This window comes from Lemur catta, chromosome 5 (genome assembly GCF_020740605.2).
Source record: "Lemur catta isolate mLemCat1 chromosome 5, mLemCat1.pri, whole genome shotgun sequence".
NCBI lineage: Eukaryota > Metazoa > Chordata > Mammalia > Primates > Lemuridae > Lemur > Lemur catta.
The window spans coordinates 78901635-79189992 of NC_059132.1; the positions used below are offsets into that span (position 1 = coordinate 78901635).

At 35.1% G+C, this 288358-nt stretch overlaps 1 pseudogene; it reads right to left on the minus strand.

Moving 5' to 3' along the window:
• Positions 1-8424: 8424 nt before the first annotated feature.
• On the minus strand, positions 8425-124303 carry LOC123638812 (annotated as a pseudogene).
• Positions 124304-288358: the final 164055 nt, after the last annotated feature.

A 288358-nucleotide genomic window follows, 5' to 3' on the forward strand; every position in this document is an offset into this window, starting at 1 on the left:
ATGTTCTGTCTGTCTCTGTTTTTGTTTCCCTGTTCTCAATTTCCTCATTCTTTTGTACTATATAAATGTATTTTAGTATTTCATTTTAATTAATCTATTGGGTTTCATGCTATATTTCATCATGCTTTTTTATTTTTTAATGGTTGCTCTGTGGATCAATAAATGTATACCTAAAAGTTTATAGTCTACTGGATGTAAAATGCAGAAACTTGCAGACTTGTAGTTTAACACCTGACTGGTTTTTAAGTATGGTTTTATGTGTTTTATATCTATATATAATGAAAACCATGCCAGAGCACTCTGTTTTAATATTCAACATGTTAAAATATTAAAACATACATAAAAAAGTCTTTTATATTTACCCTGACAATTATCTTTCTGTTGCTTTTCCTTTTTTCTGAAGAATCATGTTTCTCCTAGTATCATTTTCCCTTCACACCAAAATCTTCCCTTAGTATTTCTTGTAATCCAGGTCTACTAGGGACAAATTCTCCTCTATACTCTCCTTCATCTAAAAATGTAGTTATTTGTCTTTCGTTCCTGAAGGATATATTTGCTTATTTTCCTTTGAGGAAAAGTTCTTTTCTTTCAGTACTTGCTGTTCCTCAGTCTTCTAGCCTCTATGGTTTGTGATGAGAAATCCGTAGTCATTTGAATAATTAATTGTTCCTCTATATGTAATGTGTAGTTTTCTTTAGCTGCTTTCAAATTTTTTTTTAATCTTTGGCTTTTACTAACTTGATTATGATGCATCTAAAAGGCATAGTTTACTATAAGTTTATTCTGCTTATATATGCTGAATTTCTTGAACTTGCAAATTTCTGTGTTTTCCAAGTTTGACATATTTGTGCTGATTATTTTTTCATATATCTTTTGTGCCTCAATCTCTATCCTCCCTTCTGGGACTCTAATTACACATTTGACATTTTAAAATTGTTCCATAGATCCTTCAGGCTCTGTTCACCTTTTCCAATCTTTTATTCTTCTCTATTCTTCAACTAGGATAATCTCTAGTGAGATACTTTCACGTACGTTAACTCTTTCCTCTGTCATTTATAATCTATCGTTAAGGCCATCCACTGTGTTTTTATTTGTGACATTGTATGTTTCAGTTTTAAAAGTTTTGATTTTTCTTTAGTTTCCCGAAAGTTCCTATTTCAGACATTTCAAGTGTGTTTTATTTATCCCATAAAACACAGTTTTACAACTAATTTAAATTATCTGTTGGGTAATTCCAACATCGCAGTCATCTTGGGGTTGGTATCTGTTGATCATATTTTCCCCTAAGATTTTGTTACATTTTCCTAGTTCTGTTTACAGTGAATAATTTTGAATTGTATCCGGATATTGCAAATATTATATTATTTAGTCTTTGGGTCCTGTTATACTTCTTTGGAGAATGTTGATGTTTTTGTATGAACAGAAAATCAAACTGGTTATGTTGAGATCATAAATTCTGACTTGCCTTCTACGTACAATGAAATCTCTATTTAGCTCTCCAAGCTTTTACTATGCCAATTTGGATCTGTCTTATACATGAATAGTTTAGGTTTATGCTGAGAATTTTGAGGGTGCATACACTGAATTGAGGGAACCTCCTTCATGGGCTCTTCCTCTAAAGGAATGCAGCTACATTCTGCAGCCCCCAGGAGAGCCTTTTTCTGCTCTGTGTATCAATAAAGCATGGCTTTCTTTTACAGTTTTATCCTTCGTGTGTCCCTGCTGAGGTCTGCATCACCCCACCCCCACCACACACACACTGGGACAAAGTCCTGAGAGGGAAAAGAAAACTGGGACACTCACCTTTGTGCACGTTGCTTCTCCATGTTTTGACACTTTTCTCCTTAGCTTGTTTTTATCTTCTTTTGGTGTCCCCAGGTCGCTGTTTTTGCATTTCCTCCAACATTTTTCGTTTCAATCAGCAGAAGTTATGGGCTAATGCCATTACATAGCATCAGCAGAACCAGAACTAAGAAACTCACATTTAATGGAAGTTAATCGAGTGATGTTGTAGCGGGTGAGATATAGTAAATATGCTAACCATAAAGTAAGGGAGTATTGTGAAGTACTTCAGTACTTTAGGGTAACTTGCAGGTATCTTTTTATGTTAATAACGAGCAGCTGTCTATTGTTATTTCCTGTCATATCTTCATTACTATAAGCCAATTTGAGGCATTAAATTAATCAGAGTTTTATTGTAAATGACTGTGTCATAATAATAGACACATTTTTCAGTTTTAGATCTGATTGAAATAAGAAACACTGGAAATATTTTTAAGAACTTAATGATTAAAGTCAACACAATCAATTGCTTAGCCAACATCTAGCTGCATCTTTCCTGGCTTTAATTTTTTTCTGAGATTGGAATTGTTTAGTTCGAAGTATAAATCATAATTGACCTTAATGAATGACCCTAATGATGATTACATAGTTATATAAGAAACCAAGACTGAAACAAAGAATTGAATTAATAGGAGCCAAAAAGAAAAAATAAATAAGTAAAAAGTACTTACAGGCCCCACAAATATTTCTTCTTTATTGAAACTGCTTTGGGAATAATATTCTATGCCCTAATTAAAGCCTTCTATTTTGTTTCCCAAAGCTAATCCTTTCTTATTTAAATATTAATTTCTAAAATCATATTTAAGTTATTTTCCTTTAATTTTACTGTTAAGGAAGAAAAATGTTTTAGACCTTATGCTTAAAATATTTCAATCTACATTGGTAGATTTGAAAACTATATGGCAAAATTTTATCCTTCTTGTTTTCTAAGTCAAATTCCAGTCAAGCACAGCATGCAAATTTTATGTATTGTATTAAATATATTCTGTTTTCTCCTCTACATTTACTCTCCACACTTCTCTACCATGTTCTACCTTAGATTATAGCCGCATATTCCCAGGACTTCTGTTAATATCTTCCAGCTGGGTTTGGTTGATATTTCCCATTGACCCTAACTCAGGAGCAGAGTAGATGGATGGGTTAGGTCAAGATATTTATTCTCCCGATTTTTGTCTCTGTAAGGATTTGCCTTATAAAATAAGTATGTACATAGAGTGTAAACTTTATCTTGAAATATGAGTAGATTGATGAATGGGCATGTGCTATGGAAGGAGGCAGAAAGAGGCTCTGAGTAAGGCAGAAAAAAACTCATAGCCAAGAAATCCATGTGGGCATATGGAAGTTGCCGACACATAAATCTATAAAGATTTTGGTATGGTTGCAGGTTAAATTATAAGTCATTGACTAATGAGAACATTAACCATTCATGGAAGAGCCTCTTCTATCATAATCAGGCACATGAACTTTACCCATCTCAGGATGAAAGAGTGGTAAGGAGTGTAGTTTCATTGTGAGATTGGTGTTACAGAAAGCCTCCTTTAGCAAAAATCTACAGAATGTGGTGAGGGAAGGTGAGAACTATTAGAAGACTATTGAAATAGTTGTGGTGGGAGATACTGAGCACCTAAACCATGTTAGTAGCAATGGATGTATTTATTCCATAAAGCTTATAATATGAAAAAAAAATCTGTATAAAGTATATTACTAAGAAAATACATATAAACATTCCTTGGAAATTTTAAAGCCATATATTTTTGGCCATACTCTATCATAAATCATAACTTAAGGAAAAAATAAGGAACTTTTTACTTCTCTTTAAATGTAATATTGAGTACTATCATGTTCAGATAGGTTATCAATACAATTTTTTGAATGTAAGTCATGATAAAAGGCAATTACTGGGTAACAGAATCTCTTCTGATAATTTTAGTTCTTTTATTTCATAATATGAAATATAGCTGTCAAGCAAATGAGACAGAAACAATATTACAAATGGGGAAATCAAATAATTTTGTTTGCTCTGAAGTATGACCAGATACTCAATGGTGTACTTATCATTTTATAATTAACTGAAGATCACAGGCAATTCTGAGTAAATGCCATATTATTTCATAAAATTGGCAAATGGGTAAGAAGATTTGTGTAAAAATGCAGATTGCAAAATAATACAGATGCAAGCAAAAGGAATCAGAAGAAAATGCCAGAGCTGATGTTCAGTGTTGTATAAATATTCGTGCATATTTAGGAAAAAGAGTTAGAAGTAAAAAGGAGAGTTCAAGCCTGTGGAATATTATTATAGATCAATTAACATGATAAAGTAAAAATGTGCCATGGGAAATGCAATTTTGTCCTCCTTGGTTTTAATTTGTAAATTATCTTTGTGTGGAAATAGTGTTAAAATGATACTGAAATAAGATTAGCTTTATTGTGGCTATTATCCTGTCAAGTAGTGCTGCCACGTGGGTGTAGAAACACATACCAGTAGTGCCACACAGCATAAATGTGGACCCATGTGAAAGAAGCGTAGTTATTGTACATAACTCCACATGTGATTAATGTGAGGGCTCTCCTGATAATTCCTTCCCTTCCCTGACCCCACTCCATGCCCAGGAAAGAGAAACTGTTCTTAGGTAACTGAAGAGGGAACACATGGAACACTTTTCATTTTAATTATAATATAGATCTTTAAAATAATAATAGTGATAATAATGATAATGCTAGGAAACAGAAAGCCAGTGTTGTTAAAATACATTAAGGTTAGGGACTTTCAGGCAGAGACGGGTGGATCGCTCGAGGTCAGGAGTTCGAGACCAGCCTGAGCGAGACCCCTTCTCTACTAAAAATAGAAAGAAATTATCTGGACAACTAAAAATATATATAGAAAAAAAAATTAGCTGGGCATGGTGGCGCATGCCTGTAGTCCCAACTACTCGGGAGGCTGAGGCAGTAGGATCGCTTGAGCCCAGGAGTTTGAGGTTGCTGTGAGCTAAGCTGACACCCTGGCACTCACTCTAGCCTGGGCAACAGAGCGAGACTCTGTCTCAAAAAAAAAAAAAGGAAAAAAAAAAAAGATTAGGGACTTTCTTCCAAGTAACTATTTATTTTAAAAAATAAAATAAAATTTTAGCTACAAAAGACAGTGTAACTTTATCTTTTTCAGATTTACATTTTAGTTTAAACCAACAGTTGGAAGACCCTGAAAGAATGTGCCATAAAGATATTTATAATTTTGCTGAGGCATCTGTTTGAATTAGTACCCCCTGTGAGGGTAGTTTGTTGGAGCATATTATTTGGAGAGGAAGCCTAGGAGATCCTTCTATCATCTGCTTCAGTGTAGCTTTGATGATTTCTACACATACATACTATCAGTCATGAAATTGTAGCAAATGTTTATCTTTGTGAAAAATGGCCATTAAATAAGTGTAAAAATTGAGTAAAAGTTGAAAATGCAAATAGCTCATGGTGTGAGACTGGGCAGAGAAAGAAATAAAGGCTTATTCAAAGAATCCTATGTTATTAAGTTAGGGATTTGAACTGGGCTTTCACAATATTAAGATTGGGTTCTCTTCCCTGATGAAATTTAACTAGATGGATAGAGGAAAAGAATGAAAATTCATAATGTTAAAGACCAACTTCTCTGGACATGTTTATCTAATTTTTTTTTCATTTTGTTTCTTTTATTTATGTCACACCTGCCTCCTTCCTATGAGCCCACATACTAACAAACTGCTTTTATTTTAAGAATGGAAATAAATACCTAATGGAACTTATTGTACATTAGTGCAGTACAGAATACACACAGAAAAAGATCAGATTCGGCAATGGGGTGGTCTTTAAAGGGGCTGCTTCTTATAAAGATTGCTCATTTAAAGCATGATTATCTTAACTGTAATTGTCATTGGGGTATCTGTATTCCAGACACCTTGTACGTGTGTGTATGTGTGTGCGTGCACTAATAAAATTTTTAAATTTTAATTCAGAACAGATTTAAATTTTTAGAAAAGTTTTCTTTGGGGATCTTCAGGGCCAGTGATATCTATTTTATGCCTATACTCCAGTTTCTTCCCTAGGAACTTCCCACTGTCTGTCATAATTTTCTGAGCTTCAGTAGTGTCAGCAAAGGCAGCTCTACTTTTACTTAGGCCTCTGTTCTACACAGAGGACGGTAGGAATCTACTCTTTCTCAGAGAAATTTCTTGCCCTTTGTATTTTATTCTAGGTTTAGAAAGCCATTGCCAGAAGTGATTCATTGGTTTTCTGAAATGATTTTGCAAAGGAGGCTGTACCTTCAGTGACAAGATTGGGAAAGATTTGCTCCCAGGTATCTCCTCTAATGTCTTGTCTTGAGCAGGGTGATTTTTCCTCCTGAGTTGGGATGTCCCCAACCCCTGCATTCCCTTTACTGATATCTCCTGTTTGGGGTCCCAGAGGGTTCACTCACTCTGAAGCTTGTGAGAATTTTCTTCCTGGCACTTTCATAAAGACATGCTTAGGGACACAGGGGTCCTGTCACTGTTCCATGCTGATCTCTCTGTCCTCCAGGTGGACAGGCAGCTGTCAGGTTTCCAGGGGAGAAGCCCTGGGCATGAGTCAGTAAGGCCTTGGAAATCAAGTTATCTGAGGCAAGGGACATGTCAGTGGGGTGGCTTTGAGCTTGGCTTTTCTCCAATTTAAACTTTAATTCACCCAACAGCTGATTTTGAAGGTCTGATGATTTAGGATATTGGGGAGCTGATAATCTTGGTGGGGAACTTTCAGTGACCAGGGTAGTTTCTGCTTTGCTTGCACTCATACTTATTACAGTGGAGCTTTCCAACTTGCTGGCTTGTGATTGTTATTAGATTGTGACTGAGGAACACAGAGCTCTTCTGCCTTGAATATCTCTCTGGATATGCTGGGAGTGGGAAGATGTACTGAATTCTTCATCCTTTTGCCGTGAAGTGTTTCTAGTCCATTGCTGTAACTCACTTTCTCATCCATTGGCTCATGTCCGCACCTAGCTTGCCCTGTGGACAGCTTTGGGCTGCATCTATTGGCTAGTACAGTGTGTTTCTGATTGGATTTGTCTATGCTGCTACGGGGGTGGGGTGCAAAAAGTCTGTCTGCCATCCTCAGTTGTCTGGGCATTCTCTGTAAGCTCATGGTTAGTATCAGAGAGTCATTTTCTTACGGCTCCATGTCCTCTTTTGCCCACAAGTGAGGAGGCAGGGAGGGGATGAGCCAGGCTGGGAACCGATTTTGTTGTTCCCACCTTTTCTTCATGAAAAGCTTTAGAGCTTCTTCTAAGGGGCTTGGAGATCCAATGTTTGTAATTTGTTGTTCTCACCTTTTCTTTCAGGCTATGTCCCTGATCCTGCCTTGCATGAGCCAGGCTGGGAACCGATTTTGTTGTTCCCACCTTTTCTTCATGAAAAGCTTTAGAGCTTCTTCTAAGGGGCTTGGAGATCCAATGTTTGTAATTTGTTGTTCTCACCTTTTCTTTCAGGCTATGTCCCTGATCCTGCCTTGCATCCTTCTTAACTGAAAGCATTGCTGAGTCTCTCTCTTGGAAGCTTCCAGATTGGTTCAATCCAAAATTCTCTAGAACTTTGGTGCTCTGGCTTTTAAACAAAGGATTCCATGACAGTCTGTGATGGCACTTGGATTCAGATGTCTCGGGAATTTCTCTCTGAGGATTCAGCAGTGAAAGGGACCCATGGATGCAGCAGGGCAGGCCCCACCAGTGTTGGATGAGTCTCTTTCAAAGGTGGTGCTCTGTTTTCTTCTAAAGCTCACTGCTGAAAGAAAAATCTCCAGGAAGTATAGAGATTGGAACATAGACCTTGGAGGACTGGCTGACCAATGTGAGGTTGGGAACTGGAGGACAGAAGTCTTCCTGAGATTTCTTGATCCCAGATGATAAAGCCCACACCATTTCCTATTCTTTCTGTAACACATGCCTTTCAGGTGGTAAATTTCATATGGCATAAGATACTGTGCCTCACTTTGGGGTTTATGAAAACATACCCCAAAAAATCCTAATCTGGGATAGAGGACCAGGTGATAAGATTTGGAGTGGGTATTGAAATTAGGCCCAAGACTGGACCTAAGTGAGGGTTAGGGACTGAGATTCAGACAGGGTTTTAGGCAAGGACAGAGGTTGGGGATGGTTAAGTACTAAGGATTCTTTGGTTATGCAGGTATATGATATTCTATTGAAGAACACAGATGTTGTCCTAGGACAAGGACAATAGAGTGCAGGGACTTGCTGTGCAGAGATAGAAGATGTTAGAAGAGCTGGACATAGTTTTGCTCTAAATCATCCTCTAAGGTCTTAGAATATTGGCGCTGCTGGTGCATGTGCAACTCCTCTGGTTTGCCTCTGTTGGTCCAAAAAGGAAGGGAAACTGCTAATTCATGCTTATCGGGAATTGATGTAAACATTTTTCCTGAAGAATTTAGTTGGTAGTCTGGCCTAAGATCCTGTTTTCTTTTCCTTTTCCTTCCACATCAGAAAATTATCCCTCCTATTAACTTGTCTCTCCAAGAGTGTCAGAACATCAGAGTTGGGCAGGGAGAGGTAACCAGATACTACAAGGTTGACTATAAGGTATCCTGCAAAAGAGTCCTCAGAAGAATGGAGGGCAAGAAACTCTTATTTGAAATAACATTGCGCCAAGCTGGAGGAGAACAAGTCCTTGGCATGAAGCTGCCACCTGGAGAATTCTGAAATTGCAAGGCTTGGAGGGTCAATGCCTTTGACTGTTGGGACATAAGTGGACAATTTACTAGCTCTATCTGGAGAGAATGTCCCCAGACAGACTTCAATAAGATGGAAATAGATTTAGATTGAGTCACAACTAAAGTACCATCTGGAGGTGGTGAAACAGACAGGGTTGGCAGGGCACTATGAGAAGCATGGCCATCAATGGGATCCATTGCCTGGGATAAATTGGTAAGGGGTTGACATCTTGGGAAGGGCTGGAGTCCAATAAAAAGGTGGTGGTTAGAGAGAAAGTGGCCTCTGGTCAGAGAACAGGATCTGCTCCTTGAGTGTGATGTGGTGGGAGAGAGGGAAAGGCAAGTGGCTTGGGTGGATTGTCATTCACTGGGAATTTGAAATCCAAGGGAGGAACAGATTCTGGTGGCAGAGAGTCACCCAGAGAGAGTGGTGAGGGTGAAAGTAAGTCAGTTACGAGGGCCATCAGGTTATGTGAGAGAAGGGAGGGTGGAAGTGGAGAAGGCTCAGGCAGAGGGGATGATAGTATTAGGTCTCCTGGAGGGCTTGCTGAGAGTACAGAGGACAGAGTGTGTGATGAATCTGTCACAGAAATGGTAGAAGTGAAAAGGGACACAGAGGGAGCAGCATCTTCTAGGGATTCCCAGAACTGCAGTTGCTTGGCTTCAGCTGTTGTTCTATTACACACTTCACAGAGGGGGTCTATGCAAAACAGTTGAAGAAAGTGGATGGTATCATGGTACTGGCCCAGGGGCTGCAGAAGATAGGAGGTACAAAGCTGGAGCCACGATGAGAACAAGGAAAGGAGAGCCTGTTAGCCTAGTGGGGGTGGGGCCACCTGAAGCCTGGTAACCCCCTCATGTGTCCCCATCTATGACTTCACAATACACTCTCTAGCCTCTTCCCAAGGCCTTCGTTCACATATCCGTTTCCATGGTTACCCCCCCATGACTATGGCAGGGTGCACTGAATCCCTGAAATACATAGAACTTGCTTTAAAAAAGGACCAGGAAAGAAGGTGAAAGTTTAATCACTTTTTCAGAGCAGAAAGCAGCTTCCTTCCCTCCTCTGGTCCTCTCCGGCAAATTCTCCAACCTGGGAAACCAGGAGAGTAGGTTATATATAAGGAAGGTAGAAGCACAGAGATCATACACAGGTCTCTTTATGGGAGACCCTTGGGATATTAAACTCTGATCAGCAGCCAAGGTCAATCAGCAAAGGTCAACAATAATATTAACAAAGTTTACATGTGTATGTGGTTTCATTCATAAAGTACTTTCCCATACATCATCCCACATGCTGCTCAAAACCACCACGTAAAGCATAGACATCAGTGGTTACATCAAAGAGGAATCTAAGCATCCAAGAAGTCAAAGTACTTAAACAAAGTCAAGAGACAAAAGTTCTGACTCCAAACTAACCAGTAGTCCTTCCTTGACATCTCTCATGGCCACCTATTGGGCAACACGCATTGCCCAGGTCCATCACTGCTCCATGCCCACAGATGGGCCAAGCAGAGACTCTGAGAAGTATCTCAGGACCAATTGTCTTTCTCTGAGGGCTCTGTTTTCTCAGAGAAACTGTTAGCAACTGACATTCTCAGAGACCATGAATCTGGGAGCTCATGGAAGGAACAGGAAAGCTCACCCTTGGAGAGCTAAGGTCAAATAGACAGAACCTTACCTTTCAATGTTCCACCTTTCTTTCTCCTCTTGGCCCTGCCCAGACTCCAAGCACAAAAAGAAAAGAATGAGAGGCTGGGACTCACTTCTCTTACTCCTCTAAGAAGCTCAGACATTCATTATCCAAGAATAACGTGACTCTCCCTTTTAATTAGTAGAAATATGTTCCTTTTATCATTTTTTTTTTTTTTTGAGACAGAGTCTCGCTTTGTTGCCCAGGCTAGAGTGAGTGCTGTGGCATCAGCCTAGCTCACAGCAACCTCAGACTCCTGGGCTTAAGCGATCCTACTGCCTCAGCCTCCCGAGTAGCTGGGACTACAGGCATGTGCCACCATGTCCGGCTAATTTTTTCTATATATATTTTTAGTTGTCCAGATAATTTCTTTCTATTTTTAGTAGAGATGGGGTCTCGCCCTTGCTCAGGCTGGTCTCGAACTCCTGACCTTGAGCGATCCACCCGCCTCGGCCTCCCAGAGTGCTAGGATTACAGGCGTGAGCCACCGCGCCTGGCCCCTTTTATCAGCTTTTAAAAGTGACATACTATTTCCAATATTTCTTTTGTTGAAAAACTCAGAGGAGGATTTTGTCTGTGAAATCCCCACTTGATGTTCTCAGAAGTCCTGTGCTCAAGGAGGACACAGAATCACAAGCCAGCAGTCACATCTGCTCCCTCAGAGGACCCTGTGTCCTGGGGTCAGAGCTTGGAGGCTCTGGACATTGCTCTCCTGATCAGCCCAACATGAAGGAAGGCTTGGTCAAATGACACCTGCAGTCAAGGGCTGCCTGAACCAACTGAGTGCTGAGGGTGTCTATGCTTGGCTGTAGTCCCAGGCCCGCATCACAGAGCATAAGAGAGTCACAAACGGGTTCTGATGATGGGAGAGGGGAATGCAGGAGCAGAGTGTGGCCACAGCCCCTCCCCCCTACCAGCCCAGTAGAGCCCTCTGCCCCTCCTGAGCCCTCTGGGTCCCTCTGCCCTCCCCTGCTATCCCATTTTCTGACTTCACCCTTTCTTCATATATATTTGCCTCCGTGAAATTTTCTGTTTGTTTCATCGGTAACCCAGATATTACCTGAGTCCCCTTTTTACTTTGTCAAGCCCTTCATTTGGACCTCAAAACTCTGAAATACTGCCTGGAATTTCTGCCTGTACCCAGACATTTATACTCTCAGGATCATACATATCCTCAAATACATGTTATCTACAGAATGTCTTTGCCTTACATTAACCCAGATATAAAACTTAATGTGTCTTTACACTTAGTTTTATGAATGTTAAATAGCAAATTTTTTTTGCTTTAAAGTCAGCCTTTACTGTTTTCAATCAGAGGGGCTAACTCAAATAATTAAAACTAACAATTCATTATTCAACACCCATAAAACTAAAATAAGTATAAAATAAATGCACATAATTAAAACTTCAAGAGATTTGGGGGGTAAATTTATAGGATTTATTTTTCTGAAGTTAATGAACTATACAAAGTCTTGGGACATGCTCCCTACCTATGAAATTCCCTAAATGACTCTTTCATTTCTTTAAGTCTGATTATGTCCTTTCTTATGTCGTCTATCTTTTTAGTGACTTTTTTTTATTGATTTCCTGAAATTTTTTTTGGATTCTTTTTGTTGGTTTTCAACTTTCTTTTCAGTTTCATTCGTCTTATTTGCCATCCCTATTCTGAATTCCATTTCTGTCATTTTGGTAATTTCCTTGTGGATGACGTCCACTACCATAGCTCCACTGTGGTCCTTTGAGTGGGTCAAACTGTTCTGGTTTTTCACGTTGCCAGGCTTCTTTTGCTGTTGTCTTCTCATCTGACTCCTCTTCTCTCGGCTCAGGGCTAATAGGATTGTAGGGTACCTGTTCCCCTTTGGTGTGAACTCTCCTGCTTAGTTAGGAAAAAGGGAGGACCCTAGGTGGGGGTTTTAGGTCCTACCCTGAATGTTGACCCATCAGCGGAGCGGGTGCACTGAGAACCCATAGTTCAGCCGTTCTGTTTTCACCGTTTCCCTTGGTTTCCCTTGTGATTGCCGCAGTTCAAGCTGGTGCTGGGTCATTTTCCGGGGCGGCGAGTTGTTCCTAACTGATTGTTGGAAGTTCTAGTTGGGGGTGGGATGAGACCCTCTCCACAGAAGCTGGCATTGTGGGTTATTGCTCTTCCCGGGGTCACCCAGTGAAGGTGACAGTAGCATCTGGGTAAGGCTATCTGGGCAACCAACCTGTGGGTATTTGTTCAAACCAGGGTCAAGTGTAATGGCTGCTCAAGGCTGGGGTGGGAATGGTTCCACTAGCCCAACATCATCTGTGCAGACTCAGGGGTGGGGTCTTGGGGTGTAGGCATAACTCTAAATCTTGGGGGTGGTGTCACGGGCCCAGTGGGGGCTCTGGAGCCACAGGGGCAGAACCTCAGGCCCTAGGGCACAACAAGAGTCTCAGAGCTGGATCTGATTATCCCAGGGACAGAGCCACACAGACAGGGGACTATTCCACTGGCACGAAGACTGCTGATGCCCAGTCTTGCAAGCAGGGGTTTGTTCCAGTGGCCCAGGGACTGTGGAGGTGAGCTAACGCTGCTGGCTGGCTGGGGTTTTCCTCCCTGCCTAGGTCCCTCTAAGGCAGTTGCCCAAGGCTTCGCAGGTGGTGCTGTGGCTCCTCCTCTGCTCAGATCCCACCCTGCAGGGGAGGGGTGGTCAGCTCCCAGTCACAGTGCATGGCATGGGGGTGCTTTCATTCTGCCTGCTCCCTCCCTGGCTTGTTAGGGGTGATGCGAAGGCTACTGCTGGATAGCTGATTCCTGAGCAGACCTTGTGTTGTTCACCTGAGACTTTAGGATGCTGTCAGCTGCAGAAACCCAGGATTGGCTGCTACCAGGTCTCTGGTGTGCTTGCTCTCCCATGCAAGGTCTCTGTACAGACTTTGAGCAGCTCTCCGACCAGTCCAGAGGTCTGCAGTGGCGGGGGAATCCCCTCACACCTTGAGTCCCCTGCAACTTTTAAACTTCTCCTTGAGAGTCTCACACCACTGCTTCTAGTCTGCTATCTTCCCCTCCCCTCAGCACTGCGAATTTTATTGGGATACCCAGAATAATCTTTGAGATGGTAAGTGGTGCTTGTGGGTAAGAATTAGCCATGCCCTGTTTGATCGAGGAAGCAGCTGCTGTAATGGTAACGGGCTGTACAAGTTGTTCTCCGTGTCGTTAGTTGGAGCTTGCAGGAAAGAGCCAGCTGCAGTGTGGTTCTTTGGGGTCTGTGATGGCCTCAGAGGTGATAAAGTGGCCTCCGAAAACCAAATAGTCTGCTCATGGGGGAGGGGCCATCTGGGATTCATAGAGTGGCTGTCGAGAGCCTGTTTCATTGTTTTTCATCCTCCCCTGCCCCGTGGGTCTCCTTCCAGTGTCTGGCTGCAAACAGGAGCCTGAACTTGCTGAGCTTGACAGCAATAGTGCGGCAGGTTGGGAACTTGCCTACCTGGGATCCCAGCCTGGTCTGAAAGCCTGGCTTTCCTGTGGGGGAAGGGGTGCCCCACCTGAGCACTGCTACTCAGACCCTCAGCACACTCTCCTGTCAGTTCTGCCCGCATGGGCTCCCTCGCCTCCCAAATTAAGTTCACAAATCTTCCCTCTGTGCCCCAAGCAACACAATCTAGCTCTGGGGGTAAGGGATCCAGCCTGCAGTCCTGTCCCCTGGATTCCCAGGGTCAATCCCTCACTGTGCCAGGAAGAACCGTGTTGGTTCCTAGTTGCCCATGGAATGCTCAAGCAGGCTTAATGTCCCCCTGCTTCGGGGTATGGCCTGCACCAGGGAATGCTGGCAGCCAGTTCTGGGGTGTGCTGGCGAGCATCACTGGGGAGTGCTGGTGCACAGAGAGCTCACAGTCTGAGCACCCCTGGGTCCACTGCAGGTCCTCAAGGGGAGAAGTGTGGGCCCCACTCTCTGTGGGATCCTCAATGGAGTGGATACACCAACAGAGGCAAGCAGTTGCTCCAGAGACCCCCACTCAATCCCTCTGCAGCAGCGGGTACGGGAGGGGAGAGGGAGGAAAAGATTCTTGATAGAGAAGAGCCAGCACTCAAGCCCTTCAGGTCCCTCTCCCTGGAAGGAAGCCTGCATGGAATGTCCCAAGCTCTGGGATAACACAAATTCTCTGGGCACCCACCGCAGTCTGGGTAGGAGTTGGGACTTTGTGGGAACAGGTGATGTGAAAACTGAAGGGCTGGAGTTCCCTGGGAAGGACAAAGGCACGCTATGGGTGGGTGGAGAAGCCGTATGGGGCCAGCCCTCTCGGCTCTGGTCCATGGTGACAGGCAGTGACCTTGAGTGGGCTGGCAGCCCTTGATTTATTTTCAGGAAGCTCCCAGTTCAGCGGTAGCAGCAGCTTTTGCGCTTGTGAGCGTAGAAAAAGCTCTCCAGCAGTTCGGGAGCATGCTGACTACTAGAGGTGTGAATGGAGGAGAAACAAAACCTACCCCCCACCTACCCTCTGCACCAGGCTCCACGCTTTTCCAAGGTTGATCTCTGCCGATACATTGTTTCTTCTTGTTCTACCCTGCAACTTCTTCCATGGAATCTCCAGTAAGTTCTAGCATCTTTCCCTCTGAACTACACCTGAACTATGTTTTTTGTTTGTTTGTTTTTTGTTTTTTTCCTCTTTTCTCCTGTATCTGAAACCTTTCCTTTCCTCTGGAAAGATCTGGTGACCAATGTCCCTAGTCAGCCATCTTTCCTCCTCCAAGCTAAATGTATCATTAAAGCTTGACACTGGGTAAAATCTCTGATTTGTGAGAGTCTTATTTGACGTTCACTGCTTCATGCTAGCTTAGTGGTTAAAAATTCAGAATGAGTTTTTCTCCATGGGCAAAACCAAATGCTTTAGTTTAGAGAATGGCTATTATCCCAGTCAGTTTATAAAACTATATTTAAACAAGTTACAGAGCAGACCTAAAAAGCCGTAAATATCCATGCTTTCTTTGGGGAAGAAGTCCTGATATTTTTCAGAGTAACAGTGACGTATGATGACTTAAAAAGATAAATAGTCCATTTCATTTAGGAGAAAATATTAATGTATATTCATATGCTGATAAGAATAGAGAAAGGTAGAAGAATCGCCTAAAAAGGATGTGCCTGAGAAAAGTGTTTCATATTTAACAAGATAAACATTTAGACTTTTGACAAAAAAATATGACCCAGGACATTCTCTAAGGTAGATCAGACATATTTTACAAGTACAAATATGATTTTCATGTTCTAATTAATCATTAGAGGGGCAGATAGAAGAATAAGTTCTAGTATTCAATAGTACAATAGGGAAATCATAGTTAACAATAATTTATTGTATATTTCAAAATAGCTAGGAAAGAAGATTTGTAGTGATCCCAACACAAAGAAAAGATAAATGTCTAACGTGATGAAAATCCCAATTACCCTGGTCCTTATCCATTGTATACAGGTATCAACATATCACATGTACCCCCAAAATATGTACAAGTATTATATTAATATATCAATGAAAATAAATTGATTAACTACTTTTAAAAAAGGACAATATCCCTTCTGTCACCAAACTGCTTCCCAGGATAACTTTGGAGACCCCTCAGAAGCCCCGATCTCCCCGATCCTATCCTCTCTTCCTGTTTGGTCAGGTTTGCCATGGATATTCTTGCTGGGAATGGGATGAGTGTGGATTTCGATGTCTGTATGGTTGCAGACGGGCTTCAGACTGTGAGCAGAGGGTAGGAAGTCACATGGGAGATTAATTAGGTTAGGCAACGCTCAAGCAGCAGAAGGTAGAGGAAGGCTCCAAAACCCTTAAGGGCATGGGTGGTTGGGGCAGGGAGGTATACACATGAGAAGCAGGAACATTTTGAGTGAGTTCTATTTGGATAGGTATAGACCAAATAAAGGCTCAGGTGAGTAAGAAGTGTCATGAGGAGCCTTGGGCAACTGAGCCTTTTTGGACAAAAGGGGATACAGAAGAAACAGAAAGAAACTAGAGGGTTGAGTTTCCAAAGTGCCTTCTGGAACTTTCCATTGGAGGCTGAGGCATAATATTAAAGCAGCAGCTACTTGCAGATACCAGTAAATTATGCATCAAATTTTCTTATGTAAAGGACTGCTTATATTTTCAAGTGAATGGTCTTCCAAACATCGTTTTTTGAAGTGATTCACTTAATTCAAAATTATGACCCTTATTCAAAACATTTAAGTAAGGATGCAATAAATGGAAAAGGCCTTTTTATGCTTCACAAAACAAGTTATTACATAACTTTATAATCACATCTTATTCTTGTATATCTTATAGAAATATTGCCACAAGAAATTCTAGTCAGAAGATATTTCAGAATTACTCTAAAAATTCAGGCGTATGTTCTCAGAGTAGTTAAGGTTTTTGCTCCTGTTCATAAAAGTGCTTTTTCTTTGACCTAATTCTTGGTAATATAACTCTTCAAACTGCATGAAATGTCTTCAGAAAGGAGAAAATATTTCCAGCTGGCTTAACTAGTCTTTTGATCTGCCTGTATTTATTTCTCCTTTATTTACATATTTTCCCTTTTTATCTATTTCATAAAACCCTTATATTTTTCAATGGATATAATAGACAATTTATTTGCATCTCACAAGATTTTAAAGCCAGGGTTTAGAAAATATATATTGGGCTAGAAAATATTTCTGAGCCAAATGTGAATTTAGGTACCTCTAATAAAATTACAAAATGATTGAAAAAAATCTGAATTTTTAGTTCACTGCCATCTTGGAATGTTCAATACTTGTAGATTAATAGTCATTTGTCCTATCACTTTGTTTGGGTCTTAGAAATATAGAGGATTAGGAAACTAGATGTTGAAAGCGAGCTCGCAAATTATAACTTCTAATTTTTTTCACATCTCTGCTTAAGATCAGTTCTTTCTAGCTCCAATGAAATCAAGAGGAAGAGGAGAAGGTGCTGAAAAGGTGAATATGGAACAACTTGAAAAACTTTCCTCTATAGCCAACAGGCTTTTAAGTAAGGAAGTCACTTGATTATCTATAAATTAAAGAAAGAACTCTCAATTAGCAGTGAAAGGTATGGCTTTGACCTGACTAATTCATAGGCAGGGAAATCAGAGTAGAGATGTTTTGTAACAGATTACCAAGCGATGACAAATATTTAATACCTGAACTAGAAAAGTAATGGTAAAAATCAACAGGAAGTAATAGTTTTGAGACAAATTTAAGAAATGAAACCAAGTAGCTTTAGATGGTGGCATGAGAGGAAAGGAGAACGGAAAGATTATTCTGAAGGTTTTAAACCTTGTGTGTTTATTTTCAAATGCATATGATTTTATAGTTGTTCTTAAGACAGCCCTTAAAACCACCACCACCACCACCCTCCTTTGCTGTTTAAGCAGTATAAAGTTTCAGTTATGCAAAACAAATAAGTTCTAGAGAACTTTTGTACAACATTGTGCCTATAATTAACAATACTGTATTGTGCAGTTAAAATCTTGTTAAGATGGTAGTTGTCATGTTAAATGTTCTTACCATAATTTAAAAAAATCCAAATGTGTCTTCTCTTTCAAAGTAATCACTCTGGGAGGCTATGGTGACAATACTACTGTTGGGAATTCCTGTGTGCATATTGCCATCAAGGTCACTTAATGGACCTTTGTTACATAGCCAACAAATGCTTACCCACAGTAGGCGATCAATTTACTGACTTTCTGATTTGTTAATTTATTGATTGATATAGTTGATGATTTATTGATTGATTAGATTATGTGGAATTAAGAGAGAATTTTGATTTCTCATAACATCCTGTAGGTTAGTAAAAATTGCTTATGATAAACTGTGGGAAGGGAAGCAAGAAGGGAGCTGGTGACTCTGCACTAATTTGACAAACCATAATGTACCTACTCTGCTCTTCATGTATTCATCCTTTATCTTTCCTGCCCTCCTCCATCCGAGCCTCAGTTCCCGCTCTCCCATGACATCCTTATGCCTTTGATAATAGTAAAACCCTTGTTCTTACTCTGTCTCTTACAGAGAAGCACATTCTTTTTGCTTTTAAATGATGTAGGAGCTCTTTGTTTTATTAGTAACTCATTGTAGCTTATGAAAGGCTACATTACATGCCAGTGCTGAAAAATAAAATTTGTTAGCTCTAAAAATACAGTCCTTTCAGTTCAGGTATTTTATTCTTTCAATAATAATGGAAGGGTTTATTTTTATAATAAAGAGCACATCATTTAAAATGCAAGATATTAATGATCCTAATGGAAATTCCAGCATAAATAAATGTCATGACCTTGAAGCTTTGTCCTGAAGTAGACATTTTACTGACTTTTATTTTTGTAATATTTCAACTTTGAGCCTTCCATTGGGTCTGTAGCAAAACACATTAAAATCACATATTTAAGATTACATGTTTTCTATATTCAATTTTAAACTAGCAAATAATGATTTAAACAGTACAGAGGGGATTTAAGTTTAATAAAAATAAAGCTCAAATGCTAGCATAGATAAGTAGTAATAAGCTAGCCAGAAATTCCATTTACAAATGCCTGGACTCCTACTAGGCATTTCCTGCACATTCAGAGCTCATCACAGAAATCTTCAATTAGCACCAGAGGACATTGAAAAAGGAAAAAAAGAGTGTTAGTGTGCACTTGGATGCAGATGCTGCTACCAAAGAAAGGAGCAATTGCATGCCAGGCTACACAGACAGCAACCTTGTTTTATGTGAGGGATTTACATACTAAGAAAGGACTTAGGATATTTGTAACACGCTTTTCAGTATTCATTAAATGGGAGAAAAATTCCACTTATTTTTACAGCCATCATTTTCTGTGAATCTTACATTTCTCCATGATTGTATCATATTAAGTTCTAAAGGTCACAAGTTCACTTATTTCCTTTATATCTAGCAGAATATTAAATCTTAATAAGTGAATCATGCTAAAAATAATTTATGATAAAATTTCTGTTGATGAGAATGAAGTATTTCACTGTGTACATAAATGAGACATTAATTAATTATTACATAGATCCATTCATTATCATCTGAAATCACTTCCTTTTAATTTCTATATAAGGTTATTACCTTTGATGCCAACAAGAAAGGTAAAACTATAATGTTTACATATTTATAGTGTTGGCTACTATTACTGTATTTTTAATTTTGTACTATTTGAAATACATTTTGATATTTTCCACTTAAATTTGTGTTTGAATTCTACTAAAACATGTTTATCTAGGCTGGGCATGGTGGCTCACGCCTGTAATCCTAGCACTCTGGGAGGCCGAGGCGGGTGGATTGCTTGAGCTCAGGAGTTCGAGACCAGCCTGAGCAAGAGCGAGACCCCGTCTCTACTAAAAATAGAAAGAAATTATCTGGCCAACTAAAAAATGTATATAGAAAAAAATTAGCCGGGCATGGTGGCGCATGCCTGTAGTCCCAACTACTCGGGAGGCTGAGGCAGTAGGACCATTTAAGCCCAGGAGTTTGAGGTTGCTGTGAGCTAGGCTGACGCCATGGCACTCACTCTAGCCTGGGCAACAAAGCAAGACTCTGTCTCAAAAAAAAACAAAACAAACAAACAAAAAAAAACATGTTTATCTTTTTATACATCAACATCTGAGCCACTTTAACATTCAATTTACTCCAAGAAAATAATTCATTACAAATATAGGCTTGTCATATTGTATTTTATTTATTAGTATTCTTGTGTAAATTAATAAAATATTCCTATTGACAAACTAAATCTAAATGAATCAAATAGTAGAGTAATACTTCAGTCATGCCTTCAATGCATGCTGAAACTTATTTAACATATTCTGCTGTAGAAATTAATCTGCTTAAATTACAAAAATGTAGTTTTATTTACATAGCATATTGAATTTGTGAAATTAATTTGTGTTTTTTCCAGCTCATGTGAGATCATTGGCTTAACAGAAAATTTTAATTCCTAAATGTTTTGTTTCCCCATGAGGGATGTATATCAAAGATCTAGAAATACTCTTGCACAGTGTTCTAACTACTCAAGGGAATCTGTAAAGGAACCTACAAGAGAATAAGTCAGCATATGGAGGTTGATTTAGATTCAAGCAAAAAGAGTTTATATTACTTTGTAGGAAGAACAAGTAGAAGTACCATAAGCAACTCCTTTTTTGGAGGGACATTATTCCATTAGAGCCAGTAGCTAATTATCATAGTGCACATACAGCATGGCCATCTCTTCCTCCACTTATGTTTATAGGCTCTTCAAAAGTTCATAATGACCAGTTGCCCAGGGTGGGAGTCAACTTTAGGTAACACATTCTAGAAGTGGGCCGAGCAACATTACAGTCTCAGCATTCAGGGAGCAAGTTTGAAGGATAGTCAGGAGTTTCATTTCTCCCAATGGGTAGAAAATTTGATTTGCATATGAGGGTATTCACTTTTCCTGTGAGAATAAATGACCAGAGGTATGATATACAATGGTTCTTACCAAGTGTCCACGTCCACCAGGTTATTGATTGTCAGAAACTTGTAAAGAACACAGTGATTATCACAGAAATACAATTTGCAGTGAAGTGCTTGAGTGAACAGGAACATAGAATGGGGTAGTGGAGAAAGAAAGATAATATATACAATTTGTTTTCATCAACAGTTTTAGAAGTGACATTAGAAGTGAGCTACATATCACATTTTCCTTGTTTCAATATCTATCTAATTTATCATTTCTAGTATCTTTTTTCCTAGGTACCTTTCTCACAATATTCTATGTAATTACAGAATATTATATAATTATAAAAATCTTCATATTTTTGAACTGTATGCATAATTTGTCCCACTGATACAGAAAAAGTGTAATTGGGTTTGATCTAGTAGAGAAATAATTATCACCTGGACATGAATATAGTGATCACTGAAACTTTGGGTTTCCTATTGTGGGAGAATACATATGTTTTCCATGATAATAGAGTAGTTGCATGATGTTAGATAAGAGCATGATACTTTTGTAGATGAGAACGTTCAGTTTGCCTAGAAGAATTGGCTCTGGCAGATATGATGGATTGGCACAGAGCATGATTTCCACTCTTCTTTAAGAGGCCCTATATGTACTGCAGAAAATGGCAAGCTAAAATTCTATTTTTAAAGACCCCCTTGCATTCAGGGTCCTGACAGCATGTAGGTTCAAGCAGTCAGAAGTACATGGGTATTAAAAAGACAGACGTGCAGTGAGGACTGTGTATTTGATATTTCTATCTTTTGTCCAGGAAATGTCTGTTTTTCTAGAATAAGCTGTAATCTTGTTGGTATCTTGTTTATGGCAGTTTTCACGATTTCAATGACCTCCCAGGATGTGGTTTTGTGATTATGGGTATTTTGAAAATTTTGGCTGCCTTCCTATCAATTTAGGGTAGTGAGGTTTTAAAGGTGACAGCTGTGGGAATGACTTCCCAGTACAATAGTCACTTTCTAATCATAACAGTGCTATTTGTTCCCTTTCAAACTAGGAAATGTGGAGCTGAAAAAAAGATGAATAGGTACATAGAGGTCCCCAAAAAACATAATCCATAATTTGCAGCTTTTCAAAGTATTGTGCCTTCTTTTCCAGTGCTCATTAACACAGGCAAAATAAAATTGTACATATACTAACGTATGGACATTATAAAATGTATACATTAATATAATATCCTCTAATCATAATTTAATAAAATTTCACTAACAAAATGAGAAAATAGAAAATAAACCCTGTCTTAGTCAGTTTGGGCTGCCTTCACAGAAATACCATAGATTGAGTAGCCTAAACAAAAGAAATTTATTTCTCACAATTCTGAAGGCTGGGAAGTCCAAAATCAAGGTGTCAGCATACCCAGTGTCTGGTGAGGGCCAACTTCTTGGTCTGAAGGTGGCTGTTTTCTCATTGCTTCCTCACGTGGAGAAGAACAGAGAGAGTGAGGGCAAGCTCTCATGTCTCTTCTTATAAGAGCACTATTTCCCATTAATGAGGGCTCTACCCTCATGACCTAATTATTTCCCCAAAGCCCCAATAGCATCACTTTGAGGGGAGGATTTCAACACATGAATCTGAGGGGGACACAAACAGTCTATAAAATACTCTTATACCTGGAAATAAAAATATTAAAAATTATATTAAGCACAAATCAAATAATCTTTAAAATATGGTGTATTCTAAGTATACAATATTAAATATTGCATATATTAAATTCTACAGGATAAAAATAAAGCTGTACTCAGAGGAAATCTCCTAGCCCTAATAGTTGCAAGGAAAAAGGATAATAATAACCAAATTCTACATTCTACTCATGAAGATAGAAAATAGACTCAAAATACCTGTACAAGAAATAATAAGGATTTTTCGTGGAATTCACAAGTTTATACAAGAGATCTTTGCTTAAAATGAGACTAGGCAATAGATAAACCATTATCCAATTAATTAAAGAAAAGAAGGATAAATATACCAAAAAACTCCTGAGCATGAAATAATCTAAGATATAGAGGTTATCCAGCTATCCAACTCTCTCTCTCTTTCTCATTTTTAGTTAAGTTTATTTCATTTAAATTTACTCAATTACAAATGTTTTTGTTTTAGTCCTGACTAAAAAAAAATTATTTTGTCTTTTGTTCTTTATGTTTTTTTTGCTGATATCTATTACATTACAGTCTGATTTTACTTGCTCTATGTGTGTGTGGGAGGGAAAGGAGGTGTCCTCAATAGAATAAAACACGGAGTTACAATAAATGTAGTTGTAATAATTATAATGTCATTGATACTATATTATTTAGACTATTTATTGAGTTCTCGCTAGGCACAAGAACAAATTTAATCCATTTCTGCTTGCTCTGAACTTATTTCTCCTTCTTCCCTCTACCACATACTTTAAAGGCAATTGTTATTATCTGTTACTACAGGGTTAGTTCAGATCCTCTGAGAAGTAGATGCTAAAATGGGATATGTGTGTGGAGATTCACAGGGAAACACTTTTGAAGAATAAAGGGGAGGCAGCAAGAGGAAGGGGGAGGATAGAGGCTTCGGATCACAAAGGCTGTCTGACGTCTGTGAAGGAGGGCGGGGAGAGATTGGCCCCAAAATGTCTCAGGCTGCAGAGCAGCTCTAACAAAGTTTCAGTCAGACCAATGGGAAAATTTTGAGACAGTCACTCCTTAAGGAAGTCCCGTAGGAAAGGACCTGCGTTATGACCTTACCGTTCTCAGTTATTTGCTGGAACATCCTACAGGAAGTATGAACTTGGAGTGGATGGAAGATACAAAACGGCAGCAGCTAAAGCCATCGGCTGGTTCCCGTAGCAGAAGATCTGACTGGCATCTGGCCACTACATTCTCAAGTACACTTAAGCCTCTGTCTTAGTAATATCCTAACTTTAAGTTATATTTCTTGACCACTCGTTTATAAATGATATGCTACCTTCTACTTCTTTTTAAAATTTGGTTATTTTATATTGTGACTTATGATTTCTTTTAAATTTGGTCTTGTGTTCTCTCTTTCAAGAGTAGTCAGAAGCCTAGATAGCTATTCTCAAAAAAAAAAAAACCTCACCAGGGAAAAATTAGGCTCAAGTGCGTGTGTCAGGTGAGACATAATGAGGAGGTGAAAACAAATGCGTGAAACAAAAGAAATGTATCACTCACAGGTACCAGAAAGGTTAGGGGAAGTCCAGAGGTGGCAGGGGAATTAACCAGTGGGTGGAGAGTGAGAAAGAGAGGCCTTAAGATCCATGGGTGTTATCCCTTAGGCCTGCAGTCTCCAACCCCAGGCTGTGGACCAGTACCAGTCCGTGGCCTGTTAGGAACCAGGCCCCACAGCAGGAGATGAGTGGCAGGTGAGGGAGCAAAGCTTCATCTGTATTTGCAGACACTCCACGTCACTCACATCACTGTCTGAGCTCCGCCTCCTGTCAGATCAGCCACAGCATTAGTTGCAGGAAAACAAGCTCAGGGCTCCCACTCATTCTGCACTATGGTGAGTTGTATAATTATTTCATTATATATTACAATGTAATAATAATAGAAATAAAGTGCACAATAAATGTAATGTGCTTGAATCATCCCTCAAACCATCCCCCCCACATCCCCTGCCCCTGTCTGTAAAAAAATTGTCTTCCATGAAACTGGTCCCTGGTGTCAAAAATGTTTGGAACTGCTGCCTTAGACTTTAACTCAGAGGTTGTGGATTGACTAGTTTAAAGAAAACACACATGATGAGGGACCTATTTACATGACTCAGGTGTGGTTTTATTGTGGTTAGCAGCTGTGGGGTGTGCTGGGTTTCAGGTCAGTGGAGAGCTGGATCATAATCACACAGGGAGCGGAAGCTTTAACTAGGCCAAAGGTAATGGGGTAGAACTGAGTTTTAAATAATATATAAAGCCTAAAAGTGGATGTTGAGGCAGCAACAATAGTAAACAAATTTATGCCATATTACTTTTTGTTTTTCACTGAATATTTACAGATTGCAACCACTTGGCCCTATGGGTAAACAAATCGAATGCTCATGCACATATATGTACGGTAGCTTCATGTCTCATGGCTTGATGCCTGCAGTTCATCCTCTCTCTTCCAAAAGGTCTCATGGGATCCTCCCTCACTGTGAATACAAATGTCATCTTTATATATAATAAAAGTAAAATTTGGCTAGATATAAATTATTTTGTCATAAATTATTCTCCAGGCTATTCTAGAGCCATTCATTTGTTGTCTCTCAGTATAGAATGTTAATTCAGTGAAGCCTAAGGGTCAAGCTTTTTTTTGTTCTTTTTATTAGCAAGTGATTGGTCAGGATGTCTAAAAGTTTTTTGTCTTTGAAGTTCGGGAACTGTGCTAGAACATATGAGAGATTAAATCAAATTGTTCCTGGGAAACCACCTCCCTTTATATTTTTAGTTTCAAGGATAATAGTATCTGTAAAAATATGTTCTTCATATCTTTGAGCACTTCTTCCATTTTACTTACCAGATTTCTTATTCAGGGACATTGACTCTATGTACGTTGCTTCCCTTTTGTCTCTTCCGTATCTGTCATCCTTCAAATCATTTTAACGTCATTTCTATTTTTGTATTTTTTTGTTTTCCTCATATTTGTACTTGCTGCTCCTTCCTGTGTTTTCAGTAGTTTATATACTCCTTTGTATAGTTCTCAATATAACTTTAATTTCTGTGATGATTTTATTTTTCTTTTATTTCCGGAGCTATGCAAACTCAAGTTTCGACCCATCTGTTGTCTCACTGATCTTTCCTGATTACTAATTTAAGCTATTCTTAAAAAAAAATAGTAGATGAATCACCGCATTTTGTTTTAATTCAGAACAATATATTTGCTCATATTTTTTATCTGCTTTATGACAATTTGTTCCTAATCAATATTCTCTGTTTGCCATGTGTTTTTTCTTTTACTTTTCTGTTCTTCTTTTAGAAACATAGATCCCATGTTGGCTTCTTTTTAAATAAGAATCTTTGAGTGAGATAAGTTCTTTTGCAGACCACTGTTTTTAAGAGATTCATATGAAAGAAGCACAAAGATAGTGTTATTACCAGAAATCCTTGAGAGTTCCCTGTGAATTGCACAGAAAATCATTGTGTGTGGATGTGCCCTTCAGACTTTGTTTCTTCCCAGACAATAGTAGTCACCTCTGCAGTGCTACCTCCAGTTCATCCTTTCTTCTGCACACTACTTTGCTGATAGTGGGCATTCTAAAATGACAACATATCTGTTTACCCACTGGACCCTGCCGCCTCTCCTTCTCCTACTACCAAAACACCCTGGGGTAATGCCTACCAATAGTATCTTCCCACTGTTATACTTCCAATAAAGGGTTCTTGTTGGGAAAGAGGCACACTGCTGCTTTGTCTGAACACAGCACCAATGGTATCACGCCAAACTCTTGTTGCATCTTCAGACATTTGGCAGCTTTTCCTTACATATTCTGTTTTGTGGTTGCAGATGTTTCCTACATTTTTGTATTATATTTTGTGTTACTTATTAAGTTTGGATATGTTCCGAGTGAAGAAGAGGACAGAAACATGTACTTTGCCACCTTACATCTATCATCCTACTGATGACATTGTGGTTTTTCACTTGATAACCTGGTAGTTTATAATATGAAAGTTGAGTTTGCATACATGAATCCAAAAGCCATTTTTTCTCATGTTTTATAACATTCGGACACATTTTGTGTCTAATTCCAATATATATATCCTGTGTTTATATACACTCTATCAAATTACTTACCAGATGTTGAAATTGTTGTAAGCAAATCTGAAACTACTTTATGCAAATAGGTAAATGCATTGTGGATGATGAGAGCCTGGTTTCTCACTGTCAGGGCAAGGAGTTACAAATAAGGAAAGGGGAAAGGCTATGAGACTATAGTAGAATGAAGTCAGAGGTGTCAGTATGAACTTGTGATTTTATATATACATACATGCATACACACATGCCCACACAGATTGATAGACAAAAAAGTATACATATGTGACCATGCCTGTATTAGCATACGTGCTAGATATATCCACTGAGAGGACCTTTAAGCAATGAGAAAATCCAATGCCAATATATTCATTTCTAAATACCATTCCTTTATAAATGGAACCAGGGTTGCTTGGTGAAATGACTAATTCCATGACTGAGGATGGAAACATACAATATGAGCCTGAAACCTCTTGGGATGCCATGAAATAAAAAGCCTTTTGAAAAAATGAAAAGGAACAGAGAAGCCAACTTCAAAGAACTCACAGATATAACTGGCATAATTTTAACAGCAAAATATGACAGCATTTGATTTTACCCCACAGAATAAAATAAATATCTATAAATTCACATATAATTACTTGGATAAGTTGTTAAATGGGGCTAAGGGATAACTCTTGCTTACAGTATAATTCCAGTTGCTGAATTTAGAAAGAATAGTAGAGATAGAAAACTCTCATTAGGCAATTAATATAGAAATTATTGCTACAAGACAAATCAGTCTAAAATAGTAGGTGAAAGTATTATGAGAAACAAAACGTCAGCATTGTCTCAAAGTGTTTTCCCATAAACTACTTACTAATTAAAAAGACAAAATAGTGGAAAAATCTTGAAGACAACACTTTAAGGAAATTAACATCACCAATAATAAGATAACAATATGTAGCCTTGACACTCAATGAGAAAGGCACAAAATTACTTCTGCGGTGTTCGAGCCAAAAATACATCGTCTCAATTTTGTCATAAGAAAACATAAGGCAAACCTAGATAGACAAATGTTCTAAATTTACCAGTATTCTTCAAAAATGTCAAGGTCATGAAAGATAAAAAAAGACTGAGGAACTTTCACAAATTGGGGGAAACTAAGGAAATATGAAAACTAAATGCAGTGTAATTTGGTTTGCATTTGGTTTTGGAGACCAGGAGTGTGTCTCAGGTTTGTTTCCAAGTGATAGGGTTTTCAAATAGATATTCTCCTCTGTATATAGTTGCTAGTTGAACTTTATGTGGTGGGGAGTAGAGCCTGATACTTCCTATTCCACCATCTTGCTCAATAACATTTTTAGAGATGATGATTTATATAATATTAATTTATCCAGGCAAAGTAGGAGTTTCATCAAAGATTTGCTACTATTTGAAAAGAAATATAATTCCACACAGAAATTATAGATATCAAAACATGCAAAAACCTCTGTACTGCACAATGCAATAAGGGAACAAATATAAAGAGACAAACCAATTGACTAGGAGATCCCATATAGACCCATGTTTTTATGTGAATGTAGTATATCATAAAGGTAACATGGCAAATCAGTGAGAGAAAAATTCTTTTAAACAAACATTACTAGGAACATTGGATTATATATTAGTTAACTTTTTCTTCTAACAAAGCAACTCCAAACTTATTTTAATTTAAAATTTAGAAGTTTAATTGAAAATTTGTTATTGCTCCCAAGTCCAAGTTTCAAGTGGAAGCCTCTGTTGATCAACTAACCTCTGCTGAGAATGTTCATGGGCCCGAAGTCATTTGTGAGCCATCAGATAAAGAACGGTAGTAAACAACCTTAGTCTCATATCTGGCAGAGTGTGGAAAACCCACATAACTGTGACTCAAAATCCATAAACAATAAGAAAAGCGTGTTAAACTTGACTGCATTATTGAAACAAAGAAATAAAATGTTTGCATGTCCAAATTGCCATAAGCAATGTCAAAAAATAAATGAAAAAGTGGGGAGATATTGACACATGTTTTATAGAAAAAGGGCTATTACTCAAATACGTAAGGAACTATTAAGAATCAAGAAAACCAACAACTGAATAACCAAATATACAAAAGGTATGAATAAACTCTTCATAGAAAAAAATGTAAAAAGCATTTGCACTTGTAAATTCAGCTCAACTTCACTCCTAAAAAAGGCAAATTAAAACTATACTTTGTTGTTATAATTTATCTATCATATTAGCAAAAATCCAAAACTTTGAAAACATACTCCATTCACAAGGCTGTAGGGAAAAGGAACTTTATATTGTTCTACTTTACTTTAGTTAGCCTTCTCTCTATTTTAATCTGATGTTTTCAATTCTTTTTCTCTTATAATTTCCCAATAAATAAATTTATGCACAAATTATTAGTTATTTTTACAGCATAACTTTGGGATAGATTCCTCTAAATAAATTGTTGGGGCAAAGTGTAAATACACATGTAACTTGCTAAATATTGCCAATTCATCTCCATAGAGCTTATATTATTTTACATTCTAGCCAGTAATGTTTTCACATTATAAATACTTATATTTTTATGCAAAAATTTAAATTAAAGAGGAGGTGCACTTTGCAAAATTTAAAATAAAAACAAAAGCCCTAACCTTATATTAAACTGGTACCATATCATAATAAATGAAATTGTTCCAAGTTCTGAAGACAGAACTTCTAAATAGAATATCTTATAAGGAAAAAACTGTAAAAAGCCTTTAACTTTATTCAATTATTTAATTTTTAATAATAGTATTTGTATTATGATTTTGAAGTTATGCTATTTATGTGGCTTGATAAACCTTAAAAATGAAAATAAGTTAATCTTGATATTGGTTGGAAATTAGATTTTCAAGACAAGAAAAAGGAGATATAAATATAAGGGACATTAATTTAAAAAAACTTGAACTCTTCGTTTGGATCAGAATTGCCACTAAATCTCAAGGGTCATAAAATTCTTGATTTCTTAGTTGAAAGCAAGCTGAATGCCCAATTTATATTTCATGGTTAAGTCCCTTCTAAAAAATCCTCAGCGATTGATTTCTGCCTCTTTTTGAATTACATCAGTGCCAAGGAAATCATTCCATCACAGATTTGATATTAGTTCTGTGACTAAGCCCTGACTCCATCTCTACTAGATATGACTTAGAGAATTAACTTAATCTCTCTAATTCTCTGCTCTATAAAATGGAGATAATAAAAAAATCCCCCTGACAGGACTGATTTCTGAAGGGATTGGCCCGGTTGTGAGAACAATGATTTCTTACCAGCAAGCCCTTCAGGCATTGTCCAGCCACAAATCCTTCCATAACAGTCATACTCTAAGTAATATTGTGATTTGACGTATTCTGGTACATCAGCCGTCTTGAAAACCTTGACACTCTCTAAAGTAAGAGGCTGAGTTTTGTTAATATCTGCACCGGAAGCATAGTGCCTGCCACCAAGTTGTTTCTGATACCAAAAAGTACATGTGAAAATGGTTTGTAAGCCGCGAGGCACCATAAAATATTGGTTATTGTTACTATTATTAAGGTGAGCCATTTCCATTTTGTGTGGTTGTAATTGCTATAACTTTTCCATAGTTTGACCTGAAATCTGCCTCCAAGTTACTTTTATTCATGACTCTTTTTTCTATCCTTTGGGCTCTACTAAATGATTTATCTCTCTCATTGAAGGAATAAAAATTATGAAAAAAAGTACAACCTTATTTGTAACCTCCTGCTTCTTTACACTATGAATTCCTCTGACAAACTTGAGCAATTATTTAATCATCCATTCATTCATTTGTTCATTTTGCAGTGAAAGAACTGAGCTAGAGCTTATCAAGCTCCCTTTATAAGTTAGTGGACACAGCTAATGGTGTCTCATCATGGTAAAATTCACAACTCATTCCTTAAGCATATACTTTGTGTCTTAAAATTATGCCTGGAGTTCTAAAATAAGGCTCTTTGATCACACCAATCTGTTGAGATTTGTTTTGTGGCCTAAGACATGGTCTCTTCTAGAGAATGTTCTGTGTGCTGATGAAAAGAATGTGTTTCTTTGTTGATTTTCTGTCTGGAGGATCTGTCTATTACCGACAGTGGGATGTTAAAGTTTCCTACTAGTATTGTATTACAGTCTGTCTCTCCCTTTAGATCTATTCATGTTGGATTTGCAATTCCTCTCTTCCTTTCTTCCTGGTTTCCTTTGCAGTTCATTGGTTTTCTCTGATAGTGTGTTTTAATTCATTATTTTTTATTTTTAATGAATTTATTATAGGTTTTTGCATTGTGGTTAAAGCTGTGGTCCCCCATCCCCGGTCCACAGCCTGTTAGGGACTGGGCAGCAGAGCTCAGCTACTGCCCCCACCCCCAGTCCATGGAAAAATTGTCTTTCATGAAACTTAGGAAACTGGGTGGGGGGTGGGTGCCACGTAGCAGGAGGTGATCAGCAAGTGAGCCAGGGAAGCTACATCTGTATTTACAGCCGCTTTCCGTTGTTGGCATCAAGGCCTGAGCTGCCCGCCCCCATCCGTGGAAAAATCGTCCCCCATGAAACTAGTCCCTGGTGCCAAAAAGGTTGGGGACCACTGCCTGTGATGAGAAATAGCATACATACAGTGTCAAATACACAATATGCAATACGCTACACAATATGCTTATTAGTGACAAAGGGGACATAGTGATTTTACAGTGGAGAAATCTGATAGAAACCATTTTAACTAAGTCCTCAAAGGTAGTATCACCAGGAATAAGAAACTTTGACATGTTTCTCTGATATCTGCTGAAATGGCACAGTGTCACTTCTGTGATATTTTTGCCCCAAATGCATAAACTCAAGCTGATAATAAGAAAACAGAAAAACAACAGAAATTGAAGTCTGGTCTACCAAATAACTGACTAGTATTTCTTAAAAATGTCAAATTCATGAAAGACAAAAGAATATTGAGGAACCGACACACATTGCAGGAGAATAAGGACCATGACTGCAAATGCAATGTGGAATTCTGGATTGAATCCACACCATAAAAAGATCATTAGTGGGACAATATAAATGTAGATTATAGAGTAGTTAATGTTATTTCAATGTCAGTTTTCTGGTTTTGATATTGTTGTATCGTTATTTAAGATTTAAGATTAGAGGAATCTGGGTGGAAGGTAAACAGGAAAAATAAATAACTTTTCATTTTTTGATAGGTCAAAAATTATTTCAATAAAAAATTTAAAGAAGAAAAAATAAACCAATCAGGTTCAATAGCAATGTGAGTCAAGCACTATCTGTAAGAAAGTTTATTGCAATAATATTTAAAATAGTAAAATATTGGAAATAACATTTATGTCAAATGCAGAATTGGTATGTTCACATAATGACATATTTAGCAACAATAGAGCTGACTTTTAACATGAACACTTTTTGACAAGAAAGAAATACTACCAACAAGCTGTGTGATCATTTTGAATAAAACATAAATATGCACATTTATACATAGAAAAATCAAGTAAGATTTTCCAATAAAATATTTATATTTAAGGGGCTATCTCTGTGTATTTCACTTGTAGCTAGTGGTTTTTTCCTTCTTTCTTTTTTGTTTGTTTTTGTTTTTGGTTTATGAGTATTCAAGTTGAACATGCATTATATTTATAACAAGCAGAAACCTTACCTTTAACTTAATGCCCTAAGCTTTGCTGAAGACGAATGAAACTCTAACAAAGACAATAGAAGTAAAAATTAATTCTGACCATATATAGATGAAGCATATATAATTTCTATATAATGCTCTGTTATAGAGCACAGTTCTATCTTTAAAAGAACATCCTTTTTCACAGTTTGTATCAGACTCTAAAGCTTCCTGGGGAAAGCTGAAGTCCCATCCCTAATGATAAAAAGAGGGTTATGTAGGATAAATAAAAATTTGCTGTGTATTTAGAAGCTTACTTTTAATACTAACTTCTTTTCATAGTAAGTCTCTTAAAAAGAGACATTTGCACTTTCTGTAGATCCCTACTCTCTGTGATGGAATCCCACATATAGTATGCTTCCTGATGATGTTCCAGCCTAGAGTTCAATCTGCTTTCTTTGTATTATTTAATGTGGTAGTTGATTCCTCATTTTTTTTCCTTGGAACCTCTGAGTAACAACCCTACACACTTTATTTAAAAAAAGTTTTCAAATTGAAAACCTAGACCTAGACCCAGAAATCGCCTTTACCTAAATTACTTCTACTTTGTAGTGGAATCTTTTCAACAACACATTTTAGCTGCTTCAAAATGCTATTTTACATTTATTTAATATATATGTATCTATATTAATATTATACACATATATATTAATCTTTGCAAGGAGCACATTGACACATAAATTCACTTTTATACACATTTTAAAAGTTTATATCTTAGAAATGTCCTTGTAATTTTCTTATAGAGTATCAGCTACATAAAAATTAAAACTGGTTAAAATTTAATATGGAGTAGTTTTGACCTCATTTTTATATTTTGATGGTAGTAACAAAGAAACTTGAAATACTTTTTGTTACCATAATTCAAAGCCAAGAAAGGAAGAATTTGTTCTGGTAGATGCAGTTTTGACAGCTAAAATGGTGGGTTTGGACAGATGTCTCTAACTTCATTCAGTTTTCTGAACAATGTCTCTCCAGTTGGCAAAGAATGGAGGAGAATTTTGCAGAACATATGTTCATGTAGGATGTTAAACGTGTGGTTGTGGTAGATATAATATGAGAATAGCCTTTAGTGAACTATTTCTTGACATCGTCTCCAGCTGTGAGATGCATCAATGGAAAAATGCCACATTTTAAAATATTTTCTTCACAACTGAGCTGATTTTACTCAAATGTTTTGGTCAGTTACATCTAAAATAAAATTTTCATTTTTCTAACTGAGAAATATTGGGAAATATAAAAATAACCAACATAATTTGATGCTTGAGAGAAGCTATGAAAGATTGAATAACTGAGAGGGAAAACATGTTTTAGACATGGATTGGTAACCTTTTAAAGATATTGCAATAACAAAAATTAATTTTGCATTTCCTTCAGGGTTAACTGATCCAAAATTGAGATTCAGTATACTAGATTGTTGCTAAGCAACTTACAAGTTGCTGTGTTCATAATTTTAGGCTTTTGTAATGAATTTATTGTTAACAGCATTCCTTATTGGTTCATAGAAACCGAAGACTTTGTTAGGAGGGGAAAACAGAAAATAAAACAGTGAAGCCTAAAATTAAATGATTACTCTAAGCATAATCCCGCTAGAAGGTTACATTTGCTATACATGAGTGACCACTGAGGAAATTCAATTTATGTAGGGGATGAAAGTCATTTTAGTAAATTAATATTTAATATGTTAATACATATTTTAAATTAATAGTACCTACTGAAATGAAATGTTGATGGTATCCTTATATCTTTCTTTTCCAGTAACCTTGTTCCTCTTGCCTGCTAGAAGTCTTCTATTTTTCCTCAAGGCAAGTTTCACTGCTTTGTTTTCAATTATACAACACAACTGTTGTGCCCTGTTAATAAAGAATACATCTTCCCACTCATGGTCTTTTCATTCTGTGAATAAAGTTCAATTAGTGTAACTCCAAGATTGCTTCATCTCCTTCACATTGTAAATTTTTTTTCCTGTTTATTTCTTTCCTTTTTTTTTATTTCAAAGTATTATGGAGTACAAATAATTTTGGTTACATGAATCACTTTTATAACGCTTGAGTCATGGTTATAAGAGTGCCCATCACCTAGATATTGTTCATTGTACCCGTTAGATGGGTTTTTGCCCATCCCCTCCTTCCCCGTCCCCCCCTTGCTTGATTTCCATTGATTTTTACTTTCCTCTATGCATATGTTTGCTCATCAGTTAGTTCCAAACTACCATTTGATCCAGCAATCCCACTACTCGGTACTTACCCAAAGGAAAAGAAGTCATTTTATCAAAAAGACACATTGTAAGTTTACAATATCTGCACAGTCCGGTGTTTCCAGTGTGTCTGTCTCATTTAGGAGTTTGGCATTTGTAAGTCCATCTGCCTATGTATATAAGCATCCAACAACTTGAACACTGTTGGCAATAAAGACAGTTATATTGGCCTTACCCTTTACCCTTGGAGAGGGCTGTTTCTCAACCTCTTCTAGGTCGTGGAGAATAGCGTTATTTTGGAGATTCCATTTGAAGAAACTAATACATTTGAACTCTAAACAGCTATCGTGCTAACCTGAATAAGACACAAAGAGCTAAAAGAGTAATGAAGCCAACAGAAATATTAACAGATGGTTACAAACTATGTATTAAACATAGTATTGTGAACGAGCAGGCATCAGGTGCAATGGAAAAATAGAATTTGATTCAGCTCCCTGAGCTGTATTGTTTGTGCTTAATTTTACAGGATACAAATCAATAACATAGGTGAAGCTGGGACTTAGGGAAGAACACTGATGAGGGAGAAACAAAAAAGCACTTAGGTAAGAAATAGCATGGTGTACTCCGGGAAACTAAAAGTAATTTTTTCTGAAACATAAAAAGCAAGACAGGTAGAGAAGAGATTGGAAAAGGAGGACAGAACAAGGAGGGCCTGGGAGAGCACACAGGAAAGGTAGAATTTTATTTTTGTTAGTTTGCTTTCACTTGTCCTTTCAAAACTCTCCATGAAATTCTTCATTTTTGTTGTAAGCACAATATTAGCATGTGCTAATGAGAGTATCTTCGATTTTTTTTAACACATGTTGATATGTATGCACATAAGAAAGTCTTGAGTATCTAAGCTTTCATTCAAAAATTTTCAAAATTGTTTTTGACATCAGGATGCTACACAGAGAATAGAACTTTAAGCTACCTTGAACCCAACAAACACTAAAGGAAATTTATGATCTCCTTACCCATGTCCATCTCTTTCCAATGTCACCGATCTCAGGCAATGCCACCATGACTCAATCGGCTTCTCAGGCAAGAAATCTGAGGATTCCCTTTGATTCCTTCTTTGTCAAGTGTGTGACTGATCAGTCAACTAGACCCACTGATTTCTACTTCCTAGAAAGTTAAACATCTGGCCACTTCTCTCATCTTCACTTTGTACCAGGGTGGTAGAAGTACTATGACATCTCTCTCCTGAATTACCACAGTTATCCTCTAATTGTGTACCATTTCTCTCTCTGAAATCCTTGAAATGCATGTTCTACATTGCAGGCATAGTGATCTTTATAAAACATGAATTTGATAATGCTACATCCTCTACTTAAAATACTATGATGATCTTAGACTAAACCTAATATAATGTGAACATTTTTAGACTGTGGTCTTAATCTTACCTTACCCTCCAGATTCATCTCCTTCCAATCTCTGCTCTGTAGGTGTTTCCATCCATCTTTATAAATTCATTTTGCATGACTTAGTTACCTCAGCTTGGAATATTTGTCTTTTCCTTTCAGCCTAGTTGTTTTCTATCTTTCAGGTCTTGGCACAAATGCTCCTTGATTTGTTGATCTCCTTGACTTAAATCACAGTTCTCTATCATGGATTTTCAAAGACGTTGTGCACTTTGGCATAGCCTTGAGTCACAGTGGCAATTTTGGATTTATTTATGTTAATATTTGTTATAAATGTGTCTTTCCAAGTGAACTGTAAGTTCCAGTAAAGCAGGTATCATCCCTGTTTTAGCTTATTATTGTTTATTATAGTATTATTACTATAATTTGGATCATTATAATTTATTTTGTGTGGTCTGTTTATTCAGATGTAGGCTACATTAGGCCATAATTCTTTTTTAACAGTTTTAAAAAGATGTAATTTATGCAGCACAAAAGTTACCTGTTTTCAGTTTATAATTCAATGATTTTTATTCTATTTACAGAGTTGTGCAACTATCACCACAATCTAATTTTAGAACATTTCTGTTACTGCAAAAAGAAAGTTCCCACCATTTTACAGTCACTCTCCATTCCAACCACCAGCCTGGGCAACCACTAATCCACTTTCTGTCTCTATTTGCCTATTCTTGACATTTCATACAAATGGTACCACATGGCCATTTTTGTCTAACTTCTTTCAGTTAGCATAATGTTTTTGAGGCTTATTCATGTTGTCACATATATCAATACTTCATTGATTTTTGTTGCTGAATAACATTTCATAGTATGGATATACCACAATTTGATTATTCATTTATTCATTCATGGACATTTATGTGGTTTCCATTTTTGGCCATGGTGAATAGTGCTGCTATGAACGTGTAACATAATAGGCCATATAACTTGAATGAATAAATGATAAAACCTATGCAATGGTTTCCTCGTGTAAATATGAGAATATTGTAACATATGATATCCAAGGTCATTTTCAAACCTAAAATATAATATTGTAATATTCTAAAGCATATAGGGAAGTAATATGCCTAAAAGAAGAAAACAAAATAGAGTTGTGTGAGTTCTGGATCTGACAGAATCCAAAAACCAAAACTAGTTAACACTCAAAAAGACGCACACAAAAAACTTTAGCACCAATTTTAAAAGTAAACGTGGGGCCAGGCACATGGTTCACACCTATAATCCTAGAACTCTGGGAGGCCAAGGTGAGAAGATCGCTTGAGCTCAGGAGTTCAAGACCAGCCTGAGCAAGAGTGAGATCACGTCTCTACTAAAAATAGAAAAAATAGCTGAGTGTCGTGGTGTGCGCCTGTAGTCCCCACTACTGGAGAGGCTGAGGCAGCAGGGTATCTACAGCCCAGGAGTTAGTTTGAGGTTTCAATGAGCTATAATGATGCCACTGCACTCTACCCAGGGTGACAGAGTCATAGTCTGTCTCAAAAAAAAAAAAAAGTAAACACAGCACAACACTAAGCAAAATCCAAATTCTGATATGATACAATCCCTCATGCAGGAGAAATTATCTATTTATAAGATAAGAAAAAAATACTCCTTTTGTTTTCTCAGATTATTTACCTCTGGATCTTTTGAATCCTGAGACCAGGAAACTGATGTTCTACAAATCCAAGAGGGAATATGATATATAGCATTTTTCCAATTCTGTGGTGAAGGCTTCACCAATATATTAAAGTGGATGGAATAATGAGATCAAGGGCTCCTATTGTAATACAAAATTTCACAAGTGCTGTCTTGACCCAGTTTTGAAGTTGTGGCTAAAAACTCTTAATTCCTTTTCACAAGCAGTTTTCTAAGCCCCTACCTCCAGTCACTTCCCTTCCCTGGCTTCCACTCTCCAGGGAACTCGATGCATGTACACCAACATTTCTCCTCTTGGGGTCCCACGCTCTGAGGCCAGGTACCAGACAACTAGGGACAGTTCCTATCCCCTGGGTGCTCATGAAATTTTTCAAATTAACCAATCCACAAGGAGCCTGGAATGCCTAGCTAACCCCATCTGGCTTGCCGTATAGAAGCTGCCTTCTCCAAGTTGCTATTTTTGGTGCGCCTGTTCCTGGGTGCAACTGACAGTTTCATTTTGTGCTGCAAGTATCAAAGAATTCTGCCTTTCATCTATCCAAGTGTTTCTTGGATCCTGCCACATCAAAAGACTCTTTAAATCTTATAAAGCATTTAGTAAGGTGGGCAGAACGGCATAGCTATGACTGCTGATGCTTTGAAAGCTTTTGGGCAGATTGCCTTTGGTTTATCAATTGAGCCATACTTTTTGGGGTCGGAGTTCCTGTGTGTTTCTGGTCACAGCTTGTGTTTGACAGAGGTCTATCCCAGGGGCCTGCTACTTCTTTGGTGTTAATATTTATTACTATTTGGGGCAGAACCCTGGTTTCAGGCCACCCCTTGTGAAGGAAGGTGTTGGTTTTGTTCCCTCATAGCAGAGAAGTATTATCCTGGTCTTGGAAATGTTTTTCAGGTGTGGATAAAAACCTCACGTGTTCTCTTTTCTGCTGCATATTAGCAAATTTGCTGTTATGTTGCTGTTACTAGCAAACTTTGTCCACCACAGACCCCCAGGGATATCATGATCACACCCATGGAGACCAGTGGCCCACTGTTTCATTCCAAAGGGACAAGAGAATGAATTTCTTCTTCCAGAATTCCCCCCAAACACTGGCCTAAGTGACTTAATTACTCAGACAATGTAAAACCCCACGCCAGTGTGTACCACTGCACATAAACATGCTGAGGGGCCAAGTACCATGACTCAGAGGGAGGCCTTGGAACGAGACTGGCTGCCTAACACTTTGCCCCCTCGCTACCTAGAAGATGCGAACAGTGGACGACTGATAAGAAACCAAATTGAGAACCTGAAATTTTACTACTTTAGAAATACTTCAGTTCCTCCCATCCGAACAGTGTCTATGCCTCTTGCCTTTCCAAAAGACAGCTCAGCAGATAAAATCCAAACCCATCAATCAGTCCCTTGAACATTTTTTTATTTCAGTAATTTTAGTGGTACAAGTGATTTTTGGTTACCAGCATGAATTGTATAGTGGTGATGGCTGGGAGCCTTGGTGGTGGTCTCAGATGCCTCCATGTTTTTTCTGTGCCTCGTGGTTGCCAGTACCCTTTGCAATATTAATAGAATCCAGGACTGGTTAAGGTCTCTGGTTCTTGTGAATCTGGTTTGGCAATCTGACATTGCGCTATCTCCAAGAATTATGAAACATTTTCAAAAATTGATTCAACTACACTGCATAAAACTATTCAATTTATCCATTTTTTAATAAAATATATTTTTAAAGAGGCATAGCAAAGAGTTAATAATAGAAAAATAAAACTATCTTTCTGACTCCCCCTTCTCTAATTGTGTAAGCCTTAACACCATTCTGTATACTTGTTTCAATTTTAAGAGATTCTAAATTATGTAATTGTTTTGCAACTGTGGAGACTTGACATCGGAGAAGCTCCTTCTACTTGAAAGTGTCTCTTCTAGCCTAGGACACATAACACCACTTCTCATTTCTTAGATACTTTCTTATGGTCCTCCATTGTTCTAACTGTGAACTGTTCTGCCTTGGCTTTTAGCATTTTTGTTTGTTTGTTTTTTCACCCTCTTCCTAAGAGAGAAGAGACAAAAGGTTTTTTTTTTTTCCTTTGATTTCTAAAATGTGAGTCAAAAGAATACAACACAAATATATTTAAATTAATCCATCAAGAAACTAGGAAATCATATGTAGTAGCAGATTAGGATTATGGGTGTCAAGGAAGAAGAAAAACATAGATTTGGTGTTTTTGAGAACACTGAAGGAATAAATAGATATTTAAGATATTCAAGATTAGATTTTCACACTTTGTATTGGATTTAAATTACATCTGACAGCATTCATAATCTCCCAAAGACATTTGGCAACTTTCTCCCGCCTTAGAAATTTATTTAAATTTCCTTTTTAAAAACCCTAACTATATTCAAGGAGCTTATCACTCACATTCCCCCACAGTCCCATAATGGCTGGTCACTGTACTCACAGTCAGTCAGCTATTACAGTCAGGCAGTTACTACACTTTATGGGCGTTGAGTGGACCAAATGGAGACCAGACTGCAGGAAAGGACACAGATGGCAGAAGGGAGACTACTGTCTCCAAACAGAAGAGAACAAGTTGTAACAGATAGGGAGTGGGGAGCAGTAAGCAGGATTCAGCACCAAGAAATAGATCATTAAAAAAGATCAGGGGAAATTTGTGCACGGTTCCAGAACCCATCTCAACTCAGCAAATTAGAGCTACGTGTGGTTGTTTGGAGGCAGTGGCTGTGCGTCTGCGGCAGGTTGCATAACTTAGAGGCTGATAGCACAGTATCTGGAGACCCGAGGCTTTGTTCTAAATTTTAGTTTAGCCACAAACTAGCTGTGTGCCTTGGGCAAATAACTTTATAGCTTTGTGCTTCAATTTCTCCATTTGTGTAGTAGCAGTAGTAATAGTATCTGTCACATACTGATGTGACAAATATTAAATCAATGAATACCTAATATTCATTGGTATATATTACTAGTAATATAGATTAGATTAATGTTATATTAATATTAGCGTTAATATCTAAATTACTGTTAGAGCACTTCCTGGCACATTAGTGTTTGTCAGCTACATAAATAAACACAAAGGACTGTAGGATTTTACCATCATGCATCTTTGTTCTTGGTCTTTTCAACCCATCTGTCTTTTGGCTGAGCGTTACTCAGGATGAGGGAGACATTTCTCTGTTATTTCAAAGTGATTTCTGAGAATTCCTATCAGCAGAATGAGGAGGAAAACACGGGGGATCTGAGAATCTCCTACCCAGACAGGAAGGCAACAACAGCACCTGCCTCCCAAGCTCCTAGGGAGGAGAGCGTCATATGGAATTCCTTGCACAACACATTACTCCCTGGTCAACGCTGACTGAGTCCAAATAAGACTGAATCTCAGGCCTGTGCCAATGCCTAGAAATTTTTTTAATTATGCTGGAAAAAGTAATTCCATGAAAAAATAGGCCATCTTTTACAGAACCAAAAGGGACCTTGGAATCATTCATTTTGCCAGTATTCAGACCATTCTACATCCTCATTTTTACACTGGTAAAACACATGATATACTATGTAGACAAATTTAAAAAAAAAATTTTTATGAATAATGATTCTAGTTATACCAGAATGGAAAGCAGGAAAGGTTATTGTGGAGGAAGAAACAAAGTATCCATAAAAATAAAGAGTTGGGATTGCAAGGGAGGAAGGCCAGCAACAAGGGGCTGCATTAGCTGAAACAAGTTTAAACACAACATGCATTAAGTGTTGGCTTTTTTTATCATCACAATGCACTGGCAATTTTAAACACTATCAGTGATAAAATAATCCTCCCCCCAAACGTCCTTTATTGGTCCAAATTCTAAATAATTTAGATACACGTGTACTGGGCTGCACACATTTGCTTTGAGAATAAGTTCCTAATGATTTTGAACAAATTGGACTATTTTTTGGGGGGTGGAGCTTGTGTCTCTAATCCTGTGCTATGACACATTCTTAGGTTCAAACAGTAGATGTTAGATAAACAGTAGCGTACTAATCCTAAAGAAGAGACAGAACTTTAATTATTTCAATTCTGGCATTCTTTGTGCAAAAAATCCTCCAAGCCAATTCTCTCTTTTTAAAAGCATTTCTTCATACAATTCTCCATCCTTTTTAAAAAAAATACACATTAATATGGTTAAAAATATTAATTCATAGTTGTTATATTTTTATTTCGTTTTAATTACTCCCCCCCTCCCCTTGCACACACATGCACACACATGCAAATGTCAAGAAGAGAAAATTTTCTCTCTGCATTTCTTGTCTGGATAAATTTTTTTTTTCATGATTAGTTTTTTAAAGCTGCCATCACAAAATACCACAGTTGGGTTGTATTCAATAGCAGAAATTAATTTTATCACAGCTGTGGAGGCTACAAGTCCAACACCAAGGTGTTGACAGGTTTGGTTTCTTCTGAGGCCTCCCTCCTTGTCTTTCAGATGGCTGTCATCTCTTGTCCTCACACGTTCTTCCCTCTGTGTGTATCTGTGTCCTAATCGCCTCTTCTTATGAGGACACTAGTAAGATTGGATTATAACCAATCTTACCTATATGACCTTAATTACATCTTTAAAAGCCCTATCTCGAAATGCAGTCACTTTCAGAGCTACTGGGTGTTAAGACTTCAGCATATAAACTCTGGGAGGAAATGATTCAGCACATAAGCAAGGGATTATTTTTAAAAATATCCAATTCAGTTGTGACATATGCTACGTACGCAGCTGATAGACTTCAAAGAAAAATTTCTTCAGTTTATTCTCTTAAGGAAAACCCTTCCTCAGAATCATTTTTCCTCAGTCGGCATTCATTCTTCTCATCAGTCTGTTCTTACAATTGTGAAATGACAATGCACAATTTTGCTTGTCCCAAGGAAAGTTAGTGGAGTGGCATACCAGGCTACTTAAGCAGGGGAACGTTGATCCTCCCAAGTACAGAAGTACGATAGTGTGGTGACTGAGACTTTGCAACCAGGCAGTATCATCTGAGCTGTATGAGCTTGAGCAAACTAGCTAACTCATCTGTGCCTAAATTTTCTCATCGTCGAAATGCAGCTTTGCTCATTCTGCAACTATTAGCTACCGTAAGCTGTGTGCCACCTCTTGTTCTAGATGCTGGGGATATATCAATAGATAATTACCCAAATATGTTGTTAGGATGTCACTAAGTGCTCAGACAGAAAGATAAAGAAGAGCAATGTTCAGGGAATGGAATGGAAGAGTGGCAACTTTAGCGTGGTCAGGTGAAGCCTCATCTAGAAAGTGAAATTGACAAAGGGCCTAATAAAAAGGTGCTTAAATGTGACCCAAGTGAAAAAGTGGTCTATTCAGCAAAATAATAAGACAAATAGAGACAAATATATGTTCAATGAGTCTTTTTTTTTTTCTTTTGCATGTTCCATTGACACTAATGGTAAAGAGAAGGAATATATGTCAGAGGTTATTAGTTAATTCTTTGGGACTTGTCAAAAAAGTCTCAGAATAAAAAATGATTAAACAGTTAAAAAATTAAAAGCCTGCCTACCTGCAGGTCATTATTTGTCTTGTTTCCTAAAACATTATGTTTAATATATTTTGGCATACTATAAAATAAATAAACAAGGGGAAAAGAGTTGCTGCCATAGGAAAATGTGTGCATGCTTATTTTTTGAATTGCACCTGTTCACATATTCAGGTGTGGAAAGCATGTGCCAGGTGAGGGAGAAGGTGTGCACACTCCAGAGATTGTATATGTGTGTGCTAAATATCAATTCACTGTAATTTATAGTAAAAGAGCTTTGTAATTAGAAACAGATGAGAAAGGTGCTAAATTGTTTTAGGAATGATGCTTAGGTTCACTGAACTGAAAAGAAAAATGCCATTTCCAGCAACAAATAAATCTCTGAGTTTTTCAAATAAAAAGCTTTGCTTTCTAATATGAATTATGCATTGCCTACAGGACTTCATTTGGTATTATGCATTTGTTCCTTCTGGACAATTCCATAAGACCTTATCCAAATGAAAGATTGTGTGCTTTTAAAAGAAAGAAAAGCGAATAAGAAATAATCCACTAAATATTTCACGAGAGAGTTTAAACAAAATTATATTAATGAGAAAGCACGTGTTGTATTTTGAACTTTGAGCATTTTATCAACTAAGGCTATGAAAAGTTTTACTCAATAATTTGCATAAGTGTAACCAAACATCAGAAAGATGCATAGCACACTTAATCAGGAAAAGTGCTCTTCCTCTTTTCTGTCAGCAGCAAAGGATTGTGAAGTAAAAACAATAATAATGGTAAACCAGAGTTTTTATTAATCATATATTAATAGTTGTGTTTTTAAGAGTTCTAGTATTCAGTTTAATTTTATTTATTATAATATAAATTATTTGGAATTTCTAATAATTCTGAAAATTATATAGGACGTAGGGGAAGCTTTGCTGGAAAAGTAACTCAAAAAATGCAGATTAATTGGAGAAAAGGCATGCAAGTTTATTTAATGTGTATCACAAGAGCTTTCAGAATGAAGACCAAAATACACAGGGGAAATTGTCCATTTTTATGCATAGGTTTAACAAGGGATAGACAGCTTTGTAGAAATATGATTGGATAAAGAGAGTATGATCTAATGCTAATAGACTGAGTACAGAAAACTCAGCAAGGCCTGTATGTCTGAATTCCTCTTGGCCTCTCTGTGCACCATCTTTCCTTTTGGGTGTGGGTCAGAACCCTCGCTGAAATGGGGTCTTATGACCTACAGTCAAACAAGGTAGGTCAGATAATTTGTTTATGGCCAGTTTTTACACAGAAAGGCAGAAGGAAAGTTGGAGCAATGTTTTTAGGTTTTATGGCTGGCTTTTGGGAAAAAAGCATTCTGGTTTCTATGACCCGCCTTGGAGAAGAGGGATTCTAGTTTCCATGGCTAGTCTCAGGGGAGAATGGGGCTGAGAGACAGGAAGGCAGGAGAAGGTCAGAGAAAAACTTTTGCTTCTGAGGCTGCTGCTGAGCCCTTCATTTTGGGGTATTGTTTTCTAAGCGCCAACAAGCGCAAAATTATAAATGTATATATTTTAGATATGTTGCAGTTATACTTTAAAGTCATAATATAGTCAGAATTTCTCTGAAAGCTTCTTTTCTATATCCTCTTTCTTTTCCCGTCCTGTTTTCTCTATCCTCTGAAACCATTAATGAATATATTAGGTGGAAGAAATATCTTTTATTAAATTACTAAAAGTATATGTTTCTTATGTCATCTATCCTAAATATTCATGTTTGTCCTTTCTCCTGGTAATTTTTAGAATTATTGCTTTTTTTTTTTTTTTACTAAATTTGGAATGTTACTGAAACTGTCCAGATAGACTTCATAGCTGATAAGTGACTATTTCATTTAGAAACATACAGAGGAATTAATCAAATGATGTACTCTGATTGTTAATAGATTTGAACCTGTTACATAGAAAAAGGACTCTGGCTCTATAAGCTTGCAATGGACAAGATTCTTCATTCTTAGTTATGCTGTAAGCTCAAGCTCAGCAAAAGAGATTCAAGTTCCATCTCTGACAGATTAACTATGGCCTTTCATTAAGGAATGTGCCTACATCGAGAGAGAGCCCAGGAGTGGCCTGAGTGCTGGTACCCACAGCTATGAGGTGCTCTCCAGAGCCAGAAGAGACTGACCAGAGGGACATTCTGAAGGTGAACGGCCTGATTGTGTCTAGAAACATTCCAGAATCAGGTTTATCCTTTGTCGTGCTCAGAGAGTGCCCAGTGGTACTTACTGATCAGCTGCAATTCAAAGTCTACTGAGATCCCAATACCCAAAGCTCTGAAAATGCTAAATAATTGAAATAGTAGAAATTTTGGAATATATTGCCTATATTCATCCAATAATAATGTTCTACAATTGACTGGCTCACCTGTTGTGCCAAAATATTTCATAAATGTGGAATGATATTTTTTCTCATTTGTTTATAAAAGTGGAATTTCAGCATATGAAAAAAAATCTCCAGAGGAGGATGTTGATAATAGGAGAGATACAGAAGAGGTATACAGGCAATCTCTGTACCTTCCATCTAATTTTCCTGTGAACCTAAAACTGCTCTAAAAATAAAATCTATTAAAAATCATTTCCCTCTGGTCTCTTGAAGGTTGTTATAATGGATGATCTCAAAAAGTTATTCTAATTATTCATCTATTTCCCTGCAAAACTGTTATTCTGTTTATCAGGTATCTCTAAGATTCATATGTGTGTGTGTGTGTGTGTGTGTGTGTGTATATGTATGTACATGTTTGTGTGTGCATGTTCATCTCTTTGTGTATCTGGAAGAAACTTCTCATTGTTTCAAAAATTTAGAGTTCTGAAAGAAAAAGACTTGGAGAGGTTGTATGGTATAACTGCTAAATTTGACGTATTAGAAAAAATAGAATTTGGTTGAATTCCAGCTCCACCTTTTGCTACTAACATAACCTTGCGGATGTCTCAGGCTGAGTTGTATCTCACTGCCATGCAAGCCGGGAATAGCACGTACCTGCCGGGGCTGCTGTGAGGAGTTGATTGACTCACGTATAGAAAACTGCTTGTGTTCTGCTTCTGCTCTTTTCCCCCTTTAATCTCCCCGAAAGATTTTTTTCATGTATTTCTTACATCTTCTCCATGTCTATGAAGTGAGAATTCTGCATTCCAGCAACAGCACAGATAACATAAATGTGTGGAAGCAGCCTAGAAGGAAGCATTCAAAACTGTCATTCATAATCGTCTCTACAGGGCCGTTGTGATACCTTTGTGGATGGGGTGGGGGGATGAGGACAGGGGTTTGGTGCAGAGGTGGCTTTATATTATACTTTCTATATTATTTGAGTGTTTTTTTTCTAATAACAAGCATGCATTCATATATGACTTAAACAATTTTGGATAAATTAATATTTTAGGCAAAAATAAGGTTTATGTAAGTTACTTAAACTATCCTTTGGACAATGTGTACAGGGAATGATGTCACTAACGGAAAAAAATATTCTTTATAAATTATTTTTTTTCAAATTACGTATAGTGCTCTCTTTTCCTGGTAAATAATTTATATTTTTTCCAAAGGTAACTGTGCAGTCTTCCTCATTCAGTTAAGAGGATCAAAAAATCTGCTAAAGCAGTTTTCAATTCTGTGGTCCTCATTGCCTACACAGAGTCTTGTGATTTGGTCATTGACCAAAATGACAGGTCTAGGTAAGGTCATTATTCAGAAAACAATAAAACGGCTAAAGAAGAGCAGCAAGGTGAGAACTTGAAAGTCCATTTAAATTGTCAGATATTAGATAGTTCTTGAGGTACAATAAAATTGCCAGGATTGCACTATCAGGAGAGAGGAATCTTTTACTATTAATATTAACTTCTAGATAGTGTATTAAAAAACTTCATTGAATGTACTTGCTTCTCCCTTAATAACAGCACTAAACAAGACAGAAACCATTCTTTTTTTCTTAGACCTTCTTATGTAATACTCAAGAGTGCATGCTTATGAAGAGCATACATATAAAGAACTGAGGGAACAAAAAGAAACTTAGATACTTATAGCAACTTAAAAAAAACCCAAAACACTAATGCTTTCCTCTACTTCCTATATGTGAGATGCTATATGAAATGAATTTCATATCTAATTTTTAAAATACCCTCAGCTATACTATGAGACTTTTTTATTACATACTACTCATAAAGGAGGTATCAAAGCCAATACTAAAACCTACAAGTGTCTGACACCAAAGAATTTAGCCTTAGACATGTTTAATAAAAAAATAGGACATAGATTCTAGAACAAAGTTATAGAAAAATAGAATGAAATGCCAAAATGTTGTCATTTTACATTTAGTTTATGTATTTTGAAAGTTATAATCAGTAGAGGGTTAAATATCTCAATGTATTAATATATTGTAACAGTTTTATCAGTTATATATAGCAACCATTCTATTTTTAATATCTCTGTACATCAGTAAATATTTAGCTTTTTATTTTTACTTGGATAAACTGTCAGACTGACAGCTGTCTATGTTACTGAACTAAGTTATTAGACTATCTTTTAAAAAAATTAGATTTGAAGAAACAGCAATATCCTTGAACAGTCAGGCATAATTAAAGTTATATTGTTTCATGACTCATATTTATTACCACTGCTTTACTTCCTGGGGCAGCTGTTACAATGTACTGATTTATTAGGCTATAGTTAGAAAACAATTGCTTCTTTATACATTATAAATTTATCCTTCAGTTGTATTTAAGAACATAAATGTTTCTTAGCAGTTAAACTTAAGGTAAAAAATATTAAAAAATATATTCTATGTTACACCAGTTTGATTGTTTTTTAATTAAATACTAATACATAAAAGTGATTTGAGAGAAAACAAAAAATTTAAGTTTATATAGTAATCAAAGTGTCTTCTCTGGGTTGTGAAAAATAATAAAATATTGGACCAGATTATTAGTAGTTATGTTAGTATATAAATCACATGATAGCATATTTTGCTATTAATGCCCAAAATACAAACATATATATGTATATATAAATACAGATACAGATATCCAAAAGTAAAGATAGGAAGAAAATGTTTTTCCTGTAAATTTCCATATTAAGTAAATTAGATAATCATTTTATATCATGTCAACATATTAATGTACAAAAAATGAAGCAGAAATGCAAAAAAAAAAAAAAGTTTGGATGAGTTAAAAGTCAACAGGAAAAAACCCTAAAATTCAAATAGTTGAAATAGCAGGTAAAAATACAAATTCCTGAGGATAAGAGCTAGCCTAAAATCATTACCTTCAGAACTAATGGAAGATATGATTAGAGTGCAAAGAATTTGGGAACTAGTGAGGTACAGACAGTAGAAATCATTGAGACAAATCCTTAGGAAACAAACTGCTAGTTATACCATTATAGACAACAGGGTGTTTATGTGGGTAGAGGTGACTTAAAGCATTAGGGCCAGCAGAAGGTGGAGACAAACTGGTACCTGTGGCGTGGAAGGTGGGGTGCACAGAGGTGAGTGGGTGGGGGAAGGAGAAAAATCACTCTTAGCTGCAGTGTTTCCCCTATGGCAGGTGCAATTTGAGTTTGTGCTTGAAAGAACGTTTTAGAGGGAAATGGTTAGTAGAGAACACATCTAGCAGATGAAGGGCATGGCCAGTGTGAGGGGAGCAATGTCCTCTCTGTGCACGTGTCAGAGCAATAGTTTAGTCTGGTTAAGACTTCAGATCTGTGTTAATGAATACTGGGATATAAAGCTAACAGTGTGGTTAGTAACTACCTTGTTAAAGGGTTCTTTCTACAAACATATCTTCAAGTATATTGTTAATGAGTGTGTGATTTAATGGAGTGCTACGCTGGAGGTTATGGACAAACTAATTTAGTAATGGTATTGAATCAGTGGGTCTGTCATTTTACTCAAATTACATTAGGCTGCTAAAATTGGATGCTTACATTTTCTCTTCAAATTGACACTTTAGCAAAGCCCAGAATTAGACATTACTTAGTGTCGTGACTTGAATCATTTATGATAACTTTTCATCTCATTTTGAAAATGGTTTATTATGCTCTTATCTTTTCTTTACAGATTCAGAGACATCGGAGGGATTTTAGAAATTTATCAATTAGCTCTCTAATTTTGCATATATGGAAAGTGGATTTGACAGAGAGAAAATAAAGTGAACTGTCAAACTAGCATAGCTAACTAGTAATAATAAAAGAGGCAAGAAAACAACAAACAGGTCTTCAGAGTTCCAGTCCTGCACTCTCTCTGCATAGATATTAGGAAAAAATAAGGGAATAACAAACAAATCTGCAACTCTTGATTTTAGACAAGCTTTGACAAATGTTTGAGGACAGAAATGAGAAGCAAAGAACAGTGAGTGTGATGCTGGGAAACATATCTTGCTTATTCCATAGGGTTTTAGATCTAACCAGGTTCCTAGTTATTTCCCTTTTGAAACAAGTGATTAAAATGGGGATCCTGGCAGTCAGTTTGTTAGTTTTTTTTTTTTCCCCTCTAAATGGTAAATAGCAGGTAAACATACTTTGACTGCAAGGGCCAGTGCTCAGCTTGTGGGAAATAGCTTGTGTAGGGTCCTAATGTTGGGAGAATTGACGAGGCTGGGGGATTGGTCCCTCCACATACTTCTTTCAAATTGACTTCACTGTGTCTGCCTCTGTATTCAATTTGATTGGCCCATGTGGGTGGGTAGGGAGATTTTATTTTCTCTGAACTGTTTACCCTACTTAGATGTACCAGCTAATTCTGAAAAACCATCTACAACTCCTCAGAATCTCAGATTTCTTTATATACTATATCCATATTTTATACCTATCTCAAGAGGCTCTTTTGATTATCAAGAGAGCTAATTCACCTGAAGGAATTTGTAACTTAAAAAAAAATACAAAGATATATTTTACATTTACTTAAAGTCATATAATACTAATAATTATGTGCGTTAGTATGCTTTTAAACATTATAAAACAAGAAAAATGGTACATTTTACCTACCAAACATACTTCTATTAACTGATAAACTTACATATAAGGATTCCATGAGGAGTTTAAAATAGTTATGATAAAAATCTGAAATTTCTTTTGAGATTTTCAAAGCTTATTAATGTGAACAAGTGTTTAACATTTTAAATGGACTTTAGTGAAAGTACAAATATGTTTAATGCACATCTCCAGTATGGAACTTTTCTAGGCACTGTGGCATTAGCAATGTAGAGGGATGTAGACCGTTTTCTTCAAGAAGCACTTGAAGACAGAAGGGTAAGTCTATAAGGCTCCAAAGAGCAGTCCCCAGGGCCACTTCAGTAGGCGTGCGAGAACAAGTAAGAAAGACATGTTTTCTAAAAGTGATTCAATAAATTTTAGTATTTCAAACAAAGTCTGAAGACTTCTAAAGGAAATGAGAAACTCAGTGACATGAGAAAAGCAGTTAGTCCTTTAATGTGGCTGATTAACCAAAGACCTATTTCCTACCTTATATATTCCCTCACAGTGAATTCCAGATGATCCTATTCCAAATAACACTTCTTCAGTACATGTCATCTTTTCTTCCCAATCACACATTGTTCCCCATTTGAGTCAGCTGTTTGCCATAGCACAATTTAAATATAGACTCTTCAGGACTAACTAATGCCTTGCTTAGCACCATTACCTCAGACAAATTTCATCTAAAGGATGGTATGCCTTTACATTCTTTCTTTTGCTTAAATTAATTTTCCTTTTAGCAAATCAATGGGACAGATTTTGTGGCAAAATTTCTTTTCCATTCTCTACCACAAAAGTTTAAAGATAAAATATGCTTTAGTAGGTGTTGCTATAGAACTGTTGGTAATTGACATAAAGCAACAACATTTACCTGCTATATGTGCTCCCATTTTGTTGTAAAGGTTCAGTAGTTTTGCAAATTATATTTGATTTGTGCTCAAACATGATAAATTATTTGGGTGATATAATTACCCAATGTAGTGCACAGAGATAATTCTTTTAGAATATTTGAAAAGTCGCTTATATAAAAAATTAGTTCTTTGTCAGGAAATTCTTTCTTTAGCAGTAACGTGGAAAATGTAGGTGGTGAAGATCCCCAAAATGATTCACTTCTTTGGCAGAAGAAATTATGACCACAGTCTGTCCTCTTTGAAAATGATTATGCCACCTTTTTCAAAATAAACTTATCTGCAAGAATAAATTATTTTCTAGCTATCGATTGACTCGATCACCACAAGGCACTAATCTATTAAAGTAAAAGATGCATTTGTGTAAGTGCTCTGATATTTTGCCAGTGGGATGCATCATTGTAAACACCTGCTGCATTGTAAAGGCATCTAGAGACTTACCCCATAGCATCCGCTACAAGAGCTTAATTTCTGCCTATATTGCCACAATACAAAGAAAAAAGAAAGGAAAAAAATCCCAAAATGACTTAAACACAAATAAGAAGAATTTAATTTCTTATTTGCAAGAGTGTTGAAAGAGTATTAAACATATCAGTCAAAGCCAAAAATCTGGTGCAGAATGTACCTTTATTCTGTAGACTTGTGGTCCCCAGCGCCAGGGCTGCAGCCCGGTGCTGGTCCGTGGCCTGTCAGGAGCTGGGCTGCCCATCACCGCCTGAGCTCCGCCTCATCCACCCCCTCCCCAACCCCTGTCCCTGGAAAAATTGTCTTCCACGAAACCAGTCCCTGGTGCCAAAAAGATTGGGGACCACTGCTGTAGACTACTTATCACCCAGATAATAGGGTCATTGCTCTTTTTACACTTGTTACTATGAGAAAGATAGCAGTTCTTTTCAATGATAGTGATTTTTTTTAAAACCATGCGTGATTTCTTGCCAGTGTGCCAAGAGCCCAGAAACAAGATGTCTGGCCAAGGTTAATATTAATAGCCAGTTTAATGTCTCTGAGAAGGATATTTCATGTAGGTTTTACAACTGCAGACATTTTCTATAACCTCATCTGCTTGAAACACTATCAGAGACTATTAAATATTGCAATTCATTTCAATCTGCCTACCATGTGCTTGGGACTGCTAATACAGAGAAAAAAATACAAGACTAAAGGAAAGATAAAACAGGGAAGCAACTGGAAGAAAGCAGAGTGAAAAGAAGGGTGAGCTCAAATTGGGAGGGTAAAAGAAGGAAAGACAGAATACAAGCTAATGTCTCAGGAGGAAAACTGAATCAGAAAGCATTTTTAGGCCTGCTGCTCATATGCTAATGGGACCATCACCGAACTTTGACATTTCCGTAGGAGTATCTCAAAACCCCAAATCCAAACGACTAGAGAGACCCAAGCCTCTCTGAGTTCTCTGTTATTTCTGGGGCTTAAATTCTTGTGCCCACTGGTGTTGTCTCACTTTTATTCTGTATTTTCCGGGAAGGAAGAAAGAGAGGGAAGGAGAGAGGGAGGGAGAAAGGAGGCTAGGTGTTTTAAAGACACTAGAGAATGATAGGAAAGGTGCAGTTAACTACAGATTGTTCAGGAAAGAACTCTGATTCGTGATATGTGAGCACATTCTGAAGAGAGTATCAGAGTGCATTGTATGTCTGCTGGAGAAAGAGCATTATAGTCAGAGGAGGAAACAATGAGAGGCTCTGAGGCATTGTGCATCCACTCTTGTGCCCTCTTGGTATGTTAGAAGAATAGATGTGGCATGAGAAAAAAAAAAAAAAAGAATCAAGGTTAGCTCCAACAATTTTGTTCTCAGCGAATGACAGAATCAAGTTGCTCTTTACTTCGGTGTGGAAGACCAAGAGAGAAGCTACTTAATGAGCAAGTGAAAATCAAAACCAAGATACTGGTTTCGTACATTTGAAATTTTGAATACTGTTTTGATATCCAGTTGAATTGTAGAAGTTTGCACCTTGAGTTTTAGGTAGAAGTCCAGCCTGTAGATTTAATTTGAGTCTGTAGAAATAGAGGAAACGTAAAGCCATGGGACATAAGAGACTGTGTATGGAATGAGTTTAGCTAGAGGAGAGATCCAAGACTGAGCCCTGGACTTCCCTGACACATAAAAGTTGAGGAAGATGAGGGGAACTAGCAAAGGAAAATAAGAAAGTGAAGCCAATAATGACATATAAGGGTTAAGAGAGTGTGATCTCCTGGAGGACATAGGAAGAAAGTACTTAAGTAATTAAGTGTAATACACTCTGTTAGATGCCATTTGATATATAGAGATTGATACACAGGGGGACTGAGAATGACCGTTGGATGTGGCAACAGAATAATGGATGATCTGGATAAAAGAAGTATTATTGGAGGGTAAGTCCTATTGCATTTGGCTAGAGAACAGACGAAGACATAATGAAAAACAGGAAATGTTGACAATTCTTTCAAGACATTTTACTGTAAAGGGGATAACAAAATTAGGTGATACCTGGAGAAGAATTCTGTTGCAAGGGGGGATATTTAAGATGAAGATGTAACATGATTGAATAGTGATGGGAATGAGAGAATTAAAGGTAAAAAAATGTAGGGGAGAGTATCAGAATACTAGGAAAATATGATAAAATTGATTGTAGCATTCTAGTACCCCTGAAGATTAGCAGTCATAAATTTAAGCTTGGGCCTATCGACAGGCGTATATGCATTTTTTCAACCTCAAATTTCTAGTCTACAGTCAACATAGGTGAAGAATTGTATAGAATCACAGGATTTGAGATTGATTTGTCTGCTTTCCTATTGATTCTAGACTTGAAGAAATTACCACAGTGTGAAAAAAACTGCATTTATCATCTTTTATTAGAATTTCTAGAAAATTATAAAAGAACAAGATCATATTTTTGTTTTTGATAATCCTAGCTACTTTGTATATTAACAAGATTATGCATAGCAACTATATATAATTTTATGTTTTCTTATATTTATATATAAAATCAAAAGTCTTCTAAAATTTTGCTGACAAAGGCCTCAGTCCCCATGACCTTAGAAACTTTGACAATGGACAGGGTAATTTTAAAACATTTGAGAATTTGTTGACTTATCTAGATGTTTACATTTATAAACTTAATACTCTTGCTTGAGTATTAGATTATTAAGAGTTCAATACATTTTTCAGAAATAATTTACTTAGCACATCTGTTCTCCCTCAGCTCAGATATTCCTTCCGGAGTCACTTACTCTAAAAAATCTTTATTTTTTTCTACTGTGAACTTTCAAGTTTGTATGAGGTACTTATTCAAATGCTTTTCCCATTTTAGAAGAGAGGGGAATCCCTATGACTGTGTCTAACATGGAAAATTTAGAAGTAAATAATACTCTTTCTTTTCCTCTCTGTATTCATGGGTTGATCATATTTACGTACACTCGTATGTATACAAATACCAAAGGCCAAATGATTCAGTGCTTTCTCTCCATTCAAATCTCCCAAAATACCACTTTCTATCACCTCCTACACTTCATAACTTCCTACCCTCTCCAGAATGCTTGGCCATCTGGGGTTTCCAGCCCATGGAGAACACAACGGCCTGTTACTTTCAGGGTGCTGCTTTCTGAGGGAATGTTTTGTTTTATAATCCACTCATTATTTGTATGTTCTTCATATCTGCATCTTTAAAATATTACAAATATTTGGTTCTCAGCATTTATGGCATTATGTAAATAAAATTTTTTGAATAATTTAAATTAATAATAAAATATAAACATGCCAGGGTTTCAGAAAAGTATGACTACTTGAAGGACAGAAAGACCATCCACAAGCAAAATCTAACCATTTTGAACAATGACTAAAAGAAAATAGCAAATGCCAATAAGAACATTAGTTTATAAAAGGATGGAATATCCCATTGAACTTTCTATAAATTCTTGCTTCTCTTTTCTGAGAGATTAATTTGAACATGTCACCTATTCATTCAGGTTTTAATGCCTGATAAGATACCATCCATCTCTGTTATTCTTGAGGAGTTTTTTTATTTTAAGTTTTGAATAGGTAATAAACATTCAAAAATTTTAAACAACAAAAGGTATTAAGAGATGAATATTGAAAAGTTTCTTTCTGCCATGGGCTGAATGTTTGTGTCTCCCCAAAATTCATGTGTTGAGGCCCTATTTCCCAATGGTTGGAGGGAGGGCCTTTGGTAGGTAATTGGGTTTGAATGAGTTCATGGAGGTGGAGCCCCTATGATGGGATTGGTGCCGTTTTATGAAGATGATGAAACAAAGCTCCCTCTCTCTCTCTCTGCCAGTCAGGGTACAATGAGAATCTGGCTGTCTACAAAACAGAAAGAGAGCCCTCACCAAAAGAAGAATCTGCACCTTGATCTTGAACTTCCCAGCCTCCAGAACTGTGAAAAATATTTGTTGTATAAGCCACTCAGTCTATGGTATTGTTATAGTTGCCAAACTAAGATACCTTCCCACTGTTGATCCCAATAAAGGTTAGTCTCTTCAGTCTAACCATTATATCATGCTTCTATTTACAATTAAAACTTAGGAAGAATAGAGAAAAAAAAGAGTTGGGATCTTCTGTGAGACAAAACAGACTAGACTTAATTCCACGTTTCATGAAGCTCATTAGGGTAAGTTTGCCTGTTTTTGCTGTTTGGGATCTTAATTTATGGGATTCATTTTATTCATCTGCAAAGTAAGTGAATGGATACTACTCACTATATTAAATGACATAACATATGTACGGTGACTAAAAGAGTACATATCACACTACTTTCCCAAAGAAATCTAGTCCCAATGGAATTCTATTCAATTACCAATGAAATTGAATATTTTATGAAAGGCCAGAAAGCAAATGATTTTTAATCCATTAAATCTTTGCTAGCCTTGAAGTTGCAGGGATCACAATTTTGGCATTACTATTGGATAAATACTGGCCATATTAAGATAATTTGAATCCCTGGTTTATCATCCAAACTGGACTTTAAATGAAATGGTTTACTACATTAATCCTCAGTTAGTGTTTTGCAACCTAAGGTACCAATAAATATGGTCCTAGACAAAAGCATATGATTTTTTAACCTGTCTCTGAGTCAGTTTAGAACATGATGGATTGACTTAAGCTGTGTTAATGTAGACAGTGATGCAATTAACAACAGAAACATTTTAGATCCATTGACAATCTCTAGTGTGACAAACATTGAAGAATTGTTTGTTTCCTTGGTGTGGGTAAGTTGAGAGCAATAAACAACCATGTAATTTTTCTTTCTTTCTTTTTTTTTTTTTTTGAGACAGTCTCCTTCTGTTGCCCGGGCTAGAGTGAGTGCCGTGGTATCAGCCTAGCTCACAGCAACCTCAAACTCCTGGGCTTAAGCGATCCTACTGCCTCAGCCTCCCAGGTAGCTGGGACTACAGGCATGTGCCACCATGCCCGGCTAATTTTTTCTATATATATTTTAGTTGGCCAGATAATTTCTTTCTATTTTTTTAGTAGAGACGGGGTCTTGCTCTTGCTCAGGCTGGTCTCGAACTCCTGACCTTGAGCGATCCACCCGCCTCGGCCTCCCAGAGTGCTAAGATTATAGGTGTGAGCCACCTCGCCCAGCCATAACCATGTAATTTTTCAATGGTGCATGCATTTGTTTTATTCTTTTAAGTGGTAGTCTGCCATCTTAAAATCTCTTCAGCATGTTGAAGTGCTAGAGCAATTTACTATTTTATGGCACTCATATAAGCTCATACAATGAAATCTGAGAGTTGAAGTCCCTGAACTAAGTTTGATAAGAGTTACAGCTTATCCACTTGTCCGAAATTTTCCATTACAATTTTTTTTTATCACTAGGAATGCACATACTACAAAGAAATCATCAGTAGACAATGGGTCTCATGTTGCCTTTTTGGGCTTATATAGAGCTACATCAAATCCACTATGATCTTAAATAAAAGGCTATGCACATGTTATGGTTTCTCCACTTAGGAAGTTGGTAATTGTTTGTATGTGATGATCTTAAGAGCAAAATGTAATATAAAATACTAAGCAAATCATCCTCAAATTAAAGTAAAATGTTCAATACGGTAATTCAGCAGTATCATGTTATGGCTCCTAATGGCTTATATAATTCTTGGTAATATGTTTACCACATAACAGCAAAGCCATAAAAGTAGCAGTCACTTTTAAAAGGTATTTTCCAAGGGAATCAGCAATAAGGCTATGGTTTAACAAGCAGATGTTCGAAGCTTTGGTAGCTATTATGTTAATAACCCCAATGGCTAAGCTTGGTTTGCACGTGGAATGCTTCTCACACCTGCTTGACTGCCCCTATTCCCTATAGGGCCATCTTAAAAGCAGTTTCCACATGGAAAGAATTTAAGGTAGCACATTTGCTTTGTGAATCTCAATTACTTATAATTATGTCATAAAAAAATCCAAAATTAGTGACTCCAGAGTCAATAATCGAATGCTACAAACATTACAAGCAGTTAATGCACAAAACTTAATCACTTGTAGGGATACTCCATGTTAAGAAATATGACATATGAAACAAACATCAATAGATTAGAATGTTTAACTATATGATACTTTCTTCCTATTAAATCCTAAACAGAGATTATTAAAGAAAACCAGGGCATGAGAGTAAAGTGGTAAAAACGTGCTTTATCCAAAAACTATTATACTAGAGGAAAAAAGACTTTAGTATAGAACTGGGCTCAATTCTGAGTATAGCTTGGACAAGTGGAGATTAATATCCAGGGAGCGGGGTGGAGGTTAATGGGTGGAAAATTACTAAGAGTAGACATCAGAGGCAAGGAAAGAATTCTGGCTAAACTGTTTTGACAGGATTCTTGCTGAGGGCAGATCAGGGTAATCAGATACCAAGGATGTGGGATGAAAGTCAGGTATTAAGGGTGAAGAATTCTCACTAAGTTAACTTGGCAGAATTTTTCCTAAAATTGAGAAATGCAGAGATAGACATAGAAGTCCAAAGTTGATAAAAGGGTTCAGAGGAGCCTGACTAAAGATTGGTCAAGGAGAGATTTTTTTGGTCAAAACTCAATATATAATATAAATAAAAATATAGTTGTTTGAGCCAGAGGACAGGGATAAATGGTTAACCACCTATTAGAGCTCCTCTTCCTTTTTGGCAGTCTTTGAGATCTCTTGCAAGAAATTCCAAAGGCTTGTTTGTACAAGAAGCTCTGACATTTATTGATATCACTGCTTTTGCAATTAGTCTTATTTTCCAATTCAGCTCTTACTGTGTGGTTTCAAAATTACTTAGGCTCCAACCCAGAAGCCTCAATTTTCTCATCTGTAAAATGATAATAGTGCAATTTACTGCATAGAGTTTAAAATGTGATTAAATTGAATAATTAATCAAAATATCTTATACTTAATGTAGCAATTTAGATTAGTGGATTTTCTATCAACATAATAACTTTTAAATATTAGAGAAGGAATATAGTGTAAATATAGGTAAGCAAGGTACTGCATGAAATGGTTATTTCTAATGATTTTCCCTATAGGTTTAAATATATAGCTAAAGAAAAAAATTAAATTTGAAGAATAAAGAGAAGAAGAGGTAGAGTTAGTGTTTGATAGTCAATTAACAAAATATAACGAGTGAAAAAGGAGGCAGCATGAAGGTAATACCAGTGGACAAGGACCTGGTACCACATTAGATTCAGTTTATGGTTATTATTTATATAAACTGTTTTCCTGATATGGATATTAAATAAACTGTATTTTCAAAGAGTTTAACATCAAATGACAGAAACATTTAAAAAGACACAATGTCAGCATAATCTAGTAAGTGCAACGACAGAAATTAATGCAGTGTTAGAACATCATGTAAGTCCTTCTGTGGAGGACTTATATAAAGCTAATCAAATAATTTGTTAAAATATTGAATGAGATGAGATATTACCTGAGCCAAATTTTGAAGCATGGTTATGCCAATCAGGGTTCTTATGCAAAGACTATAATCCTCCCCAGATTGTTTGAAGAGAAAGGGATTTATAATGGACCATTAAATGACATTTAATCATTAAGAGTGCTGCTGAAATGGACTCTAGTCTGAACTTCCAGAAAAATTTTCTGTAACCACACCATAGGATAGGGTTGCTAATGAAGTTGCTACACCTGCCATCATCAGGAAGCCATCTGCTGATCTGAGTAATTATTACAATACTGCAGCTATCAACTCTAGAGCCATCCTGTTCTACTTCAATGGCGAAACTGCCTAAATAAGAAAGCTGATACTTCCTTTGCATTATAACAAAATTGTTGTTTCCTAATTTGCTGCTTTTGCTCTCCCTGGTTAATTCAGTTCTAAACTCAAAGTATGCGTGATTACCAGACTTATATGACAGGCAAGGGAGTTAGGGAAATGTCACATTAACTTTCTAGCTTCTGCAATTCAAGAAGGTCAAGAAGGCATACTAGAGGGAGGTTGCAATACATGTTAAGTAACCATATACACAGTATGAATTATCCACTAGAAATAATAAAAAAGAAATAGCAGGATGAAGAAATAAACAAATTTTCTAAGATATGAAGTAGCATAGAATATGTAGAAAATATAAGTACTGATACTTACGGCATTAAGTACAACAGAGGAACTGAAAACTAGAAAAATGGAATAGGTAGAGAAAGGCTACACTAGAGGGTCTGTATTCCAAAATCAATGTATTTTGTTTCATGGATGATAAGATGTTCTCCTTAAGAGTAAATGTCATATGAAAGTCATAGTGTGTTTTATGTTCCTGAATACATTGGCCTATGATTGGAAATAAACATTTTTTCTCCTCAGCCAATCTACTTTTCACACACCCTTTTCTTAATGGTATTTTCTACTTATAACTGATACAATAGAGTGTAAACTATTAAAATATAAATTGAGATTCCATTTTTCAAAAAAGCCAACTTTAGAGTTTCCATACCTGCTTTTATTTCGTATTTAATCTCTGAGGGTTATAAACTTTTTGGCAGCTAGAATGAAGCACTATAAACACATATACACACATACATACATACATACATACATACACACATATATATGCATGTATATTAATATTTCCCACATAACTTTAAAAATATCATCAGTAGAATTTTAAGAATATTGTTTTAAAATATAAGAAAATTTCAGATAAAATAGAGGGAAAAAGACCACAAAAATGAGCAAAGAGTTTGAAAAAGATTCAAATTGAACTTTTTGAGCTGAAGAACATACTAATTAAAAGAAAACATTTCACTTCTAGCTAGGAAGCAGCAAGTAATGGCAGACTATTGCTCTCAGTGCACTAGAAAACATAGATATTTTACAAAAATAATATTTGAAGATATCTGTAAAGGACACAAATACTAGATTAATTAAAATTCTAGAGAGGAAAGAGACCTTCTAAAATGAGCTGATGATTGCTGCTGATTTTTTTCCCAGAGGGCATTTTTTTTGATGCTGGGTTCAAGCTAAAGATTAATCCCGGCAGCCACTAAGATGGCCTCCAATCATCCCTATCACCTGGTATTCAAGTGTTTTTGTAATTATGTCTCCTGAGTGTGGGCTGGATTTACTGATTTGCTTCTATAAAATAGAATATGGCAAAGAATATATTAACAAAATGGCAATAGTTAGTTCTTACCTAACAATAATTACTTTTAATGTAATTGGATTAAATTCTCTAATCAAAGTTATACAGTAAGTGAATAGATAGAAAAAAAAGACCCAACTATGTGCTGCCTAAAAGACTTGACCTGTAAGAACACATATAAACTGAAAGTAAAAAATGTGGAAAAAAATTCATGAAACAGATACCAAAAGAGAGCATGAATAACTATACTTAGATCAAATAGACTTTCTGTCAAGAACTGGAAAAAGAGACAAATAAGGTCATTATATAACAATAAAGTTAATATAGCAAGAGGACATAAAAATTGTAAATATATAAGCATCCAACATCAAAGCACCATATTTATTTATGTGAAATAAATATTAATAGATCTGAAGGGAGAGATAGACTGCAATACAATTAGAATAGGGAACTGATAAACCCCATTTTCAGCAATGAACACATCATCCCAACAGACAGTCAATAAGTAACCATGGGACTATAACTACGCTCTACATCAAACGACCTAACAGACATATATAGAGCATTCTATCCAATAGCAGCAGAATGCACATTCTTTTCAACTGCACAAAGAACATTCTCCAGGATAGATCACATATTAGGCCACAAAACAAGTATTAACAAATTTAAGAAGACTAAAATAATATCAAGTATCTTTTATGACTATAAGGACATAAAAATAGAATTCAATAACATGGGGAACTTTGGAAATTCACAAATATATGAAAATTAAACAACATGCTCCTGAACAACTAGTGGGTTAATGGAAAAAAAAAATTTTAATGTCTTGATACAAACAAAAATAGAAATATAACATTCCAAAACCTTTGAGATACAATAAGGCAGTTCTAAGAGGGAAGGTTACAGCAATAAACACTTACATGAAAAAGGAAGAAAGATCTCAAATAAACAACCTAATGTTCCACCACAAGGAGCTAGGAAAACAAGAACATACTAAGATTAAAGTTAGCATGAGAATGAAAATAATAAAGATCAGAGAAGAAATGAATAAAAAAGAGACCAAAAACAATAGAAAATATCAATTAAACTAAGAGTTGGTTTTTGGAAAGATATACAAAATTAACAAAACTTTAGCTAGACTAAAAAAAAAGAAAGAAGAGTGAATTAAATAAAATAATAAGTGAAAATGAAGACATTACAACTGACACAACAGAAATACAAAGGATAATAAAAAACTATTATAATAAAATCTATGCCAACAAACAGGATGACCTAGAAGAAATGAATGAATAATTCAATGCATGTAATCTATCAAGACTGAATTATATAGAAATAGAAAATCCTAACAGACCAATAATGAGTAAGAAGATGGAATCGGCAATAAAAAGTGTCCAACCAAAGAAAAGCCCAGGACCTAATCCCTCACTGTTGAATTCTGTCAAACATTTAAAGGAAGACCTAATACCAATTCTTCTCAAATTTTTCAAAACATTTGAAGAGGAGGGAATACTTCCAAACTCATTTTACAAGACCAGCATCACTCTGACACCAAAGCCAGAAAAAGACACTACAAAAGGGAGAAAACTACAGGCCAATATTCTTAATGAACATAGGTGCAAAATATTCAAGTAAATATTAGCAAACTGAATTCAAAAGCATGTTAAAAAGATAATTCACCACAATCAAATGGGATTAAACTTAGGGACAAAGGACCAATATACAGAAACCAACAAATGTGATACACAATAGCAGAATAAGGCACAAAAACCTTATAACCATTTCTATAAATGCAGAAAAAGCATTTAAAAATATTCAGAAAATATTTATTCTTTATGATAAACACTGTAAACAAATTAGGAATAGAAGGAATGTACCTCAACACAATAAAAGCCACATATGACAAAATAATTAACATGATAGTTAGTGTGGAAAAGTTGAGAGATTTTCCTCTAAGTTTCAAAACAAAATAAGGATGCCCACTTTTGTCAGTGCTATGTAATACAGTATTAAAGGTCCTAGACAGAGCAATTAGGCAAGATAAACAAATAAAGAACATCCAAATTGAAAAAAAAAGAAATTAAATTTTCTCTGTTTGCAGGTGACATGATCTTACATACAAAAAACCCTAAATACTCCACCAAAAACTTTTAGAACTAATAAAAAAAAAATCAGCTAAGTTCCAGGACACAAGACCAACATGTAAAAATCAGTTGCATTTCTATACAGTAACAGTGAAAAATCTGAAAAAGAAATCAAGAAAATAATCCCATTTTCAATAGCTACCAGAAAACAAAATACTTAGAAATAAATCTAATCACAGAGGCAAAAGATCTTTACAATAAAAGCTATAAAACATTGATGAAAGAAATTGAGGAAGACACAAACAAATGAAAAGACAGCTCATATTAATGGATCAGAAGGATTAATATTGTTAAGATATCCATACTATCCAAAGGAATATAAATATTCAATGCAATCTGCCTCAACATATCAATGGAATTCTCCACAGAAATAGGAGAAAAAGTTCTAAATTTGTATAGAACCACAAAAGACCTTGAATAGCCGAAGCAATCTTGAGCAAAAAGGACAGAGCTGGAGACATCACACTGATTGACTTCAAAATATACTACAAAGCTATAGTAATCAAAACATCATGGTATTGGCTAAAAATAGGCACATAGACCAATAGAACAAAATAGAGAGCCCATTAAAAAAATTCATGCATTTATAGCAACTGATTTGTGACAAATGCACCCTGAACATACAGTGAGAATAAGATAGTCTCTTCAATAAATGGAGTTGGAAAACCTGGATAACTGTATGCACAAGATCGAAATTAGATCTATCTCACACCATATTAGAAAATCAATTCAAAATAGATTAAAGCCTTACATGTAAGACCAGAAACTATGAAACTACTAGGATATAATACAAGGGAAATGCTCCATGGCATTTCTCTGGACAATGACTTTTTGGATGTGATTTCAAAATTGCAAGCAACAAATACAAACATAGACAGATGGGATTACATCAAATTAAAAAGCTTCTGTATAGCAAAGAAAACAATCAACAGAGTGAAAGCCAACCTACAGAATGGGAGAAAATATCTGTAAACTATACATCTGATATGATGTTAATATTTTAAAAATATCAGGAACTCAAACAACTCAGTAGTAAGAAAACAAATAGCCTGGTTTAAAAATAAGGACAGGACATAAACAGACATTTCTAAAAAGATGACATACAAATGATTAGAAGGTATACTAAAAACTTAACATCACTAATTATCATGGAAATGCATATTAAACCACAATGAAATATAATACTCTACTTTTATCAAAAGACAAAAGATAATAAGTGTTGGTGAGGATACGGAGAAAAGAACTCTTGCACACTGTTGGTGGGGATGTCGATTAGTAGAGCCATTATGGAAAACAGTATGGAGTTTGCTAAAAAAAGTAAAAATAGAACTACCATATGATCCAGTGAACCAACTACTGGGTTTATATCTAAACAAAATAAAATAAGTATGTAGAAGAGATACCTGCACTCTCATGTTCATTGCATCATTATTGACAATTGCTGAGCTATAGAATTAATGTAAATGTTCATCAAAGGATGAATGGTTAAAGAATACATAGAATACATAATGTGTGTGTATGTGTGTGTGTGTGTATACATAGTGGAAGGAAATCCTGTCATTTCCAACAACATGGATGAACATAGATGACATTATGTAAAGTGAAATAAGCTAGGCACCAAAAGATAAATACCACGTTATCTCACTCATATGTGAAATATAAAAATGTTGGTCTCATTGAAGCAGAGAGAATGGTGGGGACCAGGGGTTGGGATTTTTGAGGAGGGACCTTAGGAGATGTCAGTTAAAGGATACAAGAGTTCAGTTAAATAGGAAAAATAAGTTCGAGAGCTCTAGTGTACAACATGATGACTGTAGTCAGTTATATATTATATTCTTGAAAAATGCTAAGAGAATGGATGTAAAGTATTCTTGCCACAAAATTAATAATTGTGAGATAAATCATGTGTTAATTAGGTAGATTTAATTATTTCACAATGTATACATACTTCAAAACATCATGTTTTATGAGGTAAATATAGACAATTTTATCTGTCAATTAGAAAATATTACTTATCTATAAAAAATGAACAAAATAAAGAAAAAACAAATTTCATGACTGATCTGTAAGTGGCATTCCCTGAAAGCAATATAATTAGGCTGATTGAATCATAAAAGACAGTAAAAAGTATTTCACCTATTCTAGAAAATAAAATAGGATATAAGTTCTTATTGAATTTAAAATCATAATGAAAATTAGATCATATACATAGCTTCCAATAAAAAAAGCACTCCATATCAATACTTACAGAATGAAGGTAAGGTAACATTTAAAGAAATGTATAGATTTAACATGGAAAGAAAAAAAGGTGAAATTTAATGAATAAATTCTAGGAAAGGGAAAAAAAGTGCTGAAATTAACTAATTATTAAAAGTGTCATAATTAATATATTATCCTACATTGTTCTTAAATGTAAAATAAAATAAACTGGATCAACCTCTGGCAGGGTTCATTAAAGGAAAGTAAGTGAAGTACACAATGCTCAATGCTACAGAGACAAATATGATAAGAATATATTATTAACCTGATGTCAGTGACTTTGAAATTTAGATGAAATAGACAATTCCATTACCCAAATTAACTGAAGATAAAATATGAAACCTGAAGGAGATAACCATTAGGGTTATTGATTCAGTACTTTAAAAAAACATCCCACAAATAAAATACCACACACAAATAGCTTTTCCAGTGAGTTCTAAAAACATTTGAATAATAAATAGTGATACCATACAAATTGCCAAGAAAAAAAGAAAAGCAAACAGTCATCAGCTTATTTTATAAGACTAGCATAACATTAATGTCAAAATCAGTCAAAAACATTAAGTTAAACCAGTATAGTTAAAGTTCAATCATAAATATTATACAAATGCAAAAATACCTACCAAGCAAAACATTATCTCCCAAACACAACAATTTATTGAAAAATAATAATACATCATGGTCAAGTTAGGTTTAATTGCTGAAATGCATTTATTAAATATTAGAATATTGGAAAAGAAGAAATAAAACTGTCATTCTTTTCATATGATATAATGTAGTTAGAAGTCTAGATAAATAGGTAGATAAATAATTAGGATTAATTAGAGTTTAGCAAAGTTTTGGAGACAAAATCAACATATAAGTTCAGTTACATTTCATTCAACTACAATAAAAAGGAGAGAATATAATTTTTTAAAAGACTAGCAATGATTTTTCAATATTAAAGATTTAATCTACCAAAATATATATATCTTTATTGATAAAAATAATATTGTAGGAAAACATTGAAGAAGCCCTAAATGAATGTGTGCATATCTTACAAGTAACAATGAAAAAATACAGTAGAAAAGTGTTCAAGTAGCTTGCCAAGAAAAGTTATTAATTTCATTACAAATTAGGGAATTGGAAATTAGTAGTACCACAATGAGATACAAATTTAACCACTATCCTGGCAGAACAGTGACAAATACAAGATATGGCACAAAGAAATGCTCATTCCTTCCCTGTAGTGTTGTAAATTTGTAGAAATATTGTGTAAAACTGAATAGCATCAGTTAGCAAAGCTGAAAGAGGTTCATACCTTAAAATTCAGTGGTTAGCTACATATCCAAAGAAATTCTTGCAAATGGTCAGAAGTATAGACATTCAAGGTTAATGCAGCAATATGTATAATGTTGAAACTGGAAGCAATTCAATGGCCTATCCAGTACATCAGTTTGATGGTGGGTAAATTATGGTGTGTTCATTAATTGAATAATACACAGCAGAGAATGTGAATGATCTATAGTCAAATCCATTAACATGGTTGAACTGAAGGAACATAATATTAAGCAGCAAAAAAAGGACTAGTTACATGCATCAATAGAAATGAATTGCCCATTATGGGAAGAATTTTTCTTTGGCAACCAAAGTGGGATATCCATTTTTATTTGTAAAGTTAAATGAATGCTTTCTGAATTTTCCATATGTAAGTATCCTCTTTAGCCATAATGGTTAGTTGGAAGGTTTTTAAGATATTTTAAATCCTTTTTCCACATAACCCTCTTAATTCAAATCCTCCAAGTTCTACAAATATAGAAAGAAAATTATGGAGAAACTGACATAATCTTATAACGAGCTAATTAAAACTAGAGTTTTTGAGGTCTTAGTCATATTTTTTTTCCTAGATAAATATCCAGAAGAGTTTTTCCTAGGTTTTCTTCTAGTATTTTTATGTTTTGGGTCTTACATTTAAGTCCTTAACCCATTTTGAGTTGATTTTTGTGTATGGTGAGAGATAGGGGTCCAGTTTTATTCTTCTGCATGTGGCTATCCAATTTTTTCAGCACCATTTATTGAAAAGGGTGTCCTTTCTCCAAAGTATGTTCTTATCAGGTTTGTCAAAGATCAGTTGGCTGTAAATTTGTAGCTTTACTTTTGGATTCTATATTTTGTGTCATTGATCTATATGTCTATTTTTATACCAGTACCATGCTGTTTTGGTTATTATAGCCTTGTAATATCATTTAAAGTCAAGTAATGTGATGCTTCCAGCTTTGTTCTTTTGCTTAGGATTGCTTTGGCTACTCAGACTCTTTTATGATTCCACATAAATTTTAGGATTGCTTTTTCTGACTTTGTAAAAATAATACCTTGGTATTTTGATAGGAATAATGTTGAATTTGTAGACTGCTTTTGGCAGTATGGTTATTTAATGATATTAATCCTTGAGCATGGGATATTTTTCCATTTGTTTATGTCATCTACAATTTCTTTCATCAGTTTTTTGTAGTTTTCTTTGTAGAGATTTTTGATTTCCTTAGTTAAATTTATCCCTATGTATTTTATTTTATTTTTTTAGATATTGCAAATAGGATTGACTTCTTGATTTCTTTCTCAGCTAGATTGTTACTGGTGCGTAGAAGCAAAACTGACTTTTTATACTTCGATTTTGTGTCCTGAAATGAATTTTACTGAATTCATTTATTAAATTGAAGAGTTTTTTGGTAGAGTCTTTAGGTTTTTCTAGATACAATATCATATCATCAGCAAACAGAAATAATTTGACTTCCCTTTTCCAATTTGGGAATTGGAAATTTATATCTTCTCTTGCCTGATAGCTCTGGCTAAGAATTTCAGTACAATGTTGAATAGAAGTGGTGAAAAAGTGGGCATATTTGTCTTGTTCCAGTTCTTAGAGGAAATGCTTTCAATTTTTTTCCCATTTAGTGTGATGTTAGCTGTGGACTTGTCATATATGGCCTTTATTATTTTGAAATGTGTACTTTCTATGTCTATTTTGTTGAGGATTTTTATCACAACAAAAGCAAAACTAGACAAATACGACTTAATTAAATTAAAAAGCTTCTGCACAGCAAAAGAAAGAATCAATAATGTGCATAGACAACCTATGGAATGGGAAAAAAAATTGCGAACTATGCATCTGACATGGGACTAATATCCAGAATATACAAGGAACTCAAACAACAACAGCAACAAAACCCCAAATACTCTCACTAAAAAATGGGCAAAGGACATGAGTAGACACTTTTCAAAATAAGACATGCAGACAGCCAAGAGGTATATGAAAAAATCTTCAATATCACTAATCATCAGATAAATGTAAATCAAAACATGAATGATATACCATCTTACACATTATGGAATGGCTATTATTAAAAAGACAAACAATAACAGATACTGGTGGGGATGAAGAGAAAAAGGAACTCTTATACACTGTTGATTGAATTGTAAATTAGGACAATCTCTATGGGAAACAGTATGGAGAATTCTCAAGTAACTTAAAATAGATCTATCATTTGATCTAGCAATGCTACTACTGGGTTTGTATCGAAAGGAAAAGAAGATCAGTATATTCAAAACCATATCTGCACTTGTATGTGTGTTGCAGCTCTCTTTATATAGCAAAGGTATGTAATAAACGTTAAGTGTCCAGTTGATTTGAGGAATGAAAATGGTATATTTACACAATGAAACACCATTCAGCCAAAAAAGGAATGAAACCATGTCTTTGGCAACAAAATCGATAGAACTGGGGACCATTAAGTGAAACAAACCAGGTACAGAAACTCAAATATCACGTGTTCACACTCTGAAGTGGAAGCTAAAATACGTGGACAATGGAGACTCAGAAGGATGAGATGGTGAAGGTGTGTGGATGCAATGTAAGTTATTCTGATGATGAACACCCTAAAAGCCCTGAATTGACCATTACACCATCTATGCATGTAACTAAATTGCACATGTATCCCATAAACTTGTACAAATAAAAAACATATATATAAAACACTGGTTACCCAAGGGGAAAAAATACAAAGCTTAGAGTGAAGTTTCCTGATCCAAAATTAAGTCTCTATTTATAACATCATGCTGATACAAATGACTTGATGGGGGAAATAATAGTAATTTAATTGATTTGTAGCTAGTTCGATCTCTTTACACTGTTGCAATATTTTATTATACTGTTGCAATTATTTTAGCTTTAATTGGGGTTAATTTTCTTAGATAATCAATAGTTGACTATGGTTGAAAAATCTGTGTTTCTGAAGAAGTATTTGTCTTTTTGTGGTGTTTGTAGTTAACATGATATTCAAAACTGAGAATATCAATGGACACTGTCGAATAAAATATATCATTGAAAATTTTTATTTAAAATTCTCACAACTTTCTTGTATACATTTTGAAAAATTGTGGCTTATCATTTTAATATTTTTATCTTGCTTTCTTTTTGAGTTTTTAAATTTGAGGCAATTATCTTCTGGTTTTTTTGCAAATATTTATTTTTAAGTATGAAGTGTTATTTCATCTAATGAATCTCTCTTGTAAACATAACGCATTTCTAAAATTTATTCAATCTTTTCTTCTACTTACAAGTTTGCTACTAATATTTTTTGGTACCTCTTTATATTTGTTTTTATTCTTGACAGTAATCATTCAGTTTCCAATGATTTTTTTTGTTTATAGTTTCCTTAAATGTTTTGAATTTTTTAAAGATATTTTCTTCTTTTTTATTCCAGTAATCTAGAATTAAACAATCAGTCAAACAATTTGCCCATTAATTCTTAATTTTCATTTTCTCCAGTATCTGACAAAGGTGCAGTGATATGCCTTTTTCTCTATTTGAGAATCTCTCTGCCTTTGAAATTGCTTTTTCCTTTGTCTCTCCTCAGTACATTCCTATTACTCTGGTTCATGTCCTAATTATCTCCCTTTCAGAATCTGCCTACCTCTATTCTTTTTTCCCTACATCTTAAGTGCAGCTTTACATATTTCCTTTTATCTAATCAAAAATTTGCAAGAACTACCAATTACCTCTAGTATAGTGCACAGTCTTCATTCCACCACCCAAGGATATTTATTTGATCTAGGGACAAATTAGTTTTTCCAAGATATATCAGCCCACTCCCCTTCATATATTTTAAATCCAAGTAGAAAAAGACAGCTATTATTACTCACATCGTTTCCAAAATTTTCTGACCTCAGATCTGTTTGTACCCTTCCTAAACCTAAAATTCTCTATTTTTCTCCACATTCAATTTTCACCTTTATTTCAAAATTAATTCAAATAATAACTTCTTTAGAGACTCTACTGGGTGAAACAACATGAGCTGTGAAGTAAAACTAAATTGTTTTGGAATTCCATGTAGCTACATAGATTTGGAGTAAGAACTGACTTAAAGTAGACCTAATATCTATCTTTTCTTTCAGAGTGTTTTTATGCAAAATAAGAAAATGCATACATAGCACATTTCTGGAATATCATAGGCATGTGATATAAATGAATCTTCTCCTCTAGTTTCCTTAGCTAGAACTACCTTTCTGCTGAAGAAACCCGTCAGAGGGAATTATACCACCTTTTTAGTTCATGGCTTAGATAACCTTTTATTTTAATGAATGTTTATATATATTTCATCTACAAAACTGAATCCAATGCAGTGTACCGTCTGGCTTTCAGATTCCAAACAATGTCCAAAATAGTGCCCTGCACACAGCAGGTGCTCAGTAAATGCACTGATTAGAAGTATATTCCTCTTTGCCATGGTTATTACAGAATATTTTTGTTCAAAATACAAATGAACAATTTATACAGCTTTTATTTATTTTAAATATATTTATATTTAAGTTAACATATGATATAAAAATGTTAAGAAGTAATTTCTATAGAGTGAAATTTATATTAGCCAGAATAATAGGAGCATATAGGCTAGGTAAACCAAACAGCAATTAAAACAACACTAGCCTAAGTGTCTGAAAATGATTGTAATATAAAGTTATTTAGTTAAAATTATATCCAGTAGTTAGAAACAAGTTTACTGTTTTATAAAGGTCATCTAAACACATAAACATAATATATATATACACACAATAATTTAAGAACAATAACACTATATAAATTTATTGATGAGGAAAGGTCAAAGCTATCTTTTAAGATTTATGTTACGATTCTTCATGGAGCTCTGATTTTTTTGCCAAATCTAAACTTGAATTGGGCAAGTTTGCAGTTTGAGCTGGTATGTCTCATCACTGTCCCTTTCCTCCTATCCGCTCTATTTTCACAGCTCAGACTGGAGGTGCTAGAAATGCCCACTCCCCCTTATCTTCCTTAGAGTTTGGACAATAGTCTTACTCCCAGAGAAGAAATTAACAGAAGAGTGGCCCCTTCTTTGGTTTGCAGTATTTCTTTTTTGTTTTGTTTTGTCTTTTGAGACAAAGTCTCACTCTGTTCCCCAGGCTAGAATGCCATGGTGTCAGCCTAGCTCACAGCAACCTCAAACTCCTGGGCTCAAGTGATCCTCCTGCCTCAACCTCCTGAATAGCTGAGACTACAGGCATGCACCACCATGCCTGGCTAATGTTTTCTATATATTTTTAGTTGTCCAGCTAATTTTTTCTATTTTTAGTAGAGACGGGATTTCACTCTTGCTCAGGCTGGTCTCGAACTCCTGAGCTCAAGGGATCCTCCCGCCTCAGCCTCCCAGAGTGCTAGGATTACAGGCATATGCCTGGCAATTTGCAGTATTTCTCACTGGCAAATAATTCCATACTTTTAGAAATATCCAAATCTACTCATATATTTTAAATTAGGGTTAACTTTAAATTAGGTCATACTGTTCTGTATATCCTTAGATAAATCAAGAATTTTCTATCTTTGAAAATATGATGTTTTTAAGGAGTGGGTTTTTTGTTAATTTTCTCCCATATGATCACATTTCTGAATGTCATATATACCATCTAAGGACTAGAGTTGCTCAAAATATGTTCACTTATCTTTGGATGTTTCTATTTATTTAGACCTCGGTATTGTAGTCAAATATTTATTTACATTCCCTAATTTTACTTTAAAAATAAGGATAATGGGATTTTGATAAATGATGTGTAGTTTGGCAAAATAGGATGTAACACCTGTATACAGGCAGGTAGATATAGATTTAGAAGTTTGTGGAAGTTCCCTTCTGGCTGCTTCAGTTTTCTCAGTGCAATGTGAGCCAAGATCATTTGAATGGAGAGTATGACTTCGAGGTTTGAAGGAACAGAAAGAGATGTAAATATCTGTCTAAGAGGGTGGAAAAGTACATGGGTTAGTATGGCTGTTCTCCATCATTAAGAGAAAATTGCCACATCATAATCACTAATTCAAAATGAAAAGACTAAGCCTGGTAATGTCATTCTTTAAACACATTCAGGTACAACAGAGAATAGGTGGAAATGTGGATATAGGTTTGAGGTTTTGCAGAGAAAATCTAAACAAATGAAGAGAAAGTTGGGATCCTTGTGGGTGAATGCAAAGGATTGATTATAATTATTAGTCATGAATTTAAGCTAAGTAAGAAAGAAGATGCTAATGGAGTGAGTGACAAAAGGAAAGGTAATAGCATCAGTGGATTGGATGTTTAGGTGCCACAGAAGTGTTAGTGGGATTGACATATTATAGTGGGTGAGCTGTGTGGAGTCAGGTTGGTGAAATTAGGATCATTAAGTGTTGCAGATATTGGTAATGACCGTAACATGGAAGTGAATGGTGCAGGTAATGCAAAGGATATGATCTCTGGAGCAGAAGAGTCCATTGAACTAAGAGGTAGGCCATTAAAAAATAATCTAGAGGATGCTGAAATCTCAAAGAATGTTGGAGAGAATGATAGTGAACCAGAAGATAAAAATGAGGACCAGGAGACGACAGCAACAAAAAATGGTGGTGGATGATAAAATCTGATGGATGACATGAGGTTCAAATATACTATTTATATAATGACATACTTGATTATACTTTTGGAATAAGTGATTTTAAAAGGGGAAAGATCCTCTGAATCACTAAACAGCAAGCTTGATGTGCAATAATAAGCATTAGAATTTAGCAAAATCCTTTTAAGAGATATTTTTAAATATTTTATGATGAAAAGGGAAAAAATAGTATTGAATTTTATTTTTAAGGTGAATTAACATTTTAACTATGCAGGGGTATAATGTAACATCTAGAAAAAGCTGACTTATTAAGAGCTGATAACATCATAAAATCATTACATCTCTTTAAAATGAGAAGCTTAATTCACTTTTATCAGTTGATATTGAAATATTTATCTATGCTGGCTATGACCTTTTCTTATTATACAATATTTCTCATTAGCTCTCCGTAGAATTCAGCTTATACCAGGAATGGGTTAGGCTTTGAGGAAGGCAGAACTGCCTTACTGTGTGTGTGTGTGTGTGTGTGTGTGTGTGTGTGTGTGTGTCTCCCTACTGGAGTTGTAAAAAATTGCTTCTGGCTAAAAATGGAGTACAAGATGAGACTAGAGGCCAGATCCCAGCATGAAACTTGCATTAAATGTAAGATCTAAGAGGGGAAATGACCGTGAGAAGAAATAAGGAGAGCAGAGTGAGAGATGTATAGGAGAAAAATGATTGAGCATCAAAGGAAGGGAATAGAAGTGGGACAGGAACATCTGACACTGTAAAGGAAAAGTAGAAGACAAAGTACAACAAAAGAAGGGGGATTCTCCTTAATTTTTAAGCCCTGACTCTCACTCCAGGCTTGTTATTTATGTCTCACGTTGCTAACAAAATTTTTAGTAACCTACATCAGAGTACAAGTTGACCTAGAATTTAGGTTGTTCTACCTTTTTTTAAAAAAATAAAAATATAATCCCTCTTATTCCTCTAGAGGGACCCTATATAGTTTCAACTCATGGCTGGTTCTTAAAGCACAGAATTTTACCAGAGAAATCATCAGTTCCTTTAAAAACATCAAAGTAGACAAGATAGGAAACTTACTCATATCTGAATTTAGGATGATGTCTGTGGCTTGAAAACAAATCAGTCTCTTAGCCTATTATTTAGATTAATCGTTGTTTTGATATTTGATATTTATATTGGTTTAAACAAATATCTTTTATCATTCCCAACATCCTCACAGCATTTATGTCTTCCTTTTCTTTTTCTTACATAGATTTTTACCGTTGTCCCCCTCCTGTTGAATAACAGGTAAAGAGAAGAACCTGAATGGTAGTGTTGCAACTGGGAAACAACGCACTGTAATTCTGATACTCAGACATGGGCAGAATTTTCTAACTTGCACAATAAAATGCCTTCAATAATTTAATATAATATGTACAGCCCTCAGTAGTAAACAAGCCTTATTCAGTCTGAATTCTCTAAGGCAAGCTGCTGACAGAGATGTACTTTTAAACAGACATAAATGTCCAGTATTTAAATACAGGAACATTTATTGACTCTAACCCAGCACTTGATGACTATCACAACTAGATTCAAAAAGATTTCCTGAATTATACAATTTTTCACATATATACAACTTAGATAATAGTGTTCAGGTCTTCTTTATTAAGGAACTAACTCTTACCCACTGGAAAAAAGATCATCTTCACAGAGACTTTGACCTTGTGTTATCTCTTTGCTTATAACTTTTCTTACGGTATCACACACAGTGAGATTTTATCAACAAAATAAAAGTATTACTTCTTCTAATGATCCTACAAATGCTAGGTCTACATCCTCTATTACCTGCTTTTCCTTGTCCATTTGATTGGAGAGGTTTCTGTTTTGTTTTGTTTTCTCTGTGTATTAATTGCTTTATTTAGACTTGTCACCCTCTTTTTTAATGATTTCTCTGCATGTGGTGATTATGAGAGGCATTTCAAAGCCTTTGCTGAATAGCTTCTCTATATTTGAAGCCTGAAAGAAAAAAGGATCTGAAAAGTAGCTTGCAACAATAGCAGCTTGCAAATTTACTGTTATTAAGAGTAGTGCTTAAAGCTCTTCTTATGATTATCTATTTTGGAGAATTAGAAAGAAAATGTGAATACAGTTTAAGGTTTTTGAAACTGGAAGCTGCTTTCTGTTTTCTTTTCCAAAGGCAAATCTTCCTTTGAAAATAATAAGTTTTGCCACCCATCTTCTGAACTTGGCCCTGGCAACCTCATCCGTACCCATCCTTGGGGAGGGAGGTGGAAATGGATTTCACTGGCACACTTGGTGGCTTTAATTAAAAATGTATCATGAACAGAAATAAAATGGTTTTGTAGTTAATCCTATTCATCCAAAAGGATAATCTGCTTCATATGATATGTTCTCCTAAATAAGGAAGTCAGTGATCCAGGATAAGTTAGAGCACTCCCACTCATGGGTGAGTCTTCTGGAAACAAGCCAAGCAGACGCACTCTAGCACTCCTCCCACCCTCCTTCTTATTTAACTGCTTCGCATGATGACTGTGCCCATCACCAGAGCTGGGAGAGGCACTGCAGCATTTGCAGACAATACTATGTTGAGCTCACTAGAATTTGAACTTGAAAATAAATCGTTCACTTTCAGTAATCTTTGGTTTGGAAACGATAGAGACCAACACTGCTCAGCCATTGCCAGTCCAGAAGGAGCCATTAACTTGGTGGTATCAGTAGCCCATACGGTCCCAAGGGGAAGCGAGCTTGGATTCAGTCATCTTTCTCTCTAGAGGGCCTGTAAATCAGTGTCTCTCAAACTGTAATGCACGTATAAATCACTTACAATCCTGTTAAAATGCAGATTCAGCAAGTCTAGGATGGCCTGAGCTGCCTTGCTAACAAGCTTCTAAGTGATTCCAGCACTGCCAATTGGTTTACAACAAGATAAGTGACCAGGGTCTCAATGGAATAAAGAAGTTATGTTTTGTTTATTTTGCAATAATTGGACTTTTTCTTCAGTGATATAAAATAAAATGTAGGCATTTGCTTTAAACATACAAGTAGGCTAATGAGCATGGTAATGGCATGTATAATTAGTTGGCAATTCTTCAACTCTGATGTGTCAATGAAATGTTCCATTAAGAAGGTTACAGTATGAAGATTACATAACTAATATATTTTCTAAACTGCAACATTTTGGTAACAAAAGGGGGTACTTTTTAATAATTATGCTGGCACAACAAACCACAGAGAAATATGTTCACCCCGCTAATAGTGACCCCATGCTAAACAACTCTGGGCAATTTATTTCAGTTTTACCATATAAAAAATTAATTTAAAAAATGGCTCATCTAATTGCTATTCTTTCCCAGTATTGTGTGCTTATAAACATTGTTGTTTTCTTTCTTCATATATTTTTAAAAATTTGTCCTCAGATGATAAGAAATTTTTTAAAATGCCTCCCTCTGTAATCTCATTTTTTTAAAGCACGTATACAATATAATTTGGTCAAAGCTTTCATGGTATTATTGGCACAAGAGTATTCAATTTTTCTAATAAATAATTGATTGAAATGGTAATTTTCCTGAAGTTTTGGACTGAAATTCTCCTGTATTTACTAAGAAAAAGATGTGCATATTATCCCCATGTTCAAGTTAAACTATAATGTCTTTTGATGCACCCTTAGCACTGTTGTTCAGCCTCAATCCTGATAATAGTTATGTCAGGATAATAATGAATTGCTGTTGTCTTTTTACACATGCAGGTAGATGGTGTTCTAGTTACACGTTTAGTGTTACTGATGTATTCAAATATATTTTATTGACTGTCATTGTATTGTTTTACACAGAATGGTTTCACATAAGGGATATAACTTAATTCCATAATAAATATTGATTTACACTCTGCTGCTATTACAAGCTTGGCCTTATAGATAAACTTTATATGCTCGTAGTTTGCCTTGTGCACCTTGGATTTTACTGTAAATTCATGATTCTTAAAAAGCCAATAAAATGTTTGTTTAAAATCATCTTCATTTATATCAAGTGATTTACTTTTAAATCCTCTGGCTGAATTTTATGTGCATAGAATTGCATTGCATCAACTTTAATATCACACTATAATGCACAGCTTAAAAATCCTTTAAGTTTTAAGGGAAACAATGGAAGCTAAACTCAGTTACCTGCAGGTGGGTTGTCAGTATGAATGAGACAAAGGCTGTTGTTTTCCAGCACAATTAACTGGCTTAAAGCTGGCATACAGTAATTTGTCAGCTAGAGAGAACCCTTTATTAACGCTTTTTAAAATATAAATTTAAGATATTTTTGCTACTTAAATTGGTAGTTTAATTTGTTTGTTGTTTTCAGAACTATATAGCTTTTGTAAATTCACAATGACAAGTATAAATAAAGATTCATAGGATACAGCTGCCCCAAAGAAATAGTCCTTCTCATCTTTATAGTGTTTCTTTTATAGACAAGTAAGTAAATTATCTATTCCTTCCTCAAAAATTGAAAAAAAAATACCCTGAAGTGATATATTTTGGTAAGAAGTGAAGTCTTTGTCCTTTACAAAGCCTAACTACTATATATGTGGATACATTTAAATCATACACAAATGTGTTTCTAAGTAATAACATAAAATACCTAGATAATAATGGATGACCTAAACCTCCACTGGCTAATTAACTGACAAAAAATCCAGTCTTTAAAAATTTTTTAAACATATTTTACCAATTATTTTCATTTTTTTCTCAAGCGAATTACTTTTATATTCCCTGACAGAAATTGGTTTATGTGACGTTATTGTGCTCTACATATATATATATGAAAATATTCTCATTGTTAAAATCTTTTTTCCTTTGTATTTTGTATATCTCAGAAATAAAAGCAGGTAATTAGTTAAATCAGTGTTTATATTTAGCTCATAGTTCAGTTATTCAATTCTTGAGTTTATCTAGAACAATTGTTTGCTCAATCTAAAATTAATTTAGCATTTTCATAAGTCTATATTTCAATATTTAACAAAGATTTTATTTTGCTTAAGTTTTTTAAAATATGTTTTCAGTTAACTTTTTGTTTTGAAATAAAATTAGACCCACAATAACTTTGCAAAATATTTTACAAAGAATGTCTAGATACCTGCCACCCAGATAGCTTCTTTAAATGTTAACATCTTCCTTAGTCACAGTTCAGTTTTCAAAGCCAAGAAATTTACAGCAATGTAATTCTAACAAGTGGTATACAGACCTTATTTGAGTTTCATCAATTGTGCTTCCAACGTTCTTTTGCTAGATCAGAATCTAATCCAGGAAAACACATTGGAATCAGTTATGCCTCCTTTTATCCAGGACAATTTCTTAGTCTTTGTGCCTATCTTATTTTTAAAAGCTCTGAGCAGTTATTTTGTAAAATGACCATCAATTTGGTCTTGTCTCATTTAGTCTCATGACTAAATTCAGGTTATGTGCTTTTGACAAGAATACAACAAAAGCAATGTCCCACTTTCCCAGGCCACTGTATCAACCTGACACTGATTTGTTTCATTCTTCATGTTAATTTTTATCACTTTGTAAAAGTGGTGTGGTGCAGGTTTCTCCTCTATAATGTTGCATCAGCCCCTTTACAATTAATAAGGATGTTCTGGGGAAATATTTGAGACTATGTAAATATTCTGTTTTTATTCCCCTTAATCCACAAAGTTGTGTCCATTGATGATTCTTCCCTCAAACAACTACTCTTGTGATGTTTGCCAAATCGTGATCTCTATTTAATCATCATTCAAATTTATTGCGTGGTGTGTTGCAAAGTAGTCCCTTATGGTTTTTTAAAATGTCTTCTCTTTCAATGGTTATTTCCCCTTTGACAGTTCTCATTTTTGTGTCTGTGCTTTCTCACTTTTTTTCTTGATCAAATTATGTGGTGGTTTGTCTAGCTGATTAACTTTTATCAAGCACAACAAAACAGGGTTTTTATTTATTAATTGGGTCTATTACTTTTCTATTCTCTACTTCATTAATTTTGGCTTTTATCTATGATACTCCCATTTTGCATACTTTTGATTTACTTGTTAGTCCTTTTCCAGTTTTTGAACCGACAATAATATTAAATTTATTGAAAGTTAAATCAGTTTTCAGTAAATATTTACATATTTACAATTAAAATTTTATCAAGTTTATTTTAAGGCCTTCATTTTTACTAAAAAAAGTGTTTAGGGCCATGAATTTTCCTCTGATCATTGTCTTAATATATACCATAAATACATGTAATTTAGTATTATTTCCCTTTTTAACTGAGTTTTTTAATAGAAGAATTTTAATTTCCTTTTTTGCTTTTGATTTGGTTAATAACTTCCAATTTTACTAATAATTTCTAGTTTTGTTACATTATAATTAGAGATTTTAGTTTTAATAATCCTACTTTATGGAACTCAATGATTTTTTGTGACCTAATATACAATAAAATTTGTAAATTTCACATGGGACCTTAGGAAGAAGTTTCATTTTCAATTATCAGGGTGTAAAGTTTGATAAAATCTATCAGATTGACTGTGGCTTAGGTCTTCTCTATACTTATTTATTTTTTATCTATTTGATTTATCTTGTACTGAGGCTAGTACATGAAAATCTCCTATTACTAATGTATTTTTATCTGTCTCCTTTCATCTCTTGTAGGTTTGTGTTATATCGTCATTGTCAGTTGTGGCTTTTAACATTAAAATGTGTTTTCTTTGTCATGTTAAATGTATCTGTTTTGCCTGATTTCTACTCAGAATCACTACACCTGCTTTCTAATTGTCTCCATTTACCCTTTGTCTTTCTCTTTATTTTTAGCCTTTCAGAATTGATTTGTTTTAAATGTTTTTAGTACAAGGCATAAAATTTAGTTGTTGCATTGTGAGTTAAATTGAAAAGCTTTTTCTCTGAGTAGGTGAGTTAATATATTTATTCTCAACTCTGTCAAGTAGTTTAAATTATGTGCATTATAACATAGTTGCTATATTTCTTTCTCTCCAAGATGCACATTTTTTTTTGTTTTTTCACTTAGCTAGCTTGATATTTAGGGTTTATATTTTGTTTTAGTAATTACTTTTGTATTTACAGGCTTTTTACTAATTAGTAGCTTTCTTCACACTAGTGTTTACATAATTTTTAATGCTCTTAGTCCTGTTTTATTATTTAAAATATTACAATTTACTTTGTCAGTTTTTAATATTAGCCTTTAATTCACACTTATCACCTGTACAACATCAATGCAATTCTTCTACTTTCTTTTCTTCTCTCCTTTTCCATTTTTAGTTGCATCATTTCTACTGTGTCATCACATATAATATTTATACACTAGCATTCCACCCTTGTTTTTATATTTTTTAGTCTTATGTGCATACACACACACACACACACACACACACATAAAGCAATTCTGTTGTTGAAGTGTTCATGTTCAACTCTTGATTGACACAAACTCATCATCTAGTATATTCTCAAAAAGATTTTATACATACAAATTTCCCTAAATTCTTGTAGATTTAAAAAGTATTTTTCTATAGCCTTGATAATTGAAGAAAAGTAAGCTGCATATAAAATACTTGTTTCACACTTTGTAACTAAGATTTTTGAAAAATACCTCTCCAATGTTGTCTTTTTTTTTTTTTCAATGTTGGTTTAAAAATTTTGATGCCAGTCTAATTCTTTTGCCCTTGTAAATTATATCTTTTTGCCTGGAGGCCTTAAACATGACTTCTTCATTGTTACAGACAAGTAATTTTTCTAGGATATAGCTCAGCATTGGTAGGTTTAGATTAATTTACTCAAATGCATAACTTCTTCAATTGTTGGATTCAGATCTCTTATTGCTGCAAAGTTTTCTTGGATTATAGTTTTAAATGTTTGTTCTGCTCAACTGCTTTGTTCTTTTCCACAGTCTGCAGTAATACAAATATTATTCCTTCTTTACATGTCTTATATTTTCACCACTTTTCTCTGGCTCATTTTAGTCCTTCTCTTACCTCAATTTTATTCTGTGGGTGGTTTCTTGCCTTTCTTCAACGATTTCATTAACTTTCAATTTGAGTCTATTATTCCTGGTCACAGTATACTTTAGTAATTAGTTCTAATATAATTTTGTCTTTTTATTTCATTTCTTAAGTTCTCTTTTCTATCTTAGTTTTTAGTTATTTCTTTTTTTAATTTTTGTATTTCTGGCTCAACTATTTTTTAAATACACAAATGTTTGCTTGCCTGTATTTAATTAAGTTGAGAATATTGTCCTGCAGTTTGTTTATTTATTTATTTATTTATTTATTTTTTGCCTCATGGTTGTTTTCTTGGAAGCAAGGCAAGGGGAATTTTTTAGTTGAAGTGCGTTGAATCTCATTATTTTAAATTTATTATAACTTTGCAGAGGTAAATTTTTTTCTTCATTTATGTCTTTTGATTTTGAGATGGTTTCCAAGAATCCTTGTCCAATGAAGCCTTCTTCTATAAAAATGTGGCAAAGTCAGCTTCTTTAGTTTGATATTTTTGTTGGTGGTGATGGGTATTGTGCATCCTTTGATTTTTTTTATTCTCTTTTGTTGAACCCCAAGTTTTCTTTCTTTCTTTCTTTCTTTCTTTCTTTCTTTCTTTCTTTCTTTCTTTCTTTCTTTCTTTTCTTTTTTTTTGTGCTTCATTACCCCTTCACCACCTAATTTTCAATGAGAAGAGTACCTCTCACCTGATTTCTTCTTTTCCCCGTCCCCTCCAAGAAGCTGTGCTTTTTTTTTTCTTTATTTAATGTTTTTTTCTTCCTTTTTTTAAAAATTTCAGCTTATAATGGGGGTACAAAGGTTCAGGTTATATATATTGTCCCTGTCCTCCTCATCCCCCCTGAGTCAGAGCTTCAAGCATGTCCATTCCCCAGACAGTGCGCATCGCACTCATCATGTAGGTATACACCCATCCCCTCCCCCCACCCTCCACCTCTGTTGGATACCCAATTGGTGTTATTCCCAAATATGTTTCAAATCATGTGCACGTTTCTGTTCCTGCTTTGTCATCTGTGCTATGCTCTCCTGGGGCTTCTTTTTGTGTTTTGTGTTTTCCCATTTACAGTTGACTTACCATTCCTATCTGTGGTGTTACATCAACCCTAGGCCTGTTGTTACTTTGCTTTTCTTCCCTCAATTTTTCTTTGCCTGTCCTTATTCTATGCAAAGGCACATGACAAGATAGGTGTGTGAGAGGTTGCTTAATGAGATTTGGTGTGATTTATTTTTTTAATCATAGTTATTTTGAAGTTTTTGCATTTGTTTGTCTTCACACTATGCTGAGGTCATGTGTGTGTGTGTATGTGTGTGTGTGTGTGTGTGTGTATTTTATTTGTTCTTTTTGTTCAGCTTTATTTTCAGACAAAATATTGACAGAGATGGATCTAGACAGCTGCCATTGCCTTCAGTTACCCAGAAGTCCAATATATCTTGATTTTCAATTTCAATGTGTCACAGAAGTCAATTCTTAGATCTCAATAATCTAATTGGTGATTTCTATTCAGATGTTTGAAATGACTGCTATTTTTCCCATGATGAATAACTATAATACAAATACTAACAAACTAATTTTTTATCACTGATATATCACTCTGGGAAATCTCAGCAGCTAAACTTGGAAATATATTACTTGCAAAATGATTGCAGAATGTATTAGCTCTGGAGTCAGATTGACTGAATTCATATCAACTACTTAGTACCATGTTGCCTTGGGCAAGTTCTTCACTATCATCTTCATTTGTTCCATGAAATGAGAATAATAATGTTCCCACTTCATGGAGTTGCTAAAAAGGATTAGAGAAGATAATGCAAATAAAGCAATTAAAATGGTCTCCGAGACAAAACCACTGCTCACAAAACTTAAACCTTCTTGGTGATGTTGGAAGAATACCAGTTAATATGTCTGCTTTTCTGTATCAATTTAATTTTTCTCACTCAGAAGCCATTTATTTCAAAATTTAAAAATACTGGTCTCATTATTTTATTTTTGCAGCCTTAGAACTCCCTCTTGCTCCTCTAATTACACAGATTAACTAGCACTATTAAAAAACTATTATAAATTTGATTAATTCACAGGTCATAAACTTAAAAAAACATTACGATTTGTGGGGGATGGTGGGAAGCATTAATTTAAAATATAGAGGCACGCAGAATTAATGATGGTTATGTTAGTTACAAACTATTCTCTGTTCTTTCAATAAAGCAAACTCCTTGAGAAAATCCAGTTAAGAAATGGTTCCACAGGGTGACTTGCATAACAAAATGCATTCTAAATATACTTCTTTATGAATATCTAGGCTGGAACATGGAACAGTAAAAAACACTCATAAAGATTCCCAAGAACATTACTTTATTGGTTATTACCATCCTGAGGGACAGTTTCTGGTGTTATGTTATGGAATAGTTTTTAATGTTTTTGTGGATTTTCAAGAAAATGTAGACAAAAATTGCCAAAGAACAGAACTTGCTCACAATAATATTTTAAAAACAATAATTTGAATTATCCAAATAGTATTACCTACCTCTAGAATCTGTGTCTCTTTTATTTTTATTTTGTGTGTTTAAGATTATAAAGAACACCTGGTAAAAAGGTGGAAGAAATGATTTCTTTCACTTGAACTTACATATATCTATTTAATAAATATTTATTAATAATAAACAATGTTCAAAGAATGCAATCAAGCATTATGGGACAATATAGACAAGGAAGTAACTGGCATCCACAAGAAGAAATATGAGAAATATACTCATAAACAACTACTGATGTCATTCAAAGCACAATGGAACCAGAACTTCAGTGGGTTTGTAAGCAAAGGACCAAAGGAGTGCAGAAGTATTCGAATTAAGCTTGAACAATTCTAAACAATTAAAACCTTCATGAACTTAAAACCCTTCAGTTAAGAAATGGTTCAAAGCCAAATGTGTTCAAAGCCATCACATGTAGCAATGTCTTTGTGCGTCAGGGGCTTCTGTGTAAATGGGAGTTCTCCAAATTAACAGAATATATGTGTTTAATATTTATTGAAGTACAAAAATAAAAATCTGGTACTTTAAATCTTACATATAATTATTAAGTCACAGAGATAATGACAGCAATTGTTTAGAGCTTATCCTAACAAAAATATTTTGGGCTGGAGAACACTATCATTGACATTATTTAGAATTGCTAATGCATTGTGATAATAAAAAGTAGACTGATTTTGGTTGCCTTTATTATGTTTTTAAATTTCCTACTTATGGCTCACACTGTGGTTGGACCAGCTCCCATCACCATTGTTATGCCCCTGCTAATGTGACTAAAAATATGTTAGCTATTATATGCAAGGCATTCAGGTTCCTTGGAGGCAAAGGAGGAATTTATGTACTCAGTTTCCAACACTGGGAGAGACAGAATTGTAGAAGACCTTGAAGTGTCCTACATCTCACCATTAACTACTTTAAAATCACAAAGAATTTCAGGAAATTTAAAAGTACAGTGCAAGAGAATACATGAATAAATTTTTCCTTATTATCATACAGGTGACATAAACATTCATGTTAGTTTACTTAACTGTAAAATTGAAGTGGACACTCAGCTCTGCTAACAAAGAATGCTGATTTCCTCACTACAGATACTGAAGAGGCAATCTGCATAGAAACAACTGGAATATTCATTGTGTTGGTTATATAGCATGTAGAGTAGGATCAAAACGTTCAGTGGATAATAGTCAAAAGAATAAAACATCTCAGCATGAAAATTTATACTATGCCTAATACCAGAATATAACAGCATCTGGTTCTAATCAGTTAACATTTCATCCAGATCACCCTTAATCATGATGATTTTCTGTTCCTTCAGGACTACTCTTTATTTTAATGTGACGTTTTATTAATATGTGGCTTTAATTTATTACTATTTGTTTGAAGTAATGATAATTAGTATTTACTTTCTTATCTAACTTAATTATATTTACTGAAGAACTTTTAGTGCTTAGCAAAGTGGAACAAAAGGAAATGCAAAAATAAAAAAAATAAATAAAAAACAAAACTCCATCATCCAAGGGCTGGTTATTGTAGCTTGTATATATTAGTCAATTGCAATTGATTTAAGTCTTACCACTAAAATTTTATTATTTAATTGTATATAATAATTTTTTCCTCAGAAATGGCTATTTTAAATATAAAATTCACATTTATTTGGATGACATCATCAAGAAAGCAAGCTTCTCAGAAGTTTCTTACTTAATAAATATTTGAAAGCCTTTGCTGATATATCCAAAATTGCTCCTCATTATTCTGTATATTAATCTTTCCTGATATTCTATAAAACCCATGGGGAGATGTGCTGCCCATGTCTATCTTAACAAGCACTTTAATCCATAAATGTATTCAATAAATATTTGTGGAAGAAAATAGATAAGCCATTCTGATTTATGTGGGAAGCTGTCCTGGCAACAGTAGTAAACTGGTACTACCAAAATTATTTCACAGGTGCTAACATTATAAATAATATTGATAGAAAATAATTTAAGCACTTGATATGTACTAGACCTACATGTTTTACATTGTTGACTCAGTTAATCTTCATCAGAACCTTAGGAACTCTATTCTAAGGTTTATCTCATTTTATATAAGAGAAAATGGAGACATAGATCAAGTGAATTGGCTATAAGTAAAATTGTTGCTCTGGGTCTCTTTCCTGATCCAGAGGAGATAGTTTAGAGGCTAAACGATACTTTTCATGCCTCACTTGGCTATAGGAAACACAAGTTGAGGTCCAGATTCTACCCAGAGTGAAGCCCTGGTAAATCTCCCAGTATACAGACTGGAAACTTACAGAGCTGCACTCTGGGAGAAAGGGTAAGCTAGAGGCAAACATTCCCTTGCCAGATGACAGTCCAGATTTGAATATCTCAGTGACCTTCTAACTCTCAAGGCTAATGTTGGACGAAGATAATGCCAGATTTATAGTCTCTTTAGACATCTGGCAGAAATAAATGTAAATCCTCTCAGGAAGGAGAGAGAACATCATTCTGGGCCTCTATTGTTTTTTAAAATAATGGCTTTTTGATCCAAAGTCTAGAACACAATCAACAATAATCTAGGCATAGGATGATATATGATGACATGAAGGAGAGCCAGAGTAAATAACAGAAGAAAGATTATATTCCAGATAATGGAACTACCATACACAGACTAAAAATTTGATGAATATAAAAAAAAAACCTTTCTATTTTAGCAAGGAAATAGAAAGTATAAAGGATTTTTGGAATGGAAAAAGACCTGAATAGAAATAATAGAACTTTAAAACACAAAAAAGAACTATTATGCATTTTATTGATAGTATAAGAAAATATTAGAAATAACTAAAAAGAAGTTGAATGAACTGGAATGTAGATCAGAAGAAAGTATTCAAAGTAACAAAGGGAAATCAAGTGAGTAAAACACAGAAAGCAAGACAAATGTTTAGAGAACACAATGAGGATTTCTAATATGTGTTTAACTGTATACCAAAGGATAAGAGAGATAAATTGTGCCAGAACAAGGCTTGAAGTGATAGTGAGAGAATTACCCAAAGCTAATGAAATATATCAAGCTGTGGCAAATAATCTAACAAATCCTAAGAATATAAAGATAAGAAAATCTGGCTGGGTGCAGTGGCTCATGCCTGTAATCCTAGCACTCTGGGAGGCCAAGGCGGGAGGATCACTTAAGGTCAGGAGTTCAAGACCAGGCTGAGCAAGAGTGAGACTGCATCTCTACTAAAAATAGAAAGAAATTAGCTGGACAACTAAAAATATATAGAAAAAATTAGCAGGGCATGGTGGTGCATGCCTGTAGTCCCAGCTACATGGGAGGCTGAGGCAGAAGGATTGCTTGAGCCCAGGAGTTTGAGGTTGCTGTAAGCTAGCCTGACGCCACAGCACTCTAGCCCAGGCAACAGAGCAAACCTCTGTCTCTCAAATAAAAAGAAAGAAAATCTATGCATAAATACAGTAACTCTGCAGGAGACTAAAGACAAAGAGAAAAATCTCAAAATCAGCCAAAGGAAATGCAGACTTTAGCTTCTGGAAAGCACAATTATCTCAATATGCTATGATATGATATCTTGATAACATTCTTAATAGTGCAAGAGAAAATGAATATATTCCTAGATTTCTAGTCCCTATGAAATATTTTTCAATGATAAGATCAAATAAGTATAATTTCAACAATCAAGAGCAGAGAATTCACAACCAAGAGTACTACACTAAAGAAAATAACAAAAGATGATTTTATCAGGAAAAAGAAAAATTGTTTGAGGTGTAAGACCAAATTTAAGTGAAAAATGAACGAAAGAATAAAAAGAAAAAGAAAAAAAGGGTAAATATAAATGAATATTGACTATGTATCTTGTTAAGATACCTGATAAAAATATCACATAAAAAAGGGAAAGACTGAAGGAGTTAAAGTATTCAAAGGTCCTTGCATCCGTAAAAATACCAATTAATATTATAATTTTATAAGTCAAGGAAGTATGTCATAATTCCTAGGTTAACCATTAATATATCAGGGAATATTAGCAAAGGTGTTACTCTTTTGCAAAGAAAAAAAATAACAGATTAAACATAAAAGATAAACATCAAAAAAGAAATGACAAAAAAGTCCCTAAGAAGGCAATGAAAGGACAAAACAAACGAACCCACATAGAATATATAAACAAAGGAAAAGTACATAAAGAAATGGCAAATCTGTATCTCAAAAAAATGAGCACTTATATTAAATATTTATGAATTGAATTATCTACTTAAAGACACAGATTGTCAGGTTGCATAAAAATATGTTTCTGAATATTTACAAGAGACATATCAAAGACACAAATTTATAAAAGGTGTATAATAGAAGGATAAATAAAAGTATACCATTTAACCCAAACTTAAAAGAAGAGAGTGTTGCTATAGTCTTATCAGACAAAATAAATTTCAAGGCAAAAACATAGTATTAGTAGTTATAAAGGGGTCACTTCACATGTATGAAAAGTTTTTTATCTACCAGGAAGATGTAAGAGTTCTAAGTTTTTGTGCAATTAATATGGAGGTCTCAAAATGTATAAAGTAAGAATTGCCAAAATTGCTAAAATTGTAAGGAAAAAAACAAGACAAATCCATAATATTTGAGAAATATTTGATAGAACAAACAGATCATAACAATATAATAAACAACACAAGAAAAAATTTTGACCAAATGATCATATATTGACCACCAAAGGCAAAAACTAGATAATATACTTTTTTTTCAGACAGACAGAAAATGTTGAAAATACTGATTTCCAGTGTTCAATAGCAACACATGGCTAGTGGTTACCATACTACAGTGCAGGTCCACACAGTTAATGTACAGCTCTTCATATCCTCAAAAAAAAAAAAAAAGAAAGAAAGAAAGAAAGAAAGAAAAAGTAAAAAAGGTGTTAACTCCTCTATTTTATTATAATTTATTGAAGAATATTGAGACATGTACATCCTTCTTAACTAAAGGTAGAGATGATAATTATATTTGGGGTACTTTTTAAAACTATGATTTCATGCTATAATGTTTTTATGTGTCTCTGTACCCCAAGGTCATAATTTTTATATTTAATAAAGAATTTTGAATATCTAAAAATTTTCTGTACCTCTTAAGTAAAAGATACAAAAGCTTCGTTTTGTTCAGCTCCCTTAGACTTCCAGATCCCTTAAAATCATAAATGTAATGTAGAAGTTGGCCAAAGACATGAAAATAATTTTTGCATGGATTTTTGGTGCTCCATTACTGCTTGCTCTATCTCACTGGCATCAGGTCCTGAAATCCCAGTTGCCTTGGAAGACTCACACTTAACTCATCCTTTATTCTACTCAGGACTGTTGATCTCATTCCTTCTGCTATGATTTGTAAATTGCTGTCAGAAAGTCTTTGTAAATATGGAGCTCATCTCGTGCGTTCTTCTCTCAAGTATTATATAGGCCATGTTGGCTGCTGTTCAAACTGCTAACATTGTTTTTAAACCTTTGTTCAGCTTAAATAGTTTCTCATAGTGGGAAAGTAAAACCTATACCTGCTATTCTGTCACAGTCAGATCCAAAGATCATTGCCATACATTTTAATAAATCTAAGTTTTTTTTCTTAATTTTAAATTTCTCTCACTAGATTAACCAGAAGCAGAAAAGAAAGGATTCTAATAAACTCAATCAGGAATGAAAAAGGAGAACTTACAACTGACACCATGGAAATACAAAATATCATTTCTGAATACTGTAAAAATCTTTATGTACATAAACTGGAAAACATGGAGGAAATGGACAAATTCTTAGAAATATACAACCTCCCTAGGCTCAATAAGGAAGAAATAAGATTCCTGAACAGACCAATATCAAGTACTGAAATGGAAGTAGCAATAAAAAATCTTTCTAAAAAAAAAGTTCCAGACCAGATGGTTTCACACTTGAATTTTACCACACCTACAAAGAAGAACTGGTGCCTATCCTGCAGAAATTATTCCACAGCATTGAGAAGAAAAGAATCCTCCCCAACACGTTTTACAAAGCCAATACTAAAGCCAGGAAAGGACTCTACAAAAGAAGAAAACTACAAACCAATATCCCTTATGAATACAGATGCAAAACTTCTTAATAAAATCCTAGCAAATTGAATTCAGCTGCTCATCAAAAAATAATCCATCATGACCAAGTGGGCTTCATACGAGGGATGCAGGGATGGTTCGACATATGCAAATCTATAAATGTAATTCACCACATAAATAGAAGTAAAAACAAAGACCATATGATCCTCTCAATATAAATGCAGAAAAAGCATTCAACAAAATTCAGCACCCTTTTATGATAAGAATGCTTAACAAAATAGTCATAGACAGGACTTACCTCAAAATGATAAAAGCCGTATACTGCAAACCCACAGCCAACATCATACTGAAAAATTAGAACTGGAACCAGACAACGTTGCCCTCTAATATCACTTCTATTCAACATAGTACTGGAAGTCCTAGCCGGAGCAATCAGATAAGATGAGGAAATCAAGAGCATCTAAATGGGAGCAGAAGTCAAACTTTCGCTCTTTGCTGAGATATGATGTTATATCTAGAAAACCCCAAAGATTCTGCCAAGAGACTACTACAATTGAAATTCTATAACAAAACAATGCAGATTCACATGTCATATATATATATATATATATATGACATGTGAATCTGCATTGTTTTGTTATAGAATATATATATATATATATATATATATATATATATATATATATTTATGCTCTACAAGGTTATAGAGGGTTTCCGAAAGCATGTCACCTTGGATTTGGGCTGTCTTAATATGGATACTTATTTCATGCAATCATTTTTTAAAAATCCCACACATCTTCTGCAGGTATTCTACAGTGGTCAGGCCAAATTTCTAGAAGCACACCTAATGTTGGTTTCCCAAACATGAGAAATTTTTCAATTCTCAATGACATTACAGATTTGACTTAAAATAATTGAATTTTGGATCCACAAAGTGATGAAGGAGTAATTGCCATCATAATCAGGTTTAATTATCTCTCCTTGAAACTAATTTTGTTTTATCTAGTGCCATTCTATTCACTGCCATTGCTGACCATGGAATCATATGTATCCAGAGTAGACATTCTTAGATTATTGGGGGCATCTGGAGTATCAACTTGGGAAATGCTATAAGATCAAAAGAAGCAACTTTATATCTCATCTCAAAACCTTATATTTTGTCAATGAGAGAAATAAACTGCTAAGAATATAATTTCTTAAAATCAAGCCCTTGTTTTACTAATTGTGAGTACTAAACAGCTGCCATTTGATAAATGCTTTGAATGTCTAAGAAATAAACTGGAAAAAAATTCTCAGAATTTAATTTTTTATATTTCCAGATGAAAAATATAAATACTATATTTTCTAATATTTCGTATGACACTTCTGTAATACAAAAGTCATAGTTAAGAGTGATTGTTCAGACATTCTGCTTCATAACATTTTCTCACTGCAATGCACCAGATGTCAAAATCCATTACATTCATGGTGTCACTTTCATAATTTTAATGAGTGAGCTTCTGTGACAGAAATAAACACTGTCAGGATTTTATAAGGAATCGAGTCTTTTTCAAATTTTCTTCTTTTAATAGCTGTGCCTTTTAAAAGTATTAAATTTACTTTTTCTCATATATAAAAAATTTTACAAGCCAAGCAAGTAACTGACATTAAGCTTCATTCAATATTATTATACAAAGTTTTATTTAATACATTTGTGAATTGCTAATTTGACCTACGTGAAGACTGTAGCTAATGTTTTATTGGGATTCTGAAACCAAGTATTTTGGTTTGCTTTCTTGTTTCTAAGAGAGCCAGATTTCTGCACGAATATTTTATAAGAATTAACTGGAAAAAAATGGACAGTTTTTAGTTAATACTTTGGTAAATAATAACTAGTGCTTATCCCTGGAGACAAATATTAGGGTGAAAATAAACTAGCCAATCTAGGCATCAGCATCTAATATAGCAGCAGTTCAGGGGAGAAGAAATGAGAGACAGATGAGACAGAATGAGTGATGTAAGGTGGAACAAAGAAGGGAATGAAGTTATTTCGATACTTGTCTCCTCCCTTGGGGCCAGTTCCTGAAGCTCAGAACTACCAATTTGAAACACATCTGTTTGAACAGGTTATCTGATGTAAAACAAAGTGGTGAATTAGACTCCGGTGGAATCACAAATTTTGGCTTCCTTCAGGGTAATGCATACCTGTCTTTTAGTTACCTTTCTCGAAATTAATTATATTACCTTGATCCACTTGAGAAAAGCCTGTCTCCCTCTTCCTCAAAATAAATTCTATTCTTAAAAGTAACAAATAATATAATAAACATAAATCACTTAGCAAAAGTTCTGGCCCATAGTTGGTATTCAATTAAAAATTGCTTTGAATTTTGTTATTATTATTTTAACTTATTTCATTAGCTCTTCCCCCTACCCACTTGTGGCAGTGGGAGTGGTAGGCAAACAGGGAAGATGGCACTAACGCCTGCCAGCTGCTCCCTGCGTCTCCTATTATTTACCTGGAAACAGATCTTAAAAAGCTGTTTCTTCTGCCTACTTGCTTCTGGCCAGTGCTATTTCATTCAAATATTCAGATCTGGCTCTATGATCAGTTATTTTTTGCTCAAGGGAGCAGTAATGCTAAAAGTAGGTAAGATTAAGTGTATTGTTTGTGCAAAGTCCAACCTTAGTATTCCTCATAAAATAATCCAGCCAGTAAGTATTTTCTCCGGATCAGTGATAAAGGGAAGGCTATGGTAAAAGAACAATAATTTAGAAAGCATTTATCACATTCAAGACCCCTCCAGTTTCCATGCATCATGAAAAATACCTTCAATATGAAAAGCACAGTGTGCTCTTAGCTGGCTTCTGCTGCCACTACATCTATGGCAAGTGCTCGGTTGTCAGAAACAGAGCCAATGTAGTATGAGCTGATGAAATTTCAAACAAATATTTATCATAACTGTCTAGAGCTATCGTTTTCACTCAAATAATGGGAATACTGTACCACGGGAAAGCCTTGAATCTTATGTTTCCATCCTTGGCACTTAAAAACAATCATAAGTTTAGTCCAAATACCAATCCCAAACCAGCCATGGCTTATTTCAGTTTAAGAGGTTTCTCTTGTTAAACAAGGGTAAATAAAAACCCTAAAACAAAACAATATGACACAAAGAACTAAATTTAAGCATAGAAGGCAAAATGTATGGAAAATCACAAAATGTACGTTTAATCCTGACATAAAATTCTTATATTCTCTATGAAATCATGCATGGTTGAATATTTTCAGCATCTACTGCTCAAATGGTCATTAAAAAAAGAGAAGTAGAGATTCATAATTTGCAAAATTTCTTTTGCTTTTAACTGTCTAGATGGATACATAATTCTCTCAAAACATCTGAGTAATTGAGTCAGCCACATAAACATGGCTTAAAATTATAACATCAGTACATATTCATCTTACAACACATCACCTTTTCTCTATGTTACTTTAAGTCTAAATGTTCACTGGCAAAATTACAAAGGATTAAATTATATTGTTATTAATATGCCTATTAATTTGATACTGCCTATAAACTATAAAAAGGTCAAAGCAAAGATGAATGAATAATCAAATAAAAATATTTACATCCATTGCAATATCTTTGATAAAGAAAATAAGTATGGAAATCATAAGACCTTTCATTACCATATAATTTCTAGAACTTTTTAGAATTATTTTTCAAGAAGGCTACAAATAGCCTTTAAAAATTAACACTTTTCAAGAACAAACCTGTAGAATACACATGATTTTGAAATTGTTTGCTGAGTTAAAAGAAAATTTTCAATGATATTTCTTCCTAAAAATTTGAGATTTATTCTCAATGCATTTAGTAGAATCATCCCTCAAAACTGTAACACCTTTCTCTGCTATACAGGAGGTTGAAGGAACACCATCTTAAAATGTATCTCTGCATGCAATTTGTTTTTCTAATCAAATACATACACCTACATATGCTTATGGAAATATTTAGAAGCAAAAAAAATTAATCAATGTGTTTTGTGTTAAGTTCTTTAAAAATCAGAAAAAAATTTAACTAAAGGACTTTTAAATTTTAAGCAAATACAACTTGTAGAATTTGGATTTTTAATTTATTAAGCTTTATTTATGCAAGGCACATGATAGGGAACTGGAATCAGGTGGCTGTCAGTTTGGATCTTGGCCTTTCCATTACACTCTGGGACTCCTGGACAAATAATGTGAAATGCAAACCTCAGCTACTTATTAACAAAAATATGCATTATACCTACCCATATTTACTGTTGCAAAAATTCAGTAAAAATATAACAATAATAGAATCGTAATTTTATAGCCAACATTTTGTGAAGGCTTATGATATGCCAGATTCTTTGATAAATATTTTAAATATATTATCTCTTTAATTCTCAGAGAACCCTATGCATAGATATTCTATCATTTCTTTTTTATGGGTTAAGAAATTTAGAGATAAAGAAAATTGAAAATATTAATATTAAATTTTGCACCAGATAATAATTGTCTCTCTAAAGTGAGTTCATAATATATGAAGCTGCAATTCAATGAAATGATTATGAAAAAAGTTTCTGCTGCCATAGGGATTAGAATATGGTTGGTGCTCAGTGAGTATTATTGCCCCTATTTTTTTAATCAGTAATTTGTTATAATAAAAGAGTCATAACAGTGGGTATTGGAGACAGACCAATGTCCAGTCCCTATTTTAGCACTCTAGCTGTGGTACCTGAGACAAGTCTTTTAGGCTGCGCTTTTCAAATCTGTTAAAGTTGGGGGAAACATATTGCACATATTGTGAAATAATCAGTAAGAGAATTATTGGAAGATAATTCTTACCACGGAAAGACACTTTTACCTTCGTGTTATTAGAGTCTTGACCCTTTCTCAAAACCATAAATAAAAATAATTTAGTTATTCAAGATATAATAGTCTTGACTTAATAGGGCTATTTCTAACAGCTAACGTGGAAGATTTGGGGACAATCAGCACTTTATGCATATTTAAAGGGCTAAAAATAGCAGCAACAGTTGCTACAAAAATAGATTTTTTTTCTCTCCCACAAATGGGCCTAGGGGGCCAACTAAATTTGTTTGTTTTTATTATTTGGAGATCTATTTCCTGTTTTTTTTTAGACAGAGTTTCACTCTGTTGCCTGGGCTACAATGTGGTGGCATCATCATAGCTCACTGTAACTTCAAACTCCTGGGCTTAAGCGATCCTTCTGCCACAAGTAGCTGGGAATACAGGTGGGTGCCACCACACTCTGGCTAATTTTCTATTTTTGGTAGAGATGTGGGTCTCTGCATATTGCCCAGGCTGGTCTCAAGCAATCCTCCTGCCTCCGCCCTCCCAAAATGCTGGGATTACAGGCGTGAGCCAAGGTGCCCAGCTGATAGTGCCATTTCTAAATCTACCCCAAATCTAAGTATATCATCTGTTACTCTGGAGTTTCTTTGTAAGGTATTTGCATTTCTACTATCAATACTTCAGATTTATAGATTTGGTACCAGAAATATTATTTTATTTCTTATATCTTTCTTTTTTTTTTAAGACAGAGTCTCACTCTGTCACCTGGGCTAGAGTGCTATGACATCAGCCTAGCTCACAGCAACCTCAAACTCCTGACCTCAAGGGATCCTCCCTCCTCGGCCTCCCAGAGTGCTAGGATTACAGGTGTGAGCTAACTCACCCAGCCAACAAGTGGTTAATTTTAGATATTTTGAGAATTCAAATTTGAAAATGGTGTCATAAAAGGATGTACACAAAGTTTGAATGTTGTGTGCTCATCAACACATTTACCATCTTAAAGAAGAATTGCTTATCTCTGTAATACAGCATTGGGACTGAAAGATTCAGTCAATTACAAAGCTGGTGATAGTCTGCTTTTGCTACTCAAAGGATGTTCCATGGACCTGAAGTAGTGACTCCCTTGATCTTGTTACAATTGCAGAATCTCATCTACATCCCAAACTCACTGAATCTGCATCTGCATTTTAACAGTGAACCTAGATGGTTTGAATGTATGTTATATTTTGAGAACACTGCAAAGTCATATCTTTAGTTAAACTCAAGTTTTCCCAAGCTCAGTCAGGCAGTCCTGAAATACAACTTGGTACCAAGCGAGATTATGGAGCCTCTGAGCAAAGTGTGTGTAGATAGGCCTTTACCAACTATTAGCTGTTAAAGTTTTATGGCAAAAAGTTTTCTAATACTATAGTAGATGAACAAAATTTAATTAAAAGAAATTTTTACAAAATGTCTATTACTATATTCAAACTGCCACTTAATCAGACTTCACTGGCACTCTTCATTCAGAGACTATCTAGTATGGATTGAATATAAATATGAATAAAATTGCTGGCATTCATGTCCTCTGAGGCCAAAGGGTAATTTGTAACCTGGGTGTTACCATCCAACAATAGCAATAGTTCTCAAACCCAGAAGACAACATTAAAAAATAAAAGTAACTTATTATACAGCTAACATACTGGTTGGTTGAAATCCCCACGATCCTTTTTTCTTCCTCTCCTTCTTTTTTTAATGCTTTAAACAAAAACAAAATCATGATATCTAAGTTGGAAGTGAGTATTAAGTTTTAGCTCTGAAGCTATTAATGAATAATTTAATATTTTTCTTAGCTTTCTAGTTCTCTCATGACATTAGGTACCAAAGTTACATTCTGTCTTTCGATTTTAAAAGTGTTTCTGATTTACCTTTAGAAAATTTCATTTTGTACAATATAAACTAGATTATCACAATTCGTTTTTTAATATTTACATTGGCCACCCAAGTTTAGTCACATGTTAAAAAATAAATTTATTTTCAACTTTTGAAATTGAGTAAAATTTGTTACTGATCAACAAATACGCAGATTCCAAATACAAAGAAGATTTAAACTGCTAAAATAACTTCATTGGTTTTATTTTCTAGGACGTTCAAGCTTTTATAAATAGTAATGACATGAGAGTAAAAATTCCATAATATAAGAATTTACACTACTAGCAATATTTTCCTATGAAAATATTGAAATGGAAAATTATCTTTTTAAAAAATAGGTACAGTATTTGAAAATAAGTTAAGAGCAAGATCTATGACTCTAATATCTTTAAAATCTCAGGGATTGAAATGGAACTCTGCTATGCTGAATTAGATATTTTTATAACATAAAATATTGTTATAACTTAAACATAATTATCTGGCTGAACTTTCTGACTTTGACCCTTATTAACCATAAAACTATGAATAAGAAACTCCATCTTTACTTGTACCGTTCTCATTTCATTCTGTTCTAGATAGGATATAATGAACTGTAACATTTTTGGTGAGCATTTAAATGAAGACTAAAATTCAAATAATGAGGAATAATTTTTAAAAAGCACAAATAGTTGGACTACTCCATTATCAATGGGTTATTCATCAATGAATTCAACCAACTGTGAATCAAAAATATTAAAAAAGTTCCATCTATACTGACCATGTACAGACATTTTCTTGTCATTATTCCTTAAAAAATAGAATATAACAACTACTTACATAGCATTTATATTGTATTACATAGTATAAGTAACCTAGAGATTATTTAAAGTACACAGTAGGTTATATGCATATATTATACCATTTTGTATAAAGGACTTGAGTATCTGCAGATTTTGGTATCCAGCAGGGACCCTGGAACCAATCCCCACAATATTGAGGGAGGACTATATTTGAACTTGGAAAACACTAGTAAGAAGTTTCAGTGACTTAAGCCTTAGTTGGGCATTTTGGATGCATGCAGACTATTCAAGAGAGAACTTTTACATACATTTTCAAATTTATTATTGACCCAGGACATTTTTTTACCATGACCCAAATGGAAGTTAGGACATTTAAGGACTGATATCTTAGCAACCTAATTCTGCAGCTAAATAAAAACCTGCAGGCACAATTGTGCTCAACTCATCTAGGTTACCTGACAGAAACAAAAAGTAACTTCCAATGGTTGTAGGGCAATAAAGCCACATCAAATTGTTGGAAAATTGATTAATAACATCAAAAACTCCACAGTCTTTTACATACTTTTTATTACTTAGAACTCTTAAAGGCAACCCCACAGAGGTAAAGATTTAGATTTAGAAAATTTGAAATTTTGCTTATAAATACTTATCAACTATATACTGAAAAATGAACATAATTCAAGACCAGAGTTCTCAATTATGATGCTTCTATATAATTACCTGTGACCTTTTAAAAATATTTATGTCTCTACAGCTCTGCTCAGGGACTCTGATGATTTAAATGGTGGGTCCTGAGCATTAGTATTTTTTTTAAAAGCCCCCTTGTGGTTTCTAATGTGCAGCCAAGCTTGAGAATCACTGGTTTAGATACCACAGAAACTCTCTCTCTTAAAGACATCGAGGATTGCTTCCAGTGGACTTTTATCAGTTAATAATCTTTTTTATATTTACCAGTTTATTATAAAGAATATTACAAAGGATATAGATGAACAACTAGATACAGATAAAGAAATACATAGGGTGAGATATGGAAGGGTCTCAAGCACAGGAGCTCTTGTCCTCATGGAGTTGGGATGCACCATATGCATCCCATCATGCGGCTATGTTCATCAACCCAGAAGCTCCTCAAACCCCATACTTTTAGTGATTTTTATGGAGGCCTCATCATGCAGGCATAATTGATTATTCACTCAATCTCCAGTCCCTCTCCCCTCTCCCAAAAGATGGAGGTGGAGCCAATGTTCTAAGTTTCTAATCCTGGCTTGGTCTTACTGGTGACCAGCCCCACGGAGTAGCCCACCAAGAGTTAATCATTAGAACAACAGATGCTCCTATCACTGGGGAAATTCCAAAGGATTTAGGAGCTCTGTCTCAGGAGCCAGGATGAAAGACCAAATATTAGAACAAAAGATTTTCGTAGCACACCTATCACAAGGGTTTTAGGAGCTTCCGGGAACCAGGAGCAGAGACCAATATCTATATATTTCTTATTATGTCACAACCCAAATGTAATTTTTTAAAAATGTGTATAACTGCTGCCTTTTCTAGAGAAAGAAGAAAAAAACAACAACAAGAAAAGGATTTCCTGGGCAGAAAATATGTATATATATATATAAATTTCAGAATATTACAGGGGTACAAACACTTTGGTTACATATATTGCCTCAATAAATGTTTGATAAATGAATAATTAAGATTATCATCAGTAAATATCATCAGCAAATCATGAGCACAAACAGTATGAATTGATTGGGCTAGGTTCAAAGGGTAAGAGAGTGTAAAATAAAACAATCACTGCCCTCAAGCTACTTATTGTCTAGTGGAAAAGCCCTTCTAACAAAGAAATGATTTCAATTTAGTAGTGGAATAGGAGTAAGAAAGTGCTTTTATTATGCCATGGTTTACAGTAATAGTAATCACTTACATAATTTTAATAATAATTAGAGCTTTTCTTTAATGATGCTAATAATTCTTCAAAATATTTTTAACGAATTAACTCATTTAATATTTTGTCCACTTTTACAGATGAGAAAAGAAGAAGAGAAGTTAACCCCTGAAGATCACATAGTAAGTAAATGGCAGAGCCAGGATTCAAACCTGGCCTTTTTACTGCAGAGTCAGTGCACTGAATGACTCACATTTTAAAATTATCATTTTGTGATTTTTTTCTCCAAAGTACTTTCATTATAATTTCATTTTTATTATGTGCATATTAATATTTCTAGATTAACTATTATTTGTAATTTATGTTAGGAAATGGGATTTTAAATTGTAAATAATTAATTTTGATGTTCTTATTTGTTTGAAATATTTATTTCAAATTTATTTATTATCACCATTTAATTCTTTCCCCTCCACGGTGAACAGACTGAAATAGGATTCTTATTATTCAGAATTATGTTAACATTACTTTTCTTTTTCCTAGAAAAATGGATAGTAGCCTTTGGTTGGAAAGTTTTGTCCTTTTTCTCCCTCATTTTTCATTCTTCTTCATGAATTAATTTCATTTAATTTTTATTTTTATAAAACATGAGGAGTTAAGAGGATAGGCACAAGTTGTTACTAAAAGGGACACTAGTTGAGCTTTGTTGCGGGGCAGGAAGAAGCACCATGTCCTTGTGGAGCCATCCTTCCCACTCACAGGGAAATGCGACAGGCATTGTGGCTGCTCTATGTGTCTTCCTTTCCAAAAGAGGTTGCATTGGAAATGGCGTAATGGCATTGACTATGCCCAGGAGGATGCCCCGTACGTGAAGAACCTTTTTAATTGCTAACGGGAATGACAAATCAAAAATTTCTGCAAGTAGTAAGATTGTTTCAACTCCCTAATAAAGCAACGCTTACTGGAAGTTCTCTTTAACTTTCATTTTCTAAGGTTCTCAAGGCAGAGATCCTATCACGGTTATGGTTGGCTCCAGTATTTATAGTGCAATTATTAATTCAAAAACAACTGTAGAAAGACCTCAACGTGTATTTGGAACTAGGAATACAATGGTGAAGCCAATGAGAAGTGAGGAACAGGTGCAGGTGGAGAAGAGTATTTGGGGCAGAAAGAAGAGACTATACGAGTGTGTTGGGGGTGGGAAATATAGGGAAATGCATGAAGAAATTAGGTACCAATAGGTGTGTGGATTCAAACATTGTTGACTATGGCTCTCCCACTCCAAATGCTTGGTTTCCTTCTTTGATATTGGAAGCTCTAATTCTCATGTTTTTAAAAATCTATGCTTTGGAAAGTTTTATCATGTGTGTCACCAGTTCTCAGCAGGTTTGGGCAGTCGCCTTGGTCTATAAGGGTTCTTGACAATTGCTGCTTACACAAGCACATTTCTAATTGGGACAAATCTTTATTCCCTTGTGCTTTCTTTATGAATCATTATTTATAAATTATCCTTCATCCACCATAATTCATATCAGCAGGAAAAAATATGAAATGAAGAACTTTGTGGATTAAAGAAAAACATCCCTGAAGGAATAATCATAGTATTTCTTATATCTGCTGTGTATATTTCTTTTTTTCCTCCAAAAATATTAATTTACTATTTCTTCTATTAAGAAAACAACTAGTGGGAGATTTCCTGGTCAGTAAAATCACAGACTGACATGGTTAGCCATGACACAGCTCACTACCCTTCAAATAAAGCCTTTTGACTTCACATGGCTTCAAAAGTGCTTCTTGATAATATTTCAAAAGTGTTTGCTTTCTGTACAAATCACTATTGCTGTCAGTTTACTGCTTTTTACTTAGTTAAAATTATCATGAGTTTTTTTCAGTAGCTTGCAATTATACCTTTTGAAACTTTTCTAAACAACCCACCGAGAATGCATAGAATGCACACATTCACACGATATCTGTCTGTATATGTGAATATTGCTTATAACTGGAGCACTAGCCTCTGCTTAGGAAGCAGTTCCAAAGATAAGTGCAATCTTTTAAATAGTGAGAAAAACCACATTTTCCACATGCTTATGAGAGCTTTTCTCAATGCTTTTCAGCATTCTCAGAATTAGTGACATAAGCTTCTTAAATAATTATTGGGGGAAAAAAATGTGTCGCAAGTCTTAAATCAGTTGAATGAATACTTTAGTCTGTGTTGTAGTTACTCGAGAGACAAAAAAATTCTTATTTCAAGGAAGCATTTATGGTTATAATTTACTGTCGGCACTTTCCTGATATCATGCACTTCTTCCCGTCACAGCATTTCCTAGGAAATTCTTTAATCATTCTGCCAAGTTGAGACATTGACCTGAGGCCACTGAGTTACGACAACAGGTTATCTTGGAGATTGTCACCCTGTGAGAACAACATCTGTTATGTATTCCTATGTACTTGATCTTTTTTTTTTCCCAGAGAAATTAATAAAACAACCCTGTAAGATTCATTCCTGTTAACCAAACAAGTTTCTCGTTTCTCCAACAAAGGCAACAGAGGCAGCTTAGTGGCAAAGATGAAATAGCAGGCATGAGTTCTTGCCCTAATCATCCTGTTTTTCCAGTGAATATAACTATGCCTTAAATTTGCATTCATAACAGAAAAATTTGTGAGAGGATCTACTTCCATTTTAGAATGAAAAGACTTTCCAGTATTTGGCAAAAGGGTGCTTAATGTACTGTTCGGTGTGCTACTTCCACTTATTGCTTATATGTAAAAACAATCAGCAAGTCATCTGGTGTGCAAAGCACAGACTGTGTGGGTAAACTGTCCAGCATATCTGGTTTCCAGTGTTCTAGAAATGGTGGTACTAGCTTGGATAAGCTGCAAGTGGTGTATATAGGCAGAAAGTATGAATTCAACCTGCCTGCCATCAGACCATGGTAACTACTGTATTTCATGCACACATGGCTTGAATTGATGCTGCTGGCTGATGGACTCCCTATGGAGAAGCATTTTAATTGTCAGTATTATACACTATACAGTATGCAGCAGTGTAAAATTAATGAAAAAAAAAGTGGTGTAAAATCTAGCCTGAAATGTGATTTAGACAGAAAGCATGGCTGTGTGACAGAGGCAGTAGCTTTTACACATGGAATTGAGAAGGAATTGACTGTGAACAACTGCTCATTATGACATGGCCTGAGTGAAGAACCCTGAGTGAACTTAGCCTTGGAACTGAAAAAGTGCTGTGGTATTGCAAGCTCTGGTTAATCAAATGCGCTGTAGTAAAGCAGACCTTTTGATCCAATTATTTTGTTCTTGCAGTTTGGCTTCTCGGAATGTTTGTGCAGCGTCTAAAATTATTCCCAACAAAGGGTATTATAGAAAGAAATATTGTCTGGAGAAAAATATTTTCTCAGTAATATTGAAAAAGAAATAATTGTTCCATGTAATTAAATGTTAATTGGAGAGCTTATTATGTTTTTAAAAAGATTCTGGTTCTTCATAGACATTCAATATCGAATAGATGAATGAATGATTGTGAGTAACTTTTCCACATTGTTATACAGGATTAAGAGAATTCATGCTGTTGCTAATGAATGGATACTGAACCACCAAGGAATCAGGAAGAAGGAAGTAGTGAAGGTCAGCTGGCAGAAGCATTTCCCTAACATACCCTAGTGTACCCTCCTGATGGATAGTTAACTTATCCCGAATAGCATGTGTGAAGACCATGTCTTTGAAATTCACTAAGGTAATGTCTACCACAATTACCTAACATTTTATTTGTTTCTTTATCTTGATTCCAAAATGTTGGAACAAGGTGTATTACTTGATCCTTAAAGTTCAACATTTCATAAAGTCTACCTAGTTAGATCTCTACTTCATAGAAGACCTACCCAACATAAATGCGATAGTGTATGCAAAATTTATATAAAATTATCAGTTCAATGTCTGACAATAAAAAAAACACTCAATAAATTTAATTTATTTCTGTTTTTGTTGTGGTTATGGCTAATTTACAATTCCGATGGTATCTTTTTAAGAGTTCCTACCCAGACATAGCCCTTTTATTGTTTCACTTTTTTCATTATGATATTACACTCAAAAATTTTATGTGTATATAAATACACATAGATGTGTTCATATGTAGATAAATGTAATATAAGGATTAATAAGTTAAATATAGATGTTCCCACCTCTGACTTAAAAAAAATTACCAGTAGATTTGTCTTCCCTCCTGTTCATGTCTACTGGAGATTTCTATTGTCTCTTTATCAGAAAACCTGTTCATATCTTTTGCTTATTTTTTAAATTGAGTTGATTTTCATTTACTTAATGATTTGCAGATGTTCATTAGTCTATATACGAATATTTTAAAAGTATATTTGATGCAAATATTTTCTGTCAGTTTGTGGCTTATATTTTTAAAGATTTTTAACTGTCTTTTAATGAACAGAAATTCTTACTTTTAACTATCAGAGTTTATCAGTTTTTTTCCTTTATGGTTTATTCTAGACACAATTTATTTTTAAGAAATCTTTCCTTACTCTGATTTCATATAGTCACATATTTGTTCAAATAATTTGTTGAGCGCCAATCCTGTGTGGGCATTCTTCTAGGAATTTAAGTGCATCACTAAATAAAATCCTTTTTTTGTTACCATTTAAGTCTTTAATTTACCTGAAATTTAATTTTTGCTTATGGTATGAAGTATGCATCCATGCATCTATCATTTTATTTATTTTTCATAGGTATAATCAGTTATCAGAGCTCTATTTAAAGAAAAGTATATCCTTTTCCCACTGAATGGCAATGTCATCTCTTTAACAAATGAAGTGTTCGTAGATGTGCAGAAATATTACTATGCTCACTCATTTGTCCAGTGTATCTCTTTTTTTGTCCTTATGTCAGTATCACACACTCTTAATTACTATAGTATTATAATGTGCCTTCATATTTGGTATGCAAAGCTCTCCAATATGTCATTCTTCATGAATATTTTGTATATTCTGGAGCCCTTTGTTTTGCCATATAAATTTTAGATCAGCTTGTCAAGTCCCACACAATGTTAGAATTTTAATAAGAATTGCATTTTACTTATAAATCAATTACAGACAAACTGGAATATTTATGATAGCTACGAACATGTTGTTTCTCTCTGTTTCTTTTAGGTGTTTAAAAATGTTTTTCAGTACGTTGTATAATTATCTTTGAAAATATCTTATGCATTATTCCTAGATAATTTCCACTCTTATGCTATTTATATTACATATTTTATTTAAATATCTTCTCATTGTTGCTGATATATAGAAATGCAGTCAGCATTTATATAATTTGTCACATTTTAAACTCTCATATTAATTTAATATTTGTAGAATATTTAGGATTCTTAATGTAAGCATCCATATTCATGTAAATAATGAGCTATATTTCTTTTTTTATAATTCTTACTTATCCTGCTTTTGTTTCTTTGACTTTTTGAGATGGTTAGGAACTCCAATACAATAAGTTGTATGTTTATATACAATTATATATAACTTATATATTTATACAAAAGCATCCTTGTTTTGTTCCTGATGTTAAGCAGAATGTTTCAAACATTTTACCATTAGTATTTTGTTTTTATTGTTTTTTGGTAGTCCCCTTTAGTTGAGTCAGGCTGCTTCCTTTATTTTATTTTATCACCATATTTTTCTATCATGAATGGGCATTGAATTACATTGCAAGTTTTTACAGGATAGTTGGGTTGTTTATTTATCTTTTCACCTTTGATTTGTTAAGATGCTAAATCACTAAGTCAGTCAAGATAGTTTAGATTAAACTGCAATAGCAAGCCCTGTTTTAGTCTATTCAGGCTGGCTGTGGGGGCCTGCTTCATGGCTCGTAGATAGGAACCTTCTCACTGAGTCCTCACATGGGAGAAGAGGCAAGGAGGCTCTCAGAGGCCTCTTCTACAGAGCCACTGATTCCATCCATGAGGGCTCTGCCTCACGTACAAACACTCAGACCATTGCACCCCCAAAATCAGGTAGCTCAAACCTTAAAGTCTTCTCACTCATGCTATGCGTCCAGCACAAGGTTGGCTGCAGCCCTACTCCATGTTGCCTGCAATTAGGAGTTTATGCTAATGGGTAGCTTCTATCTTGAACATTGTTGGTTTTATGAAAGAAAGAAAAAGAATCATGGGGAGCCATGCTGCTTCTTGACATTTCTTTCTGTTACATGTACTTGTATTTCATCAGCTAAAGCAAATTACATGCCTAAGGCTTACATAAATGTGATGGGGAGGTATAGTTCTCCTCCAAGTTGTGGCCAAGGAATAGACAGGGAAAAATAATACTATCACAATATTTAATAGATTTTCTATTGTTGAATCAACCTTGCACTCTTCTAATATTTCATTTCATTCATGTTATAATTCAATAAATTTCTAGATATAATGTGTTAATATTTTCTTGGTCATTTTTCATCTATATCCCTAAGTGAAATTGTCTTGTATTTTTAATTTGGGGGAGGTTGTTTTTTTCTCTTTGAAGATCAGGATAAAACTAGCCTACTAAAATTGACTGAAATTTTTAGGTTTCTATAAAATTGGAATGATCACTTCCATAAAAAAATGACTGAGGCTAATGTTTCCTTTTGTAAAGATTTTAAATTATTGTTCATTCCCTTCATGACTATGGAATATGTATGTTTTCTAGTTTTTTCCAGGGTCATTTAAAATTATATCTATCTAGTGATTTGTTTACATTTTAAAATGTGTGTTGACAAACTATTTCATTGCATCTTCTTGCTGCTTTTATATTTTCTTCATTTAATTGTATCCTACTTTTATTCTATTATTCATTTGTACATTCTGTCTTTCCTTGATTATTCCTGTTAGAAGTTTTTAAATTTTTCTAGACTTAAAAAACGCCTATTTTTGCCCTGATTAATGATTTCTGCTTGTTCTTTGCTTTCTATATTATTAATTGCTGTCTCTTATAATCATTATCTCTATTATTCTACTTTTCTTGGATGCCTCTTCAGTTGAATGCTTAGCTCAATTTATTTTTAGCCTTTATTCTTTTCTGATATTTAAATCTACATATTTTTCCCATTGCTAATTTATCAGCATCATAAAAGTTTTGACATGTTGGTAGTCATCATCATTGGTAATTCTAAATCATTTTTAATTGTCCTATTACTCCTCACTTGACCCATACATTGTTGTGTTTACACAATACAATATAGTGCTAAATATTACATATTAAAACTTTAGCTTTATTTAGCTATTGATATGGAGCTTGATTGTATTGTAATCATAATTCATGGTGTCTAGATAATAATTCTTTGGAATTTGTTCTATACTTTAGTTATGTAACTCTGAAAAAAGTTTTGTATGTACTAAGGAAAAATATTTAATTGCTGCACAACTTACTACCTATATCTAGAAAATCAAGCTTATTAATTATATATATCAATTTGTCTATGATTTTTAGTCTTTTTAATTGGTCTTTTGACTTATTTATTAATACAGTTGTGTTAGAATATCCCAACATAATGGAAAATATAATGATTTATCCTTGTAATTATTCATCCTGTTTATTCATCTATTTAAATGAATTTTTCAGGTGCATGTAAGTTGCAACAATTATTTTTCACCCATATATTTTAAACCCCATCCTGCCAGTTGAGCACTGTCACTTTTGTATTGCCAGGTATCATCCTGTGGTCTAGACTACTATTTTTTGCATTTTTATTTTTTTGAGAATTTATTTCCTTTATTAGGTATAATTTGCTGTATTCCAAGTGGGATTTAAATTACTTATAATATGTGAATATAATATGGCAAAATAACATAAGTTAATAGTGGGGAGAGAAAGGGAAAGATAAATGTAAGGATGTAACATATAACCTATAAAAAGTCTGGAATATCAATCTTAAAGTCTAAAAACTTATTAATGGTAATAATAATATCAATAACAAACAACTTTGGAGAGCTTATTGAGCCTGCCATGATTTTAAGTTCTTAGTACGTGTATAAAATGTTTTAATACTTAAGAGAGGTATTATTTTCCCATTTTTCAAGTGAGAAAACTGAGAAGTACAATTAACCTATCCAAGATCTCACAGCTCTTAAGAGCTATTAAGAGGGTCCAGACCCATATTCTTAATCATATTTATCAATGCAATACAGGTATTGTGCAATTTCATATATCTAGATCATAGTTCCTATATATAAATAAAGAGCCAATTAACATAAATGCACAAGATGTTTGAAAATATACATAAGGAAATTCAAAGTGTATTTACAAACTGCATTTGACCTTTACAAGCCTTACTGTTCTCAATTTCAAATGATGTACAAATAAGTGCTAAATCTTCAGCAAACTAAAACTGGAGAGCTTCACTAGTAGGACACAGAAACCTGCAGACAAGGAAGGGCACAGTGGCTAATACCTGTAATCCTAGCACTCTGGGAGGCCGAGGCAGGAGGATCGCTTGAGCTCAGGGGTTCGAGACCAGCCTGAGCAAGAGCGAGACCCCGTCTCTACTAAAAAGAGAAACAATTAGTAGCGCAACTAAAAATAGAAACAAACAAACAAAAATTAGCTAGGATTGGTGGCACATGCCTGTAATCCCAGCTACTTGGGAGTCTGAGGTAGGAGGATCGCTTGAGCCCAAGAGTTTGAGGTTACTCTGAGCTAGGCTGATCCCACGGCACTCAACTCTATCCTGGGTAACAGAGTGAGACTCTGTCTCAAAAAAAGAAGAAAGCCCCAAACAAGTGTTTGTCATGAATAAAAAGCAGAAGGATTGCTAATGCTGAGAGATAGAATAAACAGGGCAATATAATAACAAGAAGCTGAGAACTATTTATACACATTTTAAAAGGAGAGGTATTAAAAAAAGCAATGTATTTGCAAAGATTCAGTATGCTACTATACGTTTGGCCATTAACTACCTGTGTAACTTTCCATTGGCTATATATACTACATGGAATCAAATTTCCTCATTTGTAACACAAGGGGACTGGATTAAATAATGCTTTCTAGGTTTCATTCATGTCCTTGATGACTTTCTGGCCTAAAAGTCTGAAGAACAAGTTAAACTGCATTTCAGAGGTGAGAACCTGCCAGGTATATTTGGGATAAGGGGCAGCAAAGAAAGCCACAAGTGCAGGTTCACCTTCATACTTTAGTGGACCATCTTCGTATTAAAGTAATTAGGAAAGTGAACAGTAGATTCCACCCATTTGTTCTGTCGCTTTTCTCTTATTATTTGCTTTCTCAGCATTTTAGAATATTTTAGGTATATATCCATATGAACCCCAGGGTTGGCCAATTATAAGTATTCTTGTCTAGACCTCATGGGGTTGGAAACTGAGGTAGCACAATAAAAGAGGATTATGGAATTTCTCTCTGCCCTGTCTCACATTCTAATTAGCTATAATTCCTCATAGAAAGTTACTTGGTATTTCTAAATACCTAGTCACACTGGATGGAAGCATCTTCTTCTGCAGGCAAATATTATTAAAAGTGGGATTCTGGAACCTGACCACTTCCAGGACATTGCAGAGTTCTAGCTCAGTGAATAACGAATGCTCCTCCATAGAAAAGTGTTTTAGTCTCAGAAAACATGCATTGACATCACTTGTTATTTTCAAACCAGATTATTTCATAGAAAATGCCCCTTTGTTTTGACTCTTTCTTAGAAAGGGAAGTTTCTACACAACTGTAGGTATGTTTAAACCTTATTACATTTTTTCAGATAATCTCAAGATAAACAACTTTCCTTTATCCTACATCTCCGTAATTTTCCTGTAATTGTCTTTCATTTTGGCCTAAGAAATGTTTATATATAGTAAGATGTAGATACATTTTTAGACAATTTGAACTAAAGTCAAATTTAAAGCTTCAGGTTGTAATTACATATAAAGTTCAAATATAATTTATCACACTGTAGAAATAAAAATGAAAGTAACCTGGCCTTAGAGATTTTGGTTCTAATTTTGAGTGATCTGGCATGCAAAGGATGACTTTAGATCCTTTTCTTATATCCATTTTAGTCTTAACTGTTTTCTGGAGAACCAAACCGTGATTCTAAGTACTTTAAAACGTAAATATATGCTTTGGATAATTTTCTTAACGTAACACAATAATTTATTTTTTCTTATGTGTATGTTTATTCAGGAAGTTGCATCTAGTCACTGGCCCCAAGTTGTAAGCATTAGCAATTAGAAATTTTCTTCAGAATCAAGAGGAAGTATAGTTATCTTTCTTTTGAACACATTTTATTTCTAGTAAGCACTTCGTTAATTGGATTTTTATTTGGAATGCTTAGGTTTTATTCTCTGTTGGATTAATATTTTCTCTTTAATTTTTCCCAATAGTATTACACACTGGCTAACATCTATTTGCCTTCATATTCTTAATGTTACCATTATTACCTGAGTGAGCGCTGTACAAACCCACTGGGTAGGCTCAATTCTGTTAGCCTGAACTACCTTTCTTCAACACACCCTTGGCTATCTGATCATTTTTACTGCAGTGCTTAAGGTTCACAAGAGAAAGTGACAATAAAAACTAGAGTATTTAAATGAGCTTACAATATAATCAAAATTATCCCTGAGCATAGGTTTAATGATGTGAAACTTCTGAAATACATTATCCCATTGCACTTAGAGACAGTAGGAAGAACACTTTTTTTATTGTTGTTGCTGTTATTACTATTATTAAGATGAGAAATTTGAAAATATAAAAACAAGTTAAAATAATCCGTGCATCTTATAAATTTTAAAATCTATCTACTGACCAATAAACATTAATTAAAGTCAGATATATATCTGAGACTCATAACAAATAAACTGTTACACAGAAAGTGCCATGGAGTTGTACAACAAGGAATACATTTATGGCTTAGAGTCTAATAAGAAGAAGTTCTTTCTGGGAGAGAGCGGATTATTACCTTTGATCATCACAGCAGGGAAAAATGCTGATATTGCCAAAGGTACTAGACGAAGAATCAGATTCTGGCTACAGTGTCACATAAACTGATAACGTGGTTCTTAGGATTAACGCTCTAAGCAGGAACCCCACATTTTATGAACATAGCAAATAAAGAATACAATTAGCAATGAAGTAAAAACTTCCCTCTTGAAGTAAATTTTGAAAAACCAGTTCAATTAAAAATATGAAAAGTCTTCAAACACTAAGTCAGGTCAGAAAAATGGTTGCTACAGTTTCTGAAACAAGAACCAAGTAAGCTGAGGATGGAGATTAGCAACACCTGAGGAATCTAGAGCAGGTGACCCCTTACCCACACTAGGAATGGGGTCCCATCAATAAAAGGATAAGCTGAAAGGTAGCATGACAACACAATGAATTGGAGTGATAGGGTTATTTAAAATATATGGTTGTTAAGATTTAATTGGTTAGTAAACAATTACAGTGAATGCTGGTCCTCAATGGATATTGAAGCATTTTTTAAAAATATTTTCATAATCTCTATTAAGTTCTGTTTTAAAGAATTGTTCCAGTTTTTGCTACACCATTGCTACATTGCAGAATGACGTATTAATCAGATTTTAATTTTCTGTGTTTGTTGTGCTGCAATTAAAAGATCATCTTTTTCCTATCCACTATTTTTTTATGTTTTTATTTCAAAATATTAAGGGAATACAAATGTTTTTGGTTACATGGATTGCTTTTGTAATGCTTGAGTCATGGCTATAAATGTGCCATCACCCAAATAGTGTTCATTGTGGCTGTTAGGTAGGTTTTTGCCCATCCCCTTCTCTCCCCTCCCTTCTTCATGATTTCCACTGAGTTTTACTTCTCTCAGTGCACATGTGTGCTCATCAGTTAGTTCCAATTTAATAGTGAGCACATGTGGTGTTTGTTTTTTTCATTCTTTAGTCACTTGCTTAGGATAATGGTCTCCAGTTCTATCCACATTGTTGCAAAATGCATTAAGTCATCTTTTTTATAGCTGAGTAATACTCCACAGTATACAGATGCCACATTTTATTAATACACTCATGAATTGATGGACCCTTGGGCTGACACCGCTTCTTTGCAATTGTGAATTGTGCTGCAATAAACATTCAGGTGTAGGTGTCTTTTCGATAAAATGACTTATTTTCCTTTTGGGTAGGCAACCAGTAGTAGGATTGCTGAATCAAATGGTAGCTCTACTTTTAGTTCTTTGAGGAATAATCTCCATGGAAATTCTCTAAATCATTATATACTCAAATATTAATACAAATATTTTAAGAGACATTTCTAGTCATAAAAATGGATTTTCTATGTAATATAATAACTGTCACTATATAAACAAGTATTTCTAACTTATTAAAATTGTATATCATGAATAAATGTTTCTTTGGTCCATCTTTTTAATCTGGCAAGAGATTATGACCAAGAAAATGTAGAATGAATGTTATTATTTTATGTTTGTTTTAAATGACATATGTTATTACTTTAAATTTATCAAAATATTATTTATCCTGATGCAGTGTGTCTACTCTAAGAAATATGTACACACTCCTTTCTTTGCTTCCACTGAAACACACTCTATTCTTAATCCTAACTGTAGTTGGTATCTCCATTAGAAAAAAGTTATTTAAAAAAGAACTTTGCACCTTAGTGTTAGAGGAATTGTGATAATAAAGTGGAATCACACTTCCTATATGTGAAGGCACTATGATGATTTCCATAGTTATCACAATATTTCTCAAGTGGTTGATTTAACGCTATACTGAAAAGACACTTTGCTAAAACACTGGCTGAGACTTCATCTCAAAAGCCACAGGAGAGCCAGAGAAATAGCATATGGCTGATTTCTGGAACATTAGCAAATTTCCTTTTGTCAAGGATAAAATATATCAGGATATGTGTGGGCTCAAATAAATATATACTACTACTTCACAAAGAATCTATTTCACTTATACACAAAGATCTTTTGACTAAATAGATTGTAAAGTTCTTTAAATGCCATTAATTTGTCAAGAGATATTACTACTTTTGACTTATATAAATGGAAGAGGTATTTTCGCTTTTACCTTTGAGAACATAAAGAAATGATTATATTATGATTAAGACCCCAAAAGCAATCACAGCAACAACCAAAATAAATAAATGGGACCTGATCAAAGTAAAAACCTTCTGCACAGCCAAGAAAACTATCATCAGAGTGAATAGACAACCTACAGAACTGGAGAAAATATTTGCATTTTATACATTCGATAAAGGGCTGGTAATTAGAATCTATAACGAACTCAAGAAAATCAGCAAGAAAAAAAATCAAACCCCATTACAAAGTGGGCAAAATGCATGAACAGAAACTTTTCAAAAGAAGATAGACTAATGGCCAACAAACATATGAAAAAAATGCTCAAAGTCTCTAATCATGAGGGAAATGCAAATTAAAACCGCAATAAGATATTAACTCCAGTGAAAATGGCTTTTATCAAAAAGTCCTAAAACAACATATGTTGGCATGGATGTGGTGAAATAGGAACACTTATACTGTTGGTTGGAACTGCAAACTACTATTAAATACAACCTCTATGAAAGTAATATAGGAGACCTACCATTTGATACAACAATCCCACTACTGGGTATTTATGCAAAGGAAAGAATGACATTGTAAAGGACACCTGCACTTGAATGTTTCTTGCAGCACAATTCACAATTGCAAAGATGTGGAAACAACCCAAGTGCCCATCAATACATGAGTGGCTTAATACAATGTGGCATATGTATACCATGGAGTACTACTCAGCCATAAAAAATGGTGAACTAATACCTCTTATATTTAACCTGGATGGAGTTGGAGCCCATTCTTCTAAGTGAAGTATCAGAAGAATAGAACAACAAACACCACATGTACTCACCATTAAATTGGAACTAATTGATAAACACCTATGTGTACATATGGAAATAACATTCATCAGAAATCAAGCAGGTGGAGTGGGGAGCAGGGATGGGTAAAATCACACTTAATGGGTCCAATGCACACTGTGTGGGGATGGGTACAGTAAAAAAGCAATTTATGTAACCAAATAATTTCTAACTCTGTAATATTCTGAAATAAATTTAAAAGAAAGATAAATGAAAACATATCTACACAGACATGTGTCTGTTGTGAGTATATATGTTTGTCAAAATGTGTACTGTTTTAATTGTATAAGATAAACAAAAATATATATTAAAATACCTGGATAATTAACCTAGTTATATTTTTCAGATTTTTATCTGGTTCGTGTTGTAACTGTAAAGAGGTGCAACTTGGCTAAGATGTGGTAAAGTACATTTATTAATAAAAAAACTTTTATTTTTATAAGTCTCTATAATTCTAAGGCTTGCATTTTATACAACAGAGCCAGTTTTCTTTTGTAGCTGACATCATCAATTAAAGCATTAAACCTAACTTTTAAAAATAAGTTTTGTAAAGAAAAAAGTAAAACTATTATTGTATTTTTGCTAAGCTTTTATATCTTCTCTGAAAAATAACCCAACATGCTTTATATATTTGTATAATATTGTGTATGTACGGTGCATAAGACATATTTGCACCATACATATACAACAAACACACATCATGTGTGACAGGACATAATGTGTCACTGTGACAGGGCAGCATGCCCACATACTAAGGTGACTTCCAATGAGAAAATCAGATGTGAGTCTCTCCTAACAAGCATACCTCCTTATCTGTATAAATTATTGAATTCTTACATATCTCCCCCTGCTCTGTGTGATTTCTAACTGTACAAAGTTGTAGAATTCTGGAGCTGTTTGCTTACAGAAAATTAATTCTGTAAATTTTGAATATATTTTAAAATATATCTGTGGCTCCCTTTCTCAAAACAAAAGCTTACGGTGAAATTCAATATGTAAAAGAAATAAATTCTTAGTGTCAAGGTTCAGAGGGAGCAGGAGAGATAGGAGATATACAAAGAACAACGTACCATGTAGCTAGTGTATGTTTAGTACACTCCTACCTACCTGTCCGCCTTTCAATGCTCTTTGCATGGCAGGTGCCCAAATGTCAGCTCTCTTGTAGGGCCGGTGTGAGTTCTTTCAGAGCAAGCTGCAAATGGCTTCCTCACAGCACTGTTCCTGAATGTGGGAAATTCACTCTAGCTCAGATTCTTTTCCCTTTCCCAGATCCTGCATTTGGCAGCTTACCACACTCTCTTGCTTCTTAGCGCTCTTAGGCAGGCTACCAGCAAGACATCTCACGCCCAGCTAGTTTTCATTACCACTTAACCCGTGGGGAACTGACAGTCCTTACCGTGCCAAATCGTGGCATGCAGACAGCTTCATGGCTGCCACCTCTCTCTACCCTGCTGGCCCTCTCCCGCTCTCTTTAACCTTTAGTCTTGCAGACAAAATAAATAGACCATAGTGTGTGGTACAAGCACATAGCCAATGGGAAGTGGAGTATTTATGTCTCTTGGTTTTAGACATCCCAATTTCATTGCATATTTTTTGAGATATCTTAAATTGGATTTTTAGGGAAGATTAAATCCTACTCTTTCAACATGGAAGGAAGAAACTGTGTTTTTCTTTCCCTCCCTGAAGCCAGTGGTCATTCTCCCTGATCTTCTACTTATGTTCACTAGGGAGAGGGAATCTGAGCAGTGGATGGGTGTTGTAAAAATGATTTGGTTGTTTCTTTATAAGTTTTTAAGAGTTGTCTTTTTCCTAAATTTGTGCACTTCATACCTTTTATTCCTCTTATTTCAGTACTTGACATTTTAATTCGATATATTTAGAAAACACTTTGAGAAAAGTATATTTCATATTTCGATATAAAATATTTTTCCCAATAGCCAATACTCATAGAAATTTTTATGTTTATTTCATTTTTGATTGAGCCAAACAAAGGAGGACTTTGAGAAAGTAGACAGCATATTTCTTAGGACAGAGCATTATATTAGTTGCTGTAGTGTTGGGGGGTGTTGTATGTGTGTGTATGTGTTTATTTATTTTAAGAATTGTGCATGCATTTAAGACTATATTTAATTTGAAGAACACTCGGGGGAGCAAACGTTAATTTTCATATCTGTAGAGAAATAAAACATAGTCCAACATAATCACTGATAGGTTTTTTTAAACAATGCTTTTAGGTTTTATATAGATTTCACACTGTTTGATGGCTCATCTGCTTTTTACATAGGTACAAAGGTACATCAAATTTACATATCCCCGTATGCAATTCATGAAACAGCTATACTTTTCCATCATGATTTTACATCGCTATCCATTTGCTATTTAACCAATTGCTCTTAATTAACTGAGAATACAGGTATCACTGTATATAACCTTTAAGGATCAATAGGCTAGTTCTTTACTGTAAGGCTATTCCATAAGTCATATTCTAAAAATATTTTACCATTGTGGCTAATTTACCTTATTAATATCTGTATAGTATATAAGCATATTTATGTTAGAGCACAATAAGATATCATGGTAAATTTTAAAACAAAGAATATTTAACAAAGAAATTTAGGCAGCAAAAAATGGAGTTAGTCACCTAAAATATTGGTGACTATCAGGCAAGAGAAGCAAATTACTATTTCTTTTAGATAACTCCAGTGGCCCCAAACAAGAGAAATAATGCAAACCGGAGCAGGACTGGATGCTCAATATGAAGAAATATAATTTAAGCAAAACAAAACATATTTAGATGGACTAGCACAAAGAAAGATTTTATGTAAAAACGCTTATACTTTTAACATGTCTTTTGTTAGAATGAATGTCAGCACATATTCAGACTCTGTGCCCAAAATTTAGGGAAAAAGAGAATTCTCATTGACATTCATGTGAAAAAAAGACCTTTTTCACAAACAGGATGTACAGTACCTAACTAGTAATTTTCAGTCCTCCGCTTTCTATTTTTGCCAGCGTCTATATAGAAATAAAAGCTGTCTCCCCCACAAACCTCCTTTTCCTTTCACACTCAGCCAGAAGCAAAGCATAATAAAACAGCTACCTCACTGGTTGACTGCGGTAAACTACAAAACCAAAAATGTTCAAGTGCCTTTTTAAACAGTAGGAAAATTTCAAGAATATGTAGCTTATTGAGTAATGGTTTATTTACTTATTATTTTAATAAAATTACTTCATTTGGTTTATGTAGTTTGATTATAGAGAACAACTAGTGTTTGATCCCATTATTGAAATTTTAATAAGCTTAGCCTCACTATTTTCTTGGTAGGCAAAAGAAAAATAGACTTTTCCTCTCTTAAAAGACTTTATGGCTTGAATCTCAACGATTTCCTTTGAAAAATGAATGACAGAGGTTTATTGTTGGTAGAACATCAACTATATATTTAGATCACAATCTTACATTTTCCTGTGGTATGTCTTCATAGGAATTGGACCACCTGAACTGTTCTCATTGCCATAGAAAATTTTATAAAGTAAATAAAGGGAAATTTTATAATTATTTATTCAATGATTATTAAAGTTAGTCGATTGACCAATTTATAAGACTATATTGTGGATCAAAAATAAATGAGGTAATCCTAGCACTCTGGGAGGCCGAGGCGGGAGGATCACTCAAGGTCAGTTCGAGACCAGTCTCAGAAAGAGTGAGACCCCGTCTCTACTAAAAATAGAAAGAAATTAGCTGGACAACTAAAAATATATAGAAAAAATTAGCCGGGATTGGTGGTGCATGCCTGTAGTCCCAGCTACGCAGGAAGCTGAGGCAGAAGGATTGCTTAAGCCCAGGAGTTTGAAGTTGCTGTGAGCTAGGCTGATGCCACAGCACTCTAGCCCCTGCAACACAGTGAGACTCTGTCTCCAAAACAAAATAAATAAATAAATGAGAAGTATTGGGTTTAATCTTCAATGATGCCTGGTCCTAGACAAGTCATTTAGACATTCCAGAGCTCAGGTATTTTTCTAAAATATATGTATATTATAATATATGGCTTATAGAGCTGTTTTCTGAATAATACAATATCATACAACTTGAAGAATTTTATAACTGAATGTACATATATTAATATTTTATGCAAAACATTATGCTAGGCAGTACTCTGTGATAACAATGGACTTTACTTAACACTGGTCCTCTCCAGATCCTTCAACTAGTTATCACATTTTATATGCTTTTTCTTGATGAGAATTGAGATATTTATAAATGAGAAACTTGGATACCAATATAACATAGAGGGTATCCTGCTAGCCCTGTAAATACTGGTATGTCTTTTTTCTACCAGTCTTATATTTTTGATAGTCTTGAAAATATTTGGTTACCTGTTATTTTACATCTTACTTTTTTAAAAGTTGACTTTTTGCCCTAGTCATAGCATCACACTATTTTTTCAGGATGAATGATAATAACCTTCCTCATGCTGTATTCTTTGACAAAAATAGTCAAGCAAGGAACATCAACACAAGGACCACAATACTCATAAGCCAAATTGTGTATGTAATTAAATCAAGAATAATATACTTTTTGTATATTATTAGAGAGCATTAGAAAATTTTAAATCACTTTTGATAAGTCTCTTGGGAAATGGATAAGATTTTGACAGATGGCGTTTGGAGGATGTTTGGAGTAGAAGTATCTCATACATGTAACAATTTGTGAGTAAGAGTGTTTTATGAAAGCAACCAGCATCCCAGTTTTGTTCAAAAATACATTATGTACATGAGAAGAATGCAGAGCAGTAATCTGACTTAAATCAAGTTTGTATTAATACTTCCTTGGTAGACATTAGAAATCATCGAATGTTCTGGGCAGGCAGGTAAGTATTAAGAAAATTTTGGCAAGATTATTAGAAGAGTTTGTAAAGGGTGAGCTAGAAATGAAGATGTTAGAAAGTAGTGGTTTATTTCAGCACTGGAGGAGTTAGGCATGCTGGTCAATACCAGATGTCAGAAAACTGGAATTAAGTTCAGAGCCTTTTTGAAGACTTTGATAGCTACAGAATTCCAAAATGTGAGTGACTGCTACCAGATAAGGCTGGAACAGAATCTTGTATTCTGTCTTCCACCTGCAAAACAATAGGAAGCTGCAGAAAATTTTAAGGAGTGGGTATACAAGTCAGAGTTAAGTGAAGAAAATAGGAAACAGTCTATGTATTTCAAATACAAGGGATTTTATACAGGGAAAATGACACAAATAAATCTTTTGGAAAGTCTGAAAGAGCAAAATTCAGAAAGGAACACTACCAGTTTTCAGCTGCCCTTCTGCAGCTGTGCTACAGAGGCAAAAAAAAAAAAAAAAAAGTTGCTATATAACATAGAGGTCAATACAGTTATGGAACCACTCTGCATGTCATATCTGCCCCATGGGCCTAGGACAGGGAACTAAAGTCTGACTAATCACTATAAAAACCCATAAACCCATCAGGTTTATGTATATATTGCCTCTGCAATGAAAGAATGTCTTCTACTGCTCTACCTCCCTTGTCCTGTAAGATTACATCATATTGATAGACCCTAAACAATTTCTGAAACCCTACTGGCAAAAGCACCTAGAATCAACCTAAGTGCCTATCAATTCATGAGTGGATTAATAAAACATATTGGGGGGGTGCGTGTGACACACATACACCATGCAGCATTACTCAGTCGTAAAAACGAATGAATTAATGTCTTTTGCAGCAATTTGAATGGAACTGGAGTCCATGATCCTAAGCAAAAGATTTCAAGAATGAGAAACACCACATGTACTCTCTAATAATTTGGAAATAATTGATCGGCACACATGGGCAGAGGGAAGTAAAAATCATTGGAAATCAAGAAAGGGGAGCAGGAAGGAAAGAAGGGTTAAAAACCTACCTATGAAGTATAATGAGCACTTTCAAATGATGGGCACACTTATAGCCCTTTTAGCATTATAAAAGCTATCCATGTAACAAAAACATTCGTACCTCATTAATATTTTGAAATAAAAAAGAGACCATTGGGTGCCAAAATGATGGAGCAGTTAGTGAAGACCTTTGAGTAGAGAATATCAACAATAAAGGTACAATGAGATGAAGACAGAATCTAAAACCTCTCTAGGGAAAATGACAGTTTTAGGAAATGAGGGATGAGCATTTTTACCCAGGCTGAGAAGAACCAGCAATAGACGAGAGAGACCAAAGCTTTAGAAGTTAGGGACTATTCCATCAGGAAAGTGATAGAAAATTGAGATTGTGGACAAAGGCATAGAGGACAACCTTGAGAAGAAGTGGCAGTTTTTCCTCTAAGAAAAATGCAGGAATAAAAGGTGAAACAATGAAACACAGAATGCTTTGGAGATAGCAAGGGGAGAATTTGAGAGAATTCATTTTGAAAGGTACTCATTTTTTTTTTCCACTAAAGAGGAATATAAGACTGTCCACAAAAGCAAGGATGATTGGGCAAGAATGAGACTGGGGGCCAGAAGATAACAGGAAAGTTTTGGAATAGGTACATGATGAAAGTGGAAGGATGCCAAGAAGAGAGAATACAAAGATTCTGGAATAGTCCTGGAGTTCAAGTTTGGTTTGATACCATCATTTTCAAGTAGAACTGACCAACTCATTAAAGGTAGGAAAGCCAGGCCCAGGGACACAAAAGCAGTTGGTAGGGTCCATTCAGGTTTAGGAGTATGTGGATTTGTTATTGTTTAGCATCAAAGCTGACAATGATATGAGTGACTGTGGAGTCAAGGTAGAGTAGGGAATTGTGGGGGGGCTGGAATTGTGCTGATAGACTAGAATGAAAGAAAGGAGTCAAGGAGACTGGGGTATTATGGGAGGAAAATATAAGAGTAGCAAGTTGCTTTGTGAGGGGAAATTGGCAGAGTTTGTGATTTTAGAGGTCGGGTAGTTTTGAGTGAGAATTTGATGGGTGTTTATCTGGAGCAAAGCGGAGAATATGATTATTAGGGTTGACAAGGTCCAGGACCTATGAAAGAACATGTTTATTGCATCACCGATATCAGTGTTGAAGCCATTAAAATAATGGCTAAGGCTGTGGTGAGGAAAACAAAGGAGATCCAGGTGTGAAGAAGGTGTCTAACAAGTTTTATACTCTGGTGACAGGAATGTGGAGGAGCATCCATAATACAGGATGCTATAATAATGAGAAGAATATTAACTATAACAATAACACTAATACCTATCATACCTTCACTGTACTCTACAGTATTAAGGTACAGGGGTCCTAAGTGTTTTACAAACACTAACTTGTTCATTTATTTCTATGTCACTGTGAGGTGAGCATTATTACCCCTATTTCATAGAAGTAATGGAACCTCAAAGAGATTATTTTCAGTCAATAAATAATAAATAAATTATTTAGTCAATAACCTTACTATGTATGTTATGTTTTATGGTAGGCACTGAGTATTAGAGAGTCCATTCTAATGGGGAGAAGTTATTTGCCCAAGTCACTCTGCTAGTGAATGGTCAAGCTGAGATTTGAATTTGAATTTGACTGTAAAGCCTGCTTTGTGGAAGGAAAGCAAGCAATCCCTCCCTTCACTGTTAATCTAGGAAGTAGTTTCAGTTGACGGAAAGAAAGAAAGAGAAAAAGCATGTGTTAGGGAAAGGCATATTTAAATTATATGTTAGAAGAGATGTCATTTGAAGAGAGCATTGGGCACTTTTTGTCAGCCTATGTATAAGGTGGCCACCATCCCTTCCTCCCTCCTCACACATGCAAGCTGTTCTCTCATTGAGAAATGGAAACTATTATTTCACTTCTTTAAATCTGGGCTGGCCTGTGACTGTTTGACCCAATACACAATAGTGGAAGTGACACAAGAAGGCTTTTGAGGTGAGGTCATAAGAAGCGTTTCAGCTTTACTCCAGGACTCCTGGAATGCCTGTTGGGGAAAAGCCAGCTGCCACGTCTCTCTTGCACTGAGACTGCCATTCAGTGAGGAAGTCCAGCTATCCATTTAGAGCGGTCCATGGAGGGGGAGTTCAAACTTTCCCTGAGTTATTCCAGGCATCCCAGTTTGGGCATCAAACATGTGAGTGAAGAAGCCTTCCGATGACTCCAGCTTCAGCCTGCATCTGCATGAGAAATATCCTGAACAGGAACTGCCTGGTTGTGTCTGTCAGCTGCCAAAACCATGAAAGAAAATACTAGATTGATGCTTTAAGCCCCTCAGTTTGGGGGCAGCAGTGGCCAAGTGGAACAGACTTCAAAATAGTTTGTTTTGAAAGTGTGTTCAAAGATGGGGAACTCTGTCAGGAGGATCCTCAAATACTATGAAAAAAGACTTGGGATTTAGCTGATGTGTTCACATAGGAATTATTGCCAATAAATTTACTTATTAAGCTCAAAAAAAAAAAAAAAAAGCACCTAGGAACTGTAGTCCCCAGTTTCCAGGTTCTGGATGGGTATGAAAATGAACAACAGCCAGTAGACTGAGAGAAGGGATGGCATGATCAGATTTACATTTTAAAATGTTCAATCTGAATCTGGTTGACTTGTGAAGGTACAAAAGGACAGCAAAAAGTAAATCTCAGTCTGCATGATAAATAAGCTAAGATAAATAGATATTTAACTATAGTGGTCATGTTAGGGATGGAAAAAATTGAAGATTGACAGAAATTTAAAACATATAATAGGCAAATTTTAAAGACGGATTGTTCTTCGTGCCATAATTCTACGGATTATAAAATTCCACAGGTTTCTACAGATTCTTCATTATTCTAGTTTTTTTTTTTTTTCAATTAAATTGGTTTAACTAATAGGGAACATTTGGAAGACAATAAATATTCTATAAATTACCAAAGAAGGCAAATAATTCCTTTTATTACTTAGTGATAGTTGAATGTTGTAATATGATTAAAAACCAAATCAAACAGAAATGTCATATTATTAAAAATTGTATTAACCTTGTAGAACATAAATACCTACATCTCATGCCAAAAAAGTGAGTAAAATCCATTTAGTGCTTTAGATTTAGATTATCTGGCTGCCACCCAATTAAAGAGAGAAGTACATCTTTATATTTCCATTTTGCAAATAATCGATACAATAACTCCTAAGAATTTGTCTTTATGGAGTAAAGTAATAAAATAAGAGTATTGTTGCATGGGAATTTTACTATTAAATCATTAAATGTATGTTTCAGTATGTATTTACCGCTGAAAAATTGATATAAGCAATGGAATTGAAGCCTCCATTAATGGTTTACATTATGTGAATAAGTATGAGAATGGACATATTCTCTTCTAAACCAGCATTTTTATTTTACATATATTAAATGATTTAAAATAAAAGATTGCAAATGAAGCCATTCTTCTAATTTTAGAGGACTAGAATGCCATTCTACAGCATTTTGAAGTCCCAGGTTGGCACATTCTCTTCCCTGTCTCATATTCACTTTTTCCCTTGTAGATCAATACTGGAGAGATCTGGTGATGAGAAATATTTACTGTGATAAGGTCTAGGACAGAATGAAACATACAACCTCCAAATGACCTCCTTGTGCATTAATATCGGAATTTCAATGAACAGAGTCTCATTTATTTATTAAAATGTTCTTAGATAATTACAATAAAAATAAAATTCCCGTCATGCCATTAAACAGAAGGCTCCTGAGAGTAGGAAGAGCTCTACTGAGGGCAAAGGGAATGGAGTAGAGTTGATGGGGGAAACTTGAGCAGCAAAAGCAATTATAATTTCCTTCATAATTTTATTACTTACCATGGGACATCATAAGGTAGAATGACACACCATGACTCTTCAGGGGCAGGTATTTTTAGGAGTAAAAAGTTGGAATAGGTCAATGTAGAATTAGAAGTTTGGCAGTTAGGTGTGATAGGCAGACCCCAGAGGCTAGATCTATAACCTAAATAAAAACAATGATTGAGATAAGTAACAAACTCTGACACCTCAGTGGTTTAACACTATAACTTGTGTTGCATGTACAATTCAGCTCAAGCTACTCTCCAGGTTCTTTCTCCACGTGTTTCAGCAATCACGGTTTTTTCCATCCCATGGCTTAAAGATCTCATCATTTGACTGCACAATTACTGTGGCAGAGGAAGAGAGACTGTGGAGAACTCTCAACTGCCCTGTGTCACCTCCTGGTGACACACTGGATTTCCATTCACAGCTCATAACACATGGGTCATTTCTGAGTTTGTACCTTTGATTTTTTTTTTTTCCTGATGACGGGATTTTCTTTCCTTGCCATTTTTTCTCATAAATTTTAATTGAATACTAAATATCGTATATATAACAGTAAATATTGATATAAATAATAAGTGTGCTTGGAAACAACCACTATTTTTGTGCTGTCAGGCTAGAGTAAAGGAGTTAAGTCAATGTTGTGAGAGATTGAACTGGATTTGGGTTTTGCTGTTGCTATGGTTACCACTAGCGCACCACAGGCTTTAAATTCCTCTAGGATTGCTTTGTGTTTAAGGTTGGGCCTGGTGTGCCGGGGATTTTTCTCAGTGTCCTTGATCTACTCTTAGTTTTCAGCTATCCCTGCATACCTGTGTCACAGAGGAAGTTGTTCAGAGCACCCTTGCGCTTCCCCCAGCTGCTGTCACCTGCTACTCTGATCTTGCCAGGCTGCTGGTGGAGAGTTTTCAGTTATCCTAGCCCAGTGCCAGTCTTAGGAAAGCCCTGCCTGTGTGCCTAGGCTTTGTAGGTGAGAACTTTTCAATGTACCTTCCCCTTCTACTTATGGCAGCCAAACTCTGCCTTGTGTCCATGGTGTGTCTCATGTGGGAGAGAGGTCCCTGCCCCTACCCTAACAGTAAGAGACCTCTGATACTGTTGATAATAGGAACATGGACTGTTCCCTTTCCTTCTCCCAAGGGTATTGGGCTTTGCTGCTTCTGCTCTTCCCCAGCTGAAATGGGTCTTCACCTCAACCTGGAGATGAGAGGGTTGGATCTCCCACCCCGAGTGGCTTGAGGCTTAGTTCTATGTTTGGGAATGGTGTGTGTCAAAGGACAGGGCTTTATGCCTTCTTGCAGCAGTAGACATTACTCTTCTTGCTGTTCTATATCACTGATAGAAGCTTTCTCTGATGTTCTACCCCATCCTCAATCTTTCTCATGGGCACTAAGTGAAAGTTTATGGAAAAGATCCAGCAACTGAGTGCAGACTCCTCATGTCTCTGAGGCTCCCGGTGGTTCCCTATTGCTGCGATAGCCCACAGGAGGCTTTGTAGCCAAGCATTTAATTTTAGCTGATTTGTTCTCGCTCATGGATGGTGGCTAAGTCCTCTTGCTTCTATGCTCTGACACAGGTGAGCTTATCTGCACATACTGCCTCTCCTTTGAGGTGCCTGCCCTTTATTTGTTTTCCCACAATCTCAGATCTCTGATAAGATCAAAAAAACTTCTGACACTATAGTTGGTGTGCTCTTTTTCCCCCTCATTGTTAGTGTAAGAGTGATGGATGCTCTTTCCAGGTTTCTACTTTCTGGGCAAAAATGGAATTCCTCCCAGGATTACTTTTTAATTAAATATTTCAAAATCTTATGTATATTTAAAAAATTCAACACAGGCTAATAGACAAATCTTATAAGTGGCTACACATAGAGTTTTGGGGGAAAAACCAAACCTTGGAATTTCGTAGCAAGCTCCTTGTTCACTCTTTGCCTGGCCTCCACGTTGTGATACATTGCTCATTTTCCTCTGTTCCAGTCTTGTCCTCCTGCTTCGCACCATGTCCCGCCACCTACTTATGGGAATTCACAGCTATCTGGAATCTCGACATATTCGTGATATGCGGCCCTCTGACTCTGGACCCTGTAGAAGAAATCTCTTTAAGAAGTAACTTCTTCCCTGTGTTACAGACAGCAGGCCCATCAACTACTTTAAGGAGTATTCACTTTCATCCACAAGGATGTCTTCTGCTCCTGTGAGAAAAACTGCAATACTACTAAAATCCATTTCCCAAAGTCTGGTTGATTAATTTTTAAGCCATGTATTTAATACCATTTTGAAAACAAAGCAACTTTACATTTTCTTGTTAATGTCTAATATTCCAGTTCTTTTCATAATCTTTCCTCCGACTCAAGGTAATGAGAAGACAGAGCCTACATCTACCTCTGACAGTATCAGTCTAAACAATTAATCTTCTATGTATAGCACTGGGACAATAACAAACACACACTCCTATGCAAACACAAACACTCATACATATATACCACCTCAATTAAGATCCAACAATTAAAAATTTTTAGGAACGATATATATGTGTATATATGCATAGCTATTATATCAAAAAATAAATCTAACCTCTAAGATGCAATTTTGATTAAAATTCACGTATTTTTTTCAAAAAAATAAAATCTTGATCAGAAGTTTCATTTGCATTTTGTCACTTAACTTTTCTTAGAATCTGACTTAAAGTTATATAAATTTAGAGGCTCGCTAATGCAGCCTCTACCATACTCCCTATCCTTTGGTAAAAGTAGTCCTGTGTGACAAAGGCAAATCACAATTTCCAAATTAAAGGGGATATTTATTTACATGGTTTTAAAAAAATTAAATCCTGCCTTCAAAGAGAACTGCATTACATTTCTGGCAAGGTTAAAATTGAAATAATTTATTTTGATCTACTATTTATAAGAGAAAATAGTATTAGGAAAGTTTTTAGACTGTAATGGAAAAATGAGTTCTATGGAGTCTATTTTTCTCCAAAATTACATTGTGCTTGGCACTTCTGAGTTGCAACCTCTTTGTGTAATCACCTTTTTCATTTTCTCACATTGACACTTCTAAGAATCAAGCCATAACTCTGTTCTCACACCTTCATCACAAATTACAGTAAAAGTTCTGGCATGGTGAGAATTCCCATACCAAGATGAACTATGGCATTTCACAGCCTGAAGAAAGGACACTTTCAAAATCTTCTGGGAAGATGTTATAAAATATGTTTCTCGGGAGACAGAGAAGCAGGATTATTTTGCATTCTAGATTTATAGCATTATGTATGTATGTTAACTTTAGACCACAATTAAACAGGACCTAATTTTCAAAGAATTTTCATAGTATAATGATATATCCATAAATATGAGGTTATGAAGGAAACACTGTAATACATGGTTTGTATATTATAACTGTGGAATATTTCAAGCATACAGAAAATAGTATACTAGACCCTTTGCCATTACATGAATATTTAAAAGATGTTACTATTTTTAAATGTTTGCTTCACACCTTTTTCTTTTTTAATTTTAAGAAAATAAACGTATAACAATGCAATGCCAGCATAATCTTTTTCCAAAAATCTACATAAATGCCACCCTGAAGTTGTCTAAAAGAATACTGTATGTTTTTGTATCTTTACTACATAAGTAGATATGCATAAAAATGTACATACTATTATTTTTCATAATTAAATATCATATTAATGGCAACCTATAGTTCTCATCACTTTATAAATTATTTTTAAGATTAAACCTAATATTTTAAGTTACATCCATGTTGATACAAGTAAAAGTACTTTTTATTAATTTTTTTTTTTTTTTGAGACAGAGTCGCTTTGTTGCCCGGGCTAGAGTGAGTGCCGTGGCGTCAGCCTAGCTCACAGCAACCTCAAACTCCTGGGCTTAAACGATCTTACTGCCTCAGCCTCCCGAGTAGCTGGGACTACAGGCATGCACCACCATGCCCAGCTAATTTTTTTCTATATATATTTTAGTTGGCCAGATCATTTCTTTCTATTTTTAGTCGAGACGGAGTCTCGCTGCTGCTTAGGTTGGTCTCGAACTCCTGACCTCGAGTGATCCACCTGCCTTGGCCTCCCAGAGTGCTAGTATTACAGGCGTGAGCCACCGCGCCCGGCCAACATTTTATTAATTTTAATTGCTGTAGAGTATAGCAAGCATAAAAAAATAGTTGATCCATTCATTTACTGAGTTATATTTATTGTAATTTTTCACTGTTATAATCCCTGCTAAGTTAAAATCCTTGTAAGTGTCTCAAGCACAAGAGCGAGAGTGACTTAAAGGCAAACATTTTAAAGTAAAATTGCAAGGATAGGCACATTTTAGGTGTAGTAAACATTAAAATATTAGAATACATTAAAATATACTTTAAAATATGTGTACCAATTTTTACTGTCATCAGCTGTGCACAAGAGTTTCTACTTCCTCACATCTGTGCCAATGTTTGGTGAACCCAGGCAATTTTTGCCCATCTGTGGATATAAAGACAGTGCCTTATTGCTGTTTTAATTAATTTGATTGCTAGTGAGATTGAACATCTTTTTAAATATCTGTTATTCGTCTGGTGAATTGCCTGCCTATAAAATTTGTCTATTTTTAAATTGGGTGCTTATCTAATTATTATTCATTTAAAGCCGTTTTTATATTCTGGATGCTAATCTTCAGTGGGTTATATTACTTGCAAAATGACAGGATCAATATGTTGCCATTAATATACAATTTAATAATGCAAAACAATGGTATATATATTTATTCATAAGCACATGTGTGGTAACCATATAAAACCATCTGGATTTATTTAGATACTAAGTTCAGGAAAATATTAGGTTATTAAGTATGGAATGTCCAATTTCCTTAAATACTACATTTGGCAGTTGGTATCTCTGACATTTCACTTTGACTTCTTGTTTTTGTTTTTGTTTTTTTATCATGAAGGTACATCCTCATTCTTTCAAACATGTTTTGGCTTGTGATTATCTTTCAAATTTTTTTAAAGCAATTTTTGTGAAACCATGGATAAGTCAAAAATTCATCTTATTTTCGAATACGAGTTCTGTCGTGGAACCAATGCAGCACAGACAGCTAGAAACATCAACAAAGTGTTTGGGAAGTATGTGGCTAATGAACACATAGTACATCAGTGGTTTGAGAAGTTCCATTCTGGTGATTTTAATCTTGAAATTGAGCCAAGTGGGTGACCTGAAACCAAGGTAGATCATGATGAGCTAAAAGCTGTAGTGGAAACAAATCCATCTCAACCTATGCTCTTCTCTGCCTCCCAGCTCCCAAGTGATAAGCAGAGCAGGTAGTCTCCTCAAACTCGTCCCATGGCCTCCTTTGGTGGCACCTATGACTGGATGGGCAAGCTGAATTCAGGGAAGAATGAGTAGAAAAGCCCCTCACTAGGCTCAACCTGCATTCACAAATCTGTATCTCTTATTCATAGACCTAATATTTCCATCCCAGTTGACTTTCTGTGTAAGTTATATAATATAAATTGGAATAAGATAGGAAAATCCTAACCACAATATATTTAGGAAGAGGAAATCCCACTACAGAATTTAGTGATCCTAGGAGATTTTATGACTGTGAAAAAATGTTCAGAAGGGTAGATCAAGAGAAAGAAGGGAAATGATCATGTTAAGATAGTAAGATATGAGCAAAATTATAAAACCACAAAAGCAAAAGATAAATGGAGAAAAACTGAAGACTATTTTTGACTAGAGTAGAAAGTTTTATGTCATCATTTACTATTTTAGAATGTTTATTAAAATGCTCCCATTATTCTAGCTCATGTGAATTAAGCATTGCACTTAAAAATATTACATATCACTGTTTCCATTCCACTTCCAGTTGCAAGTTCTGCTCCATTTTTATTATTATCTAAAACTAATTAATTTTCACACAATCCCAACATAACTACTAAACAACTTTACGTTATCATTTATAATAAAGGCAAAATTCAGAAACAATTTCTGTCTTCCTATAGTCCTATGCATGTTAATTAAAATTGAAAAGACAATTGGATTAAAAATTACCTAAACAAAGTATCTTGATTAATTAGAATCAGTCTACTGAGCTGACATATCACTCATTCAGGATAGTGGATAAAAGCTCTGCTGAGAATTATCATGATGTACTTATAGTTTTGATTATGACATTTGTGCTAGAAATTTTTACAGAAGAAGTAATGATTTCTTAACTAACTGAGAATGATTGTGTTCACTAAAATAAAGATGAAAGCCTCTGTGATCTGGACGCTCATTTTGTAGAGAGAGGAGATTCTGAAAGTGAAGCATCTTCCCTTGAGTTTTTCTTTCTCCCTCAGGTTTTACTTGCTTTTTACTGTAACACAAGCACAAATGGTCACAGAAATATGCTCACTCCTTCCTCTCTCTGAAAGAAAATAAACAAAACAAAGTTTTAAAATTATAAATGGAACAATTTTTAAAATATTCTGTCAACAAAATTAAGACAGTTTGACATATTCAAGGCTATTCTTATAAAACTCCAAGATTAAAGGGACACATAAAAATTACAAACAAGAAGACTAAATGAAGCTGATTTTCTAAAGAACAAATTTCCTGATTATGTGCTTTTATAATTTTGTTTTTTTTCTAGTAATAGCAAATGATTTATAGGGACCCATTTGTCTTCACCACTCAACCATAACCAAAATAAATACAAAGAGCTTGTGTACTGGGGCTTGCCATCTTGGAACACTGCTGTCATGTGACAAGTTCCCAATTTGCTGACTAGGGTCGCACAGCCCAGCTGACAATCAGCACCAACCACCAAGTATACGATGGAAGCCATATAAAGCCATACAGCTTTGGCAACCACCAAAAGGCTATATAGCAACCTCAGTGTCCCAAGTGAGATCAGCTCAAGTGGCTATGTCACAAAATCCTCGACAAGAAAAAAAATTGGTTGTAATTTTAAGCTACAGAGTTTTAAGCTAGTTTGCTTTGCAGCAGTAGATAACTGATGCACTAAATTATAGAATTTTTAGAAATATTTAATGAGTGTATATTCCTATAATGCTCATAACAGTTCTAGCACATTGCAAACACTCCTTAATACATTTGCTCTTAATATTATCATAATTTTGTTACTCCTAAATTTACTAAGTTTATTAAGGATGGTAAGTATGACTCTACTAACATATTCTTTATTCAGAATTTGGGAACATGAAGTAAGAGAGGTGGCACAAATACAGGGAATTGAGATTTGATATAAGAGGGCAGGGGGCAAAGATGGCAGGTGAGAAGCAGCCTGCACTTGCCACTTCCAAGGAGAGGATCAAAGGTTGTGGACAGAGGTTCATCCGCTAATAGACTGTCTCAGAGAGAGCACTGTGAATCATCAGAAAAGTGGCTGGAAACAGCCACAGTGGGGGAAAGAGAGGCAGGTGATCTGCTGGGCAAGATCAGAAGGTACCTGGGGGAAGCGTCCACATGTGGGCGAGGGTTAGGGGAGAGATCTCCTGGGCTCCACACTCCGACTGCAGACACTGCAACTCCAGCTCCAGGGGGCTCCTCCACCACAGCAGGCCTCAGAACTGATCAGAGAGCAGCTTGCAGACTGTGCAGCAGCACTGCAAGAGAGAAGGCACAGTGAGGTCCTGCCAGCTTCTGGTCCCAGGTCTGCAACAGACACCTCTCTGTGCTCTCAACCCCAGAGCACCTGGCCTACAGTGGGGTTGGCGATCCTACAGCAGCCTCCCCATTACCCCTGACAGGTCAAGGAGGGCACAAGGAGGGCAATTGCTCCCACAAGCACTGTGACTGGGTGCTGTGTAACCCCCCAATTCCTCCCACCAGCCCCCTCCCAGGGATCTGAGCAGAGCAGGCACTTGCCAGCCCTCAGCAGCTGCTGCTGCCATCTTATCATCCTCATGTCACTGCTGCTGCCACCAGAGCAGCAAGGCAGCAGCTGCCACAGTCACACATTAGTGGAGGGAGAGCCCAGCCCCCACAATTCCCCAGCAGGGTGCTGACATCTCGCCGCCCTGTCAGACAAGGGAGGCCCAGTTGCTGTAACCTGACCAAGCACCCTGCTGCTGGCCATGGTCCCATGACCCACCCAGGCACTATCCAAGGCCCTCCACCCTCTCTGGGCACCTGCCAAAGTCCCATGACCCACCCAGAAACCTGCCAAGGTCATAAAACCCACACAGGTGCCCACTGACATCTGAAAACCTACCCAGGCACTGGCCAAGTTCCTGCAATGTGCCCAGGCACCTAGCAAAGTCTCATGACCTGCAACATAACTGGCTGCAGTCCTGTGACGTATCCAAGCACTCACCAACGTCCTGTGACTCACACAGGTACTGGACAAGGTCACACCACCCACCTCTGTGGAGAAAGACTTGCCCAGTCCCCAAGAAGAACTCCCAACAGTGGCCTGGTAAACAACCAATGAATCTGAATGAAGGTCCCCCAGCATCATCTTGGACTGTGAAAACCACAGAGGGATGGGATGGCACAGGAGAACAACTGCATTATAGGCTTTCAGTGGATCCACTCCTCTCTAGCCAGGTCACTCCTCCAAAGCAGGACACGAAAGCTATAACTAGGGACCTTTCCTCCTTCTCACTAAATATGAAAGATCCCAGCAAAGGAGAACAGATGCACTGCAAATGTATGTCCCCTGAGCTGAGAGAAGTTTCAGATGAGAAGAAACCAGCCAAAGAATCATGGAAACATGAAAAAACAAACATAGTTCAACATGCCCAAAAGATCACAATAGATCCACAGCAACAGACCCCAAACAAAAAGAATTATAAGAATGTAAGAAATGAAACTCAGAATATGGATGACAGAAAAGATGAATGGGAATGAAGAGAAAGTTAAAAACCAAAAACCAAGAAATTAAAAAAAAATCAGGACATGAATGAAAAATACAAAAAAAATTCAACTAAAGGTATAGATAACATAAGAAAGGATATAACAGAACTTAAAGAAATGGAAGAGTCATATAGCGAATTACAAAATACAGCAGAAAGCTTAAACAACAGGCTAGACCAAGTAGAAGAAAGAATCCTAAAGCTTGAAAAAAAAAGGAATTTGAACTAACCCAGTCAGTCAAAGGTGCAGAAGAAACAATAAAGAAGAATGAACAATCACTCATAGAAATATGGGACTATGTGAAATGAGCCAATATATGAACTACAGATGTCATGGACGGAGAATAAGAAAAAGCAAAAAGCATGACAAACCTATTTGAGGGAATTATTGAGGAAAACTTTCCTGGTATCATCAGAGATTCAGATATTCAGATACAAGATGGTCATGAAACACTGGGAAGATTCATAGCAAATACGACATCTCTAAGATGTATAGTCATCAACCTGCCCAAAGTCAAAATGAAGGAGAAAATTGTACAAGATGCAAGAAGAAAGTAACAACTACCCTTCAGAGGAATACCCATCAAACTAACAGCAGACTTCTTAACAGAGGTCTTACAAACCAGAGGGGATTGGGAACCCACAGTTAGTCTTCTTAAACAGAATGTCCACCAAGACCTTTTCTTTCTCTAAGACTTTTGGGAGCTTGAGTATTAAATGCCATGAAACAGTCTTGTTTGGGTTAAATTTGCTTCGTGTTCTATGGCCTTCTTGTACCTGAATATTGATATCTTTCTCTAGGTCTGGAAAATTCTCTGTTATTATTTGTTTGAATATACTTTGTACCCCAATTTCTACCTCTTCTTTAAGGTCAATAACTCTTAGATTTTCCCTTTTGAATCTATTTTCTAGATATTTTAGTTGTGCTTCCTTTTCATTTATTCTTTTTTCTCTTCTAACTGTGTATTTTCAAATTGCCTATCTTCAAGCTCACTAATTTTTCTTCTGCTAGGTTGATTATGCTATGGAGAGACTCCAGTGCATTTCTTAGTTTGTCAATTGAATTCTTAAGCTCTAGAATTTCTCCTTGATTTTTTTTTAATTTCAATCTGTTTGTTAAATTTCTCTGATAGACTTCTGAATCCCTTCTCTGTGTGGTCTTGAAATTCATTAAGCTTCCTCAGGGCAGCTATTTTGAATTCTTTGTCTGAAAGGTCACCTATCTCCATAACTTCAGAATTGGTCACTGGTACCTTATTTAGTTCATTTGATGAGGTCATGTTTTCCTGGATGGTCTTGATGCTTATGGATTTTTATCAATGTCTGAGCATTGAAGAGTTAGATATTTATTTTACACTTCCAATATAGCATTGGATAAAAGTGGCAATAAATGGCATCTTTGTCTTGTTCCAGATTTCAAAGAGATAGGTTGCAATAACACTTCCCCCTTAATTATGTTGTATATTATAAGTTGTTTTGGCTGATTCTCTTTATCAGAGAAAGGCATTTTCCTCTAATATTTTGGGGTTAATATTATAATTTATGAAGGACATTTATTTTTACCAAAAACTTTGTATGTCACTCTTAAGATGGCCATAAATTTTGCTTTGCTCTTTTAATCAGTTAATATAGTAGATCTTAATGATTGATCTCCTAATATTGTGCTATCTTACATTATAGATAAACCAAAGTTGATCATCACAATATATTATACAACTTATGTATTTATGGATTCAATTTTCAAATATATTGCTTAGGGTACTTACATATATATAATACTTATTACTGAGAATAATCTGTAATTTCAATTTTTACATAATTATCAGACTTTGTTGTCATAAAAAAGCCCACCCTTATAAAATATGTTAGAAAATGCCGTATTTTTTTTTTACTAATTATATACTTTTTTTTAGAATTGGAATGTTTGTTAGAACTCACTGAAGCTAAATGAGCCTTATGTTCTCATTATGACAAGAGTTTTGACTACTAAACAAGGTATTGAGGTTTTTAATTTTTCATAAAGTTTTTTATGATTAATTTTTGTTGAAATTTTTCCATTTCATTTAAATTATTAAATCTATTGTGATTTTTAGGACATCATCCTATTAGCTTTTGTGTCTCAGCTTGTAAAATAAAAGCACATTTTTCTGTCCTAAAAAATAATTATTTGTGACTATATTATCTTTGTTTTTGATGCACCAATGCTAATGTACCTAATTATGGACTACCTTTAATTAAGATAAAAATAAATTCTGATACTTATTTAACCTATTATTTTTCTGGTTTTCTGTTATTAACCACGAAAAATATTCTTTAAAATTTTTCTCTCATTCAGCTACACAATTATCATTTACTCATAAATATCCACAAAGTGTTTGAATAAGCGATTATTTTTTAGTATAGACCTATTAGGTACTAGAGCTTTGTGCAAATTGCAGTCTTTAATAGTCATTTTGAAGACTGTCAAGACTTCATAGAGATTAAGTAATTTGCCTGTGGATAAATAGATAAGTTCACATAGCCAGAATTCATAACTAGGTTTGTCTGACACTAACCCTATACATGTTCACAACCACATTGGAGTAACTTAAAAAAATGCAGAAAGTAACTGTAATGCCCAGGGGTTCAAGGAGAGCTATAAAATTTCTCAATCAAAGGGTTAATGTGTCAAAACTAAATCCAAAGATAAATTATGAGTTTTGAAAGAACAGATACTGCAAAATACAAAAGTTCATATTCTTAGATTTTATAATCTATATTTGAGTTTTTGTCTAAATACTGTGAAACAAGGCCTTGTAAGTGAATCCTCAGTATTAATGTAATAACATTCAGTTTTAGTAAAAATTTGTAATATATAGTCCAATAGCTTCATCACATCATACTGCTTGTGGATAAATGCATAGTATGTCAATCCAGGATGGATAAATGCAGATAATTTCACTGTCATTTAGGGAAATTATTTGTCTCCTAAATTTTACATGGAGGAAAATCACTATAATGCTTTTATATAATGTTAGGCATGGCTATTAATTCTTGCTTTCTATTGTTGCATAGAGTTGAGATTTGGTAGACAAGAATCATAAAAGGAAGTAAGCAAGATTAAAGGGATGAAAGAGTCACTGCATTTAATGAGCACACATGGTGTTCTGTCATAACAAATTGCCCCATGATGCTGATGATTAACTAGGCTGCCACTTGTTCTATGAGCTTACAGCACCGTGAGCCAAGTAAGCATAATAGAAAACTGTCTACAAAATTGGAAGACTGTTTTAATTTCATATTTATCACCATCTTGTCATCTTTGATAACACTTCATCATATACATGCTCTTGCCTGGAGTTATCAAAATTAAAATTTACTTAAATAAAAATGTTGTAGCTCAGTGTAAGACCAATGAGACAATTCAGTGCAACAAACAATAAAGTGTAAAAATTAGGATGAATTTGTTCCAGTTTGAAAATAACAACATTACTATAATCTCAAAGGGTTCCCTTTCTTCAATACTATCATATATTTCCATTATGGGGAAATGCATACCATTAAATCTATTGGTAGCGATGTAGAGATAATAATCTTGTGGGCACATTGTGCATTTTCATCATAGGACTTCAGACCAGACTTATTTTAAAAAGGGGCCCTAGGTAAAATGTCTTTTTGAAAAGGTATTATGAGGAGCAAATATTTACTGTCAAACCATGCACAATACAAATGCAAACAAATAATGCAAAAGCGTGGTGATTCATATAACAGTGTATCAAATTACAGCCAACAAGAGATTACAACATATATATACATCATGTTTTCACTTTATGTTCCTAATAAAGGTAGTTCTCTAATTTGATAATTATCTTTGACCAGAAATTAAAGCTTTATTTTCTTGCAGTCAGGCAGGGGCTATGCATCTCTCCAGAATCAAATACAGTCTTTCCTGCTTATTAACTGCAATCCTATAATTTCTCCCAACCTTTTGGGAGAAATTTTTTTTCTTTATTTATGCTACCTTTACTTAGGTTAGCCCCATAAAACTATACAAAATTGCTCCAGGTCAAACTACTTCACTTTTCTCAAAATTCTTGCTGAATTCATAACCCATCAGTCTTCATTTGTTTCATACATATCTGCTCTTATTCTCCCAAATTATAAATTCTTTGAGATCAGGAGATATGATGTGCTTTATTTTTTCCTACAGCAGTGATGAGTATATTATAAATGCTCATAAATTCTCATTATTTTTTTTTACTCTTTGTTGTAAAATTTAAGGAGACTCAATATATAACATTCTTCTTTCCACACAAGCTCTAAACTAATTTTAAAAAATGAAAAAGGTCATCATATGTAGGACAAAATATCATCTTTTTTACCAATGAAACAGATATCCTAGAGTGTGGCTTAAATACAGAGATAACTTCACATTCTGAATTTTCTCATTCTGATTGAATCCATTGTTACACGGGTTGGCATGAGTAGGCCAGCTCTGGCCTTTCTCTTTTTCAGAGTCTGTAGTTGAGACATGTGTTTTCAGTTCTGTTTCTTTAATAAACTGCATAGAATAGAGAAGCAGCACAGAAGTATGCTTCTTCCACACAGACTCCTAAGCCAAAAGAAGAGGAAGAAATTAAGCTACCTTTAACCAATTCCCCTTTTCTATGTCGCCAATCAGATAATAGATAAATGAGTGGGAGGGTAGGGAAGACCAGGATTTCTACTTTAATAGGTAACCCACCACATGGAAGGACTGTTGAGTGAGAGCTCTCCCCCAACACTATTACCAAAGCAAACAGAAAAATGTGTTTGAACAAATTGTGATGATTTGTGATTATTGTTGAACGATTTAGAATTTTTTTTTAATTCAAGGAAATATTCTTGGTAACTTTCAGGAACCAAACATATTTGGTTCCCAGCCAATTGGGAAAAGCAATTTCAAAATCTGTAAGTCAGTCTTGATTTGTTTTGCTCATATTATCATAGAACAACGTTATGAGTATGTTGAACCCTCACATAAGATGTGTGTTTGTATAATATTATTAAGTATGTAATTATAAGTGCATACAATCTGAGCAAAATCTCATATTAGCAAGGAAAATAATTACATTGATATTAGCGGTGGCGGGTAAAAGTAAAGTCAAATACTATATTCAGATTCTTCTGTAAGACAATAATATAAAGCTTGAATGTGTGAAAGAGACTAATCTGTCAGTGGAGAAAAACTGTCATTCAATTTATAGCAGGAAAATTGTTTGAATTGATGTCCTTAGTAATTTAGGATATTTTTAAATTCTTGTTTTATTTATGGGCATACAATGAAATAGAAGACAAGTAAATGATAGCATCTAATAATAGCTGTAGAAAATTCTGCAATAGCAACAAGATCTAAAAAGAAACCATAGCCTGCTTGTCCCTCTGTCTTAATAGAAGTTCAAACATTTTCTGAGTCTACCACTTTTTTACTATGGCATGACATTTTGAAGAGTCTACATAAAACTCTCAGAGATGTCTCATTGTAAAAAAAAAGTACTTTTTTCTTGTGGGTACTTCATCCATTAGTGCTCTATGATATCTATCACCCTTAGTTTTCTTTTACATTATGCTAGCCTATGTGACAACATGCATGGCTTCAGTGAGTCACTTTGCTCCCCAATCAATGATTATAAAGGAACTAGGCCTAGAAGGGAATTCAACTCATTTGTTCTGGATCTGAGAGCAAACAATAATAGAAATGTATTCTTATACCATATAATCTTATGTACTAGAATTTGTGAATGAATTGTGCATTTACATTAGCTTATTAAATTAATTTATATGCATCACAGATGAATGCATGATTAAATGGATGAATGCATGTATAAATGCACATCTCTTTGGTTTTGCAAATCATGTTTTTAAACGGCAGACCATAATCAAAATACTTGGAGATGCCTCACATGCCCACTACATGTTCATTCCTTATAACCATCATCAGTCAAGGCACACTTTTTGATATGATGTCAGTATTCTGGCCTCAATAATGAAAATAAATTCTTACATTCCTTTACTATTTATGCTAACAATCCCCAAATCTACAAGAGAGCTACATTCTCTCTTCTGAACTCCAGATCTGTATTTCAGCTATCTAATGAGAATCTATACTTGTGTACAGGTATTTGAGTTGCATTTACATTGTACCTATGCTTATGTCTGTACTAGTATAGTGTATCCCAAGAATATGTAATACATGAAATATCTGCCCTTAAACTCATTGTATTTCCCCACCTTATTCTTCCTCCCTTGTTCCCTTTCTCATTGAATGGCATGATCCACCAAGTTACACAAACATGAAAACTGAGCACAGTCTTTCACCCTTCTTCTCCTCCATCCCCTATATCGTATCAATTGCTTCCCTCCTAAAATGGTGAAGAAGTGAATGGCCTTTAGGAGTAGACAGTCTGGATCAAAATCCCTACTCCTTTGAGAATTGTGTGACCTGGGGTTTCTCTAAGGCTTGGATTTCTTAATTTTAAAATTTCTTTAAAAATGATCTTAAATAAAATTCCTCATTTAATTAATATAGACTTTATAGAAATTTTGGAGGAATAAATATCATAATGCATGAAAAGCATTTAGTACTGCATCTAACAGGCAGTGCTCAATAGAGTTTAGCTATTTTATGATTATTATTGTTAAATATGTTTCAAACTCATTCTGTCTTTCCTGCCTTTCCCCTAGTTTATCCCAACTCATCTTTCTCGTGAACAACCACAGTAACTTGGTGCCCTATCTTCTGTTTTCAGTCTTCAGTACTCCCATCTGTTCCCCCTCGGTGACATCCCTTTCCTTCAGGGCTATACACACAATTTGCATTTATCTGATTAAATCCACTTTTGCTTCTCGCCTTAATGTTTCTAACACCTACTCATACCTTGGATCATAAGTTAGATGTCAATTTCTCTGAAAATCCTTCTCTGACTCACGAACTCCTCCATTAGGAGAATTTCTTACACTTGTCATTGAATATATTCAACAAAATTTTATTTTTCTGCTTTTTTCTATATTCTTCATTAGGTTCTAAGATTCTCGAGTTCCAGAACCATATTTGCCAGGTTGCCTCTAGAAATCTCAGTGCCTATCCTGATGATCATCACATAAGGACTCAATAAATAATCATAATGAATGAACAAATTAATGTTCTTTGTACCTAAACAATGGACCTATTCATGACAATCCTTTGGAGAATCACAATAGATTCTGGCTATAATTTTTAGGATATCCTGGCATCCTGATTCCCCTCTTTGAAAGCTGTTAAAAATTCTTTTACTTGCTTGTTTTTGTTTTGTTTTTAATAATAGAATCCTATAATAATCAGCTATAGTTCCCTGACATTGTTTCCCAATTCTGCTCTGTTTGCTAGATTGTTATTGTTCTTTATACATGTTAGGAATTAACAATACTTCTCTGTCCATTAGCATTAGTATGTATAAAAGCAAAAATTCTCTTATAGTTTTTGGAAAATGTCTTCAATGAAATATATTCTCATTTGTGCTTTAGAGAGGCTTAGTATGTGATACTGTATCTAATAAATAAAATATATAACTTTGGAATAATACACATTGAGACTACAAATCTTTTATAGGACTTATGAGATCACATGTTCCTAAAATATACACTAAAATGAGAGATTTCAATACTATGACTTCCATCTGGCATAACTGACCAAGGTCATAAGGCTGTTCTCAAAAATAGCTTGATATTTAGATGCAAGCCTTGTTAAAACATCACTTACTATAGTGATCTAACATGTCTCCAAGACTGCTCATCATTTATGGTGAAAGGGTTAAAGAAATGAATCTGAATGTATTGGTTGGAAAACTAGGTGATAAATATAGTCAAGAAAAGCTGCAGAATTCATCCTCTCTGTTACTTTCACCTGGAGTAAAGGGTGAACATCTTACAGTTCAAGTTCATTTCACTCTTTATCCCTGTTTTTATTTTTTTCCTCCAGTTCCATTTTATCTAATGATTGCCTCCTTAAAAGCAATCACTCTTAGGTTCATGCTTCCCCTTTCTTCTTTTATTAGTTTCACACTTTCAGATCTGCTTTTATATTTATTTTCCCAGATGTCTAACTCTAGGGCAACAGCTCCTATGAACCATTTTTTTATAAGTTTAATTTCACTATATTCTAACATAAGGGATAAAACCTGCAAGAGAGCACCACATTCCCCTTCAGAACCCTCTACTTTCCTTCCTCAGGATGTACATAAAAATAATGCAAACTGTTCACTAGATGAGTAGTATCGAAATTGTTTTCCTTGAAACACTTATCCCTGGGATGTAAATATAGTCAAATGCATTTAGGAAATATATTTTAATGGTTATATGTCCCTTTAAGACTTTTCAGAGGCTTTACTAGGCTAACATAAATTGTGAGACTCCGACAGGGAATAATGTGCACCGCATTTCCCAAATTTATTTGCTACTTTGTTTCAGATCCTCTTCTCTGAAAAGTTTGTGGAACATTTAATAGGAAAAACTGCACTTAATATCATGGCATCCACACGGTAACTTTTAATCATTACCTAGATTTTAATTAAATTGGACAAAACCTTTACTAAATGACTATACTATACTAGTAGTAAGTACTCATGAACTTTATTCAATCCAACCAGTCCATTTTCCATTTGAATTTCGCTTGATACATAGTGATGAGTTTCCTAATTTTATTTACTGTTGTATGTTGCTCCAAAGAATGGATAATGTAATAAAGACCCCCCAAAATCCAATGATTTTTTTCCATGCCCATCAATAATATTTATTGCCTTTAATCAGAAAGGAAAGAAAGGTCCACATTTATTATATTTCACTTTAATACATAAATTCAGGCAATTCAACAGCATCTATTACATTCCAAGCACTTCAACAGATGCTGTGAATACAATGAATGAAAAACAGAAACTCTGTTCTTAGGGAACTTTAGGCAGGGGACAGACAGGCAGTCACTTGCAATACTGTATAACATTGCTGCGGTGGAAGCACAGCATGGGAACACAGAATAACCATCTAACTTTGCCTTCCGGTCTTCAAGAAAACCTTCTTTGAGAGGAACGCAGTGTTTGAGCTAAAACTTGAGGGACAAGAAGACAGGCAACCAGAGGGTTTCCAATGAGAGAAAACATTATATCCAGGAGACCACAAATAGTTCTGCTTTTCTGAAGAATATAGCGTGAGGAAAGGAACAACCTTTCCTGGACATTCTTAGCACAAAGTTCCTATTATACGCTATTGCTTTACTGTCTTTCAGAGACAGCACCTTACCTTGATCTCATAACTTTCTGATTTCTCCTTCACAGAGGATGAGCACTGTGATCCTTTAGCTTATTATTCAGTGCAATAATGACTTTCTGAGAACAAGGCCACAGCTAACGCATATACTCAAAATATTATAGGAGAGAGCTAGGAGAGAGGATGAGTGGCATCTTTGTTATCTTGATAGTAAGTATAAGAAAAAAGAAATAAAAAAAATCAGAAGGGAAGAATAAGGGGTAGATACATAGAAGAGATAGTGATATTTTTAGAGAATAAATCATATTTACTCCATTAACACATTAACTGCCATTGTATTTAACTCAGGCTAATTTGGGGCCCAGGGCCTCATGGAGCATACGTAACTCACACATCTATCTCTTCACCTTGGGAGCCACATGGTGTGCAGGCAACTCAGGCTGCCATGCTGTAGCATACATGGTAGGTGATGGGTGGCCCCCTGGACAAAACCCTGCAGTTGGTTCATGAAAATCTTACTTGTTGATGTTCTTATTGTTACAATTAATATTGACAATTTAATTGCATATAACTCATGCACAGAAAACAATAAAAAATAACATTTAACATTTAATAACATTTAATTTAATGAAAAAAACACATTTTTCATTAAATTAAAGAGGATCATTTTGTTGTCAAAGTTTTTATTCAATTTTCATAATAAAACACCATGGCCCCAAGGAAAATTTTTTTTTCTAGTGTGGCAGTCAGTGTGTTAAATACCATAAAAGTGTGCACTCTAATAGTAAGTTTTAGCAAAAACTGGAAATCACACATACACACATCTTCACTGTACTCTGAGAACTATCTTGGGCAAAAAGAAAGATCAATAGAGATATCAATAGAATTATTAAGTATAAAATGTTTCTTCAGTTTAAAAACCAAAGATAGAGAGAAGTACTTAAATCAAAGTGATGCCAGAACTTTCACAGCAAATTTATATTCTTTCCATCTGGAAATTTTTCTTGTCACTTCTTTATCTCACTTTTCTAAGATTCTTTTTTCTCTAACACAAGCAATGCTCCATTGAAGTTCCCCACAACTAGAAAAAAAAGATTAAGGAAACCAATTTACTGAACTGAATGGCAGGGTTTTCTGAATTTCTTTAAAGCTATATCATTGAACTTAGAAGGAGGATCTGAGACTTGTAAAGGAAAGAGAAAAGAGGAAACATTAAAAGAATTGTTTTTATGAAAGGCATCATGGCCGTGGACAGGGATAGGGTAGAAATAATTGCTAACATTTAGTCAGCTATTTCTATGAGCCAAATGGTGTTCTTAGCACTGCAGATGCTCAATACTTCAATCCTCTAAGCAGCTCTAAGAGCTAGTTTCTATCATTGTCTCCATTTTAAGAATAAGGTATTCAGCCAGAGTGGGGTTGAGTGCCTTGCTCTAGGTAACATAGCTAGTAAGTGACAGGGAACAATTCAAATCCAAGAATTCAGGCTACAGAATCTGTAATCTTAAGATTTATGCTAACCATATTTTAAACTCTAAATAATAATATTTTTGCATGTTGGATGCACCTTATAAAATCAGGTATTTATTATTCCTTAAAGATTGTATCTAAGTCTATAAACATAATTTTCCTGACCCAATACATTTAGGTAATACAGTTTGTCATTACTTGCATTCAAGGCTACACCTGAAGGTGTTAGTTCCAACATGAGCTCATTATTATAATGACCTCATCATTTTAAACACTATTTTTATTCCTTATAGTTGATGTGTCAATGTATCTATGTATGGATATATTTATCACATGCCTAATTCTTAAAATTCTAACAGTAGCCAATATTTAAGTAAATAAATTAATAAAGCAGAGAAAAATTAAAGTAAATGTTCAAATTATGAAATGAAATTAGTATAAAGTTAATGGATAAGATCTTGTCAACTGGTTAGTAAAACATCTATAAGTTTTGTTCCAAGATTACTGTCCATGCAAAAAAAAAAAAGTAGTAAATTTGTCAGAAGAATAATCCCAACCATTCCTAGAACAGAGAAAATAAATGAATATATGGATTCTTGTAAAGTAGTGACTATGGTCCAAGTATTCAGGCAATAACAGCATCATCACTACCTTCATTAAACAGACAATAGATTTCATAGGGCTGTTGTTTTTAAATACCTTTTATTGTATACTGATAACAGTAGTACAAAGCAGAATTCCATAAGAATAATTTCTATATGGTACCAGAACATAGACTTTAGGCCCACCGTTCAATGATGGTCTAGATTAATATAAAGATAAAACATAAAGTAGCATATGAATCATAGTAAAATACATTAGTATATATAAATGCACACACACAATGAAATAAACTATACCCTTACTGAATGAGAGGTACTCTGACATTTTCTAGTCTCTGTTAATATCATTCAATATTTAAAAACTGGTCAGGAGCTATTAAATTAATTTCCTGACCCACAAATGGCTTGTGACCTATGAAATGAATAATATAAATTTGGGCATACTTGAATCTCACATTACCTATTATATTTCTTAAAATAAAATTTGGTAGCCTTAGTTTTTATTCTCAAAATAGTAGCTGGAACATAAAGGTTATGTCTTAATGATTAAAGAGAAATATTAATACTTTTTCACAGTTTAGAAAAAGTAGGAATTCTGGGAAAAAGTTGTAACCTTATGTAGGTGCTGAAGGCTGACAAGAGTCTCGGACAGGATATGTGGTTATTTCAATTCCAGCAGGAAGTGGGCCAAGAGAACAAATATAAGTTTGACACCAGACTAGCTTAGAAAATTATTTCTAGCTCACTCTTAATACTGGGGCAAATGGACAGTGAAGCCCATGATTTTTGATCATTGGATATAGCCTACATTATTTTATCTGAAAATTTACATTCTCAAAGAGAGCACTCACTGGTAATGTCCAACCTTAAGCAGTGTGAGTTCTTTATAAATTCTCAAAAATAAGCTGTGTTGCAAAATATGCCATATATTTGGATTTGGGAATAGATAATTCAGAATAGTGCAGATAATACTGTATGTTTGCATTTTACAATGGGATCCATCTAAAAGTCACTGGTTCATGTTGCCCTGGCTAGCTCCAAAGTACTTTATAGAGCTGGCAGGGTACCAAAAAAATAATTTCTAGAATAAATGAATGAATTCATAAGTACATAAGTGAAGAAAAGTCAGAAATGGCAGTTTCTATGTCGAGAAGTATAAAAAATTTGTCTTTTCATAAAAGGATAACTTTATAGAAGCAAATCATATCTACTTTAATTTCTACCTTTTAATAGGAAAACAAGGCTATGTATGTTTATTTTTCTAGTGATCAAAAAATCATAATTAGCAGGTGTCGAAATTGTCAAATATATTTCCAACTTAATGAAATATGAACAACCTCAGGTAAAGTCTTTATAAAAACTTGAAACTCTTTGAAATGTTCAATACTAAATCTTTTAAACCCATTTAATTAATTTTATTCTTTTATTAATCCACCTTCATCTTAAACTACTAACTCAACTGTTTAAACTACTTCGTTCAACTAAACTCTGTCCCCCATAACTCTGATAAAATTTCTTTGTGTCCACATCACTTCATCTTTCCCCTCCATAAATCAATATCATGAATAAATGATTTATGATTGACATTGTACACTATAAAAATATTAGAAATAAGTGTTAATAAATAAATATAGGGTGATTAATACAAAATGGAACACAGATTTGTCTGGAATCAGACAGCATTTATTTGTAAATATTGTTTACAAAAAGACTATTAAATTTACACTTTTTTTCCTCTTAAAGATAGAAACTATGGCACTTCATCTTACATGAGGTAAGATTATGTTATTTACAAGAAAGAACACTGTAATAAAGATATTCCTTTTATTCTTGATGGAATTATAAAACTAATGAAAGTTGTTTATCATTTTCTCATGTATAAATATCAAAGTTAATACTTGAAAATAAAATTCGGAAAAGCATCATTTTAAATTATGTTGACAATTCAAAAATCCCCTCAACATTGTTAGAAAAATATGAATTGATATGTTAACCTACTTGTTCTTCCAAATCCTTATTTTTTCATGCATTTCTAATGCCTTACATTTCATAAGAATATCTGTCAAAAGAACTCTCTTTAAAGTGTACTTGCTCAAAATATAAAGTTTAGTTTTCCTTTTCTTATTATTTTTTAAATTGACAAATATAATTGTATATATTTGGTGTACAGCATGATGTTTTGATATATGTATCCATTGTGGAATGGCTAAATCAAGTTCATCAACACATGCATTACCTCACATACTTATCATTTTTTGTGGTGAGAAAAATTAAAATCTATAAAATAGCCTAGTTTCCTTTTGATTTTTGAAAATTCCCTGCTTCCATAACTTTGAAGTTCAGAAAATTAATCTCTGCCAGTTATTAGCAGATAGTCAATTGCTAATTATTCTGATTAATCAATTTGCTCCATCAAGTTATGATTTACTTTGTAAAAGCCTCTAAACATATATATTTTCACTTGAAACAGAATTGGACTATTAGTTTATCCCTATCTAAAGACAGTTCAAGCCAGACTGTATTTTTCTCCAAGATAAAAAAAGAAGTTTTAAATGATATTCATAAATATAAATGTAATGAGTTTGTATCTACACACATGTATTGACTACTAAACTTTGAAAATACCACCATAATAGCTGTTCTGAATAAGGAGATTGTGTGTGTGTGTGTGTGTGTGTGTGTGTGTGTATGAAACACCCTTTCTCTTATCCATTTAAGAAAGTATTAGATTCCCACGTGTCATTTACTTAATCTTTAAGAAACTCTGTTTTTTTCTCACATTAATTTGGGTGGTTTTCAGAAGACCAGTCTGTGAATAAAGTAAAAATCACTGTTGAAAATTAATTAGCACCATCTCTCAAAGAGTCAGAGCGCTCATAGGTGCCAAATGAAAGGTGTGATGACCCTCATAAACACCTTGTATGAGCTAATAAGAGTGAAGGTTCATTTCCATAATGACTCCATATTTGCATCTGTTACATACCACTCGGGGCACACCATAATTTAGGCTGCGCATGGTACAGGTTGGCAAAAGTCAACTGTGAATCAGGCAGGTTGTGATTCTCATCACTTAAGTAATAAAAATGACCATGCAGCCTTCCTATCTGGCCCAGAGCCTAAGTAACAACCATTAAATTGGCTTAACAACCACACAGCCTCTGAAGCACACCATCTGCTAGTTATCTTTGTTGCTATTTCTTCCTCTTTGTAACTACATAAACATTAATTTACCATCAAGTATACAGTTCCAGAAGGCCCACCTAGGACAAGGTGAAAAAGCAGATTCTTCCACTGTTTTCTACTTTGTCACCAATATCCTTTGTGCTAAAGAAATTAAATAGCATGGAAATTACTATGCAGAATAGAAAAGGAAAACAATAAAAATGTCAAGAGAAATAGTATATCTTTGGGGGCTTTGCTGACCTGGAAAGTATAAATTACAGCTCAGAGAAAAAGTGGTCACATTCTTTAAACACAACCACAGATCCAAAGCATGATAATGAGACAAGAGAAGCTCCGTCCATTAGATAATGGCATACCAAAAAAAGAAAACTATATCTTTAACCATCACTGGAGCCCAGATTATTTCATTTTACATTGGGGGAAAAAATAAGTGCATATAATTTTTTTCCCTCCATGTTTCCCATCATAGGCAAAACTAATGTTATAGTATTTAACAAAATAAGAAAATTTAAGTCAATAAAAAGCAATGAAAATACAATTGTCAATCATATATCCATTGAAAGACTAAGGCTTAGAATTTCAATATGTGCCTGATAATGTAAAATACTTTTAGAATTGAATGCTAAAAGTGGGAACAAAATGTCCAACCAATTCTGTCTTTGGTTTGGCCCATGCTAATTTTTATTCTTGACTGACAAAATGAGAATAATGCAAAGGAAAATAGATAGCATCCATTTCTGCTTAAAAGAAACTGCCTATGTCAACCCAGCAAATGTGAAAGTAAAGATGGTGGGAGAGAAAAATATGCAGAAGAAGGAGACATGAAGAAAGCAGTGAATGGGAATAATGATAACCAAATAAGCTTTGTTACAAATAACTCCTGAGGTCCTGAAAAAAAAGGAGGAACCCAACAACCATCAAATAGCTTGAATGGCCATTCACAATCTCTTTCCAAAGGCTCAACAGCTTTCTTTCTTTTTTTTTGGAGACAGAGTCTCACTCTGTCACCTAGGCTAGAGTGCCATGGCATCAACTTAGCTCACAGCAACCTCAAACTCCTGGGGTCAAGCAATCCTCATGCCTCAGCCTCCCGAGTAGCTACTTTTGTTTGTCTGTTTGTTTCTATTTTTAGTTGCTTGGCTAATTTTTTTCTATTTTTTGATAGAGATGGGGTCTCGCTCTTGCTCAGGCTGGTCTCAAACTCCGAGCTAAAGTAATCCACCCGCCTCGGCCTCCCAGAGTGCTAGGACTACAGGCGTGAGCCACCACACCTGGCCTCAACAACTTTCTTGCTCAGAGACCTCATCGTATTTTATGAATTCAATTCTTATTTCTATATTGATAGTTGTCATCTCTCTAAGCTCATTCCTGTTCTTCCCTTCAAACTCCAGCCATTATTTCCAATTATCTTTCAGACTCTTTTATACGGATGTCTTCCTGCCATTTGAAATTCAACATTAACCACAGCTTCTTTTCACTTCCAAAGAACCATGGCAGCCTTGGTGAGTCATATTGCACATTTTCTTTAAAATCTTTGTTGTCTGTCCGTTCATTTTTATTTCTACTGCCACTAGTGTTCTCTACTTTTCCAGCATGAATTACTGAAATATTCTATTTGATGGTCTCCCAAACTCTACACTTTCTCTGCCTTTATTCTGTATTCTACTGCCTGACTAAATTAACTCAACTACGGTCCCCTACTTTGCAGCCTTTAGGGAGAGCTAATTTCCAACCATATTAAATATATTATTTCTTTACTTGACTTCATTTAAATTTTGGCTAATATTTACTAGCACAGACACTGAGTTAAGTACTCGACAGGGATTATCTCATTTACTACCCAGAACGTGGTAGGGATAGTATTGTTCCTATTTTAATAATAAGGAAATTGAGGCTTACAGAGATTAAATAACTTGCCTCTGATGAGTCATAGCTAGTAAGTGTAGAGTAGGCATTTAAACTCACATCAACCTGACTTCAAAGTCGATGTTCTTAATCACTCTGGAATATTACTTGCATACTACTTACTTAGCTTTACTTTCTCCTAATGTCAACACCTTCTGCTTCCATTTAGAAGCAATCTCTCTCTCTTTCTCTCTCTCTCTCCCCCTGCCTCCCTTGCCCTCTCCTTCACCATCTCTCCTCCTTTCTCTCTCTCTCTCTCTCTCCACACACACACACACACACACACACACACACACACACACACTTCCTTATGCCATTTTCCTTACGTAAAACATCTTCCTTATCCTGTCTATGCTGTAACTAAATGTTTCAAGACATAGTTAAGTCATTCTCAAGTTCTCCTCTTTCTTGAGGGATTTCATCAATGCATATTATTATTAATTGTTCTATGTTTTCAAATCTTACAGAACCTGTGGTTGATCTTAGAAATTGTTATACGGTTTGCTTTGTATCATACATTACTTTTTCTTGTATTATTATCTCCACAGCTAATTTAGAGCTCCTTCAAGGCAAGGAGTTTGTAGTTCTCTATAATAAACTATATAAATGTATGTTGTCTTTATTTCTATTATTATTCTTCTGTATACCTTGATGACTATCAATGTACTAAGCATATAATGGATGCTCAATAGATTTATTTTCATTTATTAATGGCAAAGGGGAAACTTAAACATTCAGCTTTGATTTTCTAATTTGGTTGAATGAAACTGCAGTTCACAACCAGAACTGGAAGAGTGGTTGTCCTTTAGGGAAGATTTTAGTCCTCTACAATTTGAGGGGCAGAATATTCAAACCTGTCTAAAACCAAAAAAGAAAAAATAAAGACAAGCATATTTGCTATAAATAAAAAAGACAAGCAAATTTGTTATAAATAGTAATAAAACAATTCAAAATGCATATCAAGTGAAAAAATATTTCATATTGATGTTCTATGGATAAAGAGACTAGTATTCCCAGGAAATTTTGAAAATGTAAGAAAAAGCACTCACTAAAATTCTCTGATCCCAAGATTCTCCAAAAAACAGAAATTCAAAGGTAATTCTGAGTGAGAAGGAATCACATTTTGGCTTAGACTGAGAAAGAACTTTGGAGTTGTCAGAAACGTAGTGGTATGAAACTTTACCAACACCAGATGATTACCCATCAGCAACATAATCAGATAAATTCCTATTTGAGGAGGATAAATTAATAAATTCTAAGATTATTTCCAAACTTTGTATTTTTGAGTCCAGATTGATATGTTCTTGAGCACATAAAAATATACAGAGTTGAAACCACAGTTTTGCATGCACAGAGTAGAGACTCTTAACACCACTGGCTGTGCATTAGAGTCCCTCAGAGAGCTTTTTAAAAATATCAGTGTTTAGATACAACTATAGACTAATTGAATCATGATCTCTAGGGATAGGATCTGGATGATCATATTATTTTAAATGCTTCCCAGGTATATTCCAGTGTGCATCTAGGATTAAGGACATTGCCTTGGAGCATGGCTCGGAAGGTGTGGAGGTTGAGAATTATTAATTGCTTTGCCAAGTCATGGAAAACTGTCAAATAGTTCTGATAACAAATCAGACTTTGATCTAGATCACAACAATGACATAGATGAGTATGAATTAGATAAAATAACTTAAGGTCAATTAAGCTGTGTCCTAGTTTCTACTTTTCTGTAAATGCTCAGGGGGGACCACAAGAAACTAACTCACATATTATTCCTGAGCCTCACTTCCCAATTTATTCTCACTCACAGCTATAATTTGGGCAGTGGTATTGAGCTTTCCTTATCCATCCTTACAGCTGCTAAATGGTGTATTCATATATGTACCACTTATGTGTTATTAGCACAGAATCTGCTGATGCCAAAGCCCCCCTGTCTCTGGTTTGAACACCAGGTTCCTTTAACTATAATGGTGGCCAGAGCCACAGACAGACATTCCAGGATACAATGATATTACATCAGAAGACAGTATCAAAAAATTGAGCCATAAATAAAATTTATTGATTGTGAACAATTTCTACTTTTATGCTTATTTTCTAGAAAGTTCTAAGATGACTGATCTTGGTATAACAAATCCAAATGAAAATGTGAGAATCCCATTTTGATAAAAGTCAGAATATAAAAGTTAAAAAAAGACAAATACTAGAAGAGTTTTTATTGCAAGTGATTTTTAAAAGACACAAATATATCATAAATGATACCATATGACCTCAGTAATAAAGATTAAACAGAAAACACTTGAAGTTCTGGCCCAAATCTGTAACATTTTAAATGGTAAACTAAAGGCAAATGAAAAATGCTATTCAAAGTCCTAGAAAAGAGATGCAGACACTAGCTGCTATGAATTCATCAAATAAAATATTAGCCTTTAAGTGATTACACAATTATTGAAATTTGTTTAATTAGCAAAGTTTTTAACTGACATGTGATGTGATATAGCTAAAGTATAAAATATACTTCTTAGGGCTATTGAGAAAACTGCCATTTCCAACACAAGAAGGTAAAAAGTTAAATTAGGCTAAATTCCTTGTTAATATTTAACATTCTATTTCCAAAGGATCCCTTAGTGAATGTTCCAAAGTTTGGCTCTTCCTCTTCTACCTATGGATGAACCACACAATTTTCTCTTTGAGATTTGCTTTTGGATGTGCTGTTGTGAAAGTTGTCAGCTACCGGGAAATAGGAGGTCAAACTATTGTTCTTTGCTGCTGATACGCTCTTATATCTAGAAACCACCAAACATTCTGCCAAGAGACTTCTGGAATTGATAAATAATTCAGCAAATTCTCAGGTTACAAAATCAATGTACACAAATCAGTAGCATTCTTATATACCGACAACAGTCAAGCTGAGAATCAAATCAAAGACTCAGTACTAGCAACAAAGAAAATAAAATACCTAAGAATATATTTAACCAAGGAGGGGAAAGACCTCTACAGGGAGAACTATGAAACACTGAGGAAGGAAATCACTGAGCATATAAAGAGGATATAAACAAATGGAAAAACATTTCATGCTCATGGATCAGCAGAATCAACACTATTAAAATTTCCATACTACCCAAAGTGATTTACAGATTCAATGCAATCCTCATCAAAACACCAACGTCGTATTTCACAGATTTAGAAAACATAATTCTACACTTCACGTGGAACCAGGAAAGAGCCCAAATAGCCAAAGCAATCTTAAGCAAAAGGAACAGATAGGGAAGCATCACATTACCAGACTTCAAACTATACTAGAAGGCTATAGTAACCAAAACATGATGTTGGCACAAAAATAGAGACACAGACCAATGGAACAGAACAGAGAACCCAGATATAAAACCATCCACATACAGCCACTGATCTTTGGCAAAGCTGACACCAATATACACTGGAGAAAAGAATCCCTATTCAATAAATGGTGCTGGGAAAATTGGGTAGTCACATGCAGAAGAATGTAACAGGATCTGTATCTCTCACCACTCGCAAAAACTAACTGACACTTTAAATTTCCCATCTGACTTGATGTCTCAGAAACAGGGTGGTTAATAATTTACCACACACTATCTTAGTGATGATAGCATCCTCTGCCCTTTTTAGTCTATGTGGAGTTGAATTGAGGGTCACTCCTGTTCTAGCAGGGAGACATGTAGCCAAGGCCTGACTAATTGTAGTATACACAACAAAATCCTTAGCAACAATAATTGATTCATAGGTTGGCATATGAACTGATTGAATTTCATCAGCACTAACACCAATAATTTTGACTTAGTGACCACAAAAGAGACAATTCTTTTTCTATGGACTTACGAAAAGGAGGATGTAAACCTGGAGAATGGGTCAAATAATAAAGAGAAAATACTTCAATAAGATCTTCATGAACTTGGCCTCTGGCTTCTGTATCCTTCTGCACACTTGTTTATTGCTTTGGGCACTATTATAATGAAGGTTAGAGATGAAAGACAGAAAATGAAAAAATTACATTTTTGTGTGTGTGTATTTGTGTCCCTAGATACCACCACACTGGAAGGTATAATGCACACATTTCCAAATGAATCTCCTATTATCTTGAATTTGTGTATTTATTCTTTACAAATGAAAATGTTCCTAAGTAATGTAACCACTCATAATATTTGGGAATTAGGATCACTAAGTAATTAAGTATGAGAGTTGTAAAGTCAGATTTCCGGTGTGACTTTAGGTAAGATGATTAACTTCTTGAAATCTCAGTTATACCACTTGTAAAATGGTTACAGTAATGAAACTGATCTCACATAGTTTTGTGAGGATTAAGTAAGATAATGCCTAGAAAGTGCTCAGTAAAGGGCCTGGAATGTGGTTAACAATACATTTCAGGTTATATTATTGGTGTTATTGCAGTTATTATCATTATTTTTTCCCACCTGCTTAGATCTTTCTCTTCATTTTGCCTTTGTCACTTCACATTTGTGTGGGTTTCCTTGCATATTGATATTTCTTAGGGCTCAGTCTATCTGCCCTTCTCCTCTAACTCTATTCTTTTCCCGGGTTATCTAAGTTATTCCCATGACATTGAATACCACCTGCCCACACACATGTGCGCAAAGCCAAAACCACTATGAGTAGTGAATTCACATATTTATGTTTACCCCAAGGAACTTATACTTCAATATCTCAAAGTGAACAGGAACTTTTTGAAATAGCACATTTGTGATCTCCCTCATTCTTACCTGTTTCTCCTGTGAAGTTCTACATCTCAGCAAATTTTAATACCATCTACACAATTTCTTTGACCAAAAGACTAAGAACCATTATTTTCCTTTCTCTTACCCTAAAGCCAATCAATTGTGAAGTGCTTTCAATTCTTCTTTTATTTGTACATGAATTCATTTTGCTATATCTCTGTTGTCCAAATTACCATTGTCTTTTATAACTGTATTTCATTCCTCCAGTTTTCCTCCAGTTTTGACCCTGTCTCACTATTTTACACATAGACATTAGAATGGTCTTTTGAAACTGAAAATCAGGTATGTTAATCTTCTTCTTAAAAGCTGTCAATTTCTTTTTATTTTTCTTAGAATATTGACTCAAATCATGAATGTGATCTATACTATACTTCACCACATTGACTTTCTTTCTGTTTCTTCATTGATCAGGCTGTTTGCCTGCCTAAGAGATATTGGCAGGCCATTCATTTCCTCTGCCTGCAAGTCTCTTCCTGGCCTACTCATATCCAGTCATATCCCATGATTGACTCTAGTATCACAATATATTTTGTTACTTTCCAGTCTCTATCATATTTATGAAGGATCAATAAATGTTTTCAAATGAATGAATAACACTTATGCAATGATACTTCATTGCTTATTATGGCAAATATAAATTGGCAGGAAATGAATTACTATCACTGGTTGTCACTACACACTTCTACTTGGATACTATAATAGTTAATTTTATGTGTCAACTTGATTGGAACACCGTGTGCCCAGATAGTTGGTCAGACAATGTTTGGGGTATTACTGAATGTTAGGATGTTTTTAGATAAAATTAACATTTAATTGGTGGGCTGAAGAAAGTATATAATATGAGTGGGAGTATCCAGTCAGTTTAAGGCTTGAATAGAACAAAAAGTTTGACCTTCCTTGAGTAGGTCCTGCCTGACTCCCTTCAAACTGGGATATTGGCTTTTCTTCTGTCTTTAAACTCAATCAGCTCTTCCTGAGTCTTGAATTGGCCAACTTTCAAATAGGGACCACACCATCAGCTCTCCTGGTTCTTAGGCATTTGGACTCAGACTGGAACTAAACTATTGACTCTACTGAGTCTTCAGCTTGCCGACTCATCCTATAGATCTTTGGACTTGTCCACTTGCATAATCACATGAGCCCATTCCTCCACCCCCACACAGGTTGAGTATCCCTAATCTTAAAATTCAAAATCCTTCAAAATCCAAAACCTTTTAGTGCCACAAATGGAAAAGTCCACACCTGACCTCATCTGATGAGTCCTAGTCAAAATGTAGGTACACAACACACAGTTTATTTCAGCGTCCCTAAGGGAAAAAATGGCTCTCCCAGCAACTCCTTCAGCTAAATATATCTTTTCCATGTGTTTAAAGATTCTCCCATAAAAAAGTAGTAAAATGGCACATGACACATCAACAGCAGGTTCATCACAATGCTTCACATAGGGCTAAGACCTATGTGCATTACTCATTGTGGGTTTTTTTTTCTTTTTCTTTTTTTTTGCTTATTCTCTGTTCTGTGGTGTGAAGATATTGTTGAAAACATCAAAAATGCCTTAAGATACCCCTATGAGTAATAGTGATAAAAAAGAAGAAGCATTTGTATTTATCTATAGCACAGAAAGTCAAGCTGTTGTAGAAACTGGATGGAAGTGTAAGTGTGAAACATCTTACCAAAGAGTATGGTGGTGGAATGACCATATACGACATGAAGAAACAGAAGAGTAAGCTGTTGAAGTCCTGCTCCAAATGATGAACAGAAGTAATGAAAAATAGAAAAAACATGGTATAAAGCTAAAAATAAAGATCTAAACTGTGTATTGAAAGAGTAGATCCATCAGCATCACAGTGAAAACATGCCACTTAATGTTATACTGATAGTAAACCAAGCAAAGATCTATCACAATGAGATGAAAATTGAAGGAAATTATGAATATTCAATAGGCTGGTTGCAGAGATTTTAAGAAAAGGTCCAGCACTAAATTTTTGAAGATTTATGGTGTTAAAGCATCTGCTGGTCACAAAACAGTGGAGAAATTCATTGAGGAGTTTGCCAAGGTCACTGCTGATAGAAATCTGATGTCAGGACAAGCCTATAATGTCAATGAAATATCACTGTTTCGGCATTTTTGCTACAGAAAGGCACTGACCATAGCTGATGAGATAGTCCTTACAGGATTCCTTACAGGAATCAAGGATTGCAAGGACAGAATAAGTGTGCTGGGATGTACTAATGCAGCAGGCATGCGTTAAGTGTAAACTTGCTCTGACAGGCAAAAGCTTGTGTCTTCCCTGTTTTCTGGGAGTAAATTTCTTACCGTTCCATCATTATGCTAAGAAAATGTATGGATCACCAGGGACGCCTTTTCTGATTGGTTTCATAAACACTTTGTATCAGCAGCTCATTCTCCCTGCAGGGAAGCCAGATTAGATGATGACTACAAGATTTTCTTATTCCTTGACAAATTTTCTGCTTATCTTTCAACTGAAATTCTCATCAAAACTTTTTATGTACTTTCCCCAAAGTGTGTACTTTCCCCAAAATGTGACTTTATTAATTCAGCTATGTGACCAGGGTATACTTAGATCAATGAACGGTAAATATAACAACATTTTCATGAACAGCATGCTAGCAGCAGTGGACAGACATGTGGGTAGGAAGGTTTTCAAAAGGAGTTTAGCATGAAGGATGCTGTATGTGCTGTTGCCAACACTTGGAACACAATGATTAAAGACATTGTTGTGCATGCCTGGCACAACCTCTAGCCTCTGACTGTGTTCAGTGATTGTGATGAACAAGATAGTGACTTTAAAGGATTCTGTATGCCTGGGAGTGGACCTTTGACCCCCACCAAGACAGCGACTTTACCAGCATTTGCGGAGACTGAGGGCAGGCTTACCTAGCCCAGGCCCGTCCAGGCTCACTCACCCACCTGCCTCTGCAGTGGTGGACAATGAGAACTCACCTGGATGTTCAAATTCTAACTTTCCAGTTGACCAAACAGGATCAAATAGTTCACCTCACAAAAATATATGGACACTTAGGAAGTATCTACATTTATTTTTAATCTATATTGGGCCCAAGCTCAATGACAGGATGTCTGTAGTTTCAATACATATCAATGTTTATGTTTTCAGTGTTGTTTATTTTACATGTCTTTGCTCAGTCAAGAACTTTTCACAATTCAAGAAAACATATATATTTTTAAACAAATAAAAACTTACAGTACTTAATAAATATTTTATATTGTCCTTAACTCAGTGACTGTGAACAAATCATCTGTCTTTACTATGAACATATCTTTATGTGAATTGCCTGAAACTTGGATTTATCCATGATGATAAAGAATTATTCATTTTATTTCTTAACTTGGAGTTACTATGTAAGCATAGTAAGACTGACAACGAACATTCTAATTGATAATCATGAAATAGGAAAGGAAGATTTTGCATTATTCTTAGGACGGCCAAATGATGTTCTTTCTAAATTTTAAGAATAAACACTTCAAAAATTTCAGAAAGAGGCAATAGGAATTTTATTTTATCTATATTAGAAATAAAGCATCTGAAGATCATTTCAAAATTTCCATTGTCTAATGTCAAATTTGCTCGTTTTTTACTGGTAGTCATAAAAATAATTACTCTAATAAGAATATACTCAGTATAATACCAGAGAATCACATTCAATTACCAGAAAATTTATAAAGATATATGTTTTAAAAAATATATTATGGATCAGAAATTCTTTCCCCGGATGATTTTCCTAGTTAATGGAATAATTACTTCCCAAGGAGATTTGGTTGGTTTGTATTTTTTTTGTCTCTACAACTCAGATAATAGAAGATATTCTTATGATTTTTAAATCTTCTGGCTAAGTGGAGTTTTCTGATCAATAATAAAAATAGCTTTTTCATTGGGCAATTTTCTGAAATAATAAGAAACAGAGATTTCTCTCTGCACTTCATTTTATTTTTGTTTGCTTGTTTGTTTTTTCCACCGAAGTGCAGAAATAACATCAAATTGAGACATGTTTATACCAAGCAATTTTAGCCACTGAGATGAAACTAGGAACTGAAAATGAAAGAATAATAATTCCTGCTTCTCATCTCAGAGGAGAAGGTATTACAAGTTTGTGAGCACAGCTAGTTTGATACACCTGTGACTTTGTGGCTTAGTAAGCAAAATTTTATTGAATTTGTTAAGAAATATTAAAAGAGGATAGGTAAATTTAAATGAAGGTTATTAGAGATAAGATTTTGAAATTAACTAAATAGTCTGACAACATCTGATAATTTATATATTTTAAATGCTGTGACTTTGGGGCAGGATAAATTTGAGAAGATATAATTAATGCATGTTATTTGGCAGAAAGTGAAAAATTTTAAAAATAAAACAAAAATAAGTGTATTTGAGACTCACATGTAAAATATATTCAATTTTACTCACTGAACACCTACTATGTGTTAGAATCTGTTAGAGTGTCTTGATACATAGCAGTAAGCAAACCGTACAAAGTTCCTGCCCTCGTGAAGATTGCATTCTATTAAAGGTAGTGGGAACCAGAGTTTGTTGTTGTTGTTGTTGTTGTTGTTGTTGTTGTTTGCTCCTTTGAACATATTGTGTCTTGCTTTATTTTTTATTTCAGCTTATTATGGGGGTACAAAAGTTTAGGTTATGTATATTGCCCAGGCCCCCCACCCCCCCTAGTCAGAGCTTCAAGTATGTCCATTCCCCAGACAGTGCGCATCGCACTCATTGTGTAGGTATACACCCATCCCCTCCCCCCAACCCCCACATGGAGTTTTAAATAGCCTAGGTACACATAATAGCAAGATTTAGTATCTCAGATCTGCTTGCCATTTCTTTCCAGGTCATAATGCATAAACAGGGATTGAATTCTCCTTCCCACCTAAATTTGGCCTACTCTAAACACCTAAAGAAAATGGAAAAATATAAGAAATATTACTTTTCAGATATCAGATTACAGATAGAGCAGGAACCTGATGTTGGTAAGAAAGTCAAAAAATAAGGTGAGCCTTATAACTGTCTATGCTTATTTTCTGGAAAGAGTTTTCAATGAGGAAACTACACAAGGCCAGGGAAAGAGCACCAGAAACGATCAGGAATAACAAACTCCAGAATTCACAAAGGACTGAGATTTGTTTCCGTACACATGAGTCAGAGTGGAAAAACCTTCCAACACATGGGGTATGAAATCGAGTCCTCAGAAGAGTATTGCCTCAGTAGTGGGGCCAAATTCACCCTATACTAAATGTTGTTGTTAATATGTCTTACAAACTTAAATTAACTCTTAAAAAGATCATCAAATTACTTCTAAGTAACTTAACTGTGTTCCAGAAAAGAACTCAAGGTAATTTCTCAGAAATATTAAATAATTTACCAAGACTAATGCACTCAACTCAAGTTAAAAAGGATTTGTGTTCTAACTAAAAATCTATCAAAGCATAATAAATAAAATCCATTAAAATTTAAAAGTATACATACCAAAATGCTAAAAATTCTTAAATGTTATAAAATTTTATTTATAGTAAATACTTAATTTAAGATGGCTTAGTTGTTAAATCACATAACATTAATAGTATCTAGATCTAAAAATATTTTTCTTTTTATTATTGAATTATATGGTCCATGCTTGACAAAAGTAATCATGTATTCACATTCTCACACATGTAAATACTTTAAGTCTTAACAGTAAAATTTAGTGAGGATGCTAGTATTAATGCACTGATTATGTATGAAAATATACTTTTCTTTTATCTTTTTTTGGTTATTGGGTAGGTCTTTGTTACAAAAGACAGATTGACAGGAGAAAAGTATAAAAATTTGTAAGTTTTACCTGAGATGAGAGCCTTCATATGGAAATAAATCCCCCCAAAAATGGTTAAACCTGAGTGTTTTTATACTAGGTTTGATGAAAAGTTGACAGTCATCGAAAAATATGATAGGACAAAGAGGGTATGAGCTAAGAGTAATAAACTGGGGGAAACTTAGCAACAGTTGTTCATTTGGATTCCTCTTGGCATCCTTCCGTCTTTACAGACAGGATGCTCAGTTCCTTAGGGCACAGGGAGGGAATCTCTCACACGAGGGTCTTATGAACTGGTCCAGGGGAGAAGGCCAAGGGAAGAAAGGTCAAAGACTTCTTCCTGCACCCGTCATTTGTTTCTCCAATTTCTCCAGCTTACAATGTTCAATACGCCAAGGTACCATATTTTGGGATAGCATATCCTGAACCCCATCACAAGATTTCCACTGAAAAATATCTAAGAACAGTTCCCATTTCAAAATTAAAAATTTTACAAAGTTTTACCACACAGGAGTGTCAGTAGACACAATAAAGAGCAATTAACAACCTCTAGAAAACTCCAGAAAATAGTTGACAATCGGAAACAAATCATACAATGGGACATCTGAAATTATTAAAAAGTTTAAAGGAAAGAAATATTTTTAAAAAAGACTATTAGAAAAGAAAAGACAACTTAAAGAATAAAAAATAAATTTCTTAAACTAAAAAATGTTTTCTCCCAATCTGTAGGCTCCCTTTTTGTTTTGTTGATTGCTTTCTTTGCTATGTTTACTTTACTTTTAATTTGATGTAGTCCCACTTGTTCATTTTTGGTTTTGTTGCCTGAGCTTTTGGTGTGATATTCAAAAAATTATTGCCAAGGCCAATGTCAAGGAAATTTTATTCTTTGTTTTTTTCTAGAAATTGTATGGTTTCAGGTCTTACATTTAAGGCTTTAATCTATTTTGAGGTTTTGTTTGTGGATGGTGTAACATGAGAATCCAATTTTATTCTTTTGTATATGTTATAGATATTCAGTTTTCTCAGCATCATTTATTGAAGATATTATCCTTTCCCTTTTGTGTCTTCTTGGTGCTCTTGTTGTAAATTAGTTGACTGCATATGCTTGGATCCATTCCTGGTCTCTCTATTCTGTATCATTGGTCTATGCATCGGTTTTTATGTCAGCACCATACCACTTTGATCACTATAGCTTTGTAATATAATTTGAGATCAAGAAATGTGATGCTTCCAATTTTCTTTTTCTTTTTCAAAATTACATTGGCTATTTGGGGTCTTTTGTGGTCCCATGTAAATTTTAGAAACTTTTAAAATTACTGTGAATTTTTAAAATTGCTGTGAAAAAATACCAAAAGAATTAATATCCAAAATATATAAGGAACTCACACAACTCATTAGCAAAACAAAAACAAAGAAACAAAAGCAAAAACCTGATTAAAAAATGAGCAAAGGACTTTGAACAGGCATTTCTCCAGAGAATACATGAAAATGGCTAATAGGTATATGAAAAGGTGCTCAGCCTCACTAATCTTCAGGAAAATGCAAATCAAAACCACAATGCGATATCATCTCACACATTTAAGATGACTGTTATCAAAAAGACAAGAGACAACAAATGTTGATGAGGGAGTGGATAAAAGGAAACCCTTATACACTGTTAGTGGGATTGTAAATTAGTACTGCCATTATGGAAAACAGCATGAAGTTTTCTCAAAAAATTAAAAATAGAACCATCATATGACCCCAAAATCTCTCTTCTGGGAATATACCCAAAGAAAATGAATAATAACCTTTCCTAGAATTCTCTTCTCTCTATGGTTCTATGTTAACATCGGCTGCAAGAAAAATTTTCCAAAGTAGGCAGAAGTGAAGCAGCAGGTGAGTGGTCTTGGGCACCACTGTGGCATCTCCGTATCGTTGCTGATCTGTCGGTTCACCTTGTTGGTGTGACACGGCACTCGGGCCCTTTGCTTCTCTAGCTTTTACCAGATTTCCTCCTTTAACTGGGCTAAGCACATTGCGGAAAGCACCGACTTCTTATTCAAGACACCCGAGTCACTGAGATTAAATGCAGTTAGAGAAAAATGTGAGTTTCAGTTTCTCCTCATGGGTTCTAGGTTTTCCTCTTGGATTCCAGTTTGTCTTTATGGGTTCCAGGTTATTCCTGTGCATGTTTATGGGGTACAGTGCAGTGTTTCACTTTAAATAGATGTCATGATGCTCTGTATAACAACAATGTATGCCAACATCAGAATACAAATTAATTATTTAGGAAAGGATTTCTTATTATAATGAAAATGGGGTTGTTCTCTTTTTAACAACTGCAGCAGATATTGATATAGAGAAATAATACTGAATATTATATGTGGAAATACTCTCAGGGTGTTTATTTTTTCTTTTTTTTTTTTAATTTAACTAAACTATGCTGTCTCCATGGTAAAGCCATGTACATAACTATAAATACACTTGAAATGATGGCCTGCATTTTTCTGGCATGAATAGAAAATTTTCAAAGGATTAAGACGTGACCATGCCTAAGTGCCCTAAGTTTATTTCTGAATCTCAGTAATGGTGCTTGCTTCTTATGCAAGCACGCCACATTGCTGACCCGGGCTTAGAAAAAGCACAGGTGGTCAATACATAACAGGCACATTAATTATACTTGGTTTTATTAGTTTCCTGTCACCCAGGCTGGAGTGCCATGACAGTATCATAATAGCTCACTACAGTCTTGAACTCCTGGGCTCAAGCGATCCTCTCACCTCAGCCTCCTGTGTAACTGGTATTACAGGTGCAGGCCACCGTGCTCAGCAAATTTTAAAATTTTTTTGTAGAGACAATGTCTCATTATGTTACCCGGGCTGGTCTTGAACTCCTGCCCTCAAGTGATCCTCCCACCTTGCCCTCCCAAAGTGCAGGGATTACAAGCATGAGCCATAGCACCCAGATAAGTAATGCATTTTGATTTTGGATTTCCTGCCATATTTTTTCATTGTCCTCATTCCTGAGTTTGGTTCCTTCATAAACTACATGCATACAAGCCTACATCCCAGGCTCTGCTTTCTAGAGGCACTCATAATATCCAAGCAAGTGTCTTAACTTCTCTGTGCCTGGGCGTCTTCATCCGAAGATTTGGATGGTAACAATACCTACCTCATATGGTTGTCATAAGAATTCAATGAGTTACAAATTATAAACTACTGAGAACAGTGCCTGGCACATAATAATCCTTTTATAAGTCATTAACAAGTAAATGACTTCAGATAAAATTTTAAGAGATTAGATAAGGATGGCCCCAGATTTGAGGCAAAGTTACTACCCCCAGAGAATTTATAATCTGTTTGGGATGAAGAACAGAGCACAGAAAGAATTGATTAGGTGACTGCTACGTGTAGGTTTGAATTCTAGGACTACCACTTAATTGTTTGGACTTTGCTGAGATACTTCTCTAAATCTCATCTTCCTCTTTGTAAAATGGCTCCCTGGTTTTTTTTTTTTTTTTTCGTAAAGATTAGAGATGATTTATATCAGGCACCTACTATAGGCCCAACTATTAAGCATTTCATAAATGACAATTATCATTACTCTTCAATTCTTTAAAAGACAATCATGTACACTTGAAATACTTGGAGAAATAGGTTATATATATTATATATATATAATACAGAATATGAGTAAGAAATAACAATTTCCAGAACAATGTATTTGTTTTCTTAGTTGTACTGGCTTCAACTCCCATACTTTCCCCATTTGCATGTCACCAGAATTAATTTTGTTTTGACTCTACTTACATAATGAATTTCTGATAATAATGTCAAACATGAGACCCCAGATGATCACCCGATGTAATGAACAACTGTCCACTGAGAAGAAGAATAGAATGTCTTAAGTGAACAAGTTGAAGGTGCTGCTGAAAACAAAATCTGAGCAGTCTTTACTAACCACAATCAAGACAAGGACTTTCAAAATAGCTTTGATTGCTGTTATAAGTAAATAGATGATAGATGGTAAAGAAATAGATGGACAGAGTGAGTGAGAGAGAGGAGAGAGGATACATTCTTCCCTCCTGAGGCTGTGTATAAAGTGGAGAAAGGAAAGAGACAATAGATACAGTATCTTATGAATTCCAATTCTAATGGTTCATTCCCTTAAGGGAATAAAAGAGAGAAATATAGCCCTGACATTTCCCTTAGGCCACTGCCAAGCATCCTGCATCCATCCATCTTCCTCCGGTGGAAGAGCAGTTGATTCCCCTAAATGTATGGCCTTCCAAAGAGTCTCCAGCCTCGCACAACCACAATACTCCCAAGAACTATTGAATTATTCTCTCCTTACATGCCATTTCTTCAAATATTTCATTAAATTTCTCTTCAAAATAAGTAAAAGCCCTTTTTTCCTCAGAAGTATAATGCAATGTATTGTATATATTATAAAGAATATTTCTATGCTGAATTGTATAGTCAAAGTATATGTTTCTGCATCTACGAAATTGGTTGACCCTGGGGGTGAAATCTGGATAACTAAAAAAACATCCTGCAAACATTTTTTTCTCAGTATTTTGGATACTTAAAAGTCCTGTTAAACTGTGTTCCATCCATTTTCGATCTTCTTGCTGCCATAAATGTTATTATCTACCACGGAGGCAGCCTTCATGTTCAGCTGTCACCCAGAGACGGGAGCAGCAACTCTACACATGCATTATAGCACATTTAAAAAGATTAAAGTTGATACGTTTCACATAATAAAGGGATGTTACTGAGATTTTATCAAGAAATCCATTTGGTTAAGAATATTAAGGAATTTATCCAAGTACAAAAAAAATCACTCGAGAATCATTCTTGCTGATTAATTGCCCTCTGGGTGACATTCTGCCCCTTTGCCAGTCATATTTTTGGAGAGCGAAATGTTGTTCTCAGTTACATACATAGTCACTCCTCAGAGAACAATGTTAACAATGTTAAACGCATCTACTTTGTCTCTATTATTCAACCCCTCCCTCCATGACATCAATCTATTGTTATGCAGAGAAGGAGAAAGAATGTGTAATAGATGAAAAGTTCATTATTTTGTAGCACTTGTCAACCTGACAGGGTTTAAAAAAAAAAACACCTGCATGAAGTTTTGTTTTTAAGAAATGAAATTTTTCTCTTATAGAATCAACATTTCTTAGGAAATCGAAAGAAGATGCAGATTACAAAGAAGACAATGAAGGCCTCTCATCATGTCTAAAGGTAAACGCAAGCACCATAGCTAGACACCTTTTCATGCTGGGATATTGATTTTCTTTTCCCTTTTGTTTTAAATATTAGAGAGCCTGTCTCACTTGACATGAGGTGGTACTCCAAATTGAATTTAGAATGGAAATAGATTCTAGATGCCAAAAGATCCCTCTTTCTAAACTGCCTGCATTGTTTTTACATATTTACCTAGAAGATTTTGTTTCCATATTATTCAAAAATAAACGAAAGAAAATGTTTGATTTACTAACATGCTTAGTAACATGTCTCTTTTTGTCTCTGATGAGGTCTTAATAATTCATTTTCCCCAAGTGTAAAGAAGAAGAAACTCTTCTCTTTTGTTATTCTAAATTTATATTTAGCTTCCCATCCCGTTTATATCTCAGGATGCCAGAGACACTCCTTACCAAACCCCCGCCAATATCAGAGCTTCCACCTTTGTGGACTATTTTAGCATGTACTTAAAAGGAGAGTATGAAATGATTGTGCACACCAGCAAAAGAACACACAATGCTTTCCCTGTTTCTATAGCTGGAAAGCTCTCTGTGAGGTCAGAGGGAAGTCACAGAATTCTACTAGAGAAGTTATTAAAGGAGTAAAAGATCAATGAGTTCATACAAAAAAGACAAGAAATACACTGCAGAGCGAAAAAGATGATGGAGGAAACTCAGATCATAGAATTATTGCCCCTAATGCCTAATAAAATGAGTAAAGAGCAACACATCGTAAAAGGGAGGAATTTCTAGTCATAGCCAAAAAGAAAAGGATACAACCTCACTTCCAAAAAATAAATAAAGATTCTGGTATATTAGCTCAGCCTCCACACCATGCCCAACACACAAACACACACACACACACACACACACACACACACACACCATCCCCAGGATTAGTACTAAGAAAGAAAGAAGATGAATGACTGAGTGACACACCCATGAGGATTATCATGATTACACTTGAATTTGGAGAGAAGTGGACTAAGAGAATAAGTAGATGCTCTGGGGAAAATTCAAACATAATTTATTTCATGTAGGAGCTTTTATACTTGCCACAGGATTTCAGCAGAAGCAAGAAAAGCGTCAACTTTTGACATTTGCCAGTGTTTCTTGCAAAAATGTGGTAATGATTAAAAGCCCCAAGTTATTCTCCTCATGGAAATGGGTATCTTAAATCCTGATATAGGCCGTTTGCCAGAATCTTAAAAGAAAGCACAAAAGACTCAATTGAGATTCTTCCACACTCTCAAACTACAAAAACAGAATAAAATACCCCTCTAACTGTAGCTCAGAGGGAAGACAAACAGTTCCCTATGAGTTGGGAATTACTTGTTGTAAAGAAAAATTTACTTACAAAATAGAATAAGTAGAAGACTGGCTGCCCTTAATATAAGCAAATGAAAAATATAGCACCGCAACATGCTGTCTGTGATAAAGACTTTGCTCGTAAAAAAGACAGGAGGAAAGAGAAATAAAGGAAGGAAGCAAGAAATATAGGTAAGCAAAAACAAAGAAACAAAATAAAGAGCTCATTTTGGAAGAAAATTTAATGGAATGGTCAGAAGAAAATTAAAAGGCAAGCAAATTAGAGTACAAATTTGAAAATGTATGACCATGACAATCACATTAAAGAGTATTATCTAAAGAAGGACAGCCAAGAAAATAAAATAAGAATCGAAGTAGCCCCATGAGAGGACCACAGTATAGTCTCATAACAGAACAAACACAGGAGAAAATTTTATCACTGGCCCCAAAGAAGAACTTGTGCTTATCAGAGGACAGAGAGAAAGACAAAGTCTAAGGCAGTCAGAGTCCACAGCTTTGATATGCTTGAGCAAGTTGGTCTGTGTGTACTTAAAAAAGGTAAGGAATACTGAGCACCCTTGAAAAACCAAAACATGCTTGGATTTTAAACATGTTTGCATATCCATTTCCAAAATACAAAGCTCTTTTAACCTCCCTTATCTCATTGCACCCTCACAACAGTCACGTGAGGTAGCAAGGTCTAATTGTGTCCCTGTTTAACAGATAACTCGACTGAGGTGTATAGAGATTGACTTGCCCAACATCTAATGTTGAGGAATTGAGGTAAAAGATAATAACTTGGTTGTTCTTGACTTGGAGCTCCCAAACTTGCCTGTTTTGTTCTTGGACTGGAGGTGGCCAATTAAGAGAGAAAGTAGCAACATGGGAAATAACAACTGTGAAACTTTGAAGGCAGGATTAGAGGAAGGTCATTGATCCGTCATTTTCAAATGTCTGATATGAACCATCTTTCTCCATGATCACAAGCAACTTCTTATAGTTTATTTCAAATGGCTTCTCTAGAGAATAACTGAAAATAACTCAAATTGGATGAAATGCAGCAGTGGGTTCCTATAGGGACCAATTACAAATAAACAGCCTCATTAAAGCTGTAAATGCTTATAAAGTACATCAGAGCAGGAACATCCAACAGTGAAGCACAGGTGTACACAGTTACTACCAAAATTTAGCATAATTTAAATTTGGAACATAATTTAAAGTAATTTATGGGAAAACAGAGGCATGTGAGGCTCTCCCAACCAAATAATGATAGAGGAAACTGCAGTGCAAGGTGGAAATGTCTGCTTTGTGTACATTGTTCCTCCAATTTGCCTATTTGTTTGTTTTCTCTCTCTCCCTATATCGCTCTCCACAGTAGTAACTCTATCTAGTGCTTTCTCTGATTCACTGGTGTGCCCCACACTGGCTACCTTCTTTTGAAGTTTCCTCCATGTCTGTTCATACATTGTCCCCATTTAGATAAGTCATTACATTTTTTTCTTCCTCCTGTATTTTTAAATTGTTTCCCTCAGATGACTAAGAGGATATTTTGCCAATATATTTTTAAAGTGCAAATGCTTTTAATAAACTGAATTCTGTAAAAAGTAAGAGAAATAGTTATGTGAAAGTGTTAGGGTAAAAAAAATATACGATTATAAGGAAATGCCTGGAATTATAATTCCCATTTTTGCTTTCTAATTCCAGAAAATGGAATTTAGCATGTATTAATTCCTACTACACTCAGAAAATAAAATAAAATTTTCATCAGGAGTCAGTGCATTTTATATTGGGACTAAAATGCAATGTAACAAACAGAATTAAATCCACTGGCTTCAAAGTCAGTAGTAAGTGGCTCCATAAATAAGAATGATATCAAGGGGAAAAAATTAATTTATTCACAAACTGAATTTACTGATTGTGATTTCTATGTTTGCACTAGAGAGAAAAGTTATCTTCGAATAAGTTATTTGAAAATCATTTCTTCTGCTTGCCCAGAACCTAAGCAAAATTGACTTTTAAATAATTGAAATGTATGCAGACTGTATGTGTGACCTTGGTCAAAATATTACCTCTCTAGGCTACCATTTCTTCATCTATGGGATAAATATAGGATAGACTAAAACACGTGCTCTTAACTTGGGAACAACTAATTTTTTATTAACAAGTATGTTGGCTTCAGCCTTGAAGAGATCTCTGAATGTCCCAGAATTTTGTGTCAAATTATGTGTAGGTTTCTGGATACATTGTACTGGAGAGAAGATCAATACATTTCATCAGAATCTATGCAAAGTGGACTGCATGTTTCTTTGCCTCTCTGATATTCTATTAATGTCATGATGGTCTATTAGTAGTTTACCAATGTTAGCACAAGAATAATCTATAAAGGTTGTTGAAAACCCAGATCATTGGAACACACCAAAAAAGCATCCGATTCAGGAGGATTGGGATAGAGCCTGTTTGAGAAACACTGCTGTATGCCACAAGACCCACTATAGCCATAGCTTTTAAAAATGATAAAATAGAATATTATTTATAGTTTGTGCTGATTTTTTAGCATAATTGGTTTTCTTCTTAGAAAGGGACCGTTTTTTGTATTGTTTTTAATTCTACCAAGGCTTATATATTGAAGGAACTCTAAAAATAATCATGTCACTATGGAATCATAGCCATTACTTTTACATTTCTTTATTCCATTACTTACCACTTCTACAAACTCATCTTCTCAGTGAAGTATCCTGGAGAATTTTCAGAGGACCATGAGACAACATTGATTATATGTCTAATTATTACTGACAAGAAATGGCAATATCTACTGTACAGATAAGGCTACCGGCCAAAAGCTAAGGAAAATGACTGCAACACAAAAGAAAATTCATCAAATTTACTTTTTAAACACAAGTGCTGGGCTGAAAAATGAGAAGTTTCACAGACCATAAATGTTCTCAGAAGGCCTTTTATATTAAATTGTAGTGAATTAAGACTTTTTTCTTAAAAAAAAAAATAAGTGAATTGCTGGCCTCTAACCACAGGTCTAGTAACTAATCCTATGTCAAATAAAAAAACAAATCTGTACTTAATAAGGGGAGACTGAATGAAAGGATCATTACAAGGCTGAGACGGACTATTGCAATGGAGAGAAAGCTGACCATAGATCAGCACACATCTCCGGGGTTAGTCAAAAAGAGCTTTTCTTTTATAGGGAGGAGGGAATAAGGCTAGAAAGAAAGGGTGTAGGGAAGTGGGATGAAAGACTGGTAGGTATGGTGGGATAGTAGATTAGAGAATGCTTCACCTTGAGGTCAGACTAGTCTCAGATGGGATTCTTACAAAGGGGCTGTAGGCTAGCTCAGGTGGAGGGTGAGTCCAAGTTCAGGGACCTGGGGGAAGAAGAAAAACTTAAGCAAAGTTTGGTTAACAAGAATTTTGTTCCAGTTGATCAATTGGATCAAGTAGTTCAGCTAATCATTTATGAGGCAAAAAAAAAATTGGGAATTTAGAAGGTCTATGGCTAGCCTCATCATTGTTAAACAAGGGGCATCTGTGAGTAATACCAAGTCATATGGAGAGGAGCTCCTCTTTGCAGCAAGCTAATTCCCTGGAACACAGAACGGTAGAGGGACTTCTTAACCTTCATTGTTTTGCAGGCTCACAGGGCTCTGATAAAATTCAACATTGTCACATGTTTTCCAAATGGAACTGAAAAATACTACATGCATTTTATATTTCTGCCTTCTCGTACATCCTTCATAGGTAGAAACTATTAATAATTCCTCATTGATCTGGAGACACCATTTTCTTGGGGATAGGGAAGGAGTGAGGCCCAGATATAATAGAAAAATGCACAATAGAAGGAGAGCTTCCCTTTCCTGGGAGGATTCAGAGAAGAGAGACTCCACTGTAGAGTCATACAGGGATGCATATTACTTTAGCTTTGAAATGCATATTTTGCCATGGCCACTCAACACTGAAATGGTTTCAGCCAGAAGATGTAGTAGAAACTTTGGCAGCCAATTTTAGACTAACAAAATTTTGTATTGAGACTATTATTTGAATTCAGAGAAAGGATTTTTCCTTTCCTCGTATAATACATTGATTTTGTCCATTATGTTCTAAACACTGTACTGTTCCCCAGGTTACCAGATATGAAGGCATAATTCATATCTAATTTCACATCTTCAGGAGTAGCAACTCTTTCGATATAATCAAAGTTTATAAATGACCTAATGCTTCTAAATTCAATTTAGCATTCTTGGAAAATAGGTTTTTAATCATTGCCATTTAATAAACAATATAAATCCAATAATCATCTTAAATACGTCTCTGTACCTTCTCCTACTCCCTTTCCTCATTGTCATCATCATTTAGAACATAAATTACACAAGCTGTGGAGTAATTGGACCATTTCCACAAGCTATTTACCATATGCCCATGCTCTCATCTGGCTGTGTCTCTTCTCTTCTCCAAGGGAAATCTGATGAACTGCAATCTATAGATCTAAATTCATCCACTGGTGAAAATGGAATTTCTCTATTGGAGTACATAGAGCCATGGAGTTTTATAAGACAAGCAAGGGAAGCTGGATTTAAGCAAGCTTCCACGAGGCCAGAACAGGTAGGATGCATCTCTTCCTACACCAAGACTAAGTGGACCTTTGACTTAGGATCAGTATTCTTAGAATGTTCTGTGATTCTTATGACTGAGGAAAAATAAATAAGTGGATTCAACAACCGGTGTTAAAAAGTAAGATACATGAAAAATAACATTTATTTACATGGGTGGCATATGGGGCTGATATCATTTTAATCATCACTTTCGGTTTATATAGTCATATATTTTTAAAATATGCTCTATGATTAGTCCTTGAATTTAAATCTGCCATTTTGTGATTAATTTTTTTAAATCCAAAGTGCTCCTGCAGTCCATTTAAAGCTAATCTTAGAGAAACAGTGACGAAAGTAGAGAAATACCTAGATTTTAGTGTAATGTATCTGGTATACACAGCTCAAGAATTTGACAACATTTCGTGATCTAAGAAGTGGGTATAATAATTTTACATGTATCGTCACAGATAAGAGATACCTTCAACTAGGATGATGAAACATAAGTAGATACTAATACTTGATTATTCAAGTTAAGAAAGCCTTGAAGTTCATGCTTATCAGTAGATTTCCATAGAATTTTCAAAGTTTATGTCTCTAAAGTATACATAAAACATAGTCATAACTTCATTCCATAGCTCAAAATATAAATAAATATAGTTATTGATCAAATTGTCCTAAGCTGCTACTTTAGTAAACAATTATGTATACACATTTATCCCACACAAGAAGACAGAACAGGTCAAATGCACAGGCTTTTGCAATAGCCTGCGTGAGTTTACTCCCATATTTACCACTAATATTCTGCAAGCTATGTTGTCTGAGCTACTCTCCACTTTATTTCAACAATTGTACTGTGCATATTAAAATAGTACTAACTTTTTATATTTCGTTCCAACAATGAAAGCAACTAATTAATGGTCATAAAGCTCTTAGAAAAAGCTTTTACATTTTAAACATGTTAGCTGTTATAAGGGAGTGTAACTTTAACAGGCAGTCATTTCTCTGTGTGCTCCAAATGAATCAATTTCATTATTCCGTGGTCTTATTTGTAATGGTTATTGCTAACTTATTGCAGTACAGGCACTGTGCATAGCATCACACACACACACACACACACACACACACACACACACACACACAGACATACATATATCTATGTAAAATTACATTTCACTTTTGCACCATTCTAATGGTTTATAAGTTCTAATACCCGTAATACCAAACAGGATATTGAGGCACAGAGCAACAAAGCAACTTCTCCAAAATCTCCTTTAAAATAATGGGAAAAACCCCACTAAACTAAGTTTGAACAAAACCTAGATTCCTCTTCAAGACATATCATTTACTTTCTGTGTTAGCTAAAAGAAAGCTAATTAAGTATCTGGGCTTGTTTCCTTCCTCGTAAATTGGGAATAACATAATGAGCTCTCCCCTGCTTCTCTGGTTAGTGGAGAGAATCAAGTGATATAATAATGATAAAAAACTGCATAGAGTGGCATAGAAATAATTGAGGATTTCTTAGCAAGTAGGTACCCCCCTTAGCTGTGGGGAATATGTTCCAAGACTCCCTGTGGATGTCTGAAACCTCAGAAAATACCAAATCCTACATGTTACTTTTGCAGAGCGCTTTAGATTCCAATGCTCTTATACAATCTACTCAGTTAGCTTGGAGCCAGATTTTCCTTTCATGAACAGTTCTATTTTTCCCTTCAGGAGTACCTGAAAGAAAGAGAATCTGACCTACATCATTGCTGATGTCTGAGTGTGTGGGGCTTCTCTTCCCTGCTGCCAGATGATGGTTACTAGGCTGCCAGATGATGTAGCTGTCCATGGGTTGCCACATGCACATCTATAGATCTGGCTTGAAATGTTAAATTCCAATAAATTTCACCTTCTCTGGCCTGAAGATAAATTTGTTCTGCTTCTCAAAACTATTCTGGGGTTGCCAAAATGGAGCTGCTGAGACCCTAATGACCCAATTCATCTTAAATAACATAATCATCTTCTCGAAAAGCAGAGACTCTCAGGAGCATTTTGGGAATTGGGGGTTTGAGAAACACAGTTTCAAGCCCTAAAGCTAAACACCACTTCATGTTCTCATACCAGGAGCCACTGAGTACTTTAAAATGTAGGCCTTGTTACTCATCCTTGCCCCCTCCGTCCAGAATTCCCTTCCCTCCAGGTGTTTTCTTTTGTTGTTTATTTTTTTGTTTTGAGACAGAGTCTTGCTCTGTTGCTCAGGCTAGAGTGCCATGGTGTCAGCCTAGCTCACAGCAACCTCAAACTCCTGGGCTCAAGCGATCCTTCTGCCTCATCCTCCTGAGTAGCTGGGACTACAGGCATGCGCCACCATGCCCGGCTAATTTTTTCTATATATTTTTAGTTGTCCAGCTAATTTCTTTCTATTTTTAGTAGAGACAGGGTCTTGCTCTTGCTCAGGCTGGTCTTGAACTCATGAGCTCAGATGATCCTCCCACCTAGGCCTCCCAGAGTGCTAGGATTATAGGCGTAAGCCACCGTGCCCAGTCCAATGATATACTTTACATTTGGAGAAATATGTTTTATAAAATAGTCATTGCTGCCCTGATAACCATAATCTGAAAAGAAAAAAATCATGCATATTATTATGACAAGTAATATCGAACTATAACCATGGAACTATATTGCTTGTATTATGACTTTAAAATGGGGAAAAATCTAAAATAAATCTACAGGATTTCAGTCATTATCTCAGAATATATTAAAAGATATATTTTAGGAATCTATCAGTGATTATTTAATCCTTATATGGATTTAACACTCTGTTTAGAGTGTCAGTGTATTTTTCAAAATGTAAAACTTGGTCTCTAGTGTCAAAGCACTTGAGTGTTTAATGGTGAGAGAAAACTTGCACACTTTAAACAAGAGAACAAGAGCAAATATTGACAAATGTCTAAGTATAAATAATGAGGGCAGAAAAAGAATTATATATTTCAGAAAGGGCTTATTGAAAAGAAAAGGAAATTAAATTGGGCTTTGCCATTCATTCATGGTAAACTAGGAAAAGAAGGAAAGTTTGTTAATTTCATAGAGGTTATTTGTCACAAACCCACTGCGTTCATCATACTTAATGGTAAATGCTGAAAGCTTTCCATCTGCACTCAGAAATGAAAAAAGGATACCTATTATCACTACTTCTAATCCACAACATATTGAAGGCCCTAGACTGTGTGGCACTGCAAGAAAAAAATAAGAATTAGAAAGAAATAGAACTCTCATAATTTACTAATATGACTGTGGTATAGAACATAAAAAATAAAACCCATATGAAATTATTACAATTAATAACTGAGTTAAGCAGATTTGCTGGTTATCATCTCATAATATAAAAATCAGGTTTATTTTTGTAGATCAGTATCAAGCATTAAATATAATTTAAAAATTACATATAGTTTAAAAACTTTGATAATTGCTTTAAAAATATTAAATACTAAAAATAAATCTCATGGAAGATATGCAAGAGCTCCACATATAAAACAAGAGACATTACTGAGAGAAATTAGGAAGACCTAAATAAGTAGATAAGTATTCTATGTTCATAACTTGAAAGACAAAATTATGGATTTCAACATTTCCCTCACTTATCTATGGTTCAATGCAACAGGAATGAAAATCACAGAAGAATTACTTTTGGTAGAAATTAATAAGATTATAATATTTACATGAAATTATAAAGAATAGTTGAAACAGTCTTAATGAAGAAAAGATAAATATACTTGCTTTACTGGAAATCAAGTCTTATAAAACTACTCTAATAAAGGAATGATAGTATGTTGATACAAAGATAAACAAACAGACCAATGGAATAAAAAAGAACCCAGAGAAAGAAACACATATGTAGGGACACTTGATTTAAGAAAATATAAGACTCAAAAAAATGTAGAATGGTGCTGGTCTCTGTGGAAATCCGTAAGGAAAAACACTGAATTTGGCATAAGCCATATACAATATCAATTCTTTTTTTTTTTTTTTTTTTTTTTGAGACAGAGTCTCACTCTGTTGCTCAGGCTAGAGTGAGTGCCGTGGCATCATCCTAGCTCACAGCAACCTCAAACTCCTGGGCTCAAGCGATCCTCCTGCCTCAGCCTCCCGAGTAGCTGGGACTACAGGCATGTGCCACCATGCCCAGCTAATTTTTTCTATATATATTTTTAGCTGTCCATATAATTTCTTTCTATTTTTAGTAGAGATGAGGTCTCGTTCTTGCTCAGGCTGGTCTCGAACTCCCGAGCTCAAACAATCTGCCTGCCTCGGCCTCCCAGAGTGCTAGGATTACAGGTGTGAGCCACTGCGCCTGGCCTACAATATCAATTCTAATTGTATTATTGATCCAAATGTGAAAGTCGAGCTACTGGAAGATATTATAGGAGAATATCTTCATGACTTGGTATAGGGAAAGATGCGTTAAATAAGACACAAAAACTTTAACCATAAAGAAAAAGTATTGACAAATTGGATGATACTAAAATTAAGAAATTATATTTTTCAAAAGACATCATTAAGAGAATAAAAAGAGAAACCAAAGACTGGACAAAGTTACTTAAAATTCACAAATGGTTGATATTTAGACAATATGAAGACCTCCTATATATCAATAAAAAAAGAAACAAAACCCAAGAAATGGTAAAAAAACAGATGAGATTTGTCTTATTATTATATTATATCCATGGATCTGAGCCACATTCAAATGGCCACAAATCAGAGGCATTCATATATGCCAACAACAGTCAAATGGAGAACCAAATTAAGGACTCAATACCCTTCACAATAGCAACAAAGAAAATAAAATACATAGGAATATATTTAACTAAGGAGGTAAAGGACCTCTACAGGGAGAACTATGAAACACTGAGGAAGGAAATCGCAGAGCATGTAAATAGGTGGAAAACCATACCATGCTCGTGGATTGGAAGAATCAACATTGTTAAAATGTATATACTACCCAAAGTGATCTACAGATTCAATGCAATTCCTATTAAATTACCAAGATCATTTTTCACAGATATAGAAAAAATAATTTTACGCTCTGTATGGAACCAGAGAAGACCTCATTTAGCAAAAGCAATTTTAGGCAATAAGAACAAAATGGGAGGTATTAATTTACCAGACTTCAAACTATACTACAAGGCTGTGGTTATTAAAACTGCTTGGTATTGGCACAAGTGCAGGGACACAGACCAGTGGAACAGAACAGAAAATCCAGATATAAAACCATCCTCATATAGCCATCTAATCTTTGACAAAGCAGACAAAAACATACTCTGGGGAAAAGAATGCTTATTCAATAAATGGTGCTGGGAAAATTAGTGTTTTTTATTATTATTATTTCAGCATATTATGGGGGTACATAAGTTTATGTTACATATCGTGTCCATCCCCCAGACAGTGTGCATCGCACTCATTATGTATGTATACACCCATCCCCTCCCTCCCACATCTGCCAGACACCAGATTAATGTTGGACCTACCATTTGATCCAGCAATCCCATTATTGGGCATCTACCCAAAAGAACAAAAGACATGCTGTAAAAAAGACGTCTGCACTCGAATGTTTATAGCAGCACAATTCACAATTGCAAAGATGTGGAAACAACCCAAGTGCCCATCAATATGTGAGTGGATTAATAAAATGTGGTATATGTATACCAGGGAGTATTACTCAGCTATAGGAAATAATGGGGATATAGAATCTCTTATGTTCTCCTGGATAGAGTTGGAACCTATTCTACTAAGTGAAATATCCCAAGAATGGAAAAATAAGCACCACATGTACTCACCATCAAATTGGTTTCACTGATCATCACCTAAGAGCACATTTAGGAATAATATTTAGTGTTTATTAACTGTGCTATGGGGGGAAACCAAGAACAGTATCATCAAATAGAGAGTGGTCAACAGAGATGATCATATGAAATAGTCAGGTAGAAATAGGTTTTGGTGGTGAATTATAAGACAGTAGTTAAACCAAATGTCCACAAAAGAGAGGTGACTGTGCAGACTAGCCTTCCTAGAAGGTGAAATCTCTGTATCAGTCTACTAATTATAATGAGGTATTAATATCACATTACGAAGTAAATAACTATCTGAGGTATCTGTGGCAAAGACTTAGATGGATAAGGGAGAAAAAAGGAAAGGCACAAGAAAAGAAATGGCTTTATAAAGTCTCATGAAATAGCTCATAAACTTTTGACTAAAACGGGAGAGCCAGATCAACCAGTGCAAACTTGGAAACTGAGTGTCCCTAAAGTAAAACAGGGTGTTGTTTTCAGACCAATAATCAATTAGTTAAATTAGAACCTAAAATCTTGGCTTGAGGGAATACAATTATTTGGGGGGTTCTGTTACAATTATGTATGCTATGCAAGAAGATGAATATAAATTCTAATTTTGTAAACCCACAAATCCAGAGTGCCAAAATCTTTGTAATGGTCTAAGTGTCAGTGTAACTATAAGATTTACGATAATTGAGATATTCTGCATTGGTTTGATCTATTTTAAGGAATTGAAGCATTTAAAAGATGCCGCATATTAGATACTTATTTTAATTGACATTCAGAACTTGCCTAAGCTTTAATCAACTTTTAAATGATTAGAGAAGTGGATTTATAAATCTGTACTTTATTCAATAAAAATGTAAGTAGTGCCTAAATACGTAGAAAAATTCTTTAATGATTTATAAGTCTGACAAGTTGAGTGTTAAAGCAAAAGTAGAGATGAGTGTTCCTCTCCAAACCCAAAAGCTCCTCAAACTTTACTGATGAGAAATGGCAATATAGTCCAGGTGTTGGTAAACCATGGCCCACAGGCCAACTCTTGCTTGCTGCCTGTATTTGAACAGCCCACAAGCTAAGAATGATTATTACATTTTTAAATGTTTGAAAAAATCAAAATAAAATTAGTATTTTGACACATGAAATTACATGACAATTAAACTTCAATGTCAATAAGTATGTTACTCAGTGTGCTATTAGAACACCCTCATACTCATTCATTTACATATTATCTCTGACTATTTTTGTACTATAATGGCAGAGTTAGTTAATTGTGATAGAGACTATGCTGGCAAAGCCTAAAATATTTATTATATAACCCTTTACAGAAAGTTTGCCAATCCCTTGGGCAGCAGTTACAAGCTTGGGCTCTGAACAAGACAGATTGGGTTTGAGTGCCAGGTCTGCCCCTGCTAGCTATGAGACAGGCAAATTGTTTCAACTCCAAGGACTCCAATGTCTTCACATGTGAAACGGAGACAATTTTAGTGCCTACTTTATAGGATGACTGCAAAGGGTAAATACATTAATATATGACAAGCACCTAGAAGAGTGGCTGGAATTAGGGAGCCCTTAACAAAGGTTCTTACCAGCACTAACTAGTACTAGACCCACTTATTGCTTTTCCTGGAGTGTTTTTGGAGGAGTACATATGTTATCAACTTGGAAATGTGTGATTTAAAAAGTGGCACAGTTATTTTCAATTATAATTCAAAATTTGTATCCCTTCTAAATCAGAGCCCTGATGCAAACAAAGCCAGTTGGACTCCCTTGAACTTGCTCTGGTTCAAGGAGTTGGTAACAGAGGGAAGATCCAGTGTGTGATGGAACCACATGGACTCTGGAAGGATGCAAGCTTTGGTTGAATTATAACTCTCCCCCCAGCAGTGTGGCTTAAAAAACACCCAGTGCATCTTCATGGGCATCATTTTTTCTCACCTACATAATTTTAAAAATTATGCCAACATCACAAATGCAAATAAAGATTCCCAGACCTGCTGAATCTCAAAGGATGAGACCCAGATATTTGCAATTTTAAGAAAGTTAAATATAATAATAATAATCATAAGACTGATGTACACGCAGACAGAGTCAAGAATCACAAAATTAGAATGTTTTTGTGAGGTCTAAATGAAATAATGAGTGTTGAACTCCTAGTAGAGGACCTGCAACAGCTAGTCTCCCCAAATTCAATACTTTCTAACATTCCAAATATCATTTATTTGGGGAATCAGGGATAATGGAAAAGTTGAAGCTAGACTGGCTGTCTTTATTCTATGGCTCCAGAAACCTAGCTTCATTTCTCTGCAATCACAACAGGTAGTAAACAGACCTTATGTATGGCTGTCACCCAATCCTCTGGAGGAAAAAAAAAAAAATGCCTCTATCCAACAGTCATAATTTCCTTGAACTTTCCAAATTGGAGAACTCTTGTCCAATTCTGCTCCCAGAATCTTACTAAGTAGTGCTATAGATTGATAGCTTTAAAAGTTTGGATATATTATGTAAAGCATATTTTCTTTAAGGGTGATATTTCCCTCAAAAATAGACCTTTTCCCTTTGCACTCTTGTAAGCTTATTAACTAACACTTTAAAATCACTGGAGCACCTGTAAGGCAGTGGTTACCTGTAGCCCAGCTCTACTTGCAATGGTTCAACATCAATACAAAGTCTCATTAACCTTGTCACTTTCTAGTCCTTGAGCACAATGGGATATGTCAGGCAGCTGCCACTGTCTGTGTGCTCTAATGCATAAACTTAATGGGCTTGGAAAACAAGACTTCCAGCAGTTCCACAAGCTATTCAGAGGTACTTTTCAGCTAGCAAATATGTTATTCTGCACCATCTAGCTATTATTGGAATGTACAGAGCCCTTAATTTTGGTTTAATGGTGTTTTTGTATGGAACTTTCAATGAAACTTGGGCCACATTTCTAAAGTTCAAGAAAAATACAAAGGGCTCTCCTTCCCACACAGTCCTAGTGACATTAAACAATGCCATATGTTGGTGTCCTCACCTTCCTCCCAGCCGTTACCTAACTGGTTCCGAAAGATAACTTCACCTTGGGGATTCAATTGTGCAAAGTCTGAGGAGAGGTTCCAAAATGAACTCAATTCTTTCAGAATTATTGTAAGAAAAAGAAAACATTAGTACCTGGACTTAATTGGCAGGGGTGTCTAAAAGTTTCTTCTGAGAATAGAAGAAAGAAATTAGGATATTGGACAGAGTAGCCTTATACCTAAGCGCTGTTATAACCATTGCTGCCGTACCCACCACATCTCACAAATAAGAATCTCATGATAGAGTATGCCACACATAAGAAATGCTTATGCAAGAACAACCTTGAAAAATGATACAATCAAAACTTACTAGGAAATCAGTCCTGTACTTAAAATGGTCTCCATAAAAGAAAGAAAAAAAAATTGGACTCAATCTCCAGCATAAGAAAAGATTATCTGTTGTACACTATTTGTTCTCAGGGAAAGAAAGCTCATTTGTGGAAAATGCTATAATATATTTTGCTAAATGGAATCAGACTGGGTATAATCTCAAAGAGCTGGGCCAGGGAAGACCAAAGCCAGGGTCAGTTCCTAGACAGATTAGTCACCTTTGCATGTTCTATTATTAACAAGTCAGTGCAGAAATTTAAGAGGCCATGTATGCATCATCAATATCATTTCCCTATTTACCAAATTGGAAATTGGAAATGATTTTAGTGGCCACCTAATTGAGATCTTTTACTCCCCCCACCTAACACACACACACACACACACACACACACACACACACACACTGACTTTATACCTTTACACCTTTCTACTTTGTATCTCTCTGTGAGTGGTACTTTGAAGGAAATAATTTACTTGAAACAGAGTCTGGACTTTTCTCTATTTCTGACTCTCACCATATCCAATCAGCTGCTAATATAATCTCCTTTTAAATTCTTTTTCTTTATGTGTCTTGCAAAATCTTCTTTCTTTCCATTCCTACAGCCCTAGTGTAAACACTTTCTAATTCCTTCTTACCCGGCCTATTGAAATACCCTCTTAATCTCTATCTAATTGCAATCTCTCCTCTACTGCACTCCTTAGTCAGTGTCAAAACATAAAATCTTCATATGATAGTACTTTGAGCATTGGGCTGCAGTATTCTATTTGCCCCTTTGCATTCATTTTCACCTTTTCTGCACTCTTCCCTGTGCCCAGGGAAGTTAACCGCTGCAGACAGCATCAACCAATAACGATGTTCTTTGGCTTCTCTTTGAGTTTGCAATGAGAGTTTGCAGCAGGAGACTAGCAAACAAGACAGAGAGGTGAATATATTTCTCATTCTGGCCACCACCCTACTTGGCTGTGGTTTCTTGGTGGCCTGTATTTCTCAGAGGGCAGAATACAACTCCTACGGGATGGCAGTCTCAGATACCTTCAGCTGTCTTCAAGTTCTGGCATTCACTTCTCTGCCTGCTTCTCTAGGTCTAAAGTTGCTAGCCTCGAAGTGGTTTTCCCTTAATCGTATCCACATCTTTGTAAATAGTCTCTTCATTCAATTCTCTTCAATTATGCATGCCTCCAATTGGTTCCTAATAAAACTCTGACTGATCCAATTATGTTACTTCCCACCCAGGTACTTTCAAGTGCCTTCTTATGCTTCTAGTATAAATTCCAGTTTCCCATGTCTTTAATGCTGCTAAATCTACCCCTAATCAATCAGTCTTGATTATTGTCTACTGCCCAGTTACATGTACACTACTCTCTCACCTGACCACCTCACTCACTCTGTCTGCCACATATCGCATGCGTTCCCATATCCAGACTTGATATAGGGGACATAATTTGGCTCAAATAATGAGCCCATTTTTTTCTCTGAGATCTACACTGTATTCCCTTAAACTACTAGCAGTTATGTTTCTACTGTATAACCCTTCTCTCTATCCATAAAAGATTAGACCAGCATGCCTACAAGATCCATGCCTATGAGTTGGGACAATCACAGTCTTATTTCCAGGAACCTGGATTTCTGAACAGAGTTACTGTGACTATATTCAATAGGTAACGGAGAAACATGTACAGCCTCGTGGTGAAAGGCAGCCCATAATCATCCGCCTTGGGCCCCATCCTTCTCAAATTTGACTGAAAAACTCTTCCTAGATTTTTACGAGACACTAGAATGACTTCTCTGATAAATTTGCTTACACCAGCCAAATTTGATTTCTTTAGCCAAAAGCAAAGGACCATCACTAATGTACTAGGCAGTCAACATATCTTTCTCTTGGCATGCCAGCATGCCTCAATCCACGTATGTAAAGCAATGGTCCCAAAGTAGGATGCAAGCTCCAGAGGATGCACAGATGGCTAATTAATGTGAAAAAATTGAAATGTTTTAATCAAAATGGTTTAAAAATAAAGCTATATTATCATTTAATTACAGGTTGACATTGGTACCCTCACTCAGCCTGCAGGTATCTACCTACACATGGAATGCTAGGAGAAGAGTGGAAGTTTTATAAGATGGAGAGGCTGATGATGGCATTCTCCCTTCTTTATTGATTTTTAGCAGAAGTAAAATTATAGTAGTTTATTTGTGTCTTGTTAGAGTACTTTAAATGCTAAGCTAAAGGCTAGAGATTTTACAAAACATGACATGAGAAGGGATGTGACTATTTTTTGTAACATCCAGAGGTTCATTTTTTATCTCATGGCAAAGCACTTTAAAAGAGTTGTCAAGCTAAAAGATAAGGTAAGCATTTTTCTTTTAAAAAGATAAGTGTTCCAAATATACTGAAGTTTGGGTGATAAAAAGTTGTTGTTAGTAGTATAGTATCAGTGATTTTTAAAAAAATTCAACCTCTACTGTTTCCTCAAGATAAAAATGATATTTTAATAAAAATTGGAAAATAACTTTATTTTGATGGAAACTCCTTTGGATTTGTGCATTTGTTAAAGCTTCAGTCAGTATGAGATTGTATTGCAAATCTATGTCATTTACACTAATGTTTATATTTGTACACTAAGACATAGAGATTTCTAATCAGCTTTTTAACACGAAATATTTGACATATTTATGGGGCACATATGAGTATTTTTACATGCATAGACTATAATGATCAACTCAGGATATTTGGAGTATCCATCACCTTGAGTATTTATCCCTACTATGTGCTGGTAACATTTGAAGTCCTTTCTTCTAGCTTCTATGAAATACACAGTACATTGTTGCTAACTATAGTCATTCTATTCTGCTGTTCAATATTGGAGCTTATTTCTTCTATCTAACTGTGTGTTTGTACTCACTAACTAACCTCTTTTTATTCCCCTCTCCCATCCACAAACTCTTCTGATCCTCTGGTATCTATCATTCTATTGTCTATCTCCATGAGATCATCTTTTTTAGCTCCCACATATGAGTGAGAATATACAGTATCTATCTTTCTGTGCCTGACTTATTTCACTTAATATAATGACCTCCAATTCCATCCATGTTGCTGCAAGTGACAGGATTTCATTCTTTTTTATGGCCAAATATTTTTCTATTGTGTATATATACCACATTTTCTTTATCTTTATCCATCTTTCTGTTGATGGACACTTGGGTTGATTCCATATCTTTGCTATTGTGAATAATGCTGTGGTAAACATGTGAGTGCAGGTATTCCTTTGATGTGCAGATTTCTTTCCCTTGGATAAATACTCAGTAGTGAGATTGCTGGATTAAATGTTAGATTTATTTATTAATACTTCTTGTTCTTTGAGAAATCTTCATACTGTTTTCCATAGAGGTTATACTAATTTATATTTCCACCAACAGCATGTAAGAGTTTCCTTTTCTCCACATCCTTGCCAACATCTGTTATTTTTTTGTCTTTTTAATCATAGCCATTCTAACTGGAGTAAGATAATATCTCATTGTGGTTTTGATTTGCATTTCTCAGATGATTAGTGATGGTGGGTATTTTTTCATCTATCTGTTGGCCATTTGTATGTTTTCTTTTGAAAAATGTCTGTTCATATCCTTTGCCCAATTTTTAATGGGACTGCTTTTAATTATTGAATTGTTTGGGTTACTTGCCTATCCTGTATGTGACAGGGCTGGTGGATGTGTCCTCAGGCCCCCTGGTAGTGCATTCAGGAACTGGTTATGATAGGCAGGGGTTGGGTGGTCTCCAGACCGTCAGCAGAATGTTCAGGTGGGGACACCAGTAGCTGCACTGCAGGCCTACTATGTCGGGGGACAGGGAAACTCTCCATGGGAGCAGCATAGTAGGCAGGCAGCTGTGGGATATGTGGCTTGCTCATCCCTCAGTCTCACCACAGCTCACAGCGGCGACAGTGGGATTCTCCCTCAGGGATATGGGGAAGTGCCTGGCCTCCCCTCTCTCTTCTTGGCTCAGCAGCAGAAATGACAGCATCAGTCCCAGAGCAGGATGCAGCCCTTTGGGGGCTGGGCTCTCAGGATCTCTAATCAGTTTTAAATTCTCAAAATAGTATTATTGGGCTTTGAGTTATTTGCTTCAAATATAAAAATGTAACACCTTCCAAATGATTTAGGAACAATCTAGCAACATCAGTTAGGTTAGAAAATTAATAGCTAAATTTCAGCTAAACACTTTTCATAATAGGAACAGAAAAATATGCATCATAATTATCAAATATGGCCAATTATGAACTTCTCTAGTTGGATCTACCTATCTTTTGCAATTTTAGTTATATGCTTATTTTTACCTATAAGGTAGAGAGTGAGTAGACATTAAAAAGTAAATACTAAAAACTCTCCACCACCACCATATAGTATAGGAAAGCCAAAGGAAGTCCATTTTATGGTGCTGTGCTGATTACATATTCTACTGAGTGAAGAGATTATTTTTGTTCATTCTCCCCATGCGTCTGTGTGCCTATTATTGACAACTCCCCCATTTCACTATCTCTCTGTTGATGGGCCTCTCTGACTTTACTTCATTTCTTGCATCACAAAATAAATTAAAAAGATGAAGTAAAGAGAGAGATACACATATAGGAATGAGAGAGAAAAGCAGAACAGGGATGAAATGAAGAGAGAGAGATAAAGGGAAAGAGTCCAGGGCAGAGCAGGAAGAAGGAAAATATAGATCCTTGGGACATTTGCGCAGGCATTTACATCACACACCTTTGATACTGCAGGGAAACCCCGGTCAGAAGTAAGGTCTGGAAGGTGATGGTGTTAGTCCATTTTGTGCTGCTATAACAGAATATCACAGACTAGGTAATTTGTATGAAAAGAAATTTATTTCTCACAATTCTGGGTACTGAGAAGTTCAATATCTAGGTGCTGGCACCTAGTGAGGGCCTTTCTGTTGCATCATCCCATGGCGGCAGGCAGAAGGGAAGAGAGTATAAGAGAGAAAGAGATCCAGCTTCCAGCCTCAAGCCGGGTATAACTGGCATTAGTACATTCATGAGGGTGGAGCCTCATGACCTAAATACTTCTCATTTGGCCCTACCTCCTAACACTATTGCGTTAGGCATTGAGTTTCCAACGCATGCTTTAGGAGGACACGGTCAAACCAGAGCAGTCATCACATTCAAACAGAGGTGCTGGGGAAACAATGACAGGGAGGTATGCCATAGGGAAGAGTTTACTACAGAGCAGAAGGAATTAATTCACATCTTCCCAGTTTCACAACACCTTAAATACCAAGAGGCCTACAACTTGGTGATTATTTCTTGAAGCTTGAGTGACTGAACAGCAATGGTTTAAATAAGATAGTCATTGTGATGCATGGTTTTTTTTTTCCTGAATGCTAATTAGCTCTGCTTTGAAATATCATACTTTTAAATTTCTGTTTTTCTGAAAGGGAAGCTAAAACTTTCTTTTGTTTGTTTGATTGTTGCTTTGTTTGGGAGGGGGTCCAAGGGATACCAAAAGTTTTTTTAAGTATTCATTAGTATTGTATTTGCTTTATTTTGCTGGATGAAACTTTTTCATGTTGAACAATTAACCAGCGACCCTGAAATGAGGCCAAACTCTAACCTAAATGTCAGCAGAAAGAAATGTCAGTTTTTTAATAAAAATTTTGCTTCTGAATTTTGAATGTGAGAATGATATTCTTTGGTTTTTAAAAATATTCCATTCAACTTTATAATTACTATAACCTATAATATTTCAAACGCTTTTCATTAGTATTAATCAAATTTGAAGAAATCTTATGAATATTGATCATTAAAATTTTACCATTTTATTTACCAATCTTAAAGTAATTTTTAGAACTAATTCTATGACATTTAACAAATCTTCCAAGTGCACACTCTGGGTTCTTTATCATATGTTCTCTTTTGGACTTATTATTTTTAATATTGTTTTAATAACTGTCAGAACTACTACTTTGGCGCTATGAGGAATGAATTTGAATCAGGAACAAAAATCTAGATTTAAAAAAGTCTCTTAAGTTGGTAGGAATAGAATTTAAAAAAAAACCCTTAATCATAAAACTATTAAAGAGGTATGAAATAAAGGTGGCCACAAGCTACTTTTGGGTTAGAATTTATTGTAATTCATTAATGAATTGCTATTGAGTATTTGAAACTAATAGCTTTATTAGTTTCCATTACTCACCTGAGAATATTTAGAAAAACAATTGTTTCTCAAATGTATTAAAGAATTTTATTATAATATTAAAAAACCAAAAGCATCAAAAAACCTTTAAACAGATCTTAACTACAATAACAGCTAACATTGAGTGTTTATAAACATGAGACAATATGCTAAATATTTTGCATGCATTATTTTGTTTAAAGACCATAATGTTGCTGATTTTGGATTTGAATTCAAGCTTGTCTGACTCCAGCAACTAAGCTTTTGACCACAGTATGGTAGATGGTAATATTTGTTCAAAGTATTTACTGCTCCTCTTGCAGAGCACCTTGCTATTGAGGACTATACCTTCCCAACTCATGGACTTCAGGTTTGGTCATGAAACTAGCTTTGGCAAATGGACTATGAAAATTGGCATGTGCCATTTACAAACAGAAGTTTTTCAAGCCATTGTGTGTTTCCCTACCTTCTTATTTCCCTTTCTTTTGAGCTTAGCAATGACCCCAAGAGGCCTGTTCCTACAACCTAGGTCTCAGGAAACTGTGACACTGAACCGGACCCCAAGCAGTAAAGGATGTGCAACACAAATGAGAACCAAGTGTTCACTGTTATGTTCCAATGAGATTGGGGGTCATTTTTTATTACAGCACTATTGAGCCTACCTGGACTGGTACCTACATTATTCTGCCTGGGCTTCTGTTTGTTTATTCCTCCCTTTATGTTGTGAAATTTATTTGTAATGTTAATTTTTTTCTTTACTGCAAACAAACTAGAACAAATCAAAATTTCCTTCTCTGCAAAACATTCTGAATACATCATAAAATCCTTTGGTAAGCTCTGTAAATATGCGACATAATTAAATTATGAAGGCATGAGAATTATAAAATGCCACTCCGGTTGGATGCTGCACAAAGTGCATATCAAGTAGAAGAGCAAATACTTTTCAGAGATTATTTTCCATTATCCATTGTTAATAACACCTCTCCTGGTACTGGCTAAACCATTTAAACTCAGTCCGAAAGCACATTTTAAAACAGATTCTGTTGACAGGTGCAGCTCTGACGACTACTTCATCTTCAGTGAAATTACACTGCTCTCCCACTCATACCCCTTCCTTTAAAATGGTACTTAACACCCACTGTTGCCGGATGCTTTCATTGTAGAGTGATTCAGCTAGTTTTTAATCTCTTGGCCTTTTCAGTGGGATGGTAGAATCACAAGAATTAGAGATGAAAATGATCAATTGCTTTTTTCATTTACATTTTTATACTCAAAATCAGCAACTTCCCAACAATATAGTTGAATAAGAAAGGATAAGCCAAAACCCTCTGCTACCGATAATGAACTACCTACAGACCTAAAAGTGGGTGTGTTCTTTATTTAGCAAGATTATCTGTTAGATGCCACTATCATCGTTTATATTTTCAATTTTGGCTTAGCATGCATCCATCAATTTTGTTTTGATTAAAACAAGATAAATATCCATGATTTTCTCATTTGCAACCATTTATGTATATGGGAAGTAACTTATTGATCTTCTAATTGAACAGTCATTGCTCACTGTTTATCAGACATGCCCTGCCATTTACCACTGTCCAGGGTCTGACCTAATGCTAGACTGTGAACAACTTTGCAGACAAGGCCACTTCTTCTGTGGTTAGGGAAGCCATATATCAAATGCCTGTATACAGACTAAATGGAAACAGTCAGGCACAATGTAAATAGATTTTAAATTATTGCTGTAGCCTCTCCTTTTGGGCTGGACCTAGGAAAAGCTGTTTATCACCTTCTGAGCTATGGCTTCTGGCCCCAATATCAATTTTGGGGGGGACATTTTTATAAAATTTAGAGCAACAGAATTGTCCTATTAATATAGGTAAATTTAAAAACTATGTATTTTCCTTATAGCAGCAGATTTTGGCATTTCTCAATGGTTATTTTATGTTTAAAGATAATAAATATAATTCTAGAAAATTCCATTAGAAGAAACATTAATTTACAGCAATTAATAAAGATTACCACTGATCATATACCTCTTCTTTTATGTGATATAATGGGAAGCGGATTTTGGGAACTTCCATGTGAATTTTTCCCCTCACTCTACTATTGATGTTAATTTGTGCTTTAAAAATTCATCTAGGAGGTATGACTACATGGTGAGTGGCAGGCGAACTGTCTGGTGAATGGACACGCTTGAGACTCTGACTCAGGGGGATGGGCAGGACATGGACATTGTATATAACCTGAACTTATGTACCCCCATGATGAGCTGAAATAAAAAAAATAATAAAAATAAAAAAATAAAAAATAAAAATTCATCTAAACCAGTACTATCCAATAGAGCATTCTGTAATGATGTAAATGTTCTATAATTCTGTGCAGTCCAAAATATAGCCACTAGCCACATGTGTTTAACGAACACTTGAAATCTGGCTACTGCAACTTTGAAAATGATTTTTAAATTATATTTATCTTTGAGGCAAGAAGATTGCTTGTGCCCAGGAATTTGAGGTTACAGTGAGCTATGCTTGTGCCACTGTGCTCCAGCCTAGGTGACAGAGTGGGACTCTGTCTCTTAAAAAATATATACCTAATTTTAATTAAGTTTTATACATCTAATGTGTAGCTAGTTATCATCATACTTGATAGTCTGGTCTAGACCACTCATTACTTAAGTCCTTAGGATCATAGAACTTTAGTGTTGAAAGCATTTTTTTATTTCAAAATATTAGGGGCATACAAATGTTTTTGTTATAAGGATCGCTTTTGTAATGCTTGAGTCAGAGTTATAAGTGTGGCCTACATGCTGATAGTGCTCATTTTACCCATTAGGTAGCTGTTCACCCATCTCCTCCTCCTCCTTCCCCCTGGTTGATTTCCACTGAGTTTTACTTCCCTCTGTGCACATGTGTGCTCATCAGTTAGTTCCAATTTAATAGTGAGTACATGTGGTGTTTGTTTTTCCATTCTTTAGATACTTCACTTAGGATAATGGTCTCCAGTTCCATCCATATTGTTGCAAAAGGCATTAAGTCATCCTTCTTCTTGGCTGAGCAGTATTCTATGGCATACATATACCACATTTTGTTAATCCACTCATGAATTGATGGGCATTTGAATTGCTTCTACATCTTTGCAGTTGTGAATTGGGCTGCAATAAACATTCAAGGGCAGGTGTCTTTTTGATAAAATGACTTCTTTTCTTTTGGGTAGATACTCTGTAGTCGGATTGCTGGATTGAATGGTAGGTATACTTTTAGTTCTTTGAGGAATCTCCATACTGTTTTCCATAGGCGTTGTACTAATTTGCAGTCCGCCAACATTGTGTGAACATTCTTTTCTCTTTACATCCACACCAGCATCTGTTGTTTTTGGACTTTTTAATAAGAAACATTCTAACTGGGGTAAGGTGATATCTCATTGTAGTTTTAATTTGCATTTCCCAGATAATTAGTTATGCTGAGCATTTTTTCATATGTTTATTGACCATTTGTCTATCTTTTTGAAAAGCTTCTTTTCATGTTTTTGCTCACTTTTTAATGGGGTTGTTTGATTTTTTTCATGCTGATTTGCTTGAATTTTGGTGGATTCTGGTTATCAGTTCTTTATTGGATACATAGCATGCAAATATTTTCTCCCATTCTGTAGGTTGAAAGCATTTTTTAGAGAATGGAATCTAAGCTGTCTGCTATGTTACCCTTTAGAGAGGTGATTTTTGACATTATGTTTGGAAAACTCTGCTGACGACGCTAGTTGCTTACTCTACCTGATCACTGCAGGTGAGGCCAGAGTCCTATATTTTCTGGGTTTCATCCTTTCTAATCATAAAACTGTATTTGTGAACAACAAAATAGTTCAAGTTCTTTCTTATTATCCTATTTAAAACCTTTTATATGCAAATAATGTTATTAAAGTAGTGAATAATAAACATCTCTCAGAATGCCAAATATCATCTGACATAATGTTGCTTGCCCTTAGAATTCACATTCACATAGAAAACATTAATTCTGCAGAAACATTGGGAGTACTCTTTGTTGCTAGAACCTGTACCTTGTTTACCTTTGTCTATTCAGTCCTGAACACAGTGATTTCAATTTGGTAGATAACCAATAAATGTGATATGGACTTTTTGAACTTAAGCGATTGCATCAAAGAAGCTGAATGACATTTTAATAACTGGTATCTTGCCCACAGGAGATTGGCCAGAGAGTTTATTATTTCACTGGTTTTTGACTTTGACTTTATATTGAGACCACCTGGCAAACTCAAAAAATATCCAGTTCCAAATGCAGGAGAGTTAAGGGCTAATTATCATTGGTAGCTTTTAAAACCTTGCCAGGTAATCCTAAGGAGCAGTAAGGGTGGGAAACACTGATTTATTTAGTAAATTATGGCAAAGTTCAAAAATATCAAAAAATAAGGCATAATCTTTAAGAAAATAAAGAATATGAAATCTACATTCTCCAAACAAGATAATAAAGTCAAAATATATTTGTGTTTATAGTATATTAACCATAAGAATCTGTATGTTTACTTTGCAGTAGTCATACACCATAAAGAAAAATGAAAATTTAGTAAACATGACTTTCTCTTCTGCCCAGAAAAGATGCAAGGAATAAAGAAAATTAAAGGAAAGGACTGAGATAAAATAGGTGGAAAAAAAAAAGAAACATGGTTTTGGGTTCTATGGCTGTTATCTACCATGGATGATATATACTCAAAAATCCCTTAATTTGGGGAAGATAAAAAGAGAGATCATTGCTTGGATCAGTGGCCTTAAGTAAAACACTGATTTTCAAATTTTATGTTACCTGGTGCCCATACTTACAAATGCCTGTATAAATGTCATGTATTCCTCTGGGGTAAAGTCTCCAAAGACAGAATGGCTTACTCAGAGGATAACGGAGTCACATGGAACATAGCTAGCCTGATGAGGAAGTTTGCAGCAGTGTTTTTTCAAAGCAGGTACCCACACAGTGGGGAGATGGAGGTGATACACTGGAATTTGAAAACAAACATTGGATCTTCTATTTATATCTATTATTTTTAATTAAGATTTTTAAGACCTAATATACTGATTAACAATTTTCAAATTTTTCCAAATACAAATGGTTCTAGGCAGGTCGCCATAGTAACCAACATTTCAGAAGGATTGTACCTTTCTGCTTCCTGTATTTCTTTACCTTCCTGGATCCTGCAGGAACTTGACATTCACTGTGTGGACATGTGTGGACACAATAATTCATTGCATTCTGAGGGGGACAGTGAGTCTTTCTGGTCTCAAATAGAAGGAATGGAAGATACTCTGTTTAGATGTAGATTTTCCTTAGTAGTGCACCCACTCAAAAGCCAAACACAGCTCTTTGAGACAGGTCTGCAAGATGCGGGAGCTGGGTGCACACATGCATTGTAATTACTTTGGTGGAAGCAACTCCTACATGAATTTTAAGGTTAATGTATCATAGAAAATTCTTTCCTTAGGGCTTCAACTTTCAGAGCAGCTTCCCCCATGGAGAGTCTATCTTTTCACCCCTGATGAAAAAGGAAAGGCTTGTACAGAGATTTAGTGCACAAGAAAACAGGAAGAATGAGTTCATTTTCTAGAATTATAAACTTTTTTAAAAAAGTGACATGAGTCCAAAAAATATATTTTAAAACGACAGTGAATATTACATTAGGATCTGTACAAATCTGTACAAAATTCCACTTGCTGCTTTAGTTTACTGTGAATTGCAGTGAATGTTCTTAAGTGTATCAGCACTCTGACTTTGGAGTTTCTAGAAATAAATCATTTAGTAGAATCAGAAAAGCATATTTCTGTGTTCAATAGCTGTTTACTTAAATGCACATAGCAGTTTTCAGAAGTGGTCTTCCCTCCCTGCCTGTATTTGAATAACATTTATTGCCAGGAAGGTTATTTAAAAGCTATGAAAGTTTGAAGTTCGGGCGGTGCTCTTTAATCAAGGATGTGGTTATGCATCTGGAATCATTTGGTTATTCAGAAAAGTCTAACTTAGTGTGTAATTTTCTGTGAATTTCCATCAATAAGTTATTTCCAAAAAAATGAAGAACACAGGTTTTGGAATAATGCTACTTTTAATTTGTAGTGTGTATGCATTCTTAAACCATAGCTTTTTTGAATTGATGATAGTTACATAATTGCAATATGATTTCTGTAGAAGGTTGCTTGTCATCTTTTCAAGTAGAGGAAGAAAGAGATTTGGAACCAGAAATAAAAGACATTTTATTCTTGGCTCTTCATTTACTCTTTGGAAAATCTTAGGCAAATATAGTTCCTTTTCCATCTATAATCCTAAATGCAAATAGAGCAGTAATATTGTTCATCAGACATGAAAGAGAGTTATCTTGCATTATTTTGATTCTCTGAAAATGAAAACACCATGCAGGGCCTTAAATAAATCCCTGAAATTTCTAACCTATTTTTAAATATATACAGAATTCAGTTCTTGTTTTCTTTTGGTTTTTATTTGTTTTTATTTGAAAAGATACAAAATCAGAATCTTACATTATACTGCATTAATAATAAAGTTCTAAAATTAGAATTATATATTTGTTTTAAATGTGTGTCATTAAACTTGTTTCCTAAATCTGGAGAATGGAGTAATTCACTCTACAATTCTCATCAAATTTCCTTCTCTCCATGAGGGAATGGAGAGCTTCTATTTGTTATGCAGCACTAGAAACTATGCCAAGGACGGCAGAGTTTGACAGAAAGGAAGCTGATCAAACTATTTAATATATATTCAAGACTTTAGCTAGGTTTGGGGGATATACTTACTTTGACTTTAAGTGAACAAATATAATTTTCTGCCAAAAATATTATTTTCTATAAAAATATAATCTCAAATAAAAGTAAATAGTTCAGGGTAGGAGGCTCTTAAAACACATCTCAGCAAATTATAGGAAATTTCTTCCTTATGAAAAAAGACCAAGTCAGAAACTCAACTGTGTAATAAAGAGATACAGCATAAATATAGCCTTCACTTAAATTTTATGATAAGTGGTAAGTAGGTATATTCTAACCTGTCTTTATTTTACAAATAAAGGATAATGGCCACATTAATGCATTGCAGTCACTATCAACAATTTTTTTTACTCAAATATTCTCATTAACCATATTTGAAAATTATAGCCTCTGTTTTCAAATTATTTTTTTAACTAAAGCTTTATTAACATATTTGAGGATTATTTTTTTAATTCCTCAATTAGCCTGGATGGATGGAAAGGATTTTAATAAGCAAATAGTGGAGGAAGAAATCTCAATTAAACAAAGGACTCTAAACTCTATTACCATCTCCAAAGTTGGCCTCTTCACATTTTAGATTCCTGCTGATTCTCATGGCTGGCTAGGAGTTCAGTCCTTTTCAATCCTACCACTAAAACAGCTCATCAGTTCTCTACGAAATGAGAAAGAAAATGGCTTCACAGAACTTGGAATAGTGTGTACCATATAGTAGGCATTAAATACGAGACAGCAATTATTGACAAGTGTGATTATTATTCAAATATAGGCTGCATGCATATGCATACCTTTCCATCCCTCTGCCAAAGCCCCTTTGGGAAATCCAGTTCTTTGGACCAAACTCTTTATTTCATTCTCAAGAGTGATTTCTCTCTCTGGATTCATAATCTATCTCATTAAAATATGATACCATCACACAAGGCTTCTCAGTCTCTCAAACCCATCTGTAGATATGTGAAGAACCAATAAGAATATAATTCACTGATTTTGTCTTTGATCATCTTTTGCTTGTTTTATCTTTCTATTTTTAGTAATGATAATGTGCTTTCATTAGTTCAGCTACAATCTTAATTGGTATATTCTAAGGCTATAAATTAATTAGAATGAAGCCTAATCCTGACTCGGAATGACATCTGAACTTTGCCATAATTTACTAAATCAATTAGTGTTTCCCATCTCAAAGCTTGGCTGTTGGAGGATCCTCTTTCCAGCTCACTCAAGTGGTTGTTCAGAAGATTTAATTGCTTATGAGTTGTTGGCTGAGATCTCCCTCAGTTCCTTGCCACATAGTCCTCTTCATAAGGCAGCTCCCAATATGGCAGTTGGCTTCTCTGAGAGCAAACCAGCAAGAAAGCAAGAGAGAAGGAAAGTAAATGTAAGTTAGTGTGTTTTCTAATCTAATCTCAAAAGGAATATCTCATCATTTTTGCTGTATTCTATTCAGTATAAATAAGTTAGTATGTCCTGCTCACACTTAAGGAAGACCATTACAAAAGTTCATGGGTATCAGCACATCTGAATCATTGGAAGCATCTTAGAGGCTGCGTACCACAGCCCTACTACTAAGGTCTAACTGTTGTTAGGTATCTGCAGAATCCTCAGATGTTTAAATGAAGACATGACAGTCTGGGTGGTCAGACTTCAACATCACCCAAACTTGAATGAGCTCTGGGAATTGTGTAGATTACAGCTCTTTGATTACTCTTCATTTGACCTCATAGAGTTAATCCTCACACAAATTTTGCTTAGTTATTTAGCAATGGGTTCAAGGGCACAGATTTCTTGAGCTCTTCCCCTGCAGAGCTCCCTTCTCTCTGATATTATGTCCTTTAAATTACAGCAGCCTCAGCCTCCCCCAGCTCTGCTCTCTCTCTCTTTCTTTAGTGAGACCATTAGATTCCGCTTTTTCTTCCAGTTCTGCACTGTGTTCTGGAGAATGCCTCCAGGCAGAAAGCAAGGGCAATTGTAGGCCTCACCTCATTTGTTTCCCTTATCTCAGGGGTCATAATTCACTCTGCCTGTTGTTCCATATTTGGACAGATGTGTCATCTATTTTGCTTGGTTTTCTAGATATTTATGGGTGGATGCCAAGTCAGATCCCAATTACTCCACCATGGCCAGAAGCAGAAATCATCCAGAAATCTTGAACCAGCTTTATTTCTCTTCAGACACTCTCTATAACATACTAAGGATATCTTTTGCTTATATAAATGCTAACCCTATATAAAAAAATAAGGCTTAGAGATAGAAAAGGAGCTAATTAATTACCCTAAAAAGGTGATTTCTATAGAGTTCTTTAATATACCAAGGTATCTTTAAAACATAATTTTTATCTACCAAACAAAAACCTTTCAGGAGCACACATTCTATTTATTTTAAAAAGTAACCAGATGTGTATTAATCTAACTATAATATAATTCATTAAAAATTATTAACCATAAAAATTATAGGGCTTCAAATGGTTAATGTTGCCCATCTTTATACACTTTAAGATACTAGAAAATGTCTTCTGCGGGGATTTTTTTCCCCCATGTGTCACATTATGATAATAGTATTTTCAAAGGTTACAAGTGAAAAGTTCATCAGATTAATAATAGCTGATGCTGTACTCCGCTAAACTTCCCAATATTTTTTCTTTTACTGTCATATATTTATCACATGGCTATTTATAATGTCTGAGACACCTGAAGCTAATTAAGCAAAAAGCAAAATTCCCTTTTGCATTTATTTGTCCTTTGCCATTGTGTGTAGGAGAACACTGATATCACTCTTTGCCCTGCTCCCTCTCGGTTTCTGTGGAATAAGCAGTCATGGCAGAGGCTCACCTACATACACTAATTTCTACACTGCTGACTGCACAGAGCAAATATTCCTCCTGGGTGTAGATCTGGAGTATAGACAAATTCGGCCTCTTTGTGTATGCAGGAAGAGGATAGTTACTACCAAGAAACAGTCATAACAAAAGAAAAATTACACATTCACTCCTTCTTTCTTTTACCATCACTCAGACTAAGCCTCGGCAAAATGTTCTAAAAAGTACAAAGGTTGTTTAGACCCACCAAGCTGCACTTGAGATATATAGTTTTACTGGAAAGATCCAACATTAGGTATGTTGCCATACTTTTTAACATTGTTTTGTGCCTCTTTAAATAATTGATAAAATAAAAGGGTGACAAGTACTAGGAATAAAATTACACTCTATGTGTTCATCAATTAGTAAATGATATTTGTATTGGGCAAGGGTATTTGTATTGGGCATTGTCAATATCCAGTATTCAATATGACCTCCCTTTTGTGTTTATGTGACCTCCCTGAGTATTCTGACCCATGTTTTTATGCTGTTGGGAAAAATTTTCTAATATTTAACATTTCGGTGAGAAAGTTAATTTTCAGATTTGATCAAGCTGAAAATAGTTCCCAAATTGCCCTGAAGTTATGACTGTCAGGATATTTCAAATGTAATATTTTTAAGCATGCTCCTGGGCTAGCACTGCTAAAGTTTTAACTCATTATCTGTTTTTACTCATTGTCTAGAAGACTAATGTCTGTTGGTAGAATCTAAAAGAAAAGCCAGAGTGTCCAATTAGTAAAGGTGAAAAGTTAGCAAAATTTTCTTACTGATTCGAATAAGTACCATGTTTGGAAACTTGTTTTTGTTGGTAAATTCTGATTCAGTTATTAACAGAGATCATATCTTTAGTAAATGAGTGAATTCAACTAGTAAAACTGTAATGCTGAACAGAACCGGTACATGTCCTGTATTCTCTTTGTAACTTGCAAATGGAAATGTTTGCATATTTTACATATTTCAACCTTTTTAGTATTCCAAAGCAGAATATTAAAAAAAAAAATCTGCTGCACAGAATTGGGCAACTGTGTTTGACAGTGAGTATCTAATCCTGCCTACTCTGAGAGTTATTGAATTCTCTGCTAAATGCGGAGGGAGCAGACAGCTGCTTCTGTTGTTTCTCTCTCCACAGCACAGCAATGAATTTAAACATGATGGTGGTATTTGAATACTAAAGCATATTCATTTCTCTCCTGACTAAAATTGAAGCACTAGCAAATATGTAATGTTGTCTGACTTAATTAATTTTAATTTAATTAACACATCAGTATTCAAACTGAAAATTATTTGTTTTCAAAGATAGAGTTGCATCATCCTTTATAAATAATTTTTAAATAAAATTTGAACTATAACAATTTCTACTTCTACACAGAATCCTAGGAGTGTAGGACTTAAATCTGCTTTATGGTTTAGATAATTTAGAAAAACACCAAAATATTTTTGTCTGATGAATACTGCTGAATTTCCAAACCTATCTAGAAGTTTTAAGAATAATAAATTGCTCTAATGAAAAATAAATTACCTTTGGAAATCCCATAATGGAAATCTGGAGAGGTTAATTTCACCATGAATAATTTCTTATTCATCTTATTATTTTAGACAGAATCTTAACAAGATTTATAAAAATCCATTTTTTGCATCAGTTTGGTAAATAAAATATTGGAAACTTAATTTCACCTCAAAATAAATATCCGTGCATGGCATTAAAATATATAATAAACTGTTTCTTTTTCATAAAATGTAAAATCTCTTTATTATACTGGTATAGTTGCTATCATATAATAATTTAATCTGTTTCTATATTTCTAAGAATACTTGCCAGTAGTTACAGGTTATTAAGAACAGAAATTCAGACAGTGCCCACAAAAGATCCAAAAATAACAAGAAAATATAATACTCATTTGATATAGTTCTCTCTATATAGCACAATGAGCAATTTTAATGATTTTTTTTTACCTGAGTTAACTAGTGTTTTTTGTTTGGTTGGTTTTTTTTTTGGTTTGTGTTTCTAACATATGAATCCTTGTATTCAAAGAATAGAGAAGTCATCAAAAAGTGATGTCTGATTAATTCTTGTTGTAAAGCAGTGACTCTTCTGCTCATACTTACTAGAATGAACTTCTATAAGTGATCCTGACTTGCCTAGTTGTATAAACCCCTATTTATACCTTCCTTCTTGTAGAACTTTGTGGTTATATATACTTGGGATTTTTCAATATATGAAGCTGGACTCTCTCATTTATCCTCCACATTCACGAACAATAAACCTGCATCATTACAGCTTCCTAGTAGAATGTCTTTAAGTTGGTTAAATTGTTTATTTAAATGTTATTATGTTTTGATTTATGCCCTGCTTAGTACCAAAAAGGAAATAAAGTGATTTATAAAGATGCATACAGTATAGCAAGATAAAATATATTAAAACAAGAGAACGGTGGAAAAAAGAGGCCGTAGGAGGTTAAGAGAAAGAAATCAATATGGAGCCAGGAGTTTAGCATGGAAAAACAATTCCAGAAAATCGTTTACCTTATTAATAATAAAAATGAGTCATAAATGTGGGTCTAAGTTTGTTTTGTAAACAGTGTAGAAAAAGAACAGGAAAATTTTAGAATTTCCAGTGTTTCTAGGATCCAAACAAACAAAGCAGCAACTCTAGGCATGTTACCTTACCTATCTGTATCTCTAATTCTTCATCCACCAAGTAAAGATAATAATAGCAACGATACCATTGCTGGATTGCTCTGAGAAGTAAATGAGATAATCTATGACAATCTATGCACAGTATCTGACAATATAACATATGGTCACTGTGCAATGACCACAGAATGTGTTATATAGTAATTTTGAAGTCTACAAACATGGGAATATCACTCTAAAACTGATGTAAAAATATCTGTAAGTTCACATTTTAAAGTGACCTTAAGACAATGTCTAATTGACAATGGGTCAGTTATTTAATATCTCAGAGTTTCAGTTACCTCATCTACAAAGATTGCACTGGGAAATCTCAGAATTTGTTTCATCTTGTGTTGAGGCTAACTTTTTTCTTTTTCTTTTTTTTTTTTTTTTGGCATGTAGACACTTTTAACAAATATAATAATGCTCAAAATCAGATTAAAAGAGATACAAAAATGCGTATCACTTAAAGTATTACTGAAATACTGAATGTGAAGTTTAATGTATACATACAGAGCAAATCACTAGAAACCAAGAAAAGGAAGTGGAGAATATTAGAGCACAAACACAGCTGAAAACACTGGCCTCACTTTAACAAACCTAGTCAAGATTTCAATTACTGCTGTTACCTTCATATTTAGGGAAAACTTACAAACAAGGGATTATTTTAATACTCTAGACAAACTTCATTCGTGACTGACTATCAGAGCAAATTGATCCAGTGAAACACATAACTCAAAAGTGAAAGACTTCAACTTACCATGTTATAAAGGCCAGGATCATTATAGGTTCTTCCGAATTGCTTAAGCTCATTGAACACAGTTGATAAGAGGGTACCAAAACATATGTTTCTCATATTTTATTTTTGAGGGCTGTTGTAATAGTCACATGATAAAAGGAAAAGTACTAATTACTATCTAACGAAAAGTGTCCACATAGAAGTCCTAAATTTTATGTATTCATTGAATACTTGATTACATTAGAGTTTCCATTTTGTTTTCATATTATGAAGACCATGTATGGCTATCATCAAACCATTTCTTAAACATGGCTTAGCCTGGCCATTTCAAATTATCTCCCCCTTTTCAGTCTCTCTTTGTAGGGATTTAATTAGTACCTTGTCACATTGAGCAGAACGAAGGCAGTCTTGCTTGTCCCCTCAAGGAGGCCTCTTGTGAAATTGAGAGTCATATGTCTGCAGTGAGATTGTTGTGTGGCAGTGTGTGGACCATGGATGGAAGTTGCAAAGACTCAGGAAAAACTGATGTGGGAACAAGTCAACAAGAAGTCACCAACTGGCCTTGACCATATTGACAGCGAATTTAGCAGCAAATGTATGCAAAACATTCAGTGATGCCACAAAAGGGCATCTGTCTCCTCAGATCAGATTCAAGGGTCCCTCCCTCAACAAAGATGAGGATACAGTGAGCTACAAATCCAGATGTCATCTTAGGAAGTACAAAGGTAGGAAAACAACTAGAGAGGGATTTGGACTTTTAATTGACTATCCCAAAAGAGACAATGGAATTTGAAAGAATCCAAAACATTTTTATAGGAAATTTTAAGTCATTCTTATACAACCTAACACAAATTAGAAGACTATGAACTCTCAATTATATTTCTTACATTTCCAAGTTAGGAACATGTTGATTTTCATCCTTGCCATGTGTTATTTTCCTATCATATCTAGGAAACATATACTATTAAACCATAGTTAAGTACTTAACAAATAACAGTTGCAAAGAGTATGGAGGCATCAATCATTGTCAATGACTCTAGTGAGATGGCATTTACAATGCTATAAATATTGTATCTTAATCAGTGAAGGCTGCCATAACAAAATATTGTGGACTGGGTGGCTTAAATGACACAAATTTATTTTCTTGCAATTCTGGAAGCTGAAAGCCTGAGTTCAGGATGCCTGCAGAGAGAGGAGAGAGGAGAGGGGAGAGAGAGAGAGAATGAGTATACAAACTCTCTGGTGTTTCTTCTTATAAGGGCACTAATTACATCATGAGGGAGCCACCCCATGACCTCATCTAAACCTAATTATCTTCCAGAGGTCTCATCTTCAAACATCACCACATTGGGGGTTAGGGCTTCAACATACGGATTTTTTTAGAAAGAGGAAACAATTCAGTCCACAGCATACCCTTATCAAAAAAATACAGAAATTGCTGCATTTCTGTATTGTCAATAAAAAAAAAATAAGGAAGGAAACGAATAATTTGACATAGGAAGATGAAAAGGAGTTCAATATTGGAGCCCTGCAGCATAGACACACAATCACCTAGGAGCCTGACTGCCGTGTGACTGCCCTTGTGAAGGCTGGCAAGGGACCACTGAAGTCAACCAGTGTAGGAAAAACAACTCCAATCACCCTACTCAAAGCCCACAGTGCCTTTCAGATATCTCAGGAGCATGCTGTGACCCACTTTATAAAGTACAGCATTAGTTCCAGCAGTATCGAAATGAATACTTGGCCAGTCTCCAGATTCTCAAAGGAGATATATAGGAATTTAACAGTGCCATTTTAGGAAATCTGTCCTGTCTTGAATAAACTAGGAAAACCTTTTTGGGAAGCAGTCAGGAAATCTTGTGAGTCATACTGCACTCTCATTTCATCTAATTTTTCTATTATTTGTTGCCACAATGTTTGTGGAATACTGGGCATGGTTTTTTATAAAATATCTATTTTAAAATAGAAATATCCTAGGGGTAGTCTAGTCAGATGAAGAAAGTTAAGGTGCAGAGTCATTTGATATGGTGGGAAATTCACTTAGCTAAGAATCTGGATTCCAGCCCCTCATCTGTCACTAAATAGCTGTGTGACAATGGCCCATTCCTTAGTCACTCAGATCCAAAGTTTCTCTATGTGTCAAATAGAGCTATAATAACTCTTCTCTTTGCTTCTCTACTTTTTTATATAAATACTCAATAGGATAATGTCAGTAAAAATCTATTAAAACCAGGAGGTAGTTTATAGAGGTGCAAAGTGGTGTGGTTTTTTTTTCTTTCTTAAGTTACCTTAAAGTGCCCTGATTGCCCTAAAACTAGGAGAGAAATGGAGAAAACACAGGTACAAATTAGAAACAGAATGTAGGTGTGTCAAAGAACGGCTGAGTGTGTATTAAACGGTTTGGGGTGATTTTAAGTTTTTTCTGGTTTAGCTGTTGCTACAATGTACTTTCACTCCTAGGGATTCTAGGGCCTTCTAGAGTGCCAGACTGTATCATGATGGCACATCATCCTAGCAGGTAGTATTTCTATCTGAATTCTTTTATGATCTCTGGTGCTCCACCTTTTTACAACTAAAAAGCACTAATTCTATAGTGAATGCCTGATATCTTGAAATCAGCACCCTTCAAACAAAAAGTTTGTCCCTACCTCTCTCTTCCTCCAAAGACTATGACTTTAGTCATTAGGGCATGAGCAAGCCCACTGTCCCTCATCCCAAAACCTTTTGGCTAGGCACACATACTTTAAGGTTTACAGAAAGGCATATTGCATAAATTGTATAATGCATTAATGTTCTAATCCGCCTTACCACAAGGAGTGGATGCAGCACCTTATGGCCTAATATATTAATGTTTTGGCATCAAAGTAAATAAGAGTTCATAAGTGTGATAAAGGCTGGAAATGGTCTGACACCAGTTCAGGTTAGTATTTGCACACTCAAGTTCAAATCAGAACAGGTTTTGCAGACAAACGGGTTTAAGAAGTTTGGGTTTTCAGAGCTGTTTAGATTTCAGAACTGTGGATATGAGATTATATAGATCTAAAGAATGAAAGACTTGAGGCTCACTTTTTACACTCAGCAACAAATTCAGCAAAATTGTTAACTTTTCCAAGGTGGAAAAAACACATCACCTCTCAGCTGTCATATTCACTTCTCGAGTCTCTGTTTCATGTTAATTTTCAAAGATTGGTCAGGAGTTTATGTAATTTGAAAAGAACCTTAGAGATCACCTGTTAAATATCTTTATTTTCCTAAAAATACACTGGGGCTCCAAGGATTTAGGTGAAGCTGTGCATATGGAAGACCAAAGCATAAATTTTGAGTCAATCAGATGGAACTGTCTTCAAATCCTGCCTCTGCTTCTTGCTGGCGATATAAACCTGAGCGAGTTACTCCATCTTCTTAGTCTCAGTGCCCTCCTCTCTAAAGTGTAGATTATCATACCTCCTTCACAGGCTTGCACATTCGTTATTGAATGTTTATTGAGTGCCTAGGTAGTGACAGGCACTGTTGTTCTAGGCACTGGGGATGCAACAGGATTGTTTTGAAGATTGTGTAACAGTGTATTTAAAAAATTAGTACCATGGTTGGCACCTTAAATTCAGTAATTGCTATCATTATTATCTAGTGAAACAGCCATGAAAAAAATTTCAGCTCTCTGAGTTCACAATCCATTTATTCTTTAAGAAAAATAAGGAAGGGTGGGTATGAAAGAACACAGTGTGTTTTGTCCAAGCCAATATGCCCCAGGAATAATATTGGATTTGCAAAGTTTCTAATGATTCTGTAGAAGAGAGTTCTTGTTCCTGTTAGGGAGCTGTGTACTTTTTATACTGCCATTAAAATGTCCCAAACGGGAAATGTCCTACCAAGGGGATGAAATCCCAGAGTTTGCCTAAGTTACAAGTGACCTACATCCATTGATTTGTCAGGGTCATCCTTTTGACACTTACACACACTTAAATGACCCTTAGGCATTTGTCTCTTAGCTACATAAACTAAAATGGTATATCTTATGGGAACATAGCTACTTCTAGTAATAACCAGTTTTGCACTATTTTCATAACTGCAATGATGCAAACCATTTTCTTGGTATTGCATTATTGGTAGAGAAAAATAATGAAAATATGTTTAGCTCATCAAAGACAGATTTAATTATAAGAACACCATTGCCAGCATTTATAAATTGTTAGCAACTTGGATGTTTTGTTGGTTTAGATGTTCTATTGAATAAATCAGCAAGATAGTATTTCTGTTCTATCTGAAATTAAATAACTCTCTCTTACATTTTTGCCTTTACTGGATTTTAAAAATCTTAATAATTTTCTGTATAGAACAGTGATTTTAGTTTTAAATTTAAGAAAGTATAAAGGGACCAAGAATATTTCTTATCCCAGAAGATATAGTGGATTAATTTTTTCTTTTCGCTGGAACTTTTATGTAATTGAATGCTAGTTGTGGAATTTTTGCAACATGTGGGAGCAAACTGACAGTCGTCCTAGCAGAAATGTTCTCTGCTTTGACTCAAATCATAGAAACACATGAATAAACTGAAGCATTTAATTCCAATATAAAATAATGATCTATTTAACATTCTGGATGGAGAAAATGAAATATCTGTAAGTTGTAGGATTAGGGCTTTTTAAAGTGAAATAGCACTCAATCAATTTATTAGAACAATTTTTCAGGAAAATGATATAAACTAGTTAATTGATAATTAATAAATCATTCAAATGTCTACTGAGGAAATATACTATGACATGACTGATATATGAGTTCCAATCGGTTTCCTAGATCTTATTTTAAAGAAGTTCCTGCCTTCACATATTTTTAAAATTATAACATTTTTGAGGCACAGGTAGTTGAGTGGAGTAAATCACTTTTATTTTCAAAATCCTTTAACAAAGTGCCCGTTCTAAGATAAGTCTTGTTTCAGGACTGAGCAAGTGACATATTTCTCAGCGAATTTTTCAGAAATTTCTGAGGATTGCAGAAACTGTCACCCTAGGATTGAGAAATTTTGATAGTGCGTGGATCACATGTTTTGAAAGATGACATTTACAAAAATAGTTTTCAAAGGGACTCTCAAGTAACAAGGAAAGATAAGCAGGAAAAAAAGAAAGTGGAAGTGAAAATGTTTTTCCTTGCTCTTGTCTTTGAAACACAACACACATTCTATACTGACTTTGAGAAAACATTAGGGAATAGAAGTTCTAGATGCAGAAGAGGTAGCAGCAAACTACTGCAATCCCAGTTTGAACACATGTGCAGTCTTTTATGATGTGAAAAATGTCATAAAATATTTTGGGTGTAATAACAATTTCCTTTTTTTTCCACTTTGGTAACTGTGGTAGTGTCGAGAGAAGATAGATGGGTGAGTAAATCTAGCTTTTTTTCTTACTAAACAATGTTATTTACTAGTTTAGAAAAAATTCCCCAAATAAAATTTTTAAATATGTGTTACAAATTTACAGGTTTTCTTTTTGATGACAGAGTACTGTGAGTATGAAAATTGAATTCTGTTAGTATTACTCTCTGCCTGAGATACTGTTATACTTAATATAGTTGCATGAAGCTGTATAAATAGCTCTTCAGTTACTCTTGAAAATCAAGTAAGTGGTTTGAACTAGAAATAGAGTCAACACTGTTACATTCACATATTACAGCCTCTGAGGATACAATTCATGATTGTGTGAGAGTCTGCTTCAATGTACAAGTTCATCTTGTCAAAGAGACCCACAAACTATTATGTTAATGTACATCTTTTTTCTTTTTCTGTATATATTGCAATCTCAGATCAGCCACACTTAGAAAACCACATAACAGGAGAAATCGTTTACTCCTTTTTAAAGAAATAATTTGTAACATTAACAGGATACAGTAGGAAACCAGAGTGAACTGTACTTGTGAATAAACAAACATCTCAAGGTGCATAACAACCAGTGGTACCCGGAGATTAAAAATGACAAAAGCAAAAATATTATTTTCTAAGGATTTGAAAGGAAAGTAGGTCTGAGAGAAGGACAGAGTCATCCTTCATGACTGCTGGGTGATACTCACAGGCCAGAGAAAAATAAACCAATCTGTCTCCAAGGACCAGAAACCTGCACTAAGACCTAATTAGGATCCAGGTGACAAGCGCTGAAGGCGAATAATGGATGAAAAACCAGAAATGTGACAGTCATTTTTACTGCAGTATTTTATTTTCCCTTGAGAAGTAACACCGATGGATTGAAAAATATATTGCTCTACTTTTAATATAGTCTAATCATCTGGTCTTGAAGTTATGCAGTTACTTCAGGCAGTCACTTGCAAATTATTCATGCCACTGAAAAGATAGGTGTAATCTAAAGTCCAGAAATCTTTTAAAAAACATAATTTGTACTTGAATACAGAATGTGTTAATGCAAGTCACTTAGAGATAAAAATGACTTTTTAATGTGCTCACTACAAATAAAATGAAGAAAGCGAGTGTTAAGAACTGATTCAAAGGGATCTCAGAAGTTCATGATAATTCCTTTCTCTGAGCTCCTAAAATTGGGTACTGCTGAAAAATGATCAACTCAGTTTACGATCCCGTTGCTCCAGGATGGTTTAAGAATTCCATACCCTAAAAGAACCCAAGTATGAAATAGAGTCAAATGTGCATTTCTGAGACTACTTCTCTCACATTAAAAGTAGAAATAAGTGGAGTCTAAAATGTCAGCAAAAGATGTAATTTAATGTAGTAATTAATTACAGCAAAAGTGATAGACTTGTTACCATACTAAGGAAAATTACAGAATAAAGATTAAGAAGATTGTTCTAGATAATGTTGATAAATGATAACTAAAATTTGTATTAGTTGACTGCAGTCTACAGAGATAGTCTAGACTAAAAGTTCTCAACCTTTATTGCCCATTAAAAGTACCTGAGAAGCTTTTAATCCTGACGGCCAGGCACACCAGAGTTTCTGAAGATGGGAAACAAGTGTCAGTATGTGTTAAAAATCCTCCAGATGTTGTAAGATGCTTCCTGATTTGAAAAATGTTGGTCTAGACTGAAAATCGCTTTTTAACTTAATTCTAGATATGCATCTTTTTGTTTTTAACTGAACCAAAAGTGTAAAAACTATAGTTTATGTGATTAGTCATATTGGAGAAATTATTTAGCTAATATTTCTTCCAATCCTAACATTTTTATTATATTTATGTGATAAATAATCCTGACTTATAGAGTACTTTTTCCACAAATGGATGACAAACATATAAAACATTAAAAAAATTCTGCCTCATATGTAATCAAATCATTGTATATTGAAACAGGTCATTTTTTCACCCACAAAACTTCCAAAATTATTGCAGAAATGGTTATACTTAGTGTTTTTCAGGATTCAGGAAAATATCACTACGCTCAAAGTAGTTTAAAAAAATAGTCGGCCCAGTATGACATGATATTTATTAATGGAAACTGGCCTAGTCCTTTCCTGACAAGATTTCCAGGACCTGCCTTCTTAGGTTTTCCGTTACTCTAATTTCCTACTTTCTCTATCTTTGCTGAATCTGAGTTGGAACATGTCCTTGGTTCCTTCATTTCCACCAAACATTCTTCACACAAGAATATTTGGTTAAAATTTCTGGAAAAGGGAGGAGGATTTAAAAACTGCATCATAAAATAAGCAATGAATAACATGAATAAACATGAATTTTAATATCCTTATATATATGCATGGTAAATACTGTATGTGTGTGTACATAACATATGTACTTTTTTCTCTCCTTTCTCATTTTGGGATAATGACCATGTATTCAAAATGGCGATAGTTACCTTTATTTTTAAAATGATGAAGAAGTAGAGCACCACATACGAAGGGCTGTCTCTATCATCACTGAGGGAGAAAAATATCCTGACACAATTTGTAAAAATGTAATGGGTACTAAAACTTTCTGTGCTTCAGTTTCCTGACCTGTGAGATAAACTTATTGATAGTACCTGCCTTTTAGAGTTCTTGTGCTGATTAAGGATCAAGCACTTAGAACAGTGTTTCACATGTAATACGCACTCGACAAATATTCGCTATTATTTTTATTTTCAGTCTTCCTTTTAAAACTCCATGAAGTATAAAGAATAAACCAGAATATGATAGTTATGCCACTAACCATGAGTATACCTAAATAATTCACCTTGTTTTCCTCACTGGTTCAGCTTCTAAATTATTCTCCCATCTAGATTTGTCAATAAGGAGAGAAGTTTCTGAGAATGAAATACAAATATAGTTGACCATCCTCACCATTGTGTGGATTCCACAATTGTAAATTTGCCTATTTGTTAAAATGTATTTGTAACTCCCAAATCAGTGATACACATGGCACTTTCACAGTTGTTTGTAGACATGTGCAGAGCAGGGGAGAGTTTGGGTCACACGCATTCTGCCATTCTCAACTATAGTCTAACAAAGACGTGTGCTCCCTTCTTGTTTCAGCCTCATTCTGTACACAAATGTCCATTTAATGGTCTATTTATTTCAACATTTCTCTTATTTTTATGCTTTTTTTTTGGGGGGGGTGCAATTTTGCTATGTCAAATTGTCCCCGAGCATAATGCTGAAGCACTGTTGTATGGCCTGAATTGTATTCCTTCAAAATTCATATGTTGAAACCCTAAGCCACCCCTCACCATGTATTGGAGATAGGGCCTTTAAGGAGGTGAATAAGGTTAAATGAGGTCATAAGGGTGCAAACCCAATCCAGTAGAACTAGTGTCCTTAAAAAAGAGAAAGAGAAACCAGAGATCTCTCTCTCTCTCTTTGAGCTGTGTGAGGACACAGAGAGAAGTCGGTCATCTGCAACCCCCACCAGAAACTGTGCCTTGTCAGAACCTTTACGGAACTATAACAAAATAAATTTCTGTTGTTTAAGCCACACCATCGATAGCATTTTGTTAAGGCACCCCAAGCAAACTAAAACATATGTCTTGTGTTCCTGAGTCCAAGAAAGCTGTGATATACCCTACAGAGAAAATATTTATATTAGATAAGCTTTGTTCAGGCATGAGTTATGGTTAGCCTTAACTCAAAATCAATGAATCAACAACGTGGTACAACCAGAAAAAAAAAAAAAAAGAAAAAAGAAAATATTTACCAAGCTATATGTGAGGTTGCTCTGAAAAGCACTAAAGTAACATCTATGGTGTATGATAAAGCTATCAAAAAGATGAAAAAACAGAGAAATGTGTGGATCCATGAGATGACAACTATGTTAAAAAAAAAAAAAAGGGTAGTGAACAGCATTGCTGTGAAGATAAAAAGCAAAAAAATTCATGGTTATATTGCCCAGGGTCAGGAAAATGCCCAAACCTTCTTGGCTAGTGTCATCTGGCTCATGTGTTTCAAAATGTGCACCCATAATATCCTGAATTAAAAAAAAAAAAAAAAATTAAAAAGGTGCATAAAATGTTAAATTTGCAGGTGAGGTAGGTTCTGAAGATCAGGAGATTGCAGAAAAATGTTTACTTTACCTGCTACATAAAAGGAGTTACGTGAAATAACAGGCTTAATAAGACCAGCTTGTTTTACAAGGACTTTTGTAAATGAACCTATAGAAGGCAAATGGTCTCCAAAGTCTGGCTTTAAATCATTAAAAAACCCCACAATTAATTATTTGTAAGAAATATATTTTAAATAAGGTGTCTTTAAACAGAAACAAACATAAAACAAAGTTATGTATTGATTGCTTGATGAAAATGTTGTGACCAAAGGCATTCAGGAACCTAAACCTGTCCTTCCCCTAGGAGCAATGGTTCTGTATTCATTAATTCAATGTTTGCAGGGACTTTAGAGAACATAACTACCATACATAATGAGAATCAACTATATCTGCTTTGAAAGCTAAATTTTTACTTTAAATCCGATGCCACCATTGTTTCTATTTTTACATATTTTTCCATATCTTCGTATTTTCTCATTTAAGGAATTATCATTCATCATTATATCCAAGGTTAAACCTTTATTGGACTCTTTATCTCAGTTATTCATTGCCTTTATTGTTGTTGTTTTGCATAAGGTTCTCAAATATTCATTTCCAATGCTGTTTATTCCTTCCCTAAACTCCAAGTTTCCATCTTTTATAATTCTCCTTTGGTTTGCATTTCTTTAGTGTAGGTCTGCTAGTGATGAATTTATTAGTTTTCTTTTATCAGAAAGTACTGCCATTATGCCTTCATTCTTGAAATATATTTTTTCTGGATATAGAATTTTGGGTTGATAGTCTTTTGTCTCAGTATTTTAAAAGTATTTTCCGCTATCTTCTAGTCTCCAATGTTCTAATGGAAAGTTAATGGAATTTCAAATTATTATTCCCCTGAGTGTAATAAATCATTTTTTGTGGTTGTTACCACACTTTTATCTTTATCTTTGGTTTTCAGCAATTTAAATATGATGTGGTTTTCTTTGCTGCTACCCTACTTGAAGTTTTCTGAACTTCCTAAATATAAATAATTACGTCTTTCACCAATATTGGAAATTTTCAGCTTTTTTTATAAATAGTTTTTTTTCTGCTCACTCCCTTTCCTTTTTCTGGAATTCTAATTACCCATCTGTTAGAGCTCATAATATTCACCCCAGTCCGTTAGGCTCTTTTCATATCTGTTTTTCCATTTTTTAATTTCATTTCAATAGTAAATTGAAGTTTCATCTATCTTCAATTCAATTTCAAAGGTTTTTATTCTCATTTCCAAATTTCTGATAAACTCACTCTGTATATGTGTGTATTCAGATCTTATATTACTTATAGTTCAAGAATTTTCATTGGTTCTTTTTCAAAGCTTTTATTTCTTTACTGAGATTTCATACCTTTTAATTTATTATGAATATATTTTACTTTATGTTCTTGAGCATCATTGGTTCTAACAACTGCTTTAACATTCTTATCTGCCAATTCCAACATCTGGGGCAGTGTTGATTGATCAACTTTTCTGGTGTCATTTGGTCAGATTTTTTAGTTTCTTCATATGTTTAGTAACTTTTAAAATGTATTATATTTAGGACCTTATGAATTATATGTTTTAGAGACTCTAAATTCCTTTATGTTCTTCAGAAGAATATTGATTTTTGGTATTAGCAAGTAGTTAACTTAGACATCCTCAAACCCTAAACTATGAAATCTCAGTTCATTTGTTTTATTCTAGGTGAGCTTCTTATAAAATGTTCTGTACATGCAGAGGTCGGGGATCAACATAGATTTAGGTAGCATTTATTCACAGAAAGTAGGAATCTCTCTTCTACCTCTCTCCTTCTGGGATATTCCTCCTCACTTTCCAGCTGTGGTAGTTGCCTTTCACTCTCTCCTTGGTTCTCCTTACCTGGATTCTAGTCATTCCCCGTGATACTGACAGCTGTTTAGTCTTAAGCTCTAAAAAAGATCCCCAAAAATTAACCATAGGCTTTTTCCTTATTCAAAATGTTACCCTCCATCCCCCCAGTATCTGCCTGCTTTTGGTTGCTCTTCCGTACTCAGGCAATTGTTATTTTTATATTTTGTCCAGAGTTTAAAGTTGTTATCTGTGGGAGAGATGATCTAATGAGAGCTACTCAGACATAACAATAAGCAGTAATTCCATTTCTAAATCCATTCATTTCCAAGTTTGAACAAGTATATACATCGGCTTTTCTGCACACAAGCAACCACGAAAATATCAGTGGCATACAGCAATGAACACTTGTTCCTTATTCATCCATCTTCGTGTTAGCTGGGACAGCTCTGCTTTGGGAGGCAAGTCAGATTCAGGTCTTCTTTCTGTGTCTCATCTGGGGCCAAGGCTGAAAGAGTAGTAGCTACCTACGGCGTGTTCTTCTCCCAAGATAGAGGTTGGAAATATTCAAAGAAGCAAGCAGAAAAATGCCATGTTTCTTAAGTTTTAGATTTAAAACTTGCCCATGGCTTTATCATTTTGCCCCATATACATTGGTCAAAGCAAATCATACATGACCAAACCCAATATAAATGAGCAGGAGGTAGAAACTTATACTTAACTAAAAAATAACCTAATCTACCAAATTAGTAACAAAGCATTAAACTAAGTTATGGGATGAGGAAGAAAATTCTACTCTTGACATCAGTTAAAATCTAGTGAGAAAGGCCCATGACAACTTTTTTTTGCAATGTGGTAATTTTATGATAATATACTGTATAATCCTAACTTCTTCCTATCTTTGTAAATATTTCTCTCTTCTTCTCTGTCTGATAAAAAGAAAATCAATGAAATTGTAAGGTAAGAAAATTACAGGCCAATATCCCACTTGAGTGTACATGGAAAGATTCTTTAAAAACTATTGGCAAATAGAATGTTGTTATAGATAAAAGGTATAATATATAGTGATGATGCCAGTTTTATCTCAAGTATGTTAGGTTGGTTTAACATATTTGGAAAAAATTAACCAATATAATTCACTCTGATTACCAAATGAGGTGGGGGGAAACAAATAATCATATAAATAAATATAAAAAGAAAATGACAAGTCATTGCTCATGATGAAATGTAAGAGGAAACTAGACAGAGAATTTCCCTCAATATGATTAAGGAAATCAACAGAAAAATTATAGCTAACATCATATTTAATGATGGAAGACTGAATGCTTTTCCCCTTGGGACTGGAAACAAGTGTAAGATGTCCACACTTGTATGCATTGTTCATTATTATACTGGAAGTACTAGCCAATGCGATAAGACAAGCAAAAAGACATCAAAAAAATTTAAAGATTAGAAAGAAGAAGCAAAATTGCCTTTTTCTTCAAATATGGCATGATTTGATTATGTAGAAAATCCTAAGATACCCATAATAGAGGTACTAGAAATAACAAATGAATTTATCAAGGCCATAGAGTCCAGGATACAAAAATTTTTATATGATAAAAAAATAAAATTTTAAATGAAATAAAAAATCAATTCAATTTAAAATAGCATCCAGACATATAAAATGCTTAGAGATATTAATATTTTAACAAAATAAGTGTAAAACTACAAAACTTTGCTGAAAGAAATAAAAGAGCATCTAAGTAAATGCAGACATAAACCATGACCATAAATCAAAAAATTCAATATAGTTAAAATGTCAGCTTAGCCAAAGTAGATTTATAGATTCAACATAACCAACAAGTAGTTTTGTAAAATTTGACAATCTGATTATAAAACTTACGTGATAATGCAAATGACATGGAATAGCCAAAGCAATCCTGAAAAGGAAAAACAAAGATATAAAAATTACATTACCTTATTTTAAAACTTACTATAAAACTATAGCAATCACGATAGCATTAATTTGGCAAGGGGATAGACATAGATTAATAAAACAGAACTGAAAGTCCAAAAATAAACACAGACACAGTCAATTGGATTTTGACAAAGGTAAAGTAAAACCTCAATGAAATGGAACTGCATACCCATTAAAATGGTTGTGATTAAAAACTGCAAGAATGAATGTTGACAATTATATGGAACAGCTACATTTCTGGTGGGGGAGTAAAATTATACAACCACTTTGCAAAAAAGTTTGGCCATTTCTCATAAAGGTAATCACATATTTACATGTGACCCAATAATTTCACTCCTATTTACACAAGAGAAATGAAAGCTTTATGTCCATACAAAGACTTCTAAAAATATTGTCTGTAGCAACTGTATTTATAATAGCTCAAAACTGAAAACAACTCAAATGTAGATCAAGAGAAACATGAAGAGGCATAATAAAATATGCAGAGCAGTGAAATACTACTCAGCTATAAAAAGAAGCAAACTGATACATATATTATGGCTTATGAAAGAAGTTAGAAACATTATACTGAGTAAAAGGAGCTAGACACAAAGAGAATATACTTTATGATTCTATGTATATGAAATTATAAACATTTGGAACTAATGTATAGTGATACTATTAAGAGACAATAGCAGAAATGTTCTTTATCTTGATTGGGAGGGTATTTTTACAAGTGTATACATCTGCCATAACTCATTTAATTGCACTCTATAAGTGGATATTAATTATTCTAAAGCTGGCAGAAAAGATTAAAAATATGTTTAAAAATATGCACCTTCATTTGTTACTACCTATTTCATATCTTGAATTATTATTTGGCAATAATTAATAAAGTCGTGTGTCAGGCACAGTAATAAATGTTTTACCAGCATGAATATTTTAAAAAGTTGATATTGAATTGTATTAATATTACTTGAGAGTATATCTGGTGCTTTCCCAAGTACTCTTTCAGGTTTATTACAAACTTCATAATAACATTGTAATGATGTATGCTAGGCAAATGTTTTTATTTCCACTTTAAAAGTAAAGAATCTGAAACACTGTGAGGTTAAGTAAATTGCACAAGGTCACCCAGCTACTAAGTATTATAGCACATTTGGAAAATCTAATCCTACCCTTTTGCCTGCTAATCTAAGTAATTCACCTGCAATTTTTTGAATTGCATAAAGATGTATTTTTCAATAATTTTCAAATATGGAAATTGATGTTATTTTCTTTGTTCTTATACTTTTAGAGAAAGAGACTTGCATAGTTGACTCATCACTACTTAACTTTTTCTCATTTAACTGCAGCTATTGTAAACAACTAGTACCATTTGCAACCCACACATGGAAAGAACACTGCCTCCCAAGGACTGTGTTTATCTTGGGTGGTTAATGATCCTGAATTCAACACCCACCAAGGTTATAGCTCAGGGATTCCTTCCAAAGCACCCGCCTCTCAAAAGAAAGTTCCCTGTGAACTCTTGCCTTCTGACTCATCTGCCAAGTCCAGCACATTGCATTATGCCCTAAAGGCAATGGAGCAGTGAGCCAGCCCATCAAATTCCTGCCATAAATGTAGTTTAAGCCATGAGATTATATCTCCTGGGAAGGATGTTTCACACCCCTCAAGCAATCCCCTGGACATTTTCAGTATTTTTCTCGTTGTATGAGCACTTTCTATTTAAAACCAAACAAATATATATATATTTTCTGAACCAGATACTTTCCTTATCATTGTGCATTTGCGGTTAGTAATAAGTGAAAGCCATACAGCGGTGTGTGTACACACGTGTGTGAAAGAGAGATGAGAAGGGAGGAGGAGGGAGAGAGACAGAGAGGGAGGGAGAGAAGGAGACGAGAGAAAGAAGAGAGACTATTAAAAATATATGCCTATTATCTATATATTCTGTGAAGTCATTTCTTTTCTGTGTCAATTAAGAATTCTTTCAAAATGTTCTTTCCCTCAGAGATGTTTTTGGGAGAATTTAAAAAGTAAATGACCAGAAAAATGTTAAGGCAAAACACAGGTGTTTCCAGAGGTGGGCACCATGCTCTCTTTCTTCACTACAAAGCGAGCATGAGGGAATATTATCTCCCTGAAAATTTCTGAAATTTGAGACTGTTTTCCAGGAGTGTTCTTAGATAGCATCTGAACTCTCAGAATCAACTTAGGTTTTCGGCATAGGGTAAGTGCTTAGTCAATACTTATTGAATTAATGGTTAGAGAAAATGGCTGCCTGTGAATAATTTGTAGTAAAAGGACTCGATAATTAATGAAAATACCTCCTTTACTAGCTGATCCATATCTGAGTGGCACCTTTTATTCCTGAGGGTTAAGACAGAGCACACTTCTGAAGAAATGCAAGTGTAATAAGGAGCGATTTACATATTAAGCCCATATGTTTTAGAGGCAAATTGCATAAAAATGAAGGGAGATAAAAAAGGCTCAGTGTGTAGTGATCAAGGGTGCAGGCTCTGACATCAAACTGCATTGATTCTAATGCTGCATCTTTTATTTATAAGCTGTGTGGCTTCAGGGAAGTTACTTAACATTTGTGTCTCACTTTCATCTTGCATTAAATGAAGAAATAAGTGTACTTAAGACAGAAGTTTATTGCGAGAAATAAGTGATTTAGTGCAAACTATGTGCACAGAGACATAGCAAACATGCACGGAACACAAGGGAAGCTCTGGATACTTTGGAAAGGTTAAGTCCCCACAAAGTGAAATGCAGTATTTCAAGCAGTTGTAAAAGTGATTTTATTTTTATGAAAATAACAGAAGTGTTCACGGGATGCTGAAGGTAAACTCCTTTATTAAGACTTTTGCCTAGAGTTAGTCCTGGGTATTAAAACCATCTAACATTAGCACTTTGAGAGTTTAGGGATGCTTTTCTTCTTTACCATCTCCCCATATGTATTAATATGTTGGCTTCTGATGAATTTTCCCCTTTTAAAGTCATAAGCTTGCATCATTCACCTCCTTAGCAGGAGAAAAGAAAAGCAATATGTTCACTTGGTATGAAATCCGCTGCTGTCTTCTAATGATCAATTAATTAAAATAATATCTGCAAAGTTTAAAACAAAATAAACATCAAAAATATTAGCTAAATGGCTACTCACATATTGCACCAAATCAAGGTAGTGCTGCTCCAGTTATTTGCATGTACGTTACTATTGTTGAACACAGCCATAGTCTATGCACAGTAAAGCTCCAAGGGGCACCATTGATGTTATTTATGAAATCACTACTGACTTTAGATTTTCTATTGATAAAATGCCTTTATTTCTTTTAATGTCCTTCTAACTCTAGCTTAGAAAAATTATTGAAGTACAAATATATAAAATAAAATGTACAGATCTTAAGTTTTTATTTTGATAGATTTTGACAATTGTATGCACCACATAACCACCATTCAAAACAAGATACAGAACATTTTTATCATCCCAGAAATTTCCCTCCTGCCCATTACCAGTCAATAAGATCCTGCCCCAGAGTTAACCACTTTCTAATTTCTATTACCTTAAAACAATTGTTTGTTCTGAGACTTCATATAAATGGAATTATATAAATGTATTCTTTCATGACTAGCTTCTTTTGTGCAAATTAATCAGAGTCATCACTGTTGTTGAATATATCAGTGGCTCTTTCCTTTTTATTGGTGAGTAGTATTCCATTATGCGAATATAGTAATACAATTTGTTTTCTCATTTCTTCTTGGTAGTAATTAGTTTCGTTTCCATTGTGGGGCTATGAGGAATAGGTTGCTATGAAAATTCTTGTTAAATTCTATGTTGACATATGCTTTTATGTCTCTTCAGTAAATATCTGATTTGGATCATAAGCCTAAATGCAAAATCTAAAACTATAAAGCTTCTAGAAGAAATCATAGGTGAACATGTTCAAGCCATTAAGGGAGGCAAAGATTTCTTAATAGACACAAAAAGTAATAACTAGGAAAGAACAGAACTGATAAATCAACTTGGTCAAAAGAAAACATTCTCCTTATCTGAAGATGTCATTTCAAAAAATGAATAGACAAGCTAAGGAGTAGGGAAAAAATTTGTAATTGGTATATTTAACAAAAGAGTTTTGTCCAGAATATATATTACCAACACAAACCCACAGTGAAAAGACAAAGGTACAGTAAAAAGCAGGAAAAACACTTGAACAGACAATTGACAAAATAAGTACCTGTTACAGCACTTGAATTACCTAATTTTAGGACTGACTTACCCTACAGTATTCTGACAGTGTGATATTGGCAGAAGTACAGAAAAATAAATGCACATAATAGAATAGAGAGTCCAGGAACAAACTCAGACCTACATTTAACTAATCTCCCTTTTAACCCATCCCTCTATTGTTTTTTGCCCTGTCCTCTTTTCAATACCTCAGTATTCTCACTGTTCTGTTTCTATGATTTCCTCTCACAGTATAGTAATTTGGGCTCCAAAATGCCCACTTTCTTCTAACTCTCCTACATATTATCAACCATGAATTAAGAACTAATGGTTTCTCACCAAAATAACTCATAACATGGCATACTTGACTGGTAACTTATTTAATTTTATTTTATTTGTAGATTGAGAACTTATTTGTTAATATAAATATACTTCTCCTAGGTATTGGTAAAGGAAATGAAATAAAAGTACAACAAGCACTGAGAGAACGTAAAGTAACACAAGAAATGGGTAAGAATTATGTTTTGGCCAAACCTTAAGTCATACCACATAAAAGACCCTGGCTCTACCTGTGTAAAAAAAAGGCTGATATTTCTAGACAATTCAAGCCTCAGAGATATCACTGGAAATGATAAGAAATATGAGATATACTACTTTATATTAAACTAGAAACTATAGAGGCCAGTTATTGTTCATGTTAAACTTACTTGAATAACTTCAGTTTCTGTTCTCCTCAATAATGTGGTGTGGTCAGCTGTTAATACTATTTTTAATTACATGATCTCCATTCAGGTATTAAAAATGAAAGTAAGCTACAGTAGTCAGTAATAACTGGGAAAAAATTATAATTTGGCTATAAGGTTATCAATTCTAATGCTTCAGGATCATTTTGCAGAAGTGTTTTAAATCTAGACTTTGGAAATTATTTTCAGCTCCACAGATTACTTCAAATAATATAAATCAAGGGGGAAATTGGTGCGGGGGCAAAGGGGGACATTCAAATAATTTTATTTGTAAAACTAAAAGAAAGAAATTCTAACTGGAGACTTTTCATTAATTTTTGAAAATGATAGTTCTTTAAGAAGTCTACATTTATATTTTAAAATATATTGCCATCATTTAGAATCCTGAAATCAACAAATGAAAAGAAAATTTTACACCAAGAGAAAAAGAGAAGAAAGAAAGAGAAGGAAAGAAGAAAGAGAGGGAGAGAGGAAGATGACAACTTTTCGGCCTTTTGGAAAAAGGTAATTATGTCCAATAAGCAATAACATTAAGAGGGACGTATAACAGGCAGGAGGGATACTTTTTTTCAAACATTACATTTTTAAAAATCAGCCCAGAATAGAAGTAAACACAATGACAGAAAAAATCAAACAGTGATTATGATACACTTAAAACTTGCAGAGTAGAAGGAAGTTGATTCCCACCCCCCGCATGCACTAGGCCGATAATTACATCCACTCTGGTGTTTGTCGGGGTGGGAGTATGACAGAGGAATCTCATCCAAATTCCAAAATGCAGAAAAAAGTAAGCATATCTTTCCTGGTCTAGACATAAAATTTTCTAACATAGGCAGGAAAATACTACAGATAACCAAAGACAATAGTATATCCTGATCAGGTCACTCAATACTTTCACATGTGTTACATCATTTCTAAACAACATAACAATCCTTTACAGTAGGTATTATTGTGGATTGGTTTTATAATTTTTGTAGATTTACTTATTAACTACAGATGAAGATCCTAAATTTGAGAGACGTTGTGGAATATTGTCAAAGTCATAGTCAGCGCTGGAATTTGAGCCCAAATTTGAACTGATCTGACTGAAAACCCCATATTGTTCCCACTACCAAGATGGTATTGCCAAGTGGTTAAGAACATCGCTTTAGTAGCAGGATTTCTGGATGAAAATCCTGGCTTTGCCTTACTTTCACTGCTTGAACTTGAACAAGTCATTCGCTCTCCCTAAAAATTATTTTTTTTCATAGGTACATATGTAACATGCAAATAATAAAAAAATCTATCTCATAAGGTCGTTGTGAGGATTCAGAGTGTTACTATATGTAAAGCTCTGATAGGAGTTTCCAATGTATATATTATGAGCTCTATAAATGCATGCTGTTATTATCATGACACTGCATAAATTCTATTATGTGTGTATGTATGTATTTACTTAGCATGTTGTTATACTTTCTGAATATCTTTTAAGTGAATTAAATGGTATTGCGTATTTCCCCTTGAGAGAGAAACCTTATTTACTTATTTATATAACACACTAAAATTTTTTGGAGAGAAGAAAAATAAATATGCACATGGGATAGTGGAAAATGTGGTCATAATTATGTTCTGACTGGATAAGCAAGAGACTGAATCATGCCCAGTTACCCAATTAGCCACGATCATCAAAACTATGGTTGCTATCTTGGCATAATTGGGTTTTCTTTTTTTTTGGTGGGAACATATGGAGTAACTGTCTGACAATTAAAAACTGAATGTTTCAAGTCAATGCTTAAAATCACAATGCTTCAAGATGTCTACCCACTAATTAGAAAAGTGATTGAAGAGGCATAATTTGCAAGTTTGTCAGTATTAGGAATTAACTAGAATTTTACTATTAGATAATGAAACTTACAGGGACTCATTTTGTCTCAAACATTATTAATGTTCCATCATGTTTCATAGGAATGAACTTGAGAATACAAATCCTCAACAGTGATTTCTGCTTAGGAAAAACTTACTTCCAAAGCATGACTTCATATTTTTCACCCAGAGCAATGTAAGCTCTTAGGGAAACATTTCCGAAAATGTCAGAACCGCATCATTCATGTTTTTCTATCTTTTTCTTTTGTCCCCTTACATAACCTTCCTCTTCCTTCTCTGACTCTTCCAGAGTATATAAATGACAGGGGCAATACTTTAGATTTCTTAGATTTTCCCCCTATCCCTTGCACTTCTTTAGGAGGCTCTGGGGACATAGTTGTTAGGAATGCATACTTGATAATCTCCTCAAATTACTGTATTTTGGTTTTATCTCTTCGCTTCAACTTTTTTCTTTTCTCTTTGAGAAATACTCACTTTAACCATATTCTCTTTCTGCTTCTACCTCAATTCTCCTTTGATTTTATCAATTCTTGTCCTATTAGGGCAAAATACACATCTATGACTCTTAATACTATCTTCAAAAAGTTCTGCAAAGTGAAACAATGTATTAGATATTTCATTCATTCATTCACAGATAGCTAATATGTACTATTGCCAGGCACTCTATTCTAGATTCTGAGAATACTTCCACAAAGAAAACAAAAACAAGTACTATCCTCATGTTGCAAGGAGGATATGCAAATACATAAACAAATAAGCCAGCTAAACAAGGGGATGGAGAAAGGATATAGGGAAACTCAGACGATCTTTAAGAAGGCTGGAGAGTTGGTATCAGGAAGCCAAGTTCATCTAGCCAGCCAGTATGGAGGCTGAGAGATGATGTTCTAGCTTCTCACTTGAGAACAAGGAGCTCATTATATACCATAGGAAGGGTGTTCAAGAGATGCCAGATCATTGAACATGTGATAAATATCCACTAGATCACAAAAAAAGCTAGGATATTAAAATGTTTATATAATGTCAAGTGTATTACATGATGTTTTTCATATTTTTCTTTAAATTCATAGGAATAAGGAAATTGAAAAATACAAACTGTGTTTGACTGCCCCAACATCACAGAATTAGTTGGAAAACCAGAGTATTACCATCAACAGTGTGTGGCTTAATTTATAGAGTGCCTCTGAGGGACATCTAATCAGCAGGGCTATCTCTGCCAACACAAGCAAGGGCTGCTCGCCGCCATGTTGAATCTCATTAGTATGATCAACTAGAAGTGACACCTATTCCTTGGGAATTAGTACCCAACTTCTGTAGGACTTTGAGGTGAAGAATGACCATTGAAAATGAACATGGATTATTAGGAGATTGGTAGAAAATGAGTGGTTCTCAAAAATGTCATTCCTTACACTCCTATAGTTACAACTACCACATTGCTAACAGAGCCAAAATCACTTTTAAAGAGGGACTTGAAATTGGAGACATTTTAAAATTCATCAATATGCCAAAAATAGCTTTGTCTTCATGAATTTAAGATGTATGATATATTTGCAAATTAACTGAACATCTTTAGAGCCTATCTTTATGTGGCCAGATAAGTGCTTACCAGATACTTATTACTAGATGATGTAATAAAACAAAAATCTTAATCTTTTAGGACTTCATTAAGTGTTTTAGATTAGAAAATAAAAGTTTTTCCCAAAACTCTATTGTGCATACAGTTAGGAAGTAGTTAAACTCTATTCATCCCACATAAATGTCTACTTATCACAGGCAAAATACTTGCTATTTCAAGGCAGTGGGAAGGGAATATGGTTGTGTAACAGAATAACCTGGGGAAATGTGCTAACATAAAGACTCAGGGTTCCACTGTAAGATTCCAATTCATTATTTTCTCTCATGGGCACAGGGATCCAGTACCTACAACACATTCATCAGTGATTGGATATTATTGCAATCTGTCCTTAAGAATATCTTTTAGTGAAATCAGATGATTTTCACCTCACCAGAGACATTAAGGGGAAGAGTTGCAAAAATAGAACCAAACATTCTGCAAATGCCATTTCAATAGTTACTGAACAAAGGACATGATGAAAATTTAGCTCCCTGGGAAAATCCATAGAAAAATCTTCCCTTTACTAAAGTTTACATACCTCTAATAATTGAAACCCTTAAAAAATGTGTTTCAAGCAATCTTTGACAGGGTTATATAATAACAATTATGATATGAAATATTAGTCTACATTTACTAGGAGTTTTTCATAAGTAGTTCCAGAGTTTCCCTGAGGAAATATGAACCCAGATTGTTCCTAAGGAATTGCATCTAATAACTGGAAACACGAATTGCAACAGAAGAATAGATTCCATGGTTGAAGACAAATTTACTATGAATCCCACTTTAGACTTCATGTTTTACCTAAATTAAAAAAGAAAAGGAAAAGGAAAAAAATTGGAAATTGGCTGTGTGCTCACTGCTTTCTTTTAGGGTATTTAAAAATACTATTAAAGAGTTTCATAGATTTACTCCAAATCTTAGCTACCTAATCACTCAAGGGTCTTCTATGCAATCTTACGTTCTTAAACTATGAATTAACCTACTGCAAAAGAATCTAAACCCCATGATTAAGATAAGACCATCATAAATGGATGGGGAAGCAGGGGTGCCTATTACATGTTTAAATTTTCTTTATATAGATTAAAATAAGGTAAAAAAAAAAAAGTAGGACAAAAGATAAAAAGTTAAAAACTCATTGAGAAACTAATGAGATGATATTCAAAAAAGTAATAGAATATGTAAATAAAAGTTAGAATTAAGTTTTGAAAATTGGAAAAGTAGACCAATCTCTAGGACACATAGTAAAAATCTAAACAAGATGAAAACAAAATTGAAAATGAGAATAGGAATATAACAATACAGAGAACTTTTACATAAGAAGATAATGTTTATAATTACAGTTGATACATGCAAAATTCTATATTTTTGTAGTAAATCAGTTACCCAAACCAAAGCTTTGAACAACTGAAGTCTAATAACTATATAAGATATAGAGTAAGTTATCAATGACTTGCCTCCATAAAAAAATTCTTAGTTATGTGGTTTTATACATATTCTAATAAAGTTTTCTGTAATAGAAAATCTATTCCTGAAAATAGAAATTAGCAATAATCCCTTATATAAAAACCATACAATTTCACTTGTTAAATGCAAGTGGGCAAAGCCTAAAAAAAATCCAATCAGACCATCATGTGGACGACCTAGGGTTTATCCCAGAAAAAAAGTTAGTTTAATATTAGGATACCTATTTATATAGTGTACCCATCAATAGGTAGAAGATAGAAAAACATATGGCTATCTCAGAAGATGTTGAAAAGTATTGCTAAGAATACATACTGATCACTAATTTAAAACACGTTTTTACATAAAAGGACCTCATAACATAGTAACTTCATGTACCATATATACTTCCAGTGAACATTTAATGCTACTATTTACAGAAATATGGTTGAATAATGAATACCCTCTTTCATAGGAATAGTTGGAAAAATGACATACCTGACTTTAAAAGAAAGAGAAATCCTTCAACAACAGATGAAAAGAAGGAATTAAAAGGCAAGACGTTAAGTTCAAGAATTGCCACAGTGGGGATGTGTTGTGGAGGAGAGGGTCGTGTGAAGGGAGTAGGGTTGGAGTGTGTATACCAAGGTACAGATACCAACGTCATACAAGCTGCTAGGTGCTAGAGGCAGTATTAATATCCACATGGAATCAGGTACTTTTATCTCAGGTATGTGAGAAGCAGTTAGCTGAAGACGGCCCGCCTGCAGTAAGCCAGGATCTTAGGAATAGAGTAGGGCTGTGCACTTTGAGCATGAGCTTATTGGACGTGACAAGGAAGTTTTTACATGTAGGAAAGCACTATTCTATGAGAACATAATAAACTAGATGTTAAACTTGTGGAATAAAGCTAAATTGGTATTTACAGAAAAAAATTATAAAATCAAGAAGACCATTTTTAAAAAGATTTTAACTTAATGAGCTAAATAATCAGAGTATGAAAGTATAAAATAAAATTAGGATAAATTAAAAGAGTAGTAGATGGATGGAAATCTTAAGTTAGAGTACAAATTAATGTAACCAACTCCAAAGGATCAATAGAAGTGATAGATAAAACAAAATTTAGTTTATTAAAAAGACAAATACAGATCCAAAATTGATTTAAAGAAAAGAGACAAGCCAGGCACTCTAGCCCGGGCAACACAGTGAGACTCTGTCTCAAAATACAAAAATACATATATATTTTTAAATGTAAATAATTACATATATTAGAGTTATTAAATGTAAACTAAAACACTTTCCAACAAAGAATGCTACAGGTCCCTATGGCTTCCTCAGTGAATTATACAAACACCTAAGGAAGAAATAGTATCAATTTCCTTTAAATAGAAAATGAGAGAAGTGTTTTCATTAGTCCATTATTACTCAGATACTAACACCAGAGAAATGCATTTAAAACCTCACTTGGGTGAGACAAAGACATAAAATGTAACCAGAAGATATTTGCACTTCGTGTTTATTGCAGCATTATTCACAATGGCTAAAATGTGGAATCAGCTTAAGTGTTTATCAAGGGACGAATGGATAAAAAAGATGTGGTGTGTGTACACAATGGAATATTATTTATCCATGAAAAAGAAGGGAATTTTGTCATTTGCAGAAACATGGATGGATCTGGAGGACATTATTTTAAGTGAAATAAACCAGGCCCAGAAAGACAAATATTGCATTTTCACACTCATATATTGGACCTAAAATAATTGATCTCATGGAGGTAGTGAATAGAATGGTGGCTACTAGAGATTGGTAAGGGTGGTGGGAAGGGGTAATGAACAGGTGTTGGTTAAGGGGTAATTCTGTTAAATAGAAGGAAAAAGTTCTAATGTTCAATAGTGCAATAGGGCAACTATAGTTAACAATAATTTATTATATTTTAGAATAGCTAGAAGTTTTCAAATGTTCCCAACATAAAGCAATGATAAATGTTTCAGGTGAATCATATCCCAATTACCCTGATTTGATCATTATGTTATATGCTTGTATCAAAATATAACATGTACTCCATGAATATGTACAATTATTATGTATCCATAAAAAATTAAAAAAAAAATTATAGACCCAAATAACTCTGGAGCACAAATGGGAAAACCCTAATGAATTGAATAAGACAAGAAAATGAAATCAAAAGCATTTGGAGTAGGGGGAAGTAAAACTCATTACTTGCAGACAACCAATAGTATACATAGAAAATCCAAAAAAAATCTACAAATTACTAAAAATAATCATTTTTTAGTATGGTCACAGGATAAAGGGTCAGTATATAAAATCATTTGTATTTCTTTATAGTGTCCAACACAATTAAAAAATCAAATTCAAAAGACCCTTTGGAGAACTGTTTGTCATTTATCTATAAAGTTAACTATACACCTACTCCATGACCCAGACATGCAAGAGGAAAAAATAAACACACACACACACACACACACACACACACACACACGCACAATACAATATTATTCAATAATTTTTAAAAATGAACGGATAAGCACAATGATTTTCTGAGTGAAAACGTTAGACCCAAAATATGCTTTATTTATGTGGATTTCAACAACAGACTAAATTATTCTAAACTGATAGAAATTAGATAATGGTTGAAGGGCCACTTGAGAGTAGCATTGACTGGAAAGGGAAATGAGGGGCTTTTCTCAGTGGATGAAAAGTTCTTAACCTCGTTATAAGTGGTATTTACAGTGTATATGCCATTGTCAAAGCTCTTTGTTGTGACCAGTTAGTTTTGTGCATTGTTTTATTTTAAACATATCTCAATAAAAACAATCAAGAATTTTAAACATTTTGTATGAAGTTTAAATGGGGCACCTTTGCATGTGTGGCATTAGATCAACTAATAAAATTAACTTACACTTTAGATTACAACACATTTTCATTGTAGTTTGATCGTACATTACATTAAGCTATGCCCCCAAATATTTGCAAAAGATTTTTGTTGAAAGGTATGAGATATCACTAACACTTAGGGGAGCACCATGAAAGAAAAGGTAGTATGTTACCATAACAGAAATAACCAATAATGTCTTTCAGAAATAAAAAGAAAACAATCTCTCATGAGAAATATTCGCTATAAAAATAATCTTATTTCTCAAGCATATCTTATCTTGAGATATTTAAAACCACCATAGTAAAGGCATATTTATATTTCTAAATAGAATAACCAAGCAACTCACTTTTGGTCTGAGAATTTGCATTCTAAGGTATATCATTGTATAACATTTTTTGGTTGATTTATTACAAGCCTTTGATATTAGAGGTTTACAAAGAAAATGCTGACACACAGTCTTTTTCTGGCAATCAGATTGCTTGCATTATAATTAGATAAGAATTTAATGATATTAAACAAAGCAGAGTAGAAAAGCACCACAGATAAATTAGGCAAATACGATTTATGGGACTTCATTTCTAATGCAAAAGCTACAACATTATCTAGTAATATGCCCAACTCTACAAAATCAGCATAATCAACATAGACTTGTTATCCCTCTGGGGTAAAAATTTGAAAATGACAACTTTTAAGATTCTAGAAATAACCATTGCTTGGCAACAGGATACAGATTTAAAATGAGTCTGCTTTTGTACCAGTCTTCATATAAGCCACATTGGGGCTACGCTTGGAACATGAAACTTGTTAAATGAAAGACCAATGAATCACTTTCCAGTGGGATAAAAATAGAATGAGGCTGACAAACATAATCTGCAAGCAAATTAGTTCAAATGTATTAGTTCAAATGTATTAATTGTCAAATATACAGAAAAGTAATAGGAACTCAAGTAGGAGTAGTTTTATGGAAAAATGGCTAGGTTCACTAACATGATGACTGCATATCAAATGAAATGGAAATTATCCTAGGTTAATTTTTTTTACCTTTTCATCAAAATGTATGCCTTTTGAAAATATGACTGATTAATCATGAATCAATTCTAAAATGCAGCTAATTCTTCTTGGCAGTAATAAAGGATAATTGCCCCTTATTTTAAAATAACGTGCAGAGCCTCTTAGAATGGAACTGGCAGGCATTAATATCTTATAAAGTGTAAGAAAAATAATAACAAATATTATTATGCAAGCTAGATAGAAGGAAAAGATTTAAATTAATCATGTTATTTTTGTTTGTTTTGACTTAAAGGCTCTTTCACAGTTCCCTATAGCAGTCTTATTTCTTTCACGTTGGTGCAGGCGGAATGCATATTCTGGTTTTATAGTTGACTTACAGGAAAGATATTCTTTTCATCAACTTTATTTTCAACCCCAAAGGCATTTGAAAATCGGTTTAATTGTGTAGAAATGAGTTATCTCCTTTGTGGTGTTAAAGGCACCTTGATTATCATTTTCTAAATTACTTTTGAGATTTCAAAAAAGGAAACTCAAATATGTTCATTTTTAAGTTGATTCTTCTGTTTTGTGAAACCATATACATATGCTTCAACTATTTAAGCAGTATCAAAATGTACTGACATAAAATCTACAAATGTAACCAGCATTTTTCATAAAAATAAATAAATGCTCTGCAATGGTACTTAATTTTCTTGGCCCATCAATATCTAAGCCTTTGGGAAATCCATAACTTACCCCACTAGTCCAGTAGGAAGATAGCAATATTGTTGTTTACATATTGAAAGTTTAAAAAAGAAAAAACAAAGAGTAACCAGGTTGATTTTTCTATGAAAACTTTTTATCAATATATAGATTGTCTGATTTTATAAGGATCTTGTTCACAGCAAGTATTTATTATGCTTCAAATTTATTAATGTAACGGATTTTTTAACTAGTATATACCTGAAATTTCTGCAGGAACAAAGCCTATGCCATACAAGAACTCGTGTCTTAATCATAGAGACATGAGAAGAGATGTAAATCAAACATTAGAGTAATACAAAAAAATGACAAAGTCAAAATATGGAGACAGAGGAAAGAGTCCTGACATGCTAGACAATGTCACTAAATACTAATGCTGTTTTGTTTTAATTTTGGCTGTTTTGTTTTAATTTTGGCTGTTTCCTTTTCCTAGAGGAAAAAAGACTTTATTGAGAAGGTGGGAAAGGGGAGAGAGATAGGGAAGAGAGACGTTCCAAGCAGAGGGAACAGAATGTGTAAAAATATCGTCAACAAGAGTCTGAGGCAGGGCACATATTGGTGACTGATGTACCACACGTCTGAGCGCAGTGGTGAATGATGAGTCTGTTCTGATGGAGAAGGACCAATAACCTCATGTACTATATGTGAGGCACTATGGTTTACCTCGAAACACATAGGAGGCACCATTTATCAGAGGCCAGTCCGGGGAGAATCATGTAGTGGAATCTACAAAGGAGCATTCCAAAAAATGGTAGAGTGGTTAACAAAATCAGATCTTACAGAGAGATCAAGTAAAAATTGAAATAAGAAGATGTTTTTCACTTATCATTATGTAAACTGGTAGAAGTTTCTTTCAAAACTACTAAGTAAATTAGATAAAGGTTAGTGGCTTCCATTCTAAATTCAATCCTAGAAATATTAGAGAAACAAAAGGAGGAAATTAATCATGAACCAACTCTCTCTCTCTCACACACACACACAAACACACACACACACTACACTGAACCCTTGGGGAGACAGAGGTGGTAGTTCTACTGAGTGTGGTGGTGGGGGTCGGGCACTTTGGAAGGGGAATGGATGGGGCAGGGTTTCCAGAGAGCCACTTTTCTCTAGTCAGATCATTGTCTGTCTTGAGCCAGTGGAGCATGGAAATGAATAATATCTGAATCCCTTCTGGCTCTCCTCATTCCCCCAAGGGTTAGATAATTTCAAAGACACAACGATAAGGCAGTAAGGTGCAGTGTCTAATAATCTGGTTTGTATTTGTGTGTGTGTGGTGGTTAGGGGCAGGGGAGAAGACAAACAAGAAAAGCAGTGTGGCACAAAATGACAGCAATAGCAGCTCTCTGTCCTGAGGTGCACCTATCACAGTCCTGTCTCCCAGCCCCCGAAAGTCATGTGAGGACTCACAAGCTACGGTTCAGGCTTTTAAACATCACCACCTCCACAGTAACACTGTGGAAATGGATAGCCTCTCTTCACAGGCTTTTCCAGACCATACAAATAATCCAGACTACATACCTACCCCAATTTCTGTCCAAGCACCTTGCTTAACTCATTGATCAATTTTCTTGTGTGTTGGCACATTTCACTGCCACATTAATAGTTTGGCACTTTTATGTGTTATTTAACAGTGCAATATGAGAGTGTCGATAGTAAGAACTCATTAACTATTTTTTTTTTTAATTTTACATAGAGACGGGATCTTGCTGTGTTGCCCAGGCCAGTCTTGAACTCCTGGAACGGAAGTATAAATTAATGGAGTGCAAAGTCCTTGTCAAATGTTGAAGAATGACCTGGAGGGCAACAGAAGACAACAACGTGAAAGGCTGGAAGGTGGTTTATCTGGTTATCTTTAAGCAAATGAGCAAAGAACTTTACAAAGGCTTCGAAAGGAAATATTTAGGGCTGGCTACCTTAACTTTATTAAAACTATCCGTAGCAGATTCCAGCCCTAAAGTACATGAGAAGCAGTGACAAGGCAAACCGATAAAAGAATTTTATTGAATGGGTTAAGAGTATAAGAATATTTATTGGAAATGCAAGTTACTGAGGACAAACTGACAATGGTAAGTGAGGGGTTTAGTGCTGGGTAAGAAAGTTTGGGTTTGCAAATGAAGAGACTGCACAAATGTGGAGGAGTCTGTATTTTGGTTGCAGCTTAAGCATGACAAGAATCATTTATTCAATATAAAAGAAACATTTATGGGGCACTTAGGAACTTCAGATTGAGTTATAAGTCAAAAAATGATGTATTTTCAAGTTTCATGGGTCCAACATTCCAGTGGGAGTGGGAAATTATTCCATGTATCACATGAATAAATGCATAAGTACAAACTGAGATAAGCACTAGACAAAGAGAAAAAACTCAGAAATGCAAAAAAGCATGATGTTATAAAAGCATAATAAGGAAGATATTCTGATCTCAGACCTGAAGAGTAAGTAGGAGTTACCTCTGGGGAGAAAGGAGGAAATATCAGAGGAAACAACATGCTCAGAAATGCTTTTGGCGTTTTTGGGGAACGGGCTCATTCGAGAAGTTAAAAGATGGACAACGTGGGTGGTAGAGAATGAGTAGGTAGAGTCACATGAGAGAAAAGTGCAACAAAAAGCAAGGACCAGGACATACAGAGATGTTTTGTTTTGTTTTTAACTAATTTAAAATGGTGAGGTTTTAACCCTGCAGTGAAGGGTTACTAAAGAGTTTTGAGATCAAAAGTGCCAAAGTTGTGCCTTTTGAAAATATATCTTGGCTGAAATACATAAAAGAATTGGAAGATGGGCAGGACGGATAAAGGACGCCTGTCAGGAAGCTAAAGTAGTCGTCCGAGAGAGAGAGAGAGAGAGAGAGAGAGAGAGAGAGAGAGAGAGAGAGAGAGAGGGAGTGGAGGCTTGGGCTAGGGTGCAGTCGGTAGAAATATAGAAGGAGGCAGATTAGAAACAAATGTTTAGGAGGGAAAAAGCCACAGGATTCGGTGATGGATTTGACATAGGACAGATGTGAGGATGTGGGAGAAAGTCAAGGACCAGGTGTAGGCGGGAAGATTATGGGTTCAGTCATGGACATGCTGAGCTTGACGTATCTTTGAAGCACCCGTGTGGACACTAAACATTTCACTAAAAAAATAGAGAGAGCTTGGAATAGAGCTTTGAGAAATTCTAACATTTGCATTAACCATTAAAGGAGACAGAGCAGACAGTGAGATGGGAGAAAATACAGAGAATGTGGTGGCAAAAGATAAGGAAAGAGATTTTCCATTTTTTTCTAGCTTTATTGAAATATAATTGACAAATAAAAAGGTGTACAGCATGATTTCATGTACATATATACTGTGAAATGATCACCACTGTCAAGTTAGTTAACACATTTATTACCTCACCTAATTCCCTTTTGTGGTTTGGTTTGGTTTGGTTTTGTGATGAGAACACGTAAGATCTACTCTCTTAGCGAATTTCAAGTATACGACAGAGTATCGTTGACTACAGCCACCATGCTGTACAACAGATCCCAGAACTTACTCATAACCAAAAATTTATACTCTTTGACCAATCAATAAGGAATGAATGGTCAACCATGCCCCATGCCACTAACAGGTCAATTAAAATAAGTCCTGAAAAATTTCCAATGCATTTTAGTCTCTTAAAAGGAACTAGTGGTATTAGAAGTCATAATGAAGTGGATTGAGGTTGAAGTAGGAAACGGAGAAGTAGAAACTGCACCTACTAGCAAATTCTGGACATTTGGATATGAGGAGAGACATAAGAAGTAGCTGAAATGTGAAGATTTTTTTAAGATGTGAGAAACTTGAACGTGTTTAAATGTCTGAGAAGGATCCAGATGAGAGATAGAAAAGGAAAATCTGGGAGAAAGGATCAATAATTCACTGTGAGAGGGTCGTGAGAGGCGAGAGGGGTAAGTTCCAAAGCACAGGTGGGATTCGTTACATGTAGAAGAGATGCTCCTTCACATACAGATGTGGGTTCTTAGGGTTGGTGCAAAGTTTGCTAGTGGAGAGTTAAGGAAGGTTTATATCAAATAAAAGCGCAGATCCACTGCCAAGAATAAGCAAGAAGGTGGTGATGCAGCCAGGGGAATCTCCCTGCAGCCTGCTGTCCTCTGGCTGCTCCTTCCAAAGCATGGAAAAGATCTTCCCTAATACCCCATAGCACAACAGAGATAAGGCTGCAGAAGGCATACACCGAAAATGTAATACAAATTTAACATAGGCACATACACACAAAGAAACAATATCCTGTTGAAAAAATAACAAGTTACAGGCATGGCAGCTATAATCCAGATCTAGAAAAAAATTCCAATCCTCTAGGTTCATATTTATGCTAATATACATACCTATGAAACATAATATCTCAGCCTTAAGGAGCTGCATAATAAAATGAGTCCAAGATATTATGTTACACAAAATGTGTTCATTGCCCTGCTCCCTCTGGGCAACATGTTATATTAAACAAAATATGTTCATTTAATTGATAACATTCTATAATAGTTTGGTAAAGTTTTTCGAACTTTGAAGTGATTCAGGCATTTGAGATTAATTTCATTTACATTTGTTTGACTTAACATGGTCATCATTTTTTCGTAGCATAAGTATCATGCAAGTCCTGTTTGTAGCTACATGTATTTGATGATAATGTGCCACTGGGCTTATTTCTTAAAAAGATAGTAAATGCTATCTAACCAAAAACATCATTAACTACTATGCCTGGCACAGCTAGATTATCACCAGAATAAAACAGACTTTAAAAAAAAAATGATAAGATGTCCTAAAAGATTTTTAAAACCACACAGAGATAGAAAATTAAAGGACATATTTTCACTGATTTGGGAATAATTTAAAGTGTTAATGGATGACTGACAAAAGTGTAATATCAAAATGTATATTTGCTTTGCTATTTTTAAACAAATGTTAAACATTTCCGAATCAGAAAGGGGAAGGAACAACATATGGAGGGACTTGTAGCCCAGGAAAGACAATGGCATAGTAAGTGAGCACCTGGCTCGTCCAGATGAATTAAGAGCTAATCCCAGATGGAAAGCACTTGCAGGTAGACAGGGAAAATCATTTTTGTTATTATGCTTACCCTGACGACAGTGCTCTGGGAATGATGGAATGGGAGCTGTCTCCCCCTCCCCATCTCCCATTGTGGGCCCCCACCTGTCCCTTAGCGCACTATTCCAAAATCACAGGTCTCAGGGCTGGCAAGGGTCTCGCTGATCATTGTTATGAATTCTCCTGTTTCACAGACAATGAAACTCCTGTCCTGAGTCATAAGGGAGTTGCTCGAGGACGCTAGCTGATTTGAGTCAGAGTTATTGACGAACCCAGATGTCCTGACGTTAAATAAAGAAGACCTTCAACTGCAGCTTGGTGCTTGTTTATGAAAGGTGTCCTGATCATGACAAATCAAAATATTTCAATTTAAATAACAATGTTGATAATATAAGTGAAAACACTTTCCTGTAAATTGAAGACTGGCAAACACTGTTCATATTTCATGTTACTCACAGGCAAAAATTAAGATTAGATTAGTAATCACGCAACCTAAAAGTGACAATCAGTAAATTTGATGAGATTAGGTAAAAATTTTATTTCAAGAAATCACCACTATCATTTTGTTTACCTAAAAATTTAACCAACCTTTACATAAAATTGTTAAGGATGATATCAATTGCTGTATTAGTTTTCTACTGTTGCTACACACATTATGCAAATTTGATACTTTTAAGCAATACAAATGTATTCTCTCACAGTTCTGTATAGGTCAGAAGTTTATACTGGCTTAGTTGGTTTCTCTGCTTTGGGTGTCACAAGGCTGAAATCATAGTGTTGCACTGCTCAGTTCTTATGGAGAGGCTCTGTGGAAGAATTTGCTCCTTAATTCGGTTTGTTGGCAAAATCCAGTTCCTTGTGGTTGTAGGACAGAAGTCTCCATCTCCTCTCTGGCCAGCAGCCAGAGGCCTCCCATAACTCCTAGAAGCCTCCCTCTCATCCCCCGCAAGTGGGCCCTACATCTCGGAGCCAGCAGCACATCAAATCGTTTTCATGCTTGGAATCTCTCTGATTCACCCTTGGCCCACATCTCTTTTCTGCTTTCTTCTTCCAGTCGGAGATTATTCTCTGCTTTTAAAGGCTTATGGGATTTGATTAAGCCCACTCTAATAACCCAGGAGAATTTCCCTACCTTAAGATCCACCATCTTGTTACATCCTAAGTCCCTTTTGCTCTGTTAGGTAATGTATTCACAGGTAACAGGGATTAGTGCATGGACATCCTTGGAGGGCCATTATTCTGCCCACCACAATTACTTGATTCCAGAACAAAATGTAATAGTCCTTACAAAAGCTCCATTGCTGTCTAAAATCATATGCATTGAAGTTTAAAGTGCAGTTTCCAGTCTCTCCTTAACTCTATTCCCTGCCTTTTCAGTTCTTACTTGTGGCCTTTTGGTTAGTCACAAAAAAACCCATGGAAACATGTCTGTGACTCTTCTAACACGTAAGAATGGATAAAATGGTGAACAATCACTCTACTCTTAGGTGAAACAGGAACTCATTGTACAACAAACCTCAGTGAGAACTGGCTATTGACACCCGGTCAGCATGAAGGAAGTCTATAGAAAGCGTCATGAGGCTTGGATATTTCCTGTACTGGTGCAGGGAAGAAGGTGATGACATTCAAGACATGCTCCTCATATTTGCACATGATCCAAAACTGGGCACAAAAATGACAGAGAGAACAATCCAAATTCAAGCTTATCTCAATAGGCCAAACTGAATCAACACTGAATTAAATTCATCAGGAATAACTATTAATATTATGGTTTGCATAATGCCACACTAATGACACAAGATAGGATATGATTTGATAGCAAAACTTGTGAAAATCTCTAGGGAGTTTTAGTCTGCTCCATATTTTCACCTTAAAAAAATCTTGCAAAATATTTTCCCATGAAAATGTACAATGGCTCCTCAGTAAGGTCCTTCTCATTGAATAACTGAAAGAGGAAGAGAACATGTTACTTTATATTTCCAGAGGGTTAGAGGTATTGGACTCAGAGCATTTGCTTTCCTAAGAGGTTTATTATGTGTCTTATAATAATTAGAGAGAATTGAGCAGAGAGCTGTTCTTCACACCCTCTCTAATTACCACTACTTGAAGCAAATTAGAATGAACCCAACTGTTTCTTACCTTGTCAAAGGCAATATTGAGGACAGGAATAATTAATTTTCAAATGGAATGGATTTCTAGAGCTTTCATGTGGGTTGAATGCAAATTATTATCTAAAAATATAACGTACTATAACTTTTCTACCACAAATGCCATTTTTATGACATTTTAGAGAAAGTGAAATAGATACATATATGTGTGATTGTATATTATTTTCTTTGCTTCCATATATTAGCAATAGAAATGATAAATGAATAATCAGTATGTAAACCAAAAAACTATAGTTAAAAAGATTCTCAGTTAATATTTTCCATGGCAAGTATGACCCACTCAAAAATAAATGCTAACTATGCTACGTAATTAGCTTTTCCAGTGAATGTAGTATATAATTTGGTTTATTTAAATTTAATTTATACCATTTTAAGGCCAAAGAAACTAATTTTTAGGTTATGTATATCCCTCTGGGCTTACTGTTCAAATACTGAGATAACAAAATAATAAAAAAATTGTGATTAAATGTTTTAGGAATGTGTGTTAATATTTAACTCCAAAGCACTTGAAAAATCATTCAAAATTTGGGCTTTGTTTCTGGAAATGTGGTTCAGACTAATTATTGATAAACCATTCTTTTACTTACCTTTAGCTGTTTCCCCTCAATGGCTATTTAAAAACATTGCTGTTTCTTTAAATCCCTGACCTCCCCGCATCCACTCCTAATTCACATGCATTTTTCTTCTTTTTTCTCTTGAGTCTCTGAAGAAGAGGTGTCCATCCTTCCAAATAAGCATTACCTTCCCTCATGTTCTTCATTCTAAACATTGTTCATAGGTGAAGGGGCAGGAAAAAAAAGTTAGGCAAATCCAAATGTAATACTTGTTTATACCATTTATTAGTTGTGTGAACATGGGCAATTTCAGGATTTTGAACATTCATTTCCTTATTAGTTAGTGGAAGAATTTCTGTAAGGGTTAATAGTTGACATCTATATTTGCTGGCACCTCATAGCTGTTGAATAAAAAATCAGCCTTCAGAATAGCCAACATAACACTGAAAGAGAAGAACAAAGCTGGAGGACTAACACTACCCAACTTCAAGACATACTTAAAGCTACCATAATCAAGGCTATGTGATATGGCTAAAAAATGGAAAAATAGATCTATGGAACAGAATAGAGAGCCCAGAAGTAGACCCACATAAATATAATTGACTGATCTTTGATAAAGGAGCAAAGGGAATACAATGGAGAAAAAAATCTTTTCAACAGATGGTACTGAAACAACTGGACATCATATGTTTAAAAAAAAAAAAATCTAGAGACCCGTAAGCCCTTTACAAAAATTAACTCAAAATGGATCACATTCCTAAATGTAGAACACAAAACTACACTTTTAACAAAGGAACCAAGAACATACATTGGAGAAAGGACAGTCACTTCAATAAATGGTGCTGAGAAAACTGGATATCCATATGCAGAAGAATGGAACTAAGACCCTTATCTCTTGCCATATACAAAAATGAAATCAAAATAGATTAAAGACTTAAATCTAAGACCTGAAACTATGAAATTACTAAACGAAAACATTGGGGAAATGCTCTGGGACATTGGTATGGGCAAGGACTTCTTGAGTAATACCCCCAAAGCACAGGCAACCAAAGCAAAATTGGACAAATGAGACCACATCAAGATAAAAATCTTCTACACAGCAAAGGAAACAATCAACAAAGTGAAGAGACAACCCACAGAATGGGAGAAAATATTTACAAACCACTCATTTGACAAGGGATTAATAACTAGAATGTATAAGGAGCTCCAAAAACTTAATAGGAAAAAAATCAAATGATCTGATTTAAAAATTGGCTTCTGAATAGACATTTCTCAAAAGAATACATACAAATGGCCAACAGGTATATGAAAAAAATTCTCAGCATCATTAGTCATCAGAGAAATGCACATCAAAACTATAATGAGCTATCATCTCACCCTGGTTAAAATGGATTTTATCAAAAAGGCAGGCGATAATAAATGCTGGCCAGGATGTGGAGAAATGGAAACCTGCATACACCGCTGGTGGGAATATAGATTAGTGCACTCACTATGGAGGACGGTACGGAGGTTCCTCAAAAAACTAAAAATAGAACTACCATATGACCCAGCAGTCCTGCTACTGAGTATTTATTCAAAAGAAAGGAAATCAGTATATCAAAAAGATATTTGCACTTCCCTATTTATTTCAGCACTATTCACAATAGACAAGATTTGGAATCAAACTAATTTTCCCTCAACAGATGAGTGGATAAAGAAATTTTGATACATATACACAATGGAATATTATGTAGCCACAAAAAAGAATGAAATCCTGCCATCTGCAACAAAGTGGATGGAAGTGGAGAACATTATGTTAAGTGAAATAAGGCAAGCACAGAAAGACAAATCTTGTATGTTCTTGCTCATATGTGGGAGGTAAATATTAAAAACAATTGAGTTCATGGAGACAGAAAGTTGAATGATGGTTACCAGAGTCTGGAAAGGGTAGCAGGAAGGATGGGGATAAAGTGGGGATGGTCAATGAATGCAGAAATATAGTTAGATAAATAGAATGAACGATATTTGACAGTACAACAAAGTGATCATAATCAACAATGAGTTAGGGTATGCTTTAAAATAACTAAAAGAGTGGAATTGGAATGGTCCTAACACAAAGAAATGATAAATTCCTGAGGTGATAGATACCCCAATTACCCTGATTTGATTAATTTACATTAATACATACACATTGTATGCCTGCATCAAAACATCACATGCACCGTATAAATATATACAACTATTATGTAGTCATAATAATTAAAAATTTTTTGAAAACTCCTAGAAAATAAAATAGAAAAAAATCTAAATGACCCTGTGTTTGGTCATGACTTTTTAGTGTTTCAGGAAAATCCCAGAATAGTGTAGAAAACCTGCCCTCCAACCTGAATAGTCTCTCTAGGCCAAAGAAATGACCCAGACCAATCCAGCTTGGTGAGTTAGATGAGTTTATTAAAGGTTACTTACACAGGGCTCTCATTCCTTGTCAAGATAGGAATCCTCCAGGCACTCACTCCTGGGCAGGGGCAGGAGTTCTTCCGACAGTAAGATCCACGCTGCCTGCCTGTTTGTGGAGGCTTAAGTTTCTTTCTGGCAAGTGGCGCAGAGCTCTCTCTCTCTCTGCAGGTTAAACATGCACAGTAGTACTTCTCACTAGACCAAGACCTTAGACTTTGATAAATGCATCAAAATCATACTATTCAGTCAATTCTGTATCACAAAAAACAACTGAAATTTTCTTGACAGTAACCTCAGTCTCACTGGACTCATGATCTTCAACCCAAAATGCCAATGGGTTCATCTGGACCACTTCATCACCACTATACTCATATTCATTCAGCTTTCTCCTTAAAATGACCCCACTGTGCCTGGCCCCTGTGATTTCTAGTCCTTAAAGGACTTTTTTAACTTCAACCTCCTAGACTCACTTTTTTTTTCACTGCTCTCTTTTCCTCACAAGACAAATCCTCCACCACTTTTTTGTCATCACTTTAGCATTCTCATCTCCTGGATTTTATGAATTGCTAACTTCATTATACCTTTCCTTATATATTTCCCTGGTTTCTGTGAAGGAGCATTCTTCCTTTCCACCAAAGACTATTTACCCAACCATGCATTTCATGTCACCCCCATACTTTCAGATGACCATATTCTACCAATGGTCCTGTCTTACACACTTTATATTTTCCCTTCTTCCACTTTAGTTTGACTTCTTCCTAAGAATTTAACATGCTCAAGTCCTTTTGATCTTAAAGGGAAAAAAAACACAAATAAAATTAACAATGACAATAACAACAACAACTCTCTTATTTCTGGATACTGTGCTGGGTCCCCCATCCCTTGACAGCCAATATTTCCCAGTTGTTCATTTCTCAACTTGCCAGAATAAGAAAGGCATTACCACAACTCTAATAAAACCACCTTCCCTTCTCTGAAGATACCTACATCTCACAGTCATCAAGTTTAAAATCTTAAGCCCTTAACTTTACAGCAAATATCAGAAAGGGCTAATACTGAAAGAATTAAATACTTTAGAGTCAGACAATACGGTCAAAACCTTGGCTCTGTCACTCATGTATGTATACAACTTGAGCAAGCGACTTAACATTTTTGAGCTTACTTTCCTTATCAGTAAAGTGCCTTAGCGTTGCTGTGAAGTTGTGTCACTTAAATAACAGCACATAACCACCTAACAGAATTACTGTTGAACTCCTTCTTCTTAATGTATCCAATAAAATATGTATCATACCATGTGTCAAACCCTGCTCCATGTAGTGGGACATAAAGATAAATTGTTTTATTCTGCCTCATCCTAATGTCTTCCTGCTGTCATCTATTTTCTAATTAAATATTGAAATGCCCTTGTGTAATCGGCCCATGTATCTTCTTTTCCCACTTCTTATTCAGCAGTTCATTATTTCATTCAATATTTCATTCAATAAGTATTTGTTGCATGCTCATCAGGTACAAGCAATCATTCTTGTCTGCTGGAAATAACCATAAACAAGAGAGACAAGATCCTTTATCTCACAGGTATTACATGCTAGTGTGAGAAAAGAGTAAATAAATAAGTAAACAAATAAATGAATATAATGATTTCATGTTATAAGTGCTATGAAGTAAACAAACCAACACACTGTTGTGTCACAGTGACTAGAGAAGACTGGTCAGTCACTTTATCAGAGAAGTCCACACTGAGCTGACACATCCATCAATCAGTATTTGCCAACCAGGAGAATAGGAGGCAAAGCATTCCAGGCAAAGGGATCAGGAAGTACAAACGCCTTAAGGGAACAATGAACTTGGCATGTTGAAAAAAAGAAAGCTAAAGAAGCTGAAGCTTGTAGATCAAGGGAGAAGGGGGATGGTAGATAAAATATGTAGAGACTGGAATTCATTCTTCATGTGTAATGTGAAGGTGAAGGAGATTTTAGACCATGTAAACATTCATGAGTAGATTTGTTTTCACACCATCACACTTGCCTGCTCACTTATAACACTATACTTCCATTTATTCCTTACCTCTCTCTCTTCTCCTTCTGAGACTCCTGTTACTTAATGGTAGATCACTTGCTATTATTCCACATTATTTATGTTATTGATACTCTTTTTTCCTTTTTCTTTTTTAATCTTTCTCAGCATTTCAGTTGGATAGTTTCTATCGGTCAGTCTTCAAGTTCCTGAATATTTTCTTCTGCAGTGTTAAGCATATCTAGTGATTTTGAAAATTTATATCTTGTTTTATAGCTTTAGAATTTCCATTTGGTTCTTTTTTTTATGGTTTCTATTTTACTAATGAAGTCTCCCATTTCTTCATTCATTACATCCACCTTTTCCTTTAAGTTATTGAAATACTTATAATAGCTATTTCAAAATTCTTGTCATTTCTAGGTTTGTTTTTACCAACTGTATTTTTCTCCAGGCTATACATTTTCTTGTTTCTTTATATGTTTGTAATTTTTTGTGGTCAATTGGACTTGTGGATAACACTCGGTTGACAGTCTGTAATTTTTTTTTTCAATTAGAGAATGTGAGTTTTGCCCTGGCAGTGAGTGAATTTACTAATGAGTATTTTTACTAATGTATATTTCAAATCTAAGAAAACCCATACATATATTATTAAATCATAGACAAATCAAAGTTGAATAATTCTATTGATGTGCTCAAAAAAAGTACAGTAATTGATTTTCATTTATGCTAAAATGATTGCCTTTAATGGTAACATGTAAATTGGTTTTTATCTACTGAAAATAAAGTGTTTTGCTTTTTAAAAAAATAAAATCATGCAAAAAAGAACTATCTTTGTATATAAGTTATTTAACTGTGAAGTGTATTATGATAGAATTAGTTAGAAATTAACTCAAGCAAACTATTTATAAATCTTTTTGTAAACATAAAATATATAAATAAAAATAAAAAGGGGGAAAGGACTTAGTTTTGAGATTTGTAAGGCATATCTAGGATAGAGCTTACCCTAAGATTGAAGTAGCTCAAGTCTTTAGCTGGGGTATTTCTTGGCTCTCATTTGAATATTTGAAATATTCCCCCATGATCTTGTTATTCTGGCTGGCTGGCAATTCAATATTTTCTATCACTGTTTGGCTTCTGAGAATTCTGTTGGGCTTAGAGGCTTCTGGAAGTTTATTTTTTTCTTCTACCAGTCATTATGGAATCTCATCCTGAGCATATACAGCTTAGAATTTGGCCAAAGATGCAAGAAAAGATTTTTATAGATTTTACAGGCTTTTTCTGCAGTGCTAACTCATCCCTGGTACTCTGCCCCATGAATCCCAGACACCTCAGCACCCCTGATATCTGATCTCTCTTCCTCTTCCTGAAAAATCTGCTGCTCTCCGTTTGGGCTCCATTTCCCTGTGTCAAGGTTTGAAAGGTGCTTCAGGCAATAAACTGATGACTGTGGAGCTCACCTCTTATATTTTCCTGCTTTCAAGGTTTATATCCCTATGCTGTCAGTTTTCCCATGCCTAAAAGGAGTTGCTTCATATATTTTATCAAGTTTTATAGCTGCTTACTATGGAAGGCTAAGTACAATACCTTTGCTTGGTAATAGCCAGTCCGGACTTTTTTATACACTTATAAATAGTACAATTCCTTTGCTTTGCATTTAGCAGTTTGTCCCAGACCTGTCACCCCAATTTAGTGAAAGAAAAGTCTGCTTTCCATTGTAGTCTATCCATTCACATCTAACTTACTTTTATTTTTAAATATGCTTAAAATAAAAAGGATTTACAGGGTGCGCAATTAAAAATTCTTCGAAGGATTATCTTCCCAGAAAAAAATAATTACATGGAATAAATGCTAAACATAAATTCCTGCCATTGTCTTTAGTTGTATCATTTCTAAATACTATATCTCCACCAGGATTTGAGGCTCCCCAGTGATAAATGTGCCAAGTTAAAACCATTGTGCTTATTTACTGGGGAGCTGTGAATTGTGTTCAACTGTAATCTCCATGGTCATTACATTTCAAGGTGCCCTCTTTTTGCCTCATTTGCATTCTCAAACCTCTCCTGTTCCATGGAGACAGAGTTCAGCTCAGCCCTCTGCAGTTGGCACGCAGCAACAAACAGTGAGTACAATAAAGAACCGCTAACTTATAATTATTCTAAAAGAATATCATTTGCCACTGAGATAATGTGGAAAATAATGACATTCAAGAACTTATATAATATATTACTCTTTAATTTAACCTACAATTCCAGTTAGACTGCCTTTGGTTACATATTTATTTGTGGCTGTATTGTAGTTACCCAGCATGATTGACAAGAAGAACAAAGGAGGAAAGTTGGTAGACAAAAAGTAGCTGTTATAAAATAGTCCTAAGACCAGTTATTCTGTTACCCTCATATTTCTTTTTTATCATCCAGTTGTGCAACTCATACTTATGTTGTTTTGGTACCTATAATTCATCTTCTAGTGCGTGAAAGAATGGCTGAAAGTGGCTTCAATCTATTTCTTTCCTGCTCGCCATATCATTATATATTTATTTGACTTGTTAAAGTTTTCAGTTACACTTTCAAAAACTTCAATAAAATTCTGACTGGATGAAAATAACTTTAAAGATATTAGAAAACACAACTTAAAAAAAAATACCTTTAATTAAATGATTGCTTGTAGTTGTAGGGGGTTAGGAATTTAAACCATGAAGACCTGATACATAACAAATTAAATTACTATTAGTCCCATATTTTAAAATGTTAGTTAAATAAATAATACATAAACATTATAAGTAGTATATATAAGTATGTTTATATTTGTTACATATTCATAATATTATATGTAAAAAATAAATTATGTGAGTTACTAAGTTTTCTTTCACTACATCACATTGTAAACATCTTAGCACTTTACTTCATTCCATCCCATATGCTCTTTGTTCTAACCAATCCCACTAAACCTTTTAAATTCCTTGAATACACCCTCACCCTACACTCTCCTTTTTACTCTTCTCTCTGCTTAGAAATCTTTCCCCATATTTCACATGGCCATTGCCTACTCACCTTCCAAGTGTCAATCCAAAAAAAATTTTTTGTTTACAGAATTTTTTCTTGGCATCTCAGCCAAGAATAGATCTATTTTAAGTTACTATATGCTCACAAAAGCTCCCCTGCTGGGTTTCCTATACTTCTTAAATGTTCATATTTTTATATATATTGAAAAATCTTTGAAGCAGAAACTAAATTTACCTTATTTGCAACCATCTACCCAATATCTACCACATTGCCTGTCATGTAGTAAGCTCTCAGTAAATAATTGATAAATAAATGAATGGCTCTTAGGATTTCTTTGAAATAATAATTCCATAATTTCTTAAAAGAGTCACTCTAACCTTGAGAGACAAAGAGAGAGAAAGAAAGCTCTTAACCATTGGGCATTGTAAGTTCTAGAACAGCAACCCCCAACCTTTTTGGCCCCAGGGACTGATTTCATGGAAGACAATTTTTCCACAGATGTGGGTAGGGAGGCAGAGCTCAGGCAGTGATGGGAGCTATGGGGAGCAGCTGTAAATACAGATGAAGCTTTGTTCCCTCACCACTCCCACCCCCTGCTCACCTCCTGCTGTGCGGTACTGTTCCTAACGGGCCACTGACCAGTACTAGTCCACATCCTAGGGACTGGGGATCGCAGCTCTCGAATACTCTATACTGAGCCCCAGCTATTGACTTGCTTATCTATGATTGGCCTACAATAATTAGGACACACAAAAGAAATCTGCATTTGACCAAGCAATGGACTAAAATGATAAATTTATTCAATCACCTGGACCTTAGTTCATACAATACTAGAAACAAATAGACTGTTTTCCCATGCATTTACTTAATGTATTAACTGGATCAGTGAGAAAATTTAGTAAGAGTTGTTACATCCATTGCAAGTATATGTTTAATTAAAACTAAATGGGAGAACTGGCCTCAACAGTGATAGGTTTCCATTGTACTATAATGACCTTTGTACTCTCTGATACTAATTTGAATCTTTAATTTATGTAAGTAAAACTGTAACATTCTTATGGGCATTACTCCCCAAACATGTGTCCCTGTATGTAGGAATATCACACTGGGAATTTTGCAGGGACCAAGCCTTGGTCAGTATTTCCATGCTACCACCTGCAGGGCAGTTATAGAATCTAGCAGAAGTTAAAAAATAATCCTTAATGGTAACATTTAAAATGGATCGTAATTATATACTAGTGATTTGATGGGATTTTGCCATGATTTTCACCTTATATATTTCCACCTTTACACTTTAAGTCTATAGACCCACTGAGGTGATATAGATCCAAGACATGTGCTCTGGTCTTGGGCTAATCACAGTAGGTCTTCAGGAATGTCAAGGTGGTTTGTTTTTATTATAACACCTTGAATTTCCCCTCAATTTCCTTCTCTAAGACTATGTTTTGAGTCTAAGACAAACAGTGGTGTGGGCCATCAAGATTCCCAGTAATCTCTCAATTAAAATTCAAATACCTATTTTTTTAAGTATAAATCAATTCTTTTTCCCCCATGTTGTTTCATTTAAAAAATACTTTTCATTTAATACTTATTCACTAAGAGTAGAATCATGTGGATTAAATATCTGATGGATATAGCTAAGAAATATTTACTGATAGTTAGGGAAAAAATTAATCAGTCAAGCATTAAGTTTTTCATATGGTAGATGAAAAGAAAGTACATGCTTTTCTGTTGTAACAGAACATATAATAGCTGTATGCTGGAAATGAATCCCCAGATGAATTTTTTTCTCTTATACCAAAGGAATAATTAAATAGAGATGTCTTTTTCATTAAAATAAAATAAATCCAAATGCTACTCAATACAAAAAATATTTATATTTAATGATTCTAACCCACTAACAGTATGTTACAAGGAGCAGGCATCTTGAACATTTTTTTATACTGATTTCTGTAATATAGCTTAAAGTTTCCTCTAACATTTAAGCAGATCAAATAAGGTAAGATTGTCTGAAATGATATAGTTTAGTGAATGCTACAAAAACACATAAACCTAACTGTTTTGCATTAAGAATATAATCTTCCTTCCTATCTTCATTAGGAAGAAGAAATGCTCCCAATGTAATATTTTGCCCAATAGTTTAGTTTGAAGTGTTGTATCTATGCATGAGGAAAATTGGAAACTCAAGTACTAGTGATTCTTTTTACATTAACTTTCACACAGCTAATGTATTCACTCTATTTAGTAAAATTAAGGTTTAATTGTTTACATTGGTCCAATGAAAATAACCTTTATCCAAAGATATACTGGCAGTGGTAGGTGCATTAGTTATAAATGTTAAGTATCACAAAACAGCATAATCTTTCATTAAAAAAGCACAGCTCTTTGCCCAGTTAAACAATAAAGCAGAAAGGAAATGTTTTGTTTCAGGGACTTAAGTAATGAAATAGAAGCTCCAGAGTTTTTTAAAAAAAATCTCATCCTACCTGCAGAATGACCATGGACAAATCACCTAATACCAGTTAATTTTCTAAATTTTATTATTGGAACATACTAGAAATGGGAAAGTTTGTTTAACTATATATTGTACAGGAGAGTTGATTGTTAAATCTGGCCATTACTGTTGGAAATGAACTCTGAGACTACATGGCAAGTAACGCAACCATATTATTTTCATTAGTGCTAGAAAATTCATTATTTTGTCATCAAAAGAACAATGACACCTTTTCTGTTGAGTTAATTTTAACTATAGGTTATTATTTTACTTATCTACATTGGCCTAGTTCTTTGTATTGACTTCTAACATTTAAAAATATTCACAGATAATATATATATTAATTACGATTTGCCGTGAGTTAGAGCAGCGGTCTCCGACCTTTTTGGTAACAGGGACCGGTTTCATAGAACACAATTTGTCCACAGGCAGGGGGAGGTAATGGGTTTGGGATGATTCAGGTGCACAACCTAGATCCCTTCCATGCACAGTTTACAGTGGGGTCATGCTCCTATGAGAATCCAATGCCACTGCTGATCTGCCAGGAGGCAGAGCTCAGGCCGTGATGCGAGAGATGGGAGCAGCTGTAAATACAGATGAAGCTTTGTTCCCTCACGTGCTGCTCACGTAGTGCTGTTCAGCCCAGTTCCTAACAGGCCACAGATCACTACCGGTCCACAGCCCAGGTACTGGGGACCACAGAGTTAGAGGAAAATATATGAAACAGTATGATGTAGTGGAAAAAGTCCAGTATTTGGAGAGGTAAGATCTTGCTTCAAACCCACCACTATTACTAGTTTGATGATTGAACATGGGCAGATCTTGTTTCAATGTCTCCATGGGTGTAATATACAAAATAAGCTGCTTCACGTGCATCTGTTGGGTAAGAGTTCAACGAGAAAATATCTGCTAATGTTAAACCACTTTTGAAAATTATATTGCCATTGTCACTCTATATCATTACCTATAAATAGTAACTAGAGGAGAAATGGGTCTAGCTATGCCTAAATCAAGGATTCACTCTAATTCTGGAAACTGCTCTCATTATCATCAATATATGACACATGTGCCTTAGTGATTGTCTCATCCACGGTGGACCAAGATTATTTGAGATGTGGGTATGTAAAGATGGAATAATAATAAGGCAGAGATAGAAAGGTTATTAATATTTTTTCTTCTGCTATTATCATAGCATAGAAAATAATCTGTCCTTATTTGTTGGTGGTTCTAAGAGTTGGTATGTTTGTGTGTGACTCTCTCATAGATGTCATTTCAGCTTGGGCCACAGAAACATTAGAATTGTTATTAATACTTTGGTATGGATTCCAAGGCAATCAGAGTATCCTCCTGGCTTTTGGAATAATTTCTATACTAGATACCTCTTGTTACCTACCAGAACCATTTTCCCATAGACATAGGAATGATACCAGAAAAAAGAAAATTGTTAGTTGGTTTTTTAGTTAAATGGATTCTTTAGAGAAGATTTAGTAACCTGTGAAGAAATTGCTTTTAAATTGAAAGACTAAACTAGTATGGCAGAATAAAATTACTTCAGTTTCACCCCACTTCTATTGTTTTTTAAAAAATGTATTCATTATCAGTACAAAAGGACATAATTCCGTAATCTAGCACCTGATTCCAGTCCCTGGCACAATGCAGAGACCATTGCAACCATTCACCAAAACACACTCAGCCAGGCGTTAACTGAAACTCAATATTCTAGTTTTTTCTGTATGTTTAGGTAATGCAGATTCATGGCTTCCATTCATTAATAGAAATCTAAAATTTGCCTTCTAGATTTTTCCCAAAAAGTATCTTCTAATATTTGTGCCAAATATCCATATTGTAGAAACCTCCTCTGAAGTTTTTTAGCTATTTATGCGCTTGTTCCTTTTGACCATGGACATTTTTATACTTCTATTATAGATAATATATGCTAGTACATTATATCCACTAGCAGATTAAAAATCTTTGCAGTTTCTATAATACGAGGCAGCATGTCAAAGCTTTTACACATGATAGATAGTCAATAAATGTTTTTTTAAAAAAATAAATAAATGAATGAGTAGATAAAACCAGCCATTTAGTAATTATTTCTAGAGTAAGAGTATTTCTGAAGAGATTTTAGGTACTCATCAAAATGAGTCTTTTTTTGTGTATGCTTTTGTGCATGAAAAATTCAAAACATTATTTTTGAGGGGAAAACCAGAATTTTAGGTCGTAAAACTTGCCATAAAAATTACTTGCATAAAAATTTTATTAGTAAAATAAATATTCAATAAACAACATGTTTATGGGCAGATTTAAAATCAATACATAGAAATAATTCAATATTCCTGTTACTAATGATGACTTTTCATGAAAGAAAATGTTCTTTATACTAATAACAATGAGGCAAGCTTTTTTTCCAAGGCTAATATGCGTCTGTGTTAGATTATTTTTAGTTTTTGCTATCACTCTCATACATGATAGATAAGGTATAAACCATTGATATAGCAGAATTCTACTATCTACATTGAAGGAAGGAAGAAAGGAAGGAAGGAACAAGGAAAGGAGGGAGGGAAGGAAAGAAAAATAATAAAGATAGATGATGTAGCTAGCTAGCTAGCTAGACAAAGAAAAAGATAGAAAAAGAAAAAAAAATTCCAGGGGTAGTGACAACATGCCCTAATTTTGACTGCCCATTAGGAGAAAAAGAAACTCTCCCACAAGCAAAGTGATTCTCCAACTTGACTCATCTGCATGCTAATGGAAAAGATTCCAATTTTACCGGTGTCTATTACAGACTGGGTATGACCCACCTCCCTGCTATTTCAGAAATAGTCATTAGAATTTAATATTGCTGTCGGTTGCATTCATAGTCTGAATATTTTAAACATAGAAGGAAATAATTCTGCAAAAGAAAATGCTTGAAAATGTTGTATTTAATTAATGCCCAAGGGAAGCCATGGAAAAGAAAAAAATTGTAGTTTGTCATATACTAATTTTAAACACTGTTTACCAGGTTTATTTACATGTACTGCTCTAGACTCCCACTCAGTAGTTTGATGATAGCAGAGTTCCATGCAGAAAAGATCCTTGGCTTCTAGAATTCAGTGTGAGTAATAGGATACAAAAGACATATGAAGAAGCTGCATCTTAATGCTGCTAAATTCTAAGGCTTACTGCTGGCCCTCAGTTATAAGCGCCTGCTCATATACAAGCAGATGTAAAGGAGACTATGTATTTAAACCGGCATATCAGCTACTTATGTTCTTGCAAGACAGTGAGCTATTTGGTTAATATGACATAGTCTATAAAGGCTTTTTCAGAAATTTTTAGTCAAATCCATCTTAAAGGAGTAGTTTATAAATTTATTTTTCTTTTCTAAGGAGGCTACGTTTCTAAAAAGAAAGAAAAATTATCAGATAATGGCTCCCTCTCTTTCGATCTTACTACGTGGCTGAAAGGCAAGTCTTCTTTCTGGATTTGGATTGAATGAACATGAACCTCCACTCACTGGAGGCAGAAACCCCTGACATTAGACGAGTGGCCCCATGCATCAGTGCGCCCATGTAAAAAGAAGGGAAAAAGAACTACTATGGAAATTGCTGAGCTAAATGCCTCACACAAATGTTATCTCATTTAATACTCATGGTAATTAGATGAGGTAAATTTTATTCCTATTTGTTTATGAACGTTCTTAAAGCAACTGGCCAACAAAAATCCTAAATCAAGTCTCTCTACTCCAAGCCTGTGTTGCTTCCGCTGGTGACATGTGTCATGAAGTACGAGGAAGCTTGTTGGAGGTAACTATTAATATATTTATTATTGTTTATGTCACAAGTCTACCAGCCAGTCCACAAATATACGATCAAATTGTGGTTATGTATTTTCATGGCATACTTCTCCCTCCAGGTCATTCTCTGCTGCCATCTCTGACTTTTGACTTGTACTTTGCAAATATCCCCAACTCTTCCTAATATTTTACCGTATTGGAGAAAACATGAGGGGGTAGGGAAAAGAAAACCAGATGTACTGAGTTGGGTAGTGTCCTTCAAAATTCGTGACCTTATTTGAAAATAGGGTCATTGCGGATATATTAATAACTGGTTAAGATGATGGCATACTGCATTAGGGCGGCCCTAATCCAGTGTAACTGGTGTCCTAATTGGAAAAGGAGAAGAAACACAGACACAAGGTGAAGTCTACTTGAAGACAGTGGCAGAATTTGGAGTGATGCCTCTACAAGCCAAGGAACACCAGGGATTGCTGTCAACCACCAGAAGCTAGAAGAGGCAGGAAGCATTTTCCCCCTAAAGTCTTTGGACAGAGCATGGCCCAGCCAACACCTTTATCCAAACTTCCAGCATCTAGAGCTGTCAGACAATAAATTTCTACTGTTTTAAGCCTTTTGCTATTTGTGGTAATTTGTTTCAACAACCCTAGGAAACAAATACACAGGTTATCTAGTTTTACGGACTGAGATGCTTACACCAAATGTCCTCCTGTAATCTATCCTATCTTCTCTTTATGCTTATCCAAGAATCATATCTTTTTCTGCTATTTCATAGAGTCTTTGCTATGATGTGAATATGTCCCCTCCACAATTCATGGTGAAATTTTATCTCCACTGTGCTGTCATTGAGAGGTAGGGCCTTGGGGAAGTGATTAAGTAATGAGAGCTCCACCCTCATAAATGGAATAGTGCCTATAAAAGGGCTGGAGGGAACTAGGTCAGGCCCTTTTTGCTGCCATGTGAGGACACAGCATTCATCCCCTTTTCCCTTTTCCATCCCTTCAGTCACATGAGGACACCTAGGCAGTGCTATCTATGAGGAACGAGCCTTCACCAGACACCGAACCTGCCAGCTCCTTGGTCTTGGACTTTCCAGCTTCCAGAACTGTGAAGAATAAATGTCTGTCATTTATAAATTACCCAGTTTGTGGTATTTTGTTATAGTGGCACAAGCAGACTGAGGCAGTATTTCTCTGTTCTATTTCAAGTCCAAATCTTTTCTCCTTGATGGCTGAATTTCAAACACCTTTGATCTTGTCTTCTCTTTGCCTTGTCTTCCTTCAAACTTCTTAAAGACATTTATTGATCCACAGATAACTTTCAATGGAATCTCAAATAATTTTCCACAATCAGGAGAGTTGGAAGAAAAGTAGTAAGCTGAAAATTCTTTGAAAGTGGGGACTTATCATTCTAGTAGAATGAGGAATGTGGGTTCAACGCTGCCTGGCATATCTCTTACCAAGAGCAGTCAAATGAGGGATTTGAACTAGATGATCTCTCAAGACTGATCATTCTGGTTCCTTATTCTTCTCTCAGGACTGGGAGCATATAGCAGAGAGAGGCTTATCTCTCGTGTTATTTTATACCACATTCGTTGAAATGATTTGCAATACCAGACAGAACTACTAGTGGGTGTTAAAATTAGACCATATAACAAAGATTTGAGAGTAAATGATTTGGGTTGTCCTGCCTGCCCTTTTTGCCCTTTCCATGGAAACAGACAAGGAAAAAGGTGAACAAGAGTCACCTGCTATCCTCTGAAGCCTCTTGTCAAGTAGGCTGGCATCATGGGACATTGCCAGCATGTTTTGCAGCAGCACAAGGACCCCGCTGAGGTGCCATCTGCTCCCTGAGACCTGGAATCTTGATTGGAATTACCTGCCAATGCCAAAGTCAGAGACGGTGCAAGTCTCGCGTTTATAGTGACGATATTTTTTACACAAAAATCAGGACACAGTGTCTGACAGGCACAGCTATACATATGGGAACAATGAAACAGGACATTTAAATTCAGGACTGTCCTAGAAAATCTGACATATATCTCAGCCTAAAGTTAACTGATCTGCTAGCGCCATAGAAATTATGAGAGAAAAGTAAAATTCCGGTTCATTTGTCTAAAAACCAAAAAAAACAAATGGGTGGTTTAAACAATCTTAAATTCCATCAAGGATTTTAACATTGAACTCAGAGTGCTGAAAAACTTTCATATTATTAATATAATATCATATAATATATAATTATATTTTATATTGAACTCTGATTACATTATAATATAATATTTTTAAAATGAACCTTAAAACTTATTGTTGAAGAGTTGTGTATGTGTTAAAGCCATGTGATTTTCCATATGCTATTAATATTCAAGTAAGATTCATGATAGTGAGGATAATAATAAGGATAGTTGCTGTTAGCAGTTGTGTGCATTTTATGTATCAGGCATTGTCAGGCGAGATCATATATGTATTAAGCCTTCTACATGTGTTGTCTCATCTAATTCTCACAATAATCCATGATGAATAAATTTTAACTCCACTTTACAAATGAGAACATTTGAGCCCAAAGTCACACAGCTAAAAAATTTACAGAGCAGGATTTGAACACAGTTCTATCTAAATACAAAGAATGTGCCTTTACCACATGGTAAATGGTGCCATAGTGGTAAATAAGAAAATAAGGTCGCTCAAATATCACTTAAATGAAACTGTTCTCCACCTTTTTCTACTTCAGAGATAATGTAAAAACAGCAACCACTCCCAGTTTCACTCCCACCTTAAGAAGAACCATCAGAAAGTGAGTAAATGGAAATGAAGGAACTACCCAGTTCAACTTGAACCTGCTTTGGTTTATGGGGAGGAAAAGATGTATTTATCTTACTTCGTTAAGAGATTATCTGAAACAAACAGAAGGATAAAAGAGATTAGCATAACACACATGTATAGTGATTAGACATTATTTTTTAGGAAAGAATTAAAGAACAAAACAGGTTTGGATCATGGACATTTTCATTTTTAATGATCAGGATTTTACTTAAATGTGGTCAAATATTCATGAAATGGAAACATTTTACATTTGTAGAGTCATGCTATGGATTGGCACATGTATATAAGGTGGAGCTTTTTATTTTATTAACAACAAACTGTAACTATGAAAAAGTATTAATCAATTTGTTTTTATTTTTGTGAGAATCTATTCTACTTTTTCATACCACAAAATATATCTAACTATATTAGTAACAATATGTGTTGCTTTTTGACAAAGGACAATTTGACTGATTAAAAACCAGGCTGCTGCACTTAAATATCTAGCAGTTACCATGGAAACAATTTTACTTTGACTCAGAGCATATCTTGTTTTAAAGAGAACAGCCTGTTGTTATGGCAATGAGAACTTGAGCATTTTTCCAAAAAGAATACTAACACAGGAGAGATAATAGTGTTGCCAGTTACGAAGCATATATAAATACAGTGGTCCTCACCTTTGATACCTTATAGAAATCATAGCTGGTAAAGACAATAGGAACGATTCTAGACTTGTCAGGAAAAGCTCATGCCCTATGTTCCTCCTTTGTATTATTTTTAGCTATAATGAAAAATAATAATGCAGAATTATGCTTGAAATTTTACTCACTGAAAGCAATGAATTCAAATTGTCATTTCTATAGCAACCATATATGATGTTTTACTAAAACTTCAATATGAACTACGTGTGAGATACTGAAAGAATAATTTGTCATTTATTTCATGAGATAATGGCGATGATAACAATGATGATGATAGTTGAGATTTACAGAATGCTTGTTATATGTCAGCAACTGTTCTAAGACACTTTGTTCTATTAACACATTCAAATTCTCATAATACTTCTATAAGGGAGGTATTATTAATACCTCCATTTTACAGAAAAAAAACCAAAGCACAAAGAGATTACTTAATTTATCCAGAGTCACACAGCAAAGAAATACCACAGCCAGGAGCCAAACCTGGTAAGTCCATGCTCCTGACTATTTCTTTATGCTAGCATTTTCTAATTACTTAACATATTTGGGGTTTTCTACTTATATTAATCTTAAATTTCAATGATAATTTAAAATACTAAATTATAATCAGTATCTAAAGTTTTTCTAAAAATGAGCATCAATTTCAGACAAGAATTAAAAACATAAACTTTTTAACTTAAATGAACCAAATAAAAATAAAGTGACTTTTCTCAAGAATGACCCTATAATGTTGGTATATTTAATCTTGGAATTAATTAATATTTAAATAATTTGGGTTCATTTCTGTAAAGATGAAAGCCGTATATGGAGAAAAGAAAATAGGATTCCTTAAGGGATTAATCTAAAAAAATTGTAGATCTGAAATATGTATGCAAATACAAACATTGCAACTAAAGGATTTACTGTGATTGGACTCTAATTAGAATTGCAAAATATTTTATTTCAGGGGCTTATGACTTTTCTCATCAGAAATTTTCAGCCTTTTAAACCAAAGCCATTACTCTTACTAGTTCATATGTTGCAGATGAATCATGAGCTCATCTCATTTTGGTCTGTTAGGCAATGATTACATAAGTATTTCATTAACACAAAATGTTCACTCCATTTGTTATTGAAAAAATTTGTGTAATTGAAAAAAGCTGTGTGTCCTGCTACTTTATTTCTCTGTAGGCAGGTAAATTTTTAATAAAGAAATAGTTTCTATAGTGGTTGACCTGATAAAGGTTATAGACACCTAAAAAATTAACTGTAATAAATATCATTCTAAATACAGTAATATTAAAAGTATTTCCTTTTAAATCAGAAATACGGCAAGAATGCTGCTAATACCATTCCTATCAATGTTGCACTGGAGACTCAGCCAGCAAACTAAGACAAGGAAGAGAGTGGTTAGCAATTGTTCCTTTTACATTAACATTCAAAACACTTAATAGTTGATATTAAGATGCTCTTAAATAAAGAGAACTGCAGAACTGCAAACAGTAATTTGCTTGTGGGTTAGTAAAAAGCCATTCCTTTTGCTACTGGCTTTTCCCATGCTGATGCCTTGGTTAACTCGCCAATGCACATGTCAAAGGCAAGTGCAAACACTCCTGCCTCCTTCATGGCCAAAATTCTACACCTCATCCCCCAGTCCAACTTGCAACTCAATTAGTAATTTTTCACACAACTCTTATCTTCTATTTTCACTCTATTTTTTTTAATTTTTTTTATTTCAGCATATTACGGGGGTACAAATGTTTAGTCATGTATATTGCCCTTGCCCCACCTGAGTCAGAGCTTCAAGTGTGTCCATCCCCCAGACAGCGCGCACCACACACATTAGGTGTGAATATACCCATCCCCTTCTTCCCCCTCCCATCCACCCAACACCCAATGAATGTTATTACTATATATGCACTTAAGTGTTGATCAGTTAATACCAATTTGATGGTGAGTACACGTGGTGATTGTTTTTCCATTCTTGTGATAGTTCAGTTAGGAAAATGGGCTCCAATTCTATCCAGGATAATATAAGAGGTGCTAGATCACCATTGTTTTTTGTGGCTGAGTAGAACTCCATGGTATACATATACCACATTTTATTAATCCACTCATGTATAGATGGGCTCTTGGGTTGTTTTCACATCTTTGCAATTGTGAATTGTGCTGCTATAAACATTCTAGTGCAGATATCTTTTTTTATAGAACGTCTTTTGTTCTTTTGGGTATATGCCCAGTAATGGGATTGCTGGATCAAATGGTAGTTCTACTTGTATCTCTTTGAGGTATCTCCATATTACTTTCCACAGAGGTTTCACTCTAGTGTTAGCCTCACATTTTCATATGTTCAGATCTGATTCAGTGATAAAATACATCCACCTTTAATCTTGGTGCTTCAAATTGCAAGAGGAAGAAAGGAGTTTACTTCTAAGCATGTCTCATTTTCATGGGGACTTTATCATTATCAGGGAATTGGTAATATGGACCTGAACCTCCGGGGCAAAGCTGGAGACACAAGTAGATAGGAATCATTCACAAATCTGTGTGTGTGTTGAGGGGTGTGTGTTAACACTACACAAAGTAGATATAATGTTCTAATGTTATATTCATAATGATTGCCATTTACTGATTGTCTCTTAGCATATATAGTTCTACATCTAGAAATCAGTTTTCGCCTAGGAGGGAACTATCCCCTTTGAAAAGATAATAACTGAAGTCTAGGGAGAAAAAATAACCTGCCCAAAGTAACACAATTTGTCAATTTAAGCTTTAAGACATTTTTAGAAAAGAATTCTTCTATTGTGGGAAAAAAAATGTTTTGCCTAATCAAAGTGGTTGTTACTTTAGAAACAATGTATTCATTTTTCTTTATTTTCCCGCAAGACAATCATAACATTCTATAGAAGTTTCATCATCTTTAATAGATTCTAAGGCTTAGTCTTTCTTGCTTCATAATCTTCTTTATCTCTAAAATTATATTCCTTTATGTACATCAAATCTTCCTATGCTTTTTCCAATGCTGTTTCTGAAGGAATCAAGAGCTTTATTCTAATCTTGAATATGTTTGCTCTATCTCAATCTTTGTTTCTGCCCTTTCTTTTTTTTGTTCAGCCTCTCCCAGCCCCTGTGTGTGTGTGGGGGGGGTGTATTTGTTTTACCATCACTGTGAGCAATGAAAATGGATAGAAAACACTCTGCACAATCTCTACCTCCTAATAAAGAATCTTTTGCCCTCCCCTCTTCACTTCATTGAAAAGGTCTGGTCACCATTGTATGTAGGTAAACAGATAGATCAACTTTTTAAATGAAGTGTATTTGTGTTACAACAACCACTTCTGTATATTGTATCTGATTAAAAAATAATATACCACAGTCTTGGAATATATTTTTGCAATCATTCCATTGGTCACTTTACAAACATTTGTTTATGCTTATTATGAGACAGGCACTGAACTGGGCTTTGGGTATAAGAGGTGATGACACCAGTCTGTGCTCTTAAGCAGCTTATAGCCTAAGGAAGTAAAAAGTTAAATAACTAGTACTTACAATGGAGTGTATCACGTCCCATTACAGGAGTATCCAGAGAGTTCTCAGGGAGCACAAATATGAGTCAGTTTGCTCAGGTGAGAAAGGTAAACAAGTCTGTAGATAAGACTCAGGCTGTCTTTTAAAAAAGGTAAGGACTCCGCACAGTAGACGAGAAGATGGGGACTTTGCATGGAGAGGGAACTTCTAGAGCAAAGTTACAGAGGCAGGACACAGCACGTAACATTCGGGAATCCAGTCATTACTCAGGGTAGCTATGAGACAAGGGTGAAAAACAATACAGAAGAGACAGGATGTAGATTTGGGAGTATATTGTGCACTTGTTGGGTCATGAAATGAGACAGAATTGATGAAGTAGGAATGTGTAACTTTAGATCAACTTCTCTTTTTAGAAGCTTCCTTTATAGGGAACGAGAAGGAGGATGGTTAAGGCATAGATAGGTATGTTGGATCAATTATGTGTGTGTGTGTGAGAGAGAGAGAGAGAGAGAGAGAGAGGAGAAGGGAAAGGGAGAGATGGATTGGTAAATTAGGCTTTCTACAACTACAAGAGAATGAGATTCAGGTTATAGGGAAAGACACATTCTACTTTGAAATGAGAACAGTGATGCAAAGGTTTGAAATGGGTGGTAAATATTTCTCTGTAGGCTTAAGAAAGAATCACTCAGAGTCAGATATTAGATCTCTTCCAATAGCATAATGGAGTAAAAAGCTGTAACTATTATATAAGTCTTCGTGTAGCTCATAGTTTGAAGTTTTTAATTCATTCATGTTAGATGATTCACACTTTACCATCATCTATTATGACTTATCAAAAAGTAGCAAACTTAATTTTGTACAGGAAACACTTTACTATTTCTGATTCCAACCAGCAGGAAGAGGCAGGGAATATTCTACCTTGCTCATTACCATAATTCTGTGTACCTGAAACATTGGGATCACTCTGAACATGTTGCTAATGAATGAATGAATGAGTAATCACATTGTTTAAGAGGGTAACTTGTTTCCTGTTTCCCATGTTTCCCTCCCATTTAGCGTAAGACCACTGGCATCTCTCAGCTCTTTTATTCTCCCCACTGTGAAAACAGTGACTGACTTAATCTTATTAATGAGCCTCATGTGATGTCCAACCCATAGTGACCAGCAGAAGTACATTTGGTGGTAGTAAGTCTTTCTAGTTCTGGAGTTAAATAAATACGCCCTCATTCATATATTTCAGCTTTATCAGAAATAAAGGAAATATTTTGGTCTCCATCTGCCAATTCTCTGTCCTGTTTCTTATTTGATTCAGAACTTGAGTGGAGATGTTGGTATTATTTATTGATCTCTTTCAAAGTCTGCAGTGCATACAATTCAGCAAAGCAATTAGAAAGCAGCTTAGTTTTGGTGGTTTTATAGAAAGATATGCATTTATTAGGATCTGTAGGAAAATCTTCACCAGGTCTGTTCCTTACTTGTTATCTGACCTTAAAAGTCATTTACACTTTGTATAATTCAGTTTCCTCATCTGTAACATGAAAATAATCCCTGCCTTAGTCATTTCACATAAATAGAGAGGTATTACAAGGAGACTTGACTTGTGCCTACTCACAGTCACTGTGCCAACCCCTTGCTTTCTAATGGTCACCATTAACCTGATTACCAACGTCAGAATTTAATTTGGGCTGGTTTAGAACTTCACGTTAATAAAATCATAGAAAAGAGATATTTGATTTAAAGAACTAAAGTTTTATAAACAATATTAAATATGATAATGCACTATACAAATATAAGACATTATTTGCATTGCAATAACTGGTGTGTATGCTCCATCCCAGCTGGTATGACATTAGGTAGGACCAACACCCTGATTATATTTGCCCTGATCATGCAGTGCTTTCCCAGAAGATCTTCTTGCCCCCTCTAGGGTGATTTCTGTCCCCCAAGTCAGTGGTTCCCAAACTCAACAAAGGGGGAAGATTATTATCAAGGGAGAAGGGCTTATCCTTAAAAGTAAAGCATGAGATGAAGTTGATTACATAGCTGATTCAGGAGGAAATCCCAGACAGCAGGAGTGAGAGAAGGAGGGAAGGCCCATGCCAGGTGCATTATCAAGAGGACCACAGAGGACCCAGGAGCTGGGTCCCATCTGGAACCTGCTGTGGAACCTACAGAATGCTCTTGGACCCCACCACCTCGGATCAACAGGAAAACATATTGACCCATGTCCTCTCCTTCTTGAGAATTGTCCACAGGGAAGTTAAAGGTTAGCTCCTCCATACGACCAAAACTGCAAGACAAGGGGTGGGGAGAGCCTTGAGTGCAGACACTGTCTATGTAAAGTGAGTTAAATCCCTCATGGAACCAGAGCCAAAACAAGAGGTGAAGCCAAGAGGATGTGAGATAGAGCAGCAGAGAAACTTCACCTGTCATTTTTATTCTATAGATACCGTGAAAACCCTTAGAGATTTATTTCAGCCTATAAACTGGGAAATTTTTATAAGAGAATATAGAAAATTTTATTCCATAAAACGTAGAAACAAAACCACAGGCATTATGTTTACAAAAACTAAAGCTGTAAACTAAGCATAAATGCCTGTTTCAGCTAATATAGTTATTCATTTTTGTTGACTCAATACTACTTGTTTTATTTATTGATGTTATCTGCTGGTACGTGTGAGCAAATAAAAGATAGACATTTTAAAATTGGAAAATGTTGAAGAAAATCTTACAGTTAAAAAACTATCACTTTTGATTTTTTCCTGCTAATGAAATCACTGTTACCTGATTCGAGTAGCTCTGACTATATCAGTCTTCTTCAGGCATATAGTTTGAGATGTACTAATCCAGTCTCTACTCTGCTGCCAAATGGATTTTCCTAGAATTCTGATATGTTTTTTGGTTTGTTTATTGTAGCATTATTTGATTTGATTTGTTTATCTTTTACATTATTTTTTCATTTATTTTTTATTTGTATATATTCATAAGGTACATGTGCAATTTGCTACATTGATATATTGCACTGTGGTGAAGTCATGGTCTTCAGAGCATCCATCACTGGAGCAACTCACTTTTTCCCACCAAGCAATCATCCACATTCCACCACCCCCCCACTCCTCTCAGTCTCCACTGTCCATCATTCCACAGTCTGCTTCCACGTGTGCACATTATTTAGCTCCCACTTATACGTGAGAACATGAGGCATTTGTCTTCCTGTGTCTGAGTTGTTTCACTTAAGATAATGGCCTCCAGGTCCACCCATGTTGCTGCAAAAGACATGATTTCATTCTTTTTTTATGGCTGAATTAGAATTCTGATGTGATCAACTGACTTTCTTCCTTAAAATCATATACCCTTCCCTCCCTTAACTTGCAGTTCCCTTGTTCCTGCAGCTTTGCTTTAGTGCACATCAGCCCCTTCCTGGAAATGCCCACCATCCCCTCTAACTAAAATCTCCACTCATCCTTCAAACCCCAGCACAAACCTCCTCTTAATACCCACCTGACCCCTTTAGGTAAGTGTTCCCTCTTGGGATGTTCATGCTTCCTTTGTAAATGCTTCCAATGCAGCGTCTGTCCACATTTGTGGTGGTATGATCCCTCTGAATATTAACTGAACCCTAACCCCATCCCCAGACAGATACGCAGGCCTTGGCTGGGAGGGAATCCCATGCAGGCAGCAGCTGGGCCTATTTCTAATCACTGGCTCAGGGAAATGATATGAAATATCAATTTTCCAACTTATATTCTAAAACATGATCTTCCTTTAATCACCTTGAAACTAAAAATTAATTATTAGGAATGTGATGTCATCTCCATAAAATATGGCATTCACTGTAGCAAAAGCATGATTCTGAATGCAGAGCACAGTTTTGACCATTAATTATTAGAAGAAACCACAAAAGAGTGAAATCTTAAATTGGCAAGGATGGGACTATAACTTTGGCAGATGGCGTGGGGAGAATGAGCACAGGATCACACACTAGCTGTAAGCAGGAGGAAGCAGAAGAGTATTTTACTTTTATAAGCTTCTTGTTACCTTTTCTTATTCACCCATTGCAAACTTGTTCTTGATGTTGTCTTTGTAAAGCACCACCATTAAATATTCATTGAGGCAACTGGAGGGAAAGAGATGCAAGAGAGATGAGAAAGAGAGAAATAGGAGAGCAATAATAGTTCCTAGTCTTTCTGAGGCATAGAACACTTGAGTGTAGTCTCAGCAGGAGTGTCAGCCTGGAAGTGTTAGCTCACCTTGAGGGAAGTCATGACAACCAATACAATAGAAAATAGATGTAGTTAGAAAAGAAAACAATAAGCTAAAATGACTTGAAAGCTGAAGATAGGCATTTATATTTGATCTGATCAATGTCAAGTATCCAATAGTTCAGTGTTTTGATACCTGGAATCAATATAGTGACTATTCATCTTGGGATATAGTAAAAATAGAATATCAAAGGTAAAAATCCTGAAAGTAAGGAATACATTTAAAAAGAGTTCAGTAATCCAATCCTGAGTTAACAGGGGCTTGAACTCAGTAATATTAAAAAGGAGTGTGTTATTAAAGGATGAAGACTTTGATGTACAAGAGGCAAAATGGATATTGGCAATCTCAGGAAGAATGGTGTCATAACTACATCAACCAAACCAAGAGACAGGGTCTAGACTGAAACCCTGAGATATCTACTGTTGTGACGCTGAATTGCAGAGCTTTCATTCTGAGATGATGTGGGCACAGAGAAGGATGATGGGAGACACCAAAGGTGCATGGGAACAAATAAATGAATTTAATTCACAGCCTCATTTTTATAGGAATTTTGTAATCTTTTATTTTTCCAAGGATAATTATTTTCACTTGGGGAAACTGTATGTTTTCAAAATATATGTTCTATTATCAGACAGCATTCAAACATAGTTAGCCAAACTCTGGAAATATTAAAGATGATAGACAAGCAACAAATACTGACTTGTTCCTGGGTAGTTAAATGTCCCTGACTACCATAGAAAGTTCCATCACTACTGCCATTTTGATGCAATGTGAATCAAGCTGTGTTATGAGGACATTCGATTTAACAGAAAATTAGTTCTCATTTTTTTTCTGCCTGTGACATCCAAGGCTGTCGGAGGAGCAGGGCTCAAGCAGTGTCAGCGGCATCTCTATTCTATCTTGTATTTGTGGGATGTCAGCATATGGCATAGCATTTGGATACAGGGCTTTGCGATGGGTGGTAGCAAACAGGCTGAAACCTGCAGTGTTTTTAAATGTCAGCTTGAAAAGATTCTTTTTCCAAAAACCCTAAGGGAGTTATTACCTTGACAGATAATATGTGACTATCAGGCTACATTCTTCAGACAACTTTGCTTGTCAACCCCAATCTAGGATATATTGAGTCGGGAATGTGGGCGGTGTGTTAAAATGGAAAACTACTCAGTATTTCACCAAGCTTCATCCACCATCGTTGCTAAATCATAGCGGCTCAGAGAGCCACTGGCCTGGTTCATTGGGTCACAAGGGAGCTGGACTGCCTAATTGTTGGGTTTTCTTCTGATTAGGATGAGGTAAATGAAGTTAGCAAAAAAGCAAATAATCATAAGACCCTGAAACACATTCATGTATCTGATAGTCTGACTCTGAGTTTAGTACACAACCACTATAGAGATGGTAGATATTTTTTCTGCCTACAATTTCTCCCATATTCTTGCATATAATCTGAGAAAACCTAGCTCAGGGTCACCTAGCATAACAGACACGCAACAAACCACAGACTGCTCCTTCCCAGCAGTCTTCAATGTTTGCCACAAGAATAACCCTGGCTTACAAATCTTCCTCATGCTGTGCAGCTGACAAGCTAAAGGATCTTGTAAATATCTGGCCTTGATCCCCTGCCTCTAATGCGTGGGGAACTTTGCCCAATGCCTCCATAGACAGCTGAAGGCTCAGCTTTTCCCTCCAAAAGCATTTACGGATTAGTCACCAAGGAAAACTGAACTTAGTTCTTTTCTTTCTAAATAACTCTACCAATTTATCCTTCACAGAACATCATCTCAAGCATTTACAGAAGCCCCTTCTGATGACAGATCAATATTAGGGTTTTTGTATAGAACCATCAGTAAGCAAAGCACAGGCATGGCGCTCTCTTTCAAGCCTGTCTCAAACGTCCTTATTAAAGCAGCCATCAGGGTAAAGCGAGAAAGGTCTCGCACCGCTTCATCACAATGCCACTGCAAGGGGAGAGACTGCTGAGCAATGCTTGACAAATGAGAAAGGAAATTCCTTGTCTCTCCTTTCCTAGCTATGATATTTGTAAATGCCCACACACGACAAAATGAACTTTGTGTTATGAATTTGGTTTTCAAATCTCTCTACAGAGTGCTTGGTTTAAAAACGAAGCATGACCCACCAGCAGATGAGTCACTCCAGAATACTGAGATTCAGTTACTTGTTGAAAGGTTCACATTAGAAAAAAAAGAACTGGATTTGAACTTTGTAAAAAGATAACATGGAGGAAAATCTATTTACAAAAGTTTTACTTATACAACATAAAGTAAATGTGCCTGAGTGGTCCAGTAACGGTGTCGTCCCTTTAAAACAAAGCAGATGACTTTCAGTTTGGGCTTTTTGTCTTTTCTTCCCAGCGATGATGACTGGCTTGAGCTGATTCACTCATACTGGCTCACTCAACCTCCGAATTCATGAAGGATCCCTATTTTAACCAGACATGGTTGGCTTCGGTCGTATATGCTGCATAAACTTGGGCAGTTTGTCCACAACACAAGGCCACCGGGCTGAGCTACTGAGAGGAGACTGGAATCCAACTTATCATCTGCTTTTTCTGAATCATAAAATGGTGCCATATAGGTTAGCAGCTGCCCTACATCTAAAGCAAGGTTAACAAATTTAAATGCTACGGGGTCCCAGGCAGGTTAACAGAATCAAGATGTGCAGGGCTGGGTGAGCAGGGTGGTGTCACCGAGAGCCATCAGAAGGGAGCAGCATCTTAGCCACAGTAAGCATCTAAAACTGTGGTCCAGACGAACACTGAAGGTCAGATCTGACCTGCGGGTCACTGATTAGCAAACTCTGAGCTGGAGTTACGGATACAGTTGGGTGTACAGTTTCTAAGAGGGGAACCATAAAACTCACACAGGGACGGAACTCACACTCTCGCTCGCCTCCAAGGTCACGGTGCTCTAAATAACTCTGAACTCGGCATATTTTACGGCATTCAAATCAATCTTCAAAATAGGAAATACATTTATGGCTCATTGGCTTATCTCCTCTGAGTCTTAAAGGTAAAAACAAATTAAAAGTGTCTCCTTTCATCTAGCACAGTTTACAAATTTGCAGGGAAGCTATGGTTATTTTGACAAAATGCCAGAACTCACTCACTCTGGTATAATTTGTAACCGGCTCAAAAGACCAACTAGGCTCAGAGAGGAGACATTTTTACCTCAGAGCTAGAGAATTCCTGAGCGTGGCATGTTTAAAAGGGAGAGGCTGATATAAAATTTTGATGTAAGACCTATTTTTTTAATCTTGAAAAGTGTCATTTTTCAATAAGCCTTGAAGTTTATTAACAAAATGGAAAACATCCATAAGCCCATAATTTTACAGGTTTACTAAATGTCAAAATGGTTTCTTATCAAATGGCTTGCAGAGAATTATTTATTAAAGAAGTTATTTTTCTTCTCTAGAGTTGAAAGAAATGTTTCTAAATAAGCAAACAAAAATATAAAGGAGAAATAATAATATTTGTATCCTCTACTTCTGACTTTTAATTTTCCCCGAAAAACTACTGATATAACTATAAAATTATTGAGTTGCTATAGTACAATGGAGTATAATATGTGAATTTATAAAGGTAACTATGCCTTGCCAGTAGCAGTCAGATAATGAAATTAAAACATGATGGATCCTTACCTTCATTTTACTATATCTATTTTTACATTAAAAGTATTATAAAATTTTAAATCTCCACATAGCTGTACTGTGTAATCTTGACTGAGCATTTGCAAAGCCAATAATGGGCACAAACTCAAATTAAAAGCAATACTTCCTTATTTGTCTTCCTACAAGATTTCTATATTTAGATAGCAATCTTTTTAACAGTGTAGTCTAAATGACTATGCATGACATTAGCAAACTGTCTACTCAACAGAGAATCAGTGCTTGAGGCAAGGAACACTAGAATGAGAACTAGTTCTGGAAAGTTTTCCTTTCCTCCCTTCCTTCCTTCCTTCCTTCCTCCCTCCCTTCCTTCCTCCCTCCCTTCCTTCCTTCCTTCTTTCCTTTTTCTCTTCTTCTTTCCTTATTTCCTTCCTTCCTTCCCTCCCTCTTTCCATGAGATGTGTTCCTAGAAATTGATTTCTGCTTTATTAGAGCTCTATAAGGGAAACCCTGCTGATCTGTGTACTGTAATTCAGACTCTCGCTCCTTCACACACAGAACAGACTTGGCACAATAGTATACACACTTAGAACCAAGAACAAGCAATCAAATAAAAATGCAGTTAATGTCTGAAAATTTAGCAAGGGACATTTCCCACTCCAGACCTAGTAGCCTCAATTTCATTGTTTACAGTGCTTTTGACCTTTTGTGAAGATCACTACACACTCTCATTTCTGCTCCTCTCTAGCACTCAGCAGCTTATATTACTAAATATTTTGGATGAATTCTGTAATCTTGAGGTCATTTTCATCCACTGCAAAATGACTGTTTCTCCCAGAAGCCCCCAGGAAGGAAGAGTAAATTTACTACAACCTTAAACCTTTTATGTTCACAGAGATTTCTAAATAAATATTTGTGTATTTCTTAATTTGATAGTAATGACAATAGCGATGGGGGAGTGATTATAAAAATGGCATTTGCACAAAATCATTTTCACTAAACTATGAATAAAAACTTATTACTGTTTCTCATTTTGGAATACGAAGCCTCATGTGCAACTAGGGTGAAATTGGAATGTTTTCTTAATGTGCAATAAAAAATAAAAATGCCCGTATTCTAGCAATGGGAAAGACAATCATACCTCCCTAAATGATAATGCATCATTGATCATTTCATGTGGCTATAGCCACTAAAACTTATTTCCAGTGGATTTAATATAAATATATGTCATCTTATTGCTATCACATCATAGTATAAAGAGTTATCATTAAAAGTGCAGTTTCAAATTTCATAGTAGGAAGGGAATAAGAGGAAAACTAAAGTGGGAAGGGAAAATCTGAAAATAAAAAGAAAGGAAAAAACAAAAAGGAAGTTGCTTTCACCCAAGCATTGAGTGCTTAACAGCTGGGCAGGATCCAAAGGTGCAAAACCAGAAATGTGGCCCTGGCCAATAGGAAGAACACAGTGACTAGAATACCTAAGGACAACCTGCAGGCATTAAAAATCCAACACACAGAAGTAATAGTGTCTCCTCAGACTGAGTATGGCAAAGGCGACTCTATGCACAAGAGATTTGGAGAAATCTAAGCAGAGATCTTTTCTGCCAGTAGTCTGGCTGGGACTCTGTAGTAGGACCCTGGTCCCTGGACAGGGGAACGGAAGGCAAGCCATCTACCAGGGGCACTCAGGTACCAGGCAGATTACCAAAATGGGGATTCAGTTACCATACAGGTATGTGAGGACAGGAAAAGTTTTGGGAGAGTTCTACTATTGAAATAGAGTTAATTATAAGGTATTATTGTGTGCATTTAGCTCAATGTCCTCCCAAAACATTATTAAATTTATAATACTGGAATAGGGACAATTATTTAAATCCATAAAGACAAAAGAATAGAAGAGGGGACAATAGTAGCTGATTGACAGCAGTAAAATTTGGAAAACCTAAAAGAATATAATAAATCCAAACATTTATCTAGCATCTATTATATCCTGGGCACTTTTATAACTGCTTTCATTGTTGTAATAGCCCCATGAGAGAGGCAATATTATTATCCACAATTGACAGGTGAGGAAGGCACTGAAAGGTTGAAGAATTTACCCAAGATCATAGGTTTAATAAATGGTAGTCAAGATTTGAACCAAAACAGCTTATTCCCAGAGCCCAGGTACATGAACACTATTTGCTATGTTGTGTGAGTGGTAAGTGACTTAGCAGAATGCAGAAAGTTCTCACCTATGTGTCTGTCTGGGGAGAAAACAAGAATTAATTAATCATGTTCAAGCTACAGAATCCCAGAAAGACTCGGGAATTGGAGACGTGTACTTTTGAAGCAGGTGGGATGGGAGCGTGTGGGAGGGCAGAGAAGCTGAAAGCAGAGGATTGATAAAGTCCGCTGCCCTCTCTGTACACGAAGTGATTAATTCTGCAGACCTGGAGGCACAGCTCAAAGACAGCTGATGTGCTGTACCCAAAACTAGGAATTAAGCAGTCTATCAACTGAATGATGAGATTTTCATCCTCCTCAACACACTCGGCTTGCAAAATGCAGCAACCTGGCAGGAGATTTAAATGAAGACAATGGAGAGACCAAGAGAAAAACAGATATTCACCCTTGGAAGGGTAATACTCATTAATATACCTTAATGGTTAAGCCCCACTCATGCACCCAAAGCTTCCATTTACTTTTTAATATGAATGAACAGAGAAGACTTCGTAACATTAAAGATAGAAACCAAAAAGGGGGAGGGGGCCTAATTTCATAGGAAAAAGAAACAATGTGGGGAATAGAAGAAATTTTCAGAAAATCCGTAACTACTATTCTCTGAAACATTGGGGGAAAATATAGTGTTCACCACAGAACCTAAGCATAGATTGGGTTTTTAAGCAAGAAATGGCTCAGCTGGGAAGAGAGGAAGGCTGGGGAGAAGGGAAATGGGGAGACCCTGATGAGAAGTGTCTGCAGAAAAGGGTAGAGGGCCACTAATGACAGTCAGAGGTGAAAGGCAATAGCACCCATAACGGGAGAAGCTCCACTCCAAAGTCTACTATATTTTGTGAGAATATATTTCTTCATATTATTTGCCAAAAAAAAAAACAAGTCAAATGCTATATGTATTTTTTCCTATGCTATTTTTGCAAGGAAAAGAGAAGGGAAGGTGCTCATTATCACTTGAGAAACAGAAATTTTATGCGTAGAGACGAGGATAGAAATCTTAATTCTAGCAGCATGTCTTAATGGAAGGAGCACAGACTAGGAAGACAGATATAACAGGGTCTGCATCACGTGGGCACGTTGCTTTCACTCTCTGAATTTTTTTCCTCATTGGTAAAATAAAGGAGGAGATCACGTACCACACAGAGTAGATCGTATGAAATAGTCAGCAAATGTAAAATGTTTCTCATATTCTAGATATCGAGTCTGTCTGGAAAGTATCCAGCCATTGTTAATGTAATGAGAATGGTTAGCATGACATCGATGTAGCCTGGCAGCCAAGGAGAGTGGACTGGAATGTGCATGTGAACATTGACACCTTCACTGTACTAGTCAGTGGGGCCCTAGACGCCATCGAGTGAACATGTGTACTGTGTGGCCATCACATTCAAAATGATGGAGCGAGTAGAGCAACCAATCTGCATCAAATTTTGCATTAAGCTTGAACATTCCTCTGTAGAAACTATTCGCATGATTCAGAAGGCTTTCCGGGATGATGCAATGAGTGCAGCGCAAATAAAGTGTGGCACACACGCTTCAAAGATGTCCCCAAATGCCAGGTACTTTTCTAGGTACCAAGAACATAGCAACGAATGGAACACTCAGAAATCTCAGCTTTTGTAGAGTTTACTTTCTTCTGGAGGAATGAATCAATCAACCAATTAATCAATAAGCAAGACACGTAATATGTCAGACCCTGATAAGTGCTTTAGAGTAAAACAAAATAGGAAACAGAGAGAGGAAGGGCAAGGTGGAAAGGTCAAAATTTTGAATAAGATGGCAAGGGAGAGTCTCACAGAGAGGGTGATACTTAAGCAAAAGATTGAAGGAGGTGAAGGAGAGAAGCACATAAATATCTTAAGAAAGGAATTTTTAGGCAGAAAGGCAAGTATGTGCAAATGCCCTGAGGCATGGTCTTGTCTAGCTGGTGAAAGGAAGCAGTCAGTGAAGCATCAAGGGGAGAATGGACCAGGGTGAATAGTAATAGATAAAGTCAGAAGTAAGGGGGAGAGGAATAGACCTTGTAGGCTTCATAGAGGATTGTAAGAACATTGGCTTCTATGAGAAAGAAAGCCAAAGAAGGGTTTTGAGCAGAGGAGTCAACCTTCTGGGTTATTTGCTACAACAATCACTCTAAGACACCTGATTGAGAGACTATTTGGATCCACAGGTGAAGCAGGGAAACCAGTTAGAAGTTTAGTGCAATAACCCAGATCAGAAATGATGGGGGCCTGGCAGTGACAGAGGCTATGAGGAGTATCTGGACTGTGGACATATATTAAAGGTAGAGACAACGGACAGGACTTGCAGACATCAGAAGAGGAAGGACAAAGAAAGGACAAAGACAAAGAAAGGAGTCAAAGATAACACCAAAGGTTTTGACTTGAGCAACTGTCAACTGAGATGAGACAGACTGTGATCAGAACAGGTTTAGAAAGGGAGGTGAAATCAGGAGTCATGTTTTGGACATGGTAAGTTTGAGTTGCCAGTTAGAAACCCGAGCAAAGATATTAAGCAGGCAGCTGGATATATGGGTCTGGAGTTCAGGAGAAAGGACCAGCCTAGAGATATAAATTTGGAGCTGTCAGTATATACATAGAATTTATAGCCATGAGACAAAATGAGATCACTAGGGGAATGAATGTAGAGTGAGCCCTGGGCACTGCAATTTACAATTAACTAAATCAATGAGATAAAATCAAGTAAGACAAAATTAGGGAGCTTTCATCCTATGAATAAGAAGAGAAAACCTAGAAAAGTGCCTGGACAAATTATTTGCCCATGTTGAATGAGCAATTGATGTTATTGAATAGGTAAACACAACCAGTCTGCAGAGAGAAAAACAGAGATGTGCAAAATCAGGTTGAGGCAGAGAGATGCAATTTTCCTGACAATTTTCCAATTCCTATGTGACCCAGCTATATTTTATATCCTACATTTTTATGTCCCACGCGTATCCTCTCAGTTAAATCCCTTATTATCTGAGTTAGTTCGAGTGGCCTTCTACTCCTTATAAACAAATTACCCCTGACAACAAATTACTTTGCCTGCTCTACCCACATACCATTCTAGCTTAAATTGTTCTGCCTACAACTTCTATAAAGATAAGTCTAATACCACACAGCCTCATTTTGTGCCCAGGCTATAGCCGGACATCTGACCCAAGGGAAATCATGGACAAGTTAAGTCAAACATTCTGTCTTTGGAAAATTTAAATTAAGGTCCCAGAAATGCAAATTAAGGGTCACAGTTCCTGTAACCTATAAACTCACATGGAGGTATGGGAGGAATAAATCAAAGCAAGCCAGAAGCATATGCAATTGCAAATTACGGAACACGGAGAAGTCCTTCATGAGCAGAGAAATTGGGTGAGCATAGAGAAGTTGGAAAGTGGCATTCAGAGAGAAGCAGAAATAAGACTTCAGGACTTCACGGTCCACAGCTAGGCAAAGGAATACTCTTAGGCTTGCCCTCAGCATCAGCCTCAGAGGGCTGACTGCTCTTGTGTTTTGTCCTTGGATATTTATAATCTTTTTTCATTTTTTCAACAAATCTTTGAAAAGGTTGCTATTGCTTTCAGTTACAGCCCTGACTAGCTGAGGAAGAGACTACAGGTGCTTCATGAGCTTGCACTTGAAGGATGGATTTTTGCTTAAGGCATTAATTTTTTGCTTTTGGGAAGATACGAGAGTGGCTAACAATAACAATTAAAGTTATCGTCTACTGAGTACCTGCAATGTGTTCCAAGTGTTCACAAGCCTTCTCTTATTTAGTTCTTACTGCATCCCCATGGAAGAGGTATTATCGCCTTCATTTTACTAATGAGGACTAGAGTGATTTAATGAATCCCTAAGTCATACAGCCAAAAAGCAGTGTGTCCCAGGAGTCACTTCTGGTCTGTCAAAGTCCAGAGTTCTCTTAAACTTTCTGCTATAATGTTTCCAGGTTGGAGGAGCAACAACAACATCATGAACGATGATTGGAATCAGGCTTGTGGGATGACCAGTGAAAGAGCTGGCCTAATCAATAAGAGTGGTTATCTGTCTGCTGGGAAACAATGAACAAATTGCCAGAAAAATGTCTGCAAAATGCTAAGAGAATGGACATGTGCTCGCAGCACAGAAATCATAACTCCGTGAGGTATATATGCTCATTAGCTAGATTTAACCATTCTACAATGTGTATCCACTTCAAAACATCATGCTGTACACAATAAATGCACACAATTTTATCTATTGGTTTAAAAAAACTACATTTGAATAAATAAATAAAGCAATTGAAAAAATGGGAAAAGAAATATAAATATGCCAACCTTGGTCATATTATAGAGTGCTGTGAAAGCTGAGTTGGTGGGTTTCCATTTCCTATTGCATGCTATTTTGCATAGCTATTTTAAGTTATTAAGAAGATAATTGGCATTGTTAAAGCAAAATTCTAAAATCCTGGAATGGCTGCAATAAACATAATGTCTTATCGGAAAAAGGGACTAGAAGGCTCTGAGGCCATGTTTATATCCCCACCCTTGACTTTGCCGCTAAATTAATTGAATTAGAATTAATTAATTATAATTGAATTGAATTAGAATTAATTGAACTTGGATCACTATTTAAATAGTCTAATGACTATCTCAAATATAAAATAACCGGAAGTGTTAGTTTTCTGGACAAACACACACCCACCTTCTGTCCTGTTTTCCTGTTCTCAATGTTCCCACTGTTCACCCAGGTTCTTAATCCCCAAACCTAGGAATTATGCTCAATTCTTCCTTTTTCTTTTTATCTTCCTTACCGAGGCCAAAAAAACAAAACATCCTGCCCACTCTACCTCCAAATAATTTAGATTCTCAAGCTTTCTCTCTCTATACTAACATGCTAGTCTAAGCCAAATGTCCCCTCTACTGCACCACTGCACAAGCTTCTACAGTGAATATCTGTCACTTATTAGATGTCTAGCATATAAACCCTTTCCTACATTTAAAGCATGTACCATGCAAAATGTGCCTCTTGCCATAGTTGCTGAAATTACATGACACGCATTTTTGCAGCTTTTCTTCTTGCAGAACTTCAGGAAACCAGAGACAACCGCTCAAGACCTTGAGCCCAAAGCCAGTGACCCACAGAAGCAGAGAGACCAGAATATCTGTGGGGAGGAGTCAACTCCCAGAATCTGGGTACTGCAGGGCCACCGGGTGTTCAGAACTGAGGCTGCAGCTCTATCAACCAGTTGGACGATGGGATTCTAGTTGTGTTTCTGCCTGTTTCTCCAACCTTGCTGGTGAGTCTCTGGGTTAAGCAATATACTGACCAAAAATTTTTTAAAAAATCATTTTCTGCTTAAACCAGGCAAAGGTGTTTTTTCTGTTTGGGCTTAGCAACTCATTGAATAAAGCTCCCTTATTGGTGTTCATCCTTCACAAGAAGCCCTAGTGACTGATCTGCTCTTGTCACTTGCTGGCTTAAACCAACCAGTGGAATCCCAGCACACCTAGAGTCAGGGAGAGCTCCTTAAATGAAACCAGGCAGGGCCTAAAAAACCAACTGCGATCTGCCCTGTGCGTGTACCCTATAACTTACTTCTCACCATTGTGCCCTTTGTTTCCTATATGTCACCTGGATTGACCTTCTTTATATTCCTCAGACACAAAGAATTTCTTCCTTCCTTACAGTTCTTGCACTTGCCCTTCATTCTAGGTGACTGTTCTTCCCACAGATTTTCACATCCTCTGCTTCTTCATATCAGTCAGGTCTTAGCTCAGATAACACCTCCTCAGACAAGCCTTCCTTGATTATCCAATCCTCTCACAGTCTGGAAAATTGCCCAGGTTTCTTTCTTGGCACTTATTGGAAATTACCTAGTCCTTTTATTTATTGACTTAGTATTGTCTGCCCTTCCCCACCACCATATGCCCACATATAAGCTTAAAGAGTGTTCACGTCTATCTAGTGCCTAGAACAGTGCCTGGTACATAGGTAGGCATTCTGTGTTGATAAGAAGTTGGTCGGAAAGAAGTTTTTGAAATAAAGAAATTTGCTATCTATCTGACAAAAGAAAAAGAATTTATTTCAATGCTTATTTCTTACAAAAGGATAAACACTTAGCAGAATAAAAGATGTTTCATGAGGTATAACACAGAAGAACTGGGATAATGGTGCTGTCATTTTTTTAAATGGCTATTTTGAAGCCCAAAGACTCTCAAACATAAATGCAATACTTTGGGGTTTTATTTGAGCATATTACCTGTCAGAATTCATGGTATCTGTAAAAGGAAGTCATAGGAAAATTTTGATTAGAAAAAGTTTTAGAAATGTATGCAACATGAGGAATTTCAAATTATTAATGAATAGAATCAATCAGAATAGGATGCACCTTTACAAAGGAAAACTTTAGACATCTAGTTAGAAGACCCAGGATCCCTGTAGAAATTCACAGTGAATGAAATAAGGGAAGTTAATACAATTCCACGAAAATTTTTCTTGTTATTCATACCTAAATGTAATTCCTGAATTGACTCAACTTACTTGTGCACATATGATTAATCACCTGGTAAAATGCTCAAAGAAGCCCTCATTCTCTGGAGGAGCCTGGAATGAGGAGACAGAGAACATTGTTGCTGCTCTCCTAGTAAGTATAGGCTTCCATAAACCCAGTGTTACAGCTCTAAATTTCTTCGTCTTCATTCTCTCCACTGAAATACTTCTTTCACTCTGCAGTACCAGTACCATGGTTTTCCTTTAAGTATTTTCACCCGAGCTCAAAACTAAAAAAAATGTTTTTTCTTTGCCTAGTGGTTCTTCTTGTTTCTCATAGTACAGAGTACACTGTACATCCTTGAATATAAAACCATGGAGACTCAACTCAACCTAATAGGATAAAGATAAAACATTGTCTTACTTATGTAAGCAATGTACTTGATAAATTTGAAATAATGCATGAGTTGCAGATGTTCAACCCGTACTGCAGAGATACCATATGTCAGCTTCCGTTCTGCGTTGCTTAGATAATCAAATACGGAGCAAAAGAAGTAAAATCAGCTGCTAATAAATTAATCATGACTAGAATCTCATCTCCTAAGACAGACCAAAGAATATACCATAACAGTGCAGCATTAATAGTGAAAGTGAAGAAAGAATAATTTGCAGAGTATGTCATGACAAAATTGTGGAAGCCAGTACCTAGATTTATGAGACGGTTTCTTCTGTTCTTTATTTATAAATCAAATTCAAAATGGATGAAGAAATTACTTGTCAAAGATGGAGCAGAGGTAAATTTGAGCCTCTGTTCTAGTACTATCTACCCCAAGCAAACAGAATGAAATAAGCTTCATACAATAGTGCTATAAACAGATCCATCTAGCATATGCAACTTTCTGACAACAAATCAATATGCTTTTTGGATTCAGGTCTGACAAAGCTTAATAGCAAACAAAAGATAATATTTCTCTGAAACAATTCTATACAGCAGTGCAAAAGATCTTTATCAAGCTTCTCTTTCTAATACCATCCATATCCTACCTCTTTCAAAACTGCTGACATTCGGTAGATGCCTTCTGATATAATCTCTATAGGCTCCAAATAGTTTAAATTTACTTGGGTATTACCCAAAATTGATGTCAAGCAGCCTGTAGAAGGCCCTACATGGAATTTCAGAAGCTAACATGGATTGTTAAAGGTTCTTGCATCAGTTTTTATTTACATGCTTCTTGTCTAAAGAAATAGCATTCAAAAATTCATACACATAATTACATTAAATGTGAGATTTTGCTAAATTCTGTTATATCCAGAGAAAGTGGTTTTCTGCCAATTATATGTATTTGTAGTTAAATCACAGGTAGGCTCATACTCTCTGGAAATGCATTACTGTCACTAACATGCTGTTTCATTTTCTGCCAGTGAATGTGAGGAAGAACTTTGCTAAATACCAGGGAAAAGGTCCCTGGTGCCATGTGTTAAGTTTGAAGGTCCTATATTGTATAATACAAAATATCATAAACTATGTTATTAATATCAACCTATCTAGAAATTCTCAGACTGATACTTATTTTGAAATTTCACCTCCCAAGAAAAACCTTAAACTTTGCTGTGAATTTTTATACCACCTTCATGAGAGAGAGGGTCTGCCAGTGCTGGTCTTGTAAATGAATAAAATGCAACTTCAGGGGGAAGGGAAGAGAGGGACCTTTTCGTGTATTAAAAATGAAAATACTTTTTTGGTCTAAAACCTTATAGCTAGAGATAGAAGTAATATAGGTAGCACAGAAAGGTACATTGAAAACTGGGGTTATGATATGAAAATGCATTATAACACCAATTAAAAATAAAGTCAAATGTGCATAAAATCTCAAAATATATACCTTGAGGTAGAGAAAAGAAAAGAGTTTCATAAGAATGAGAAGTAAATGCAGCGTGTCCTCAAGCAAAGAACCTGTGAGAAAAAGTTGTGAGGGAAGACCTATATAGATAAGCCTGAAGGAGAGAAAGGTCTAGTTCTTTCACCTCCCAACAGATGCTGTTTGCTCAAACACTTTACGGTAAGCAAAACTATCCTGACCTGCTGCTCCACTTAGTTCATAGGCCAGAGGAGGGAAACCCGGAAAAACCTCTAAATTCCTGGATTCCTGTTTCTTCTCTCCATCCCCTTCATGCCTGCCCCACTGGCCCTGATGCACTTGAGCTCTTCTTGGACCCAAATTCCCACTGCCATAATCCTGGTTTTGACATCTATCTGTGGCCAAACAATTTGACGACCCTCTGAACTTCCTTCCTGTATACCCTTGCCTCGTCTGCATAGATTTTAGTTTCCCAATCCCTTGAATGCTGGCATTCCTCAAATTAGAAAGTTCTGGTCTGACTTTTAGTCACCAAGGATCTCTACCTGCATTCATTCAGTCAAGCCTCTGGTCTCAAAGGGACTTGTATCCTTAAAATGATGTTCATAATAACATTTGTTATCAGCTAAGACTCTTTCTTTGCATGTGAGAGACCCCATTCTAGCTATTTTTTTGTACAAATTACTGGAAATTACTTGAAGCATATTGAAGGCCCACAGATCAGCAGGGTAAACTAAGCATCTGACTTGGAAATGGATAGAAACCAAGACCCACAGCCCAGGACTAGAAAGCAAAAACTACCTGGAAGATGTAATAGCAAGAAGAGCCCAATTAGCATATAACTTGTGGTATGGAAAAATATCAATCCTTTTGAGTCTAATTATTCCCCAGTTTAAGATTACTGTTTCATAGAGGGAAGACAAGTTGCCTAGTTTAAGGAATATGATCTTCTGGATTACAGCGTTACCAAAATATGTTCAAAGGAGAAAAAGTAAACCCACAAAATAAGACTGAGATGCACCTTAGAAAGGTGAAAAGGACAGATGAGTCAACAATAACAATAATAACCATATTAGTAATAATCCATTAGGAATCCCAAGACAACAGTAACCTGACCAGAGACTATATCTAGCATCTATGTTTATCCTAAAATCAGGTTTATGAACTATTTCTTCTGTATCAGATATATGATTCTATTAGGATTTCAGAAACCCCTTTTACATCTCCAAATTCATACACATCCTAGCCAATCAAAACCCAAATATCTTATAGCTAGAGCAAGAGATTTTCATTACAGAGGTAAAGACTAAAAATTTAAAGTGTTAGTGTGTATATGATTGCATTAGGTTATTAAGTATGAAATGTCCAATTTCCTTAAGTACTAAATTTGACAGTTGATATCTCTGATATTTCACTTTGACAATTCTTGATTTATTTTTATTGTGAAGGTACATCCTCAGTCTTTTAAACACATGGTTTGGCTTGTAATTACCCTTCAAATTTTTTTAGAGCAATTTTTATGAAACCATGGATAAGTAAAAAAATTCATGTTATTTTCAAGTATGAGTTCTGTCGTGGAACCAATGCAGCGCAGACAGCTCAAAATATCGATGAAATGTTTGGGAAGGATGTGGTTAATGAACGCACAGTATGTCAATCGTTTGGGAAGTTCATTGCTGGTGATTTTCATCTTGAAAATGAGCCACATGGGCGACTTGAGACCAAGGTGGATAATGATGAGCTGAAAGCTGTAGTGAAAGCGAATCCATCTCAAACTACATGTGAATCAGCAGCAAGGTTTGACGTTACTATTCCAATAATATTGGACCATTTGAAACAAATGGGCAAGGTAAAGAAGCTGGAGAGATGGATTCCTCATGAATTAAACAAGCGTCAGAAAAGAAATCGTTTCAAAGCTTGCCTTTCTTTGCTATCACGACATAAAATCGAACCATTTCTATACCTTATTGTTACGTGTGATGAAAACGGATTCTTTTTGACAATCGCAAGCATTCAGCACAATGGTTGCATAAAGATGAAGTGCCAAAATGTGGTCCAAAACTGAATATTCATCAGAAAAAGCTAATGGTGTGTGTTTGGTGGTCCAGTGCTGGTATTATCCACTACAGCTTCATGAAACCTGGTCAACCGATTACAGCGGATGTCTACTGCAACCCATGGGACAAAATGACGAGGATGCTTGTGATTAAGCAGCAGAGATTGATCACTAGAGACAGGCCAATCCTGTTGAAAGACAACGCTCGACCACAAGTTGCACAAACAATGCCGCTCAAACTACAGAGGCTGGACTTGGAAACTCTCTGTCATCCACTGTATTCACTAGACCTTGCACCAACTGACTACCACTTCTTCTAGGCTTTGGACCACTTCTTGCAAGGAAAAATATTCAATTTTCAACAAGCTGTGGAAAATGCCTTTAGCGATTTCCTCGCCACTTGCTCTCCAAGCTTCTTCTTTGCTGCTGGCATAAGCAAGCTACTGTTAAGATGGCAAAACTGTGTTGATAGTTTAGGTGCATACTTTGATTGTACTGCTTCTTGTTTGAGATATAATAAACCACACCTTTGATTTGAAATTGGACATTTCATATTTAATGACCTAATAGTTTCTATTTTTGAATTATCCTTTAAAAAAATAAGTTCCAAGATGCTTGAGATGTTTTTTATCCTGTTAATCATGTTACCTAAGCTCCTAGTGACTAGCACAAAGTAGATAGTAAATAAAATAAGTCTCATATTAATAAGGGGTCATGACTGAGGTTATGACCGGAGCATCTCAAACTTAAAAGTAATCATTAGCTGGGCAATAGAAAAAGTAGAGTAGAAAAAGTGGTCATTAGAGAAGTTAGAAGACACACTAAAAAAGTCAGAGACTCAGAGTGCCTGCCTTGTAAATGGAGGAACCTTAAAATGCAGATCCATAAATTCCTCCTTCTGGGGCTCCATATCTTTCAGTGAGTGCCCATTGGACGTGGAGTGCCCACATTTCCTGCTCCAGAGTTTCCGTGATTTCCTGCCTCCTGTATTGCTTTCTATACATATGAAGCAAACCCTGCTCTTAGTACTTAAATTTCTGTGAGAGTGTCTCTGTTCCTTGAAACAATAAGACATTAAGGAAGAAGTACAAAACAAATAAGGAGTTAGTTATAAAAGAGGAACAGAAATAAATGGAATCCATGGTATTTGGGGTGGAAAAGAAAAGAATTTCAAGAAATAAAGAATTTACTAACACAATGTGTCACAGTGTAGTCAAATATGAAAAAATTTAAGAAGTGCCTAATGGACATACAATTGGAAAGCTATAAATAAATGTGGGTGTGCACATGCACTTGCATGGTGTGTATGCCTATGTAGTGATAGTGTGAGGAGAAGAAAAATAAGAGATAATGACAGGTTGCAGCTAATTTAAATGCACATTTTATTTTAGCCCTTACAATAGATTGAATACGTATGAGTTTAATTTTTTAAAGTTTTACTATACCTTTAAGAATGTAAAACGTTAAAAGAGATATCCACAATCCCCTCTGGGATCTCTTTGCACTTTGCCCAAACATCACTAGCAAAATTATTTCTGCAGATCCCTACAAGCTTATTTACTCATTATATTCCTTTTCTATTGTTGCTGTAACAATTTACCATAAAGTCCGTGGCTTAAATTCACACAGAGTGTGTTATCTTACAGCTCTGTAGGTCAAAAGTCTGGCACAGGTCTCAGTGGACTAAAATCAAGGTGTCAGCAGGGCTGTGTGGCTTTCTGGAGTCTTTGTGGGAGAATCCTTTGCTTGCTTTCTCCGGCTTCCAGAGGCTGCCAGCGTCCCTCCCCTCCTGGCCCTGTCCCTCGTCTTCAAAGGGGGTCAGGCGCATTGAGTCTTTCCCACATCACATCACTCTGACCTCCTCTTCTGCCACCCTCTTCCACTTTAAGGACACTTGTGATTACATTGGGCCCACCTGAATAATCCAGGGTAATTGCTACTTTTAAAAAACTGGTTAGCAGCCATAATTTCATGTGCAACCTTAATATTCTATTGCCATGTAACAGAACAGATCCCAGATTCCAGGGATGGGAGGTGGAGATCTCTGGGGGACCACTGTGCCTCCTCCCACACTTACCTATCTCTCTTCACCTTCTAAGCTGTTGTCTCAAGTCCATTAATTTCTATCCATTCAGTATGATATCTAACATTCATCGAGTGCCACCATATGCTGATCAGTGTGCCAAGCATGTTATGACTTTAGTAACCATAAAGAAAATGTGTGTGGGGAGGGAGAGCGGGGAAGGGGGCATTCAACTTAATTTTTGTGTATCTGAAACCTCCTGCCCCTACTCCTTCTCAGATGTGCAATTCACTTAGTCTCCCTCCCAGCGTTAAGCATTTTTTGCCAAAAGAAAATAATTCTTCTCAGAAAGAATCTATGGGAACATGATTTTCTTTCCCCAGAACATTCATACCTCATTGCATGTATATGCCACATTGTCACTGCAGCTGTGCTTGCACTTGCTGCTACCTATCTGCGTTTTTAGAGAATAGTTTGTTCTAGAATTAGGAAAGATTTTAGTATTCTAGAATTTAATTTGAATACCTTCTTAGGAATAGACTGTGTTGCTGCAGGACCATGCTTTTTATGGTGTGTTCTATTTCTGTTACTAGGTAAAACTTTGTTATTAAAATTGCTGTTGCTTTGGAAGAAGTGGGAAGCTAATCTTATAGCAAGAGGTAGATGTGAAATGTGTTTCCTTTGGTTGCTCTCCCCCTACCTCCTCTTGCTTTGGTTTCCTTTCTTTCTTCCTCTCTCTCTCTCTCTCTCTCCCTCTTTACCTTTCTTCTCTCTTTCTTTCTTTAATCAAAAGATTTTCAAAGCCCTCATACATTAAGAGCTGTTTTATTACTCTAGCCTTTTTTGAGAATACTGTGAAAATAAGCACATTTTGTTTAGAAAAGTTCTCAAGAAAATAGTCACTAGGCTAAACAAAGAGGTCTAAAAATATTTTTCTACATGTTCAGAATATGGTGAGGATGGTGTTTTAAATTAAAACACACGTGCACAAATAATGTTCTGTTTCAAAGGACATAGGAAATAAATATTTTATGCAGAAAAGATTAAATTTTAAAAATGCATATTTATGGCCTATTACTTGAAATTTGGATTTAACGGAAGAATTGAAAATAAGAATTAAATCAAAGTACAAGCTTTTACCATTTTTCCTGGCGATGGAATGTCTTTGTCATAAAGTAACCATAGCCTTGAATTCTTTTCCATTTTCTGATATCAAGCTGTGCAGACTTCTCTCTCCTAAGAATGTTAATTATTACCAAGGATATAGATGTTATCTACAAATCAGTTATGCACATTGGCACAGAGGATAAAATTTTACATCAATAAATTAGAGATCTAGCAAGTAACAATGATTTAATATTTAGTTCTTTTTCAAAACAGAAAGGGAATTGGTACTATAAAACAAAAGGTCAGCCTTTCATAACAACCAGTGTAGGACACGACATGACAAAGACTTTCATTTGATTTGATACATAGGTGTTATTTCATTCTGTGGTACAATCAATTACAATGATCTATCTGTGTCTGGAGTTACCCTATACTTACCCTCCCCTCACAGTGCGGGAGCCCAAAGGCTTGGGCAACCACTCTTGGCTTCCCAGAGGCAGAAGTTGCCTTTGTGCTGCTTCTGTCTAATCCCCTACTCTCTATGACCTCTCCCTCCACCATCTTTTCCACAAACGTCTCTTGCTTACGTGCTCCACATCCTGTGAATCCTGTGCTGAGGATTCAAGTGTAAAAAGGCTATAAAAAGATTGGATTTGTTTCCCTAGAGAGTTCAGTCAAATGGAGAGAGAGGTATATAAAATGGGAAGGGGTCTTATACAATGTCTTTCAAACTTTTGAATGATCTCAATTAAAAATTGCATTATGGGCCAGGTGCCATGGCTCACACTTGTAATCTCAGCACTTTGATAGGCTGACATGGGAGGATCACTGCCCGGGCACCACAGCAAGACCTCATCTCTACAAAAAGTTAAAAAATTAGCCAGGCATGAAGGCACATGCTTGCAGTCCCAGCTACTCAGGAGGCTGAGGTGGGAGGATTGCTAGAGCCTAGAAATTCAAGGTTACAGTGAACTGTGATCATGCCACTGTACTCCAGCCTGGGTGACAGAGCAAGACCCTGTCTCAACAAAAAAAGAAGAAACAAAAGCATTATGTTTCTGTTTCAATCTATTAGATACATATATATTTGGAGAAAAATGATTCAAAATGCAATACTTATTAATAGTTATTCATGACATACTCTGATATTTTCTTTTTTATTTTTTTCTATTTGTTTTTCTCATGCTGACCAAGACCTATTAAATTGTTTTAATGACCCACTATGTTAAAACACAACATTTGAAAGATATGACTTTAGAAGATTATGTAGACCAAAAAAATTCAAAACATAGAGATTATAGTATTTTTCAATCACCATGTCATTCTCAAACATTTAGCAAACTCTATAGCATAGTTTAGCTACCCAACATATACCTGTTGAATGGATGAATGGATGGATGGATGGATGGATGGATGGATGAATGGAAGAGATGTTTCAATCACTACCTAACTCTGTACAGGTAAACAGGAAAAGCTTTTCTGAAGAGGGAAGGCTTGAGCTAGGATGTGAAAGATTAGCTGTATTTTTTCAAGAAAATTATTACCTAGCCATCTGCAAAGATCCAAAGGCAGGAGAGAGCATGGAATCTTTGAGATATAACAAGTAAGATATAAATTAGAGTGACTACCATGTTCTTTTCCAAGGTAATGAACTCAACTGTTATCCCCTTAGCTTTACATGCTATCCATATACTGATGATGCCCAAATTTATACATTTAGTCCTGACCTCCTTCTAAGCACCAAAGTTTTATTTTTAACTGTTTACTTAAATTTTCCACTTGGATATCCAATGGGCATGCCAAACTTAACATTTTCCAACCTCCTGCTTTTCTCAGCTTACTTCCCTTCCACCTGATATTTCCCATCTTAGTTAATTGGATCATCATTTATGCATTCAATAAGCCAAAATTAAGTCTTGCTTGATAGTCTAACATTATAATCTACACTTATCATTGATCAACACATCTTTTGTCTCTACCTCCAAAATACATTTAAATTCAACTAATTCTCATAAGCTTACCTGCTACCACTTCGTCTAAATAATGATCTTCTCTCACCTGAATGGCAGTATGTGTCCTTTAACTAGTCTTTCTGATTTCATTTGTGCAAGCACCCCCACTCAAACACACAAATCATCTTCTACCTAGTGCCCCGATGAATCTTTTCAAAGGCTGGATTGTATCTTATCTTCCTTGCTTGTTACTTTGCATTAGCTTCCCATTGCACTTAGAAGAAATTAAAGTACTTATTCGGTCTGCCAAATTCCTACATACAGTATAGAATGGTGACTGTGTTAGTAATGGATCCTACCACTTACTAGCTGTAAATTGTACTATGTGATATTGGGCAAGCCATTTGTTTTCTCTTTGCTCCATGTCCTCATTTGCAAAATAGTGGTTAATAATAGCACCTTTGTCATAGAGATATTGTTAGGATTAAATGAGTTAGTGCTTGTTTGAAATAGTGTTTGGCACATTGTGTATGTTATTAAATATATGTTATCATTGTCATGGCTCTTCTTGTTAGTAGAACAAGTATCATTACACATTAGCTGGTCCTGCTGCCTTTTCAATTTTACCTTCAACGAATTCTCTCCACCCACTCCAATTATGTTCCAGCCACTCTGGTCTTTCTGCTGTTGTGGGGTCATACACTTGTTTTTCTTCTTAGACTTCTCTTTGCATAAATGGATTACTTCAAGTTTGAGCTCAGACATCACTTCCTGGGGAAGAGCTCCCTTTGCTATCCTATCTGAGGTATGGCTTATTCCAGCTCTACACTTTAGTCACTCTACCCTATATCCTGTTTTATTTTCTTCAGAACATATCACTAATTTTATTTATTTTATTAATTTTGGGTTTTTGTTTTGTTTTGCTGTTGTTGCTGTTCATCGTCTATCTCTTACCATGGAAATAAAAGTTCCTGTAATGGAAAATGCAATAGATGTTCAGAAAATATTTGTAAAATGACTATGTATGTATATATGTGTGTGCATATATATTCACATATATGTATAATATATATGTATGCCTGCATATATATTTATTTATATTTACATATGCCACATTTCATTCAAGTCATGAGAGAAAGTGGCAAGAATCATGGCTAGACAGGTTTTTATGGCTTTTGAAAATCAGTTTTTTTTTATACTTGGTCTTGGGCTGCCACTGAAGAAATTAAAGCACTAAAGTAACTTGATCAGATTTTCAAGTTATAAAGATAACTCTGGCAACAGAGTGGAAGATGGTTTGGAATGGACAAGATTGAAGGATGTTATTATCAGTTAGGAGTCTTTTGAGAAAAATCCAGTTTGAGATAAGTGTCTAAACTACAGCAATTGTAGTTGAGATAAAAATGAGAGCAAATATAAGAGATACTTAAATCCAGCTGCTATGTTCTAGTCCTCCCGTAAGTACAAATGTGTGGCATTTGTGATAATATCCCAAATCTAAATGTTTCGTAATCCATATTTTGACTCACAAGAAATAGTATTCCTAAATATACCCTTCTGAAATTCAAGAGGTCCAATAAGAATGCATATGGTAATTAAATATACATATGGTAATGTCAATACGGTAATTAAACATGATAATTTTAGAGTCAGGTCACTTTCCATTTCAAAACTCAAAGATGAGGGCATTTCAATTAAACCAAAGCATCTGTCTTTTGCTATCATCTTTTTAAGCGTTGTTGCACACTGTTGTTCTACTCAGTCTACATTCTGCCTCCTGTGAGGAGTGAGAAGGTCAATTGAGCAAGGAATATGTTGAGCACATCTCACATTATATCTGGGTCCATGATTCCTTCCAGCATTCTGGTCCTGCCTTTCAATATAACACACTGACTTTAAGTTTTTCATCCTAACTTTGTTTTAGAGATCTTGTTTCTCCCTTCAATCCAGCTTCTTTTGTCCCCAACCCCCATCTATCAAACAAGTCTGAAATTCAAAGTGTACCATGTTCACGTTGTTCTCATTGGACTCTGAGTCCCAAGTAAATTAATGAATGGGCTCAGCTCCTATTTTACTTTTCATGCCAGTTAATAAGCTACAAAATGTAAAAGACTGGTTGCTCCAGAATAGCTTGAAAACCTCTAAGGAAGGCAGTGTTGCCTAACTCCACATGCTGGTCTGTCAGATTCACAATGTGGGCCCTGTCAAAATACTACTAAACTGAATTTTAAAAATAGGTAAAGGATTGGGTAGGATTCCCATATTTTTGGCTTAAATGACCAGATGAGTAGTAGAGTCATTCACCAAGAGCTAATAAAGGCATGGATTTTTGGAAGGTATTTTTAATATTTGGTTTTCAGAAACCTTGAGATTTCTCTGTAGAAATATATATTCCATCTTTTCCAAATAGATTTAGAAACATATGATTTGTCATTTGCAAAGTCCCTATGAGGTTGGCTTCAAAACTGGTACACAGCATTCCCATTTGGTAGGGGAAAAATCAGCTCAAACCAAATGTCAGCATTTGTGAGTGTACACTTAAAGTTAGAAATCAGGATTTTTGCCTTCTACTGAAGGTTTTTTCCTTCTATTATATCATGCACCCACATTTAACATCACATATCTAACTTTAGCATTTTCCTCATTTGCTTTCTCTACAGTGGAAATTCACCCATCTAAGTACTACCCTGGCTCGACCCTGCTTAGCTTCCGAGATCAGACGAGATCCGGTGCATTCAGGATGATATGGCCGTGGACTCTCTATGGTGGAACTTCTAATAGTCCTCCATCATGACTTTTTTCATCAAAAAGAATTAATGTGCACAAGATTAAGGGAAGAATAGGTAAAGTACAAGAACACAAGTGAAAGATGGTCAGCCCCATGAGTTCTTTAAGTGTTACCTCTTAGTCTCAGGAAATGCTGTAAAATATCCATTATTTTTAATCTCATAAATTCTACTTTTCCTATCTCTATACTCACAATTTCTTTGTTATAATAGTTTTTTGTAATAATGGATAATGCAATGAGATCTTAACAGTTTTATATTTATTTTTTACCTTATTGATATTCAGACAAAATTCCAATCATGGATCATACTGAGGAAATAAAAAAGGTTAATGAACTTCCTTTCACTAGACATATATTTAGATGGAAACATTTTCTATGTAATCTCTTAATATAGATTTGGAAAGAATACCTGTAAGGTCACCATATGTCTCTCACCTTTCTCTGGCAGTCACTGCTTCAGGAATGATCTCACTCTTAGAAATTCCTGGAAACCATCAGATGCAAAACCTGGCAGAGAAACAGATAAGTGCACTCGTATCTGATAGAACAGGGGATGCATCTTAGAAGGGTCTGTGAATACTATTTCAACCCAATGTCTAGACTAGTAAAATTAGTATGGGTTAGCAAAAATTGTAGTTATCTGAAAGCTATTGCCAAGACAGCTGGAAACTTAATAGAAATAGATGTTCCAAAAGCCTGTGACCAAATGTGACCCTTTGCAACTATAAAAAGGCTGTCATGACCTTTTCTAAATGATACATTAAGCTGACATTTGGCAATAAAAAATTAGGACTGGTAGCGAGGGAACCTCTCTGCTTTCACTGGCGGTGCTCGTTTCCACTCCACAGTATCTGACTGTTAACTTTCCTCCTCAAGCTTCAGACCAAATATAAAACAAAACGAAACAAAGCAAATATCTGTAGGTCCAATCAAAATATATGCATTAGATATGTGCATTTTTGTATATCAATTATACCTCAATAAAACTAAAATTAAATTTTAAAAAATACTCTCACATTTGCCTCTGATTGTATTTTATATTTTGCCCACTATGCCCTAATGATCACATTTTCATTTTAGCAACACTGAATGTGACATTTATGTCTTATTTTTTGGAATGATTAATTATCAATTCTTAATTTGTATAACAAAAAAGAAATACTAAAGTATAATGCTAAACCCATCATAAATCTTTGTGCCCTATAATGTGGGAGTTCAAAAGTTGAATAAATCAACTGACCTTGAAGTCCATGTTTCTGATTCTTAAAACATATTTGATTATTACGAATCTCAAAGTTCACAAGTCGGTATGTACATGTAAAATTGTTTCAGAAAATGTCAATAAATACAGAGAAATAAAATTTGCTTCTTCTCTAATAGAATACATTCTTGATATGGTTCAGAAGTCATAAGATTGATTTGGGAGAAGAATGAGGGAAGAAATAAGAAACAATATTTTTACGAGAATTTATAACTTAAATTACCTCCATTGAAAAAATGTTTTAAGTTGTACTGTGTGCTGGGCATGAAAGGTCTTAATGTCCTTTTTATATTGACAAGAAACTTGAGGCTCAGTAGTCAAATGTCCCAAGGGTATTTTAAGTAAGACCAAGTGGCAACACAAAAACTGTGACAACTATCTTGGGCATTATGATCTTATGTAACATAATCAAATAATCCTGTGCAGGTATCCCTGTGCATCTTGTCATCTTTGCTATATTCCTCAATCAGTATTTTTAAATCTAGCCATTCAAGTTGTCACAACGTGGTTTTAATTTGCACATTATATTACTGTTGTTATAAATCTTACTTTTATGTATACTACAACCCCAAAGTGCATGGCTACTATTTTTCCTTTGGACAGTCACCTATCTTTCGGAGCATATAAAAATAATTTTAAAAAGTCTTTTATATAGATCTTAATTTTAACTATTTTTAAAGCTCTATATCTCTTTTTTACATTTCTTTCTTTTTTATAGATCCAGATTTCTATCTGGTATCATATTCTTTAAGATACAGAAATTTGCTTTAACATTTACTGCAGTAATGGTGTGCTAATAATGAATTCTCTTAGCTCTTACCTCTCTGAAAATCTTCCTTGAAAAATGTAATTATTTCCTTTAATTTTCTGGAATGTATTTTCACTGTGTATACCTAAACTTACAGGGTTTTTTTTTTTCCAGTATTTTAAAGAGTCACTTCCCTTGTTTTCTGACTCACATAGTTTCTGATGCAAAATCTAGTATTATGCTTACATTTACTCCTCTGTAGTAACATGTCATTTTTCTGTGGCTGCTTTTAAGATTTTCCTTTATTGTTTGCATTCAGCAAATTGTTTTGTTTATATTAATCCTATTTGGAGTTCATTGAGCTTTTTGCATTCATGGGTTTCACAGTTTTCATCAAATTTGGAAATTATTTATTTATTATTTCTTCAAATAATTTTTTCCAACTCTTCTCCTTCTGGAGATCAAATTACATTTGTATTAGATTGATATTTTCCCAGACGGTTTGAGGCTCTGTTAATTTATTTTCAGTCTTATTTTCCTCTGTCCTCTTCATTTTGAATAGTTTCTATTGTTGTATCTTCAAGTTCAAGAATATTTCTCCTGCAGTATTTCATTAGCTGTTAATTTCATCCAGTGAAATTTTTATTTCATATACTGATTTTAACTCAAAAAATGCTATTTCTTTTATATTTTTCATTCTTCTTCTATTTTTTCCTATAAACCTTCAAGCACATTGAGTATATTTGTAACATCAGTTTTTATGTTCTTATTTACTAATTTTATCATCTCTGTCACTTCAATGGCTGTTTCTGTAGATAGATTGAATATTTTCCTGTTATTACGGGTCACTTTTTTTTCCTTTTTTGCAAGTCTAGAAATTTTTGGATGGCATGCTTAACTTTGCAAATTTTATGCTACTGGGTGCTAGATTTTACTTATTCTTTTAAAGTATTTTGGACTTTGCTCTGGCAGGCAGTAAAGTGGCTTACAGATCTGTTTTCAGCTTTTAGAGATTCGTCTATTTGTTTGCTTTTTCTTAAAGTTGAAGTATTTCCTTTGCCTCCTTTTAATGTAATATAACCTGACATCATTGGGCTGATATTCAATATGTTAATATATGTTTTCTCTGTGAATAGATTTTTCTTAAGTTTTTAAAGGGTGAGTGTCTGGTATTCTTTTGGGCTTATTTAGCTCCACCAAGCCTAGTCCTTTGAGAGGTCTATATGGAAAGCTCCACGAACCCAACAACATCTCCCAACTCTGACTGGTGGAAAGAGCCATGATTCTTGTTCTTGTGAGACCCCTAGAAAATTTTATCTTTAGAGGTCCCTAGTAATTATTCTTCCCCTGGAACTATTTTTCGACTCTACACATGTCAGGATTGGTATTCAGCCAACGATTCAACACAACGTTCTATGCAGATTTCTGGAACACTTTCTGTTTGTAGTTTTGTCTTCTTGGTATTCTGCCCCACAAATTCTAGCTATTTCAACCCCCCTGAACTCTGATCCATGTCTCAGAAGAGTAAGACTCTGTTTGAGTTCCCTTTCTCTCTGTCACACTGTAAAAATTGCCTCCAGCCAGTAAGCTAGAACTGCATAAGACTTAACTCATGTTTCTTTTCTCTCGGGGATCACAGGCCTGCACTGCCTATTGTCTCATCTCTGAAAACAGTTATTCCACGTTTTGTCCAGTGTTCTGTTTCTTTACAATGGAAGAGTGATTCCAGTCTTTCTTACTCCCTTGTGACTGGAACACATCCTGCATCAATCTGTCAGAGACAGTGGAGTATGCTGGCAAGGCACACAGACTTGGTAGGAAAATGGCACACCTTGCCATGAAAGATCCACAAAGTATTAATTCTGGGAGCTTAAACAACTTGTTAACCTTTCTGTGTCTCACTTTGCGTATCTATAAAATAAGGACAGTAATAACAGTAACTACTTCACAGATTTGTTGTTATGGCTAGAGGAGTTATTATGTGCCAGGGGTGACTAGCATGTACTAAGGACTAAGTAGTTGCTGTTTTTATACAAGCTACTTCCTACATCCCTTGACCTAGTTTCCCCAGATGATTGCATCTCTCATATTAAAGAGAAAGTAATCTGCAAGAACTGACAATAAACATCTTACTGCAGTTATGCCTGGAGGAGGACTAGAAGAAATTGTGGGAGTGATCAAAGGGAATTTAACATTTAACTGTACTGTTTTGATTTTTTTTATGAAGAGAATATGTTTATACTAATTTTGTAACTAAACATGCTTTCTTTTTTTGATTTTTTTTTTTTTGACAGAGCTTTTGCTTGTTTTTTTGTTTGTTTTTTTGAGACAGAGTCTCTCTTTGTCACCTGGGCTAGAGTGCAGTGGCATCAGCCTTGCTCATAGCACCCTCAAACTCCTGGACCCAAGCGATCCTCCTGCCTCAGCCTCTCAAGTAGCTGCACCACCACGTCCAGCTAATTTTTTTCTATTTTTAGTAGAGATGAGGTCTCATTCTTGCTCAGGGCTCAGGCTGGTCTCCAACTCCTGACCTCAAGTGATCCTCCCATCTCAGCCTCCTAGATTGGTGGGACTGCAAATTAGTACAACCTCTAGGGAAAATGGTATGGCAATTTCTCAAAGAAATAAATGTAGAACTATTCAATCCATCAATCCCACTGCTGTGTACCTACCCAAAGGAAATGAAGTCATTTCATAAAAAGACACTTGCACTTCAATGTTTATTGCAGCACAATTTACAATTGCAAAGATGTGGAATCAACTGAAGTGCCCATCAATTCATGAATGGATAAAGAAAATATGGGGTATATATACCATGGAGTACTACTTAGCCACCAAAAGGAATGATACAATGTCATTCATAGCAACTTGGATGGGACTGGATACCATTATCCTAAGTGGAGTATCTCAGTAATGGAAAACGAAACACCACGTGTAAACATTGTCATAAGCACACGGAAAATTAATAAATGGATACTAGAGTCTAAAAGGTGTAGCATATATACTGCTGGCCCTGCAAGATCTCATGTTATTGCATTGAAAAATAGTTGTTTCTTAACAGCACTGTTATAACATCTGAATAGGATATGATGTTCCAAACATTTACATCCTAACATGAAGGTTTGTTACATGCATTCATACACAAATATGCACACATGTGTGTAGAGCCATTTTACTGTGTTTTAATTACATTGGAGATATTGGTCAAATTATAAAATGTAATATATTTAAATTTATCCTATTTAATAGGTTTTACTCACATAACATTTATTTTAGCCACAGGTTACTGATATTTAATTGGAAATGGCTGCATTTTTTAATTCTGCCTATTACAATGCTGAACAAAATCAGGCAAATATTACTAAAGAAATCTCATTTGAGGGATTTATAATTACATAAGAAACATTATTCAAACATGATGCTGTGAATTCTTCAACCATAAATATACCTTTAAAATTGTGGATCCCAATTAGCATATCAACATCAAAATATAAAGTACGCATAAGCAACAGTGTGTTTCAGTTATATTGGTTCAGTCCATTAGTTACAGAAACTATCACAGCTATGTACTTTAAATGATTTTAAGTTGACATGTCTCCTGGTCACACTAATAAGGATTGAAGGTAAGGAGTAATACAGCTACAAATATTAATATTAATTAACAGCATTTTAAATGTCAGTCCAGTATTTATTTGTTATTTTTAATTATCACCTACCATGTGAATCAGTCTAGTAATAACAATAGCTAACATTATTGCCAAACATTGTACATTATCTTTTTTATCTTTGTAGTAATTGTGCAATCTATTTATTTTTATTCATATCATATATTAGAAATGTTAAGGTGCTTTGCCCTTGGTCACAGGAGAGAGGTCATAGCCCATATATGCCTAAAACAGAAATCAAACCCTGGTTCCTCTCTCTGATTCTAAGCGATTATAAAAATTATGGAATCTACTTTCACTAAATTTGCAGCCTGGGAGAGATGATGAGACATAGTGAGGCAAAGAGAAGTGA